General features: G+C 47.5%; 3 protein-coding genes across 7 annotated transcripts; 1 reads left to right on the top strand and 2 right to left on the bottom strand.

Annotated features, from left to right (window-relative positions):
* Positions 1-15,462: 15,462 nt before the first annotated feature.
* Positions 15,463-106,927, bottom strand: MERTK (MER proto-oncogene, tyrosine kinase). 2 transcript variants are annotated; one of them, XM_037807653.1, is made up of 19 exons: positions 106,738-106,927; positions 90,382-90,799; positions 81,910-82,010; positions 79,132-79,305; positions 58,818-58,904; positions 55,651-55,766; positions 49,284-49,467; positions 43,060-43,211; positions 35,386-35,539; positions 33,723-33,876; positions 30,882-30,967; positions 29,651-29,746; positions 28,947-29,036; positions 26,751-26,843; positions 25,352-25,470; positions 21,716-21,825; positions 20,740-20,899; positions 20,305-20,441; positions 15,463-16,451 (listed from the first exon to the last, which is right to left on the bottom strand). In XM_037807653.1, exons 1-19 carry the CDS (start codon positions 106,796-106,798, stop codon positions 15,962-15,964), a joined length of 2,982 nt encoding a protein of 993 aa, XP_037663581.1. In that variant the 5' UTR covers positions 106,799-106,927; the 3' UTR covers positions 15,463-15,961. The 2 variants fall into 2 exon arrangements, with proteins under 2 accessions (XP_037663581.1, XP_037663582.1); XM_037807654.1 differs by lacking the exons at positions 90,382-90,799; positions 106,738-106,927 and having other exon boundaries at positions 26,673-26,843; positions 81,910-82,292.
* A 16,063-nt stretch (positions 106,928-122,990) lies between these two features.
* On the top strand, positions 122,991-228,538 carry ANAPC1 (anaphase promoting complex subunit 1). Of its 4 annotated transcripts, none has more exons than XM_037807643.1 (48): positions 122,991-123,237; positions 127,295-127,531; positions 128,046-128,207; positions 133,404-133,455; positions 133,656-133,756; positions 134,377-134,459; positions 136,030-136,103; positions 136,413-136,558; positions 136,782-137,002; positions 137,694-137,903; positions 141,078-141,173; positions 142,605-142,695; positions 142,804-142,869; positions 148,453-148,587; positions 149,820-149,960; positions 150,490-150,550; positions 153,135-153,322; positions 162,382-162,456; positions 164,566-164,834; positions 165,951-166,042; positions 166,829-166,977; positions 172,221-172,299; positions 172,684-172,720; positions 172,812-172,882; positions 174,799-174,977; positions 178,907-179,121; positions 183,204-183,322; positions 186,114-186,385; positions 188,316-188,550; positions 192,023-192,114; positions 193,382-193,516; positions 193,682-193,764; positions 194,595-194,673; positions 195,252-195,326; positions 202,369-202,445; positions 204,538-204,628; positions 204,724-204,777; positions 205,776-205,969; positions 210,077-210,163; positions 211,719-211,836; positions 214,740-214,817; positions 215,131-215,198; positions 216,172-216,310; positions 219,232-219,318; positions 220,440-220,535; positions 221,988-222,186; positions 224,044-224,178; positions 227,904-228,538. In XM_037807643.1, exons 2-48 carry the CDS (start codon positions 127,319-127,321, stop codon positions 228,017-228,019), a joined length of 5,835 nt encoding a protein of 1,944 aa, XP_037663571.1. In that variant the 5' UTR covers positions 122,991-123,237; positions 127,295-127,318; the 3' UTR covers positions 228,020-228,538. The 4 variants fall into 4 exon arrangements, 3 of the variants coding, with proteins under 3 accessions (XP_037663571.1, XP_037663573.1, XP_037663572.1); XM_037807645.1 differs by lacking the exon at positions 227,904-228,538 and adding an exon at positions 224,290-224,725; XM_037807644.1 differs by lacking the exon at positions 122,991-123,237 and adding an exon at positions 124,916-125,428.
* Positions 228,539-242,114: 13,576 nt separating this feature from the next.
* LOC119512162 (putative speedy protein-like protein 3) lies at positions 242,115-244,848 on the bottom strand. Its single transcript, XM_037806650.1, is given in 9 exon segments — positions 242,115-242,174; positions 242,244-242,418; positions 242,728-242,790; positions 242,792-242,808; positions 243,032-243,090; positions 243,935-244,123; positions 244,246-244,362; positions 244,468-244,587; positions 244,692-244,848. Coding segments are annotated over 9 exon segments (957 nt in total).
* Positions 244,849-245,058: the final 210 nt, after the last annotated feature.

Genomic DNA, 245,058 nt, shown 5'->3' with positions numbered 1-245,058 from the left:
CATGTTACATTCCCACCAGCAATGTATTGAGATTTCCACATTTTCACCAGCACTTGGCACATCTGATTATAGCCATTCTAGTGGGGGGTGCAGCGATAACACACTTGGTTTAATTTGCCATTAATACATCCTGCTTGGTGAAATATCTATTCAAATCTTTTACCCATTAAACTTTTAAAAAATTATGAGAGAAGTTGTAGGTTTGCAGAAAAATCATGTAGAAAATACAGAGTTCCCATATACCTCCCTACAGTTTTCCCTATTAATGGCACTTTGCATTTGTGTGGTATCTTTGTTATAATTGATGGAACAATATTATTATAATTGTGGTATGAACTATAGACCATAGTTTACATTAGGGTTCACTCTGTGTTGTGGTCTTATGTATTTTTAAAATTTTTATTCTAGTAACATATATACAACCTGGAATTTTCCCCTCTTAGTCACATTCAAATATACAATTCAAATATACAATTCCATGGCATTAATTGCATTTAAAATGTTGTGCTACATAACCACCGTCTGCTATCAAAACTTTGCCATCACCCCTCAAGAGAAACTCTGTGCCAGCTCCCCATTCCCCACCTCACCCCGCCCCTGGTAACCTACATGCTAATTTCTGACTCTGTGAAGTTGCATATTCTAATTATTTCATATCAATGAGCGCATACAACATTTGTCCTTTTGTGTCTGGCTTATTTTACTCAACAGGATGTTTTCAAGGTTCATCCATGTTTCATGTGTCAGAACTTCATTCCTGTTCTGGAGTAATAATATTCCATTGTATATATACACCACATCTTGCTCATTCATCGGTTGATGGATACTTTCAGCAATTGTGAGTAATGCTACTATGAACATTGGTATGCAAATATCTGTTCAATCCATGCTTTGAATTGTTTTGGGTATATATCTAGAAGTGGATTGCTGGGTCATATGGTAATTCTATATTTAACTTTCTGAGAAAGCAACAAACTGTTTTCCTCAGTGGCTGCATTTTCCTCCCCACCAACAATGTACTAATATACCAAGTTCTCCACATCCTCCTCAGCACTCATTTTCCATTTTTAAAAGAAAAGGCACTGCGTTGGGTGTGAAATGATGTCCCATTGTGCTTTTGCTTTGCATTTCCCTAATGGCTAATGGTGTTGAGCATCTTTTCCTGTGCTTTTTGGCCATTTCTCTAGCTAGCTGGCTGAGCCGCAGGCCTAGCCGGTGCACCACCACGTGGCGAGAGGCCCATCACCGTCCCTGATTGAATGAGCCCCCTGACCTCGTGGCAGGGAAGCTGCCAGTCCTCACAGACAGCCCTTCCACTGACCAACCTGGGCTGGGGGTGCTGGGGGAGGCCCCCCAAGACCACCACAGGCTCCTACTTTTATTACCCAAAGGCAGCAGCTTTGAAAGGCTTCTCAGATTGTTGCTTGCCTCAGCTGGTTTCTAGAGCACTGAGATGGTTGCTTCTGTCAATTTTGTCCAGCTTTATAGCTGCTTTTTGGGGAGAGGCTTTGCTGATTGCTCACTTGGCCATAACTGGAATTCCAATTCCTCCAATAATGTTTTTTAAAGAGAAAGTTTTAACTTTCTAGATCTCTTGATTATGACTGCGTGAAAAGAAATAAAACAAAACAATTTCTAAGGCTGAGCGATGTAAAATGAGGTCAGGAGGTGATTCCGGAGGCGACTCTTAGGCAGGTTTCACCAGAGCTCATAAACTGAGAAATCTGCGCAGCCCCAAGTGACAATGTTCCTGAAACCCAAGGACATCGGGACGCCAAACGCAAACCACGGGACGGAGAACTCAGCCAACCATCCTACCTCAGGACACCCGGAGGACCCCGAGGACCCGCCGACCACAAGCAGCTCATCTCCTCTCCTTTCCTTTCGAAACCCCGGCCTGGAAGCGCCAAGACAGCACGACCTGGGGAACCACCTGAGTCTGTGCTCCCCGAATTGCAGTTCACAGACCCCAAATAAACGCCTTTGCTGCTTCGCAGCTCAGCGTGTTATTCTCGGTCGACACTCCCTGGCATCAGGAACGGGTTGTGAAGCCGCCGCCGTGACCCCAGAGCCGCCCGGATTCGAGCAGCGCCCGCGGGGAGAGCGCCCTGTGCCCTGTCGAGTGCCCGGCGGCCCCGGGTTCCTGCGGTGAGTCCTCTCACCCCGAACCTCCCTTTTGCGGCTGTGGTTCGGCCTGTCTTTGGGTGTCCTCTGTTAGAGGCACCTGAACCTGGGTTCTCCTGGTCTGGGCTGGGGCAGGCCGTTTGTTTGCCCTTGTTGGAGACAAGGAGCCTCTCCTCGTCCAGTGGGTCCTCGAATGGGGCTGTGTGCTGAGCTCTTCCGGTGGAGGGACACCCCCCCAACAAGCAATGTGGCCTCTGCTCTGACTGTGAGCAATCAAGTAATTATTTTGGATGGACACATAAACACCATTAGAGTGCCCGCCACCTTTTGATGAGAAGCCTCGGTTTACTTTGATGACCCCTCACCCAGTCAGACGTCTTTGCCTGGAAGAGTTCCAGGACAACACTCTTGAGGAACCCTTCCTCCCGCTGGCCCAATCTCTCAGGAACATGGGGAGTAAAGCCCCAGGGCATCCCTAGGATGTTCCTCCCCAGGAGACGTCTAGAAATCCCCTTCCAAGGTGGGGTACCACCCCACCTGGAGAAGTCTGGACAGTGCTCCCGGGAATACTTTTGTCCTCTAGTTTCCCGTTTCCTGAGGGCTAAACAGTGAGCATACTCTGGAAGGGATGTTTATACTCAGCCACAATGGGTCTCAGAGGAGCCTAAACAATTAGGACCTGGAGAGGGTCGCTCCCTTTGGAAAGTACCTAATTCCCATGAGCAGAGACCACAGGAGACTCCCTAGAATGTCGAAGAGAACACCTTGTTTGGTACAAGAACCCTTAGCCCAGAATCCTGTTACAGGAGATGGAATGTCTCAGAAGACACTGAAAGCCACACAGAGGAGGTAGAAGAGACCTTCCTGGAGGAGGGAAGGGGTGAAAAGAGGATCCAGCAGGAGGCAGAGTCGGGATCCCCAGAGGGGAGGAAAGGAGAGAGTGTGGGGAGACCTTGGAGGACCAAGGAGAGAGAGAGGAAAACGGGGGGCTCCATTCGGCTCCCATCAGGCTCCTGCACAACATGGGAAGAAGTCCCAGGAGGGTCTCCAGGGCAGCATCACCCACCACTCTGTCTCCTTGGCTCTGGAGAGCGTGGAGACAGGATCCTGCCACCTCTGAGGAGGGAGCCAGGGAACTCAGAGTAGACCGAGATTTTGTCCTGGGGGAGCCGGGTCAGAGTCCCGAGATTCCTGGAGATACAGAGTTGTATGAGGACATACGAGAGGATAACTATGAGCCAAGCAAGAAGAAAGGTGAAAGCACGCGGCCAAGCTTCCTGGAGATGAGAAGTGTCTCCTGGCTGGCTCACCAAAAAAGGTTGCTGGCTTTGAGTTTCTAGGTTCTTGACTGTGCCGTGAGAAAGAATTCAAGTGCATAGTATGGATTGAGTAAGTAAGCAGAAAGTTTATTATGAACACATGCAAAGAGGAGCACATGGGAAAGGAGGCAAGGGGCGAGAGGCCGTGGCACTATGGGGCAATCTGCTTTCATTGCTTAGCTTTACTTACTCCCCCCCCCCTCCTTGTTCGGGGCTCTTCGTCCTACCCTCCCTTCTCTCCAGCGGGTGCCTGGTGGTAGAAAGAGCATTGGGCAGGTCGGCTGCTGCCAGCTGTTCTGCCTACGTGGGTGACCCGGGCAGGATGCTGTGCAGGACGGGCCCTGCTGCCTCGACTGTCCTTTCTCAAAGGAGTCGTCCTGGTGTCTTCTCTCCCCTCTCAGTTCCCTGCCGTAGCTTGCTTCAGGACCACCTTCTCTGTCTTAAATCCCACCACGCTCATTAACCCTCCTCCCTGGAACAGAGAAACAATTCAAATACTGGGAGTCCCCAACAAACCCATGACCACCTTTAAATCCTTAAATTAGGACCTTTACTAGTCACCCATCAACTTCTCTTGGTCGCCTTTGCCCCAATTCACCTTCTTGAAAGAGATTTCCTTGGACTATTCCAAGAATACACATCTTTCTCTCAAAAAGGGGAAATTGGGAACTCTCAAACCAGATTTAACAGACCAGGATGAGGAATTAAGTCCCATACATACCCCCATCCATTCAAAGAAATAAAATTTAACCACCACCCACTTTTAGATACTATTCCAACCCATTTGTGATCCACATCACCTACTGATATGGGCCATATTATTTTTGTTTCTGCCGAGGGCTGGCCTAACCCTCAGCAACGGGCAGGGTCCTGATAGGGGGGCTGGAGTTGGCGAAAAAAAACGAGACAGACACCTTGTTGTGTCCGGGTACTAAGGTGAAATCTCCGACCAAGCAGAGCATCAGAGCTTTATTTTTATAATTTTCTATAACATACGCACTAGCATTCAGGCATACAATACTAGAATATTTTGGCTGAATCTCAGACATTATTTATCCTTACACAGTGATCAATGGGCCAGCAGGGACAGACTCCCTGGAGCGCAGCAAGACACAGTGTCTGGGAACAGGCATAGCAGTTCCTGTTATTTAGTACCGAGCAACCTCTTACTATTTTTTGTGTTCATGTTTTAGAGTCTGTTAATCATTACCTTTTTGTTTCTTCTAGCTAACTCTTTCAAAGCTTGGGAAGGGGGATTTTGAGGAGAAAGGGTGACCTATTGTCTTCTAAGAAAGGAGCAGGCGTTGTCACTTACGCTGACGCTAATGCAGGGTAAGCAGCTGGCTCATTAATGTAGCTCGGTGTGGGAGCATTCCACCACCACAGAGCCCAAAAGACGCCAACTGAGAAAAAGAGGCAGCATGAATATAAGAAACAGCATAAGAAACAAATTCCCTTTAGGCAGGAGTCATAGGTGCCACTCGACGCTCCGCCTTGCAGAACAGTCACCACGACATGTACTGAAGGCCCAGGGACCGTGCCACTAGGCCCACTGCCGGGTGCTGAATTGGCTGCCCACATGTTTCAACTATCCCTGCCCCTGGGCCTCCTCTTAAACCTTAACTGAGCCCAAAGCATTCCATCTTTCCCTCCTCCCAAGACTAAACATCAGTTAAGAGTATTTCTAGGCCTTGCAGGTTATTACAGAAATTGGATTCCTAATCTTTCTTTAATGGCTCCACCTTTATATGCCTTGCAACTGAGCCCCTTATGTGGGAAGAAATTAGTCAAAATTCCCTTAAGGAAATAAAGCACTATCTGCTCAGCACTCCCGCTCAGGGACACCCTAAGGACAAATTAGCTTCTCCCTCCCTGTCCATGCAGGAGAAGGGAGCACCTTAGGGTTCCTTACACAGAGCTCTGGGACATCACAGCCAGCACCGGGACGCGGGGCCGAGGGGCTGCCCCTGTGCATGGGTCCATTACCAAGAGGGCAAAGCTTTCACAATCAACTGAAGAATTCACTGTGCAATCCCCCTTATCTGTTTAAGTCCCTCATTCTGTCGAAGCCTCCTCTACCAGCAGATTAACGTCTTATGAAATTCTCCTTCTTTTGCCCACCAATATCTCCCTTGTTTGCTGTCACAATGGCACTTCTGCTACTTTAATTCCTACTATTTCCAAGGAAACTCCCCATGACTGCAACTTTGACCAGTTGTTAACCCCTCGAGTAGCTTTATAAGAAACCCCGACTGACAGTGCACGTTAACTGGTGTACAGATGGCTCCCACCTTAAAGATAACTCAGGACTCGACCACAGTGGTTTTGCTCTTACCGCTGAGCACGGGATGACAGCAGCAAGGGCCTTACTTAATGCCAAGTCAGCCCAGCAAGCGGAACTTCCTGCCCTCACGAAAGCTGAAGCTTCACAAGGAAGACGGCAAATATGCACACTGATGGTGGTCTGCCTTGGGGCCATTCATGATTTTGGAATGCGATGGAAACAAAGAGGTTTTTTTTTTTCTTCTTCAAGTATTTTGAGTATCTTTTTTTTTTCTTAAATTCAGTTTTATTCAGATATGTTCACATACCATACAATCATCCATGGTGTACAGTCAACTGTTCACAGTACCATCTTATAGTTGTTCTTTATCACCCCAATCTTTTTTTGAACATTTTCCTTACACCAGAAAGAATCAGAATCAGAATAAAAAATAAAAATAAAAAAAAGAACACCCAAATCACACACCCCCATCCCACCCTATTTTTCATTTAGGTTTTGTCCCCATTTTTCTACTCATCCAGCCATACACTGGATAAAGGGAGTGTGATCCACAAGGTTTTCACAACCACACCGTCACCCCTTGTAAGCTACATTGTTATACAACCATCTTCAATAGTCAAGGCTATTGGGTTGGAGTCTAGTAGTTTCAGGTATTTACTTCTAGATATTCCAATATATTAAAATCTAAAAAGTGTTATCTATATAGTGTGTATGAATGTCCACCACAGTGACCTCTTGACTCCATTTTAAATCTCTCAGCCACTGAAGCTTTATTTCGTTTCATTTTGCATCCCCCTTTTGGTCAAGAAGATGTTCTCAATCCCATGATATTAGGTCCAAGCTCATCCCCGGGAGTCATATCCTACGTTGCCAGGGAGATTTACACCCCTGGGAGTCAGGTCCCATGTAGGAGAGAGGGCAGTGAGTTCACCTGCTGAGGTGGCTCAGTTAGAGAGAGAGAGAGAGAGAGAGAGAGAGAGAGAGAGAGAGAGAGAGAGAGGGCCACATCTGAGCAACAGAGAGGCACTCAGGGGGAGACTCTTAGGCACAATTATAAGCAGATTTAGCTTCTCCTTGCAGTAACAAGCTTCACAGGGGTCAGCCCCAAGACAGAGGGCTCAGCACATCAAGCTTTCAGTCTTCAATGTTTGTGAGAACATCAGCAACAATCCAGGTGAGCAAGTCCAACACCTCTGCATCCTCCCCCAGCTCTTCAGGGGGCCCTTCACATATATTTTTATTCTCCACCCAAATTACTTTAGGATGTGTTGCCATTTCATTCAAATCTATACAGACCTATCATAGCTCACTTCCCATTCAAAGTTCCATTAATTGTACTGTTTGAACAAACTGACTGTAGAAGTTCTATTGTTTAGAAAATATAGATCCTACACCAAATAAACATTTCTTTCCTTGGTCTCACATGGAAGTTGAAGTTTGAACACAGTCAGTTTCAACCTTTACCCTTTGGACCGATTTGCTCTAGTCTTAACCAGATCTGCTTTATTCATATTCTAATTGAAGACTGGGCTCTATTTCAGCTTTTTTTTTTTTTTTTTTTTTTTTAAACAAAGAAGTTTTTAACCTCCCATGGAGGAAAAATTGAAAACAGCCCTTAGGTTAAAGAACTGCTGTATGCTATCCTGTTACCAAAGGCTTTAGCTATAATCAAAATTCCTGGATATTCACTGGCAATTACGGAGGAAAGCACTAGCAACTACATCACAGATGCAGCTGCAAAAAGTGCAGTGATAAATTCTAATCCTATTCCTGTTTCTGTGATGGATTTTGAACCAAATAACTCTATTGGAAACATAAAAAGTTACTCCTTGAGGCTCAACGAAGTACTCTTCCCCAGCAGACAGAAAAACGGAAAAATGCCAGCTGCTTTTATGAGCCTGCGATTGAATCATGGTTGAGCCTCAGCAGTAAACCAGTCCTCCCTAATTTCCACCATAAAATAGTTTGGGACATTATTCATAAAATAACTCACTGGGATCCTGATAAAATGGTAAGCTGGGGAAAGCAGTATTTCTGGGAACCATCCCATGGAATACTATGAAAATGTATCACAATTGTTTAATTTGTCCCAAACATAATCCAGGAAAACCTTTCCATAGCCCTCAAGGACATTTTCCTTTACGTGCTGGACCTTTTGAAATCTGGCGATTAGACTTTATTCACTTAGTCCCACCCCCATGCTATAAATGTATATTAATAATGATTTATATGTATTCCCATTGGGCTGAACCTCTCCCTGTAGACAAGCTACTGCTGCCACCATCGCAAAGATATTATTAGAAAAAATAATTCCAAATTGGAGAATTCCCTTGGAACTTCACAGTGACTGAGAAATCCCCTTTAAAAGACAAACTATGAAAGCCATGTGCAAAATATGGCCTACTTTGCAACATTTTCATTGTGCCTATCACCCCTAATCCTCAGACTTAATAAAAAGAACAAATGGTGTAATTAAAACACAATTAGCTAAATTCACAGAATTCCTCGATTCACCATGGCCAAAAGCCTTACCTATAGTCTTAATAAATCTAATATTTACTCCTTTTGGAAAAGTTATCCCCATTTGAAATTATAACAGGGAGACCTAAGAGGAAGTTTGCCAACCTATTGTCAAGAACTAATCAAAACCTTCAAAGGAAAAAAGGAAGAAAGGGAGAAAGGAAAGAAAGAAAGAACAATCCTTTTGCAGCATGCTCCCAGGAGACAAGGATATTCAGAACCGCAATCTTCAGCCTAGCGACTTTATATATTGGAAAAGAACCTCCATAAAGCTGCACTCCAATCTTGCTGGACAGGACCCTATCAGGTACTTACAGCTCACCCATGTGCAGCTACATTAGAAGGTGCTGATTCCTATTTGTCATTTAAAGAAAGCTCCCAGCTCTGCTTGGAAATCCATTCCTACTGGAGACCTACAGCTCAAAATTACCAAGGACCTGGAGCGGATGGCTTCTGATGTAGACAGTTAACCCAAGACTCAAGACCAGGCCTGAATAATTAATACTTACTGGTGCTCTTAGGCTTACGTCACCGCAAAGAAAATGGCATCTGGTGCAGATGGCTGTTCCGGTTTGCTAATGCTGCCATTATACAAAATACCAGAAATGGATTGGCTTTTATAAAGGGGATTTATTAGGTTACAAATTTACAATTCTAAGTCCATAGAAGTGTCCAAAATGAGGCATCAACAAGAGGGTACCATCACTGAAGAAAGGCCAATGGTGTCTGGAACACCTTTGTAAGCTGGGAAGGCACGAGGCTGGCATCTGCTGGTCCTTTGCTCCTGGGTTCTGGTTTCAAAATGACTTTCTCTAAAATGTCTCTGGGCTTCTGTCTCTCTTAGCTCCTCTCTCTCAGCTCCTGGGCATCCTTGCTTGTTCTCCCAGGGCATTTCTAAGCATCTGGGGTCCTCTCTTAGCTTCTCTGGAGCAAACTCTGGACTTCATCTCTCAGCTTAGCATCTCCAAACATCTTTCTGTCTACATCTCCAAGCATCTCCAAGTGTCTGGGTCTGTGTGGGCTCTCAGATCTCTTATAGACTCCAGTGATCTAATTAAGACCCACCTGGAATGGGCGGGGCCACACCTCCATGGAAATTATCCAATCAAAAGGTCTTGCCCCAAAAGATTGGATTAAAAGAACACGGTTCTTCTGGGGTCCATTATACCTTCAAACTGGCACAACAGCTAACCTGAGAACCAGGACCAGACCTGGATTTTCATCAGGTTGGAATGAACTCAAGGATGCAGCTATAATCTCCATTATTACCTATTTTCTCTCATTTGCATTTTTATTCCTCCCTCACCCCTTCTGTGTACCCTATTCCATCTCTGTCCCTCTTGCTGAATGCTGCCCCCTTTAAACTCCTCTTTGTTACCCTTACCCACTCTTCCTGCTCCCTTGCCATTCATCGTCTGTTTTCTCAGCCACACTAAGGACTGTTGACCGAGGCCCTCTATCAAATTGCTGCATCTGCACTAATTTAGGTTTCCCAGAAGGGCCCGTTATTGGCTGCATCAGAGACACTTAGTTAACTGGCCACATCTTGGATCCTGGGGAGACTGGATTCATAGCATATTTAAAACCTTGCTAATCCTTCTTTGTTTTATAGTCATGACAGTGTCTCTTACTCATTGTCTCATCTCCAGAATAACAGCCACAAGTACCCCCCTCGCCGTGCTCATGTGCTAAGCCCTTGAAGCTTACACGTTTGAAACTTAGTTCTGTAACGATGAAACTAAGCCTAACTATAACTGATGCCTAAGAGTGACCGGCTGAGAACCTTCTTGTTGCTCAGATGTAGCCCACCCACCCCCAAGCCAAATTCTGTAGATAAACTCACTACCTCCCCAACATGGGCCGTGACCCCCAGGGATGAGCTGCCCTGGAACTGAGGGGTTAACACCAAATGTTGATCAGTGACACTTTTGGAGAAAGATCTTGATCAAAAAGGGGAAATGTGAAAAGACATAAAACAAAATAGAGTTCCTATAGCTGAGACATTTAAATGGGGTCAGGAGGTGATTCTGGAGGTGACCTTTTGACAGGTCACAGCCAGAGATCACAGACGCTCACAGCATGCAAAGCCTTGAACAGTGACGCCCCTCAAAACCCCAAGGACATCTGGACACCCAACAACCAAAGATAAAGAACTCAGTTAGCAGTTAACTGTCTACCCTGAAGGACATTTAAGCACCCCAAATACCCACCAACCACAAACAACTTATGTAATCTTTTTCTTTAAAAACCCTTGCCTAGTATATGGGAAAAACTACCTATTGCATATAACAGACTATATTTAATAGGAATACCTTACTAGTTCCACACTAAAACCAGGGATGAATAATTAGGGGCTGATAAGAGCTTTGGAGTATTTTGTGTTATAATTGTTTAAAATTGAGAGTGAGGATGATAGTACAACTAGGTGAAAATAATGTGAGACACTGATTGTTTATCTTGGACAGAATATATGCTATGTGAAATTAGGAACCCCCTACTTAATAAATAAGTCAAACCCTTGATCTTGAGGCTTGCTCCAGTGAAACTTATGGCTGTAAAGGGGAGGCTAAATCCATCTATAATTGCGCCTAGGAGTCACCTCCAGAGAAACTCTTTTGTTGCTCAGATGTGGCCTTTCTCCCTCAAGCCCAACTCTGCAAATAAATTCAGTACCCTCCCCACTATGTGGGACATGACTCCCAAGAATGAGCCTGGCCCTGGAATCAAGGGATTGAGAATGCCTTCTTGACCAAAAGAGGGTAAAGAAAAGCAACAAAATAAAGTTTCAGTGGCTAAGAGATTTCAAATAGAGTCAAGAGGCTATCCTGGAGGTTAATCTTATGCAAGCGCCAGCTAGATATCCCAAACGGCTGCAGTATGCAAGCCCTAACCAATAGTAGTCCCCAAAACCCTAAAGAATACCCAGGTCCCTATCAGAGACTATAAAAGTTTCACTAACTAGGTTTATTCTTCAGAAACTTAAATCCTCCAGAGAATTCCTATGCCAGCTAAGTCTCAAAGCCTAGAGGCAAAGCCTCTTCAAGAACATCAACCAGATGTGTCCTGTTTTCCCATAACGCTGACACCCCTTTTCAACATGCACAGGTTAGGATGGTTACTGCCTAGACATCCCTGAAGATCGGGAAAGTGAGTAAACTAGAGGAAGGGGCAGCAACAGACAAGATAGGATTTAACACAGGATTAAGAATACTGAATCTTAATATGTTTTAGTCTCTAGGGTATTAGAACATCTAGAAGGAAATAACTGACATGGTGGAACTATAACCAATAACATTCTTTGAAATTTGCTGTATAACTACTTGTTAAACCGTACTTTGAAAGTTATCACTTTTTTGTATATATATTTCACAACAAGAAAATAATTGAAATTGTGGAACTGTAACCTGTAACATTCTTTGAAATTGTTCTATAACTACTGGTTCAACTGTAATTTGAACATCACCACTTTTCTGTTTTTTTTCACAATAAAAATTGTTTAAAAAAAAAAAAACTCTTGTCTGGAAGCACCAAGACGGGACAGGATTTCGGCTGCTACCTGAGTCTGTGCTCCCCGAACTGCAATTCTGAGACCCCAAATAAAGTCCTTTATTACCTTGTAGCTTAGTGTGTTATTTCTTGGTTGACAACTGCAAAATAAAAAAATACTAGGCAGCTAGAGATTTTTGCATTGCAGCAACACTGTGTTGTTAAAACCAGTCATCGGGGCTCACGGATTTAAGGCAGCTGCCTGGACCTGTGATTTTCAAGCCCCCGCTGACGGCCCCTCAGTTTAAACCCCATGGGACGGGGACTCTGAGCTGCTTCCAGGAGGGCATCTGGCTCCGTGTGCTGGAGTTGCCGTCGATCCTAAGCACCCTCCGGGCCTCCTGGTGTTATTAATGGGCTTCGACTACACCGGAAAGTCAGGGGATCTGGGGCCAGTGGGCTGTGCAGCTGCCACAGCAGCCCGAGGGCATCTGCTCCAACCTCGGGAGTCTGTAAGTGTCACCTGAGACGGCGGCGAGGAGGTTGCTGGATCATCTGGTGGGTCCCAGACGCAGCTCCGAGTGTCACCGGGACAGACACGGAGGGATTCGGGCTGGAGAGGAGCCAGAGCGGGCGGCAGGGCTGGGGAGAGGGTCCGGGTCTATCCCGGGGCCTCCGGTGCCTCGTCTCAGCCCAGCAAAGCCGATGGGCTTCTTCCAGGTATCTGAACATGGAATTCCATTTCAATGAAACATGAGACACGAAAATGCTCTAAAAACAATAAATTAATTTAGAAATGCTCTTTTCAAGGTAAATAGGATGGCAGTTTTGCCTCTGTTCGTTCTTATGCTTTAAAAGAGAAAAAATTAAATCAAAATATGGAAACACTGTGCCTTACTGAAATGTTTATTAAAGAAAACAAAACTTCCCGTTTCCGTTTGTCCCCAAGGAGACTGGGTGTCTCTAGGGAAGCTAAGTTGCTGCAGGAGCTGGTTTCCTGGGGTCGCTGTCGTCCCGCTGACTCGGCAGTGCGGACAGGCCGGCCGTCGAGCAGAACTCAGGGAACTCCCTGCCGGGCCGAGCTGCTGGGCCGGCTGGTCTGAGGCGGGGGCGGGGAACGCACCTGCACTCCCCACCTCCCTACTTGTCTGCATCACCGGCAAATGCAAGCTGTTTTTTTTTTCAATTTTGGCTTTTGAGTTAATTTGTATTATTTCAGAGGAAGGGATGACAATGGGGAAAATATTTCTAATACGATAATCGTCGGTGGGTTTGCACTGCATGGAGAAGGATACCTCAAGTCGGGAAAAGCCTCCCACAAACAGGAGTCCTTTGTGAGACCTTCCCTCTGCTCCAAACCCCGCGGTGCTGCAGGAGGAGGCACCTGGGGAAACTGAGGCACAAGGTGAGCCCAGCGACCTGCCCCACGTCACCCGAGGAAGTCGGCAGACCCCTCCCCAGGCCGGGCCTTACCACAGGGCCCAGGGCTCAGCTCCCTCTTCCTCCTCAGTGAGGAAGGCAAGAAAAAGGAAAAAAGAAAAAGAAAGAAAGACATCAGCAGCTGAGGAAACGACTTCACACGGCAGACCCAGGCCGCAGGTCTCGTGTGTTCCCAGCGTGGCTTTCTCCTCTGCTGGCCTGAGCCAACCCCGGCCAGCGAGCTGCTGCTGTCTTCTCGCTCCCCCACTCTCCGCCCAGAAGAGCTATCTCCCAAAGCCTCTGAGTTTACACAAGAACCCGAGAACCTACCCTCTGTTTACGCTCAGAAGACAGCACAGGGGTTTGCCAATGACTGGTCGTCTGAACTGGGCTCATCCCACAGTTTCAGACACTCAGACGTCGTCAAGAAGACCCTGTGGTTCCAAAGTTCTCAGGGGGGCAATTAAAAAAATGTGGCATCAAATTTATCCAGTAAAATTTGACATTTTAACCATTTTTAAGTGTATAATTCAGTGGCATTAATTACATTCACAATAGTGTGCAACTGTCGCCCCATCCATTACCAAAACTTTTCCCAAGCAGAAACTCTGGCCCCATCAAGTGTGAACACCTTTTGCCCCTCCCCAGGCCTCTCATCCGGTTCTGTCTCCGTGAATTTGCCCGTTCGGAATGCTCAGGTCAGGGCGACCAGACGAGATTCGTCCTCCGGTGACCTGCTCCCTTCACGCAGCGTTTCCGAGGTTCCCCCGCACGGCAGCCGGCACCAGAACGTCCTTCCTTGTAAAGCCGAGTAACATTCCGCCTACTACACACAGCGTTTACCCGTGTCTGACGGACACCGGGGTTGCCTCTTCCGGGCACCGTGGGCCCCGCGTGCCAGCACCTGCTCGGGTCATGTGGCTGGTCTATGTCCAGCCTCCGGAGGACCTCGGCGAGGTGATTCGCAACGTGTCGGATAACGGCTGCTCAGCCTCCTCTCAGACAAAGGAAGCCAGGCTGCGAGGGGCTCCCCGTCTCACGCCTCTTCTCGGGCCCTCGGTGCCCGCTGGGGGCTGGACAAAGTGCACTCCTGCTGTGTTTGCTGTTTATGTCGAGAGAAGCCAGAGGCCCCAGGTCACTCGCCCCCCTGGGCTCTCCCTGGCACAGTTGGCCCCGGGGGGCCACGGGCGCCAATAACCTGCTCATTGCGTGTTTTACATCGTACCGGGTTGGGGCTTGAGCCACAGCCATTCCTGGTCGAGGCGGTGGCTAAGGTGACCTTCAACTCTAAAGTCACCACCAGCAACAAGGAATTTTTCATTATTTTTTAATAACCATTCGGACATTTTCAACAACAGAAATGAGATGTATAGGATCAGAGAGCCCTTTTTTCTCTTGTTGATAAGATGCAATGCTGGCATTTCCTGCGGCAATGCGGAGTCCTTCCCAACCCTCAGAACCTGGAGCCCGGGGTGCCCAGGTTGAGCCAGGATGGGGCCCCAGCTGGGGGTGGTCCCAGGACCCTCTGGAGCCGATCCCCGCAGGCCCTGGAGGCCCTGCTCTGCCCAGGAGCTCGAGTGTGAGCACCGGGTCAGAGCCCGTGGCCCTGAGGGATCGGAGTGGACTGGTGGGCCCCAGGCTGCACCAGTCAGTGGCACCGGGCAGCGAGCAGTTCCGGCCTCAGTCTGCACATCTGAGAAAGGGGCTGGGGGTTAGGAGGGCCGAGTGCTCTGCCCGGCACGTGGGAAGTGCTTCGTATGTACATTTATTAAATAAAATAAAGAGGCCAGAGGCCTTGGAGTTCGACCCCCAGGTCATATGCTTGGAGACAGCTGGAATCGGATTCAGGCTCCACTGCTCTCACCGGCTCACCCAGCCCTGGTCACCTCGCAATGGAGCATGTGAGGGTTCACACGAAAGGACGGTCCACACACAGCATCGGGTACGTGTCCGGCTGAACGCGCCCCGGCCGTGGTGGAGGGTGAGCCAGGCCTGCCGAGCCCACGGCCTCGGGGCCACGGGCTGCCCTGCCTGCCCCCCGCACCGAAAGGCTCATTTCCAGGCCAGCCTTATTGCTACGCTTCGGGGTAAGTCTTTCCACTCAGCCTGCACTTCCCCATCTTGTCATATTGTTTGTCCTCGCCCTTGGGCTCTCTGGAGGGGCCGCCCCGTATCTCTGAGAGCGATGCCAGGCGTGGTCATCGGTGCGGTGGACCGAGGCCCAGGCGGGAGGGGGTTTCCACTGCGAAGGCGCCGAGGCCCCGGGACCACCGCCTGCCAGGCGCCCGGGCCAGTGAGGGCCACACATGCTTCCCCGTTTGGATTTTATTAGGAAGTCACAGCAAAGAATCAATCCAGCTATTAGCAAATGGATGGCTCATGTGGGAACAGATCAGAGTTTTCACAAAGTCCAGAAGCAAAGTCAAATATGGCATTTCATTTGACAAATATTTGATAGTCAACAGTCACAAAAAAGGAAAATAACTTTAAAAAATAACTTTGACTCTACAAATGTGAACACCAAGGAGCTGAGGCTGTTAGAGCTTAAACTTTAAGATCTGCAAGGGTGAAATGAGATGTCACCCTTTATTAAAATATACCTTTGTCTCTTTCCCCCATATACATATATATATCATTTAAATAAATATATATTATGTATTCTTAATGCTGATTTACTTGGCAACATTCCCTTGGTGCTTACGGGCAATGGGATTTCTTGGTAAGGAAAACAAACACCACACAAATCCGTTGGATGCGGGCTCTCCTGACGGGAAGGACCCGCTGGGTTTGGCAGTCTCCCTGGAGCGCCTCACATCGGGGCTTCTGAGTCCTCTGAGGCGGACGTGAGTCCTCCCGGCGAGGTGCTCCCCGGGGACGAGGTGCTCCCCGGGGATGAGGTGCTCCCTGGGGGCGGCGTGCTGGGCCGCGACCAACAGACCCCGCTCCGTGTGAGCCCGTCCTCTGGCGAGGCCCCGGTCTTCCCAGAGGCCAGCTCATCCCAGTCCGTGCTGCCCCCATCCAGGACATACCTTCCCTCGGGGGGCCTGCCCCCGTGAACTTCCGCCGTGACCACGCTGACTGCAGGGCTGGGAGTGCAGGTGGTGGCGGCAGGGTCGCTGGCCGAGGGCGGCTGGGCTGTCGCGGGGCCCTCCGGCCCCTGCATGTTCATGTAAATGGCACCTGCTACGTCCGGAACGTCTGGCAAAGTGTCCAAGAGCTTTTCCAGCTGCAGCCTCAGCACGGAGAAGTTCGGCCGGTCCAAGGGCTCGGCTCGCCAGCAGGAGCACATCACCTCGTACCTGGGAGGGAGACAGCGGTTACCTTGGGCTCGGCGCCCCCGCAGCTCCCCAGGCTGCCCTCCTCCCTCGCAGACCCACCCACGGTTTTACCGCACTTCAGTCAGCGTTAGCTCCACCCCTGGGAAATGACGGAGGTTTTCTTTGTGGACTAATAGCTGCTCAACTTCTGTAAACGTTCCACAGGCATCTGACCAGAAAGCGATCCCCTTGTTTCCCAGGAGAGCACACACGTGACGATTACATCACCTTTGCATAGAGCGGTTAAGGCCTCTTCCTTCGTACAAGGGGTCGGTACACCACGGTCCCGTCTGAGTTTGTAAATAAAGTCTTACGGAACACGGCTACACCAGTTTGCTCGCATTTGGTCCAAGACTGCTTTCGCTTCGATGGCAGAGCTGCGAAGCTGCCACAGAGACCGCAGGCCCACAAAGCTGAAAATATTTACTATTTGGCTCTCTACAGACAACATTTGCTGGCCCCTCCTCGATGCTATTGGGTTGGTGTTGCCGAGGGAGCCGGCTGGAAGGTCCCTGGGTCCAAGGCCAGGAGCTGGGGCAGAGGGGGGAGAAGACGAGAGAACGGGCAAAAGGCAACTGCCTCCCTGGCCAGGACTGTGTGTGTCCCCACGTCCGCCCTCGGACCTTCCCGGCATCCGGCCACTTCGGTGTGTGGTAAAGGAGGGGCTCGGGTGGGATGGAACGTGCCCCGGCCACGAGGGGCTCAGACTCGGCTGCAGGGCCCCAGGCCCCGTGCGCCCCTGGCCTTCCGCATGGCTTCCCCAGGGAGCTGCTCTTCCGGGCGGTCCCTTCACTCCCAGAGCCCAGTATAACCGGGAATTACAACGGAGGAACGTTTAAAGGAGCTCAGTGACATGGCGGGCTGGAGGAATCAGGACCACTGCCAGGCGCAGTGTGTCACAGTGCCACTTCTCTCTGCCCCTCTCCTGCGTGGAGAAGTCAACATCTGCATTGCTTGATAAGAAAATGACCCCCATTTAAATCGTCTGACACACGGAGCAGCTGCTGGTACATCATGGACGTAAATGTGCAAATCGCTCTTTACACTTAACCGGGTGGGTTCTGCTGGCTCGTGGTGCTCCACACCCAGCGTCAGGCCCTCGCTTCCCGTGGACGCACGGCGCCATCTTCTCACTTTCCTACGCTGTCGGCCTTCGTTTGCACCGGCCCGTTTCGGGCGTGGAGACCCATGAGGCACCGAGCATAGGAAGGGACCGACAGACGAACGTGGGGGCAGCCGTGGGCTCACCTCCCTGCCCCAGCACCCGGGGGCCCCTGGACCTTGGCTTTCAGTGTTTTCTTTTTAACCTACTTTATATATTTTTAAACCATCGTTAGATAGTCATCTAGAATTGGCAAAGAGCTTTACGTTGCTGTTTTTGAGGTTTTCATGGCACAAATCTCTGCCCCAGGGAGCACTGACTGCTTTCAGGTGCCGGGCTAATCACCTTCCATTAGGTCCACATTTTGGAGAAAGTGTTTAAACAGTCAGGAGCCGATTCTGAGTGGCTGAGGCTCAGGGCCAGAGACCGCGTGGGCCAGTGCGCGAGGGGACAGCGCCTTGGCCGTTTCCTCCTCACGGTGGCTCCGAGGAGGAAAAAATGCTGGGGCTGGGGGGCGACGGGCTCAGGCCACACGAGCGTGGAGCACCAGCTGCATCTCACAGGGCCCCATGCTCACCCACGAGCCGACCTCTTCGTTTCCTTTGCCTTGACTATCTGTGAGTCATCCTGCTGAACGCCCCATCGACGTCGGCTCGCTCCGTCAACACCACCTCCGACTGGCACCCAGGGCAACGGCAAAGCCGCAGCCCCGATGGAGAAATCTCACATTCGGCCCCTGCTCGGGACCACACGGCTGCCACGGGCCAGATCCCAAAGGGCCTGCGTCCCCACCGGCAGTAAGGAACCAGTCAGAGACTGCTTCCGGGAGCCCCCCACAATCTATTGTAATTTCGTAAAGTTGCCTTGCTGGGCACCCAAGGCCATGCCGGGCGTGTGGGGTGAGCTGAACAAGACAAGAGATGGGAGGACGAGGGGGTTAGGGGCCCGCGGTCTTCGGGCAGCAAAGGGGCTCCCACCTGCTGCTCACCTGTTCCGCTACGAGGCCTTGGACGTGATGCAGAAGTGGGGAGAGCAGAGCCCCAGGGGGCCAGCCCTGGGAGCCATGATTTGACAGAGTGGGAGGGGTGGGCTCTCGGGGACAGAGAAAGGACAGGCGGCTCCTGTGTTTCGTGGCAGGACTCGGAAGGACAGTGGTGCCGCAAGCCTGCAGTCGGCTGGCAGGAGGCCCCCGGGGCCACAGCAGGGGGCCAGGAACCAGGAAACGGGGCACACAGGGCACTGCCATTGCAAAGTTATGTTTCTTGGGGTTGACTTTTAAAAGGCTGAGGCCCTGCTCCCCAAGGCACAAACTCACCTCAACCCTGATCAGACAGCAAACGTGGGCTCAGGGCCCAGCAGCATCTCTTTCGTTTTTAAAAGAGAATGCCCCAGAACCGTAAACCCAGAGCCTCTCGTGGCCACTGCAGTGGGAGAGGAGGCCCCAGTGGGGGATGGGGGTCAGCCAGGCCCCTGCTGCTTCCACACCCTGGCCACACAGCTGCGCGGACCCTGCCACCCTTTCACCTCCCAAGTCTCCAGGAAAACCGACCCAGCGTCTCCCTGCCTGGCTCCGTGAAGCATCTGGGGACTACGGAGTGACACGGCTCAGACCCTGCCAAGCCGGGGATCCTGCAAATACCTCTCCTGGCACGCGGGAAAGGCCAGCAAAGGAAGCACAATGGAACCTGGCAGTCAGCAGCATTCGCCTGATGTGCTTCCTCATTTTCAGAAGCAAACGCTTCATCCACGTGGCCCTTTTAACAGCCACCAAACGGCAGATCTTTCTGAGGATGTCAGGAGGGTTTCTAAGGGAACTTCAATTTTTGACTCTGTTATTACTCTTATGTGGCTACATCCGCCACCAAGACGGAGAGCCTCTGATCAAAGCGTGTTTCTTCGGCTCAGCTGGGAGGGCTGCGTGAGGCCAGCTCGGGGTGTCACCCCCCAAGGAAGCAGGGCACGCTCGCTGTGCCGGCGCGAGGCGGCACCCCCAGCAGCTGTGGCCAGGCCCAGCGTCCCGAGCTGCTCTTGCTGAACACGGTGGCGCGTGCCCCCACCCCCCAGCTTGCCACCCGTGATGCAGGACAGCCTCGCACAGCATGAAGGCCCAGACCCCAGCCAGGAGCCCGGGAAATCACTCATGGAAGGTCAGAAGGTGCTGGGGGGTCAACTCATGGGGACGTGACTTCTGACGGGCAGCAGGTGTGGGCACTCTTAGAGCTGGCCACCCCAAGCCGGGGCTTTCCCCATATGCCCCGGCCCGGAGAGGGGGCTGGACAGGATGGGGTGTGCCGGCTGAGCACACAGTCTCCGGGCAGTGTTTTAAATGCAGATTTCCGGCCCACTTTGCACCAGCAGAATCGACCTCCCCCAGCAGCCCTGCTGCCCTCGCTGCTGCCGACGCCACCGGCTGGGGCTCTGAGCCTCCCACTTGGGCCCCGCTGAGACCGGCTCACTGAGATCCACACGGGGGGAAGAAAAAGTCCCGACAGCTGGAGGGCGGCCATGAAGTACTCTAGGTGGGTCCGGTGAACCCGCTCAGCCCAGGGTATGTTTCTCGGGGGTGACGAAGGCCCGAGAAGGTGTGGTGCCACCCCGTCTTCACGGCACCCCTGCTGCAGGAGCAGCCACGGCGGCTCCCCGCGAGGTGCCCCCATCAGGAGGCTCCGGGCGGCACCTCCACAGCCCGACCCCAGGACCCCCGGCCCGGCCGCGCGCACGGGGCTCACTCACAGCGCGTCGGGGCAGTCGTCGGGCTGCTTCAGCCGGAGGCCGTGCAGAAGGTACTCGTAGATCTCGTGGTTCTGCACCCCGGGGTACGGCGTCATGCCCCGCGTGGTGATCTCCCACATGGTCACGCCGAAGGCCCACTGTGAGAGAGCCCGGGTCAGCGAGGCCGGGAGGGCTGCCCCGCCAGACAAGGTCACCTCCCGAAGCCCTGGGCCCAGGCACAGAGCCGCTGGGACGCGCTCGCCCAGCAGGCGGGACCCCGTGGATGGCGCCGCGACCCCGTTCCCACCTGGCCACCGCGGGAAACTCGGCAGAGGCGACGCGACCCCGTTTCTCAGAGCTCGAGGCCCCGCGGGCACCGGGGGGCTGTCTGCCCGTCTCTGGCCTGGTGTGAAATTGCCCTACGATCCCCCAACACCCGGCCAGGGCCGCACCCACCACGTCGCTCTTGCTGGTGTAGACGCGGTCGGCGAGGCTCTCCACGGCGATCCACTTCACCGGCATCTTGGCAATGCGGCCCTGGCGGTAGTAGTCGCCGCTGTAGACCCTCTTGGACAGGCCGAAGTCCGCCACGCACACCGTCATGTCATCCCGCAACCTGCGGGCGGGTCCGTCTTCAGCCCCGTGTCTGCCCCGGGGGCGCGGTGGGACCGACCCCAGCAGGGACGACGGGACACGCGAGGGGTGACAGTGACGGCGACCCACGCGCCCCGCCGGCCACGCGGAACCCTGGGGCTCGGGCACACCGGGAAGTCACCCTACCCGGCGGGAAAAGGTGGAAGGGGGATTGGAGAACCGGTTTTCAGGATTCGCCCTCCCAGGTAGAAAAATCGCCTACACAGCAAACAAAACAAAACCTCCTCTGGGTTTTAAAAAATTAGGTGGCAGGAGAGGGAGCCCCAGAGACGGGGTGGAGGGACGAAGGGCCCCACCATCACTGCCGTCCAAGAGGAGAACAGAGTGCTGAGGGTGCACCCCCTCCTCGCAGGAGCAAACGGAGAGCGGGGCTCCCGGCAGGTGCTGAGCCTGAGGCCGGGCCAGGCAGGGGGCCGAGCAGGGGCGTCCCCTCCGGGTCCTCTCAGTGCCCACACGCAGAACTCTGCAAAGGGAGCGGCTGGGAAACCAGGGGACAGACACCCTCCTGCTTTCCGTGACTGCCGTCGGGACTCGCGGCCCTTAGTTCTGCAGCCACAGCGAGCCCGGGCAGCCGAGGGAGACCGAGAGGCCGCCGAGGGGGGAGAGCCTGGGGCCGGAGGCGGGGAAGCTCCCTGGCCCGGGGCTGCCGAGGCCCCTCCTCAGGGCCGGGCCCCCAGCCCCCTGCCAGGCCAGCGCCTCGTCTTCCAGCCACCATGGGCCACACTCGCCACAGAGACCAAACCCACAGGGGACGTCCGGGAGTGGCCGGGTCACTCACATACAGTTCCGAGCAGCCAAGTCCCGGTGGAGAAAGTTTCTGTTGCTCAGATATTCCATTCCCAGAGCGATGTCCACCATGAACTTCAAAAGCATCTGCAGAGGAATATGCTGGGGGGGGGGGAGGGGCAGACAAGAAGAAAGACGCCTTTAGAAAGGAACAGCCAGCAAATATTTCCATCTGAGGGGGAATGGCGACTTCATTTCTTAAAAGCATGGCAGTGAAACAGAGAACAAACCTTTAATTTCCATATCGCTATTATTACAAGCAAGGCCTTAAAAAGGAATTTAAAAAAAATCCTAAAACTTCTTGGCAAATATCACATTTTCTTCTCCCCATCTTTAAATATATTTACAGTGAATAACATGTTTTATTTTCACAGTGTTTTAGTCTCCTAGGCTGCTTCAGCAAATACCACAAAAAGGTTCAACTCAAACAACGGAAACTTATTGGCTCAGTTTTGAGGCAGGAAGATGCCTAAACCAAGGTGTCATCACGGTGATACTTCCCCCCAGAGACTGTGGCATCTGGGCAGGCCGCGTGATCCTGGGCTCCTCATCACATGCAGGCACATGGCGGCATCTGGGCTCTCCTGTCGCCTCTGGGTCCCCTTTCAGCTTCTTCCTTTCTGTGGCCTTTTGTCTCTCTCTCTCTGTCTGAATTTCATTCTTAAAAAGGGCTCCAGTAACAGGATTAAGACCCATCCTGATCGGACTGGGCCACACCTTAACTGAAGGAGCCTCATCAGAAGGTCCCACTTACGATGGGCTCCGCCCACAGGGATGGATTAAATTTGAGGATGTGTTTTTCTGGGGGACGTCCAGCCCCAAACCACCACAGTGATGTACGAGGTCACACATGGTCCTCCATGTCCGGATGAGTGAGGGTGGGAAAGCCTCCCCATACGCAAAGGAGGGCGAGGGGGCATCGCTGCAGCTGGACCCCCACCCTCCGCAGGGGGCAGCTCATGTCCGAGAGGCAAGAAGCCCCAGCAGGAGCTGTTTGCAATTGTCCACCCACATCAGCTCTCATTTTACTTTCCTTACTTTGAAACGTTCTGAAAGATGCCTTTTCTTCTGCTAGTCAGAAATTAGGGTAACATTTGCCCCATCACAGGCCCAAGCATCACAAAGCCCCACCTGTCTTCAGGAACATGGGAACTTACTCGAGAAAGTAAGTGAGAATTCAGGAACTTTAACTTGTTTCCTAGGGCCTCCTGCAAGTTCCAGCAGTCTAGTTCTCTCTGTGTTGTAAGACAAGCCCGACTGCTGTGTGGGAAAGCCTGCCTCTGTTAGAGGCCCGTTTTCTAAAAACCATCCGCCTCAGTGATTGTGAGGTGAAGACTGAATGACGACCTGTATTTACCCCTAAATGTCCCAGTCAGTCACGGCCCCCAGCCGTCCGCAGCCCCCAGGCACCGAGCCTTCCCCGGGTCGGCAGGAAGCAGGAAAGGTGGCTCCGGAGCATGTGGCTCTGAACCGGCCGGAGTTGTTGTGGCTTCCCCCCACATTTTAAATAACATCTGTTTCTACAGATGTGCCCGCCTCTCGTGGTGGGGGCGACCCTGCCCCAGCTGGCCCCGGAGCCACGGTTCCGCTGCTGCTGCCACACGGCGACCCAGGAAATCCCCCGTGGCGTCAGCTCTGTGGCAGGGAGGCCAGCGTCTCCCTCAGTCCGGCTCATTTGATTTCTCGGTGCTGGGTCCTTTCTGGGGTACTGTGAGGACAGGGGCTGACCCCCCAACTCCCAGCGTGCGTTCTGACTCTGGAGGGGAGGTGGAGGCAGGAATTCACTCTGTGTCCCTAGAAAACTACCCACAGCCTCCACATGGGCCCGGAAACAGATCCTGCACCCAGCAGTGCCAACATGAACAAACCAAAGCTGGGACCGCAGTGGGGTAGGGGGGTGGGAGTCCCAGGCCCTGCCATGAGGGACCAAGGCCAAGCCCCCCGTGGTCACGGTGCTGGCGAGCACGATGTCTCAGGTGCCTTCCGCTCGGCCGTGGTGCTGGTGAGCACGATGTCTCGGGTGCCTTCCGCCTGCCCGTTGGCCTGCCTGACGCCCACTCAGCCGTGCAGACATTTCTCGGATGGCAGTTTTGAGGCATTCCAGGAGCCCCCCCGGCTACCCAAGATCCCCCGTGCCTGCACCTCTGTGGCCGCCCCCCAGGCCGGCTGGCTCTGTGGGCCCCGCAGTCCCTGTCCTCCAGCAGGATCAGGTCAGGGGACAGGACTGGGGCCAGGCAAGGTATGCTCCCCCGGGGTCCCTGGCTCAGGGCAGTGCCTGGCTCGGAGCCGGAACCTGCTGATGGCCAGAAAGTAAAGCCAAGCTTCCCTCGGTCAGGGAGCCCCCAGCCTCCTTCCCTTAAGGAAAATGACAGGCTGGCCTGAGGCCACCAATGGGAAACAGGGGCCCCAAGAAGTCTACCATGCACCACCACAGGGACACTCTCCCCACCCCTCACCAGCTTGTCTGCAGAGCCAGGGGGGTGTTTTCAGGGCCCTCAAGAAACAATTTCTCTGCATATCTGTCCTCCTGCAGACTCTGCAGAAAAGCAACAAGAGCTCTTTCCAGGCTATCGATGGGGTAAAGGCAGCACGGGATTCTCATTTCACTCTTTGGGGTCCCATCCCCCGAATGGACGGCAGCTTGGGGGGCTGTCAGGGAAGGCCGGGGTGAGGGTTCCATGGTGACCTCCTTTGCAGGCCCAGGGGCTCTGTGCGGCCGTGATGCACGAGACAAGCCCCCGCCCGGGCCCCCAAGTGCGCCGGACCCTCACTGTCCTCAGACCCCTGCAGTGTTGTCACTGTCTCTGACAAGCAGGGCACGGAGGCGGGTGACAAAGCCACGGTCAGGACCCAGCTTGAGGCTTGCCCGCGCCATCCACGGTCTGTCCGCAGACACACATGGAGGATGTCATTTCAGCGTCAGCTCAGAGCGAAGCCCAGGAAACGAAGGATGCAGAATCCCATCGACTGTGATTCCAAAACTCCACTTTACAGACCTCGAGTCAGGACTGAACACGGACCCTGCTGAGGGCAAGCTTCCAATTCCATGCTGCTAAATCCCTCAGGTGCTCTACGACTGTCCGAAATCACCAGGGCACTGTCGTCCCAGCGGCTGGGGAGCCAGCATGGGGGGCATAGAGAGCCAGGGCTTTTACGATCACCGTGTCTGACTCATCTGGACGGATTAAGGCTTTAAAAGCGCAGTGACTCACAAAGGACAGTGAAAGTTCCGCAAATGACAGGGCATCCGTGAAATCCAGAAGGAGCCGTAGACACCTCCGTTTAGGAGAGCCGCCTGACGGTCTCCCCGACGTCTGGGAGGGCTGGGGCACGAGGGCCGCCAGCGCTGTGAGGAGCAGGGGCCCCCAGCCCATGGGGAGGGGCCGTGCTCATAGGACCTTGCTCCCAGCCTGTGCCCCTCCCCATGGGGTGGGGGTCAAGTACCCACAGGCAGGCCAGCTGTGAGGATGGCGCCTGCCGGGGACGGCCACTGCGTGCCCACCCCAGGCGCACACTGGGCACTGAACAGAGGCCAACGCTCTCCCTCCTTCGCTTTCAAGGTGAGAGGCCGAGGTGTCCCCCGGCCAGGAGCTGAGAACCTTCCAGAGGCCCCGCGACTGGCTGTTACCTTCGGGCCTGTTTCCAGCCGGGAGCAGAGCAGGTAGGTGTGCAGGTCCCCGTACTTCATGAAGGGCAGGATCACCATCGGCCTGGGCACCCCTTGAGCGCTCAGTTCTATACACACACCTGAAATTTAAAACAAAGAGCCCTTGGTGCAGGTCCCCAGAAGGAAAGCTCAGGGGGGACGCTGGCCCAATCGCACCACGTGCTCCCCATTAGTAGACTAAAAAGCAAAAGCTCGTAACTCACACACCATGTTCTAAAATATCACAAGCGCAGGTTCCATTTGTGGTATTTTTTTTTCTCTCGGACGAGTGCCAATCTGTGCATGAGCGCTCTCAAAACATGAATCTGTAACTAGCATGGCCGTCTGGAAAGCTCCGGCCTTTTGCTACCCCGTGCCCAAGTGGGGCGGAGGCTGCGTCAGGATTCAAGGGCAAGCTGGTTTCATGAGAGAGTTCAATACTTTGTCTCATGAGAAAGTGCTCTGCAGCCAAATTGCTTATGTTGTTAAAGAACTTTGAAAGCCTATAGGTCAAGTCCACATTCCCAAATTTGAACAGTCTCACACAGGAAGCACTGCAGCACCCTTTATCTTGGAATTCTGGAAAGAGAGCTCGTCAGCTGCGCCAGGGCCTCAGCTCTGTACACTGTGGCGATGTCACAAAAGACACCTGTTCTCACGGTCTGTTACAGTGATAACAGCAAATTAATATCAGTTTTCTTTGATATAATATTGTATCCAAACAGACATTTTCAAATCTCTCTGCATTGTCAGTCACATGGACTCTGAAAGATCCCCAAGGTCACCAGGTGTCAAGTCAGGACGGCAGCCAGGTCAGCGGGACCCACGTGTCCCCACGGCCGCTCTCCCTCCTGGGGTCTGCACCGGCACCCGCTCGCTACCTGGTCTCAGCTCTCCCGTTTGTTAGCTTAACGGAGCTACAAAGCCAAATCCTGATTACTAAATCACATCCCACAAAATCAGCAATGTACCACAATCATAGGAAATCAGCACTTTAAAATAGTTTAATAAATTGCACTAAAAAATGAGCTATAGAATTTATCTGCTTTTACAGCGTTAAACCCAGCTGGCATTTGACTCATGCTGATGTTAAATCCATACAAACTGTAACACGAGCAGCTCACGTCTTGCCTGGAAGGACTGGGAGTGATGTTACCCATCGCTCCGCGGACACGAAACCAGACCTGTGCCCTCGTGTCCAGCAACGCAAACCTGTTTCTACAATCAGCTCAGAAAACGTAACCATAAGGATAAATCTGGGTGAAAAGCCCCACGTTATCAACTGCTTTTGGGTTGTACAGACGTGACTCTATCCGCACTAGGATTCTTCTCCCCCTCCGGCCCCGAGTGGACAAGCCAAGCCCGCGTCCCTCCGGGGTACCCAGAAGTCGGATGACGTTAGGGTGGCTGAAGTCTTTCATGCACGCTGCCTCATTCAGGAACTCCTCGATCTCTCGCTGCGAAAAGTTGTCCACTGAAGAAAAAGGTGAAAAATGCTGAGCGTGAATCATTTACTTGGTTAAGAGTTGGGGTGGGGGTTGGAAATGGAAATTTTATTTTATAAAACAAAATCAATTCCAACTCATCAGTTGCCTTAAAAAAATGAGGAGCCTGCACAGCTCTCCCAGCCCGTCCGCAGGTGTCTTGCCATCTGGCTGCTGAGTTGCAGCTCGTGAGCTGCCTGCAGTTTCACACCAAGTGTCTGAATCAGTCCACCCGAGCGGGGCCACCTGGAACCCTGCCGACCTGCACAACGTCCCACCTACGACACCAGCCACGGGTGGGGCCGAGGGGCCGCAAGCCCTTCCTGCGGGAGCACCCACGGGTGCAGGGAGCCCCAGCCTGGGGCCAGGGGCCGTTCTTTCAAGCTTTGGTAAATAGCAGGGATGCAACCCACCTGCAAATTGTTCTACCAATTAAACAGAAGAGAAGCAGCACCAAGGCCGGAGGCTCAGCCCCTCGGCCCGGACGCCTAAAGAGCTGCCCCGTGGTGTGTCCAGCGGGGACCAGGAGGAGCCCCGGACACCCCGCCAGGCCCGAGGTGCCTGGGGCTCTGCCCCAACAAATGCTCTGACTTCGCGCCCCCGTTTCTGAGCGGAGCCCCTCAAACCTGCTGCCAGGGCCCCTGCGTGAGGGAGCGTGCGAACGCGGGCAATGCCCTCTGCACAGCACACATTACATAAGCATTACGCTTCTCACTTACAAGACTTGGAAAGTGACAAGAACGATGCGTGGCTTGTTGGCTATTATGATTCCTTGTGAAACCTAAATTAAAACCTCGCCTCCAATTTTGGTTAAAATGTTTTAATACATGCTTGTAATATAACTATGTTTCAATTATTGGTAAAAAATGCATTTAAATTTTAGACATAAATCAATTTTACTTTATTCCGTTATCAAAAATGGTACTGGAGATACATAGGGGATTAATGAGGAAACAGGATTAAGAAAATCAACAAACTGAGCAACAAATAATCTCCATCTGTTAGACTTGTGATGAAGATGGCAGGTGAAACCCCAACATCAAAACGCCACATAATGGCCTTCTATTTTATGGGTCCCCAGGTGATGGCCCGTGACCTGCAGAATCAAACTCAGAGAGCCAGACGGCCCTGGACCCGGAAGGGCACGTCCTAAAGGGCGATGGGGATCTCGCTCTCTGCCGCGGCGGCCTGGCCATCTCAGGGGAAGGCAACGCCCAGCACAGTCTCCGCGTCCAGCCCTTTCACCTGGGCAAGCCGCCACCTCCTGAGCCTTAGCTTCCCACCTGTGCAGACACCGGTGCAGGTGCTAGGCTGTCCAACAGCAGCTGCCACTGTTTTTGTGAAACTGTGACTGTTTCTCCCCCACACTGCCAAAGTGAACTTTCTAGAATGTAATCTGCTCTCGTTCCTCATTTACTTAAGACCCTCTAACGCTCTCCTCTACTTTGCTATGGCTCATGAGGACCCCCCCTCACCCAGAGCCAGCTCTTTCCATCTTGCATGGAGGCTCTGGTTTGTGATCACAGCTCTTCACACGCCTTTGACCAAAGAATATTTCTCCTCCCTCTGGGAAACACCCTCCAGGCAGCCCGTGGCTTCCCGGGGCCATGCAGCAGTCCCCGTGTGGCGCAGGGACCCACCACGCTGGCCGGTGAGCCAGGAGAGCCCTGGGCCAGAGGCGGCCACCAGGTCACCCCGCCCCACTAATTCACCCCTCACCGTGGGGTCGTTAGCTCTACTGGTTTATGGACAGAGGTAGATAGGTGGGTAGGTAGATGGGTAGGTAGGAAGGAAGATAGATGGGTAGGTAGATAGGTAGATCGACAGATAGGTAGGTCAATAGGTAGGTAGGTAGGCCGGCAGCTAGATAGGTAGGTAGAGACACAGATACACAGAGAGTAAAGGTAACAAATGTTGTCTTGAGTGTAGAGAACACACAGTCAGGTGTGGAGGCTCGTTACGGTGACTTCCCCTCTCTGACCTGATGGTGTCTGGAGGCCTGACCCCGGCATCCGGGCTGCAGGAAAGCCAGCACTGCCCCTCGGAGCCCCTGCCCACGCCCGGAAGACAGGGTCAATCAGCGGCCAACTCACGCTTCATCGTCTTCACGGCGACTTTCTCGACTTTCTCGGAGGTCCCATCTTGCTGGCTGAGATTTCCTTCCATTACGGACCCAAACTCTCCTGTGGAGTAAAACAACAGCTCTGTTGGCCCCGTGCACGTTCTCCCGCGGCCAGAGACGCCAGGGCCAGGCTGCTGCTTTCCCCGTGGCGGGAGAGCCAGCGGGCAGAGCTGCCCAGGCCACCCCTCGCGGCCCAGGGATGCCGGCCGGCACTGGCCCGCTGCCCCTCGCAGCTCGGCCGGCTCAGTGTGAGCACAGCATCACTTTACTAAGTGTGGTCACCCCTCCGAGGAGGGTGTTCATAAGGCACAAACTCTTAAAACCATCACCATTCATCCTAAAATCAATCTAACAAATTAAATATATATTTTCACCTTTGTTCCTATTTAAGTCATAAAGAAGTTACCAATAATAATAAATTTAAGAACTAGAATAAAAAATTTAAAGTACGTAGGAAACCAACCAATAAATTGCAACGAAGGAAGGGAGTTAATATTTTTCAAGGCCTGCTGTGTGTGCTGGCACTGTAGAGGCCCCTTTCATGCCAAATCTCAGTTTCAAAAATCACTATTTACTTTATCATTTCAAAATTTAAAAGAACTATTTGCATTAGAACTCAGTCATAAAAGGACACTTAATAAATACACATTTTAAAAGTGACTTTTAATTGCTTACCTTCACCTAGAATTTTCCCAAGAATTAGAAGACTCCTGTCAATGACAACATCCTCCAGTTTATTCTGCAGCTCTTCACTGACCCCAAGGCTCTGGACTGTAAAAGGAACAAGAGTGTGTATGAGCCCTCAGCGTCCTTTCTTCCATTTGAATATACGCTCGAGTCCTGTAAAACTGGTGAACGCTTGTTTCATTTTGTCTTCATTCTTTCTCCCGAAAATGCCAATTACAAAATATCACACCAATTTTATGGTGATTAAAGTAAGTGCCTCGCAGCTCTGCGACGGACCCACCGGGGAGGCCTGCCCTGGACCCGAGGAAGGCGGGTCAGCGGCTCCTCCCTGGATCTCCTGCTCTCCTGTCTCCAACCACGTGCAGGGGAGAGCGCCAGGCCAGCGCCCGCCCTCCCACGGGCAAGAGCCAGGGACCCAGCCACGTGCACCTGTGGCAGAGGGTCGCCACGGCCACACGCCACGTGCCGCGCTCAGAACCCCAGAACCGGAGGACAGGCGGGTGACGGCAGCCGACAGCCAGCCACCGGGAGGAGCCGACAGGCGAGGGACCAATCCAGTGACTCTGGCAAACGGTTCAGCTTGGGGGACAGTTAGGACAGGAGCAAGCTTCCGGGGAAAAACAAGTGGATAAGTAAATTTAAAAAGGGCACATTGGCTCTCAGAGAATAATTTACCCAATGGTCCTCTATAATCTCCAAAGAAAGAACTACGTCTAAATGAGGAATTTTTTTTTAAATGCAAGAACAGAGACATCTAAAAGTCAAACATGCCCAGATTATTAGTAGAGTAAGGAAATTAGTAACATTCTATATCGAGTGAATTTTCACTTCATGGCAACCTGTACTGCATCACCCTTAGGCTGTTTCGGGGGGCAGAGTGCAAACGTCCGAAGCATGAATTTGGTGAAATCTGCCCATACTGTTCCACCTCGCTTCCGAAATTATTCAGGACACGACTTACTCCCGCTCTTCGAACTAGCAGCCCCGCCCCGGGTCCAGCAAAGCTCAGCCATAACTGCGCGGGGTGTGGGCAGATGGTCCCGAGGCGCCGGGGGAAGGCGGCGGGAAACGCGCCCGGGTCAGGCAGCCTCGGGCCAGGGCCCCAGCGGAGGCTCCGGGCAGGGCTGACCGTCGGCGGCCGGCTCTGAAGCTGCTGTGCGCGGCGAGGACCCCCTTCCACGGCATCCGCCGCTCGCGGTCCTCAGCGGAGACGACTTACGGGTGAGCGCGGCCGCCCGCCGGCAGAAGGACCTCCCCGCCGTGTAGCTCGCGACCAGCTCAGAGTCCTCCTCTGTGAACGCACTCCTGGGGGACGAAAACAGGGGCCGCTCACGCCGGGAACGGGGTGCAGGGGCAGGGACGGCCGCCGCCCCAGAGCGCCTCTCCTGCAGCAGGCTCCCTGCCCGGGCCCGTCCCGGCTGGGCCAGCACCGCCACACCTCCGGCACCGGGGCAGGGAGCGGCCGGGGGTTAGCACCCATGTCGTCACTACTTTAGACTTGACGGTGGGAAAATGTGTATGAATTAGTCTAAATTACAGACTCAAAACCACTTCTATCTTGGGTGCACAGATTATTTTTAAGGGGATAACAGTTTAAAAAAATAATACGTTTGCATTCAGAGCACGTGGAAGGGCAGGTGCTGAAATGGTCACCGAGGGCAGTGTGGGCCCCGGGGCTAGAAACGGCTTCACTTTCTACTGTTCACTCATCTTAACACTTTGATTTTTTAAAACTCTACAACTGTTACTTCTCTAAGTATAAAATAAAGCTATTTCTATTGCATCTGTTCCAAAACGTGAACAAATAAAAGGAGCCGTCACAGGGTCTCGTATGAGGACTCACGGGAACTGACTTCAACAAATAGAGGAAAACAACCTGTGTTTGGCGTTTCACTTGTTTTAAGCTTCTGCTCAGCTTAGTGGTTCCGGGAAATAGTCTGATTCCTGAGTATCCGAAACGAGTACTGCAATCTTGTTAATATACTTGCTGTACTCAGAAACCCCACTTTTTACTAAGTTCTGTAACTTTCAACCCCAAACTTGCACAAACTCTTACAACCAGGGTTGCCTCAGATAACCTAAGCTCTATCTTGGGCTGAATTCTGGGGTTCTCCGGAGCGTGTTAGGGGAGAGCCGGCAGAGAGGACTCATCCACGGGACACATCCTCCTCTGCTGTCGTGAGTTCTAGGCCGCAAGCTCTCTGTCGGAAGCAAAGGACACTGAGTTTCCGAGGACTGGGGAGAGTGGCACCGCCACACACCGTCCCCAAGGCCCCTGGCAGAGGCCACAAGGCCAAGGAGCTTCCCTTGGGGCCACCTGGCAGCACGTCTGGGAGCCCCTCAGGTTCCCCGGGTGCTGGGCCTCCTGGGTTTCGGGCCATTATTTCCCTGGTTCTATCTTTCCCGAGTCTACTACGTGCCACGCAGTTTCTAGCGAATGCGTCTGCACATTCTTCTGTAACAATCATCGTTTCCACAGCACTAACCAGGGGTCCCACTGCTGACACAAACTGCATTCGCCGCCAATTCTTAAGGACACCTGCCCCAGGACTCGGCCTCTCTTAGGAACTGGCAAGTCCAAGAGTCTCAATTCAGAACCACAGCAACTAGAGCTGGGAGGGAGCTGAAGGCCACATGGAGATGGAGAACCCAGAAGAAGCCGGAACAATTAAAAGGTGTTTCTCAGGGACTGAGGTAATGCTGCATGCTGTGCTCCAACTCCGAGGCTGGAGCCCCTCTCTCACGCCCGGGCCCCCCAGAGCCTGGCTGCCCCTCCTTACCCGGGATCCTCTCCTCTCACGCAGCCAGAGTCCCGCCACACACTCCCGCGGACCCTTTTCGGGGCTTACAGGTGCCCCTGTGGTGTATTTGTGCGATGCTTCATTCCTGCTGCCCCCCGCTGATGGCAGCCCCCCTGGGCAGGAGCAGTGCCTGCTCCATCCCCCACTGCTCCCTGAGCAGCCGCAGGCCCACGCCCAGCAGCCCCCGGAGTGCAGCTACGCACTGCCCTTGCAGTGTCTGCAGAGTCCTCTGCTCTCATCGCACAACGAGCCCACGGGCCGCACCAAACTCTCGCAGACACGGCCTGACCTTCCTGGGCTGTTTTCCAGTCAACAGCGTTCAGGATAGGGTCAGATTTTGTCCTTACAGTTCACACACTACGATATAACAATCGCAAGGACAGAGATGCAAGTGCTGAGGGAAAGCGACCTCCAGGACTGGGACGGACACAGAGAAAGGGAAACGTAAGCAAATGCTGTGGGGGGGCTCGGAGTGTGGGGCAGCCCAGGAGCATCTGCTAAGGGGGAGAAAGGCAAGAGGAGCTCAGCCCCCAAATCCCAGTCCCCTCTGCCACTGCTCTGTGCCACTGCGAGCTGTCAACAACTTCCCTCTTACAAAGCGCCTCCTTCTGCCCCAGGGGCTTACGCTGATCTCATAGAAATCCAGAGGAGCTGGAAGTCCCTGGAGGAGAACACTGAGTTCCAGAAACGGCACTGTGTACACAGCCTTCTTTTTATAGTCTGCTTTATCATGGCCTCTTTTTTTTTTTTTTTTTTTTGATAGTTAAGAAATGTTTTGTTAGAAAAGTAAGATGTTTGTTACAAACCATGGAAAATGGCCTCTTTTAAATTTGAATGTTAAAACATGAACTTTCTCCACTAAAAAAATACGTGATCATTACAGAAAACTGATAAAATGTAGGGGAAAAAAAAAAGGAAACAAAGAATCGCCTACATCATACCACCCAAAGTTCCTAATGTGGTGGTGAGATTCCTTCTAGTATTTTTACCTATACACACTGTATTTAAGTAATTGTGATCATTCTTAAGGTTCCTAATACGAATCCTCATTCACCATCAGCCTCGTCTGCGTGCTGAAGGCCCACAGGCCCCTCTCTGTAAGTGTTTCAGGGGCCGGCATTCGCCTGCCGAGGCCACCCTGGGGCTGGCAGAGCCGGGCAGCCAGGGGTGCACAGGGAGGCCCCAAGAGGAGGGTTGTCACTTGGCACAGGAACCTCACCACTGCCACTGGGAAAAGTGCTTTTAACCAGGAAACTCACCCAAACCTTGTTTCCTGGACTCTTCTTCTGATGGCCAGAGAGATATAGAAGATCAACCCGATCAGAACGAACCCACAGAAGCAGCCAAAGAGGATGAGAACAGGATCCGTGTTCCCAGGCGCCGGGGTCGACGAGGGGGCAAAATCCACCCACGCTGCGGAAAACCACGAGAATCAACTCAAAACATGTCTCTTGGGTTCAACATACATACGAAACATTGGCTTGAAATGGGAAGGAACAGGTTGTCAAAAGCTTTCTGAAACTGGTGAATCCTGTCTCCATCTGTGATCTTACAAACACAGGCTGCCCCGGCTTTGACCGTGCAAGCCGAAGTAGCGCAAAGAGATCTTAAAACCAATGGGGAGTGCACTTCGTGTTGATTATAAGTGAACAGGGGAATAAGAAAACAGTAACACTAACATCTATTTGGCACATTGTAATTTAAAAATTAGAAACACTGAGATAATTTATTTTTTTTTGTTTTTGTAAAAGACTTATCCAGAGTAGTCTGAACTTCCGTAACTTATGATACGGAGGAGACATCTCATCTATGTCTTGGTGCGTGGCCACACCCTTCAAATTTCACACTTTTCATTTTTCTCCTGCACCGTCATCTTTAGTGGCCAATTCCCTCTTCCTATGACCCACTTTTATGCGGGTTTGCGACACTTTACTGTCTGTGTGTGCCCCAAGGGGCCGGCCACTGGCAGGCGTGGACGAGGGCGTCGTCGGTGGGACACGTGGTTTGATAAGCAGGGACCCGTGGCCTGAAGTCTGGACTTCCTGTGATGACTCAGTGGGTGTGCCACGTAACTGAGATCTGAACTGTCTGTGAGGGGCAGATGTTATTTAACTAAACGGTGGCAACCGAAATCCGTGCTGGAGCCATGCAGAGAGAGGACTGCCTGCAGAGCCCTGCTTTTAAAACTGGGGGCGGGGGGTTACTGTGTGTGGACACAAGAGCTGCTCTAGTCTTACAGTCTCACTTTTCAACCTGTGCCTTTGGAATCAGGGTCTCACGGCCTTTTAGTTTCCACCGGGAGACTCCAGCCTCCACCATTCCCCACAGGCAGAGCCCACAGACCCCGGGAACCACGATGAGGCCTCAATCCAGCAAGAGGGGGGCATGTTTGGGGCTCCTGGGGACAGACAGACGTGGCTCAGCTGTCTGTTCCCAAGGCCTGTCTGCTCCTGGGTTCAAAGGCCACGTATGACAGGGCATTGTGACGCTAGGGCACACCAATACAGGCGCTTGGGCACGGGCTTTATGATGGGAGTTTAAAATTCAACAGCCCGAGGCAGATCTGAGTCCACGCAGAGGAGGCCGTGCTGTCTGGGGGTGAGCCCAGCACTGGGGCACGGGTCACCTCGGCACACATGGCCAAAGCTCCCTCGGCTGTGTGCAGAAGCCCGGTGGGTGCATGGCTGCGCTTTGGTGCTGGAGCCCGGGGCAGGGTAAGGGCAGCTGCTGTGACAGCCCTCCAGCTGCTCCCAAATCAAATCCCAGAGCACGTTTCCTGAGGCTCCGGGGGGATGTCAAAAAAGAAAACTAGTAACAACCACTTGATTACAGAGAGCGGAGGCTCCGTCCACCCCGAGGGCACCCTCCGACTCTCCCTGCCTGGGCCAGGCATTCTCCCAGCCCGCAAGGCTCCACTCTCACCGGGTGCGGGGATGAAGATCTCCACGGGGTCGCTGGAAGGCCCCACGCCCCCTCTCGTCACAGCCGCCACGCTCACGGTGCACGTGGCATTGTGGACTTGCACAGAAATCAGGGCACGGCTGCCGTTCTGGCCAACTTCTTCCAAGAGCTCTTTCTGGGGACAGAAAGGAAAGGAAATGAAATGAAAGAGGGGGGTACCGGGGCCGTGTCACCTGCTCGCCCGCCCCGTCCCCCCACAGCCGTGGGCAGTGACCGCCGACGTAGCCACATGGCCAGTCAGGCTGGCAGGGAGGCAGCCCCCAGATGACGAGAGCCCCCCGCTTCGGGACCCCCACTCGGTCACTGCTCTGCACCCCAAGCCAGCCTGGGTGGGTTCCTGCTCCTTGACATGAGGGTCTCAACTAAAACACATCCAGGAGGGTCCCGGCACGACTAGTTTCCTTTCAGGGTGACAGGGCACAATTTGCTCAATCTTCAAAAACCCGGTTTTGCTTTTATCTTGTTTTAAAGTCAATTTCATACAACAGTAAATGCAAGATTAAGTATAGGGAAAAAGGATTTTCAAAAAAATAATCAGAACTAAGTGTTTATGTAACACATTTTCCTCTTTGTTTCCAATCCTCGACCGAACGCTGTTCTATAGGGTGGGAGACATGGTTTGTGCGTGGGGTCGTGATGGCCGACGTGACGCCCAAAGGACAGGTCACTGCTGGTCACTCGTCCTGGCGACGGTGGGGACGGGCGCTCAAAGGGGCATCCCCGTCGCGGGGTCCGGGCCGGCCTTGCCGAGACCGTGTCTAACCTAGACCACGGGAACCAGGGGATCCAGCAAGGGACGAAAGGGGAAATCTCAGCTTTTCTGCCACAGTGGACTCTGAGCCTGTGAGAGTCATCATAGGATTTTGTTCATTAAACAAATTAAAAATTAACAATTTTTGGTATATTCTGGCAATCTCATTTTTAGAATTAGAGCCTTTTTTAAGTGGCAAACCCAGTTTTGATTATGGGTTAGTTGGTCGCCCTATATTTAGCTTTTTGGAGGAGGAACCGGATCAGCACAGTCACCGCACTGTCCCGGCGGCTCCTCCGGGGACCGCGGACTGTGCCAGGGAAAAGCCCCGGGCGCTTCAGGCTCTGTCTGCTTTTATTCCTGCAAGGGCTCAAGTACGATGCGTCAATTATGAGGAACATCACCTCAAAATAAGACAAACGCAGGCTGGGAAAGAATTACATGCCTGCAAAAATGGAAATCCTAACAAAAACAAAAGTACCTTTTTGTAAAAAAAAAAGCATGGAAATAGTTAAGAGTACGAACGCACCGTAACTCACTGTGAGAACACAGAGCAGTGCTGCTTCACCCCCACCTCCCGCTCCTGCGGCGGGTCCACAGGTGCAGAGCCTGGATCTGCGCCTGGCCAGACAGAGCGGACAGACACACGGACAGCAGCTGCCTTCGCCACAGCCCTTATTCTGACTCCTAAGACATGCCAGTGACGCCAGCCAATATTTATTTTATGGATTATCACAGTTTAGGGGTGGCGTTGTAACAAATGTGAACTTGGGATGTGATTAAATATCTTAGTGCAGGCTTGACCCTTTATTTGGACAATTTTAAATGGCAACCTCAAATAAGTTTAAAAATGATTCACATTTTTAAAAACTGACGTAAGTTATCCCGCTATTTGATGTCAAGTAGGAAAGAGGGGTGTCCTCGCGTTCATAGCCCCAAATATTTTAATTTTGATTGTGAAAGCTTACGGAGAATTCCACACAAAGCCGGGTGTGTGCAGGGTCTCCTGGATGCTTTCCTGATGACGGCTAGGGACGGGCCGCACGGGGAGCAGCTCTGCTGCCCAAGATGTCTGCCTGGTGTGCACCCCGAGCCACGCATTTCCCACTTCGCAAGACCTTCGCTTTCACCCCCACAGGCCCATTTCCTCAAGGAATGTAAAATCTAAGCGCACTTCCAGGTAAACGTGGCCGCTGGACCTTGGCCGCGAGCAGGTGACAGCCTGTTGTGGGGAACACGGCCTCTGTCCTGATTCTGGGTGGCTTCAGACCAGCCGGGCAGCTGGACTGGGGTTTGCTTTCAGTTATTAAAAGGGTAAAGACTTTTGTGTCCCCGAGTGCCCTATAAAAACATACAATGCTATGACTCATAACCGGACTTCAGAACATGGCTCATTTCATTGCCTCCAGGTGCAGTAAATCCCACGAGGAGAGACTATCAGTCAGGCCAAGGTCGCCTGCTTGAAAGGCGCCAATCAGGCGTCAACTCCAAACTCACATCCTACTCTTCCACTCTTCCACACGAGCCCTGCTCCCCTCCTCCCGGCTCAGAGCCTGAACACAGCCCGGGTGGCCACGACAGCCCCCAGGGAGAGAGGGCGGCCTTGGACACGGCCGGACCCGGGTCCTCAGCCAGGGTTGCCAGCTCCACTCATGATGCTGGTGCCGTCCTCCAGGCCCCTGAGCTCACGTCCCCGGCTGCGAATGAGAACAGCTGCCTTCACGCCTGCGAGGGCCACAGGATTCCTCTGTGGAAAGGACTCCGCGCCCCGCAGACACCGCACTGGCTGTTATTATTGCCAATCCGCGGAGCTTAGCAAGCGGCTACATTTGGACCTTCTGCCCCGTACATGCAGAACTGCCCCCCTAGCATCTTTCAACTTGGGAGCCTTAGAGAATATCATGGGCACTGTCTCTTTCTCCAAACAAAGACATTCATTTGACCCATTCTGGAGTCCACCTTCATTGGAGGTTCCCCTCCGGGCAAAACGCACCCCCCTTCGCTGGAGCCCTGCGTTGCCCACCCAGCGGCCTGTTTCCTGGGAACCCGGCTGTGCTTTACACCTCAAGACGGCCCCGGCTCCAACGCCCCATCCTCCTCCAGAGCGAGTGACAGGGAGACAGGGAAGGGACGGCGCACGCCCCAGGGCCAGCACGCATCTCTGCTCGGTGGGGCGGTGGGGGATGGAGATCAAGGCCACAGGGCCTGGAGTGCCCCACAGAGTCCATGAATTCCAGGAGAACAGATGTATGAAACGAGTCTCTTTATCTAAGGTGTGGGGGATTCTGGGTCGAGGTTAAACAGGATTGTCTGCTGCAGGACGTCTGAGAGCCTTGAACTTGCCGGTATGCACTGCGGGTCAAGAAGGGGGTAAATGGGCAGTATTCTGTAAATGGAGATGACGGCTAACCCCCCTCATCAAGAGTGTCCCACTCTCCAGATAAAGGCTGCAGCTGGCCAGAGTGTGCCACCGGCTCTGCACACAAAGTCCCCGCCCGGCCTGCACGGTAAGTTCAGGTGCAGACAGTGCCACGGGGGGGTGAGGCACAGCCACAGGGAGAACAGGTGCTCCCACCTGCGAGATGTGATTTGGAAGGCAGAAGACACCAAGAAAAACAGAACAACAAAAACATCCATATCTCTGTCAAGACGGAGTAAATATCAGAAGTTTCTTGGCCTGAAAGTGACTAATGGGATAATGAAGGTACAAGTTTGAGCAAAACTACAGCAGCCCACCCAAAGAGCACCTCCAGCAAAGTTCCAAAATTGCACAAAAAAAAAACCTGTTGGAGCTACCGGCGGAAAAAACCTTTCAAAAATGTCTGATTCCATTGTCTTGCATAAAGATGTAGCTTCAGCAACCATTTCTAAGTGACGATGGAAACGGAAGGGCAATTTTGAGAGGTGACATTGCGACTACCCCTTGCCTTCCCAGGCGGGGGAAGTCATGGTGCTGGGGCAGGGGTCACCCTGACCCCACCGGCCCCCGGCCCCCCGAGCCTGGCTTCCCTTCCACGCTCCTGTCTCCGGCTGTGGATCCGACCTTGAGGCCCCACCCGCCCGAGGATTTGGCCGCCACGGAGCCTCGATGCTGCCAGACGGTCACGGTGCACAGGAGCCGCGTGAGGGGAGAAAGTGACCGTTTCGCTGAGGTCAGGTGCATCTCCACGGCGGGAGAGGACCCCACGTGAGGCCCGTCCCTCCTGAGCCTGGGCAGCGAGGACGGGCGGCACGAGGGCGCCAGGGGCAGGTGGGCACTGGCTCCCCAGGCGCAGCAACCATGGGCCTGCTCCAGCCTCCGCTCACGAGGCCGCCCTGAAAGAGCAGCTTTCAGCCCGGCCACGGGGAGGACAGGAAGGACGGTCCGCGGTTTGCTTCCAGGCCGCTCAGGCTCTGGCTGCCACCACCATCTTCTCCCACCCAGAGAAGGATAAGACGGCGATGGAGGTGAGGCCCCATCGCGGCAGCTTCATGCTCCGAGCCAGCATCCGGCGTCACTGCTCTTGCGGGGAGACCTGTGATCCCCCGACTCGGCGGCTGCAGATAATCCACGGGCACCGCCCCAGAGCCCGAGATGAAGGGCTAGGAAGGAACGGCCTCTGCAGGGGCCACTGCTGGAAGCAGGGATTTCATGGGACAGAGAACACCATCATCATCTGCCACGGGGCAGAACAAACCACAGACTTGTCAGCCCTTCCCCCTCATCCTCTCCTTCTATCACCTGCTGCCTCCGACTGCCTCCTGACAGGTAGACAGGCAGAGAAGAGCACCAAACCCGGCCATCCTGGGAAACCGCAGTCTCAGTACGAGGCTGAGAGCCCTCTCCACCTCCCGCAGGGGGCAAAGGTGTGAGGGAGCTGCCCACTCGCCCGCACCAGCACTCAGGACTTGGGTCTGTGCTCCCACCGCAACAGGGACCCTCGACGGCGCGGAGATCAAATCTGCTGTGCTGCGGGGGCAGGGCTGGGGCCACAAGGTTGTTCCCACAGACGGCCCGGGACATCCCCTGCGCCTCCTCGCCCAGACCCCTGACCCTTTGCTGCAGGGGTGAAACGTCACGTACAGGGGAGCGTCCTTGCTGGACTGAAGAGGGCCTGTCTGACGTGACAGGTGCCCCAGTTCCAGCACACGGTGAGATGCCACAACGCCTGGTAACGCGGAGGTAAGCGGGGGGCGCTGACTGTGCCACCACAGCCCCCCTTCTGGACCTGCTCCTCGATCCCCTGCAGGGCTTCTGCCGGCAGCCGGCGTGGGGCCGTGACAGGAGCCGACGGGGAGCCACCAAGCCGAGCCTGGGGAGGACACGGGCAGGCCCACACCCAGCCCAGAGCCCATCCGACGCAAGGATGCTCGTGAGACAGGGAGTGCCCGGCGAGGGCAGAACCCGACGGCACCCGTCAGACACAGGCAGCTCACAAGCAGTCTGCAGTTTCTAAATATACCAGACTCAATTTACTCCAGCACGTCTCAGGTATGCGGCTCTCTGTATAAAGAGGAACCAAAATTATACGTTTTAAGGGAAAGCATGACTCACTGCCGCATAAACACATGCCAGGGCTTTATTATTCTCAGCTGGAAGCCGGTCTTTTGAAAACAGCCAGGCACCCTGTGCAGACGCTGATCTCGATGAAGCAGGCCCTGGGGAGGCACCGAGCCCGCACGGGGCCTTCGCGGAGAGGATGTGCTCCCGCGGCAGCTCCCACCACCTGGGCAGAGCATATCCCCCCGTGCACACATGCACCCTGCGGGTCTGCTCCACTGCTCTAAGTCAGGGCCCATCTCCCCTAAGCTAAAGGCACATGAAAGCCCTGAACTGTTCCCTCTCAAAGGACCATTTTACCCTCGGCCTTAGAGCTGGATGCAAGTTCCTCAGACGATTCCAACAGCGATGCCGGTGGAGTTTTGGGGGCGGAAGGGGTCGTCAGGGGTCCCACGTGTCTGTGGCAAGACCCGGCTCTCCCTTGGCCAGTGCACCCCACTCTCCATCATCCCTACTCTGCAAACAACAGCCAGACCTCCCTGGGGGCAGCCGGGGCAGGCTGCCGAGCCCCCCCCATGTCCCTGTGGGCCAGAGTGCTTGCGGGTGAAAAGAACGCAAACCTGACAGTAATTAAATTAAAAGTCTAACTTGCAAAAGAAGCAGACTAGAAGCCGTTCACAACACAGGTGATCATCATTATTTGCAGTGGTTCAGGTCTATGAAGTCGCCACAAACACCAGACTAGCGGATACGAAAACGGAACCCCCTGCTCCTAAACGCAGGATGAGGGTCCTGCAGCCCCCACGTGTTCACCAACCCATCAATTCAGCCTGCTCTGAGTTTCTGCTGAGACACCTTACTGAATACAGATCACTGATTCAGTGCCACGACTCTCGGCCAACAGCACCGTCGCTCGGGCCTGGGGAAAGCTCGTCCAACACTCGCATTTTCTACGCACGGCACAGCACGGCCTTCTCGAGCTCGGGGTCGCCCGACAGCGCCTCAGCCCTACAGCCGGGGCCGCTTTAAACAAAGAAATCACCAAAAAATAAAAAAGCACAAGAGAGAGAAAACCATGGCACTATATCTATCGTGAAAAGGACACCTGTGTCTGAGCTGAGAGAAGGCAGCAGAGTGTCGCCCTCCACACGTGTCGGCAGACAGCCACCGAGGCACCGCAAGGACAGACGCTGAGGTTACAGAGAAGTTTAGCGAGAGGGCAAATTCACAAACACAAAATCCACAAATAATGGATCCAGTCCTCTACACAATACCATGTGTATTATTATTATATGTGATAACCATAAGGTACTAGGGCCAACTGCATCTAATCGTGAATTGTTCTCCTGAGGTGGAAATGCCCGCTGGCTCCCTCGCCGCCTGCCACACTCCCGGCACCTGCCACCTTTCAGGGTTATAATCCCTGATGCAGTTTCACCTCCCACCACACCCCACAGGGGGCACGTGCCAGGCCCCGGTGGGTCAGGATGCCCTGAAGCCATCACGTTTGGCCTCCGTCTTGTTGTCTTCTCCTGGACCATGGTGCTGGTGTGGGCTCTGAGCATTCCGCACTCCTTTGCTGGGCCTAACCTCCTCTGCCCGGAGCTGCGCCCAGGGCTGGTCACCCGAGCAGTGAAACAGGCCAAGGCGGCCACGCGGGACCCCAGGCAGCTGCTCGCTCCCCGGGGGAAGGGGACGGGCTTGCCACACGCCACGGAAGGTGTGGACCCCTGGCCTGGGTCCCTGTGCGAAACAGCCCCCTTGGGGCCCGTCACGCCACCCCACGGGACCTGGGGGCTATCGGGCCGACTCCCCTGCTGAGAGTCGCCCTGTGGTGACGCGCCGTCCTGCTTTGATCCCCGAGTCTACTTCCAGCACCTCTGGAGCTACGGCGAGCCGGGCTGCCTGGCTGCTTGGTCTCCTCCCGTGCAGTCTTGGGGTCTCGTTACCTCTCGCCATCCCCTATGGGTTGGGCTCTTCCCTGACAATCTTCTTCATAAAAATGTCCCCTGAAACTTCCAAGAGGCTGCTGATTGCTCAAATGCTGAGCTTTGTAGCTCCTTCACCGTGTATACAGATCCTGGAAGACGCCAAGCTTCCTGAAAGGAAGAACTGGGTGACGGCAGAAGGCTTTGCCCCCAGGAGAACATATATGTTCACTCAACAAACGGAGAAATGGGTGAATGAGTGAGTGAGTGGGGAAGTGCCAAAGACCCCTCCTAACTTTCACGTACTGTCTCTGTCCTCCTGAAAAGTGTTGCCTAGATCACTAACGCCAGGCTATTAACACACACAGGAAATGAGAGCTCCTAAAACAGTGTTGAATTGGCAAGTCAAAAACAGACAGTGTCACCACGGTAGAAGAAACAAACAATGAGGTGCCGGTTGCAGGGGTCAGACTCACAGAAGCGTCCGCGCTCTGCCACCTGTGCGCTATCTGGTAGCCCACCAGGTCCCCGTCCTGCCGCTCAAGTGGGGGCTTGATCCATCTGACGTCCAGCTTATTACTAGACTCGTTCAGAAACACGGTGACGTTCAAAGGCGCTGCCGACGGAGCTACAAAAGAAGGAAGAGAGCAAGCCTAAGAATCACCAAGGATCCACGCTCTTCTTGGTTTCCACATGCTTGGTTTTCAAATGTTCTACAAAAAAACTTCAAATAAGATAGCGATTAGTAGCAGACTTTAACCCTCTTTTCAACTAAGGACCACTGAGTCATCACATGAGTTTTTTAAAGTAAGCCGTTAAAAGCCTACTATGGCTCAAGATTCATTTCTTAAGTTGAGACCATCTTGAGTGCCCAAATTAAAGGAATGAAGAGGAGGGAGGCGGAGAAGGAGGTGGCGTTTTGGCTCTTCCTGGGGAAGCAGGCACCACTCGACTGGTGCTCTCCAGGGTAAACCCGTGGGGTGGAGGGTCAGCAAGGCCAACAAGACCAGGTGCGAGGCCAATAAGAGCAGGTGCGAGGCTGATAAGAGCAGGTGCGAGGCTGATAAGAGCAGGTGTGAGGCTAAGACCAGGTGTGAGGCTGATAAGAGCAGGTACGAGGCTGACAAGACCAGGTGTGAGGCTGATCAGAGACCAGCGTGAGGCAGAGGACACTGTCGAGCTCAGAGTGAAACAACCATCTTAAAGTCTACATACAAGTGACTGATGGTCTGAACAATAGCTAATTAGTAATAAATTTAAAAATGTATGTGTGTATATATGTCTATGTATACACATATGAGTATACATAAATACAAAAAATAACCCATACGTACATCATAATTTTGGGAACAGGGCAAGATTAATCTTTTGGGAAGGGGGAATGTGACTATAACCACCAAAAATGAAAATAAAATGCCCTTTGGCTAAGTATTTTACTTTCAGGAATTTATTCTAGAAAAACTCTCTTTTGTGTAGTGTTATATTCACTGCAGCATAATAGTGACCAAAGGAATAAATGTGATGCCCAAACAATAATCACGATATAATAACGTCTGATACACCCATCCAGCGGAATATTTATAACCCAGCCCCTGAAAATAATTAAGTAGATCTACATGTACTGTTACACAATCTTATGCAATGGGAAAAAATCAAATTGCAAAAAAGTATGCATTAATGAACCATTTTAGAAATAAAAAATTGTTATACAGAAAAAAGAAAAACAATTAGAATAACATACACCAAACTGCTGCCTGTAGTTGTATTTAGGGGAAGCTGATTTAAGGATTTCTGATACATCTGAAAGGAAAACAAGAGGATGCCACAAACCTCTCCATCTTCTTGAAACTAGGAGCAGCAATCATGAAGTTAGAACGAATTCCAGCTTAGGAAATGTCCCACCATGAAAGCCGCATCTATGGAACCAGCATGCACATGAAAATCTGTGGCAGACTTTGTGGATGAACACGACTGGCTCAACACACCTTCAGCGTCTGCTCCCTGATGAAACTCCACGAAATGACAGCAAGGAATTAAAGAAGACAAACTCACAAGGCAAAGAAGACTGAACAGTGGAAGAGGATTGCAACACGTTCTTTTGAAAGGTGTGAAAGGAGATGAAGACGGGGTAACTGACCCAGCAAGGCTGATTCGCCCCAAAGAACCCTGCGGGGCTCAGAAGGTGGAGCCGGGTACCGAGACGGGGACTGGAGCTCGGAAGGTGGAGCCGGGTACCGAGACGGGGACTGGAGCTCGGAAGGTGGAGCCGGGTACCGAGACGGGGACTGGAGCTCGGAAGGTGGAGCCGGGTACCGAGACGGGGACTGGAGCTCGGAAGGTGGAGCCGGGGTACCGAGACGGGGACTGGAGCTCGGAAGGTGGAGCCGGGTACCGAGACGGGGACTGGAGCTCGGAAGGTGGAGCCGGGTACCGAGACGGGGACTGGAGCTCGGAAGGTGGAGCCGGGTACCGAGACGGGGACTGGAGCTCGGAAGGTGGAGCCGGGTACCGAGACGGGGACTGGAGTTCGGAAGGCGACTGAAAGTCTGATTAGGAAACACCAGCCACGCGCTGGGTGGGAGAGGACGGCTCGTTCTCCGAGTGAGGAGCTGCTGGATGGGGAGCACCGCGGGATGGAGGCCTGGTGTGGACCACACTGGAAACCGGGAGAGGAGCAGAAGCTTGTCCACTGGGTGAGGATGGCCACTCCTCCGCCACGGCTCCCAGAACATCGCCGTGGCTATATTCCCAGAAGGGACAGGAGGCTTCTTTTCCAGAGCAGCTGAGTGGCTCCAGAGGAAAGAAAGAGAGACTGAAACCCCCAGGTTACCGCCTTGTGGCTGGACAGTGATGCCGAAGGGCCCACCCGCGCTCCCTGAGCGTCCAGTCAAGCTGCTGCCCCTCGCTCTCCACTGCAGCAGACACCGGCAGATGTCCGGGGAGCCTCCTCCATGGAGGCCGGGGACGGGATAAAACACGCAGAGCAGAGGCTTGGAGGAGGCAAAGCCGGAGATGGGACAAGAGAAAACCGAAAGACGATAAATAAGAACAATAAAATATTCACAGATAAGAAAATGCTCACACGGTTGACAACTGGGAAAGAGGCATCAACGAAAAAGAAAGCTCTTGAAATTAGCAATAGGATAACTAAAATAAAATACTCAACAGAAGACTGTGAGGACAAATCAAGTAATCTCTAAGAATATAGAACAAATAGTTATTTAGAAAAAGAGGCCAATTTGAGAAAAGCAAATGGAAGAAGCATTCCAAAAGATCCAGCACCCCTGGTTGAAGCTTTCTAGAAAGAGAAATAGGGAAGAAAGAAAACGTACAAGAAAAAGTCTCAGAACAGACGGACGTGCACGTCCAGAGTGAAAGAACTACCGAAGGCCCATCTCCACCAAGGATCAAGTCCCTCATCTCAGCCTCTGACTGCAGAAGTGCAGAGCACTAGGATTAGAGAAAAGATTTTCAAAAAAACTAAAACTAAAACTAAAAACAGGTCACTGAGAAAAACCAAGTACCAGAGTCCTCTACAGCAACCCATGAAGCTACAAAACAAAGCAGGAATACCTTTACATTTTTGAGGAAAAATAATTTCCATCCAAGAATTCTTTATTTGGAAAAGCTACTGCTCCAGCATGACATAAAGACATGCAAGTTTCCATAATCATTACTTCTTACACACGCTGTCTCCAGAAGCTACTATAACAAATCCCAAAAGTAAGATCCATAAATGATCAAACTATTTCCAGGTAGCCAAACTGTGTTTCAGAACAAGTTTCAAACCTTGAGTAAAATTATCCAGCACCCAACAATTTCAAATTCACGATGCCAGGAATCCAATCAAAGACTACCAGGCATGCAAAGAAACTGGGAAATACCACCCATAAGGGGAATACAAATGAATGAATCAAAACCTCCCCAGAAATAACAGGAGTGTTAGTATAAAAAGACACTGAAACAGGAATTATAACTATATTCCAAATCATCAGAAAGTTAAGTAGAAACATGAAAGATAAAAAAAGAGAGATGAAAATGACAATGTAAGAGAAGAAATAAGCACTGAATGGAAATAATGGTAAATTAGATATTGGAGAATAAGATGTTAGTGAATTTGCAACTATCCATAAGGAAATGCAGAGAGAAAATAACATAAATTAACAGAGCATCAGTCAATTATGGGACAACTTCAGGAAGTCTAACATTTGTGTAATAGGAGACCTTAAGAGAGAGGAAGTGGGAACAGAAAAAGTATTTGAAGAAATAATGGCCCAAAATTTTCCAAATCTGATGCTCAAACCCATAGATACAAGAAGTTTAATGAACCTCAAGCACAAAGAGTATAAAGAAAATTACACCAATGCACATCATAATCAAATTGCTTGAAAGCAGTGATAAAGGCAAAACCCTAAAGGCAGCCAAGGACAAGAAACACACATGGAGGAACAAAATAAGGATGACAACAGGTTTCTTGTCAGAAAAAATGGGAGCCAGAAGACAGTGGAGCAACATTCTTTAAGTGCTGAAAGGGAAAAACAAAACCTGTCAACCTAGAATTCTATATCTAGGGAGAATATCTTTCAAAAATGAAAGCAAAAAAATGCAGGTAAAATAAAGATTTTTTTTCAGACATACAAAAACGAAAAGAATTCCTCACCAGCAGATCTGGCAGTACAAGAAACGATGAGGCGAGCTCTTCAAGAAGGAAAATGAAACAAAATGGGAAGATGTAATACAAACAAAAATGAAGAACACGGGAAACGGTAACTATGTGGGTAAATATGTTTTTTATTATATGAAATGCTCTAAAAGATTATTGATTGCATGGGAAAAAATAGTAACAGTGTAGTTTAGGCAAATACATAAAAGTAAAATCTGACAATAGCACAAAAATCAGGAGAGGGAGAGAGGGAGACATTGCTGTCACGGCCGACACTGTACGTGACGTGGCCTAATGCCACTCGAGGGTAAACTGCGATAAGTTAGACACGTATATGATAAACCCTAAAGCAACCATTAAAAGAACAAAAAATGGTTTGCAGCTAACAAGCAAAAAGGAGAAAAACTGCAATCATAAAAATTACTCAACTAACCCCCAAAAAAGGAAGAAAAAGAAGAAAAGGGAAACAAATTACGGTTAGAACAAATAGAAAATATGATAAACCTACCCATATGAATAATCACATTAAATTTTAATGGTCTGAATACACTCCTTAAAAGGCAGAGATTGTGAATAGATTAAAAATCAAGATCAAACTCTATGCTGCCGAAATGAAAGACCCATTAAACATAAAGACATAAATAAGTAAAAGTAAAGACGGATACAAGCATACCACACACACACTAATCAAAAGAAAGCTGATATCAGACAAAGCAGATTTCAGAGCAAAGAATATTACCAAGGATAAAGACGGTCATTTCACAATGACAAAGGGATCAGTTTATCAAGAGAAATAACAATAATAAATGTTTATGCACAAAACAACAGAGCTTCAAAATATTTGAAGCAAAAGTGATAGAACTACAAACAGAAACAGATAAAACCGACAATTAATAGCTGCAGATTTAAATTCACCTCCTAAATAAGTGATAGAAAAGTAGTCAAAAATCAGTAAGAATATAGACTTGCACACTATCAACCAACCTGATCTAATTGACATTTCTAGAACACTCCACCCAACCGAAGCAGAATGGACACGCTCCGCTCGTGCACGTGGACACTTACCAGTTCAGCACACACCGGGGCCAAAAGCAGGTCTCAATAAATTTAGGATTCAAGCCATACAAAATATACTCTCTGACCCCAACAGAGTTCAACTGGCAGTCATTAAAAATCTCTGGAAAATCCCCAAATATTTGGAAACTAAGTCATACATTTAAATAACTCATGATTCAAAGAAGAAATCAAAACAAACTAGAAAGCATTTTGAATTGAATCAAAGTGAAAGCACAGCACATCAAAACCAGTTTTCAAAAGCTTTTCTTTTCCACTTGAGAACAGAGGCTGGCTTAGGGTTTCGGCTGTGCAAGGCCCCAGCCCTGCTGACCCAGCCCGGCCCGTGGGGGGACACGGCCCCGAGTGTGCGGATGGGGATGGAGGAGGGGGCGGCTCGCGGCCATTGAGAGCGGGAAACGCTCAGAGGCAAAACCGCAACTCAACGTTCACAGAACTGCGATGTTCATTCTAACACTCACTGAAAAGGAGCAACCTCGGAAACCCAAAGCAGATCAAAAAACCCTTTAAATTTAAAGAGGTACATACAATCTGCTTTGAAGATGATACGGTGTCACAGAGCCGTCTCCGTGGCTGCTGTGAGATCTAGTGAGGTGGCACCATACAGCACCTGCTGGGGTCCTGGGCGCGCAGTGGGGCCTCGGGGAGCCCAAGCGTTCTCAGCAGCCATTAGTCTTCCCGAGTTGGAGGGTATGAGTTACAACTTTTGTTTATTATTATATTTTAAATAAAAACAATATATGCTTTAAAGTGTGCTGCTACTAATATCTTTCTACATGAAAGAAAATATTAACTATGCCTAAACGCATGTTTGTCACGAAACCCTCTTAAATACAGAAGGACACATCCTCTGTCTTTCATTGGCCGCCTCGATAAAACTCTCCTCCGGAGACGAAGAGCCGAGAAGGAAAGCTGCCTCTGGTCAGGCCCCGGAGAGGGCTCCGCTCTGACCCCGGCATTTACCTCCCTCAGTGGTGCTGGCCAGGACGCGGGGGCTCGCGGGCGACCAGCCCACCTCGTTGGCGCAGGAGACGCCTATGCGGTAGGCGGACAGGGCTCGCAGCCGCTCGACCTGGTACAGGTGTGGGGAGGCAGCAGTGGTGAAACTCATGACCGAGCCGTTACTCAGCGCATCGACTTCCTCAACCTAAAGGAAAACAGAAACGTGGGCCGAGTTAGTCAGGTGGAGAGGCTGCCAGATGTGGCACCTGGCATTCGGTGCACGGCCCTTCCTCTCGGCCGAGGGAAACGCCTGCTTCCTCCGGGGGCACACGCCGCTTCCCGTCAGAGTGACCGCGCATTACTCACGCCGCTGCAGCCACCGCTGGGGCCGGAGGAGAACTCCCAAAGCCAGTGTTCTCCGGTGGCAGGCAGCAGAGCAATAGCTGTCACGACAGAGCAACGTGCCCCTCCTTTCCCAGAGCCCCCTCGACTCAGGCAACATCTGTTTTTCCAAAACAAATCACGATTTTGCTACAAAGTAAAGGACCTGAACAGGCGGTGCACACGAGGGCCAAAGCCCGCGGCAAGGGCACCTCACGTCCCTCCTGCCCCCACAGTCCACCCAGGGAGGGCGGGAGCAGGTCCCCGCCTGGCCCTGACCCTCCCAGCACCCCGCAGCACTGCGTGGGGCTCACACGGCCGGTTGTGCCGCTTCAGAGGAGTGCCTGCTCCACTGTGCCAGTCACAGTCAGGTCTTCCTTCATTTCTCTTCATTTTCACCCCCTCTCGTGATATTTTTTTATGAATTCCATATCAGCAGATTCCTGTAACAGGATCATAAACCTGTCTTTTTCTCCTTTAAAAAACTATTTCTCGAGCTATGAAACAACTACAAACCCTTTAACCAGTGACGGCTTCACGTGAGCCTTTTCCAGGATCAATGAAAGAAAATGGCACTGGGTACCCGAAGACCCCAGACTATCCATAAAATCGAGGCAGACAACGAGCCTTCCCACCCTTCGCTCACCTGCCTGAGAAAGCCACCGTGTGGGCCGCCTGCCTCCCCTGTCCGTCCATCTGTCCAGCCTGCATGCCCTGGGAACCACCTGCAAGTCCAGAAACGTGGGGGCACCTGGGCCCCAGACGCTGGGAGCTCCAGCAGGGAGATGGGACGGTGCAGCACCACGTCTGAAAGACGCTGGTTCCAGAACCGCGTGCCTAACAACCAGCAACTCCACACAACTCTAGACCTATGCAAAGTGTACCTAAACCAAAGGTTACGTGCTGAGCCATTAAGTTCCTTCTCCGGGCTTGGCAGACAGTCGTGCCCAGTGGTTTCTATGTTGTTTTCAAAGAATTGTAAAATAATGAAGAAGAATATGCAAAGGAGAAACATGCATGTCAGGTGTCTTGCAAAGCCTAGAAAGAACAGTTTTGCTAGTCCTTGCTTTAGAAACAGACCCTGGATTTCTTTTTTTCCTGTGTGTTCTTTTCATTACACAACCCGAGAACCCCTGGCCTAGCCTGAGGCCAGTCTTAGGGTCTCTGTTATTCTCCCAGAACCACCCGACATAAATCCAGGTCCCAAAGCATGCACAGAAACCGTGGATTCCCCGACATTTCTTGGTCCTTAGGACCTCAGCCAGCAAACTCGCCCCCAAGTCTCCCGTGAACACGGCACTGCTTTCCGCTGAGCTCTTCTCGTCTTCTCGCCCTCCACAGCGACCCTCAGGGCCCCACATCCCTGCAATCCTCTCCGTGCACAGAAAAGACACAGGATCTGCAGTGAAAATCCAGGCCCAAGACAAACTCACACCTTTCCCCTTAAACCTGCTCTTCATCTGGGATTAGGGATGATTCATACATCTTTTTCATTATAGGTTTTTCAAAATTTTATTCAGAGAAACAAAATTGTTATCGAATAAGACAAAAGCAACAAAAAGCACTCTGGAAAAAAAATCTTAAACCCACAAAAAGTGCCCCTATTAATAATGGTTTTGCAATTACAGGGTGTAGACACCCGACGCTGTTGTTTCGGGGTGTGGACATCCAACGCTGTTATTTCGGGGTGTGGATACCTGACACTGTTATTCCGGAACACACATCTCTGAACCCCGGCCAGGGGCCGCAGCTGAACACTGTGGAACCCCAGGGCCCCTCGGACCACATGCTTTATCTCGGAAGTGGCTCCTGGCAGGGATTACTTTTTGCTTTTCCACCTCGGAGCCTCTACCTACTTCCTGGTGAGCAGCCACGAAAACTAAGCCCGAGGAAATGTTCGGCCCTCGGCCCCCACCCCACTTCCGGAGCCAGGTGGGGTGCACTTTGGGCCCGGGGACATCTTTTCCGAGCAGGTATCTGGCAGGAGCCGGCTTCTGTGACAGCCCTTCTCAGTGGGCCCCAGAGGAAAAGGGCAGGAATGGCAAGAAGTACGTGAGGGAGTTAAAAATAGAGGTAGAGCATGTAGACCAAAAATGGGTGAAAAAACAGACTCACAGGAAGCATGAGGGTGTGTCCTGCTTGTGCGTGGATCTGAATCTTTTCCAGAACATTCATTCGTTACCAAGTCAGAGTTTAAACTTGGAAATGCTACAAAACCATAAGTGGTCCCTTCAGGAAAGACAGAACACTGCTAACCAACGGAATATACAAGTATAACTTCCAGAACCAGTTCTGAGCAACCTAGTAGGACTGACAGAGAAGCAAAAGGACACCCAGTTCGATGTGAATTTCAAACAAACATGTTTTTAGTATAGTTATAGCACATTTCTCATTTAATTTAACTGGGCATCCCATACTCTCATTTGCTAAACCTGGCAGCCCTACCAGGGACGCACGGGAGAGCAGGGGCCTACACGGGTCCACAGCGGGCAGGAGGGGCCTGTGATCAGCTTTCCCAGGGAGATCCCAGAGGATGTGGCCACCCAAGGCGCCGCGAGAGAGCCGTGGCGTGTGCGTCCACTCTCACCCGAGAGAGCCGTGGCGTGTGTGTCCACTCTCACTGGGGGGGGGGGGTGGCCTGGTGCCCGCAGACCCTCCAGCCCCCAGCTCCACCACGCGGCCACCTGAGACGGTTCTCTTTCTCCCAGCCAGGCTGCGGATAGCCCTCCTCAGCCGGGGGTCCTCTGACTCCCCAAACAGCTCAGCAACTCGGGACCAGTCCAACAAGGACAGTCCGTGCTTCAATTGTATCACACGCACAAACGTCCACTCCGTGGGGAACAGACCGATGCAAACTAAAGGTGTCCCTGGTGGGACCAAACAGAGCCCCAAATACATGAAGCAAAAAGTGGGAACTGAAGAGGCAAACAGACAGCTCAACAGCAGCAGTTGGGGCCTTCAGCTTCCAGCTTCCCACGGTGGACAGGACAGCCCGGCAGAAGACGAACGAGGAAAGAGAAGTGGCAATGCCACGAGACTCCCAGGCCTGCCCGACGTACGCACGGCCCCCCACCCGCAGCAGCACACACCCCCTCGCAGGAGCACACAGACCGGGTCTCCGGGACAGACCCCGGCGTGTTCAGAAGGACTCGAGCACACTGATATGCTCTCCAACCACCAGGGAACGTCAGAAACTCACCAACGCGTGGGTATTAAACAACACACGGCCAAATAACCAAGAGGTCAAGGAAGTCACAAGAAAAATGAGAAAAACATTTGAGACGAATGAAAACAAAAGCACAAAATATCAAACTTATGGAATGCAGCTCAAGCAGAGCTTACAGGGAAATGTGTAGCTGTATGTGCCTGTGCTACAAAAGGAGACATCTTAAATCAATAACCTAATCTTCTGTTAAAAACACAACTACCACATTAATAAAATGTTCGATTTGAAACCCTTAAAAATAAAATCTAATCTTCTACCCCAAATAACTAAAAAAACAGAAGAGCAAACAACACAAAGCAAAGAGAAGAAAGGAAAAAGTAGAGGTTAAAGTGGAAATGAATGAAATTGAGAAAAGAAAAGCAATTCAGAAATCACAAATTAATGAAACTAAAAGTTGGTTTTTTGAAAAGATCAACAAAATCAACAAGCCTTTATCTAGATTGACCACGAGAAAAAGAGAGAAGACTCAAATTACTAAAATGAGGAATGAAAGAGGGGGCATCTCTTCCAAATTTGAAATAAAAAGACTTATGAGAGAACACTATGAATAACTGTATATCAACAAATTATATAAAATAACCTAGAAAATATGGACAAATTTCTAGAAATACACAAACTATCAAAACTGACTTAAGAAGAAATAGAAATGAAAAATTGACTTAGTAATCAAAAAGCTTCCCAAGAAGAAAAACCTGAACCTTGAAAACATTACCCAAGTGAAAGAAGCCACACACAGAGACCGTGCATTGCATAATTCCATTTCTGTGACATGCCCAGGCATGCAAAGCCGTAGGGACAGAGTGGATTGGGGGTTGCCAGGGGATTTAGCAGAGGGGGATGGGAGGTGACTGCCAACGGATATGGGAATTCTTTTCGGGGTGAAGAAAATATTCTGCAATTAGACAGTGGTGACGGTTGTATAACTGAATCTACCAAAAAAAAAACCCACTTTAATGTACACTGAAAGTGGGTGACTTCAAATAAAACTTGAACACTTGAATGTACACTTTACCTGGGGAATTTGCAGAAAGCCGCACAGTGAGAGTTCCCAACACTTGACATGTTTGGGAGACTGAGGAGTGAGGCTGGGCAGGAGCTAAGCGAGGCACGGGCAGTCGGGGAGCGGGAGGCCGGGGCGCGGGGGGTGGGGGCCGGGGCGCGGGTGCCTATTCCGGGCATAACACCTGGTTTTGCTCTTCAGAGGAGGAACCGCTGTCGGACAAGGGGAGAAACTAACCCCACCTGGAATTTCTCTGGAAGTTCCCCGGGCTGGCCGCCGGCCTGCGTCAGGCTAATGGGGTTTAGCTACTGGCACCAGAGGCTTAGGAGACTGAAGAGGCCGCGAGGAAGTGCAGGACCACACACATGGAGCACGGGCAGGTTGCCCACTGTGCACAGCTGCGGCCCCTGCGACCTCCGAGACCCGGGGTCTGGGCTCCGGGGCTTGGCTGCTTGGGCCACAGCCGCGGGGGCTTGGAGCTGGCACCCTGCGCCCAGCCCTGGCCCGGGGCAGTCGGCCACCGGGGGTGCAGGGCCCGGGCCCAGGCGTGGCTGGGGGACGACCCTGCACGTCCCACAGCGGCTTCTGGCCCTGCTGGCGGGAAATCGTGCTGGCTCCACGCGGCCTCCGGCCCACCCGCGCTCCCGGCCTCAGGGCTCCGCTCCCGGCCGCGCTAACCCGGGAGGCGCCCGCGTAGGCAGCTGTCCCGACCGGGACCTGCTCCCGGGAACCCGCGTCGCCTGTGGCCGCAGCCCAGCGCACAGGATGGAGGCGGCCTCGGGGCAAGCACCAGGAGAGGAGTGACCAGCGGACACCGGGCAGGGTGGAGGGGTCAGGGGCGCAGAGGGGGTCATGGGGCTAGGAGCAGGCGTCAGGGGGTGTGCAGCAGGGGTCAGGGGTGCGGAGCAGGGGTCAGGGGGCTAGAAGCAGGCATCAGGGGGTGCAGAGGGGGTCATGGGGCTAGGAGCAGGGGTCAGGGGGTGCAGAGGGGGTCATGGAGCTAGGAGCAGGCGTCAGGGGGTGCGCAGCAGGGGTCAGGGGTGCGGAGCAGGGGTCATGGGGCTAGAAGCAGGCGTCAGGGGGTGCAGAGGGGGTCATGGGGCTAGGAGCAGGGGTCAGGGGGTGCAGAGGGGGTCATGGGGCTAGGAGCAGGCGTCAGGGGGTGCAGAGGGGGTCATGGGGCTAGGAGCAGGCGTCAGGGGGCGCACAGCAGGGGTCAGGGGGCGCGGAGCAGGGGTCAGGGGGCTAGAAGCAGGCGTCAGGGGGTGCAGAGGGGGTCATGGGGCTAGGAGCAGGGGTCAGGGGGTGCAGAGGGTTCATGGGGCTAGGAGCAGGCGTCAGGGGGCGCACAGCAGGGGTCAGGGGGCGCGGAGCAGGGGTCAGGGGGCTAGAAGCAGGCGTCAGGGGGTGCAGAGGGGGTCATGGGGCTAGGAGCAGGCGTCAGGGGGTGCAGAGGGGGTCATGGGGCTAGGAGCAGGCGTCAGGGGGTGCAGAGGGGGTCATGGGGCTAGGAGCAGGCGTCAGGGGGTGCAGAGGGGGTCATGGGGCTAGGAGCAGGCGTCAGGGGGCGCGCAGCAGGGTCAGGGGCATGGAGGAGGGATCATGGGGCTAGGAACAGGTGTCGGGGGCGCAGAGAGGGGTCAGGGGGCACAAAGAAGGGGTCGGGGGCGTACAGCAGGGGTGGGGAGAGGCCCGAGCGCCTCCACTAGTGCCCGCAGCGGCTCACCCAAAGGCCCCACTCCCCACCCCGGAGCCCCGCCGCTCCCCTCGCGCCGGCTCACCTGGACGCTGCAGGCCCTGAGCGGGGAGAAGCCGTCGAAGCCCGGGGTCCAGGCCACCCGCAGGCCGTGCGCCGAGCGGTCCAGGACGCGGACGTTGGTGGGTGCGGCCGGCGCGGCTGGTGGGACACAGCACAGGGGCGGTGAGGACCGGCCGGGGGGCGCCCCCGCCCCCCGCACTCCCCACACCTGCTCCCGCTCCCTCGGAGGACGAGAACTTAACTCTGTCAGAAGGAGCCCCCGCCCAGCGCCCGGATCAGCTCCGTGCCGTGCCGGGACCCCAACCAGAGCTGCCTTCCTGCCGCGGCGGCGGGGGGCTTTCAGGAGAAAGCAGGGACCGGCCAGGGGCTGCAGGAGGAGCGTGGGGGCGGGGTGACCCAGCGCGGGAGGCCTGGGGTCGGGGGGAGCAGCTGTACCTGCTTGGGGGTGCTGCCCAAGGACCCGTGGTGAGCTTGGTTAGGAATTAGGAAAGATCTGAGCTCTGGAGCTCTTACTTCTTCGTGCTAAATTTAATTTAAAAATAATAACTACCCTTACATTAAAACACAATACTAGCTAACATTTTTGTCACTTTTTGGATCAAGTTCAAGCATCACCGGAACGCGTGGGCAAGGGGCTTCCACAGCCGTCTATGGACGCGCCCACTCAGTCACGGAAAGCAGATGCTTGCAGGGGTCCCGGTGGCGAGTCAGGCCCCAGCAAGGGGTGGGGTGCTGGCCCGGGCACACTGGCACCCCTCGGAGCCCAGTGCCCTCGCCTGAGGGTGGGGCCGTGCGGGGGAGAAAGCAGGATGAGGAGGCCTGTGGCGGGGACGGGGACAGTGGGCAGGGTGGGCACTGGGAGCCGCCGGGCACCGTGTGGCAGGAAGGAGCAGCCTCTGCTTGGATCCGTGTCCATAGACAGATTATCTGTAGAGCTACCCCAAAGGTCTGTCTTTCAAGGCAAACTGTGGCCACACGTACCACAGTAATAGCCATGAGAAGGAGGGCATGAATTTTAAAATAAATGAAACATGAGTTTTGGAAATAGGATTAAAAAGTCCTAGCTGAGGTGGTGGATACCTGAAACTATCAAACTACAACCCAGAACCCATGAATCTCGAAGACAGTTGTATAAAAATGTAGCTTATGAGGGGTGACAAAGGGAGTGGGAAAGCCATAAGGACCACACTCCACTTTGTCTAGTTTATGGATGGATGAGTAGAAAAATAGGGGAAGGAAACAAACAAACAGACAGACAAAGGTACTGTGCCAGTTTGAATGTATTGTGTCCCCCAAATGCCATTATCTTTGTGGTCTTGTGTGGGGCAGACGTTTTGGTGCTGGTTAGATTTTCTTGGAGTGTGCCCCACCCAGCTGTGGGAGATAATTTTGATGAGATGTTCCCATGGAGGCGTGGTCCCACCCATTCGGGGTGGGCCTTGATCGGTGGAGCTATATAAATGAGCTGACTTGGGGGAAGAAAGAGAGTGCAGCTGGGAGTGATGTTTTGAAGAGAAGCAAGCTTGCTGGAGAGGAACGTCCTGGGAGAAAGCCGTTTTGAGGCCGGAGCTTTGGAGCAGACGCCGGCTGCCTTCCTAGCTAACAGAGGTTTTCCGGAGGCCATTGGCCATCCTCCGGTGAGGGTACCCGATTGCTGATGTGTTGCCTTGGACGCTTTGTGGCCTTAAGACTGTAACTGTGTAGCGAAATAAATCCCCGTTTTATAAAAGCCAATCCATCTCTGGTGTTTTGCATTCTGCAGCATTAGCAAACTAAGACAGGTACCCAGTGTTCTTTTTTACTTCAATTGCTCTTTTTCACTCTAATTATTATTCTTGTTATTCTTGTGTGTGTGCTAATGAAGGTGTCAGGGATTGATTTGGGTGATGAATGTACAACTATGTAATGGTACTGTAAACAATCGAAAGTACGATTTGTTTTGTATGACTGTGTGGTATGTGAATATATCTCAATAAAATGAAGATAAAAAAAAAACTAAAGGACAAATGGGGTGGGATGGGGGGATGATTTGGGTGTTTTTTTTTTACTTTTATTTTTTATTCTTGTTCTGGTTCTTTCTGATGGAAGGAAGATGTTCAGAGATAGATTGTGGTGATGAACGCATAACTATGTTATCATACTGTGGACAGTGGATTGTATATCATGGATGATTGTATGGTGTGTGAATGTATTTCAATAAAACTGAATTAAAAAAAAAAAAAAAAAAAAAAAACCTAGCTGAGATTCTGGGCGAAGCATAAAATTAAAGAACTGCTTCTCACTTTATGGATTTTTAAATTGTAATATGTTTATAGTTTTTGGAAATGTCTCTATGAATTTACTCCCACTCATGAATTTCTGAAATTCTCGACATTTCCTTTGAAAACTGTGATAATGGGATTTGTAAGGCAGGAAGGAAATTATACAGTTCCTCCCGCAATAACTTTCAGTTTGCTCATATTTTTTTATTGCCATCACCTGCTGGAAAGTGCCCTTTTATCACCTCATCCCCTTGATTTGTTGAAACTAAACACCAGCATCTTTTATGAGTATAACTTCTATAATTTTGAATCCCTTTCTGCATATTACCCAACTTTTAACTCATTAAACACTTTCTGCTTTTTCCTTGCATTGTTTCCCAAGGATTGGACTAAAAGGAACATACATCCAGTATTTACTTCTCAATATCTAGATTAGGAACAAATAGTAAAACATAAAACTTACTTAAATTTCTGAGAAAGACTTGAAAAGAGGTAAGGTTTTTCTTTTAGGTTTCCCTCTCCTTTCAAGTTTCAGGTGTGGAAACGTCTGACCACACCGAAGGGGGCCAAGGTAGGTGGACAGGCCTGTGGGGTCTCCACCAGCCGGGGAGTGCTCAGACCTACGCCTCGGACCCTCAGTGGCTGGAATCCAGGCCCAGCAGGAAGCCGCAGACGGAGAGCAGGAGCCTTGGGCTGGCGCTGGAGGGAACCCCAACTTGCTCTCCAGCTGGGCAGCCGGCTGTGGGGCTGGTGCCTGGCCGCGTCCCCCCCAGAGCCCCAGCCCCTAGCAGGCACCCAGCCACCCTCCCCGCTAGCCCCCAGTGTGCGTCCGGCCGTGTCCCCCCCCAGCCCCCAGCCCCTAGTGGGCACCGAGCCACACCCCCCACAATCCCCCAGCCCCCAGCGGGCGCCCGGGCCCTCTGCTCACCTTTGATGTTGACCTGCACCCCCCTGGACACGGTCAGCCCCTTCTCGTTGTGAGCTTCACAGCTGAACACCGCAGCCTCCGTCAGACCTGGTGGAAGCGGGCATGTGAGGACGGCTGCTGTCACCAGAACCTGTTTCACGTCTGGGCTCACGGCCTCCCGCGGATCCTGCACATAAATCTGAAGATGTGCTGACTGCAGGAAGACAAGCCAAGGGCCAGGCCGGGTCCAGAAGCAAAGCCACGGGGGCCCCAGGCAGACGCTCTTCATGCAGGCCCCAGACTCGCCCCGTTGGGAGGTGTCAGCTAACGCTCTGGAATCAGCAGGTTCTTTAACTACCGCAGGGAGATACGGGTTCCTGGGTCCCACCATCAAGAAAAGTGTTTCTGGGGCTCGGGCGGTGCCCCCTGCAGCTTAGCCCCATCCGTACCACATCACTACACTATGACCTTTAGAAAACCAGAAAGAGCACGATAAAAGTCGCACTTTTAAACATCTCTGACTCTCTGCTGTGATGGATCCTTTTTTTTAATGTTAAAAATTGTTCAATTTATAAGGAATTATTTTATAAGCATAAGGTATTATTACAACTTGAAGAGAACCCACTGATGCTAAAGAATAAATCTATTATCTCAGACGTTTGAAGACTTCATAGAAATTTAAAAAAAATTATTGGATTCACAAATTTTAAATAGAAAGGAACAAGGATCAGAGGTCAAGGCGCGGGGGGCTGGTGCGGGCCTCCACCACCCACCGCTGCCCCTCGGCTCGGCTGTGGCGGGAGGAGCACGTGCTGCGGCCAGGGGCCCCTGGACCAGAGACATGGACAGAGGTGCAGGGGAGTTCCGTGGAAGAGGATGGGCTCTTCAACCAGCAGCGCAGGAACAAACGGCACCCGTGTGGGAAATACGGGCCAAAGACCTTACACGTTTCAGAAAAATGAACTCAAACTAGATCAAGGATCTAAGTGTAAAATGCAAACTATAAAACTTTCAGAAGAAAACACAGGAGAAAATATACTTGACCTTGGATTTGGTGAGGAGTTTTAGATATAACACTAAAGGCATGATCCAAGAAAGAAAAATAAACTAGACTTTATTAAAATAAAAAAAAAGAGAGACACTGTCAACAGAATAAAAAGACAAGCCACAATCTGGAGAAAATATTTAGAAGACACATATCTGACAAAATAAAAAATATCCAAAATACCCAACGAACTCATAAAACTCAAAATAAGAAAACAAACACCCAATTTAAAAGTAGGCAAAAGATCTGAACAGACACCTAATTCAAAAAAGATACATGGATGGCAAATAAGCATATGAAAAGATGCTCAACATACATGCCACCAGGGAAATGCATATTAAAATGAGACACCACTACACATCTATTAGAGTGGCCAAGGGCCAAAATCTGACAATACCGTGTGCTGACAAGGATGCAAGGCAACAAGGAACTCCGTCACTGCTGGTGGGAAGGCAAAATGGCACAGCCACTTTGTAAGGCAGTTTCTCACAAGCTCAACATAATCTTACCAAATGATCCAGCAACTGTGCTCCCAACTGAGTTGGAAACATCCACACAAACACCTGCGCGTGAATATTTATAGTAGCTTTATTCATACCCCCCCCCCTCCACACACACACTGGAAGTGACCGAGATGTCCCTCAATAGGTGAGTGGAAGACATCCACATAATGGAACACTGTTCAGTGAGAGAAAGAAACCAGCTCTGAAGCCACACAAAGACAGGGGTGAGTCTTAAATGCATCATGCCCCATGAAAGAAGCCAGTCTGAAAAGCTACGTACTGTGTCATTCCATTTATATGACACTGTGGAAAAGTCAGAACTAGAGACAATGAACAGATCGGTGGCTGCCAGTGGCTGGGGTGGGGTGGACGGGTTGAATAGGGGAGCACAGGATTTTTCAGTGCTGTGAAATTATTCTGTATGATACTGTAACGGGGAACGTATGACAATATGCATTTGTCAAAACCCAAAGAAATTTTCAGCAAAAACTGTGAATCTTAATCATGCAAATTTTTACAAAACTCATTTAGGAGGTTGGGAATCCAAGGCTGGAATGCAGAGTGTGACAACAATCTAACAGCCTTACAAACGTATGAAACAACTTCATTAAAAGGAGTGGGGGGATGGGATGAGCCTGGACCTGACATCGTGGGATTGAGAACATCTTCTTGACCAAAAGAGGGAAGAGAAATGAAACAAAAGAAGTTTCAGTGGCTGAGAGATTTCAAATGGAGTCGAGAGGTTATTCTGGAGGGCATTCTTATGTGTTATATAGATATCCCCTTTTTAGTTTTTGGTTTATTAGAATAGTTAGAAGGAAATACCTGAAACTGCTAAACTGCAATCTAGTAGCCTTGATTCTTGAAGATGATTGTATAAATATATAACTTACACTGTGTGACCGTGTGATTGTGAAAACTTCTGACTGACACTCCCTTTATCCAGTGTATGGGCAAATGAGTAATAAAATAAAGACTAAAATATATATAAATAATAGGGGGGATAAGAGATATGGGGTGTTTTGGGTGTTCTTTTTTATTTTTCTTCTTCTTTTTTTTTGGAGTAATAAAAATGTTTGCAGATTGACTGTGGTGACGATGCACAACAATATGATGATACTGTGAGCCACTGACTGTACACTTTGGATGAGTATCTGGTATGCAAATAGAGCTTAATAAAATTGCATTAAAAAGAAAGTTAAAGGAAAAAGCAGTGGGAGGAGGAGGTGCTGACCTGTGGACTCTGGAAACGAGTTTGTCTGTGAGACTAAAGGAACAGAACTGAACTCGACTAACCTCCAGTGACTGATGAAGCCGTTTCCCGTGAGGGTGCAGCTCAGCATTTCTAAATCGCCGTCCACGTTGGCTGGACTTGAACAGGTCCCCGAATGGAGGGCGGTTTCTTATGGGGTGGAGGTGACAGGTGACAACGGGGCGGGGCTAGAAGGAGGCACGTGGAGGGAGGAGTGACGGGCACGTCGCCATAAGCTCACGTTTAGCTAAATGCGGACACCGATGGTGCCCAGCCCGGAGTTCTGGGGCTGCCGAAACCAAGTACCGCAGGCTCGCCTGAAGCAGCAGGAATTTATGGCCTCACAGTTTGGAGGCTAGAAATCCAAAATTAAGGTGTCGGCGGGTCAGAGCCCAATCAGGTTCTCTGCCGCCTGCCTGCACTGGGGTTGGCTGCCGGCAAACGGGGCTCAGCCTCTGCCGTGTCACAGGGCGTCCCTCTCCGTGTGTCTCCTCCTGGTGCCCAAATTCCCACCGTGCGTGAGACCCCAGCTCTGCCTGGGTAAGGCCCAGTGACTCAGCTTGGTCCCTGTAACCACCAGCACCTCCCTCCGAGACGCTGTTCACCTGTGGGTTCACCCCAGGCCCGGGGTGGGCCCCGAACATGCCTTTTTGGGGTCATGATTCAGCCACAACAGTAACATCACAGGTATTTACAGACACGTGTGTACGTCCGTGGGTCAGTCCGCACACCGAGATGCCCCGGCTCCGTCGGCCCAGAGGACCTGGGAGCAACAAGAACCCACTGTGGTGGCACCAACCACAGATCCCAGTTTCCATAAACATCCTCCAATAAAAGGCACCAGGGCTCCTCCAGACATGGCTGATTCTAGGACTGGAGCAGGAGCAAAGTCACACCCACACCCACACCCCCACACACACACTAGGACTGGAGCAGGAGCAAAGTCACACACACACACACACACACACACACACACAAGGACTGGAGCAGGAGCAAAGTCACACCCACACACACCCACACACACACACTAGGACTGGAGCAGGAGCAAAGTCACACCCACACCCACACCCACACCCCCACACACACACTAGGACTGGAGCAGGAGCAAAGTCACACACCCACACACACACCCACACACACACACACACACTAGGACTGGAGCAGGAGCAAAGTCACACACACACACACACACACACACACACACTAGAACTGGAGCAGGAGCAAAGTCACACACACACACGCGCGCACACACACACACTAGGACTGGAGCAGGAGCAAAGTCACACACCCACACACACACCCACACACACACACACACACTAGGACTGGAGCAGGAGCAAAGTCACACACACACACACACACACACACACTAGGACTGGAGCAGGAGCAAAGTCACACACACACACGCGCGCGCACACACACACTAGGACTGGAGCAGGAGCAAAGTCACACCCACACCCCGTCACACACACACACACTAGGACTGGAGCAGGAGCAAAGTCACACCCACACCCACACCCACACACACTAGGACTGGAGCAGGAGCAAAGTCACACACCCACACACACACACCCACGATAGGGACATGTAAAGGATACAAGAGCCAACTGAACATGCTCCCAGTGGCCAAAACAGGAGCAACGTGAGCAAGAAAATAAAGTAGCATTGGATGATAAAGTACAAAATAAATACCCCTGAGCCATATTGATAAAAATAAATTAATGGAGGAGAATAGACAAATCTCCCAGGCAGATTCCCCAGGAGACTATTTGCATAATTATGTGAATAATTTACACAGTTGGGGTGCCCTCGGGGAGGGGTGTGGGCTGTGCACTGCGGCTCCCCAGGAGTCCAGGCCGGCAAGGGGGAAGCGGGGAGGCCTTCCCGCACAGAAGCCCGACGGGCGCCCCCTCGGCGGGGAAGCCACGTGGTGGAAGGACCCTGCCCGGAGCGGGTGGAACTGCTCCTTCCCCCGATCCTCCTCCCCAACCACAGAACCCCACACAAATTCCAGTAGAGGACATTCTACAAAATCCCCAAGCAGCACTCCTAAAACTGCCAGGGTCACCAAGAGCGAGTTGAGAACCTGCCACAGCCAGGAGGGGCCCAAGGAGACGTGACGACTGAATGGCGGTGGGATCTGGTGGGCTCCTAGAACAGAAAAAGGACAAGACGGGAGAACTCGGGAAATCTGAATCAAGGATGAAGTTAATAATGAAGTGCTGCCATTCGTTCATGAGCTGTGATAACGTGCAGCACCAAATGCAGACGTCAGCAAGAGGGCAACCGGCTATGGTGGATGGGAACTCTCGTAATTATCCTCACACTTCTGCAAATCTAAAACTATTCTAAATTAAAAAGCTTACTGAAAAAATGTATAGCCATATACACTATTTAGGTTGAACCCAGAAACTTCTGCATCTCTGCCACACAGTAGCAACCTCTCCAGGTACCTGGAGAGAGAAAATTCTTGAAAATGCATGATGATTTGCTTCTTATCTGAAAAGCTTATTTTATTTTCTTCTATCTATCTGCGTAGGAAATTTTCCATCTGAGATTTCTGAATTCAAAGCTTGTCACTAATGGACTTATGAAATATTTGGAAAATGAAGATCAAAAACAATAAAGCTGTTTGTTGAGTGAGGCCATCCCGGCCTGAGCCAGGAGACTCTGAGCCCGGGCAGATACTGCACTGCAGCAGATCATGGCTGGGGGTTCGAGGAGGAAACGCAAAACGAATCCCTTTTATGTCGGTTCTCCTCTGAGGGGTTAGATGTGCACACAAAAATAAGTGCTGGGAGGTTTTTCTTTCCCATCGAGACAGAATGCCGTCTCCACCTCTGAGTTTTGCTAACCAGACACAGGGGAAAAATGAACCTTTGCATCTTTGTCCTATGATTCCGTGATGACCTTTCAGTTCTTTAGTTTTACACTGAGAATATGACAGACACATCACAGCATTTCCCTCAGACTGGAGGAAAACCCCATGGGGGATTGCTTAATTATATTCTCTTGGCAATTTCGAGAGCTAAGAAACGAAAATGCCAGATAGCTGCCATCTCTTTTCACATTACGGTCACCTCTTCTTGAGTGAGAGAAATCTGTTACAGGTTCGTGTGGGAGCTCACAGAAATACTAATTTCACTGGAGAGAGGTATTCATTTCAGATCATACTCACGGTCCGAGGACCCCCGGGAACGCCGTGCCCTCCCAGCTTCTGCCTCAATTGCTCCCAAAGAATTTTTAAAAATTTATATGTCAACTCTCACACATTTTGAGGTTTGCATCTAAATCTTTGTCATAACTTAAACAGATGCAAAGAATTTAATTTCAGGCACGCTGACTATTGTGACATTTTAAAATAACACTTCTTTAAAGGTCCACAGGGATCCTAAACCCAACACCAACCCTGAACCCACGCTCTCCGGCAGGTGGAGGCATCCGTCGCGACGTCTACCCCCCACTCCCCCAGAATTTCATCCCAGTGGCATTCCTGTTTGTGCTTCAAGGTCTCTGACTCATCACTCTATGATACTACTTGGCAGCAAAAATATTCACATACAGTGAAATTGGAAAAACTTTTCTTCTGAATTGGTTATCTTTACAATTATTATTAGAATACAACCAATCAAAACAACATATGCAATTCCTAAAAATAAAAAGTAAAATTGTATTGGAAAGACAACTCTTTTGTCATGGATGTGGTGTGACAGCGGCTCTGACAAAACCTGGAGTCTCACTTCCGTGTGGGGTCTGGAGCGTCCCAACCCCTAGACATTGCGCTTCGGCAGCAGTTCTCAAAGGCCACTGGGTCCTGGACGTCCTTTCGGGGAGTCCACAAGTGAAAAACAAGATACTCGTCATTTTTGCTCTCCTTCTCTCGCGAGTGTATGATGGAATTTTCCAGAATGATTTTCCAGAGTTTTGTCTCACATGTGATGTCACCGCCCTGTTTGCTAATGGAGTAAATGCTTGGGTATTCTTGTGTTTTAAATGTTTTTTGTTTTAAATTTTAATTTGGTAAATATTGGTAGATACAACTCACATAAACAAAAGCTCTTTGGTCCTCGATGCATTTTTAAAACGTAGAAGGATCTAGAGCCCAAAGCATTTAGAGTGTCTGCTCCACAGTGATTCCAGATACCTGAGAGAGAGGCGTTTTCCTTCTGTAAAGCGAGGGAGAGATGAGAGGGAAAGAGGAGCGGAGAAGAAGACCCTAGACTTTGGGTCATTTGTCCGGCACTGGTTTTGGAGGAGAAGACAGACGCAGGTTGAGCTTCGAGACGCACACCCTCCTGCCCACCCATGCCCGCGGCCAGCGTGCGGCCGCACTCGGCCCGTCACTGCCTCACATCAGAACGGAGAGTTCGTGCTGCAGTGCCACTTCTAACTTGCAGGCCGGGGGCTCCCAAGTGAGAGGCCCGTTTCACCAGGCTCCATGAACTTGCAAAACTCGGCTCATATTTAGAAAAGTGAACTTTGACTCATAAAAGACACCGGAATCTACTAGCTCCACATTCCGCATCTATTGGAGTAGACACTGCAGGCTAAAACCAGTCACTCGACCGCAATTACTTTTGTGGGAACTGCTAGGAAGGACATGAGCCCCAACTACAAATCACAGGCCACACTGGTCACGAAGGGGCGAGCCGGCCCCCTCTGGAACGGGAGGGCATTTTACACTGGGCTCCACTCTCCAGCTGTGGGTTTTAGACTAAGACAATTGGGGTCCACTGATCTTCAGTCCCGAAGGTTATCAATGCCTCAGACGAAACTGGTTCTCACAGGACATGAGTTTAGGCTGAGCAGGAAGTCATTTTTCCTCTTTGTGTTTCTTTTCAAAGGGCACACAAGGTCAGGAAAACAATCTGCAGCAAATACCCCGGCCAAGGCCCCTCCCCACGGGATGCAGAACTGCGGGCAGGCGGCCCCTCGGCCCCGACCCCTGAGGGGCTGATGCCCACCGTCCAGGCGGCCGCGAGCGAGGCCCGGGAAGCCGCCTCACCCCTCAGCGGGTTAAACCCAACGCAATGGATGCCAAACACAGTTTTCTTTGCCCGACTTCTCCAGCTGAAGGGCCCGAAGCACCGTTTTCTGTTTCATGGCAGTAGCTTCCCGCTGAGGCTAATTCACACGCCCGAGACCACCGCCGGGCCCCAGGGGAAGACGGCTCCCTCTCGCTTCCCGTTCCCCCGTCTGCGGCTGAACAATAACCACCAGCCTGGAATAGGCCCTGAGGCTTTACAGCGGATCCCTTGCGACTCTCCAGGAAGCCCGCCCCTCGGCCCGGCCCGGCCACCCTGGCGTTGGAGGCCCCGGCGCCTCACGGCTGCGTCCTCCCCGGGCACCAGGAAGCTCTCCTTCACCCAGCTCGGCCGCGATGACTCACACCCTCCCGCTGGGACCTCGGCTGCAGAAAGGTAGCCGGGGACACGAGATCTGCAACATACTCTCATGGAACATTCAGGAACAGGATGTGCCTTTGAAGGAAGGACAATCAGAACTGCCCAGGAAGGAACTTCTAAGAGCAAAGTTGGGCCAGTCCTCTGCATTCTGGGCTAAGCAATCCTGCAAGTTAACCAAACAATCATGGTCTTTTATTTTTCCCTAGTGTCCATCTTTCTACCAAAGGAAGCAACAAAAGAAGAAAACTCTGGGTAACTGAAATAGTTCGCTAACTTGGAGTTCACTATCTCGCCTGAATTCATTCACTCGAAATGTGCCAGCCAGTCCCTTTTCTAGGCGCTGGGGATACGCCTATGAATAAAACAAAGATCCCCGCCCTTTGGGAGCTCACATTCTCAGAGGGGGGCAGACAATAAATAATAACCTTGATAAACAAATAAGCTGCAAGCTGTATCAGAAGGTGACGAGAACTACAGAAAAACAGAAGAGGATCTGGGGGTCAGGAGTGGGTGAAGAGGGTTGCAAATGGGGTCAGAGATAGTTCCTGGGGGAGAGACTCGCCGAGGGAGTGGGCCAAGCTGACCCCAGAGCAAGGGGAGGCTCGGGGCTCAGGGGCCAGAGGACAGGCCTTTGCCCTTCGGAGTGGGACGGCAGACGGTCCTGGTGGGGGTCTCGTCAGGGGCGCCCACCTGACACCTGGAGAGAGGCCTTTGGGCAACAGATCCTTCACCGCTGCAGACTGCCCACTGGCCCATCCAGTGGAAACCGAAATGCCAACTGCAGCATGGGCTGCTATGAGGCATGTTTGGGGTCTCAGGATTGCAACCGGGGAGCAGAGATTCAGGTCCCAACTCGGCATTTCCAGGCAAGGATTTTTGGAGGAAAAGAAGAAAACTAGATGTGTTGTTTGCGGCTGGTGCATACATGGGGTGCTCTAACTGTCCCTCAGGTTAGAGCGTTAACTCAGCTCTTTATCTCGGATGTCCTTGGGGTTCTGAGGAACCTGTTGTTTGAGGCTTTGCACACTTGGCAGTTTGTGATCTCTCCTGACACCTGCAAAAGACTAACCTCCAGAATGACCTCCTGACTCCATTCTTGGCCAGAGAAACTCTATTTGTTCTATTTCTTTTAACAGGTTCAAAGTAAATCTTCATGCAAAAACACTGTGAGAATCAAGAACTGATTTATACAAATTCTGGTTATTATTACTGAGGATATTAATAACTATACCCAACTAACTAGAAAAGAAACTAACTTAGCTATTTTCTAAGTGTGGATTTAAATGTAAATGAGTGTTTTTTTAAAAATAAAAATCAGAACCATCAGCACAAGTCAAAGTTAATAGAAAGGCAGCTCAAAAGTGATAAAGTGTCAGCAGCCACTGCATCTACATATAGCAATGCAGAACCAGTGAAGCAGGTAACACCTGGGTGAGGGTAGCAAGTAACACCTGGGTGACCCCTGTGTGCTGTGGGTACCCAAGGCTGACACCCTGTTTCATGAGTCAGCCTCACGTGCCCCCCAATCCTAGGTCCTGTTCTCTGTCACTGTAATTCCTTTGGGAACGCTACAGTAAGTGGAATCCTGTGGAATGTACCTGTTTGAGACCCACGCAGAATAATGCTCTAGTTTAGACAAAGCACTGCTTTGCTCCTGACTCTTACAGACCATTCTTCCATCACAGCGGGGGAAAAAACTGCTATCAAGAGGACAAGGTTTATGACCTTCCCGTTCGTAAGTGCACAGCCGGCCGCAAGCAATCCAAACGACCGGGGCTCTTTAAACCACTTCCCTACTGAGCGCTCTCCTTGAGGGAGAGAACAGAGCTGAGCCCCAGAGGGGTGGCCACATCCTCCGAACCCTCCTGCTTCCCACCAGCCTGGGGGCGCTGGGCCCCCCACAATGCCCCTGACCAGGGCAGACAGCCCCCTCCCAGCTCCCCAAACACCAAGTGCTGGGAGGGGCTCAGGTATCAGAGGAAAGCTAGCTGAAAATTGAAAACAGACTTAAATAAGAACATTTTTTACGTAGTTCTTTTTTTCTTTGGCCTTTTCAAATGTTTTCCTATGTTTTAAATTTTTTTCTTATTAGAGAGCTTATAGGTTTACAGAAAAATCATGTAAAAATGCAGAGTTCCCATATACATCCACTCGCATGCACATTTTTCCTGGTAACACTCTGCATTGGTGCAGGACTTTTGTTACAATTCAAAAAGCAATATTATTTTTATAATTATACTATTAACTAGAGCACAAAGTTAACACTGGGGTTCATTGTTCGTGTTGCACAGATGAATGGCTTTTAAAAATTTTTACTTTAACAACAAACATCTAGTCTAAAATTTCCCCCCTCTAAGTACATTCAAACATATATTTCAATGGTGTTAATTTCATCCACAATGTTGTGCTACCATCACCATCATCCAACACCAACACGTCCGTCACACCAAACTAACTCTACCAGTTAAGGAGTAATTCCCCATCCCCTACCCCCACCCCAGCCCCTGGTAACCTGTATTCTAGTTTCTGATTCTGTGAATTTGCTTATTCTAATTATTTCATATCAGTGAGATTGCACAATATTTTTCTTTTTGTCTCTGGCTTATTTCAACCAACATGATGTCTTCAAGGCTCATTCAAGCAGTGGCATGTATCAGAGCTCCATTCCTTTTTATGGCTGAATAATATTCCATTGTATGTATACACCACATATTGTTTATCCATTCATCTGCTAATGGACACTTGGGTTGCTTCCACCTTTTGGCAATTGTGAATAATGCTGCTATGAACATTGATGTGCTTTCATTTCTCTTCAGCATACACGAAGTAGTGGGATTGCAGGTCATTTGGTAATTCTATACTTAACCTTCTGAGGAACCACCAAACTGTTTTTACAGTGGCTTCACCATTTCACATTTCCACCAACAATGAGAAAGTGCTTCAATTTCTCCATATCCTTTCAAACATCTGTCATTTTCCATTTTATTGGTAGCAGGCATTCTAGTGGGTGTGAAGCGGTATCTCATTGCGGTTTTAATTTGCATTTCCCTAATGACTCATGATGTTGGGCACCTTTTCAGGCACTTATTGGCCATTTGTATATCGTCCTTGGAGAAATGTCTATTCAAGTATTTTGCCCATTCTTAAATTGTGTTGTCTTGTTATTGTTGAGTTGTAGGAGTTCCTTATATAATCTGGGTATTAAATCCTTATTGGGTATGTAGTTTCCAAATATTTTCTCCTTTATACTTTCATGATGAAGTTCTTTGATGAACAAAAGTTTTTGTTTTTTTTTTAAATCCATTTATCCATTTTCTGTTTTGTTGCTTATGCTATTGGTATAAACTCTAAGAAACCATTGCCTAACGCTAAGTCCCCAAGATGTGCCCCTGTTTCCTTCTAGGAGTTTTATAGTTTTGTTTCTTATATTTAGGTCTTTGATACATTTTGAGTTATTTTTTGTAGATGATATGAGTTAAGGGTTCGCCTTCATTCTTTAGCATGTGCATTTCCAGTTTTCTCAGCATTGTTTGTTAGAGACCATTCTTTCCTCTTGAGTGGACTTGGCACCCTTGTCAAGATCACTTGGCCACAGGTGGGAGGGTTTATTTCTGAACTCTCATTTTGTATCCATATATTTTTGTCGTTGTGCCAGTATCACACTGTTTTGATTACTGTAGCTTTGTAACAAGTTTTAAAATCAGGAAGTATAAAAGTCCTCCAACTTTGTTCTTTTTCAAGATGTTTTTGCCTGTTTGGGGCACCTTACCCTCCCATATAAATGTGATGATTGGCTTTCCCATTTATGCAAAGATGGCTGTTGAAATTTTGACTGGGATTGCACTGAATCTGTAAATTGTTTGGGGGTAGAATTGACATCTTAACAATATACAGTCTTCCAGTCCATGAACATGCAATGTCCTTCCATTTATTTAGATAGTCTTTGATTTCTTTTAGCAATATTTTGTAGTTTTCCATATACAGGTCCTTGACTACTTTGGCTAAACTTATTCCTAGATATTTGATTCTTTTAGTTGCCATTGTAAATGAAATTTTTTTCCTGATTTTCTCTTCAGATTATAAAAGCCAATCCATTTCTGGTGTTCTGCATTCTGGCAGCATTAGCAAACTAGAATAGATGCCTTTTATTTTTATTTCTTTTTCTTGCCTAACTGCTCTGGCTAGAACCTCCAGTACTATGTAGAATAACAGTGGTGACAGTGGGCCTCCTTGCCTTGTTCCTGAGCTTCAAGGGAAAGCTTTCATCATTAGGTATGATGTTAGCTGTGGGTTTTTCATATATGCCCCTTATCAGATTGTTTTAATTTGCTAAAGCTACTGAAACGCATATACTAGAAATGTGCTGGCTTTTAACAATGGGGATTTATAAGCTTCAAGCTACAGTTCTTAGGCCAAGAAATTGTCCAAATCAAGGCATCCTCAAGACACTATCCAGACTCTTCTTTCAGGCGGCATCTGCTGGGCTCTCCCTTCTCTTCTGGGCTTTGCTGCTTTCAGCTCCTGGCTTCAGTGGCTTTCTCTCTCAGCTTCTATGTCCTTCTCTCTCAGCTTCTGTGTCTTTTCTATGTCTTTTGTGTTTTTTTCTCTCAGTTTTTATGTCTTTCTCTGAATTTCATCCTCGATAAGGGACTCCAGTAGTCACCCGAGACATGCCTCAACTGAGACAACCTCATCAAAAGGCCCACCGCGGTAGGTTTACACCGCAGGAATGGATTAGCTCTATGAACATGATCTTTCCTGGGGGATATAAAGCCTCCAAACCGTCACACAGGCTGATGAAGTATCCTTCTCTTCCTAGTTTTCTACGTGTTTTCATCAAAAAGGGATGCTGAATTTTGTCAAATGCATTTTGTCAATGGAGATGATCATGTGATTTTTTTCTTTGTTCTCTTAATGTGACGTAATACATTAACTGATATTATGTTGAACCATCCTTGCATACCTGGGGTGATTCCCACTTGATCATGGTGTATAATTCTTTTAACGTGATGGTAGATTCACTTTGCTAGTATTTTGTTGAGAATGGTTTCTTCTATATTCATAAGGGATACTGGTCTGTAGTTTTCATTTCTTGTGTTATCTTTACCTGGCTTTGGTGTTAGGGTGATGCTGGTCTCAGGCAATGAGTTAGGAAGTGTTCCCACCTCTTCATTTTTAGGGAGAGTCTGAGCAGGATTGGTGTTCATCCTTCTTGGAATGTTTGGTAGAATTCACCTGTGAAGGCATCGGGTCCTGGGATTTTTGTTGGGAGGTTTTTGATGACTGACTTAATCTCTTTACTTGTTCCTGGTCTGTTGAGATCTTCTGTTTCTTCTCGAGTCAGGAGGGTGGTTGCACGTTTACAGCCATCTGTCCATTTCACCTAGTTTACTAATTTGTTGGTGCACCGTTGTTCACAGGATCCTCTTATGATCCTTCGTGTCTCTGTGGGATCGGTGCTACTGCCCCCTTCATTTCTCATTTTCGTTCCTTGCGTCCTCTCCTTCTCTTTTTCTTTGTCAGTCGAGCCAATGGGTGATTGGTTTTACAGATCTTTTCAAAGAACCAACTCTTGATTTCATTGACTGTATAGTTTTTTGATTCTCTATTTCATTTATCTCTGCTCTAATCTTTGTTATTTCCTTCCTTCTGCTTGCTTGGAGTTTAGTTTGCTCTTCTTTTCTAGTTCTTTCAGTTGTGAGGTTATGTCCCTGGTTTGAGATCTTTCTTCTTTTTTAATTTAAGTATTTAGAACCATAAATTTCCCTCTCAGAATTTCTTTTGCTACAACCTATATATTTTGGTGTGCTACGTTTTCATTTTCATTTGCCTCAAGATATTTCCTAATTTCTCTTGTGGCTTCTTCTTTGACACATTGGTTGTTTAAGAGTTTGTTGTTTAATTTCCACATATCTGTGAATTTTCCAGTTCTCCCTCTTTTTGATTTCTAGCTTCATTCCACTGTGGTCAGAGAAAACACATTGTTTGATTTCAATATTTTTTAATTTATTGAGACTTGTATTGTGACCCAGCTTATGGCTGTCCTGGAGAACGACCATGTGCACGAGAGAAGAGCTTGTATTCTGCTGCTGCTGCATCAAGCGTCCCTTATATGTCTGTCAGCTCCAGCTGGTTTAGACTATTGTTCAAGTTTCCTGTTTCCTTATTGATCCTCCATCTAGATGTTCTATCCATAAGTGAAAGTGAAAGTGGTGTAGCGAAGTCTCCTGCTGTTAATGCAGACCTATGTCTCCCTCCTAATCTGTCGATATTTGCTTCATATGTTTTGGGGTTCTGCTGTTAGGAACATATATGTTCATAGTTGTTATGTTTTCTTGCTGAGTTGACCCCTAAGATTTGGAACTGGCAGAAGGAAGAATCAGTGAATTCGAGGGCAAGACAATTGAAATGATTCAGGCAGAGGAGCAGAAAGAAAAAAAATGAAACAAAGCGAACCGAGCCTGAGAGACCTGCGGGTCACCATCAGACATCCAACTGGCGGTCCCAGAAGGCACAGAAAGACAGAAAGGGGCAGAAGGAATGTTCAAAAAAATAATGGCAGAAACTTCCCAAATTTAATGGAAGACACAAATACACACATTCAAGAAGCCCAACAAACCCCAAACAGGATAAACTCAAAAAGAACCATGCCTGGACATGTTTGTTTTTTTATGATTTTGTTCCTGTTCAGAAGTTTCATCAATTTTTTTCTGTTTCAGTGTCCTGATTTCAACTTCACTCAATTCTTTTATTTGTTTTCTGTGTCTACTATGTGGATTGTTCAAATGACTGGTGAGATTAAATTCTGTCGGAATAGATTTGTCTCAAAGAACTGTCCTATAAGGGCTTGTTTTACAGATCATAGAGGTCTCAGAGAGTTTGGCACATACTGATAATGTTTATTTAGCTGATCTTCAGCTGTTTATTCTCTTCTCAGTCTGCTCCCTACAGTTCTCCGCCCACTGCTGGCATCGGGCCGGTCCCGTGGGAACTGGAGAAGGCCCCGTCGGACCCCGTGCTCCTCCATGCGCAGGTCCCCGCTCCCCTCCTCCTCAGGGCAGCCCCCACGCCAGGGAAGGCAGCCAGGCAGCCGGCTCTGCAGGACCAGCGCACCCAAAGGGTGCTTTCAAAAGCACACCATAAGGCTATAAAACTGCTCAACTCCTATTTTACTTTTATCTTCTCTACCAAAGGAAAAAATCTTCAAATGAAAGAAAGTTAAACATAAATTGTAAAGAGCTTGAAACCCAAAATAGGTGGCAGTTGTAAGGGTCTCTCTGTCTACTTAGAAATAAGTCAGGACTCCAAGCTGAGACAAACTTTGAGTTTGGGTATTAAAAGATTCTGCAAATCTTTCCATAAACACACTTGTAATTTCTGAGAAAATATGCAGAAGAGGAAGAGTTCTATACAAACGGAGATAGATGGATTTTGTCCCTATTTTCAGAAAGAGAGGGCACTGATTCCAGTAAGTAGGGATGCAGTAAGGATGCTGGAAATCAGCAGCAGAACTTAAGAGGGGGTTGTCAAACAGACGGCTATAAGAACAGGCGAGACAGCTGCATCCAGGCGTTCAGTTCATCAGTGGCGAGTCAGGCCTGATTTCAAAACAAAATCCGAGTAGATTCCCTTTCTATTTGTGACAGTCGCCAACCCAGTGTGTCAGGAATCCTAGACACACGCTGACCACAACTGGGTTTGTGCCGGTTTGAGTGTATTGTGTCCCCAAATGCCATTATCTTTGTGGTTTTGTGTGGGGCAGGCGTTTTGGTGATGGTTGGATTTGCTTGGAATGTGCCCCACCCAGCTGTGGGCAATGATTCTGATGAGATGTTCTCATGGAGGTGTGGCCCCGCCCATTCAGGGTGGGCCTTGATCGGTGGAGCTACATAAATGAGCTGACTCGGGGGGAGGAAGAGAGTGCAGCTGGGAGTGATGTTTTGAAGAGAAGCAAGCTTGCTGGAGAGGAACGTCCTGGGAGAAAGCCGTTTTGATGCCGGAGCTTTGGAGCAGATGCCAGCTGCCTTCCTAGCTAACAGAGGTTTTCCGGAGGCCATTGGCCATCCTCCGGTGAGGGTACCCGATTGCTGATGTGTTGCCTTGGACGCTTTGTGGCCTTAAGTCTGTAACTGTGTAGCGAAATAAATCCCTGTTTTATAAAAGCCTATCCATCTCTGGTGTTTTGCATTCTGCAGCATTAGCAAACTAAGACAGGGTTTTATCCAGGTGTTTGGCAAAGTCTTATGACATCTCAGAAAGCAAGATGGAGAAATAGGAGGTGGAAAAAAATGTAGTAGCATTACACTAGCTGAAGAACAGTTACTCGAGTACTCTCCTCCTGGACTGACTTCGACCTGGGGGTCGTCCTTCCTAACGGGCCACTGGGCTCGGCCCTTCGTTAAATTAAACCACATTCCCAGCAATGACTCGGAAGCCACAAGAAGGCCACGGCACAAAGCAGGACAACCTGCTCATCCAGTGAGAGAATCAAGATTCAGAGCAGCCTCGGCAGGCTGGGACAAAGGGCTGAATTTTAATTAGGATAAATGTCAAATGTTCGGCTGACGTCCAAAACAAGTAGGAGAGTTCTGGCTTCACAGCAGTTAAGGAGGAACAAAGACCAGGGATTTCGGTTAACCCAAACTCAACATTAACTAACCCATTGATATCGATCAAAAAGTTAACGTAAATGTCAGTGTGCTATCAGAAACCCAGCACCCAAAACACGACTGGCCCCAGCCCCATGGAGCGTGACGCGTGCATTTAACAAACAGCAGCAGCGCTGCCAGCAGGAGCGGCACCTCCCAAGCGGCTTTATTAGGTCAACAAGGCGCTGATACTAAAAACCGATGTGAGAAAAACGGAAAACTTCAGAGCACTAGCCCTCATAAGCATAAACGGAAAAATCATTTAAGTAAAGATATTAGCAAATCAAATCCCCCAACATACATCATGAGCAAGTAGAATTTACCCCAGAAACACAATCTTGGTTTAACATTGAAAGTCAATCAACATAATTCACCACATTAAGGGAATAAAGGAAAAGAAACACATGGTCATCTGAGTAGACGCAGAAAAAGAATCTGACAAAATTTGACACCCCTTGTGATGAAAACTAAAATTTTCAGCAAACTAGGAACAGAAGGGACTGCTTCAACCTAAGGAAGGGCTACAAAACCCACAACCGACCTCACGCTTGATGACAACGAGCAGACAGGGAAGTCTGCTCCACCACTTCCATGGGCGCTGTACTGAGGTTCTGGCCGGTGAGACGACGACAGGGTGAAGACCGGAAACATGAAAGAAAAACTGCCTCTATTTGCACATATTATTGGCAATATAGAAAATCCAAAGAATCTTCTAAAAGCAAAACAAACAAAAAACCGTCTCAGGACTAATAAGTGAATTTAGCAAGGTCATAGGACGTAAGATTAACGGACAAAAACCTATTGATTTCTATATACCAAATGACATGTAAGACTCTACCAAAAACTACAAGTTATTGGGAGAAAGTAAGGAAGGCCTAAATAAATGCAGAGATACAACATGCTCATGGATCGAAGTCTCAATATCGTTAAGATGTCAAATTGATCTACTGAATCAACACAATCACAAACAAAATCATAGCAGGCTTTTTTTCTGCAGAAATTGTCAAGTCGATCCTAGGATTTCTCTGGAAATGGGCATTAGACCTGAAAAGACACGTCACAAAAAGAGGCATGCTCGCTCAGTAAGCCCATGAAAAGATGCTAAAATCATTAGCCATCAGGGAAGAAAACCACAATACTCGTTCCACCTGCACCAGAACGTCTAAAATTGAAAAGACCGAGCCAGGTGTTGGCGACGATGCAGACGGAGCGAAAGGCCCTCTCGTCCATGGCTGCTGGGAATGCAATGGGGCACAAACAGCTCGGCAGGTTCTTAAAAAGGACCCAGCCCTTCCTCTCCTAGGTATTTATCCAAGACAAGATACAGACCTACGTCCCCCTAATACTTCACACAAATATTCACAGCAGCTTTATTCATAATAGCGAACAGCCATCACAATCCCAAATGATCATGAAGCAAATGGGAAAACAAAGCGGTACAAAAGTGCACTAAAAAAACAAAAAACAAAAAACAACACACAGCGGATACACTCCATGACAGGATGAATCTCAAAATCGTTACGATGAGCGAAAGAAGCCTGCCACGGAAGAGTCCGTACTTTCTGACTCTATTTACTTGAATTTCGAGAACTGTGCTGCCTGGAGCTGGGGACTGGCCGGAAGGGGGTGCAGAGAAGCTTCCAGAGGGCTGAGGGTGGCTGCACGGGGCATTTGCTGAAACCCACTGGCTGTACACTGGTGCTCCATGCATTTAATTACATGTCATTTTACCTCGATGAGAAAATCTTTCTCCTTGAGATTCAGAGCAACCATCTGAGAGAGGGAGGGGTGCATTTCTAACTTGATTTTCAACAAAGAAGTCACTCAATTGTCAACTTCTTGGTAAAACTCAAGTAAAACTCGGTTGAAGGCAGGAAAACCGTAACGCTCTCCTGAAGCCAGCGGTCAGAAGTGTCTGAGAGATAAACGCTCCTGGCCCTCTCGCTGGGTTGTCCACTGTCCCCCTCAGCACTCACTGAGCTCTGGGCACCCCGTGGGCACCGGGTCACGGCCACTCCCAGGGAGACAGTCAGGAGCCGAAACCAACAAACAGGGAATCACAGACCGATGGTTGTGACGAGGGCACCAGGGACACAGGTCAGGGGTCCGCAGAGGGGGCAGACACAGTGTCCTGAGAGTGACCGGGTGAGGCCGCTCTGAGAAAGCCACGTGAGCCGTGTCACGGGACAGGCTGGATGGACGAGCACCGCGGGCAGAGAGAAGCCAGACGCCAGGGCCCTGAGGCAGGTGTGAGTGTGGCGTGGCTGGAGCGCAAGGAGCCGGGAAGCAGCGAGTCCGGCGCCAGCACGGGGGCCCTGGCAGGGGCAGCAAGGACTCTGGGCTGTGGCCTGAGGAAGGGGAAGCCAGCGGACGGCTGTCAGGAGCTGGCGTGTGACCTGCTGCCCTGAGGACGCCGGGTGACAAGGGCTGGCGGGGAGGCTGCAGCTGCCGTGCTGCTGGGAGCTGGCAGGGATGGTGCCACAGTCGAGAGGGAGAGAAGATTCCAGATGCACTGTGAGAGCAGAACCCACAGAACCCACCGACACATGCGACATGAGAATGAGGAAGGGGAAGGGTGGGCAATGGGGATATCTTTGACGAACGGGGATTTCTGGGGGCAGAACACGTCTGGGGGAAATGAAGAACTTCATTCCAAGAGGCCAGTGTCCCCCGTAAGTGGAGACGCTGAGGGGGTGGGTGGAGGCCGGAGCCCAGCTGAGGGCAGAGGTCAGGGCTGAAGGCACCAGGTTACAGGTCAGCATTGCTCAGGAGGAAGGGACATGGCCCAGAGGGGCTCCCGGGCAGCCGGGTCTCCATGTGAGAAGAGGCCCAGGAACAAGCCGGGACAGCTCGCCCTTCAGGGAGGCGAAGGCGGGGCAGGCGGCTGGGGGAAAGCCGGGGTGCAGCGTCCCAGAGGACAGTTTCCTGAAGTCTCCGTGCTGAGGGCCGAGGGCCCTCTGGCACCCGGTGTCCCTCTCAAATATTTGCAGCACGAGGAATGGAAGGAGGGGGCCAGGCTGGCCTTGTCGGATCTTTCTGGAAGATGTGGTCAGAGCTGCCGAGGAGGGTCACGGGCTGTGATGTCGATGACAGCCGTCCAAGGAGCGGGGTTAGGGGCCTGGCCTGGAGGTGGGGCTGGGGCACCCCGATGACCAGGGGGTCAGTTCAGCCAAGTCCCACCGTGATCCACAGCCTTTCTGCATCACTGGTGACAAACATGCTTTCCCGTCGGCCCCACAGAGCCCTCAAGTCAGCGACCCCTCCAGCGCCAGGCCGGCAGGGCCACAGCTCCGCCTGCCCGGCCCGGGGACCCTGGCCGCGCTCACGATGTCGCCGCACCACCCAGCACCGACCCCCAGCCCTGGCTGCGACCCCGGCGCCGCACCTGCACCGCACCCGTCCCCACAGCCCCCCGGAGCACGGCAGGGTCGCCAGCCTTGTGAGCCCTCCGATCCCACAACGACAACAACATTAGGCCCTACCAGGAACAGTCAGAACAGACGGGGATCTCTCCGGTCGGTCATTAAGGCGGCTGCTGTTCTGAACCCAGAAGATGCTGATGGGCTCCGGCGGGCCCTCGGCCTGGCACGAGAGGTTGAAGGCTGCATTCCTGCTGACGTTCAGGCTCTCCGGCTGCCTGGTGAAGTGCGGGAGCCCTGCGGGGAGGGGTTAATGAGAGGTGAGTGAGGGGGCCCTGCAGGGACGGGGTTAACAAGAGGATGTTTTAGCCCCAGAGCTCTGCAAGACAGTCCTTTATGTTCTCCCTCCTAAAGCCACCCAGCTAGCTCCTCCAGGCTGCTGAGGCCTCATCCCCAGGGCCCTTTCCCAGAGAGGCCGCGAGGAAGAACGGGTTTTGCCAGAAGAGCTGCACACGGTTCTCAGCCCCCCGCTGGTCACCCTTACGGAGGTAGACAGGGCAAGACAAAGCCGTGCAATCCACCTGCCCCTTTCTGAGGACAGTCCGCCATGTGTTAGACTCAGAGGGGTGATGAATACTAAAATCTGTACAGGGGAGGGGGGGACACTTTCCAAAGCCGGTTCTCAGTGAACGTGGAGACGGTGACGACAGCTCGTGTCCCCCGGCGCACGAGGAGGGAGGAGGGAAGCCGGGCACTGCCTGCTCAGGGCAGGTGCCGACTCGAGCAGGCTCCGGGCGCTGCCCTCAGGCGGTCGCGCCGTCTCCTTTCTGGATTGGGATCAGGCAGCTCACAGCCTGGGGTTCTGTTTCCAGCTTCAGGGTTTGACAAAGCCCCATTGGGACGTAACCTGCTCCTGCCCGGACAAGCAAAATGTCCTCCAAACGTTTTCCCAGATTAGCAGCAAATACAGGAAACCCCTCTCTGCCTGACGCTGACACAAACCTGAGCCCTCGTCGTCCGACTGGGAGGCCCCGAGGAAAGCTCCAGGCAACACTCCTCTCTGCGGCGCTCCCACCCCTGCCCTCCCTCCTCGGCCCGGCAGCTTCCGCAGGGGTCAGGCTCAGGTTTGCAGAAGAATGGACGGCAGAGAGCCTTCCAGTGGGTGAAGCTTCTGGCTGAATTTCATGAGAGGTTAGTTACCTGCTCCAAAGCCTATGCAGAGGAGGTCGGGGAACTGTAGGGAAGGGCTGGCGTTGCTGAAAGGGGTGCCAGGGGGTGCAGGGAGACAGGCGAGCTGTATACTGGGTGACTATAAAGGTGCTATAAAGAGCCGACAGGCTCTTGCCCTTGCAGAGCCAGGCATGCAACCCCCAACCCAGGGGACCAAACCGGGACCTGTCTCACCTGGCCAGGCCACGCATCAGCTCACCTGGCCAGGCCGGGCCATCAGCTCACCTGGCTGGGCAGACATCAGCTCACCTGGCCATGCACCACTCATGTTCCCCACCAGAGTTCAGGCTCCCCAGGGGCACAGGCTCCCCTCTCCTCGCCTGAAGTCCACCCCAGCCCTCTCTAGGGAGCCATGGAATCATGCTGGATTGTGTGCCTGACAAATTCTGGGAACCAAAAAGGAGTCCCACTTGCCCTTACTCTTACTACAAAGGAGAGGCTAGGCCTGCTTGTGAGTGCGCCTGAGAGTCTCCCCGAGTACCTCTTTGTTGCTCAGATGTGGCCCTCTCTCTCTCTAACTGAGCCATCTCGACAGGTGAACTCGCTGCCCTCCCCTCTACGTGGGACCCGACTCCCAGGGGTGTAAATCTCCTGGGCAACGCAGAGTATGACTCCCGGGGATGAACCTGGACCCAGCATCGTGGGACAGAGAGTATCTTCTTGACCAAAAGGGGGATGCAAAATGAGATGAAAGTTTCAGTGGCTGAGAGATTCCAAATGGAGTTGAGAGGGCACTCTGGTGGACATTCTTATGCACCATATAGATAACACCTCTTAGGTTTTAATGTATTGGAACAGCTAGAAGTAAGTACCTAAAACTATCAAATTCCAATCCAGTAGGTCTGGACTCTTGAAGATGGTTCTATAACAATGTAGATTACAAGGGGTGACAGTGTTATTGTGAAAACCTTGTAGATGACCTGCCCTTTATCTAGTGTATGGATGAATGAGTAGAAAAATGGGGATAAAAACTAAAGGAAAAATAGGGTGGGGGGGGATGATTTGGGTGTTCTTTTTTTTACTCTTATTTTTTTATTCTTATTGTTACTTTTTCTGATACAAGGAAAATGTTAAAAAAACAGATCAAGATGATGAATGAACAACTTTATGGTGGTAATGTGATCAATTGATTGTATACTTTGGATGATTGCATGGTGTGTGAATAAATCTTAATAATAATTTTTAAAAAAAGGATGAAATTACATTTTCTATCATGATCAGATAATTAACAAATACTAAAGAAAAAAAAGCAAAAAAACAAAAAAGGAGTCCCAGACGGAGCTGCTGACCCAGTCCAGGAAAACCACCCCCTTCCCCAAGACAAGACAAGATGCTGAAGACGAGCAACTGGCCGCTCTGCCAGGCGACGGGAGCTGCTGCCAGCCCGGGAAAGTGCACAACAGAATGCACATCACTCCTTTAAAAAGGCCTTCAGCTTTTTCACCGTAAATAAGTCGAAGACAAGAAAGTCCATAATTTCTTCTCCCCCTCCCCCACCCCGATGCCTAGGATGGGGCCAAAACTTTTGGAACCGAATTCATTTCATTACTGAGATAAAGTCTAAAAGAGGACCCCCTTATAAAACTTCCGTGCTGGTGGATTTGGGAGGTTCACGTAAAATCATCAATCCGGGCTCCAGAACGAGCAGCCCCGGCGATGGGCCCCACGCACCTTGCACCTCGATGTAGATGGGGTCGGAGACGATCTCCTCCCTGCTCACGTTCATCTTGCAGACGTAGGAGCCGTTGTCCGAGCGCTGCACGCTGGCTATGCTGCAAGAGAGGCGCGAGGCTAGCCGGGCACGGGCCACCACCCCGCGAGCCACTGCCGGGGGCGACGAGGTCTTAGCTCCTCCTGCCACCGGCCCCAATTTCTAAGGTGGACGCTACGCCGGGGGGGTCTCTCTACTGGGCAGTGCCCCTCGGGGCTTTCTGGAAATCTGTGGGGCTGTTTCTGGGGATCAGGATGTCTGGGGACCCCGTGGCTTTTAGGGACTACTGTTCTTGTCCCAAATGACCTCAGACTAGAACCGAACTCCATTTCCCATGCATACAAAGTCTTCTGCTTGATTTCAATATTCCGCCAATTTTCTGGGCCCGTCCCATTTGGGAGCCCCCGACTGTGGCCGTGGCCCCCTCTGGGGAGACGGGCCACCCACACCTCCGCGTCTGCGGCTGTCGCGGGCCGGGGCCAAGGGTGCGAGTCCCCGGTGCATGGCCGGCTCTCCTGGCGCACTCGGCCCGGCACTGCCGTGAGGAGATTCAGGTTCTTTTATTGCAAATCTCCTGTCTTTCGTTTTCCTTGTATTGTCAGGCAGAAGACTGCAGTCACGCGGTGTCTGAGCTAAGAGGCGGCCTTGGCTCCAAGAGCTCCGGACCCCGGCTCGCCACCCTACGGGGCATCTGTGAGCCTGAAGACGGCACCGTGCGGTGGAGGGGGGAGAGCAGGAGCACCTCAAAATACTCCAGAGGCGCTGACACAGGGGCCTTCACCACCCCAGGCCCGTTTCCCCTCTGCTCAGCAGACACAACGAAGGAGACCACAGCCCGAGGAAAGAGGAAAGGAAGAGAAACACGGGGGGACGGCTTGCCTGCCTCCCCGATGCAACTCACCAACCCCAAAGCGAAATAAGCGCCTCCCAGCACCTCCACAGGCCCCAGGATTTGGGGGTGGGGGGCAGGAGACCTGGCTGCGGCCCCTGGTATGGACCCAGCACAGTGCAGCAGGATGGGGGCTCCCAGGCCTCCAGGAGCCACAGGTCTGAGGCTGCCCCTCAAAGACTCTGACCCCGGATGCCCCCTGTGACCCCGGATGCCCCGTGACCCCGGATGACCCCTGTGACCCAAGATGCCCCGTAACCCCGGATGCCCCCTGTGACCCCAGATGACCCCTGTGACCCCAGGGCCCTCTGCCTCCCCGCCCCCCATGCTGCAGAGGACCAAAGCAATTCTGGGATGCACCTATGGGCAGAGGCTGGACGTGGGAGAGGAGTCGGGGGTCAGGAGAGGCCAAATCCCTCCATGCCTAGAGGTCACCGGAAGGCGAGAAAGGCCTCATGGGGCAACCAGCTCCAAATAAGGGCCAGCTGACCCCCCAGCCATCTCCCCGGCCGTCCCGCATGGGAAGGGGCTGAAGGAGAGGAAGAGGCCCCTCCCTGCCTGTGGCGGTCACAGCTGTGGATGAACGGGCACCCCGGACCTGGGGGTTCCGGAAGACTCTGCCCAGCCGGCCCGTCTTCTCCGCAGTCCCTGGGACCCCCGGGCACGGCTGCTGAAGGGGCCCTCTCCACACGCGTACACACGCGCCTGGGGACACCTGGCTCCGCCCAGGGCCGGCAGCCCAGCTGGGGAGGCCGGGGCCAGTGGGGGCCGCAGAGAACGCAGGGCACTCCGCGCAGGCAGCCCCGTGGGGGCGCAGAGGCCCCCAGAGAACCCGAGAAAGTGTCAGGTCAGCAGGACACCCCTGGACTGTGGAAACCGGGCGCACAAAAGTCTGGGACTAACTCACGCCAACCAGCTCGGAGCCTTCAGCCCAGGGACAGGCAAGGAGAGTGGAGACCAGAATGGACACGAGGAAACTCGGTCTCCAGTCACTTCAGGAAGAGCTGAGAAACCACCTGGGAGGACAGTGCCTGCCTGCTTCACCTGGAAGTCCAGGCCGCCCCACCTGCAGACGGGGAGGGCTGTTCAGGGGTAACTCCACTGCTCTCCAGACACCCCAAGGAAAGGCCCCTGTTCAGAAGGCAGACGGCCCCCCAGGCAGGGGCTGCAGCAGGAAGACGGTGGCCCCGGACCCCTCCCTCTGCCCACAGCCTCGGGAGGGTCAACCGGAGATGCTCCGAGCTCAGTGCAGGAGCCCAGACGTTCCGACACCCGAGTGAGCCGAGCTCCAGGAAGAACAGACAAAGGAGGTGCGGGGAAGGGACACGAATGGCTCAGGAAAACGCCCCGGAAGTGGCGACCTGGGCCCCAAGGGGCTGCATCAAGGACAACACAACACGGAGACGGAGGGAAGACCCCAAAGCTTCCAGAGAGAAGAACAGCGGTCATCTCCGAGACGCAGGATGGGCTCCTACTTCTCAACCGCGGCCTGAGAGCTGAAAAGGGGCCTATCAGCGGCTTCAAAACTACAACAGGCCATTGTTCTCCTCTCGAATCCTGCATCCAGCCCGGAGACCCCAAGGGGAGGGCGGGACAAAGGGGCCACTCCAGGCGCGCGTCCGGAGGCTGGTGCAGGGCGGGTGGCGGCCACGCGGGAGCAGAGAAGGGTGGGACCCTGGCAGGTGTCTCCAAGAAGTCATCCGACGCGAGACGTAGGTCATCTGGGGAGATGTGACTGTTTCCTTAGGGTTTAGGGAAGAATGAGTGACTGAAACTCAGAAAACAAAGCAAACTAAAGTACAAGGAAGCCATTCAGGGAACCCAAAGAGCTACACAAGCAGTAAAACGTAATTACAGTAAACCATGCAGTTCAGCTGGAGGCAGTGTTTACACAGCATTGAAGACGTGAACCCTGGGTACTGAGCTCACCACCACTCGCGGGATGCACGCTGGGGCCTGGCGCGCGTGCACACACACACGCACGCACACGCACGAGTGCGTATGGATTGGATCTTTCTGGAAAGACACCCAAGAAGTGGGGCACCTCACCTCCCCCTGGGGAAAGGGCAGGGGGCTGGAGGGAGAGAGGGAATTTTTAGCACAGGTACACAATGTTTTTTACATCCAACTCAGGACAAATCACAGACACATGAAGCAGGAGCCGCGACGCGATGGCAGGGGCTCACTGCGGTGTCCGGACAGGGCCCACCTGGCAAAGCTGCGAGGCCCCCGGCCAGCGTGGCATGACAGACCCTGGGCCAGCCAGGCACACGCAGCCCCCTCCGTCCTCACCCATCACGAGGCTGCCTGCTCAGAAATAGTTCACGAACAGGCAAGTTCTAGAGCGTTCTTAAGGGACATGCAAAGACCTGCTCATGAGGTTCCAGTTTCCATCAGCCATGGTCCAGCAGGTGAACATGGAGCTGACTGGATGTCTTCTGAACAGGAAGCAAGTTAGCATTGGCAGCTGACAATACCTCTTGCAGCTGACACTTTCCCTGAAGAAACTGGGTTTGTGTGTCCTAGATGTTTCACTGATTCCGCCCAAGCTGTTCTCTCTCCTGTGTCAACCCCAGTCAGACCCGTGCAACGTGAGATGCTGAGAGCGCCCGCCTCGCTGGCACCCAGCACTGAGCCCGGGGGCCTCCAAAACGTGGACATCTCACCTTGCCTGGGCCCCCAAGGCACAGGAATTTAAGGGGCACAAACAACCCTAACTCTCTACAAAAGAAATTTACTAAGAAAGTAAAATCCCTCCAGCTTTGGCTCCTGGGAACTCTGCCAGAATTTAAGGAGCACTGGGGATCTGCAGACTAAGCAGAAAACAGCACCTCGTCTTCACCACAGCTCACCCAACAACTCCATCGTCAGCGCCTGCCGGCTCACGGGGGCACGGGTTTTGTTCCTGCCTGAGAGCTGGTCTCCCCATCCCTCTGGTCTGATGGCTAGAGCCCTTCCGGAATGTTCTATCTGAGGAGGGCACACTCCCATCTAGGTGGAAGCTTTCTACACCCTAATTACAACCCACAGAGCCCAGGCCCTTTCAGGGGCGCCATGGGAAGGTCTTGGCTGAGCGGCGTCCGGGGCCTGCGCATGGACGGGTGATGGATGGGCCACGTCACGTCGGACACGGACGAGGCGCTGCTCACTGGGGCACCGAGGAGGGGCGCAGCCTGGTGAGGGGCGTCCTGTGACGGAGCGTGGTCAGCGGGGCAAGCAGCCTGGCCCTCGGGTGCCGCTGCAGTCCCTCATCCTCCAGGACGAGGCCGGGAGACGGGGCATTTTCAGGACTCGTCCCCAGGCCATAAATGGTGAAAACCCCAAGCTGCTGGTGGACGCTGGTCCACGAATAGCTACCTACACCTGATAAAAGGTAACTCGACGCCATCAACAGACGCCCAACTGAACTCTTAACCGGGCACAGACCCAGCTAGAGGACGGCAGGGCGAGAAGTTACACGGCGGGCGGCTCTTCCCTCGTGTCCCCAACCCTGGCATCGTGAAAATAATTCCTAGTGTTTTCCTTCTGTCATTTCATTTGCATTCTTCTATATTTGCTTCTGTTTTACCATAACAGATTACAGTGGCATATTGTGGACATTAAAATATTGTGAAGACTTTTTAATAATAAAGGAAATGCTCATCAGAGTATTAAGTGAATGAAAGATATACAGTCATCTATGTAATAATACACCAATTCTATTTCAAGAATATTAATTTTTTATGATTGGAAGTTTCCTCAGAATTATGGGATATGAGCCGTTGTTTCCTTCCTTGTATTTGTTCAGAATTTTCCAAGTTTTTATCAAAATACATAAATAACTATTAAAATAATTTGAAAATTACGCGACACACCGGCTAAGGCCGAGGCGTTCCACAGGCGATGCTGAATCTCCCCCAGCCTCCCCCGGGGGTGGGCTCCACCTCCGAGCTCATCGGCGCCTCCCCCGTCTCCACTCCCCCTGCCCCCCAGTTTCCATGAACCGGGTTTCACGGCCGGCTGCGGCGGCTCCGAGGGGCAGAAGGCCGCCTCCCCCACGGTGGACGCCTAGTCCTGCCCCCCACGGTGGAGGGAATTGGGACGGGGCACGGCCTGAGCGTCCCCTACTCCCTCAGCCCCGTCCCCTGCTGCCCTCCCTCTCCTTCCGGCCCCTTCACGACACGGGCACAGGATGGGGGCACAGCCGCCGCCTCATCCCCACGTCCAGTCCGTCAGTCCGTCAGCTGTTCACCAGCACATGTCAAAGGCCACCGACGCCTCCACGGACAGGCTGGCCGCTCTGCAACAGGCTGCCGGGGCCTGGGTGCTGGGTTCGGGAAAGAGCTCTGCTCCCTGGTGCCGGAGATGATGCTTCCAGTGACTGCTGAAGGTCTCTTGGTGCAGACTGCTTTAGCACATTCCCTCCTTCGGCGGAAGGGAGAGAGCAATGTGGCGGCCCAGGCCCGTGGGAGAGCGATGGAGGGGTAAGGAGAGCTCCGCGGTTGAACACACTCACCCGACCGCACCTCACTAGGCAGGGCTGCTTTAGGCCCAAAGACCAGACACCTGGGCAGCCGTGTTCTTAGAATGCCGACGTGGGGACCTCAGGCTGAGGTGGGGAGGAAGCAAGGCCTTTCCCGGCACAGAAGAGGGAACGGGAGCTGGCCGGGCCGTGGTGCAGCCGGCCTGCAGCTGAGAAGTTGACGGCAGCGCCCACCGCCCTCGGTTTCTGACGCTCACAGCTGCTTCAGGCCTCACGCGACAAGTGCAGGTTCAGTACTGTGGGAGCCTCGGTCTGGAGATCCCAGAATTCTCTAAATTCAGGCAAATTCTGCCCTTTCCTATGGGAATTTCACTGGGTGGTGTTAACGCCTTCCCCAGAGTGCCCCTTGGTCCCTGGAGCCCTTCCAGCACACAGACACCTGGTTCTGTGTTCTCTCCCCTCCTTTAGTTTTACAGGTACGTCCCCTTGAATAGATGGCTACATTAACAAAATTGCAAGAGAATAATTCCGAGTAAAACGGATTGTACTGAAAGCCTGGACCTGTTTTTTAACTCTCCACCGTTCCTTGAAGACAGTGGATAGACGCGAGAAGAGAGGACAGCGTGAGTGTGCAAACCAGGCTTCCTCGGGTGCTGACACAGTCACACGCTGGCTACCCTGGGCAAGTCGCCTTGCTCATGGGGGCCCCAGCGTCCTCAGCTGGAAGATGCTGAGATGAGGGTCTCACACCCTTCCCTCTTCCGGGCAATTACACAGCTGTGCATCCTCTCAACTGGGTTCGTACACTTGACACCATCGTGGGGGTTCCATCACCTAATCATTACCTGAACAAAGTTGATGGCTACAGCCTGTCCTAAAGGCCACTGCTGCAGTGGGGGCTGTCACAGGCAGGAGTTCTGATCACCTGGTCTGCAGGAGGACTTGGTCCGGAGGGCAAACAAGATTGTTCTCCTTCAGCATGAGTTTAAATGCATGTGGTGGCGTGAAGCTGTGCGCACCCAGAAAGACATGTTCTCATATCTAACCACTGTAAGGGGAACCTTTGAGAGGCACTTCGGCTAAGGCCTGGCCCGGCTCACTCAGGATGGAGCTGCACCCTCTTACCGGAGTCCTTTATAAACGGGACGGAGAGGGGCGGGGGGAAAGGGAGCCACGGAAGCAAGGAGCTGCAATCGAGGACACCCAGAAGACGGGAGATCAGCAGATGCCACATGTGCCTGGCCGGGTGGCAGAGGGGGCACCTGGGCTTAGGGAAGACAGCGCCGCCTGGATGACGCCTTGGTTTGTACATTTTCCCGTACTCTAACCATAAGCAAATAAACTCCCATTTTGTGGCTTCTGCTTTAAACGGCCTAGGAAACTACAACAATAAAATAAACTGAACACATGCAAAAGAATAAATTCTGCTCTAATGTTCTCAAACATCACTCAGGTCACCTCCTAAACAATGGAGGCACACGTCCAAAGACGAGGGCGTCTCCACTAGGTTTGAAACGCTCCAGGGCACCTGAGAGACACCCGGAGCCAGGAGCTATTTGGTCCGAGCCCACGTCTGGGGAAAGGAGGCCAGGGAGATGCAGGGGCTCCCTCATGTCCCACGCTGGCCAGGGCAGGACCCCCACTCAGGGCTCCCTGGGACCCTCACTCAGCCTGGGCAGCCCGCGGGGCCTCTCTCCTCCTAAACACACATCTGGTGAAATGGGTTCTTTTTAACACTTCTAATCCACTTCTCACCCATTTATTACTCAATGGTGATTCTGCTTCCATCACCAGAGGCTGTGTCTATATAATGGCTAAATAATCTGCTTATTACATAGATGATGCAGAAAAATATTCAGATATCCTGGGTGCTCCCAGCCTCTGAATGAGAACAGCTATAACTTACAGCAACTGATAGAAAATGTGGGAGCTGTGTTCTCTGCCTTCACGCTTAGGGTTATCCATTGACCAGTCCCACAACCGGGGAAAGAAACACAAAGAACAATGCAGCCTGTGGAAGGGCTAACGCATCAAGCTCTGCCCAGGGAGATTAGGCCTGCGGTAACTTCAGGGTGGTTTTCTGGAAAGGAAAATATCCAGTGATTCACCCGAACGCACGACATAGCCTGGGACGTCGCCAAGAGTCAGCTCAGAGAAAGCGAAAATGCAGCGGATTATTCTACTCTGAGAAAAGGCTCTCACTTCAGCTCCACGTGGCTCTGTCCTCGTTTTGAGCTTTTACTAACCACATGTCAAGCCAGTTCTAAAACTGAAAACACGAGGAAATCCTAACAGAAAGAACAAACACAAACAAAAGCTTCCTGGCTAAGGACAAAGAATGAAAGGAAAAAGGGCAGGTAAGGAAAGAGTCTGGGGTCCCACCGTGCACGGCGCACTCTTGGGGGCAATAAACATTCCCAAGACACAGCCCGGCTGGGTCTCCTGTCATCCTGCGAGCTCATCCACGTCGCCTCTGCCCAAACGGGGTGTCCTTGAGGTGGACCGAGTAGGGTATGCCGTGTCCCCAGGTATCTGCCTGCCCCGGTGTGCATGCTGGGGGGGCAGCGGGGGGTGGGGTCTCAGCGGCAGGAGGGGCACAGAGCAGCCAGGGGAGGGGCTGCGGGGTCTTGTGAGCCCTGGGCCCTTATGGTGGTCCTGACATCTCCTCGCACCTCCTGAGACACTGCCCCCCTCGCTGGGCGAGCCCCCGGCCAGCTGCACCGGGAGGGTCAGTGGGAAGAGAATCCACTGACATGCAGACCCAGAGGGGCCAAGAGCAGTTTATACGAAGTTGACCATCGGACTGTCAGCTAATCGTCTACACTACAGGGACCAAGAGATAGTTAAACAAACAAAGGCTGGCTTTTCTTTACAGCAATCGCATCACGTTGAAAAAGAAAGAAAGATGATGCAAAACTTGGGTAACGGATGTTGGTAGCGGTACCTCAATATTGCGGAAGTAATTATACCACCGAATTGTACACTTGAAAGTGGTTAACATGGGGAAATTTGAGTTGCATGGCATACATGTTACTATAATAAAAAGTTTAATAAAAAAAGAAAGGGAGAAAGAAAACTTACCTGAAAAAGGCAATTATTGCTGTAACTTCAGCATCTGGATAAAACTGAGTAATTGTGTTATGGGCTCCGAGCAATTCTTTGCCATCTTTCCACCAAGAAATAGCTGCAGTGTCCTGGTATATATTAGGTACATTAATGGAGCAGTTAAACTTGACACCTTTATGTTCAGAAAGTATTATGTGTCCAACCGTGTGGTTGAACGCGAGAGGCGGCAGGGCCCTCGGCCCAGTGTGGGACCTCCCGGGCCCGGCCACGCCTCCTCCAGGCAGCCCTCCAGGCCACGGTGTGGGAAACACCAGGGCAGGCTGGTGCCTGCCGGTCCGAGGAAGGGAAAACGGCGTGGGCCCAGCTGGCAGCCCCGGGAACGGGCTCGGGAGTGGCAGGAACGGCTTCGTTTCTTCCCTCACCTCGGTGAGAGCTGCAAGAGAGAACAACGGACGTTAGCCTCTAAGTGACGGGGAAGAGTTTTCTAAGTAGGTCTCCAGCCGCTGAGACGACAACCACAGGGAAGCACGGGGAGTGCTCCTGTGACATGTCACCTGCTCGCTCACCTCCCTCTAAAGAGAATTATCTAAGAAATGTAATTCTCCCCAAAGAATGGAAAACAGGGAGCCCCTGGCAGACACGTGTCCCCACCGTGTCCATCGCAGAAGGTGGACAAGTGGAAGGCCCGGCCCCTGGCAGGCTGCGGAGGGACCTCGGATGCACAGACACAGCGTGGTTTCGCTGACGGGGAATATCTGGAAAAAGCAAACTCACAGGGACGGGAAGTGGATTAGAGGCTCCTGGGCAGGGATGACGGGCTGCTGCTCAGAGGGCTGCGTGTCCGTCCTGGTAACGGTGGCGCCGACGCTGACACTGCGGATATAATCCACACCCCGAGGTGCCAGGGCGGTTCAAACGGGGCCCTGCTGAAGCCCACCCCGCCCCTGGCTGTCGGTGGCTGTCGGTACCTGGCAGAGGCAGGGGACGCCTGGCCTGAGCCGGGTGAGGGCAGGATGGGGGGCCCACCCCTCTCCCTAATCTTGCTCAAAGGACAAAAGGGACGGACAGGGGTGTCAGCAGCCTCCGACGTGCAGCTTCACGATTGGGCAGCCTGAGGACGCTGCAAGGGTGATGACTTATCCTTGCACTCCTGGGGGTCCCTGGGTTCACACTGCGGGCAGAAGCGTGGGGCTGGGGCAGCTCCCAGGCCAGGGGCTCCCTCCGAGCAGCATGGGCACAGCCCCCCTGCTCGAGGCATGGGGGAGGTAGGGGTTACAGGAGGATTTTGCTTCTGGAACTCAGTTTGTACCCCCCACTCCTGCCCGTGACCTTCTCCCGCTGCAACCCACCCCTACCCTATTCCCTGCCCTGTCCACTGCCCCCAAGGCCCCAGACCCGCAGACCCCAAGCCCACCACAGCTGCCCCCATCCCCTGTGTCCCCGTCCTGGGCACCCCCATCCCATGCACCCCCGACCCGTGCGCCCCCACCCTGTGCGCCCCCACCCCCCCCATGTACCTGGCCTGTCCCCGCCCCCCACTCCGTACACAAAGCCAAACATATGGAAGCGATTATGCGGAGTTAGACATTCCGACCCCTGGCAGTGAAACGTGACTATCCAATGTTTAGTTAACTGAGGCTTTTCCTTGTCCTCCCCCTTAGCAGGAGACCAAATGTCACCAACAGCCTCAGAGGCAACACTTCATGGCCAGAAAAGCAGCTTTTGCTCCTGGGAGACTGGGGTTGGTTTCATAAGACCCCCACCCCACCCCACCCCACCCAAAAACATACCCTCCAGCCCAATACCTGAATTCCGAGGACTAAAAGCCATTCATCTACAGAAAGACGTGGTTTCCTTTAAAGCTGACTAACTCCGGGACCGAACCCTTGGCTGGAGTAGGCTGCCGAGCCTCTCCTCGGGGACAGAGCTCAGGGGCCCTCGGGAAACAGCGGGCTGCTCCCCGTGCAGCTGCAAGCACTGGACACCACGTCACACGGGAGCCACCGCAGGGAGACTCCGAAGGTGGGGAGAAGGCGGAAGGCTGGCCAGGGACCCCGGGACCCGAGGAGGCGACATGCTGTGCACTGCCGGGGCTTCCTTTTTGCCCCAAATCTCCCAGATGTGGAGCTGAAGGAGCAGCAACCTGAAAATGCCAAAGGCACAGACCCCAAAAGCCCCCACAGAAGCCGTTCTCTCCAGTCAGAGAAGCAGGGAAGGGCAGCCCAGCGAGACAGAAAACTTTCAGAGAATAACTGCTCTGCTCCAGGCAAACGACACAGAAGAACCCCGGGCCCGGCCCCACCCCTGCCAGCCGAGGCCGAGTGGGGAGCCGGACCCACCCTCACGAGGCGACGAGCTGCGGCTGCCCCTCCGGTGGGGTCGGAGAGCTCACCCTCCCATCGCCACCAGACACCTGCGGGGCCCCCACCTCACCCCAGTCTCCCCTGCCCCTCCTGCTGGGGCGCTGTCAGCGGACTCGGGGTTCACACCCCCACCCCACCCCCACCTGGGGACACCACCTGGGGACAAGGCGCTCCACCCCTCCCGCTCAGCCCGAACTCCCACCCACCTCCCACCAGGAGACGAAAGGGGAGACCCCTCATTTGCCCACGGAGGTGGAGTGGGGAGGTGGAAACTACTGCCACCGACCAGTGAAGACGCAGCACCGTTTCCTGTGCCCAAGCAATTCAGAGGAAACAGAAGGTGCGGATGAGATCCAGGGGCTCATACACAAAACCCAACATGTCCAGGTTTCAGGAAAAAGTCCAATCCCAAAGGGAATGAAATGCCAACACCAAGAAGACAGAGAAGTATGTGAAAATGATTTTAAAGAAGCCATCATAAAACTGCCTCAATGAGTAATTATGGATGTGATTGAAACACGTGAAAAAATAGAAATCCTCAGCAAAGAAATACAAAGTCTCCGTAAAGCAGTAGAAGAACCAGATAGAAATTTCAGAACTAAAAATGCAATAACCAAAATTAAAAACTCAATGAGTGGACTCAACAGCAGAATAGCAGGAACAGAGTTCAGAATCCATGAACTGGGAGACAGAACAACAGAAAATTATCTCATCTGAACAAAGTTAAAAGAGACTGAAAAAGAAAATAACAGAACCTCAGGGATGTATTAGACTATTACTAAAGCCCTAATATTTGTATCAGTGCAGCCCTAGAAGGAGAAGGAAAAGAAGGCAGGTCTGAAAAGGTACTTGAAGAAATAAGGGCTGAAAACGTCCCACATCTGGCAACAGACAAAAATAAGTCTACAGATTCAAGAAGGTGAGTGAATCCCAAACAAATCCAGGCCAAGACCATGGTCAAACTTCTGAAAAATAAAGACCAAGAAAACCTTTGGAAAATAGTGAAAGAGAAATGACACTTTAACCATAGGGGTTAAAATATCTTGAATGAGAGTGGATTTCTCATCAGAAATCACAGGGGCCGTGAGAAAGTGGCACAATGTGTCTCAGGGCTGAAAGAAAAGAACTGTCAACTTAGAATCCTTAAGGAATGAAGGGAAAATCCAAATATTCTCAGATAAGGGAAAACTAATAGAATTTGTTGCAGTCCTACCCTAAAAGAATGACTAAAAGAAATTCTCTAAACAGAAAGGAAATGATTACAGAAGGAACCCTGAAACATCAGGAGTGAAGGAAAAACACAGAAAGCAAAAATGTGAGTAAATGCAATAGACTTGCCTTCTCCTCTTGAGTTTTCTAAATTATATTTGATGGTTGAAGCAAAAATTATAACACTGTCAGATGTGGTTCTATTTATGAAAAGGAAATATTTAAGATAGTTATATTATAAATGAGGGAGGGTAAAAGGACTTAAAGGGAAGTAGAGACTCTACAACTCACTCAAACTGGAAAAATGTCAACACCTACCATATTAATAATTACACTACATGTAAATGATCTAAATACACCTATTAAAAGACAGAGAATGACTTAGGAAACATGAATAAACTATCTGCTGTTCAAATTCAAATATAACGACATAGGCAAGTTCACTTCAAATAATGGCATAGACAGGTTGAAAGTAAAAGAATGAAAAAAAGATACATAGCCTTTAATCAAAAGAAGGCAGGATAGCTATATTAATAATGGATAAAATAGGCTTCAAAGCAAAGAAAATTACCAGGGACACAGAGGGACATGATTATTATGACAAAAGAGCCAGTCCACCAAGAAGGAATAACAATACTAATGAGTATGCAACAAAGCAAAGAGCTGCAAAATATGTGAAATAAAAACTGATAGAACTGAAAGGAGATATAAAAAAAATCAACAATTAGAGTTAGAGACTTGAAGAGCCCTCTCCCAACAATTGCTAGAACAACTAGACAGAAAATACACAAGGATACAGAACTCAAAAACACCATCAACCAATAGGATCTAATCAACATTTATAGAATACACCAACAGGATCACATTCTTTACAAGTGACCATGGGACATCTACCTTAGGTAAGCCATATCCAAGCCATAAGGCAAACCTCAAAAATTTTGAAACAATCGAAACATACTGTGTGTGTGTTCTGATCATGATGGAAATAACTAGAAATTAAAAAGAGAAAGATAACAGAAAAATCTCCAAATACTTGCAAACTAAACAGCACACTTCAAAATAATCCATGGGTTAAAGAGCATGTCACAAAGGAAATAAAAATATACCCTGAACTGAATGTAAATTAGAATACAATATATCAAAATTTCTGGGACACAGCTAAAGCAGTGCTGAGGGAGAAATTTATATACTAAATGCATACATTAGAAATGAGGAAAATGTCTCAAATCAATAATCTAAGCTCCTACCTCAAGAAACTAGAAAAAAAGAAGAGCAAAATGAACCCAAAACAAGCAGAAGAAAGAAAATAAGAAATGTAAGAGTTGAAAATGAAAAAGAAAAACAGTAAAGAAAATCAATGAAATGAGCAGATTCTTTGAGAAGATCAGTAAAATTGACAAACCTCTAGCAAGACAGACAAAGGAAAAAAGACAAACCACTAATATCAGTGAGGAAACAGGGAATCTTACTACAGACTGTGCAAACATCCAAAGGACAATACGTGAATACCATAAACAATTCCACCCAAATAAACTTGGCAATGTAAAAGAAATGGACCAATTCCTTAAAAAAAAAAAAAAAAAAAAAAACTACCACAATTCACCCAATATCAAATAAATAATTTGAATAGCCCTAGATCTATTAAGGAAACTGAATTCATTGTTTTAAAACACCCATATAACAAATCTCCAGTCTCAGGTGGTCATTGGAGAATTGCACCAAACGTTTAATGAATAATTAATAGCAATTCTACACAATCTCTTCCAGAAAATAGAAGAGGAGGGGAAACATCCCAATACATTTTATGATGATAGTATTGCTCTGATACCAAAACCAGACAAAGACAGTACAGAAAAAAAAAAAAAGAAAAAGAAAACTACAGAAAACCCTTAACGAAAATCAGCAAATAGAATTCAGCAATATAAAAAAGAATTATACATCATGACCAGGTGAATTTATTCCAGAGATACAAGGCTGATTCAATATTTGAAAATCAATCACTGTATTCCATGATGACAGGCTAAGGAAGAAAAATCACATGATTATATCAATCATTTGACAAAATTCAACAACCATTTTTTTAAATTCAGTTGTATCGAAATATATTCACATACCATACAATCATTCATGGTATACAATCAACTGTTCACAATATGATCATATAGTTATGCATTTATCACCACAGTCTATTTCTGAACATTTCCCTTACATCAGAAAGACTCAGAATAAGAATAAAAAATAAAAGTAAAAAAAGAACACCCAAACTATCCCCCTCATCCGACCCTATTTGTCATTTAGTTTTTGTCCCCACTTTTCTACCCATCCATCCACACACTAGACAAAGGGAGTGTGATCCACAAGGCCTTCACAATCACACTGTCACCCCTTGTAATCTAATTATACAATTATCTTCAGGACTCCAGCCTACTGGGTTGGAGCTTGGTAGTTTCAGGTATTTACTTCTAGGTATTCCAATACATTAAAACCTAAGAGGTTCAACACCCATTCTTGATATAAAAAAACAAACTCTCAGAAAAATAGGAAGAGAAAGGAACTTCCTCAACTCGACAAAAAGCATCTATTAAAAAACCTGCAGCTAACATCATACTTAATGATAAAAGACTGATGCTTCCCTCGCAAGAATGGGAACAATGCAAGGATGTCTGCTTTCCCCACTTTTACTCAGTGCTGGAAGTTCTAGACAATGCAATAACACAAGAAAAAGAAACAAAAGGTGCCTGGAAGGAAGGATCAGAAAGAAAGAAATAAAATAGCCCTATATGTAGATGACATAATTGTCTACATATAAAATTCCAAGGAATCTACAAAAATAAAACCTTATTGGTCTAATAAGTGATTTCAGCAAGGTTATAGTATACAAGATAAATATAATGTTCTAGTTTGCTAATGCTGCCAGAATGCAAAATACCAGAAATGGATCGGCTTTTATAAAGGGGGTTTATTTGGTTACACAGTTAGTCTTAAGGCCATAAAGTGTCCAAGGTAAGTCATCAACAATTGGGTACCTTCACTGGAGGATGGCCATTGGCATCCGGAAAACCTCTGTTAGCTGGGAAGGCATGTGGCTGGCATCTGCTCCAGAATTCTGGGTTCAAAATGGCTTTCTCCCAGGATGTTCCTCTCTAGGCTGCAGTTCCTCAAAAATGTCACTCTCAATTGCTCTTGGAGCGTTTTTCCTCTGTTTGCTTCTCCAGAGCAAAAGTCTACTTTCAATGGCTGTCATCAAACTGTCAGTCATCTGCAGCTCCTCTCTTCTCAGCTCCTGGGTGTTCTTCAGAGTGTCCCTCTTGGCTGCAGCAAGCTCGCTCCTTCTGTCTGAGCTTATATAGGGCTCCAGTAAACTAATCAAGGCCCAAGCTGAATGGGCGGGGCCACACTTCCATGGAAATTATCCAATCAGAGTTATTACCTACAGCTGGGTGGGGCACATCTCCATGGAAACATCTAATCAAAAAATTCTCCAACTCAATCAACACTTCCTGCCCACACAAGACTGCATCAAAGATAATGGTGTTTTGAGGGACATAATATATTCAAACCAGCACATATACCCAAATCAACTGTATTTCTATATACTAAGCAATGGTCACAGACACCGTAATTAAATATACAGTATTATTTACAATCACTCAAAAATAACAAAATACTTAGATATAACTAACAAAGCATGCACAGGACTTGTAAATTAAAAACTACAAAATACTGATGAAAGAAATGAAAGAAGATCTACATCAATGGAGGGACATACTGTGTTTATAAATTGGAAGATTCAATATAGTAAAGATGCTAATTCTCCCAAACTGATATAAAGATTTAACACAATTCTTGTCAAAATCCCAACAAAATTTCTTGTGGGTATAGACAATATACTTCTAAAATTTGTGTGGAAAGGCAAAGGAACTAGAATAGCTAAAACAATTTTGAAAAATGAATTATACAGTTACAGTATTCAAACTGTGTAGTACTGGTGGAAGGACAGACACAAAGACCAATGGAACAGGATAGAGAACCAGAAATTGACCCTGACAAATACGCCCAACTGACTTTGGCAAAGGCACAAATGCGACTCAGCGTAGGAAAGATAGTCTTTTCAACAAATGGTGTGGGGCACATGGATACCCACATGCAAACAAAACAAAACACCGTGACCTAAGTCTCACACCTCATTTGAAAATTAACTCAAAATGGATCACAAACTTTGTTCTGATTTGCTAAAGGTGCTGAAATACAATATACCAAAAATAGGTTGGCTTTTTCAATGGGGCTTATTAATTCACACATTTACAGTTCTAAGGCCATGAAAACGTCCCAGTTAAGGTACCAAGCAGTAGACGCCGTCTCTGAGGAAAGGCCAACGGCACCCGGGGCTCCTTTGTCACACGGGAAGGCAAGTGGCCAAGTCTGCTGGGCCTTCGCTCCGGGGTTCAGCTTCTGGATTCAGTGGCTTTCTCCGAAATGTCTCTTGGCTTCTGTCCCAACTCCTGTGGGTCCTCCTTGCTTCTCCTGGGGGCAAACTCTGGATTACATGTCTTAGCTTCTCTCCAAAATGTGTCTCTCGGCTTCTCTGCGCTCTCTCTCTCGGTGCGTTCTCTTAAAGGACTCCAGTCAAGGGTTAAGACCCACCTTGAATGGGCGGGGTCACATCTCCACGGAGACAACCTAATCAAAAGGCCCCACCCACAACAGGTCTGCCCCCACGAGACTGGATTACAAGAACATGGCTTTTTATGGGGTACATAACAGTTTCAAACCAGCACAGACTTGAAGTAAGATGTGAAACTAAAACTTCTGGGAAAATAAATATAGGAGAAAATCTTTGGGATCTAGGGTTAGGCAAAGAGTTCTTAGACTTGATACCAAAAGTATGATTTATATAAAAAAAATGATAAATTGGACTTCATCAAAATTAAAGACGTTTGCTGTGCAAAATGTTGTTAAAAGGATGAAAAGGGAACTGGGAGAAATTATTTGCAAACCATATATCTGACAAAGGAGTACTTTTTGGAATATAAGAATGCTCCAAACTTAACAAAAGAAAACCCAACTAGAAAATGGGCAAAGACATGAAGAGAAATTTCACCAGAGAGGATATGTGGACGACAAAAAAGCTCATGAAAAACCGTTTAACACCCCTCGCCGTCAGGGACATGCAAATCGGGACCACAGTGGGCGATCACTACACCCCTATTAGCATGGCTAAAACAAAAGTAGCGACACCACCAAGGGCTGGCAAGGATCTCTAATGACAAACGTCCTTAAAAGCAGAACAGAGAGGCAGAAGGGAAGGTCACAGTGGTGTTAGCAAGAAGGACTGAGGAAGGAAGGGGCCGTGCGCCAGGAGCCGGCCGGGCGCGGAGCTGCCCCCGAGCCCCCCGAGGGAACCCAGCCTTGGCACTGCACACACCTCTGACCTACAGGACTGTATGAGAACAAGCACTGTTGTTTCTAACCATTCTTGGTGCAATTTGTTATGACAGCAATTAGGAAAGGAATACAGCATGATTCCATTTATACAACACTCTAGAAATGACCAAATTACAGAAGTGAAAATAGATGAGTGGTTGCCAGGGGTTAACGGGGGGCAGGAGGAAGTGGGCGTGGCCACAAAAGGGCAAACAAGGAACCGTGTGGGGCTGGAAAGCTCTGGATTTTGACCATATCCACAGCAGGGCCCCCCCGGCTGGGGTACTGCACTACAGTTCTCCAAGGTGTTTCCAGCTGGAGGAAACCAGGTAACAGGTACACAGGAGCTCTGCGTTCTTTCGTACACCCACATGTGAGTCTGCAACTATCTCAAAATTAAAAGTTTAACTTAGAAGACCCAACTCTGCTCAAATTTTCTACTGGGTGAGGGGCCAAGGAGCTGGCAGCCGCATGAACCCGTCTGCCGCCCTCCTGCCAGCACCACCTGCTCTGCCAGCGAAGGAGGGTCACTGTTCCGGTTGGCTGGAGCTGCCATTATGCAAAATTCCAGATCTGGACTGGCTTGTTTATTTGGTTACAAATTTACAGTCCCAAGGCCAAAAAGTGTCCAAACTAAGGCATCAACACGAGGGTACCTTTGCTGATAAACGGCCTATGGCGTCTGGACCACCTCTGTCAGCTGGGAAGGCATGTGGCTGGCGTCTGCTGGTCCTTTGCTCCCGGGTTGTGTTGCTTTCAGTTCTGATTCCAGTGGCTTTCTCTCTAAGCATCTGGGGGCCCTCTCTTAGCTTCTCCAGGGCAAGCTCTGGGCTTCATCTCTTAGCTTAGCATCTCCAAACGTCCTTCTGTCCACATCTCCAAGCATCTCCAAGCATCAGCAAGCATCTGGGTCTGCTCTTGAGCTCTCTTAAGGACTCCAGTGAACCAAACAAGACCCACCCTGAGTGGGTGGAACCACACCTCCATGGAAATAATCTAATCAAAAGGTCTCGCCCACAGTTGGGCCAGTCATGTCTTCATGGAAATAATCAAAAGTTTCCACCCAAGAAGAGTGGGTTAAATGATCGTGGCTCTTCAGGGGCCCATAAAGTTTCAAACCAGCACAGTCACCGCCCCAGTTCTCGGGTGGGATGCCCGAGGCTCGCGGGTGTGCAGGACTTGCCCGGGTCCGCCTGGCTGGGAAGGAGTGAAGGGGCTTCTCTCCACCACACCACCTCCCAGCAACCCCAGACCCTAAGCTTCCCACCACGGCCTGCTCCGAGGCTGAACAAAAGGGGTCTCCAATGCAATAGCCAAACTCACCAATGTCAAAACTCATCAAACTTTACACGTAAATCTGTGCATTTTATCATATGTCCATCAAACCTCTATAAAGAAAAGATTAAAAGGAAGAACATTCACGGCAACATTTGCTTGTGGTAGAAAAATTGAGAAAACCTAAAAGCCCCGTAGAGAGGAGAGTGGATAAATAAATGATAGTGTTTTCACGTATTTGCCCTAAGGTGAATGAACTAGGGCTATACTTTCCAACCCAGATGAATCTAACAAATGTAAGGTAGAGTGGAAAACCAAGACAAAGGGGGAAGCACACTATTTATGTAAAACTTAACAACATGCGCAGTTCGGTGGCTGCTAGTGGCCACGCAGTGCCCACTTGTCTGGAGAGACAGCCTGTTCTTGCTCGTGAGAAAGATCATTCCACAGCTACAGGAGGCTGATCTGTCTGCAGCTTTAACAAGAAAGCCCTGAGGCTTAAGACAGCCACACAGTCCCTCAAAATAAACAAGGCTTTCCTTTGTCCATCTCAGGAAAGGCAAAACCACGCCAGGTGATTCCTGAGATGTTTACTTTTCCAGCACGCACCCGGGGCCCCAAAGGTTGAACACAGATCGCACAAAGCAGGGGGCTGTCGGGGAGTAGGTGCCCGAACCTCGGTCCCGGGGGCGGCCACCCTCCTGCAAGGGCCGGAGCAGAGGCCCAGCCCCCGGGTGACCAGGCCCAGCCCAGCCACCGGCCAGCACCCAAAGGCCCCTCACGACTGAGAGCGGGAGAAATGTGCAGGCCTAAATGCAGTGCCACAGCCCTCGGCGCGCTGAGATGATGAACCGAATGGTTTTCCTCCAGCTTAAGGCTCTGAAACCTGCTTGGCCGTGGTGTAAAGCTGCCCAGATGTGACCTTGGTCCACACAGAAGGTCAGCGTCTGTCCCTTCTCCCCTCTCTCCCCCACCTCCGAGGCTCACGACACTCACCTCACCATGAAGCGGAGGAGGCGGTGACAAGGGAAGGAACGTGCAAGGAGGATGAAAGGAAGCGTGAACCGCGCGTGGGTGTCTTGATGCGGTGTTCACGGATAATCACCTCCTCCGGCGCCTGGCAGGTGACCCGGACTCGGCAGCCCAGGGGCCCCCAGGGGCCTCCCCCAGGCCCAGCTTCCCGTGAGGGCCAGGCCCACTAGAGAGGGGGGCGTGAGCCCCAGGGCAGCCGGGTGGGGGCCTCACAAGACGGGGAACCCTGGCCCCGGCCGTAATTACGAATCTCCCTTCTATGTCAACAGCCGCGTTTCAGGCGAGGCAGACGAGGGCCTGGGAGCGAGAAGGCCTGGGGGCACGTACCCTCGTACCCTCGGAGCCCTGCCCTCCAGGAAGGCCCCTGCCCGGGGCATTTTCGGCATTTTGCCTGGAGGCACGAGGGCTGGAGCAGGGAAGGGGGTGAGGGGAACAGGCTTGCGAATGCCCGGAGTGCAGAGGCCGAGGGATCAGGCCTCCCGGGGCTCTGGGGACCCGGGGTGGGCACCTGCCACGGGCCGGGGGGGTGCCTGGGAGCCAGGTGTGCACCTGGAGCTCCCACCTTTCCACCTGCAGCACCACCAGGCACACACACCCCGAACTTAACCAAAGAAACAAAGACTACCTGTTCATCCACGGCACCCAGCACACTTCACCTGGAAAACATAGTTATAGCTGGTAAAAAGGAAAGGAATAATCTGGATGTTCACAGCCCCCAAAAAACAGAACAAAACAAACAACACAGCAACTTTGGAGAAGTTATGTGGGAAAAGTTGCACGGGGCTTCGTCTTCACGCCCTCCTGAGCGGTCTGTGATGGGAAGGGACCATGTCCGAGGGATGCTTGGTGGGCAGCGCGGCCTTGCCCCGCAGGAACGCCCGGTTGAGGGCAGGTTTTGCTGCAGGAGCTACCAGGGAACAAACCCCAGGCAGCGGCTGCGCAGGGGACGGACATGAGGACGGACAGACCTTGAAGAAACCCTCGCCCACACCGTTTGTCTAGGAACAACAATTACCCCCAAATCTGAGTTTGGAAGACCAGGAGGAGGCCCCAATCACAAGAGCTGCCCTGTTCTTGGCACTTGCCCTGCACCATTAGCTCGAAGGACAGTGAAGGGCCCACTAGACAGAGGGGAGACTGGGGGTCTGAGCCTTAACCTCCCGGCCCCCCAGCTCCCCAGAGGCCCGGGCAGGCCTGAGGCCAGGCTGTGCACTGCACCCCCCAGCCCCTGAAGCTCAGGAGACGCTTTCATTCCGGTCCCCAAAGCCCAGACAGGAGCCCTGTCTCGGGTTTTGCAGTCCTCACCCTCTGGGGAGCTGCACCAGGGGCCATTGCCTCACCCAGGGCCACAGGCTGAGGTGGGCACCGAGGCCCCCGCCCTGGGCCAGCAGCTGCAAAACGGCGTTTTTATGTGAAAACCAGCTCTGACTCCCACCCCCACCTGCTGCAACAGTTAAGAGGAGAAGGGCCAACACGGTCCAAAAATCGACCTTCTTCGCATTTCCTAACTTCTCTCAATGAAACCACTCGGCCTCCGGTAGGTAAGGGCCACTTTCTGTCACCGGCTGAGCACGAGGGATGGGAGTCCAGCGGGTCTGCCTCTGGGGAACCAGGGACAGGGCGAGGGGGACACGGTGGCTCCTCTGTGCACCCACAGATTTCACTGAGCCCCGGAACCGGCTGCACCTCTGCCTCAAGAGGTCCTTTTCCAGGGGGGCCGGGCGATGAGGGGTAAGGAGACCAGGAGCCGGGCTTTGACAGTGCCCAGTGCTAGCGGGAGATGAAATTTGATGGGGAGCGGAGATGGGGGGGGTTGGGGGGGTGCCGCTCTGGCTGGGGCAGGGAGGTTAAGTCTTGAGGAGAACCTCTGAGCTGAACCCAAAGGGCAGGAAGGAGCCAGGGTGCAGAGCCTGGGGAGAAGCTCCCAGCGGGTGAGGCTGTCCAGGGCCGGGAAGAGCCGGGGCTTGGAGCAGCGTGGACAAGGGGAGTCGCTGGGAGTGACTGGGGTGGGGGGCCCTGCGGCGCCCTGCAAGCCTGAGTGGGCAGGGAACCACGGAGACGGCGAGCAGGACACCCACTGCCAGACCTAAACCCCTCTCTGGCTACTCCAGGAAGCGGCTGCTCCACACGTCGGACGTGTTTGCGGGGGAACCCATTTCAACCAGATCCGGGCTCGGATTCTCCCCCATCAGCACTGCCCAATTCCAGGGCGTCGCAAGATCCGAACTCCACTGCCAGCTCTCGCCACTACCTCCCTGAGCTTCTCCAAGGAGCATCGTGAAATTATTTCTAGAAATAAGAATTAAAACTATAATCATGGACAATTTAAAAAAATAACTGTGTTGCAGTCAGCATTATTCCCTCCATCCCTGTCCACCCCCTTTCCCGGGCCCCCAGGGCCCTCCGCGGCCCTGTCCTGCTTCTCACTGGCTCCCCCTGCAGGGACAGAGCGGAAGGGCAGGGCAGGGCTGAAACGCTGAGTCAGCAATTCCTCTTCCTTCCTCTTCCCAGGAGGGGAAGGGACCTTTGGGTTAAAGTCAGGCAAAAATTTTAATTATTTACCCATCCCTCTCCCGGGCAGTCTACACACACTCACACAGTTTCCACCTCTCTCCTCCGTCTCTCGGCAAACCACCCAAACCCACCACGAGAAAGATGAAATTCTTAAAACTAGACGAAGACCCCTCACACCAACACAAAACTAAATCAAAATGGGTCAGGGGCCTAAATACAAGCACTAATCCAGAAAACTCTAAGAAGAAAACAGAGAAGGAAATCTTCAGGACTTTGTGTCACGTAATGGATTCTTAGAGATGACACCAAAAAGATAGATAAAATGGACTGTATCAAAATTAAAACCTTTTGTGCACAAAGGATATCATCAAGAAAGTGAAAAGACAACAATGGGAGAAAATATTTGGAAATCATGTATCTGACATGGACTTAATATCCAGAATATATAAAGAACGCTTACAACTCAACAACAAAACAAACAACCTGGTTAAAAACTGGGCAAAGGACTTGAATAAACATTTCTCCAAAGAAGATAAACAAATGGCTGATAAGCACATGAAAAGTCATGAGCCACTATGCAAATTCAAATCAAAACCACAAGGAGATACACTTCACACCAACTAGGATGGCTACTATTTAAAGAAAGAAAGAAAGAAAATAACAAGTGTTGGGGAGAATGTGGATAAATTGCAACTCTCATGCATTGGTGGTGGGAATGTAAAATGATGTGGCCACTGGGGAAAAGTTTGGCAGTTGCTCAAAACGCTGAACACAGAATTATTACATTATATGGCAATTTTACTCTTAGATATATACCCCCAAAGAATTGAAAGCAGGGACTCACACAGGTATGTGCACACTGATGTCCTTAGTAGCATTATTCACAAGAGCCAAAAAGTGGAAGGAACCCAGGTGTCCATCAACAGATGGAGGGATAAACAAAACGTGGTATATACCCACGATGGAGTACTATTCAGCCACAAAAAAGGAATGAGGTTCTGATAACGCGACAACATGGATGAACCTAAAAACATTAAGCTAAGTGAAATAAGCCAGGCACAAAAGGACAAATAACTGATTCCACTGGGCTAAAACGGCAAATTTTGTGTTATGTATATGTTCCCACAATAAAAAAAATCTAGACAAGGAGCCTAATTGCCATCTTTAATTTCTTCCTACAGCATTCTTCCTTCTGCTCTAATTCTAACAGAAAGTCTCATTTTTAAAGCTTTTCTCAAGGCAAGATGTAAAACTGTCTGTCTTTTCACTGGTAAATTTCAAAATCAAAAGCAAAAGGAAAAAGAAAAATTGTAGAAACTTCATTCCTCTCGCTGGGTGGATTGTAACAGACCTTTTATGATTATCTGACTAAAGCTGATTGGCAGCTACAAAAGTTTTTTTTATCGCAGCTTTTAAAAACTTGAGAAAAATTAAAATACTCAATTTCTTTATATCGTATTTTCCAGAAAAAACTAATTTTCCATTACTTTTCCCATAATTTTCACCACATTCTCTACCACCAGAACTATTGCCATCCCTCTCTAGTAGCAAAATATAACAGATTTGAAGCAGATTATGGGTCTGGCAAAATGCTGCGGAATTTTCGAGGCTTCTGAGGCGGAGGAGGTGGAGAACAGAGTGGCTTCAGTTCTTTGCTTGGTTTTGGCTCAAGATCTTTGTTTCAAATTGCTATGTTGCCCCAATTTATAAATTGCTCCTGTAATTACTGTGCAAAAGGAGGGTGCATTGCTTACATTTTTTGCAGTTTCCCTTGAACTAAGTTTACAAGGGAAAATCTCAAAGGGAAAATTTTTTAAGTAAATTGCTTAACTGTAAATTGACCTTTCTGGGTCTTCTTAAAGAAAACAACTTTGACTGTAATAGGTGAAAGTTATAGCTACACAGTCGACCAGACTCGTGGTCAGGAAGCAAAACCCCAAAGCCAAGGAAACAGAAACACTCTAGCTAAGGAAAACTGGGATGTGTCGAGTTAGCACTACTTCTGTTTGTTCCTTTTTCTCTTTGCTGAAGCCTGCTAAGTGCTCTCCCAGCTTCCTAGAGAAGCGCCCCGGCCCTGGAGCCGCAGACTCCTCACCCGCTTTCCCCCGAGGGCGCGGGCAGCGGTGGGGCCCCCGCGCCGTCTCCAATCACGCGCGCGCTGGACCCGCGGCGCAACAAGACGAGCCCCTCAGGTGCCGCTGAGCCAAAGCGGGAAAGGCGCGCGCCCTTCTCCCGGGTCCCGGCCTCGCAGGGTGGTTGGTACGCAGGGTCCCCGGGGAGACGGCGACCCTGCCCCGGCTCCCGCCCCCTGCCGTCCCCGCCCCGCGGGGCTCGAGCCCTTCTCTGCAGGAAGGGGCCCTGGGTGCCCACGCGGCCCGGAGCCTCGGGGCGCAGCGGCCGGAGCAGGGGGTCAGACTGCTGCGCCCCCGGCCCTGGCGCTTTCCCCGGAGTCCCGGCCGCGAGCCCCTCAGTCCCGGCCCCCGGCCCCCGGCCCCCGGCACCGGCGCTTTCCCCGGAGTCCCGGCCGCGAGCCCCCCGGCCCGGCCGCACTCACCGCCTCTGCAGACCGCCAGGAGGAAGAGGCGCCGCAGCAGCGGCAGCGGGGCCCGCCCCATCCCGGGGCCGCACCGACACACCGACGGCCCGAACCTGCCCCGTCGCCGGGCGAGCAGCGCTGGCGGCCCCAGCGGCAGGCGCCGGAGGGAGAGCCGCGGGGCGGGCCGGGCCGGGCTCGGGCCACCCAGGGGAGGGGCGGGCGGGGGGCGGGCCGGGCCGGCGGCAGGAGCGCGGGGAGGGGCGGGATGGAAGGGGCGGCCCGGGTTCCCGCCGAGACTGAGCCAGGTGGGCGAAAGGGGAGGGGGCTGGGAGGCGGCGGGGGAGCGGAGAGGGTGGAGAGGCGCGGGGGGCGCCCGAGGCAGCGCCCCCGGACCCGCTGGTGCCCCCGGCGTCTAGGGCCCCGCGGCAGCGCCCCCCGGCCTGGCTGCTCGGACCCAGAAGTTGGGAGCCGGGGTCGCGGCGACTGGGGGAGACGCGGGCCCTGCAGGGAGGGGCAGCGGGGAAACGCGCCGGCGGGAGGGGAGAGGCCGAGGGGCCCACAGGAAACGCAGCCGCCTTCACTACCCACGGCGGAGACTGACGTTTTTCTACAAGATTTCTTAGGGAAACCTTTTCAGAGTCGATGCGTTTCAGTGTGAGCCTCTGGCGGCAGCTGTCAGGTCGCGGCTCCTCCGCCGGAAACTCCGGGAACCCCAGGGGGCCCAAGTGCGGCCCGGTGCCCTCCCTCCCTGGCCTCACGCCCTGGCCTCCCCCATCTGCGCCGGCGGAGGCGCCCCCGTGGGTTAGACGGATTATTACTTGGAGAGCAGAGGCGGCGCCAGCGAGGGGCTCTTCCTTGCACCCCGGGATGCAACCCAAGCAGAGGGCCGTGGTGGACAGGCGGCGTGACCGCGGGGCCCTCCGCCGCCGCGCAGCCGACCCTGCACTCCAGCAAGCCGCGTGACAGCGCACAGCCGAGGCGCATCCTTGGGGGCAGAGGGGCAAGGCGAGTCTGGCTTTACCGAAACTGGATGGCCGGGAACAGCCTCGAGGCAGTCTCCCCCGATTCGGGAGCGTGACTCTGCCGCGAGATGCCCCTGTCCAGGGCGTTCCACCAAGACGCGGGCCGGATGGCTGGCCCGGTGGAGGTGTCCGGGCTCTCGCCGTGGCCCTCCAGCTCTCTGGCGCTGGCTCACATCCTCGGGGCTTTCCGCCGGCGGTTCCCTCTGCGGGGAAGGCTCTCCCTTCAGATGCCCCCCCCCGGCTAACTCTCCTCCAAGACTTTGCTCTTCTCACCTTCATAGCTTCATAGTAGACTGACCTCATGCAGCGCGCACAGCTGTTAAACAGCGTGGCTTTAATGGCATTTTAGTAGACTCGTGGATTCTGGGGGCCAGGTTTGGACAGGGCCCAGTGGGGAGCGTCCGGCTCTGCTCCTCGGTGCCTGCTGGGGCGCCAACGCAAAGCAGCCCCAGGGCGCCAGGGCCTGTCCCCACCCTCGTCAACGAGGTTCGCTGGAACAGTCCTTCTAGCAGGTCTTATTAACAGCCGCCCTCGGCCAGGAAGGTAGAGCTCAATAGTTGTGTCAGGGATTGTATGGCCCACAAAGTGTAACATATTTATTATCCAGCCCTTTAGAGAGAAAAGTTTGCCAACCCTTGACCTCAAGGCTTTTTCACTGGGGTGGCTGGACCAGGGGCCTCCCGGAGCCTCCCGGCGGGCAGGGTGTGGCTTCCTGCGGCCCTCCTCGGACACCTAGGCCTCCCTCACCCTCTGGGGCGGCAGCGGTCACGGCCCCACCTGCCGGGGCAGGAGCCCTATACCCCCCTCCAGGGGGATGGAGGTGTCAAAGAAAACCCCACAAATGCCAAGCTCAGCTCAAATGTGGGGGTCAGGTCTGCAGTGCTGATTCTGTACTTGCCGTTTCTTGGGGGTTGAATCCCGCCCCCCACAAAAGGCACGGTCGGGTCCCACCTCATTTGCCCAAACCGAACGAGGGGGCCTTGAGCCGGATTCCTGGTGTCCTTCATAAGAAGAAGAAATTCAGACATAGAAAAAAAATGCCACACGCAGGAGGCAGAAGCCAGGGGAACCGGGAGAGAAGGAGAGGACTCCCCGGGCGACAGGAAAGCCGCGCGACACCCAGAGCCGCCCACCGCCGGCATGCCACCGCCTCGGGGGAAGCAGGCCTTCTGCCCTCCAAAACACGAGCCGAAAAGTCCCGTTGCTCAAGCCAACTGGAAACGAAGACACCATTCATCCAAATGACACTGCAATTTAATGTCCTCATGATTCAAGAGATCAAAATATGACAAGGGAAATGTGAGGAAAAAAACATGCGACCCCAACTATGCAATTATTTCCTTGTTTATAGGACTCCTGCCCCAAAAAACTATCTTTGTGCAACTTCAACGTGGCAACCCCAACCCCGAAGCCACACTCCAGGGCTCTCTCTGAGTCACCCCATTTCTAGCAGGAGCCCCACTCTTCCCTGCCCGAGAACAGGGAGGTGAAGGGCCTGTGGCCGCGTCCCCCCGGGGCTGGTGAAGATCCCGCTGCTGATCCACGTGGCATCAAAATAAGACACGCCGTGAGCCGAATCCATGCGTCAAGCGGGTTCAACATCCCAGGACTTACAGCCTCCCACTGGAGGCCCAGGGGGCGCGGGCCAGAGCACACCTGCAGCCCCCGACTTACTCCCCCTCCCGCCTGCTGTCCCCCACGAGGTCCCCAACTCCCACCCGCCTCCTCCCTTGGCGCTAACTGCTCAGCCTGGCTGCCCAGCACTTAGACACCTGATGGGCCTTAGGACACCCCGTGTGACTCTGTGCTGTGAAATGGACTCGTCCTGGGTTCAGAGCCATCCATTCCACAGAGGCGGGCCGAGCACCTGCTCCGTTCCAGGTATAAGCCGAGACACCTGGGGCGGATCCCTGATACACTACATGGCATGTCCGTCGGGGATCTCCTCTCTCATGGGCCCTGGGGCCAGAGAAGGGCTGGACAGTGCGGCCCCCACCCACCCCACGTCCACTCCATGTCCTGTCACAGCGCGTTTTCCTCGGCTGAGCCGTGCCTGCCGCCCCACATGCTCTACGACCCTAAGCCCGAAGGAGGGGCTCCCTGTGCCTCCTTAAGACCGCTCTCTGCCCCCCTCCCTGAAGTCTCCAGCTTTGATCTTGCCATCCCTTTGCACTCCCCTGCTCAGTGAGTCATCCGCAGACCCTTGGGCCCCCACCCCTGCTTGCTGAGTCATCCGCAGACCCTTGGGCCCCCACCCCTGCTTGCTGAGTCATCCGCAGACCCTTGGGCCCCCACCCCTGCTTGCTGAGTCATCCGCAGACCCTTGGGCCCCCACCCCTGCTTGCTGAGTCATCCGCAGACCCTTGGGTCTCCCTCTCATACCCTAATTTTAGTAACTGCATCACTGTCATTCTCTTCAACCTATTCCTGTCAAAATTCTTGGTGATTTCAATACCATACAAATGACATCCCAACACCACCGATTCTAAGTCCTTTGACCTCTTGTCCTCCATTCAATGTGCTGAGCAACATGTAGGAAACATAAGCGTCGAGTTCGTGAAGTTTGCTGGGGAATTGGGGTGGTGCCCGTGATACAGTCAACTCAGAATGCCAAAAATCCTAAGGGAAATACATGCATCTTGTAGTTTCTTGGGAAATACAGATGCTGCATAGAAGAGTCTCCACGCAGTGTGCAGAGCAACAAGCTGGGAGTACAGGTGTGTCTGTGTGGAGGTGATAGACTCCGTTGATCACAAGTGTTCAGCTGCATTTGTGACACTATTAAGTGGCAGTGAAGCAGATTTCCGTTGCTAAAAAAGACTCACCAGATCCAAAATATACAGTTTTTTATTGGAAGAGGATACAATATAGCAATATCAGTAAAGTAAGAATATGCATCGCAGTCAAAGGCTGTCTCACAGTTGGGTCCAAAGAGACCAGGTACAGTCCTCCCTTCTGGAATGGCCATGGCCTGATTCTCTCTTTGATCAGGAACCTCCAAGGTCTGCATGGAACACCCCAGTAATGGGGAGCCCAACATGGAGGCTCAGCTGGGGTTTTTTATATGTTGCTGGTCCCGGAGGCATAGCCATCTTCATCAGCTGAGTGCTCTGGGGTGGTTCTCACTCAGACCAGGTGCAAATCGTCTAAACAGTGCTGACAAACTGGTGCAAATCTCCCCAAAACTCTTTGGAGCCAGGACTACAAAGGAATACTATTAACCAGTGTGATGGTTAGATTCATGTGTCATCTTGGCCAGGTGATGGTGCCCAGGTGTCTAGTCAAGCAAGCACTGGCCTAACCGTTGCTGCAAGGACGTTTGTGGCTGGTTAATAAAACAATGGGCGGGTTTGTTAAATCATCAGTCAATTGGCTGCAGCTGTGACTGATGACATCAACAAAGGGTGTGTCTTCCACAATGAGAGGATGCAGTCAGCTGGATTTAATCCAATCAGTTGAAGACTTCTAAGCGAGACAGATAGAGGACCTTCACCACTTCTTCAGCTGACCAGCCAAGCATTTCCTGAGGAGTTTGTCGAAGTTGCCAGTTTGCTTCCTGAGGGCTTCATCGAACACATTCATTGAAGTTGCCAGTTCACTGCCTGAGGATCTCATCAAACCTCTTCATTGGAGTTGCCAGTCTGCTGCCTGCCCTATGGAATTTGGACTTGTGCATCCCCACAGTTGCGTGATACAGTTTTATAAATCTCATATTTATAGATATCGCTTGTTGATTCTGTTTCCTAGAGAACCCTAACTAATACAACTTGGTACTAGGAGTAGTTCTTGAGAAACAGAATCTTAAAATGGGCTTTTACAATTTGTTTTCTACTCTGATTAGATTCAAAGGCACTTATGACTCCATTTCCAATAATCAAGATGGCACTGACAGTCCATGGCATGAGTTGGCAAAGACAATGCTTAAAATAGCACTGTTTGATTCTCCTAATCACACTCTTGTATGAAGCAAGGCTCTGGGTAACAGTGTTTTCAATGTCTTTGCAGACTTTTGCAGAGTTAAGAAGTATAATGATATTGACTGGTTGCTCTTAGATACGCTGGATAAAGTTATAAGAGAAAGGGACAAGCTAAAGGCTTCAAATTTGAAACTTAAGCGCCATGTGACAGATGTAAAACTTTCTCTGTGTGCCCTGAAAGAAAATCTTATTCCCTGTGGCCGCAGAATTGAGATTTCTGAAAAGCAGACCCAGAGTCTTATTGTGCAAGTAGTAGATTTGCAATGTAAACTAAAATCTCAACCTCTCAGGTTTTACTGTTAAAGCAAAGGCATTGATTGGAAAAGAATGGGATCCTGAAACTTGGAATGGGGATGTATGGATTGATAATAATGGCAGTGAGGACAATGGAACCCTGGATTCTGCTGGGTCATTGTTAGATTTACCTGTAGAGGGCTGTCCTGGGGAAACAGCTTCCCCACCTCCAGTCTGCCCTGAGGAGCCTGCCATCCAACCCCCACCTAAGGAGATTAACCCTTCAGTGCCTGCTAACCCTGTAATCACCTTCCCTGAAAAAGAAGCCCTTACTCCTCTGTCTGGAGAGATTAATCCTGTTTCACCAGATGAAACTGCAACAGAATGTCCTGAGGTAAATGACTTGAGGGATAATTCTAATTCTTTTCATGACCCACCCCCACCACCAGTCTTTGCTTCAAGACCTATAACTAGACTAAAGTCCCAACAGGCCCCAAAGGGTGAGGTACAAAGTGTGACCATGAGGAAGTACACTATACTCCAAAAGAGCTGCATGACTTTTCCAACTTATATAGACAGAAACCAGGGGAATATGTGTGTGAATGGATATTAAGGGTGTGGGATAATGGTGGAAGGAATATACGGTTGGATCAGGCTGAATTTACTGATATGGGTCCACTAAGCAGAGATTCTGCATTCAATGTTGAAGCTCAAGGGGTTAGAAAGGGCGTTTGTCTGTTTGGGTGCTTGGCTGAAATATGGATCAAAAGGTGACCAGCATTACCAGAGGTCAAAATGCCAGAACTGCCCTGGTACAATGTGGAGGACGGGATTCAAAGGCTTAGAGAGACTGGAATGTTAGAGTTGATTCATCATGGAAGACCTGCTCACACACCCTAGGAATGTCCAAAGGACACACCTTTTATCAGGACTGTGAGGAATAAATTTATGACACTATCTCTGTCATCCCTGAAGAGCTCTGTAGTTGCCCTTCTCTGTAGGTCAGGTATTACTGTAGGAACTGCTGTCACTGAGCTGGAATCCTTAAACACAATGGGGATAATCGGGTCCCGAGTCAGCAGAAACCACATGGCTGAAGTTAATCGCCAAAGACAAGGTGGGCGTGGCTACCATAACAAAACAGGATCAAGCTTAATCAGGTGGAGACTCCAGTTGCAGAGACTTACGGCATTGGCTAGCAGATCATGGAGTACTTAGTATTCAAACAGATGGGCAATCAACTAAATTCTTGTTTGAACTATATAAGCAGAAGAATTTTAGGTCAAGTGAACAAAAGTCTCACTTGAATTACAAAAACAGAGAGTCACGGCCCCTGAATCAATTCCCAGACTTGACAGTTTACAGATCCAGAGCCCCTTGAATGAGGGGAAGGCCAGGTACCCTTGGGGAAGGACCCTGTTACACTGCCAAAAATTTATACTGTTAATCTTCCTCACAGTCTATGGCCTACAGCCTTTTACCAGGGTGACTGTGCATTGGGGAAAAGGAAATGTTCAGGTATTTCATGGATTATGAGACTCTGGTTCAGAAGTGACATTAATTCCAGGAGACCAAAAACGTCACTCTGGTCCACCAGTCAGAGTTGGGGCTTATGGAGATCAGGTGATCAAAGGAGTTTTAGCTCAGACCCATCTCACAGTGGGTCCAATGGGTCCCCAGATCCATTCTGTGGTTATTTCCCCAGTGCCGGAATGCATAATTGGAATAGACAGCAACTGGCAGAATCCTCACATTAGTTCCCTGACTCATGGAGTGAGGGCTATTATGGTGGGAAAGGCCAAGTGGCAGCCACTGGAACTGCCTCTGCCTAGCAAAATAGTAAACCAGAAGCAATAGTGGATTCCTGGAGGGATTGCAGAGATTAATGCCACTCTTAAGGACTTGAAGGATGCAGGGGTGGTGATTTCCACCACATCCCCATTCAACTCTCCTATTTGGCCTGTGCAGAAAACAGATGGGTCTTGGAGGTTGACAGTGGCTTAGCATAAGCTTAATCAGGTGGTGACTCCAATTGCAGCTGCTGTTCCACATGTGATATCATTGCTTGAGCAAATGAACACATCCCCTGGTACCTGGTATGCAGCTATTGAGCTGGCAAATGCTTTTTTCTCAGTAGCTTGTAGTAAGGACCACCAGAAACAGTTTGCATTCAGCTGGCAAGGCCAGCAGTTTATATTCACTGTGCTACCTCAGGGTTATATCAACTCTCCAGCCCTATGTCATAATATTGTGGGCAGGGATCTCAATCATTTCTCCCTCCCACAAGACATCACACTGGTTCATTATATTGATGATATCATGTTGATTGGACCTAGTGAGCAAGAAGTAGCAACTACTCTAGATTTGTTGGTAAGGCATTTGCATGACAGAGGATGGGAGATAAATCCAACAAAAATACAGGGGCCTTCACCTCAGTAAAATTTCTAGGTTTCCAGTGGTGTGGGGCATGTTGAATTATCCTTCTAATGTGAAGGATAAGCATCTGGCCCCTCCTATGACCAAAAAAGAGGCACAACGCTTAGTTGGCCTCTTTGGATTTTGGAGACAACATATTCCTCATTTGGGTGTGCTACTCCAGCCCATTTACTGAGTGACCAGAAAAGCTTCTAGTTTTGAGTGGGGACCAGACAACATGAGGCTCTGTGACAGGTCCAGGCTGCTGTGCAAGCTGCTCTGCCGCTTGGACCATATGATCCAGCTGATCCAATGGTGCTGGAAGTGTCAGTGGCAAATAGAGGTGCTGTTTGGAGCCTTTGGCAGGCTCCTATAGGAGAATCACAATGCAGGCCCTTAGGATTTTGGAGTAAAGCTTTACCATCCTCTGCAGATAACTACTCTCCATTTGAGAAACAGCTGTTGGCCTGCTACTGGGCCTTAGTAGGGATAGAACGCTTAACCATGGGCCACCAAGTTACCATGAGACCCGAGTTACCTGTCATGAGCTGGGTGTTGTCCGACCTGCCAAGCCATAAAGTTGGGCGTGCACAGCAGCACTCCATCATAAAATGGAAATGGTATGTATGAGATAGAGCTTGAGCAGGTCCTGAAGGCACAAGTAAGTTACATGAGGAAGTGGCCCAAATGCCCATGGCCCCCACTCCTTCCACCTTACCTTCTCTTTCCCAGCCCACAGCTATGGCATCTTGCGGAGTTCCTTACAATCAGTTGATTGAGGAAGAGAAGACTTGGGCCTGGTTTACAGATGATTCTGCATGATATGCAGGCACCACCTGAAAGTGGACAGCTGCAGCACTGCAGCCCCTTTCTGGGATGTCCCTGAAGGACAGTGGTGAGGGGAAATCCTCCCAGTGGGCAGAACTTTGAGCAGTGCACCTGGTTGTTCACTTTGCTTGGAAGGAGAACTGGCCAGAGTTGCGTTTGTATACTGATTCATGGGCTGGTGCTAATGGTTTGGCTGGATGGTCAGGGACTTGGAAGGAACATGATTGGAAGATTGGTGACAAAGAAGTCTGGGGAAGGGGTATGTGGATAGATCTGAGTGGGCAAAAAACATGAAGATATTTGTGTCCCATGTGAATGCTCACCAGAGGGTGACTTCAGCAGAAGATTTTAATAACCAAGTGGATAAAATGACCCATTTGGTGGATACCAATCAGCCTCTTTCCCCAGCAACTCCTGTCATTGCCCAATGGGCTCATGAACAAAGTGGTCATGGTGGTAAGGATGGAGGTTACGCATGGGCTCAGCAACATGGACCTCCACTCACCAAGGCTGACCTGGCCACAGCCACTGCTGAGTGCCCAATCTGCCAGCAGCAGAGACCCACACTCAGTCCCCGATATGGCACCATTCCCTGAGGTGACCAGCCTGCTACCTGGTGGCAGGTAATTACATTGGACCACTTCCATCATGGAAGGGGCAGCGATTTGTTCTTACTGGAATAGACACATACTCCGGATATGGGTTTGCCTTCCCTGAACGAAGTGCTTCTGCCAAAACTACCATCCATGGACTTACAGAATGCCTCATCCACCATCATGGTATTCCACACAGCATTGCTTCGGACCAAGGAACCCACTTCACAGCAAATGAAATGAGGGGATGGGCACATGCTCATGGAATTCTCTGGTCTTACCATGTTCCCCATCATCCAGAGGCAGCTGGGTTGATAGAACGGTGAAATGGCCTGTTGAAGACTCAATTACAGCACCAACTAGGTGGCAATACCTTGCAGGGCTGGCACAGTGTTCTCCAGGAGGCTGTGTATGCTCTGAATCAGCTTCCACTCTATGGTGCTGTTTCTCCCATAGCCAGGATTCATGGGTCCAGGAATCAAGGCGTGGAAACAGGAGTGGCACCACTCACTATCACTCCTAGTGATCCACTAGGTAAATTTTTGCTTCCTGTCCCTGCAAGCTTAAGCTGTGCTGGTCTACAAGTCTTTGTTCCAAAAGGAGGATGCTCCACCAGGAAACACAACAATAATCCCACTGAACTGGAAGTTAAGACTGCCACCTGGCCACTTTGGGCTTCTTATGCCTCTGAATCAACAGGCAAGGAAGGGGATTACTGTACTGGCTGGGGTGACTGATCCTATCAAGGGGAAATGGCACTGCAACTACACAATGGAGGTAAAGAAGAGTTTTCCTGGAATACAGGAGATCCCCTAGGGCGTCTCTTAGTCCTACCATGCCCCGTGATTCAAGTCAATGGAAAACTGCAACAACCCAATCCAGGGAGGACTACCAATGGCCAAGAAACTTCAGGAATGAAGGTTTGGGTCACCCCACCAGGCAAAGAACCACGGCCAGCTGAAGTGCTTGCTGAGGGTAAAGGGAACATGGAATGGGTAGTGGAGGAAGGTCGTGATAAATATGAACTATGGCCACATGACCAGTTACAGAAACGAGGACTATGATGACATGAATATTTCCTCCTCGTTTTGTTATGAGTATGTTTGTATTTATTTGTAAAGCAAATAGCTTTGCTTTCTTCTCTGTCTTATCCCTTTATCATATGGCATAAGCTGTACTGTTCATTTTGCTGTATTTAAGCTAAAAGAAATCAATTTTAAGAGTTAATGTCACCCAAGGACTTGCACCCTTTTCTAGAGAGATTTAGTGTGTTTCCAGTTGTACACTGCACAGCGGAATATTGTTAGGTGAAATATATGTCTGTTATTGTTCTCTACTTAGAGATAAAATATGGTTTTAGGTGATGTGTATAACTGCCAAGTTGACAAGGGGTGGACTGTGATGGTTAGGTTCATGTGTCAACTTGGGCAGGTGATGGCACCCAGCTGTCTGGTCAAGCAAGCACTGGCCTAACAATTGCTGCGAGGATGTTTGTGGCTGGTTAATAAACCAACAGGCGGGTTTATTAAATAATCAGTCAATTGGCTGCAGCTGTCACTGATGACTCACCAAAGGGCGTGTCTTCCACAATGACAGAATGCAGATGGCTGGATTTAATCCAATCAATCAGTTGAAGACTTTTAAGCGAGACAGATAGAGGACCTTCACTGCTTCTCCAGCTGCCCAGCGAAGCGTTTCCTGAGTTCGTCGAAGCTGTCAGTTCGCTTCCTGAGGAGTTCATTGAACATCTTCATTGGAGTTGCCAGTTTGCTGACTGCTCTACGGAATTTGGAGTTGTGCATATCCACAGTTGCGTGGGTCACTTTTATAAATTTTATATTCATAGATATCTCTCATTGATTCTGTTTCCCTACAGAGCTCTAACTAATACAGTATTTTTCTAGTTCTTGTGGTTTACAGGGGGAATGGAGGTGGAACGTCAGAGGGATTCCACTTGCTGAACCACACACTGCAAGAATAGCGCCTGCTCGTGTGGTCTCACAGGAAGGGCCGAACACCTGGTGACCTGCCAGAGGCAGGAACAGAAAATCTGACCAGTATCAATATCTTTTGATTCTCTGTTTGTCTTGGGTACTCTGTTATCTCCTGGCTTTCCCTGTGTGTTTTGTCTGGTTTATTTGCCACTGGGAATGCAATGCTGTCAAAAGTGTTCTGTGTGTGCCAGAGCTGCTGGACTGGGAAGCTTGTGAGTTATTTTTTTCTGACCCATGGTTGAAACTGCAAGACCTGATCTTGTAGGTCGTTCTATATGTGTGAAAATGTAAAAAGTAAAGAAAAAGCATTTCCTTTCCTCACAGAAGCAAGGTATAATAAGTAATTTTTTAACAAGGGTTTGTCTGTAACTCTTTCTGTGCCTCTCGATTTTGCAGGATAGATGGGCCATATAAGTTTATCACTGTGCTGTCTAGGGAGAGCTACTACAGACATGGAGGAGAGCTTCCTGATGCCTTTTAAGGGGAAAATTTCTACAAGACTTAATGAAGTGCTGTTAACTGATTTTATGTAGTGTGGAGAACACACAGTGGGCCCTTCCAGGTGAGGTTTGCTTGGATTGATTAACAACCGGGTGAAGGGTAGAAACAATCACTTCCGGCTTCGCCCAAGTGTCAGGTCCTTCTGAGAAATCTAGGGAGACCTGAGAATGTGGCTTCCTCTCTCTTTTCTCCCAAAAGAAATGAGGGAGGCCACAAAAATACTCAAATGAGTCATTTTGAGATGTGAGGGACGGCTCTGTAATGAAGGCCTCACAGGAAAGGCTACAGGAAGGGAAGCCAGAGGGAGCAGCCAGAAGCTGGAACACGGCAGAAGAGAGAGAGGCTGCCGCATGCATCACCAAGTGACGGAAAAGCCAAGGACCCAGGCTCGCTGGCAGCCGGCCCCGCAGTGCTGCCGTCTTCTGGGCCAAAGCACTGCCGTGAGGGCATCTCAGTTGTGGACTGCTCCTCACCTTAAACCCGTAAGCCAATAAACTCCCATCATCTGAGCCTGCCTGCTGCGCGGTGTTTGTTTTAGCAGCCGGGAAACTAAAGCAAACAGTTAAATAGTACATGACCCAGTTCTCTCTTTTTCATGAACATAAATTTTTTTGCAAAGCTGTGTAAGAATCTGTCCTCCATCCTACCAGGTTGTAATTGTGTATATTGAATCTGTAACCATGTCCATGACACGAATTGTAATCCATCGTATACACATACCACTTCTTGACCATTATGAAAAGTGCTGCTACAAACATTCATGTACAAGTTTTTCTGTGAACCTAAGTTTTCATTTCCCTTTGGAATGTACCTAGGAGTGGAATTGCTGGGTCATATGGTAACTCTATGACAAGTCTACTATTAAAGAACAAAGTTGTTTGTTTGCTTTTGTTGAGTTTTGAGAATTCTTTTATATATTCTGTCAGTTATGTGATTTGCAAATATTTTCTCCCAGTCTGTGGCTTGTCTTTCCTTTTCTTAGCAGTGCTTTTGGCAGAGAAAAAAAAAAATGTTAATTATGATGAAGTCCATGTTGTTAAGTTTTTTGTAATGGATTCTGCTTTTGGTGTCTTATCCAATAATTTTTTTTTAAATCAATAACAGCTTTTTAAGATCGAATTCAAATACCATAAAATTCACCCTTTAAAATTATACCAGCCATTTTGAGTACAGTCACAGAATTGTGCAGACAATACTTCTAATTCTAGAACATTTTCATCACCCCAAGAAAAAAACCCTTCCCCTTTTGCGGTCACCCCCCATTTCCCCTCCCCCCCAGGTCCTGGCAACTAATCCACTTTCTGTCTCTGTGGATCTGCCTGTTCTGGACATTTCATATGAATGAAGCATACAACATGTGGCTCTTTGTATCTGTCTTCTGTCACTTATCATAAGGTTTTCAAGGTTCATCCACGCTGTAGCCTGTATCAGTATCTCATTCCCATTATAACCGAATAATACTCCATTGTGTACACATACCACTTCTTGGGCATTATGAAGAATGCTGCTACAAGCATTCATGCACAAGTTTTTCAGTGAACCTAAGTTTCAGTTCTCTTGGGTATATACCTAGGGATGGAATTGCTGGGTCATATGGTAACTCTATGTTCAACTATTTGAGGAACCACCAAACTTTTCCAGAGTAGCTGCACAATTTTCCACCAGCAAAGTATGGGGATTCCAATTTTTCCACATCCTTACCAACACTTGTTATTGTCTGTCTCTTGGACTATAGCCATCCCACTGCTGTGAAATAGTATCTCACTGTAGGTCTGATTTGCATTTCCCTAATGGCTCATGATATTTAGCATCTTTTCATATAGTTATTGGCCATTTGTATATCTTCTTTGGAAAAATGTTTATTCAAATCCTTTGCCCATTTTAAAACATGGGCTAATTGTCTTTTTCATGTTCCATTTTAAGAGTCCTTTATATACTCTGGACACTGGACCCTTATCAGATGGATAATTTGTAGCTGTTTTCTCCTATTCTGTAGGTTGTCTTTCAACCCTTTCTTGATAGTGTCCTTTCAAGCACAAATATTTTAAATTTATTTTTCTTTTTAAATGTTTCTTTACTGCAAAATCTATTTTAAATTAAAAATAAAAATCTGAACAAACAGTGCCCACAGTCTTGAATCATTCTGAGAACCATGGGGTGTATTTCCTTATGGTGAGTCTCAGTTTTACCCTAGGCTCACGTCCTCAGTGCTGGCTCTCAGCTTTGCTTTCAGTTCTTTCATGCAAAAAAGGTGTTTTCAGAGACTCAATTGGATCTGTGGCCCAGAACACTGAAACACAGGCAGAAACTTCAGGATGATGCTTCGCTTTGTAGCTCGTCTCCAGGTTTCTTTAGACACAGGATCTTCTTGGTCCGAGTAGTTTGTTTTCTGCTGGTGGGGGGCATCTGTTGCTTTTTTCTGTTTACCATCTACTCTGCCTCTCACGGTGACAGTTCCTAAATTTCCATTTTGTGGCTCCACCTCAACCCCATTCTCAGTCCAGGAGGCATTTGATTTCATCTCTGGACTTGAGGGTGGAGATTATGACTTAGAATCGGTCCTCTGTTTGAAGCCCTCATGCATAGCCTGACAGTGAATCAGATGCAGCAGCAGGTGGCCGTGTAACCACTGGGGTAACAAGAAGGCAGGTTCTGATGACATATGAGCCCTGAATCCGGCTGCCTTTGAAGACTGTCCCTGGCCTTTCAGTTGTGTGCACCAATGGGTTATCTGAAGAGTCCTGACTGATCTGTAGCTTAATTGCTCCTGTTTTTTTATTTTTCACATTTGATGTAACAATATTATTATAATTATACTTTTAATTGTAGCCCATATTTACATCGGGGTTCCCTCTTTGTGTTGTACAGTTCTAAGTTATTTTTCTTCTGGTAACTTATATACAGTACAACCTAAAATTTTCTTTTTATCCGTTTTCGAATATACATTCAGTGGTGTTAATTACAAATTTAATTTTGATGAAGTCCAACTTATTGATTTCTTTTTTGGTTGCTTGTGCTTTAGGTGGTATATCTAAGAAATCATTGCTTAATCCAGGGTCATGGAGATTTACTCCTTTATTTTCTTCTAAGATTTTATAGTTTTAGCTCCTATATTAGGTCTTCAATTCATTTTGAGTTACTTTCTGTATATAGTGTGAAGAATGGATCAAGATTCATTTTTTTTGCATACGGATGTATTCCTCCAATACCAATTGTTGAAAAAAGACTATCTTCCCTCCATTGAATTGCTTTTGCAACTTTAAATAAAAATCAGTTGGCCCCACTCAAGTCTGGGCTGCACATACTGTTTTCCTTCCAAAGTGTTCAGTGTGTAAGAGGGGGATAGTAATTTTACAGTCAGGAGACCTGAGAAGCATTTCCCCAGCTGTGATCAAGGTCAGCATCAACAGAGTAAGTCGTGTTGACACTGTGCACCCTTGATGTGATGTGCTGTGATGAGAGGGGCACTGTACCCCTAAAAACATACCCCAGTCTAATCATGAGAAAAGCATCAGACAAATCCCAACTGATGGACACGTACAGTCTACAGTATTCTTGTCCATTACTCCTCAAAACCAGTAAGGTCATGGTGGCATCCCACAGCCTGAGCAAAACAGGCCTGCAGATCTCTGGTGCACAGCAGTCTGCATGACCCAGGCGGCTGAATGTTCAGCCTATTCTTTCTAAGCCAGTAAAGAAAAAATGGGTAAATTGACCTTAAAATGTAACTTTATGTAATCAGGAAGGATATGAGAAGGTCAGAGCGACCTGTTCCCGCATCTATGCTCCCCCCACCCTTAGGAAGGCCTTTGTCTTAAACCCTCATAAAAGGCTTTCTGTCCTCTTTGCATGGCTGGGTAATCTTCCCTGCGAATGTGATGCCCCCCCAGCCTGAGAGAGCCCTCGTGATCTTTCCACGACTTTTCACCCTGTAAGTAAGCCCTGAATAAAAGTTCATGTATCAGAAAATGCTCATTGTCTTCTTTGGCCTCTGGACTGGCATGGCCCTCATGGGCTGCGACAGTCATCAAAACCAAGAGAAGCCTAACATACACCGGGACTAATCGCAATGTGAAATCTGCAACAGAAAAAGGACAGTGGGGAAACCTGAATACAGCTTTTGGGCAAGTCTGCCCAGAGCTCTGAGAAAGAGGCGCCTGGCGCTGAAGCGCAGCTCCCGAGAAGGGGCAGGTCAGCCAAGCCCGGCGGTGACGCCCCGCGAGGGCCAGGGGTGCGCCGGAGCACGGGGGCCACGGCGGCGGGCAGGCAACTGCGGTGCAGGCACGGAGTTTCGGCCTTTTCATTCCTGGGTAACGCATTTGAACCTCAGTCCGTGGCCCGCTGGAGGCCGTCCAGTTTTAACCGAGACACCTGGCAGTGGGAGCCTGGAGCTCCAGGGAGTGTTCCAGGTCCCAAAAATGCGACATTGCACAGCGGACCCTACAGGCAGGCTCAGGGTCGGGCTGCGTCCTTCACCTGGGCCTCCGCATCTTTCACCCAGTTTTCAAGGGAGCCGGGCCCCTAGGCGCCCGAGAGCCGGGCGAGTGGAGCGAAGCCAGCCCGAGACGCTCCCAACTCCGCGCCCGCTGCAGCCCAGGCTCGCGGAGACCCGCGCGGGACACAGGAGCCTCCAAACTGCGCAGGCGCCGCGGCCGCCCGGACGCGCCTCCCGCCGTGCCCCGCGCCTGCGCGAGGCAGGACGGGAAAGCCAAGATGGTCGCGTCCACGTGAACCACTCGCTTGAGCTGTTCCTTTGCACGCTTGGTTGTCGTTCGCTGGCGCGCGCGCCGCTGCTGCTCCTTCCTCCCGAGTAGGGGAGGGAGAGGGGATGAGAAGCTGCGGCGACTGAGGAGTCACCGAGACAGACCCCGCCGCTGCCCTCGGGCCCCCCGGTCCCCGCGCCCCCGGGGAGCAGCCAGTGCTCGCTGCGCCTGCCGCGTCCCGAGTCACACAGGTGCAGGCCCGGAGACCGTCACCTCCACCCCGAGGCCGTCCCGCACCCGGAGGGCTGGGAGGCTGGGGGCGAGCCCTGAGTGGGCGTCGGGGTAGGGGCTCGCGCCCTGCCGGCTTTCCAGGGCGTGGCTTCCCGCTGCCTCTCTCCGACCTCCGCGAGCTAAACGCGGGGTTCCCTGTGTGGCCTCAGCTTCTCTGTTGGCCCCCGTTCCCCCTGCGCGGAGTCTCTGAAGTCCAGTGTCTTAGCCTGTTGCCTTCCCTGCACCCTAAAAAGGCTCAGGAAGCACACGGCCTTTTTGCGGAGACTCAGCTTACGGCCCCTTCTGTTTCTGCCGTTACAGTTTTGCCGTAGGTGTCGATGCTTGTTAGATGTTTTGGGCGAGAAACTGGCCGTAAAATCTTTCCTAGGCGTGTGCTCTGCTCCCTTTTCCAGTTGATTTTTTAATCTTAGATGGAAGTAGTTTACTGATCGAATTCTCTAGTTGATCCTTTAGTATCTCCTAAATATAGGACCTATGTAATTGTTTGCATTTTGATTCTCTATTAATACATAGCCCCTAAGAACGGGTCTCCTCAGAGAAAATGCGTTTTCGGTAGTAGGTAAATTTGTCATCGGTTGGGGATCCTTGAAAGAGGCCTTGTGGTTACCTCAGGTAGGGTAGTTTTTGCTCCTGATAGGCACTGCTGATAATCTTTATGGCATACCAATTTAGTATAGTATTTGTATGTATAGTTCTTTATGTTGCCCCCAAGTCAAGTAAAAATACTGTGAAAGTATGACATTTGTTGGTTTAATCAGTACAAAGAGATGTACTCTGTGGAAATAATTCTATGTTCTTTTCACAAAATCACAAAAATAAACTTGGGTAAAGTTATGTTATTTGTGTCGTATAGGAAGACATGTTGGATTTTGTTTTAAGTTTTATAAGGCACTATTTTAGTTATGTTTGGAAGTTCAAGCTTTCTCAATACCTATTTCTGGCAAGGGGGAAAAAAAACTTGTGTCATGCTTGGTGAACTACAGTTATCTCAGGAATGACATTTGATTCACAGCAAAATAACTCCATGGCTCTTGAAGAAGTGTGTAGGATTTGAGGTGTCTGTGCAGCACAGAAAACTCCTTAATGCCAGAAGACCTCAGACGAGAAGTTGAGGTCAAATCCAATTAAACCCTTTTCATTCTGTGAGCTGTTCCAAACGCTGAAGGTTGTCTACAGAGCTGGCACCAAATGCTTGTTTTGATTTCTGCATTTGAGAATTACAGTTTAAATATGAAGCCACAAATTCTGTTTTTAACATAGATTTTGAAGACAGGACTGACACCTACCTTATATACCTCATCATACAGTGTCAGAATTTTACCAGCTGTCAGTTTGCTGTATGCAGAAATGTTTGGGGTGGGGAGGAGATAGACATATTTCTACCTGTAGCTCATCCACATCTCTTCTGTAAACTTGTATGGTAATTTTTGTTTTGCTGTAACAGTGACTTTTAATATATTCTTAAAATTATAAGCAAGCGGGAAATTGTAAAGTAGCCTTAAAGTGTAACCTTCAAAGCTGGAAGCAGGCTATAATGGAAGCTCTTATTCTCTCAAAGGAGCAAACTAAATGTAAAGTCTGAAGCAGCATGTAAATGTCAAGTCTGCACTCAGATTTGAATAAGCATTTATCTATGGTCCCCAGACCTCCCAGATATGAATAAAGACTTTTCATCTAACTCCCTAGACACCTGGAGACACCCTTCCTAGGTGTCACCTAGTTCCTGAAGAAAACAGGAAATGACTAAATTACTGAAGTTCTCCAAACCTGTTACATGTTAAGTAAAATAATTAACTCTCTTTTTCTCTAGTGGATTTAGCCAGTTTAAGAATCACTGGAAGCTAACCCCAAACCTTCTAGATATAGATAAGCGTTTTGTCTATCAGTCTTATTGGATGTTAATTAAATGATTATCTCTTTTTGCCTCTGAACCTGCATAAAAACCAACTGAAGGAACGCTTTGGGGAGGCAGATTTGGGAAAGCTTCCCCTGACTCCTGCCATCATAAGTAAACCTTTTTTCCTTCTCAGCCTGGTTTGGTGTGACTTCTATTGGCCACGCCAAGCGACGAACCCAGATTTGGGAAGTGCCCCTTCTGCAGTTTTGGCACCCAACGTGGGGCACAACGTTGTGGATTCCTGGGCTCCCGAGGTAAGACGTTTGCGAGTCTCAGCTCTACGGCCCATGGAGAGACTTTTCTCCAAGAGTTGAACCTTAGAGTTTCTTGCCCCGGGCATCTAGGACCCCAATGGCAGCTGGCTGTGGAGGAAAACAGGTTTGGTGAGGGAAACTGCACTTGGTTTGGGCACTCAGTGGCCATAAATTTATGCCAAAGCTGTTTTTGGAGGGTGTAGCCCCAGGTGCGGAGGAATAGACGTTGAGTCTTGGTTTGGAAGGACGCAGCGCTTGGCATTAAGGGAGGTCACTGAATTTGGTGCCTAGGTTTATTTGAGTGCTCAGTGGCACATAAATTTATGCCAAAGCTGTTTTTGGAGGGTGCAGCCCCAGTCATAGAGGAATAGCCATCGAGACTTGATTGCTTAAGACTCGGCTTTGATTCTTGGTCTTGTCTTCCTTTGTGCATGGACCCTGTTTGGTTTCTATTTCAGTGACGCATAAACTCCTGCCGAAGCTGTAAGCGAGAGACTGTACTTGGTTTGGGCACTCAGTGGAAGATCAGTTTATGCCAAATTTGTTTGTGGAGGGTGCAGCCCCAGGCATAGAGGAAGAGCCATTGAGACTTAGTTTGGAAGGGAGCAGCTCCTGGCATTAAGGGAGTTCACTGATTCTGGGTGCCTAGGTTTTGGTTGTTCGGGCGCTTGGTGGAGATAAATTTATGCCAAAGCTGTTTCTGGAGGGGGCAGCCCAAGGCATAGGGGAATAACCGTTGAGACTTGGTTGCCTGGGACTTGGCTTTATTTCTCGGTCTTGTTTTTCTTTGTGGTTTGGTTAAGTTTTGTTCTGTGTTTTGTTTTGTCCTGTTTTGTCTCAAGTTATCTAAAAAGTATTTAAAAAATAGGAAACAACAGTGAAAAATCTAAGGAAATTATAAAAAGATCAGTCTTTAAATTGCATTCTTGAACATGAAAAGGAATTTGGGTAACAACAGGAGTGAAAAATGTAAGGAAGTTAAGAAGGATGAACCTTTAAATCACATTATTAAGCATTGGAAACAATTCATGTATGAGCCTGTGACAAAGGAAAGCTTCATGTGAAATGATTTGCCTCAGTATAAATTAGAGGGTGGCCACAAGTGGCCAAGCCAGGAATTAATAGAGTGTGCTGTTTTGCAACTAAATTTATTTTGTAAGAGAATGAACAAATGAAATAAAATTCCGTATGTACAGTGTTTTATAACTCGCCAAATAAAAAGCTGCAGAGAGAATGTTTCAGGCATGGCATTTCATCTACCAGCCAAGCCCCTAGCCTCTCCTTGGAAACTCCAGAGCTTATTGCTCCAGGAAAAAGGAAAGGAGGAGCCTGGTTCCCAAGTGAAAAATAAGCAAACTGAAGCTTCCGAGGTCCAGATTAAGGAAACACTAGGCAAATTTCCTAAACCTCAACTGAAAAAATACCCTGAGATCCCAATTGGGAGTCAGGAGTCCCAGGTTAAGGAAATAGTAGCTGAGGCCTCTGTGCCCCAGGTTGTGGGACACTTGGAGCTTCCAACTAAGGAATTGGCAACTGGACCACATGGCCCCCAGGATAACAACAATGATATTAGTTGCTTAGTGCGAAATATAATTAAAGAAATAGTACAACAGGTAAGAACTAAACAAGGGAATAATCAAGGATATGAGTATTGTAAAAAACCCCCTCCACAATTCTGCTCCTCCTGATGAACTTATAGATGCTGTAGTCACCTCTAGAATCGAGAGGGGGTACCCTTTTCCTCTGCACAAACACCCACAGCCTCTACATTTCCCCAACCCCCACAGCCAGGGTCTGTGGTTTCTGTAGGGTTCTATGCTGGCTTTTACTCAAGAAACTGACCAAAATGTGTTTGAATTCATACAGAAATAATGTTGATATTTGGAACCCATGTCGAACTTCTATGAAGAAAGGGCAACGATGATTGCAGCCAGGGATTTGCAGGAATTTGTTCCTTTTGGTCGAGACCACTGCAAGCACCACCCTAACGCATTGAACCTTCAGCTTCGCCAACTGCAGCCGGCCTCTGAGTTGTGGTCTTCCGATGGTGCTGCTGGCTTGGTGGGATCCCTTCAGGAGGTTACCATCCACGAGAAACAGAAGGTTCCATTGAGTTTCCCATTGTATTTTTGAAAATACAATTTAAGGCTTCGCAGATGAAACTGAGAAATGAATATAATGCTGGTTTTAGGGTAAAGCTTAGGGCTTGACTATTTCAATCAAGTCTAAAATAATTACTGTATTATAGTATCAGCTATGTATTTTGACATGCTGCATAACTCACTGTGATTTTTATAATGAGTTATGCTCAGTAATGTGATAGTGATCCATTTTAAACCTCTCCCTCTTCACTTAGTGTGTGGGGACCACATTTCATGTTATTGAAGGATTAAATGGTAGAGATTAGGTATGATCCCTGATGGAAAAGATTTACATGTTTCTAGAGGAGCGAAAAAAGTATCACCTAAGTGGTGGGATAATAGTTCTTAGGTAGGGAGTGCCGGGGGGTTTGGGTGGCTTTGACTGATGTTCAGTTCATCATTTGAAAATATTCAGATCTTTTTACCTTGAAAAAAAAAAGTGCTTGAACATACGCTGCATGTGTTAATTTTTTAAGGAAAGTTGGCAGTTAAGGAGAGGCATGAGTGAAATTGGAGAAGACGTCGACTATGATGAGGAACTCTATGTGGCTGGGAATATGGTGATCTGGAGCAAAGGGAGTAAGAGCCAGGCCATGGCAGTTTATAAGGCATTTACAGTTGACAGTCCTGTTCAGCAGGTGAGTGTTCAAACTTTAGCGTTTGGTTGACTGTTTTTACACTTGAAAACTATAACAGAAATGATAAAAAAAAAACACATAGCAGAATGATCCCAGCAACTGGGTATATATTTTAACATGTAGTGGAGGTGTAATACCATATGGTATTTTTTTGAACTTTCTTAAATGAAGCTTGATTGAATCCTGGTTCCAGAAAGCCAGGTAAAAAAGACATTTTTGGGAAATTTTGGAAAAATTAAAAAATAAACTGGAGAATAGGTGATTGTTTGTTTGCTAAAGCTGCCAGAATGCAATATACCAGAAATGGGTTGTGCTTTTACAGTGGGGATTTATTAGCTTACAAATTTACAATTCTAAGGCCGTGAAAATGTGCAAATTAAGGCATCAATAGGACAAGACCTTCTCTGAAGACTGTGGTTACAGGCTCCTCTGTAACACAGGAAGGCATCTGGTAATTTCTGCTGGTCCTTCTCCTGAGTTTTGCTACTTCAACTTCTGGTTCCAGTGGCCTTGCTCTATGAACTTCTCTGGGTCCTCTTTAGCTTCTCTGGGGTTTTTCTCTATGTGAGCTTCTCTTGGTTTCTCTCTCTCTGGTTCCGTATGTTTTTATCCTCTCATAAAGGACTCCAGTAAAAGGATTAAGACCCGCCATGAATGGGAGGGTCACATCTCGATTGGAATAACCTAACTATAAGGTCCCATGCACAATAGTTCTGCACTCACAGGGATGGATTCAAAGAACATGGCCTTTTCTGGGGTACATAACAGCTCCAGACCACCACATTGATAATAAGAGAATTGTTAATTTTCTTGGGGAGTGATGATGATTTTGTGGTTATATAGAGCTTTGTAAAGGATGTGAGGTTTAGTTCAGGTTGAACTACTATCTCAGTTCACTTTTTTTTTTTTTTTTTTTTCATTTTTATTGAGATTGTTCAGATACCATACAATTATCCAAAGATCCAAAGTGTACAATCACTTGCCCCTGGGTATCCTCATACAGCTGTGCATCCATCACACTGAATTTTTGTTCAATTTTTAGAAACTTTTCATTACTCTAGACAAGAAATAAAGTGAAAGATGAAAAAAGAAAAAAAGAAAAGGAAACTCTAATCCTCCCCTATCCCTAACCAACCCCCCTCAATTGTTGACTCGTAGTATAGATATAGTACATTTGTTTCTGTTTATGAAAAAATGTTGAAATACTACTAACTGTAGTATATAGTTTGTAATAGGTATATAGTTCTTCCCTATATGCCCCTCTATTATTAACTTCTAATTGTATTGTCATACATTTGTTCTGGTTCATGGAAGCGATTTCTAGTATTTGTACAGTTGATCATGGACATTGCCCACTATAGGATTCAGTTTTATACATTCCCATCTTTTAACCTCCAACTTTCCTTCTGGTGACATATATGACTCTGAGCTTCCCCTTTCCACCTCATTCACACACCATTCGGCACTGTTAGTTATTCTCACATCTTGCTACCAACACCCCAGTTCATTTCCAAATGTTTAAGTTCATCCTAATTGAACATTCTGCTCATACTAAGCAACCACTCCCCATTCTTAAGCCTCGTCCTATATCTTGGTACCTTATCTTTCATGTCTGTGAGTTTATATATTATAATTAGTTCCTATCAGTGAGACCCTGCCATAATTGTCCCTGCTTATTTCACTCAGTATATTGCCCTCGAGGTTTTGTCATCAACCCATTTTTTTTTTAATTTTTTTATCTTCATTTTATTGAGATATATTCACATACCACGCAGTTATACAAAACAAATCGTACTTTCGATTGTTCACAGTACCATTACATAGTTGTACATTCATCACCTAAATCAATCCCTGACACCTTCATTAGCACACACACAAAAATAACAAGAATAATAATTAGAGTGAATAAGAACAATTGAAGTAAAAAAGAACACTGGGTACCTTTGTCTGTTTGTTTCCTTCCCCTATTTTCTACTCATCCATCCATAAACTAGACAAAGTGGAGTGTGGTCCTTATGGCTTTCCCAATCCCCTTGTCACCCCACATAAGCTACATTTTTATACAACTGTCTTCGAGATTCATGGGTTCTGGGTTGTAGTTTGATAGTTTCAGGTATCCACCACCAGCTACCCCAATTCTTTAGAACCTAAAAAGGGTTGTCTAAAGTGTGCCTAAGAGTGCCCACCAGCCCATTTTTTTTTTTTTAATATTCATTTTATTGAGATATATTCACATACCACACAGTCATATAAAACAAATCATACATTCGATTGTTCACAGTACTGTTACATAGTTGTACATTCATCACCAAAATCAATCCCCAACACCCTCATTACCACACGCACAAAAATAACCAGAATAATAATTAAAGTGAAAAAGTGTGCTTCAGGTTTTAAAGCAGGGAAGGATAGTGAGGCATTTATCTTGGGCCCCAAATTTAAGGGGCACCAAAAAACTCAGGAAATAGTATTTGAATGCAAGGTTTTAAAAAATCAAAAGTAATGCAAAAAGTCCATGGTGAACAAAATATCAAAATTTCAAATACAGATAACATTGGTAATGGTGCCATGCCAAGCCATTTAAGAGCATGATGCAAAGGTAGAATATCAACAATACTAATTTTTTTTTTTTTTAGAGATAACAGTAAAAATAATGTTTATTGTTTATTTTCTGATTACAACACAAATATATGCTCCTTGAATAAAATTTGGAAAACATATAAAAGTTTCAATGAGAAAAAGTAAAAATTACATATAACCCAACTTTTTAAAGTAACCAAATTTCTTATTATATTTCAATGAGTTTTTTTTTATCTTCATTTTATTGAGATATATTCACATACCACGCAGTCATACAAAACAAATCGTACTTTCGATTGTTTACTGTACCATTACATAGTTGTACATTCATCACCTAAATCAATCCCTGACACCTTCATTAGCACACACACAAAAATAACAAGAATAATAGTTAGAGTGAAAAAGAACAATTGAAGTGAAAAAGAACACTGGGTACCTTTGTCTGTTTGTTTCCTACCCCTATTTTTCTACTCATCCATCCATAAACTAGACAAAGTGGAGTGTGGTCCTTATGGCTTTCCCAATCCCATTGTCACCCCTCGTAAGCTACATTTTTATACAACTGTCTTTGAGATTCATGGGTTCTGGGTTGTAGTTTGATAGTTTCAGGTATCCACCACCAGCTACCCCAATTCTTTAGAACCTAAAAAGTGTTGTCTAAAATGTGTCTAAGAGTGCCCACCAGCCCATTTTTTTTTTTTAAAATGGCTTTGTTCACTCACCATACATTCCATCCCAAGTAAATAATTGATGGTTCTCTGCATGGTCATACATTTATGTGTTCACCACCTTCACCACTATCTGTATAAGGGCATCTACATTTCTTCCACAAGGCAGGAGGGAGAGTCAAAGAAGGTAGAGAGGCAAAAGAAAGAGGAAAAAAAAATGACAGCTAGGAAGTAGCAAAAGAAAAAATAACCTTAAATCAAAGTAGAAAAAAAGAATCAGACAATACCACCAATGTCAAGTGTCTAACATGCCTCCCCTATCCCCCCCTCCCATCTGCATTTACCTTGGTCTATCACCTTTGTTACATTAAAGGAAGCATAATACAATGATTCTATTAGTTACAGTCTCTAGTTTATGTTGATTGCATCCCTCCCCCAATGCCTCCCCATTTTTAACACCTTGCAAGGTTGACATTTGCTTATTCTCCCTTGTAAAAGAACATGTTTGTACATTTTATCACAATTGTTGAATATTCCAGATTTCACCAAGTTACACAGTCCCAGTCTTTATCTTTCCTCCTTTCTTGTGGTGTCTCACATGCTCCCCGCCTTCCTCTCTCAACCGTATTCATAGTTACCTTTGTTTAGTGTACTTACATTGTTGTGTTACCATCTCCTAAAATTGTGTTCCAAACCACGCACTCCTGTCTTCTATCACCCTGTAGTGCTCCCTTTAGTATTTCCTGTAGGGCAGGTATCTTGTTCACAAAGTCTCTCATTGTCTGTCTGTCAGAAAATATTTTGAGCTCTCCCTCATATTTGAAGGACAGCTTTGCTGGATATAGGATTCTTGGTTGGCGGTTTTTCTCTTTCAGTATCTTAAATATATCACACCACTTCCTTCTTGCCTCCATGGTTTCTGCTGAGAGATCCGCACATAGTCTTATTAAGCTTCCTTTGTATGTAACGGATTGCTTTTCTCTTGCTGCTTTCAGGATTCTCTCTTTGTCTTTTGACATTTGATAATCTGATTATTAAGTGTCTTGGCGTAGGCCTATTCATATCTCTTCTGTTTGGAGTATGCTGCACTTCTTGGATCTGTAATTTTATGTCTTTCATAAGAGATGGGAAATTTTCATTAATTATTTCCTCTATTATTGCTTCTGCCCCCTTTCCCTTCTCTTCTCCTGGGACACCAATGATACGTACATTATTGTACTTTGTTTCATCCTTGAGTTCCTGGAGACGTTGCTCATATTTTTTCATTCTTTTCTCCATCTGCTCCTTTGTGTGTAGGCTTTCAGGTGTTTTCTTCTCCAGTTCCTGAGTGTTTTCTTCTGCCTATTGAGATCTGCTGTTGTATGTTTCCATTGTGTCTTTTTTTTGTGTTGTGCCTTTCATTTCCATAGATTCTACTAGTTGTTTTTTTTGAACTTTTGATTTCTGCCATATATATGCCCAGTGTTTACTTTACAGCCTCTATCTCTTTTGCAATATCTTCTCTAAACTTTTTGATTTGATTTAGCATTAGTTGTTTAAATTCTTGTATCTCAATTGAATTGTACGTTTGTTCCTTTGACTGGGCCATAACTTTGTTTTTCTTAGTGTAGTTTGTAATTTTCTGTTGTCTAGGCATGGTTTCCTTGGTTATCCAAATTAGGTTTTCCCAGACCAGAACAGCTCTTAGTTCACTTTTGCTGGAAGTCTTCTATGTAGTAGTTTTTAAAATTTTGTCTTCTCTTTTCATAAAATTCAATTGCAAACATAGTTGATCTTCCCTTATAATATTTATCATTAAGTAGTCTAATTTATTGTTCCTTATCCTTGGCTCCCATTGGGCTGAGAAGGAGGAAAAGTAATGTGGATGCTATTATTATTTAGATATCATTAGTTAATAGGTTTTTATTTAGATAGATTTTCTGAGATAAGCATTTTGTTTTGCTTTTAGGCATTGTGGTGTGACTTCATTACATCACAGGATAAATCTGAAAAGTCCTACAGTAAGTTTCTTTTTGAAATTTTATTTTAATTTATGATTTCCAGCTGTTTTATCTCTCTTTTTTTTTTTAAATTCAAAATAAGTAACCACTAAATAATGCTGGTTTAGCCCAAGTGTTTTTAAATTGTGCATTAAAGAGTTGTGTTGTTAGGATTGAACTCTTTAGGAAAAAATTCATAAATCTGTGCCTTTTCTTTGCAGGTAGTGATGAAGTAGAAAAATGCATATGCATATTACAAAGCTCATGTATTAACATGCATAGCATAGAAGGAAAGGATTACATAGCTTCTTTACCTTTTCAGGTAAACTTGAATGTTTCAATATTTTTTCGTTGGAGAGCATTCTTGAATGAATTGGTTCCAGGAGTATTGCTACTCTTATATGCTGTAGTAATCCAAAATGATGTTTTTACTCAAGTGAAATACATTTTAACAGCTTTAGTGGCTTTCCTTTTTCCATTCTGTGCATAAAAAATAAATTATTTAATGAAATGAATTATGAAGGATTAAAACATTTTAAGATGATCCTATCCTAATTTTTAGCTTATTGTGCTAAGTGGGAAGATTAACAGGTCTTTTTGTCAGTTTAAATGATACATAAAACATAACTTTGGTTATTTTAAATAAGGCACATGAGCAATGCTGGTCTTTTTTCCGTTTTGCATCGTCTTTTTAATGCCCACTGCTGTGAAAATTTTATCACGTTGCCATTTTGGTACTGATTTTAACCACTGCAGGAATTTCAGACTGTGTTTCTCTTCTTTAGAATTGCTTGTTTTTTAATCTTGTAGTTATTGTAATGTGACTTGGTAAAGCTCACATTAAATTGAAAGAAAATGTAATGTTCTGTCATGCTTCCTAAGAACATTTTAGAAATGGTGATTTCCCTTGTTTCTGACTCTCCTCACCCTTTCACCCTACAGGTTGCAAATGTTTGGCCCACCAGGTACGGCTTGTTGTTTGAACGCAGCGGTTCCCCACATGAGGCACCCCCAGGTCTTCCCAGGTACTCCGTGGCCAGTGCAGAACGCTGCCACTTGGGCTCTTTTTGTGTTGCCTCCGTGGAAATACTGTTTACTTAAGATTTGGAGATGAGGATAATTTCCAAGCTAATAGCGGAGATACATAGCATTTTCTCTAATGTCAGTATTGTTTACTTAGGAGCTCTGCCTCTCATTTTGTACTTACTTATGTACAGCTTTTTTTTTCCCCCAAGTAGCAAATTGAACAAGCAAATGAGTTAAAGAGAACAAGATTCAGTTCTTAGCTCTGCCCCTTTTTATTGTGCTATTTTGGGAAAATCATTGAAGCTTTCTTAGCTTTAGTTTCCTTTTCTGTTATAGGAGCACTATCAGTTACCTCAGGATTTATGCAAAGATTAAATGAGATAATGTATACAAGCTCTGACTTTGGGCCTGCCTTGTGTGCGATAGGTGTGCAGTAAGTGATAGGTGCTTGCTGGCGTGTGGTGTGTGTTTCTCTCGTCTCCCTAGTGTGTTGTGAGCTTTGAAGGCATGGAGGTGTGGCACCTCTCGTAGTGTGGTGCAAGAAGTAGATACTTAGTAAGATTTAAAAAATTGCTTATGGGTTTTATTTTTCATTTTTTTAACTTAAACTGAAAATTTTCAAGGTAAACCATGAACAGTTGAGTTAGTTATAAGAATACAAAGGTGGAGACAAGTGTTCTGCAGTTCTTCCAGGCAGCCAGGTCATGAAACGAGCATAGCACGGCCACGTTGTTCTTTGGAGCCCCCTGCATAATGGTTACATACTTCTTGATGTGCATATTAGATCTGTTATTATTAATATGCAAGTCTAGTTTTCTATGCTTTCTACCTGCTGTGCAAACTGGAGCCCACATCTCTATTACCAGTGACCTAACAGTGCCACCAAATGAAGCAGACATCAGTTTGTTCCCGGTGGCCTATGCCTCCCTCTACCCTCAGTTCTCCCCATCAAATTACAGAGTTACTTTTTAAAAAATTTGTTCAATTAGAATAATAGGCTTTTCCAGTTCTTTACTAACAAACACAAGAAACTTTTATAAGTACTAAATTTGCTTGTAAGTTGTAACTTTATTTAGATAGAAAACTTTTTTCCTCTTTGTTTTAATCACATTTTAAATAAAACTGCTTACTTCATTTACCCGAAGGTTTTTTGTTTTTTAATTTTTTAAGCACATTTCTTTGTAACAGGTGTAGGAGACTACTTTTCTTTCTTAGCTGCCATAGACACACCACTGCTGAGAAAGTTGAAAGAAACGAAGGCCTTATGTCCATTTCTGCACCAGTTCTGTGTTGTGATTACTGCTGTTTGCTGATGTTCCCTGGGCTAACCTGATTCCCCTCTGTGTGTGTTAGAACTACCCTGTATAAGAGAAGGGGGGAGTTCCAGGAATGAAGTAGAAGACACTGTGATTAATAGCGTGTAAAACATTTGGAGGGTTGCTTTTAGAAATAGTAGGTTTATGATTGCTTATGTAATCTGGAGAATATATTTCCTTGCAAGGAAAATGCAAAGTTTATGCCCAACGGAGTCATCTTCTATTAATTGATTTATTGTTTGTTTATTGCCAGAGAGCCCTTACCCACTATGTTCAGCATGCTGCACCCACTGGATGAAATAACTCCACTTGTTTGCAAATCTGGAAGTAAGTGTATTTTTGTAAATTCTTTTACGTAAGTTCTTTAGTTTGAGCTTGGGGAAGGAGAGGAAATAAAAAAGGGGCTTATGAAAATTTGACTTGTTTTGTAAAAGTAATGTAACTTAAGCATTTTGTAAAAATATTTATATTATGGAAGTAATTCATATTAAAGCAAAATTTCTAAGTATAGCAAATAGGACCTTCCCTCTAAATCAGTCATGAAGACTGATGTGTTTAGTGACCTACCTATAGGTTCATAAAGAATAGTCTTGTAATGTTCCTTCTATACCTGACTATTTTTATTGTATTTTAAAGGTCTTTTTGGTTCATCACGGGTGCAATATGTTGTAGATCATGCAATGAAAATTGTTTTCCTCAGTACTGACCCCTCCATAATAATGACCTATGACACCGTTCAAAGTCTGCATTCTGTGTGGCTTCTCCGGAGAGTCAAATCAGAGGTAAGAATAGAGGCAAGTCCTTTCTGCTTAATGTGAAAGGGTAGTTAATACTGAAACCTTCATGTTTTTGGAAAAGTTGTTTGTGAAAAACATTGAGCGTCTTAGGAAAAAGAAATATTGTTTCCTAAATAACTGGCATCTACCCTGCTTTCTAATAAGGAAATTGCCCTTTTAATCTAATTGTAGTCTGGTTTTTTTTGTTTCCTCTTCATTTTGTCTTAAGGAAGAGAATGTTGTTCTGAAGTTCTCCGAACATGGGGGAACCCCACAGAATGTGGCCACGAGCAGCTCCCTGACAGCTCACCTCCGAAGCCTCTCCAAAGGAGACTCCCCTGTGACGTCCCCATTTCAGAATTACTCGTCTGTGCACAGCCAGAGCCGCTCAGCCTCATCGCCGAGCCTGCACTCTCGCTCGCCCTCCATCTCCAACATGGCAGCTCTGAGGTGGGCGTCCAGTGTGGACGTGTTTCTTTGTTTTCAACGAGATAGCCCAAGACAAGTGATACCTTATGTTCAAACTTTCTCTGAATGTTCAAAGGACTTAAAATTGCTATTGATAATTCTTGGGTGCTTTTTAGGGAAAATAGCCATGATCTTAGTTGTTGTAACTTTTCTAAGACTTCCACGTCTACTATATCACTTTTCTTTGATAAGTCATATTTAAAAACTGCCTGTGCTTTTCATAAGATTGGTTGTCTCATTTCTACCACTAAGTGGCAACAGTTTGATGAATATTAATTTTAAAAATATTTTGGTCTTTTTTTGGGTCTTAATTTGTATTAGCTTGTCTAATGATAAAAGAACATAGTTTTGCTGGTATGTGTATGTTTGACTATAGGAACATGGTTAGACCTTTGTGAGTATGAACAATTCATTTTTCTGAGGCAGAAAATGAACAAGAACTAATTTTCGGTTCTGGAAGAATGAATTCTTCTAACAAGAATTCTAAATCTGTAAGCATAGCAAAGCACATTAACATGAACCATTTAAACAGCTATTCTTTTTTCAGATTGTATTTCTGCCTGAGATTAGGTGATGAATGTTCTGTACAGAATGTTGGAAAGTGTTATTGGGAAGCATGTTCTAGAGCATGCCACGCACTATGATGGACTCTCCCCTCTGTTTCTCTTTGCAGTCGTGCCCATTCTCCTGCCTTAGGGGCGCATTCCTTTGCAGGGGTGCAGAGGTTCAGCCTTTCAAGTCATAATCAGTCTCCAAAGAGACTCAGTGTTCCTCATTCTCCAGGTAGCACCTCTGGTGACTCCTTTCTTGCACCTGAAACAGAGCCAATTGTTCCTGAACTTTGTATTGACCATCTGTGGACAGAAACGATTACTAATACAAGGTTTGGAATATTTATCTATTTATTTATTTAATTAAAAATTTTTTTTCTGTTCCTGTTATGGTACCTGGCACAATTTTTTATTAGCTTCTCAATCATCATCTGGAAAGAAAACATTCTAGAATAACGTCATTAAAAAAGAGATCTGATATAGCAGGTCACTACTATGTTTCGTAAAGCAGGTACAAGATACTTTTCATAATGAGGTATGATACAGTGTTGACTGACATCTGTAATTCTAGAGGATACAGTTAACAAGGTATTATTTGAGACTTGATTCTGCTTCTCCCTTAGAGGGCCCAAAGGTTGATGTGATACAGCTCAGGTGAAGAAATGCGCCTTCTTAGATAGGATATTCTTTAATTAGCAGCACTGTTCTAAGGACATTGTTCTTAATGAATATCAGCTGGAATAGTTATTTTTATATTCAAAGAAAAATGTTGCTAAATGTCTTAGAAAATACTATTTTGCCTAAAGTGTCTTTATAATATGACCAGTTATTAATACTTATAAAAATACTTGGAGATGTATTAAGCCAACCTCGGTTTCAGTAGAGGATATTAATATATTAGTTAAAGTGATCATAAAATTTTTTTTGCTATTTGGTATTTTTTCCTTAACTTAGTAGTAATAAATTCTCAAATTTGAGGTGTCGGTGGTTTGTTTTAGGTAGAAACAGAACTAATTTCTGTGGATTAGGGAATTTGGGATTTTATGGCATTTTTCCTAAGTTTTACTTTTATGTTAGTTAAGTGTCAGCTCTACTTTTTGGGAAACACAGACCAGACCTCTTTTCTGTGTGACTGTTGAGGATTGACGTGTGTCCCCTACAAAAGGCACGTTCAGGTGCCCAGCCCTGGTCCTGTGGGTGTGAGCCCCGTTTGGAAATAGGAGCTTTGAAGATTTATTGGTTAGGGTGTGGCCCAGACTCAATGAGGTGGCCTTAGTCCAATCCAGCTGAAGTGTTTATAAGCAAAGGAAACGGGACACGGAAGGAGAAGCCATGGGAGCAGCCAGAAGCTGAGAAATCAGTAGAACCCGGTAGAGAAAGGAGAAGATGCGGCCATGTGCTTCGTCGTGTGAGGGAAAAGCCAAGGATCCCCCAAGACTGCCGGCCAGCCAGAAGATCCCGATCCTGGGAGGAAGCCAGCCTTGCAACCCCTCTCGTTAAGCCATCCTATTATATGGTTTGTTTTGGCAGCTTGGAAATGAAAACAGTGGCCTTTCTTCTTTTATGTTCTCTCCATTCATTCATTTGGCCATATATCAGTGTCTGTGCCAGTGGCTGTGGTTTAACAGGCAAATACAGAAGAGACAGGGACCTCAAGTTTGGTGACACAGGGAGGGCTGCCTGACCTGCTGGCAGGGCTTTGGAAGGATGGCTGGGTACCTGCCAGGCAGGTGAGTGGGGAAGGCACAGGAGGCAGGGGGATCGGCAGAACAGAAGTTCAGGAGTGTGAGTGCATTTCCTCACTTAGTCTTGTGCTGGGGGAAGGGAAAGGACTGAGAGAGGACGCTTGAGAGAGAGGTTGCACCACAGAGAAGCTCTTCAGACCTGGGTTGGGAGTGGTAGGCTTACGGGTGGTAATTAAGGAGCATGTAGGGGTCAGGCTCATGGGATTACTGGCGGGTGGGGGGGTCCTGTTAACTCTGGGATTGCAGTTGCTACTCACACATATCTCCAGTGGGCAGCGTACACACATTTTCCTGAGGAGAGGGTTTTAACATTCATTAGATTCTCAGAGGGCTCTGTGACCCTCAAACAGTCAAAACCCCATGATGCAGAATCCAAAGAGGGTTAGGGACTGAAGTCCTGGAAATTTACGACTGGGAGTGAAAAAAAGAAGAGTCAAAGCAAGAGGTGTCAGGTGGGAGCCACCACGGGGATTGTCATGGAGCACAAGTTGAAAGAGACACCCGTATTGCCAGGCGCCAGGGAGGTGTGGCTGCAGAGGAGGTCAGGGAAGCGGCTCTGGGATGGGCAGTGAGGCCGTTGGTGACCTTGGCCAGAGCAGTTCAGGCAGTGGGGGGGTGGAGAGAAAGCAGTGGGGGCAGAGGAAGTGAACGTAGGCATGTCCATTATTTTAAGTCGTTGCCTTTTCACAGTAATGGGGGCAACAACTGGCTAGAGGGTACCCCTGGGTCAAGGGAGAATTTTGTTTTTGCTGAACTGTTTAAAGAAAAGCGTCTTCTTTACATTTCACCGCTGAATACCTCAGTGTGCATCTAAAAATGTGGATGTTTTCTCACCTAACCACAATACCATTTTTATACCCGATCAAAGTGACATTAAGTCTTTACTATCATCTAATACTCACGCTATTGCCTTATTTCAAGACTTTGATTTTGAGAGCGTAGGCTACAGAGAAAATGTCCAAAGCAGGGAGAACACTGAGAACGTAGAGGAAAGGAAATGACTGATGGAACCAGGAACTGAAAGGAGTTCAAGCAGAGAGGTTAGCCCTGGGGAGAAAGAATGATGTTTGGGGTGCAGGTATAGGTGGGTTACATAGGGCAGGAGGCTGGGCTCAAGACTCGCAGCTTCAGTTTCTCTGTGACATAGCAGGGGGGCATAGTTAGGTGTTGAAGGAAAGTGAAGATAAGAATACAGTGTTGAAGTAGGTTCTCTGCTTTTGTATGTCATATATAAAATAATTCCTGTTTCTAAAAATTACTTTTTTTTAAAGAACCTAGGGGTAAGTTGAATATATTTAAGATCCTTATTTTATAGAATTATGGTATTCTGTACCACTCTAGAAAGAAAAGTTCAGGAACTAGAGGTGTGGTTTGGGGTGAGGGGAGCTAATCTGAGGAAGGGAGGATGATAGGCGGGGTCATGTTATGAAAGTCAAACCCCTTAGGCCCTTGGGAGGTTAGGAATTCAAGTTTGCATTACTTGAGCACTAGGAAGCTTGCATAGTAATGAAATTTAAAGGCCCATTGGTAGTTTTTAACTTTATTGCAACATTTCAAGAAAAAAATGGGCAGTGGACCTCAGAGTCACAGAGCTGAAAGGAATCTTAGCGATCATGGAGTTCAATTCTTAGAAGTGTTTCCGTGTGTCTTCAAGGTTATTGCTTGGCCCAGGTAGATTTTCGATTTCATCCAGACTTGAATAGTTACTGTGGTAGATTTTTGGACCAGTGCTGACAATATTTATTAATCTAACTGTTTCAGAGAGAAAAACTCGCAGGCCTCAAAAGTGTTTGTTACATCCGACCTATGTGGGCAAAAGTTCTTGTGTTTTTTAGTAGAGTCCCAGCTCCAGTTACGGTAAGTGCATGTATTTCCCATTGGGTCTGCGTAAATAATAAGGGCTGCACTTTCTTTTTCTTTTCTTCTCTTTTTTTGGCTTATACAGCTTTATAAAGAAATAACTTATATACCTTAAAATTGACCTGTTTTAAGTATTCAAATTCAAGGATTTTTAGTAAATTTGTAGAGTTATGCAACTATCACCACAGTCTGATCCAATTTTAGAATATTTCCGTTACCTTTTAAAAGATTACTTTTGCCTGTTTGCAGTTAAACTGTTCCCATTCCCAGTCCCAGGCAACTAGTCATCTGCTTTCTGCCCCTACATTTGCTTTTTCGGGACATTTTAGGTAAATAGCCTCATAATATGTAGTTTTTTGTATCCGTCTTCTTTCATGTACATGATGTTTCTGGTGTTCCACCATGAGGTAGCGTGCATGGGCGCTGCCTTCATGTTGTGTACAGGATGCCACTGTGCAGGTAGAACCCATCTCGCTTACCATTCATCTCCTGATGGACCTTTTCACCCCTGTGAGTGAACATCGGTGTGAGTGTTAGAGCACAAGTCTGTGTGTGGACACGTGATTTCATTTCTCTTGGGTAGATTTCTAGGAGTTGAATGGTAAGTTTAGGTTTAACTTTAGGAAGCTGCCGTACTGTTTTCAAAACTGGCTGCACCATTCTACATTCCTTCCGGCAATGCATGAGGAGTTCTAGTTTCTCTTTTCCTCAACAACATTTGATATTTATTGTCTGTCAGGCTCTTTGGTTGTAGCCATTCTGTTGGGTGTGAAGTGGTACTCAATGTGGTTTTGATTTGCATTTCTCTAGTGACTTAGAATATTGAGCATCTTTTCATGTGCTTATTAGCCATTCATTTATCTTAGATGATAAATATTCAAATCTTTTACCCATTTTTTAACTTTTTATTTTGAAATAATTTTCAGTGACACAAAGTTGCAAAATTGTAGAGGTTCTCTGTAGTACTCTGCACTTGTTTTCCCACCAGCAGTAGGATCTTACCTAACCATAGTACATTATGAAAACCAGGAAATTAACATCAGTAGAATCTACAGACCTTATTCAGATTTCACTAGTTCTACATGTACTTATTTGTATGTGTGCATTTGTTTACATGTGTAGATTTGTGTAAACAGTACCACGTTGAGGATACAGAACCTTTCCATGGCCTCAGAAGCCCTCCTCAGGCTACCCCTTTGTTCACACAGACCACACCCTCCACCATATCCCTGACCTCCAGCACCCAGTCCTCTGTTCTCATCGATATCATTGTTTCATTTGAGAATGTTGCATTAAATGCACTCATACAGTATGTAACCTTTTGAGATTATTTTTCTACTCAGTAAAATGCCATTAAGATCCATACAGGTTGTTGCATGTATCAACAGTTTGTTTCTTTTTCTTTTTCTTTTTTAAAAAAATATTTAGCTGTGTAAAGTTTCAAGAGAGTAACGATAAAACCCAGCTTATCTTTGGCGCTGTCACCAGCATACAGGCAAAAGATGCAGCCCCGGTGGAGGTAAATGCAGGCATGTTCTTGAAAAGCTGAAAATTATTATACTTTGTCTGTAGAAAAATCAGTTAATTTTGCCAAGACTGGAAGGTCCAATCTTTTGTCCTTTTTCAGAAAATAGACACCATGCTGGTCCTGGAAGGCAGTGGAAACCTGGTGCTATACACAGGGGTGGTTCGGGTAAGTAATAAACAGCATGTAGTGCTCTCTGTAGGACTGCCCTCAATTATTATTGTTTAATGCTACTTTAGTGTGATATTTAAAATTGGTTATTTGTTGTATGCAAGATTTGGCAGATTTTTTCAAGAGTTAAAAATGAAGCAACCAATCTTGATGGGCCTTATTTTTTCTAAAATTCAGTTTTATTGAGATATATTCAGATACCATGCAGTCATACAAAGTGTACACTTGTTCACAGTACCATTATATAGTTGTGCATTCATCACAAAATTAATTTTTGAACATTTTCATTACCACACACACAAAAATAATAAGAATAAAAATTAAAGTGAAAAAGAACAATTAAAGCAAAAAAGAACACTTGGTGTCTTTTTTTTTTTGATGGGCCCTATTGGGGAGTGCTGGCACTTGGTACCGCTGGATGGATTGGCACGTGGTGCAGGTGGGGCCCTATTGTGGAGTGCTTGTGCTTGGTACTGCTGGATGGATTGGCACTTGGTGCAGGTGGGGCCCTGTTGTGGAATGCTGGTGCTTGGTACCGCTGGATGGATTGGAATGTGGTGCAGGTGGGGCCCTAATGAGGAGTGCTGGTGCTTGGTGCCACTGGATGGATTGGCACGTGGTGCAGGTGGGGCCCTATTGTGGAGTGCTTGCGCTTGGTACCGCTGGATGGATTGGCACTTGGTGCAGGTGGGGCCCTATTGGGGAGTGCTTGCACTTGGTGCCACTGGATGGATTGGCACGTGGTGCAGGTGGGACCGTATTGTGGAGTGCTGGCGCTTGATGCCGCTGGATGGATTGGCACATGGTGCAGGTGGGGCCCTAATGGGGAGTGCTGGCGCTTGGTACCACTGGATGGATTGGCACGTGGTGCAGGTGGGACCCTATTGGGGAGTGCTGGCGCTTGGTACCACTGGATGGATTGGCATGTGGTGCAGGTGGGGCCCTACTGGGGAGTGCTGGTGTTCGGAACCACTGCATATATCAGCACAGGGCACAGGTGGGATTTTTAACAGCAGAGTCAGATCACTAAAAAATAATAAAGTTGGTTAACTGAAGTTTTGTAAGAATAGGTTTTGAAATAGAATTATGGGTAGCTTTGGGAAGTACCAAAGTTTTTGTAAACTTTGTTATATTTAATATATGTAGTGTATTGGCTGCACCTTTTTTTTTTTTAACATTTCTGAAATTTATATACAGAATATTATAAAGTTTACAAATTTAAATAATGAAGTTTGAATACCCAATTTGAAAAAAAATAGTAGAGCAAACATTCAGAGACCCACTACCTAGGTTAAGAAATACAATATTGCTTGTATTTTTATAGTCCCCCTGCATGTTCTTTTCTGATTGCATCCCTATATTAGCTTGAGAAAGAGACAGTAGCTGACTTTTTTTTGATAAATCAATCCCTTCTTTTCTTACTATATTTTGCAGTTATGTATGTATCACTGAAGAGTAAATCGTTGGGTCTTCTTTTTTTCTAAATATTAATATAAAGGAAATCATACTGCATACTCTTCTCTAATTTGCTTATTTTTAGTAGTTCAACATTGTGCTTGTTTTAGGTTTATCTTTGTCGATGTGTAGCTGGTGTCTCATACACTGTTACGTAGTAATAGTGTCTGATTATACCAAAATTTTTACTATTTTACTGGTCCCTTGCATTGTTTTTGTTGTTTTACCTGCTTTCCTCTAGTAAATACTGCTTTAAAAAAGTTCTTGTATGTCTCCTGATCTTAAGTATATGCACACTCAACTTGACCGTGTGATGCCAAATTGTCTTCTAAAGTTTAGGTTGCACCAGTTTAAAACACCTTTCCCTTCTCTCCTCCAGCAGTGTGGAGCGGTCTCAATGCTTCACTTTCTTGTCTGTCTGTCATAGTACTAGTTTTTATTTTTATTTTTCCAAGTTGTTAGTGCATAATAGAATCCCACTGTGGTTTCAGTGCTGATTTTGCTGGTTAGAGCTTAGGTTAAGCAGCTTTTCATGTAGTTTTGGCCATTTAAATTTCCCTTTTATTTGGTGCTATTTTAAATGGTACTTAAGCATTTTAAAAAAATTTCCAGTTGTTCATTGATGGCATATAGAAACAATTGATTTTCATATGTTGACTTCATGTTTTGTCACCCTGTTAAATTTATTTACTAGTTCTAGTAGCTTTTTTTTGGTCTGTTTTTCTGATTTTTCTGTGTGGATAGTCAATGTCCTTTATGAATAGAGCCAGTTTTATTTGTCCTTTTCTAATATGTATGCCTCTTACTTCTTTTTCTTCTCTTACAGCACTGGTCAGTAGTTGAGGCTTGTGTTGGATAGGCGCGGGGAGAGCAGATGCCTGCACTCTCCTCCTGACCTCTAGGGGGCAGTGTGCAGCCTTTCCCCACTAGTATGATGGTAGCTGTAGGATTTTTGAGATACCTTTTATAAGATATAGGGAGTTCTTTTCTATTCCTAGTTTGCCTGGAATGTTTTATTGTAAATATATGTTGTCTTAACCAAGTGATTTTCCCCTGTCTTTTTATATGATCATATGCTCTTCTTCTTTCATCTGCTGATATAGTGAATCATAATTGAGTGATTTAAAAATATCAAACTGGCCTTGCATTCCTGGAATAAACCACAGTACACCGTGTTGTATTATTCTAGTAATACATTGCTGGATTCAATTTACTAATACATTTTTAAGACTTTATATGTCTGTTTCTGTGAGGGATATCGGCCTGTGTTGTTCCTTTCTTGAAATGTTTTTCTCTGGTTTTGGGATCAAGATAGTGTTGTCTTCATTGATGTTGTGAGTTCTTGTCTATATTCCAGAAAGTTTGTTTAGAATTAGTGTTGTTTCCTGTTTAAATATTAGATAGAATTCATCAGTGATGCAGTCTGGCTATAGGGTTTTGCTGGTTTGAAGGTTTTGAACTGTGAATTCAGTTTCTTAATATAGGACTATTCATGATCTGTTTCTTCTCAAGTGAGTTTTGGTAGTTTGGGTCCTTTCAGGAATTTGTTCGTTTTATCTAACTTAACACATCTATGGGCATGAAATTCAGAGTATTATCATCTTGTAAGTTTCTGTTGCATCTGAAATGACGTTCCCTCTTTCTTTTGTGATATTTGTCATTTGTGTCCTTCCTTTTTTTTTTTTCCTTGATTTTTGGTCAGTCTGGCTACACTTGTATCAATGCCATTCACTGTTCTTTGAATCAGCCAGCTTTCATTTCATTGATTTTTCTTTTCTTCTTTCTTTCTTTTTTGACTTCATTGATTTCTGCCCTTATTTCTACTGTTTTCTTCCTTCTGCCTTATAGTTTAATTTGCTCGTCTTTTTCTAGTTTCTTAAGGTATAAGCTTTTTCATTGATTTCAGGCCTCTTTTCTTTTAAAATGTAGATATTGAGTGTTGTGATTTTTCCTCCCAGCCTTGCTTTATCTGCATTCAGCAAATTTGAGAGGGTTTAATTTTATTGGCATCCAAGTCAGTGTATTTACTAAATTCTCTTGTGATTTCCTTTTTTAACCTATAGGACTTTTCAAATATTTCATTTAAATTTCCAGATTTTGAGAGTTTTTTTTCCCCTATGAATTCAACAGCTCAGACAAAATAGAGCCATTTCTTGAAAACCACAAGCTGTACAAAACTCATTTAAGATGAAATATATATTATTAATATTATTTAATTTAAACTATTAAAGAAATTGAATTTTAGTTAAAAACTTCCAAAAGAAGAAAATCTCCAGGAATAAATGATTTATATGATTTTACTGAAGAATTCTACCAAACATTTAAAGAAGTAAAGCCAATTCTATACAGTCTCTCCCAGAAACTGTAAGAAGAGATATTTCTGAATGCAGTTTTTTTAAATGCAATTTTATTGAGATATATTCACTTAGCATAGAAACTATCCAAAGTTTACAGTTGCTGGTTCTGAATGCAGTTTTGAACAGTTTATGAGGCAAGCATTACCCTAATGCCAAAACCAGACAAAGACAGAGCAAACAAAAGGAAACCAGCCTAATGTACCTCACTGATATGTTAGCAAGGTAAGTCATCAATATATAAAAAGAATAATACACCACAAACAACTGGGGTTTATGCCGGGAATGCAAGACTGGTTCAACATTTGAAAATGTGATATAATCTATTAAATTAAGAAAACCACATGATCATATCAGTTGATGCAGAAGAAGCAATTGACAAAATATAACATTTACTTTTGATTTAAAAGAAAACCAACTCGCAACAAACTAGGCACAGACGAAGTCTTCCTAAACTTAATAGAGTATCTGCAAAAAATAAATAGTTAGTGTCCTACTTAATGGTGAAATAGACAGACTCACAACTATGTGTGGAGACTTGAAATTCCTCTCCTTATCAATACCAAACAAGAATGCCATGGTCGCGGCAGACTTGCACAGCGTTACCAGCCAATGGTGCAGAGTGCTCTGTCCCCGGGCTCTGTCCCGCAGGGCCTGCGGGCGGGAGGGGCGCTGCCTGGGTGCTGCAGAGCGGGGCTGGAAGCCAGGCCTTGCCCCGTCTCCAGCTGCATGGCGAGGGGACCCACAGTCTCAGGCCGCAGCTCCCGGGGAGGGGGTGGGGTGGCTGTGCCCATGGCCTTGCCTGGAGCTGGGCACGACAGTGAAAACATTTCCATCCTGCTTGGTCGCTCTTTTCTTGACACTTTGGCCAGAAAGAGCAAGAATTTCTAGGGACCTTGTTTGGGCTGAACCCTCTGTGCTTCTTAGAGCCCAGGCCAAGTTAGGAGGAGGTTTAAAAGAGCCCAGGGAATGCGCCCTTAGGCGGGTCGTCTTTCCAGGCCCCTGCCGCTGTACCCCTTCCTGCTCCCCGCAGGGCCTTCTGTGTAGGGGGTCCTGTGCGTGGGAGCAGCAGGGAATGGCGTGGAATGCTGGCAGTCTCTGACAGCTTTGTAAAAACTTCTGTGGACTGCTGCTGTCATTTTTGTTTTTTAATCCCGAAGATTTTATTTAGGCATATTTTTCTTACTTTACTACGTCCAAATGGTCCATTAAGAAATACATATATTAAAGTTAAACACTTAGTTCTGAGCATCTCCTTTTTATCTTCCTAAGGCTTTCCAGCCTCTACAAATATGCATTTCTGTTGCCTTTTTCCTGAAAATCTCAAGGATAGCTAAAATAAGGGGTGGCTAGCACGGATTACTTAAGTTCGATGAAGAATTAACTCTATATAAAGGTTTTTTGAGGGGGGGGATATTTTTGTGTTTATGATGTAAGGCAGAGGTGGTGTGTTACATAGAAAGCCCAATTTGAATTAGGTTGGGTTTAATTTGAGCCTCACTCAGCCTTAGTTTTTCAGACCCTGAGGGGTAATTGGTGTTCTTTTTCTCTGCCTTAAGACAAGAGAAATTATACCAAGGTATCTGCAGTTGGATGGTAGAATTTGATAGATTATTAAAAATTTTAATTCTCTTCATTTTTCAGGTGTATTCAGTAAACATAACTTAATATCAAAAGAAATGCAATACCTGCTTACATGCCTTAATAGTTTATTTAAGGACATGATGCCCTAATGCCAGTATTGTTTCCTTCCTCTTTTTATGGCTCAAAGGTGGGAAAGGTTTTTATCCCTGGGCTGCCAGCGCCTTCCCTGACAGTGTCCGGCGCGATGCCGCGGCCCAGCACGCCACTTGACAGCGCCAGTACGCCCAAGACTCTGGGCAAGCTGCCAGGGTCCTTGGATGAGGTGAGCAAGGGACTCACTGCCAGAGTTCATGTTGTTTTAACGGAGTGTGATCAAATATTAGTTCTTTTGATAGTAAACATGTTTTGTGCTTTAAAAATGACAAAATTGAAAGGTGAGGTCATACTTCTGGAATAAATGTTTTCAAACACAAATGCTGGTGCACGCACACGGATGGCGGATGTCCCCGTGGCATGCGGGTGCCTGGATGGTGCTGCAGAGATGAAGGTGATGCGCTCTTTTCCTAGAGCTCTCACAGATGCGGTCCGCCTGAGAAACTGTGGTTTAGGTGGATGCTGAAAGTAGCGCTGCAGAGTAAATGATAGCCAGATACACCTTTTTTCTGGGAGGCTGGTCTGACTTGGCTCGGACTTTCAGGATGTCATGCCTCCAGCTTCTGGCAAACCGGTAGAGGACTCGACAGGTCCGAGGAGTGCAGGAATGCTTGTGAGAGTACTTGTAGTCTGCTTGGTGGGCAGCCTGACGGGGGCTCCCCCACTTCTCCGGCAGAACCAGGACAGTGAGGCTGCACTTTTCCTGACAGCTCTTGGAGTAGAAGCTGGAGTGCTATAATAAATCCATCTGAGGCCTGATTGCCTCTCTGAGTTTACAGGCCATTCACTTAGAGTGTCCTGTCAGTTGAATTATAGGAATACAAAAGGGGCCTGTGGGCACAACTGGAGGTTTAATGTAGGAAGCATCTGTGCAGTGAGTATCTAAGATCTTTGAAAATTTTTGTGTGCCTGTCCGCAATTGAGCAAATAAATGTTCTTATAGTTTAGAGTAAACATGCCCAGAGAGGAGACAACACCAGTGCCCATCTCCTTTCTCTGCTTTTTCATTGTTGTCCTTCCTCTCTAGGGTCAGCTCCTTGGGCTTGTCTGTCTTGGATGCATCAAATTACACTTGATGCCTCCCGCCCCATGAGACTGCCCCCGAGCCGCTGCCTTCTCTTCTCTCAGCCCTGGCCTTTGTGCGTTTCAGCCTCTCCTAGTGCCCCCGGTCCCCCCCCCCCCATTCTCCCCCTGGGCCTCGCCCCCCTCCCCCCAGACCCCCTTCTCTCCTAGACCCTGCCTCCCAAATCCCGGCTGCCCCCACCACTCTCCTGTGCCATCAGTTAGAAGTTTGGGTGTCTTATCCCCCTTTTCTAGTTGTTTTCTGAGAGAAATAAAGATTCTTTTATCATTAATTTTTGAAAAAATACTTGATTTATGTATTTTTATGACTTCTTACAGGTTGTTCTATTGTCTCCAGTCCCAGAACTGAGGGATTCTTCAAAACTTCACGATTCTCTCTATAATGAGGACTGTACTTTCCAGCAGCTCGGAACTTACATTCATTCCATCAGGGATCCTGTCCATAACAGACTAACTCTAGTGAGTGTATTTTTTAAGGAGTAGGTGGCTTTCCAAGAAATAGAGCTGTTGTTTCAAACTTGCTAGAATGCAGAATTTTGTTGGAAGAATGAGAACAGACATTTCTTTTGCTTTTAAAAATCTGTTGTAATGTCATCTTTTTTGCACTGTTTTATTTCAAATAACTCTAAAGTAATTATGCTTAAGTTTTCTGAAGTTTATTAAAAGTTTTTTTTTGTCCTTTCATGTTTTTTTGTCCTTTCATTAAAAGTAAGTCTGCTGTTTTTCGTAATGGTCACTCATAGTGTCTATAAAAGTTAGATACTTTATTAAAACAAAAATTTTTAAAAATCGTTTGTACAAAAGGAAAATTACAGTTTCTGAAATTTAGAAGTGTTCATTTCTGTTGAAAAAATATTTTTTTTTCCATTTATTTTATTGTGTTTTGTTTGATAGATAGTCTTATACAGTATCAGCTCTACCTGGGACATGTAAAGACTGAGAATGCAGAGGTGACCCTTCCTTTCTCTCGTTTCCTTTGCTTCCGTAGGAGCTGAGTAATGGCTCCATGGTCAGGATCACGATTCCTGAGATTGCCACCTCTGAGTTAGGTATGCCTGAGATTCACACTTCACTTCTGTGTATTCGGAGTAAAGGCTGACCTACAGTCATAGTTGGGGCTTTAATGCTTTTCTGTTTTTAAAGCCACAGGACTGAGTTTTCGCAAAAAAAGCTGCGGAGAGCCAGGGGAGGACTTTGTGAGATCCGCGCCTCCTTCACTGAGGCTGGGGTCCGGTGGAGGGGGCGCGGATTCTGCTTCTCTGTGTCATTTTATGCAATGAGATTAGGACATATGGGCATACCTCTTGCAGGAAACCTGAGAAACAAGGAAGGCTAAGCAACTAAAGTACTTTTTGGCATATTTGATGATGTTTTTTTTTTTTTTTTTTTTTTTTTTATCTTTTTGCATTAATTTTTTTTTTTTAATTCAGTTTTATTGAAATATATTCACAAACCATACAGTCATCCATGGTATACAATCAACTGTTCACAGTATGATCATATAGTTATGCGTTCATCACCACAATCTATTTCTGAACATTTTCCTTACATCAGAAAGAATCAGAATAAGAATAAAAAATAAAAGTGAAAAGAGAATACCCAAACCATCCCCCCTTCCCACCCTATTTGTCATTTAGTTTTTACTCCCATTTTTCTACTGATTTTTTTTCAATTTTTTAACTTTGTTTATCAAAAAATTAAAAACAAACAGGCAAACAACAACCAAAAAAACCCCACAACATTTCAAACAAAGCAATGGATTAAGGAAAACAAATAACCTAAAATACCTACTTTGCTTCCAATATGTTCCTACCATACCCCAAGAAAATTAATAAACCATGTCCAAACAGAGGAGTAAGAAAAACAAATAATCTAAAATAACTACATTGCTTCCAACATGTTCCTACCATACCCCAAGAAAATTAACAACCCCTAAGAAAACAAAGGAATAAGAGAAAAAAAAAACCTAAAATAACTCTATTGCTTCCAACATGATCTTACTATATCCAAGAAAGTTTACAAACCATAATCATTCCTGAGCATTCCCATAACATTGAGATTACCCTCCATAGTTTATCTGTTCTTATTAGATTTTGATGATGTTTTTAATCTTAAAATAAATCTCAGTTATTAGATAAATTAAGAAGTTAACATAATTAACCTAATTGAATAAAATGTAATATTATAGTCACAATATAATCACGGATATTTTAATAAACAGGAGTCTGCTTGAATTATTAATGAAATGCAGTTTGCAAAATACTAGGTAGAGAATATTACAGAACATGGAATAGTAAACAAAAAAAGATTCAAAAGGGTTTTCCAACAAATGTAGGTAAAGAAAAGAATGCCTGTGTGATGTCATGAATTTCATGACAACTATTAGTTTCAAAATCTAACTGCCAAAGCAAATCGTCAACTGTTAATTGTCAATTGACAGTTCTGGTAATTGGTAAGTAAACTAGGATGGCTTTATTTTAGGAATTTTCTTCCATTGGTGTGATATTCTGAGTTGGTATGGAGATATCTTGCTCTTCTAAAAGATATTTAACCTGTTTTCTCAAGGCTATGTACCTGGAAGTACTATAAATCTAAACAAAATACATAAAAACAAGTAATGACAAATGAAACAAAATAAATAAAACTAAGTAAAATAAGATCTCACCCTTTACAGCCACGTAGAAATCACACGGTTCATGCGTGTAAGTCCAACACTTTACTTACAAAGGGCCCCTGAGACCCTGATGCAGCATGTGGCTTACACCTATCATGGCTTCAGCTGAGACACATTTGGTAATTTGGTTTTTTAGCATTTATTTCCATTTGTTTCCCGACTTTGCCTTGTGCCTGTCCACGTAGTGCGTTGACAGAAAAGGGACACGCTGCTGTGGGGACCCAGTGGCTGTGTGCAAGTGGCCGTGGAAGGGGCAGAGCAGGGTCTTGCCAGGAGCAGGCCTGGGTCCTTTGGTATCAGCAGACCTAGGCCTGCTCACGGCCTGGGCCCTGCCTTCCCGAGGAACCCTCTGTGTGGTGGTACCTCCATAGCTGGCACTCGCACAGGTGACACGGAGCCTTCAGGAGGGCACAGATGACGCAGTGCTCACTCTAAGCCGGTAGGACGTTTTAGAGACTGAATGCTGTCAGGTCAAAAGTTGGGTAAGGTTTTGCTTAACAGGAATGTTCACTCATTGAGAGCAGCTTTCAGTGCTGGCTGAGCATTGCGATTTGAGGATGTGACTGAAGTATTTCAGCAATATTTCAAGTGATTTATTCACATAGAAATTGTGTGTTTTTAAATTTATGGTGCAAACTGGACATTTGAGAGTGAAGGGGGAAGCTATTGATAATCCTGCGGTAAGTGGGCGTAACCCAGGAGTGTCTCACGCCACCTGGGCTGCTTGATCTCCTTGTTTCTGATTTGAAATTAATGGTCAGAAGAAGGCTGTTCTCAGACCGCAAACAAACCCTGTTTACTTCAGTCGTCAGCTTACATCTCAGATGGTTGGCTAGGTGCTTTATTGATAATTATGTTTTCAAAGTAGTTGGCCTTTTCATAGTAGTAGTTAAAACATTTTCTTATTGAAAGGTGAAAACAAATGCATGCATCCTAAAATTAATCTTTGCTTTTCGTAGTACAAACGTGTTTGCAAGCAATTAAGTTTATCCTGCCAAAAGAAGTAGCAGTGCAGCTGCTGGTCAAGTGGTACAGTGTCCACAGTGCCCCTGGGGGACCTGGCTCTCACTCCGAGTGGAATTTATTTGTGACTTGTCTCATGAACATGATGGGTTATAACACAGACCGGTTGGCATGGACCCGAAAGGTGAGTACACGTGATTGTTTTTCCTTCTTGAGTTGTTCTGTTGTTAGCGATACGTTTGCATAACTGGTGATACAACATTGAGAGCATGTAACAGATCGATTAATAATAGGCCTCCCCATTCAAAATAATGGAATAATACTAAGGCTTATTGTGATTATATGTTGCAAATCAAATATTTGTTATTTAATAACAGTAATTATAATTATCAAGTTTTTATAATGTGATAAAAGCATAGTTGATTGTTATTTCTCATTTCATCTTTGTAAAATGAATGCAAGTTATGTTAGGATTAATAATAGCCTTGGTTTTATTGATGAAGAAACTGAATCAAAAAGATCCCAGACTTGTAATTAGCCCCAAATCACACATTGATTGCCGGTAGAATGAGTTGAGCCTGTGCCCTCTGACTCATGGCTTCTTACTCTTTTCTGAAGAGCAGTCCGTGGTTTCACACACGGTTCACTTGTCTGTGAGGAGGGAGGTTTGATTTGAGGGGATTTAAAGTGCTTCAGGGCCAGCGCTTGTTCTGTTAGTGCTTTAAGGCCACTGCTTGCCTTCTCCCTACAGAATTTCATACAGGCCCATGTGAGGTCATTTATGAAATTGGTAGCATAGAGAGGTAAAATCATCTGTGCATTCTGTACGCAGTTACATTTGGGGTTAATATTTTGGTGTCCTCTGGGATGGTCATTTTTTCACCCGATGGATGTTCAGCCCCGGCTGTGTGCCAGGCTCGATGGCGGGCCTCTCAGATACACATTGGGCAAGACCCAGTCCCTGGCATTGTGGGATTTACTCGCAGGGCCCTCAGAAGCACAGAGACTGAGGAGTAGGCGGGCGACAAGAGTGGATCCACATGTGCCTCGGGTCTCCATTGCAGGCCGCCCCTGCTGCTGTCCCCGGGATCCCAGCTTTTATGACCTGGTAACCATGGCAGGGACACCCTCTCTGTGTGTGTGAGCGTTTGTGCATGGTGGTCTGGTGAAAGTTTAGGGGAGATGCTCCTATTACACTGTGTTGTTATGATTTCATTCTGATAAGCAGTTTTTTAATAATTGTGTGTGAGTTGGCCCATATTTTATCTGAATTCTCCACAAGAAAACTTTTCTCGTTAATATTCATTTTTTTACATTTATTTATTTATTTATTTATTTATTTTAATCTTCATTTTATTGAGATATATTCATATACCACGCAGTCATACAAAACAAATCGTACTTTCGATTGTTCACAGTACCATTATATAGTTGTATATTCATCACCTAAATCAATCCCTGACACCTTCATTAGCACACACACAAAAATAACAAGAATAATAATTAGAATAAAAGAACATTTCAAAGAGACCTTAACAAGGGAGTAAGAAAAAGACAACTAACCTAAGATAACTGCTTAACTTCCAACATGTTCCTACTTTACCCCAAGAAAGTTACATAATATAGCAACATTTCTGTGAACTTGTTCCTACTATATCCATCAGAAATTAACAGACCATAGTCATTCCTGGGCATCCCCAGAACGTTAAATAGCTTATCTGTTCTTCTTGGATTATTGTTCCCCCTTCCTTAATTGCTCTCTATTGCTAGTTCCCCTACATTCTACATTATAAACCATTTGTTTTACATTTTTCAAAGTTCACATTAGTGGTAGCATATAATATTTCTCTTTTTGTGCCTGGCTTATTTCGCTCAGCATTATGTCTTCAAGGTTCATCCATGTTGTCATATGTTTCACGAGATCGTTCCTTCTTACTGCCGCGTAGTATTCCATTGTGCGTATATACCACATTTTATTTATCCACTCATCTGTTGAAGGACATTTGGGTTGTTTCCATCTCTTGGCAATTGTGAATAATGCTGCTATGAACATTGGCGTGCAGATATCTGTTCGTGTCACTGCTTTCCGACCTTCCGGGTATATACCGAGAAGTGCAATCGCTGGATCGAATGGTAACTCTATATCTAGTTTTCTAAGGAACTGCCAGACTGACTCCCAGAGTGGCTGAACCATTATACAGTCCCACCAACAATGAATAAGAGTTCCAATTTCTCCACATCCCCTCCAGCATTTGTAGTTTCCTGTTAGTTTAATGGCAGCCATTCTAACCAGTGTTAGATGGTATCTCATTGTGGTCTTAATTTGCATCTCTCTAATAGCTAGTGAAGCTGAACATTTTTTCATGTGTTTCTTGGCCATTTGTATTTCCTCTTCAGAGAACTGTCTTTTCATATCTTTTGTCCATTTTATAATTGGGCCGACTGTACTATTGTCATTGAGTTGTAGGATTTCTTTATATATGCAAGATATCAGTCTTTTGTCAGATACATGGTTTCCAAAAATTTTTTCCCATTGAGTTGGCTGCCTCTTTACCTTTTTGAGAAATTCCTTTGAGGTGCAGAAACTTCTAAGCTTGAGGAGTTCCCATTTATCTATTTTCTCTTTTGTTGCTTGTGCTTTGGGTGTAAAGTCTAGGAAGTGGCCTCCTAATACAAGGTCTTGAAGATGTTTTCCTACATTATCTTCTAGGAGTTTTATGGTACTTTCTTTTATATTGAGATCTTTGGTCCATTTTGAATTAATTTTTGTGTAGGGGGTGAGGTAGGGGTCCTCTTTCATTCTTTTGGATATGGATATCCAACTCTCCCAGCCCCATTTGTTGAAAAGACCATTATGACTCAGTTCAGTGGCTTTGGGGGCCTTATCAAAGATCAGTCGGCCATAGATCTGAGGGTCTATCTCTGAATTCTCAGTTCGATTCCATTGATCTGTATGTCTATCTTTGTGCCAGTACCATGCTGTTTTGGCAACTGTGGCTTTATAATAAGCTTCAAAGTCAGGGAGTGTAAGTCCTCCCACTTCGTTTTTCTTTTTTAGAGTGTCTTTAGCAATTTGAGGCATCTTCCCTTTCCAAATAAATTTGATAACTAGCTTTTCCAAGTCTGCAAAGTAGGTTGTTGGAATTTTGATTGGGATTGCATTGAATCTGTAGATGAGTTTGGGTAGAATTGACATCTTAATGACATTTAGCCTTCCTATCCATGAACATGGAATATTTTTCCATCTTTTAAGGTCCCCTTCTGTTTCTTTTAGTAGAGTTATGTAGTTTTCTTTGTATAGGTCTTTTACATCTTTGGTTAAGTTTATTCCTAGGTACTTGATTTTTTTAGTTGCTATTGAAAATGGTATCTTTTTCTTGAGTGTCTCTTCAGTTTGTTCATTTCTAGCATATAGAAACATTACTGACTTATGTGCATTAATCTTGTATCCCGCTACTTTGCTAAATTTGTTTATTAGCTCTAGCAGCTGTATCGTCGATTTCTCAGGGTTTTCCAGATATAAGATCATATCATCTGCAAACAATGACAGTTTTACTCCTTCTTTTCCAATTTGGATGCCTTTTATTTCTTTGTCTTGCCGGGTTGCCCTGGCTAGCACTTCCAGCACAATGTTGAATAACAGTGGTGACAGCGGGCATCCTTGTCTTGTTCCTGATCTTAGAGGGAAGGCTTTCAGTCTCTCACCATTGAGTACTATGCTGGCTGTGGGTTTTTCATATATCCTCTTTATCATGTTGAGGAAGTTTCCTTCAATTTCTACCTTTTGAAGTGTTTTTATCAAAAACGGATGTTGGATTTTGTCAAATGCTTTTTCAGCATCTATTGAGATGATCAATTGATCTTTTCCTTTTGACTTGTTAATGTGTTGTAATACATTGATTGATTTTCTTATGTTGAACCATCCTTGCATGCCTGGAATGAACCCCACTTGGTCATGGTGTATGATTTTTTTAATGTGTCTTTGGATTTGATTTGCAAGTATTTTGTTGAGGATTTTTGCATCTATATTCATTAGGGAGATTGGCCGGTAGTTTTCCTTTTTTGTAGAATCTTTGCCTGGTTTTGGTATTAGATTGATGTTATCTTCATAAAATGTGTTAGGTAGTGTTCCATTTTCTTCAATGTTTTGAAAGAGTTTGAGTAAGATTGGTGTCAGTTCTTTCTGGAAAGTTTGGTAGAATTCCCCTGTGAAGCCATCTGGCCCTGGGCATTTATTTGTGGGAAGATTTTTGATGACTGCTTGGATCTCTTTGCTTGTGATGGGTTGGTTGAGGTCTTCTATTTCTTCTCTGGTCAGTCTAGGTTGTTCATATGTTTCCAGGAAATTGTCCATTTCTTCTGCATTATCCAGTTTGTTGCCATACAGTTGTTCATAATATCCTCTTATAATTTTTTTAATTTCTTCAGGATCTGCAATTATGTCACCTTTTTCATTCATTATTTTGTTTATATGGGTCTTCTCTCTTTTTGATTTTGTCAGTCTAGCTAGGGGCTTGTCAATCTTGTTGATCTTCTCAACGAACCAACTTTTGGTGATATTTATCCTTTCTATTGTTTTTTTGTTCTCTATGTCATTTATTTCTGCTTTAATCCTTGTTATTTCTTTTCTTGTACTTGGTTTAGGATTGGTTTGCTGTTCATTTTCTAGCTTCTTCAGTTGATCCGTTAGTTCTTTGATTTTGGCTCTTTCTTCCTTTTTAATATATGCATTTAGTGCTATAAATTTCCCCCTTAGCACTGCTTTTGCTGCATCCCATAGGTTTTGGTATGTTGTGTTCTCATTTTCATTGGTCTCTATATATTTAGCAATTTCTCTTGCTATTTCTTCTTTAACCCACTGATTGTGTAGGAGTGTGTTGTTTAACCTCCAGGTATTTGTGAATTTTCTAAGTCTCTGATGGTTATTGACTTCTAATTGTATTCCATTGTGGTCAGAGAATGTGCTTTGAATAATTTCAATCTTTTTAAATTTATTGAGGCTTGTTTTATGTCCCAGCATATGATCTATTCTGGAGAAAGTTCCATGAGCACTAGAAAAGTATGTGTATCCTGGTGATTTGGGATGTAATGTCCTGTATATGTCTGTTAAATCTAATTCATTTATCAGATTGTTTAGGTTTTCAATTTCCTTCTTGGTCTTCTGTCTGGTTGATCTATCTATAGGAGAGAGTGATGTGTTGAAGTCTCCCACAATTATTGTGGAAACATCAATTGCTTCCTTTAGTTTTGCCAGTGTTTCTCTCATGTATTTTGTGGCACCTTGATTGGGTGCATAGACATTTACGATTGTTATTTCTTCTTGCTGAATTGCCCCTTTTATTAGTATGTAGTGGCCTTCTTTGTCTCTCAAAACTTCCCTGCATTTGAAGTCTATTTTTTCTGAGATTAATATTGCTACACCTGCTTTCTTTTGGCTGTAGCTTGCATGAAATATTTTTTTCCATCCTTTCACTTTCAGTTTCTTTGTGTCCCTGTGTCTAAGATGAGTCTCTTGTATGCAACATATTGATGGTTCATTTTTTTTGATCCATTCTGCGAATCTATATCTTTTAATTGGGGAGTTTAATCCATTTACATTCAACGTTATAACCGTGAAGGCATTTCTTGAATCAGCCATCTTATCCTTTGGTTTATGTTTGTCATATTTTTCCCCTCTGTCTATTAATATCCTTTATTGTACCCATACCGAATCTCTTTAGTACTGAACCGTTCTCCAAGTCTCTCTGACCTTTCTTTGTTTCTCTGTCTGTAAGGCTCCCTTTAGTATCTCCAGTAGGGCAGGTCTCTTGTTAGCAAATTCTCTCAGCATTTGTTTGTCTGTGAAAAATTTAAGCTCTCCCTCAAATTTGAAGGAGAGCTTTGCTGGATAAAGTATTCTTGGCTGGAAATTTTTCTCACTCAGAATTTTAAATACATCGTGCCACTGCCTTCTCGCCTCCATGGTGGCTGCTGAGTAATCACTACTTAGTCTTATGCTGTTTCCTTTGTATGTGGTGAATTGCTTTTCTCTTGCTGTTTTCAGAACTTGCTCCTTCTCTTCTGTGTTTGACAGTGTGATCAGTATATGTCTCGGAGTGGGTTTATTTGGATTTATTCTATTTGGAGTTCGCTGAGCATTTATGATTTGTGTATTTATGTTGTTTAGAAGATTTGGGAAGTTTTCCCCAACAATTTCTTTGAATACTCTTCCTAGACCTTTACCCTTTTCTTCCCCTTCTGGGAGACCAATGAGTCTTATATTCGGACGTTTCATATTATCTATCATATCCCTGAGGTCCATTTCGATTTTTTCAATTTTTTTCCCCATTCTTTCTTTTATGCTTTCATTTTCCATTCTGTCATCTTCCAGGTCACTGATTCGTTGTTCAACTTCCTCTAGTCTTGTACTATGAGTGTCCAGAATCTTTTTCATTTGGTCAGCAGTTTCTTTAATTTCCATAAGATCATCCATTTTTTTATTTAGTCTTGCAATGTCTTCTTTATGCTCTTCTAGGGTCTTCTTGATCTCCTTTGTATCCCGTACTATGGTCTCATTGTTCATCTTTAGTTCTTTGAGTAGCTGCTCTAGGTGCTGTGTCTCTTCTGATCTTTTGATTTGGGTGCTTGGGCTTGGGTTATCCATATCGTCTGGTTTTTTCATATGCTTTATAATTTTCTGTTGTTTTTGGCCTCTTGGCATTTGCTGAACTTGATAGGGTTCTTTTAGGATTTGTAGACCAATTGAAGTCCTTATCTCTAATTTATCAGATCTACAGCTTCGTGGAGTACACTTTCTCTAACTAACCAGCAGGTGGCGTCCACGAGCCACCTGTTCTCCACAAGCCAGTTCTCCCCTGCTTAGCCTTTTTGGTGAGTGGGGGAGTGAGTCTTGTGGGGTCCAATTGGTGTACCAAGCTTGCGTGTGTAGTTGGTGTTGGCTGCCCTGTATATGGGGCGTGTTTCTGGGCAGTCAGGGAGGGGGGGTGGCCCTAACAATCAAATCTCCCTGGTGATCCTAGAGTTTTAAAGCTGCTGCAATAGTCTAATCCTTCAGTTCAGTCCTGCCACAGTTTGTCTCTGCCACTGACCCACAAGTCCTTGGTATTGGCGTATGGCTCCTGAGACTTGCAAGTGGGCCCCTCTTCCAGGCTGTGCACCCCGGGTCCTCTGTTGAGGGATGACTGTGCTATGTCACAGGTGAGTTCCGTCCCCCCAGGGCGGTTCTGTGCTGCTGGGCTGTGTAGGGAGGCTCCCAGTCTGCTGAAATGATGGCTGAATGGGGCTTTGTTAATTGACACTGCTCCACCTTCCCAGCTCTGGGACAATCAGCTGAGGTTGCAGGGAAGGCTAATGTCCACGCCCAGTTTTGTGGTGTGTGCCTGTTATTTGAAGCACTTCCGTCACACTGGGTTGTCTGGGGCAGCTCTGGGCTATGGGCCTGGCGATGGGCAGGAGTGTTTCCTGTCCACCAGGATGATGGCTGTGAGCGGACACCCCCCTTTTCTTGGGAAGTTGTGGTGTTTAGTGAATTTTCTCAGCCACTGGATTATTGCCTTTTGTCTCAGAGCTCTCTTAGTTCTGCTCTTTACTTGACCTGCCCAAATTGTAAGTCTTTGAAGCTTTCTGTATTGGGCTTCTTAGAGTAATTGTTTTAGAAAAAGAAAAAAGGATTAAAAAAAAGGGCCCTCCTCAGAGATCTAATGGGTTATTGAAATGCTAAGAGACAAAGCAATTAGAGCCATTAAGGAAAGGTCCACAGGGCAGAGAGATCAGCTTTTCTTTGGGATTTGCATATGAGCCTCAGGGCCTGAGCTCTGCCCTTCCCCTTTCTATGTTCACCAGAACTCCAAAAATCCTCCGCTTTTATTTTGGAGTTTTTCATGTTGTTTTTTTTTTCTATGCCTGTCTCCTCTCTGCTGGGCTGGCTGCTCTCGGATTCTCTGGTGTCTGGTCTCAGTCTATCTGTGGTTGGAGTTTGGATCAGTAGAATGAGTTTCTGATAAGGGCTGCCACTGCAGTTCTCCCTTCTCCTTCCTGGAGCTGACAGCCCCTCCTCCCACAGGACTGAGCCTGGCAGGGAGGGGTGCGGGTCCCCTGGCCGCAAAAACTTACAGATTTCGCTGATCTCAGCAGTTCCACGTTTTCATGAGTGTTGTATGAAGTATGCCCAAAGTCAGATTGCTCTGTGGTGTCCAGTCCATGCAGTTCCTGGCTTTCTACCTACTTTCCTGGAGGAGTAACTAAAACATACAGCTCACCAGTCCGCCATCTTGCCCCCTCAATATTCATTTTTAAAAATTACTTTATTGCCACCTATCCACATTTGGTTTTTATACAGAAGTGAACTTTTGGATGAGTAAGATAAATTGATGAATATGTGACTCTTCATCCCATAGGAAAACACCGCTGCTGTCTGTAGAGTTGGTCGGTTGTCGTGCAGCGCTCGTGTGAGAGTGCAGGGGCCTCAGAGGTTCTGCCAGAGGGCAGCCCCGTGGACTGAACTGGCAGCATTGGCTTTTATGTGGTTGTGTTGGTTAGGCTGGGCTAACTGTTGAGCAGAAAGGCCCCAAAAGATATGATGACTCACAGGCAGGGGGACACGCATCTGGCTCACATGGTAGCACCGAACGGATAAGCGGGTCACGCAGTTAGCAGGGACCCAGGTGCTGGAGGCTCTGCCGTCTCTACCACAAGGCTTCCAAAGTGACCTTGGGGTGGCTCCGTTCAATCAGGTTGAGGGGCAGAGGGGCCTGGAGGGGCTTGCCTGGGGCTGTTGCGGACGGCCCCACCGTCCCAGGCCACACCGAGATCTGTCCGGGGTCCAGGAGAAGGGGAGAAGGAAGACTTTGGAGAGTCACTGCGGTCTCTGCCACAGGATCGCTCGGTTGCGGGCTGAGGATGGGCTCTAGCGGAGTGGCCCCCGGGGGCTCTCTTCTTGGAGACTTGGTGTATTTCGGACCTGCCTCAAGGCTCCTGGTCATCTCTGCCACAGCAGAAGTGGGAGTGGGAAGGAAACCACTGGCGCAGCACCTGTGAGCCCGGACATGGTGCGTGACCCTTGACTTGTGCTGTTTCCTTTCATTTTCACGGTGGCCATGACATTCCAGGTGAAAAAATGAGTTTTGAAGGCTTTTTTTTCAGTTTCTGTGATTGGTGGAATTGATTTCTGAATCCTTTAAGTTGATCAGTTAACAGAGATGCATTTTTCTGATTTTGTCTTCTCTTTTTGGGGTTATTTTCCAGTTTGACTTCGAGGGATCACTTTCCCCTGTCATTGCGCCCAAAAAGGCAAGGCCTTCTGAGACTGGATCTGATGACGTAAGCATAATTATTTCTTGTTGATGTGAATTAGTTTGTGGATACTTGTATTAGGTTCCCACTCCTGTGGCATTACTGTTGATTTGTCTTCATGTTTCTAACCTCCTTTTCTTTCTTCATTTTGGTCCTGCAGTCACTTTTTTTTTTTTTTTTTTTTTATGGTCAACTGATTTTTTTTTAATTCATTTTATTGAGATGTATTCACATACCACGCAGTCATACAAAACAAATCATACATTCGATTGTTCACAGTACCATTACATGGTTGTGCATTCATCACCAAAATCAATCCCTGACACCTTCATTACAAACACACAAAAATAACAAGAATAATAATTAAAGTAAAAAAGAGCAATTAAAGTAAAAAAGAACACTGGGTGCCTTTGTTTGTTTGTTTCCTTTCCCCATTTTTTCTACTCGTCCATCCATAAACTAGACAAAGGGGAATGTGGTCCATACGGCTTTCCCAGTCCCATTGTCACCCCTCATAAGCTACATTTTTATACATTGTCTTCAAGATTCATGGGTTCTGGGTTGTAGTTTGATAGTTTCAGGTATCTACCGCCAGCTACCTCAATTCATTAGAACCTAAAAAGGGTTGTCTATATTGTGCGTAAGAGTGCCCACCAGAGCAACCTCTCGGCTCCTTTTAGAATCTCTCTGCCACTGAAGCTTATTTCATTTCCTTTCACTTCCCTCTTTGGGTCAAGAAGATCCTACCGTCATTTTGAAGGATGGAGTCTGTTACGTCATTCACGGACTTGTATTTTCAGTGATCATCTGAAATTACTCTAAACGTATTTCCAGCCCTCTGGTTGAAGAGCGTACAGACAAGTGTCACTGCGTGATTTCAGTTTGGTTTTATAGATGTTTTATTATTTGATTACTGAAGTGACAGCAGTTACCTTTTTATTTGTGGTTTCTCTTATTTATATTCTCAGACTTATCAGGTTCCATGGGAATATTCTTAAGGGATCCAGATTTTTACAAAATTAAGATATAATTTACATAACATGAAATGCTTGGATTCAGGTATATAGATCAGTCTGCATGGACAGATACTCACTCATGCAGCCCGTTGGGTCCGCCTGGATGGATGTGCACGCAGGCAGCCCGTTGGGTCTGTGTGGACCAATGTGCACTCACGCAGCCTGTTGGGTCCGCCTGGACAGATGTGCACACAGGCAGCCCGTTGGGTCCACCTGGACAGATGTGCACTCACGCAGCCTGTTGGGTCCGCGTGGACCGATGCGCACTCACGCAGCCCGTTGGGTCTGCCTGGACAGATGTGCACACAGGCAGCCCGTTGGGTCCACCTGGACAGATGTGCACTCACGCAGCCTGTTGGGTCCGCGTGGACCGATGCGCACTCACGCAGCCCGTTGGGTCTGCCTGGACAGATGTGCACACAGGCACACACTGGTACACTCCCAGTGTGTGCCTGTAACAGTGCCTTTTGATAAGTAGAAGTTTTATATTTTGGTTGTTCAATGTATCAGTTTTTCTTTTATGGTTAGTTCTTTCTGTATCTGGTCCAAGAGTTTTTAAGTTAGAATGGCACATTGTTATGCCTCACAAAAACATCAGTACATTTCAAAATCTGGAAATAGCACACAGATCGTGTTCTCTGAACACGATACAATAAATCACAAGTAGAAACCACAACAGACACAACCCTTGCAAGATGTGGTACAGTCGGTCTCAATATAAACTTCAGGTGCTCATTAGATTGTGTCATTGCCCCCAGCGTTTTATACGCACAGAGCATTTTCCACATCCCCTTCACTGACCGTGGCTTCATAAGACACAGTGTGAGGTGGTCGTGGGGTTTCTCTCACAAACCCTACATGGATAGTAGAATTCTTCCTCAAAGTCTCTTCCCTAAGGGAGCGCTACTGGATTTTTTTCAAATGATTTTTAAAGGCAGCTTGTTGCAGTGTTTATCTCTGGCACCTGGAAGTTGCTTGGCTATTTTGTAGTTGGTTCCACACTTTCACCACGGGGGCCTTCTTCATATTCTGAGGTCAGTTTATGGTGAAACTGAACTTCGGTTGTAAGTGAATTTGGATTTGTTTTTCAATCTTGATATATTCTTTTTACTCTTCTCAGGACTGGGAATACTTGCTGAATTCAGACTACCACCAGCATTTCGAGTCCCATCTTTTGACGCGCTCTCTGTGTCTGGACCCTTTGGAAGTCTCCCAGCTGAGAGATGAAGGCTGTGCACAGAACCTGAGTCTGGATTCTTCTACTCTTCTCTTCACTCACACACCTGCAGTTTTCTTTGTTCTTCACCTTGTCTATGAGGAGCTGAAGTTGAATACTCTAATGGGAGAAGGAATTCGCTCACTTGTTGATCTTCTTGTTCAGTTGGCAAGGCAAGTATTGTCGATTGTACTCCCAGTAGGCCTTGGATGAATCCGTCTCACCCGTGAATGTCACACAGGAACCTTGTAAATAAATTTCTTGTCCTAAGGTTATTGGGAAGTCATGGAACTGTGTTAAGCGAGGGGGTGACTGGCTACGTGGTGGAGGTTCTAGAATGACACCTGCTGTTTTATGTAAGACCTAATTCAGATTGTCGCATGTCAGTTGTCGTGTGCAGTCTATTCGGGGCAACTTGCCCAGGGGGTCGGCAAGGACTCACCGATGCAGACCCCTGTGGGTTGGCTGCCGGTGTGACTCCTGTTGCTGAGCCACGAGCTGCTGCCAAACGCAGCCCTCCCTGCCTCTCAGGCATGCACAGGGGAGCCTTCTGATGTGCTCTGTCGGCCTTTTGGGCACCTCGTGGTGTTTGGCACTGAATTGTAAAGGTCATGCTTGGGTTGGTATTGGAGACTTTGTGACCCTCGATAGAGAAAGTTGAATTTATGTGAGTTGAAATTACAGCCCATTTCCTAACTTCTGTGATCTTTTCCAAGAAACTGAACTGCTTTTGTAAGACAGGCAGTTTTAACTGATGGTCAGTTTCTCTTGTAACAAATGATCACTATTGTGAAAATCCTTTTGTAATCAATTAATTTCCAAGCCCTAGTCATGACTCTGAAATAAGTAACACATTTGTATAATGTTTTACATTTTATAAGGTATTTTCCACATATTTTCTCTTATTTGATCTTTAAAACTTCAGAGTGAGTTAACTGGTGTTTCCCCATTTTCTTGAAGAAAATACTGAGGTTGCCAAAGATCACACCGCTAATAAATGATAGAGGAGAAATCGATTTTTTTACTCTAGTTTTACCACCATGAAATTCATTCTACAAAAGGAGTGTGGGTTGCATTTGTCAGCATTGTTGGGCACTTTAAGTCCGTAAGTAGAAAAAAGAGATGCTAAATTTGATTACCTTCTTTCTTTGAAGAAAGAAGAATTTGATTACTTTCTGAGTAATTTTCTAAATTGAAAAGTTTAACTGATGAATCCTTCTGACTCTTTGGGAGGACAGGGCAATAATACTTTCCTTGACATTTCTTTTTTATATGCTCTTATTTTTTAGGGACTTGAGATTGGAGCCTTATGTAGATCATTACTATAGAGACTTCCCAACAGTTGTGAGAGCTACTGGGCAAGTGTGCACAGTTGATCAGGGTGAGCATCCAGCCTTAGTACTTTCCTGCACAGTGGGGTGACATTTGCTTGTATCTTTCTCAGTGAATAGCATGGGATGTGTTTCTCACCATTAGCCTCTAAGTCAGGGACCGTGTCTTTGCACCAGGTATACCTTGGTTTGTAGTTTGTGATCTGACTTGCTCTAACCGTATCAGTGTGTCAGTGCTTGGGGAGAGCTCTGCCCACCCCCAGCCTCTGATTTGTGGGGCTTAGGAGCCAAGGCGTCTTAGCCCTAGGCCTGTGTCATCTGATATAGTGGCCCTAGCCATGTGGCTATTTAAATTTAAATGAATTAGAATTAAAACGGGCTGGCCACATCTCAAGTATTCAGTAGGCACGTGTGCTAGTGGTTAGCACATTGGGCATTGCAGGTGCAGAAAACTTCCTTCCCTGCAGCTCGTCCTGGATGCTCAGCTCCTGGACCCAAGGGAGGGGTCAGTGGGTAGAACACGGCTGAGTCCTGTGCCAGCTCTTGCTCTCATTTTTAGGACCACACCAGCCAAACTGGTTAAATTCTTCATGTGCCTTGGACACAAGAATTTTCTCAGTTTCCATCTAATTTGGGATAAAATGGTAGTCATTTAAATTCTGCCTATGATAATACTGTCAGTTATATACTGTGTCAAAAAGTATGACTGATTTTGAAGAATATGGAGAAAATGTTATTGATTGTTTTGAAATGGCGGTTCAGTACTGTGGACCATTTTCCCTTTTATTACTGACTAATATATTTTTGTATCTTTATGAATGCATCAACCTATAAAGGTCAAACAGGATTCATGCATCATCCATCGTTTTTCACGTCTGAGCCACCCAGTATTTGTCAGTGGGTGAGTTGCTGTCTGAGGGGTGAAGGAGTGCCGCCCTACCCGTACCTCCCTGGGGTCTGCGAGAGAAGCAGACTCGTGGTCTTGGTATGTATTCCGAAGGCTGCCTGCCTAGTGGCTGCTGATCACCAGAGAGTAAAGTTGACTAGTTGGTGTGTGTTGACAGTTCTGTGACCTTCAGCCCATGGACAGAGTCCTATAACCACCACTGCAGTTAGGACACAGAGCAGTCCCATCACCCCCAAGTTCCCTCATGCACTTGAGATTCACGCCAAGTTGTGTGGATCAGGAGTTCAGTGCGTTTTAAATTACTGAGTCGTGTTCTGTTGTGTGAGTGCACCCTGGGGGCTCACCCTTCACTCTGTCAGAGGACCTGCGGGTGCACCCACTCCTCATGGTTAGGAGCACAGCTGCTCTGGGCATTCACGGCGGGCTTTGTTGTGGGTATTTTCCATGTCTCTAATATAGATGACCCAGAAGAGGAATTGATGTGTTGCATAGGAAGGATCTTCAGTTTCTTAGGAAACTGCCAAGCTGTTTTCCAGAGGGGCTGCCATTTTGCATGTCCACCAGCAGTATACGAGAGATCCAGTTTCTCTGCATCATAGCCAGTGTCTTTTTTTGTTTTGTATTTTATTCTCTCTAGTAGATATGTAATAACATCTCATTGTGGTCTCAATTTGCATTTCCTTAATGGCCAGTGATGTTGAACATCTTTTCATGTGCATGTTACCTGTATATCCTGCTTGGTGAAATGTCTCTTTATGTCCTTTGCCTGTTTTCTAGTTAGATTATTTTATTACTGTTGAGTCTTGAGAGTTCTAGGTATGAGTCTGTTGTCAGATATATGGTTTGTAAATATTTTTTCCCAGTCTATACCTTGTCTTTTATGTCTTAATGTTTCTTTTCAGAGCAAGTGTTTAATTTTGATGAAATCTAATTTATCAGTTTTTTCTTTTAAAGGTTATGCTTTTGGTGTTGTGTCTAAGAATTACTTGTCCAGCTCAAGGTCATAAAGATTTTCTTCTGTGCTTTCTTCTAGAAGTTTTACAATTTTATGTTTTACATTTAGATCTTTTTTTTATATGGTGTGAGGCTTAGTTAGGTCAGGGTACAGGATTCAGTATTTCATGTCTTTTGTCAGATTTGCTCTTTGGTACTTCATATTTTTGATGCTATTGTAAATGGTTTTGTGTTTTCTGAATGTTTATTGAAATACAACGGATGTTTTTATATTGATCTTGTATCCTGCAACCTTGCTGAAATCATTGTTTCTAGTAGTTTTTTTGTATATTGCATTGGATTTTCTACACGAACAATCATGTGTCCACTTCTCAAATGAATTTGAGAAAATTAACATTTTTGCATTATGTGTTTGGTAATGTGGATGGTTTGACTTTGCAGTAGAAACATTTTTTGTGTGTGAGTAGACACCTTCTATTTTAAATAATTACTTTACTTTTCAGAATGACTGTATTCATTTTCCTGGGGTGCTGTAGCAAAGTACCTTGTATTTGGTGGCTTAAAACAGTAGTAATTTATTCTCTCATATCTCTGGAGGCTTGAAGACTGACATCAAGCTGTTACCAGGATTGGCTCCTTCTGGAGGCCCTGGGAAAGAGAATCTGCTCCGTGTGTCTCTCGTGGCTTCTGGTGGCTGCCTGGAAGTCCTGGGTGTTCCTTGGCTTGTGGCAGCTTAACTCGAATCTCTGCCTTCGTCTGCACATGGCCTCCTTATCTGTGTCTCTGTGTGTGTCTTCACCTTTTTCTGTCTCTTATAAGGAAAGCTGCCATTGAATCCATGATGATGTCATCTCGAGGTCCTTCTTTTAATTCATCTTCAAAGGCCTTTGTTGCAAATAAGGTCGCATTGTGAGATTTCAGATGCACAAGCCTTTTGGGGGGCACCATTTAACCCAGGACAGTGGCCTTTAGTTGTATAAATTAGTTTGTATTTTTTTCTGTTTATTGTAAGTGAACATAATATTTTAAAAAGTAAAACTTCAACAAGATACTACTAGATAGTATCTGGTAGATTATTAGAATGACTAAGAAAAAAATAAGTGCTAGTAAAGATGTGGAGCCACTGAAACTCTTGTACATTGCTAGTGGGGTGGCAAAAATGTCATAGCCACTTTGGAAAACTGACAATTTATTGTAAGGTTCCAATATACTAAGTCTAAGAGCAAGCATTCCCATTCCTAGGTGTTTACCCAAGAGAAATGGAAATAAGCCCACACAAAGACCTGTGCTTTACTTATAGTCACCCCAGACAGGAAGCAACCCAAATGTCCGTCAGTTTGTGATTAGATAAGCTTTTGGTATATGTACACTATGGGGTACTACTCAGCAGTCTAAAGGAACAAACTGCTGATACATATTGTCATATGGATGAATCTCAGAGGCATTGGGCTAAGTTGAAGAAGTTAAGACAAAAGACCACATACCATATGATTCCATTTCTGTGACATTGTAGAATAGGGAAAACTATAGGGAAAGAAAACCGACTAGTCACTTGTAGCTCGTAGTGTGTGTGGGGGAGGATTGACTACAAAGGGGCACAAGGGAGACTTTTTGGTGTGCTGAAAGTATTCTGTATCACGGTTGTGTTAGTGGTCCATGACTGTGTCACAGCTCACAGAAGTCTGAAGATGAATGAAGGCTTAAATAAATGGCAAGACAGCCCAAGTTCATGGATTGAAAGAGTTAATATTGTTAATATGTCAATGTTACCCAAAGAAATGTACAAATACAATGCAATCCCTGTCAAAATTCCAGTAGCCTTTTTTTGCACCAATGGAATAAACAATCCTCAAATTCATAGGGAACTGCAAGGAACCCCAAATAGCAAAACAGTCTTGAAAAAGAACAGAGTTGGAAGACTCACACTTCCTGATTTCAAATTGTATTACAAAGTGACAGAAGTCTAAACAGTGCGGTGGTGTCATAAAGCTAGACGGAACAATGGAACAGAATTGACAGTCAAGAAATAGACTCACACATCTGTGGCCAACTTTTTTTTAAATTCAGTTTTATTGAGATATATTCACATACCCTACAGTCATCCATGGTATACAATCAACTGTTCACAGTACCATCATAAAGTTGTACATTCATCACCCCAATCCAATTTTGAATGTTTTCTTTATGCCAGAAAGAATAAAAATAAGAATAGGAAACAAAAGTAAAAAAGAATACCCAAATCATCCCCCCATCCCACTCCAATCTTCATTTAGTCCCTGTCCCCATTTTTCTACTCATCCATCTGTACACTGGGTAAAGGGAGTGTGCTCCACAAGGTTTTCACCCTCACACCGTCACCCCTTGTAAGCTACATAGTCAAGAGTCAATGATACTGGGTTGGAGTTTGTTAGTTTCAGGTATTTACTTCTAACTATTCCAATTCACTAAAACCTAAAAAGGGATATCTATGTAGTGCATAAGAATGCCCACCAGAGTGACCGCTCGACTCCATTTGGAATCTCTCAGCCAGTGAAACTTTATTTTGTTTTATTTCGCTTCCCCCTTTTGGTCAAGAAGATGTTCTCAATCCCACGATGCCAGGTCCAGGTTCATCCCCGGGAGTCATATCCTGCATTGCCAGGGAGATTTACACCCCTGGGAGTCAGGTCCCACCTAGGGGGAAGGGCAGTGAGTTCACCTGCTGAGGTGGCTTAGCTAGAGAGAGGAGGCCACATCTGAGCAACGAAGAGGCGCTCGGGGAGACTCTTAGGCACAATTATAAGCAACTTTAGTGTGGCCAACTGATTTTTGATAAGGGTGGTAGGCACATGCAGTGGGGAAAGAATAGTATCTTTGATAAATGGTGTAGGGAAAATTGGATATCCACATGTAGAAGAATGGAGTCAAATCCCTACCTTCCACCATACACAAAAATCTAGATGATCAACGACCTAGATGTCAGTGCTAAAATTATAAAACTCTTAGAGAATAATGTAGGGGCAAGCCTTCATGACCAGGGATTTGGCAGAGGATTCTTAAAAATATCACTAAAACTCATGTGTAAAACAGTAGGCAAATTTGATTTCATCAAAATTAAAAACTTGCGTGTCAAAGGAAATTAACAAAAAAGTGAAAAGAGAACCTGCAGAATGGGAGAAAATAGTTTCTAGCTGTATGTTGGATAAGGGTTTAATATCGAAAATATATAAAGAACTTTTACAATGTGACAAGAAAAAGACAAACAGCCCCATTAAAATGTAGACATTTCTCCAAAGAAGATATACAAATGGCCAATAAACACATGAAAAGATGCTCAACATCATTAGTCCTTAGGGAAATGCAAATGAAAACCACAGCACAATGCTATTCCACACCCACTGTTATTAAAAAACATTGAAAGTTAGAGAGGATGCACAAAAATTGGAACTCTTATCGCATTGTTGGTAGGAATGTAAAATGGTGCAGCTGCTGTGGAAAGCAATGTGGCAGTTCCTCAAAAAGTTAAATATAGAATTACCACATGATCCAGCAATCCCATTTCTAGGTGTTCACCCAGAGAAAGTGAAAACAGTGTTGCAAATGGATACTTGTACACCAGTGTTTACAGCAGCATTAGTCACAATAGCTAAAAGGTAGAAACAACGCAAGTGTCCATTAGCAAATGAATGGATAAACAAAATGTGGTCCATACACACGAGGGAATACTAGTCAGCCATAGAAAAGAATGAAGTTCTGAGATGGGCTGTAACATGGAGGAATCTTGAAAACATGCTCTGTGAAATGCAAGCAAGACTCATAAAGATGAAACGTGTGATATCACTTAAAAGAGATGAGTATTAATAGCAAACTTGCAGAGATAGAAAGCAGATTAGAAGTCCCAGGGTGGGGAGAGCAGGGAAAGTGGGATGTTTGTTTAAAAAAAAAAAAAAAAGAAAAGAAAAAGCCTTGTAGGAGTACATTTGCCTGCTGTTAAAAAGTACAGTGCTGTGTGGGAGAAGAGAGCCCCTGTGCCTTTGTAAGTGGGCTAGGAGAACGTGCTTGGTCCCTGCAGAAGGGGGCATGAGGGCAGTTGGCGCAAGAGAAGTAGACTGGGCCCGGGTAACGGGAAGGCCTGCAGCTGCCAGGGCCATCAATACTCACCTTCTTCCTGTGATTCTGAGGTGACAGCCCCCATCCGTGACACTTCACGTCCCAAAGAACATAACTTGTACCACCTTACTTACGTGCTGGTTATAGTCAATGATAACAGATCCCAAGATGGTACCCCCACGCCCTCAGAGAACCGTCCACCTGACACAGGTGAGGGTTCCTGTGCGGAGGTGACAGCACAGTGGCCCTGCCCCCTGAACAGCGTTTCTCTCCTGCAGAGTATTGCGCTCTACATCCTTGGGGACGAGAGCTCTGTTTCTGATGAAGCCCCACGGTATTTATCCAGAATAACTGTAGGTAAGTTGGTGGAAGGTGAGGCCCCCCAAAACCAGTTTTTACAGATGTTACTATCAGAGGTGAAATAACAAAAATTTCATCAGTGTTTGCTTCAGAGGCCGTGTCTTGCCTCAGTCTGGCACTGGTTTTGTCTGTAGTCCACAGTGCGTTTTCAGAGACCGGAATTACTTAACATCTAAGAAATCTTATATTTTCAATGTGGTTAGAAAGGCCTCAGGAGAATTAATTCTTTCCAACCTGCCAGAATACTTACTTTATGAAGAGATATTTCTTAGTGAATTCTTTTTTTTTCCTTAGTGGATTCTTGATTCTAAACCCTTTCTACATGTTTTTGTTTACCACAATGACTCTCAAAACTTTAAAATTTGGTTGTTTGCCTCTTAGCCCCTCAGAAGTCACAAGCAGAGCGAGAGGAAAACAGGTGACTTTTATTCAGATTTTGCTTTCATGTTAAAAATATAATACAGTGTTGGTTTTATAAGCCGTGTGGTAACTGTTGTTTTCCCTTTTAGATTTTGTTTCAGGCACTCTGCTACAGTTTCCAGTCTAGCGGAAAGATTAGTTGTCTGGATGACTAACGCGGGTAAGAGCGTCTCTGTTATGTCCATGCATCTTTGAAATGGAAGTGAGGAGCTCCTCTTCCACCCGGGAGACTAACCAGGCCTGCCCCCTCCGTCCCCTTAGAGCTGAGCTGCTGAGGACACAGGGCCTCTGGCTCTCCGAGAGGGCCCCCCCAGGCCACACTTCCTCTTCAGCTTCTGTCTGTTGTCTGTGATTCGGCTTTTTAGTGCCCAGAGGGAAGCCTTTATTTGCCATTCACCTTCAGCCTGTCAGGGTTGTGGCTGTGGATTGGCCTTAGTGTGGAGAACTCGGATCACTGCGCACTCGAACTTGAAGCCATTGTGATGTTCACTATCAGAACATCAGCGTATTTCTGGCAAACTCTGTGGTAGTTGTCTGAGGCTACCAGCCTTTGGAAGGTGCAGGCCAGGGATTTTAGGCAGCAAGATGAATATTCATCTAGGAAGGAGAGAAAGGAGAAGAGAGTTCTGCATCTGCTGTTCTGTACCCTGTGCCTCCAGGCTTTTTTTTTTTTTCCTCTTCCTACTTTTTAAATAGAGTAAAATACTGAATTTTTTTTTTCAAAATTACTAAAGCAAAATTCAAAATTACTGGAAGAAGATATGATTAAAAAAAAAGTATAGAATAGAATGTTTAAAAGTTAAGTAACATCTTAATGAATATAACAAAATGTTTTGAATTCTTATCTGCAAAATGTTCTACATGATTTAGTTCTTCACAGTTCTTTGTATGCTCCCTTGAAAGCTGTAGTAATTGTTGTAGGATACCCATGCTGAAAATACTGATTGCCCTCCACCCGTGTTTATTCATATTTAATAAGAGTGTTTATTTTCATATAAAAACATTTTTTGCCTGAATAATTTATTAACTTTCTTCATAAATAATACAAAATTTAGAAAATCATTATTGGAAAAATAAATTTTAACTACCTTGAGGTTTCAAAAAATTCCAAATGTGAAATATGGTTTGCAAATGAAAGAATGTGTAAACGGTTGTCTTTAGTCTGGAGAATGACGGTCAGGAGAGTCCCGTACAGTGCCACCCCCTTGGGACAGGACGCTCCCCGGGCAGGCCACACTGCGGGGAGCCTCGGTCCTCCCTAAAGCTTGTATTACCTTTCCCCAGTTTTCTTTATAGTCTTACTGTCTTTACATATGGTTTAGTGTTATGTTTTTGAATTTTAGATACAGAGATACAAAAGGAAACATGTTCTGTTTCCTTCACTCAGTATTTATTTTTCAAAGATTTATCCATGTTAATGCATGTCGCTGTAGGTCATTTGTTTCCACTCTGTTGTTTGAATGTACCGCTCACTTATCCACTCTGCTGAGGTTCAGTGGGGCTGTCCCCCCTCCTTTGGCCATTGGGTATTTTCCTGCGTGTCCTGGTGCCCACGTGCCTGAGCTCCTCTGTGGCTGGGGGTGGGACACGGAGTTGGAGCTGTACATGCTTAACCTTCCAGGTTAAAGTGAACTGTTTTCCCACGTTTTTGTACCAGTTTACACCCCACCAGCTGTGATGAGAGTCTGTCAGGAGGGCATGGAATTCTACTTCCTGGTGGTTCTGGTTCGCATTTCCCTGATCACTCATTGGGTAGCGCAGCATCTTACGTTTATTGACTCTTTATGTTTCCTCCTTTAGGAAATGTCGTTTTGTTCTTAGTGTTTTTGCTATTGGATCATTTGTCTTTTTCTTACAGTTGTTAGTTCTATATATTTTGGATGCTAATCCTTTTGGAGTTTTTAAAGAGGCCTATTACAGTAGTCCCTGATACTAAGACATTAGACTGGTAGTGTGGGGAATAAAATGAATCTCTCTCTTACTTGTCAGGATAGATGTTTACTGGCTTTAGTCAAGAGGATAATTGGGACAAGGGCAGGTTTAAATTAAAATTTTCTCCTTTCCTTTCACCATAAGGATTCACTTTAAGGGACTTGGAGACTCTTCCCTTTGGAATTGCTCTTCCCATCAGAGATGCAATTCATCACTGCCGTGAGCAGCCTGCCTCCGACTGGCCAGAAGCCGTCTGCCTTCTGATTGGCCGCCAGGATCTCTCCAAGCAGGCCTGCGAGGGGAACCTGCCCAGAGGGAGATCTGTGAGTGTCACCCAAGAAAGCTCAGGGTTCAGTGTTAGCCCCAAGTAAAGCCAGAGTAGAAATTTCTTCATTTTTCTTTCAGTCTTTGTGAGAGTGTATGTGTTAGTTTGTCTTTTATATTTTATGCCAGATGGGATTTGTAACTGGACAAAGTTCGTTAGTTGTAATTTGAACATGGAAATAGCTCTGTCTAGGCCGCACCCTTCTTCACTTCTTGAGACAGATCCCCCTTGTCCCATGTTAGTTATTGACAACTTAGTCACCGCAAAGCATATACGGCCTGGGGTGGAAAAAATATAACTCTTCCGTCTTTCATTCTTTTCTTATATGTTGAATATTTTGAGTGGAACTTTAATAATAGGTGTAAACATAACTATTTAATCACATAAAACTGAAACCCCAGGAAAAGGATATTTTTATTTTTTGTTTTTGGCACCAGAATTGTTTCATCTTCAAAATCTGTTTTTCAAGCATGGGTTCTAGGAGGCCTACATCTGGAGAAAGTGAAATACTTATTACCCCAAGACTACCTCTTTTTAAGTCAGATTCGTGTTTGTTTGTTTTTTTTTAATTCTTTTCGTCTTTATATTTCTAGCATATGGTATAGAGATAATGTGTATAATGGGTGCTTCATATATATATTCTTTCCAATTCAGTTTTATTGAGATATATACATATACTCTACAGTCATCCAGAGTGTACGATCAGTTGTTCACAGTACCATTGTATAGTTGTGCATTCATCACCAACATCGATTTTTGAACATTTTCATTACTCCAAAAAAAAAGAATAAAAATACAAGTAGAGAACACCTAAAACATCCTATATCCCCCATCCCCCTATTTTTGTTCCTATTTTTCTACTCATCTGTCCATACCCTGGATAAAGGGAGTGTGAGCCACAAGGTTTTCACAATAACACAGTCACACCATGTAAGCTACATAGTTATACAGTTGTCTTCAAGTCAAGGCTACTGGGTTGGGGTTCAACAGTTCAGGTATTTCCTTCTAGCAATTCTATTACACTAAAAACTAAAAAGGGTTATCTAGATAATGCATAAGAATAACCTCCAGAATGACCTCTCTACTCCATTTGAAATCTCTCAGCCACTGAAACTTTATTTTGTTTAATTTCTCTTCCCCCTTTTGGTCAAGAAGACTTTTCTCAATCCCACGATGCTGGCTCCTGGCTCATCCCCAGGAGTTATGTACTGCATTGCCAGCAAGATTTACAACCCTGGGAGTCATGTCCCATGTAGGGGGGAGGAGTCAGCCTCTTTTGAACTTAAAAATAAAAAAGTTTAATCTTGTTTGGGAACTCCAGTTCACCTCTTTAAAATAAGTGGTAGCCCCGCATCACTCTGAGGAGCAGGGAGGATCCTGGGCTTGTCACTTTTCTCCTGTTGGCTCTTCTGCTTGTTCACGTCCCTGAGAAAACACGACAGGTTTGGTTCTTTGTGGAGTTCTTCTCTTACTTGCCTTTCAGTCAGTACATGTGGTTGTCACTTGGCGTGGCCAATAGAAGTCACACCAAACCAGGCTGAAGAGGAAAAATGGGTTTATTTACGCTCGCAGGAGACGGGGGAAGCTTTCCCAAATCTTCCTCCTTTCCCCCTTATTTTTTTCCTCATTGCATTTCAGTTTGGATAAGTTCTGTTGATCTGTCTTCAGGTTCACTGATTCTTTCCACAGCTGTGTTCTGTCTGTTGATAAGCAGTTAAGGAATTCTTTTCTCTGATATTATATTTTCAGCATTTTCATATTGCTCTTTCTTCATAATTTCTCTACTGAAATTTCTTTTCTGTTCATGTACCTTGTTAACCTTTTCTATTAGGTCCTGTAACATATTGATCATAGTTATTTAAAATTTAAATACTTAAAATCCAGATAGGCTTTGTCTGAAAATTCCAACATCTGGGTCGTCTCTGGAGCTGGTTCTAGTTTTGTCTGGATGCCAGGCAATATGTGTAAAAGGGCCACTGAGACGGAGCTAGGTAGGATCCATATTTGTAAATGGGCAGGCCTCTTGTGTCAGAGCTAAGAGAGAGTTGAGGCCTTCTGGTCAGTGGTTGAGCTGGGTCTGGCCCTTGTGCCCTGCGGCCTTCAGCTTCTTCCAGCAGTGGGGTTCAGGACTTGGAGTGCCAGAAGGCATCCTCTGCATCCACGTTCCTCCGTCAGCTTCAGGAGTCTCCATGCCTGCTCCCCAGGGGAGTTTCTTTACCTGCTTTTAACAGTAAAAGACTGCCATTGCTTTGCTTGTTGCTCGGTGTGAGGCTTGGGTGGGGGCCTGTATTGGGTAGTTCTCTGTTTAACTGGCCTGGCTTCAGTGTTAAGCAGGCCCTGCACCTCTGGTCTCAGGGGTGGGGCCCCTGCTTCAGCCTCTGGCTGCAGGTCTGCCCTGCTCTGGTGGGGTGAGGGTGTTAGAGACGTTCCTGTCTGTCCCCCAGGTAGGGCCCGGGGCCTAAGAGAGTTCCTGCTGCTTTCCTGGAGCTTGCTGAGTGTGCTTTGGGAGCCGTGGGTCTTTGCCTGGGTCTTGGCAGACGGGGATTCCTTATGCCAGCTTCCCCCTGAAGCTTAAACCTTCTGCTTTCTGTGGGATGAAGTGTTTCGGATGCGTATGCCACAGCATAGGCCTTGCCCTGGCCTTTCCTGAGACGGCCGTGTGGGGCCCAGGCAAAGCGCTCAAGAGCGTGGGCTCTCCTTGGGCCTGGCCCTTCTGTCAACTCTCACGCAGCCTGCGTCCAGCCTGTTACAGTGTTTGTAGTTCTCTTCTTGTGTTCTTGTTTTCATGGTGGCTACCTTGTCTGTAGTCTGCCAAGGTCTCATCTCTCCTCAGAGAGGCTGGTTTCTCTCTGGAATTCAGTTCTCCTAGTTGCCTTGCAGCCTGAGCTGGGCTCGCTAAGAGTTGTTAGGACTCAGTCCCACAGTCAGTGTGGGAGCAGCTGGAGCACAAGCCAAATTTTTACTCGAGTGTTATGGGTCACAGTGGTTCTTGCTCTCTCCTCACACACACACACACACACAGACACACACAGACACACACTGAGCATTGTGGAAGAGCCTGGGTTTTGGGGCACGAGACTGAAAGTGGGGAAACCACTTGGATGGAAGCTTAGGCTAGAGCAGCAGCAGCAGAAGCAGTGAGTTGGGTTGGGTTGGGGATATTTTGAAGGTGGAGCTCGCCTGCCTCCCGGATGGGGTCCCTCTCTCACGAGATTTTATTCTGAGCAGCAGAGTAGCTAGGAGTGCCTGGGGGTAGATAAGTGGTCAATAACTTGTGGGCACTACATTTTCCTTGGAATTTACTTGTAATCTGAATACTTTTCACTGGGCAAAAAAGACAGGCCTTTTTTCCCTACTTAGTTAATGTACTGAATTGAGAAATTAAATACCATGGTGCTTTTGTGAACGAGGTCTGAGCTCCCATTTGTTTTTCTCTGCCTCCTTTGAGTGTGTGTGTGTGTTTGCATGCATGAGTGCATGTGTGAATGTGCAGCTGTGTTTGTATGCAGGGTCAAATGCATAGCTCCCTGTTTTAGTTCAGTTTGCCAGATTCTAGATAAATATGGAGCTACTTTGAATGTGAGGCAGAGGGGACTCTGAAGAGGATTGCTTTACTTGTATTGGTTCAGGAGTAGGGTTAGTAAAAAGGTTTTTCTAGAGAATACTTTCATTTTTACCCCTTTTTTATTACCTTAAATTTTTTTTTCTCTCTGTGTAAAAGCATACTCTCTACTTTGGCTAATCTCTTTTTAGGATTTACTTGTTTATAGTGGCTCCTGCCTGAGTCTTGAGATTTTCAAACTTTAAACCCGTTCTTGTAGCTGGGCCCCTCTCCCTGAGCCGGCACCGCCCGGCTCCTGGCGTCTGTGCCCGTGGCTGGTGCGCCGGCTGGTGTGGCTCGCCGCTACAACGCAGTCTGTTACTCAGGTGCTCTCCTCAGATGCTCCTTCAGGGACAGACGCTGAGGAGGAGGAGGATGGCATGGGTGACCTCTGCCAGGAGGTCACATCCCTGCTGTGGAGCGAGGACCTGCGGGTGCAGGACGTGCGTCGGCTCCTGCAGAGCGCGCGCCCTGTGCGTGTCAACGTCGTGCAGTACCCGGAGCTCAGCGACCACGAGTTCATCGAGGAGAAGGAGAACAGGTGAAGGAGCGGGCTCCCGGCAGCTCTGGGACGTGCCGGGTTTGTTTATACTTCTTCATTTGCGTGTTTATTGTTTGAAGACCTGAAAAAGACACTTTAAAATTAAACTGTGCCACCTGTTGTGTTTTCATCCAGTCTCATACTTGTGCTCACATTATCTTTTGTTGTTTGTTGACCTACTTTTTGCAATTTAGGCCTTCCTTGAAATAACCTTAAAAATTACCTTAAGAATTACAAACAGAGCATGGCGTCAGACTCATTCTCCTGAGTCTTGATCAGGAATAGTTTTTGCATTTTTTAGTGTAGTTGACGTTTACAGCCTTACTTTCTTTCTTCCTTGGTAGGTAATAGGCCACAAGCCTCCTTTCCTGCCGCTCTGAATAGCCCGATAGATCCCTTCATACTGTAAGGCTGGGTGGTGTCCAAGTTTCCCGCCTGTGACATCCCAGAGCTATTGCCTTGGGACACTTCATTTTATATTACTCAATGGGCTGCCCCCGCCACTGCCGTCTTCTTTTTCGAAGGTGCTATTTCAGAGCCAAGGGCCAGTGACGCCCGGCCATAGGCTGCCGAGATCCCGGGTGGGCCACAGGCTGCCAAGTTTCCAGTTTGGGCTGCTCCTGGCCACAGGCTGCCGAGATACTGGTTTGGCCTGACCACGAGCTACCAAGATCCCGGGTGGGCCGTGCCCTCCCTGAGCGGGGAGAAGCTGGGCTGGAGCGTGGGGGTCAGGGATGCCTGTCAAGGCTGTGCCCGGCTGCTGTCCGCTGGCCTCTAGGTAACTTACTTCACCCTGTGCTGCCTCAGCTGCCTCCCACGTAAGAACAGGCCTGGCAGAGGCATTCGTGGCTCCTGCACAGGGTTTAGGGTGCAGCAGGGCAGCCAGCCGTTCCTGCAGACAGGGTTCATTGATTCCAAAATGGTAGCTTTTTTCACTTCTTAATATCTCTGAAACGAGACTGTTTCTCAGTCGAAGGGGATCATAATTTAATTGGTGATATTCTTAGTTCCTAATAAAATAATGATGTGTCTTATACTTAGTAGCATCAGAGTCAAGGGATACTGTATTACTGTCATTATTGTAATTTTGTGACTTTTGCAGGGTTGGGTTAGATTATCATGAGCTTCTGCTAAAAAATTCTGTGGAAAGCAGTCTCTTGGCCTTGAATTTCCCTGATCCCAAAGTAATGTGGATCAGTTTCCCCACATAATTGTAGGATAGCAGAGCTCTCCTGCATTGTGCTGGAAAAGCCGCTGAACGTGTATACAGTGTGGGAGAGAGCTCGCTTGTGCATGGATCCTTCTGCAGGGAATGTGTTAGCCTCTCGTTAGCCTTGGACTTTCTGTGTCTCCAGATAGAACTTGTTTAAGTGTTTCCTAGTTTACTTCCAGATTTCCTGTTTGCTTTTGCTTTGTTTTAAGGGACTATCTGGAATGTAAATTATTTAACATAGAAACAAATTTGAGAGTGGTGCATTCCTTTCACAGTGTTGTCCCTGGGAGGAGCAGTTTTCCTCTTGAATCTCTATGTCTGATGGTGCTGCTGGTCCCCTAAAACCAGCTTTCATGCAAAACATGTTTTACGTTTGAAAACTAGTTCTGTGGTTCCCTTGGGGGCATCGTGAAATCCAGTGTCCAGGACAGGGCCTTCCTCTCCTTTCTGGCGAGGCAGTGCAGGTGGCACTTCTGAGGCCATGTCCGCAACACTGAGGCCAGTTAGACTGATGATGACAGTGAAAACAGAAAAGTACCCATTTTCCTTCCTGAAGTTAGCAGCAGTTAGAGGGGAATTTTAAATTTCCCTTTTGGATGGAGAGTTGGCTGGATTTGTAAATGAGCTGCTTTCAGTCAAAGGGACAGGAAACAAAACAAAGGAAATGCCCCTCCTCTCAGGAGTGGGCAGCGGTGGGAGGGTGACCGCGCTGAGGAGCTCACCCACGTGCTGGCCGGGGTTACTCTGAGGGGGCTTCGTCTTACATAGGATCTGTGCCTTCTTTTGAAATACTTGCCTACAGACTATCGTCCAGTTATGTTTTTTTTTTTTTTTTTAATTAAATTCAGTTTTATTGAAATACATTCACATACCATACAGTCATCCATGATATACAATCCACTGTCCACAGTATGATAACATAGTTATGCATTCATCACCACAATCTATCTCTGAACATTTTCCTTACATCAGAAAGAACCAGAACCAGAATAAAAAAAATAAAAGTGAAAAAAGAACACCCAAATCATCCCCCCATCCCACCCCATTTGTCCTTTAGTTTTTATCCCCATTCCTCCACTCATCCATACACTAGCTAAAGGGGGTGTGATCCACAAGGTCTTCACAATCACACTGTCACCCCTTGTAATCTACATTATTATATAATTGTCTTCAGGAGTCCAGACTGCTGGGTTGGAGTTTGGTAGTTTCAGGTATTTACTTCTGGCTATTCCAATACATTAAAGCCTAAGAGGTGTTATCTATATAGTGCATAAGAATGTCCACCAGAGTGACCTCTCGACTCCATTTGGAATCTCTCAGCCACTGAAACTATTTCGTCTCATTTTGCATCCCCCTATTGGTCAAGAAGATACTCTCAGTCTCACGATGCCAGGTCCACATTCATCCCCGGGAGTCATACTCTGCGTTGCCAGGGAGATTCACAACCCTGGGAGTTGGGTTCCATGTAGAGGGGAGGGCAGCGAGTTCACCTGTCGAGATGGCTCAGTTAGAGAGAGAGAGGGCCACATCTGAGCAACAAAGAGGTACTCGGGGAGACTCTTAGGCACCATTACATGCAAGTTTAGACTCTCCTTTGTGGTAATGAGCTTCATAAGGGCAAGTCCCATGCTCGAGGGCTCAGCACATCAAACCGCCAGTCCCAATGTTTGTGACAACATCAACACCAGTCCAGGTGAGGATGTCCAACACATCCGCACCTTCCCCCAGATCCTTGGGGCTGGGGAGGGGGAGGCTGTAAATATATTTTTTATTATCTGCCCAAATTACTCTAGGATGTGTCACTATTTCACTCCAGCCTATACTAACCTACCGTATCTCACTTCCTATTCAAAGTTCCATGCAATTGTGTTGTTTGAACAAATCGACTGTAGAGTTGTACCGTTTGGAAAATTTAGATCCTGTACCAAATAGATATCTATTCCCTTGGTCTCATATGAAAGTTGAAGTTTTAAAACACAATCAGTTTCAACCTTTACCCTTTGGCCTGGCTTGCCCTGGTCTTAACCAGACCTGCTTCATTCATATCACTAATTGAAGCCTGGGCTCTTTTTCAGCTTTTTTTTTTTTTTTGACAGTGGCTGTATGCACTAATACTAACATTCATATCTGCCGAGGTCTAGCTCTGAGTTTCAGGTGTCTCAGAGATATGCATTGTTCCAGAGACCAATCAGGTTATACACTAGGGGATCAGCATCTCAAAGTTTAGAGATAGGCCTTACAATTCAGGGATAGAGTTAACTGCTGTAAGAGCTTACAATCTAGGGACTATTACAATTATTGTGTCCACGTTAGGCTATGTTCTAAGATTCAATTCTGAGTTTACACATTGTAGTTAGTCAATATTGGTGAGGCATCATCCCTCTCACCATGTTTTCTCCAACACTTTTACTCCTATATATATATTTTCCTACAATTTTATAGAGTTATATTCACATGCCATACATTTATCCACAGTGTACAATCAATTGTTCACGGTATCATCATAAAGCTGTATATTCATCACCACAATCAGCACTCGAACATACTGATTACTACAAGAAAAATTGTTTTTGTTTTTTTTTTTAGCAATAAGAAAAAATGATAAAAAGAAAAATAACATGTCATACAATACAATATACCACTAAGGACAGCAAACAACACCACTACCAAGAATCCCGTATTACTCCCCCATATCCCCCTCTCATATACATTCAGCATTGGCATATTGCCTTTGTTACATTTAATGGAGGTATATTACAACGTTACTGTTGACCATAGACTCCAGTTTGCTTTGATAATGTTTTTTCCCGTCATCCAGTTATGTTTTGCTTTAAAATGTTTGACATTTTGGTTTCTGTCTTAATTGTAGATTGCTCCAATTGTGTCAGCGAACCATGGCCCTTCCAGTAGGACGAGGAATGTTTACCTTGTTTTCATACCATCCTGTTCCGACAGAGCCATTGCCTATTCCTAAACTGAATCTGACTGGTATGTTAAATTTGGGGCTCAGTGACAAAGCAAAGTGTTATGGACACATATAGCACAGTCCTTTGAATTAATTTAGTTAACACCAAGGAATGCTCCTCCTATCCCCACTGATTTTAGCTACTGTTAATAGCTACTTTAGTGGTTATTAAATAACTCAAATAGCAAATAGCAGAATGTTTTCCATTATTAATTTTTGTTTTTCATGAGACTACTTCAAGGTACAAGAAGGCTCTTGGAAAAGTTCAGGAATGTATTATTGATGTCTTATATCTCATTATTGAGTATTATGAGTATATGACCATTGTACAAAAATAGGAAAGTGACCCCTCACGGGAGTCTTTCTGTCTGGCATTCACCACTGTTAACATTTTGGTGTGCACCTTCCCCAGTTTTGTTTCTACATGTATATAAATTTATATTTGTTTAATCTTGAGAATTTAAATCTGTTTTAGGAATTTTTTTCAAGGTTTCTTTCAGTATCCTTCCATATTTAGCATATATGGGTATATAATTATATGTATAGTATTTGTATATGTGTGTATTGTATGCATTCATTATTTTTACTTAATTTTTATTGGCTTCAAGGTCTTTCATTTGATGGATATGTCATAATTTATATAAACACCCTAGCATTTTGGGAAATTTAGTGAGGCTTTTGTTTGTTTGTTTTTGCTATTGTAAACATATTGTTGGGGCACAGTCATCCTATTATTTAGGATAAGTGTTTACAAGTAGAACTCCTAGCCCAACAATTTGAACAGTCTTAAGACTTTGATGTTACGTTTTGTGAAATTGCCTTTCTGATTGATTGTATGAGTTTCTGCTTCTGCTAGGTGTAAATGTGTCCATTCCCCAACGTTCTTGATTACAATGGGTGTGTGTCCATCTTATCCTGGTTTGGTTGTCTTCTAAAGGTGAAAAGTGCATACAGTTGAAATTACCATTGAAAGTCCCTAAGTCAATTGTAAAGTATAGTATATGTGGTTTTATGTTTACAGAGCTGTACAAAATACACACACGTTATAATGTACAAGTAAAGTGTGCAAATATAATTCCATAATATTTTAAATGATGTAGTTTTATAAATTAGAGCCTCACCCACTCAGTTGTGAAAAGACTTGTGCCTTGAGCATCAGGCAGGACACGAGTGAGGCCTCTGAGTACGGGGCGCGAGGCTCCTGCCCGTGGCCGCCTGCCCCAAGCACTCAGCTCATCGAGGGCTGTGGCGAGAGAGTGGCTTTCAGTGTGTAACATTTTCTCTCAGAGGCAAAGTAACTGTGGCAAAAGGTTAGTAATTGTTGAATCTTAGCGGAGGGCATGGTATAGAAGTGTTCATTGTACTAGTCTTTCAATTGTTGGAAAGTTTTCATATAAAAAGTTCTGGTGAAAAAGGAAAAGAATCTTACGCAAAATTGGCAAATGTTAAAATGTACTAAATCTGGTTGGTGTTAAAAAAATAAATACATGAATCATTCTCTTTTTTCTGAATATGTTTAGTTAAATTTGCATGATTTAAAATATGTTTAGAACATGAATCCAGTGCTTTATTCTCATTTTAATAGTTAATTTAGGAAAAAATACTTTCTTATAGTCCTGTAACTCACACTGAGAATGCCTGTTGTGCTTCTGTTCATTGTTAATCTTAGTGAAGAAAATTTCTTTGCCTTTCATTTTTCTCTTGTTTGCAAATATTATGTCTTATGCAAATGGTGAATGAGTGTTTTTTCAATATTAATCTCTCCGCCTTTTTTGAGAAAGTAAAAGAACTTGTGTTTGCTACCAGTGGTATGCTATCTTGCACTAGGTTGCCTTTTAAGTACAAAAATTAAATGTGAAAGGCAAATACATTTTACTTTTTACTCATGTGTATGTATGTATGCACACTACAAATAAGACACTATGGCATGTATTTAAAATTTATTTTACATAACTTTTAGAACTCCTTTGAAAGCATATTTTCAAACGTCTAGTACTGGGTAACTTTATGCAGTAACTGGAATATTTATTTTAAGTATTCATCCATGACTTGAGTTAATATAGACTTTTCAGAATATGAAAAGGATTCTGTATGGCTTTAAATGGTGTAGAGCAAAACCAGAAGAAACCAGAAATGGAACTCAAAGAGCATATAGTAGCGTCACAAATATTGAATTTATATTGCTCTTAAATACAGTGGTCATGAAGTGAAATCTAATGATTGCTCTTTTATGGTTTGCTAGATGACTCAAGCCCATAAAAAGATAATTTTTATGATGCTATCTCTCATTGCAATTTGACATTTTTACATTAGAATATAATTAGGCCGAAAACATCTTTTCTCATACAGCAGATTTATAAACATTTTTGTCTGTTTTAAAATGTCAATTTCCCTTAATGTTTAGAGATATTATATTTACCATCCAGAGTAAAAATATGGGATGGCATATTTGAAATTAACATTTGTCATTAATCACATACTGGAATTTGATACTCATATTGCTTAATGGTGATATTTGATTTCTAATTAACCTCTGTGCTGTTTGGAAGGAAGGTGGACAGTTAGCTCTCGTGGTGGTAGGTGTTCCAGTCCAATCCACATGAAGGTATATTGACATCATTACCAGACAGTGAGCTCTTGTAAATGGTTAGGGCTCTTTTTACTTTACATCCAGTTTGTTTTGTGTGTTGAAAAGTGCGCATCGGGACCCAACGTCACCGAGGGTTTGCAAGGTAGAGAGGTAATGGTCTCAGATGCACACGTACCGTTTGATGAATTCCTATCCTCTCCCTTTCCTTTTTGTTTGGCGGATAGGGCGGGCCCCTCCCCGGAACACCACCGTGGACCTGCACAGCGGCAACATCGACGTGCCGCCCAACATGGCGAGCTGGGCCAGCTTCCATAACGGTGTGGCCGCCGGCCTGAAGATAGCCCCGGCCTCCCAGATCGACTCTGCCTGGATCGTCTACAACAAGCCCAAGCATGCCGAGCTGGCCAACGAGTATGCCGGCTTCCTCATGGCCCTGGGCCTGAACGGACACCTCACCAAGCTGGCCACTCTCAACATCCACGACTACCTGACCAAGGTGAAGGCGCGTGCCTCCTGCTCCTGGCGCTGGGCCTCAGCTCCTGCTCGCTCGTCCCCCTCCGCTCCGCACCTCCCAGTCCACTCTTCGTGCGACAGGTCAAGGGTCGGAGTGTGCCGCCCCCTGGTCAGCGCTTCAACGGGCCTTCGTTGCTCCTGGGCTGTCCCACTTCTCTAGCCTCACTCTAGCCTCGTCCCCTTTCTCCCCACACTCCAGCCACGTGGATGCGCCATCGTGGCTCCTTGCTGCACCAAACTCTTCCACCTCAGAGCCACTTTTTTAGCAGCTGTATTGAGAAATAACTCACATGTCATACCGTTCATCCATTTGAGGTGTAAAATTCAGTGCTTTTTGTATATTCTCAGAGTGGCACAGCCGTCGCCACAATCGGTTTTAGAGTGTTTCATCACCGTTCCTCTCCCCACTCCTGGCACCCCCAGTCTACTTCTGTCTGTGGGTTTGCCTGTTCTGTCCACTGCATGTAAATGGAGTCACACAAGATGTAATCCTTCGTGACTGGCTTCTTCCACTTAGCATCATACTTTCAAGGATCGTCTGGGATGTGACCTGCGTCATGCATTGTCATTTCATTCCTGTTTATTGCAAGTGATAGTTTACTGTATGTATTAGTCCACATTTTGTTTATCCGTTCATCAGCTGGTAGATATTTGGCTTGTTTCCAATTCCTGGATAATATGAATAATGCTGTTGTGAAGATTGGTGTAAAAGTTTTTGAGTGGACGTCGTTTTCATTTCTCTCGGGTATGTAACTAGTGGTAGACTTGCTGGTTCATTTGTTAACTTTATGTTTGTGGAACAGAGAAACTGTTTTCCATTTGACATTCCTACCTGCAGTGGATGAGGGCTCCAGTTTCCCTATGTCCTTGTCAACACTTGTTATTGTCTGTACCTTTTTTTTGTTTTTTTTAGTAACCATCCTAGTGGTTGCAAAGTGGTGTCTTTTTGTGATTTTGATCTGCATTTCTTTAATGACTATTGATGTAGATCATCTTTTCATGTGCATATTGGCCATTTGTAGTTCTTTGTAGGAGAAATGTCTTCACATTTTTTGCCTATTTTAAAATTTGCATTGTCTTTTATTGTTGAGTTGTAAGTGTTCTTGATGTATTCTAGATACAAGTCCCTTAAGGGATATATGACTTACAAACTTATTTTTCACATTTTTGGGTTGTCTTTATTCTTTCTGATGGTGTCCTTTGAAGTAAAGAAGTTTTAAATTTTGATTAGAAATTAAATCTATGTTTTTCTTTTGCCATTTGTGCTTTTGGTATCGTGTCTAAGAAAGCATTGCCTACCCAAGCCACAAAGATTTGCTCTGTGTTTTCTGAGCATTCTGTAGTTGTGGTGCTGACGTGGGCGTATGGTCTTTTTGCAGTCCGTTGCCATGTGTGATGGGTCCAGCGTCCCTCTTGGCAGGTGGGCACCTGTGGGGCCGGCAACAGTGTTTGCTGAAGAGACCATTCTTTCCCTGTTGGATTGTGCAGGCACTGTGTCAGTTATTAGCTGCCTGCAGCTGTGTGGGTTTATTTCCAGATCACCCAAGAGCTTTTCCATGCTGCATTCTCCCCTCCACCAACATTAGATTTCCTGGCCTGCCACTCTTTCATGGCTAACCCTTCATGGCCTGTTATAAACTTTACTTCTTTCAAGATTCCTTTCCTAACTCTGATGTGGCCATTCCTCATCTAAATTTAGGTTCCTCTTAAAGCCTCTTTCACAGTACCGTGTACTCTTCCCCGTTGGGGTGCTGGTCCCCGAGGGCAGGCCCTAGCTGTCTGCCGCTCCACGGCCGGCACCTCCCTCTGTGTCTGACCCACAGAAGGATGTACTGAAAGTGGCAGGCAGTGTTAGTTCACACTGTGTCTGTTTTGGTGGCGGCTTCTAAGGTGCATTCTGTTTTCTTTCTTAGGGCCATGAAATGACAAGCATTGGGCTGCTCCTTGGTGTTTCTGCCGCCAAGCTGGGCACCATGGATATGTCAGTCACTCGGCTGCTGAGCATTCACATCCCGGCGCTCCTGCCACCGACGTCCACAGAGCTGGATGTGCCCCACAACGTCCAGGTGGCCGCGGTGGTGGGCATTGGCCTCGTGTACCAAGGCACCGCACACAGGCACACTGCGGAGGTCCTGCTGGCCGAGATAGGTGCGGCGCTGACATCGCTGGGTCTGCATGAGACATGGCCAAAGTGGAAAGGATAGTAAGATTATGAGGATGAGGGAAAAAATGATAAAAATTGAGGAAAAAATACTAGCTTTTATGAACATATCATGATCTGGTACCAACATGAAAAACTATGTTTTCCAAGCTCGTAGTGCCCAGCAAGTTATTAGCTCAAACTCTTCATTGGCCTGCGCCTGAGCCCGTCGGTGGCCTTCAGAGCGGTGCCTGTGGCCTTGATCCCCTGAGAGCTGCTGCTCAGCCTGCTCTGTCTGCCAGGCAACGCCTGGAAATTTGGAGCGGGACACGTGTCTGCCCTGCTGGACGGCAGCCCCTCCGTAGCAGGGGAGTGCCCCACTCCTGTGCCCCTCCTTTACGTGCTGCTGGGTTTGTTGGTGATGACACTGGAAGTGTGAGTCTCTTGCACTCACTTCAGTTAATGTTTCTGTTTTGGGTGGAGTCCAAACCTATGGAAATCTGTCTCAGGTGTCATTTTTCCCTGACAAATGGAAGTGCTGTTGGCGTACTTAGTACATTGAGCAGTTTAGATACATGCATTACCTGTTCTACCTGTTCAGGATCTTTTCTTCATGTGTTTCACAGGGTATTGAAGTATATATATCATTCTTTAGTATTATTCTATCAGTTGGCTACTGTCACAGTAACGGTGCATAACGGACAACCATAGAGTCTCAGTGGCACCCTAAGTGGGTGGCTGGGACAGCGCTGCTCCGGCTGCGGTGCTCCGGCTGCGTGGCTCTGTGTCTGCTCCACGTGCCTTATTCTGGGGCCTGTTATGGTGATGATGGAACCTGCGGACGAGAACTAAATAATGGAGGCACATCGCAAGCTTTTGCCTACATTATACCTGCTCAGGTGCCAGGCCAACGCCAGGCACGTGGTCAGGTCCACTGCTAGGCTCTGCCAAGGGTTTAGGTGCACATTGTCCTCCACAGTGTGGGGTGTAGGGGTGACTGTCCCATTGAGGTGTAGGCTGTTGGGGTGCACTGCCTTCAGGGGTGTAAGCTATAGGGGTACACTGTTCCCCCAGAGTATAGGCTGTCAGGGTACACTATCCCCCAAGGTATAGGCTGTTGGGGTGCACTCTCCCCCAGGGTGTAGGCTGTAGGGGTGCACTGTTCCCCTGGGGTATAGGCTATAGGGGTGCGCTGTCCCCTGGGTGTAGGCTGTTGGGGTGCACTGCCTTCAGGGGTGTAGGCTGTAGGGGTTCACTGTTCCCCTGGGTTGTAGGCTGTAGGGGTTCACTGTTCCCCTGGGTTGTAGGCTGTAGGGGTACACTGTTTCCCTGAAGTGTAGGCTGTGGGAGTACACTTGTCCCCTGGGTGTAGGCTGTCAGGATGCACTATCCCCCAGGGTATAGACTGTTGGGGTGCACTATCCCCCAGGGTATAGACTGTCAGGGTGGACTATCCCCCAGAGTGTAGGCTGTCAGGGTGCACTGCCTTTAGGGTTGTAGGCTATAGGGGTGCACTGTCCCCTGAAGTGTAGGCTGTGGGAGTACACTTGTCCCCTGGGTGTAGGCTGTCCGGATGCAGTATCCCCCAGGGTGTAGACTGTTGGGGGGCACCATCCCCTGGAGTGTAGGCTGTCAGGATGCACTATCCCCCAGGGTGTAGGTGGTCGGGGTGCACTATCCCCTGGGGTGTAGGCTGTCAGGGTGCGCTATCTGCCAGGGTGTAGACTGTCGGGGTGCACTATCCCACGGAGTATAGGCTGTCAGGGTGCACTGCCTTCAGGGGTGTAGGCTGTAGGGGTGCATTGTTCCCCTGGGGTGTAGGCTGTAGTGGTGCACTGTCCCCTGGGTGTAGGCTGTCAGGATGCACTATCCCCCAGGGTGTAGACTGTTGAGGTGCACTATCCCCCAGAGTGTAGGCTGTCAGGGTGCACTGCCTTCAGGGTTGTAGGCTGTAGGGGTGCACTGTCCCCTGGGTGTAGGCTGTCAGGATGCACTATCCCCCAGGGTGTAGACTGTTGGGGTGCACTATCCCCCGGAGTGTAGGCTGTTGGGATGCACTGCCTTCAGGGGTGTAGGCTGTAGGGGTGCACTGTCCCCTGGTTGTAGGCTGTAGGGGTGCACTGTCCCCTGGGTGTAGGCTGTCAGGGTGCACTATACCCCAGGGTGTAGAATGTCAGGGTGCACTATCCCCCGGAGTGTAGGCTGTCAGGGTGCACTGCCTTCAGGGGTGTAGGGGTGTACTGTTCCCCTGGGAGTAGGCTGTGGGGGTGCACTGTCCCCTGGTTGTAGGCTGTAGGGGTGCACTGTCCCCTGGGTGTAGGCTGTCAGCCTGCACTATCCCCCAGGGTGTAGGGTGTCAGGGTGCACTATACCCCAGGGTGTAGAATGTTGGGGTGCACTATCCCCCGGAGTGTAGGCTGTCAGGGTGCACTGCCTTCAGGGGTGTAGGCTGTAGGGGTGCACTGTCCCCTGGGGTGTAGGCTGTAGGGGTGCACTGTCCCCTGGGCTATAGGCTATTGGGGTGTACTGTCCCAGGGCAGTGAAGAATTTGTACCATTTAGTTTTCTATAATGGTAAAATAAATTATTTACAACACTGAAATGCTCCTGTAACCAAAATACACAATAGCATATGTTGTTTTTGTGAAAAACGCTTCTCACAAAACACTCAAAAACTCCAAACTAGAGATGTTTAAAGCTTATTCTTCTACAAGGCAATTTAATACTTTCTGACTATATCAGGATAGCTGATGATGTCATCACATGATCTCATGAACTTACCACAACTTTTTCATTTTGTACGTCGAGGGCTTTATCCTTGATGTATATGTTTATGTTTTTTTATATGATTACTTTCAGATTGTATGCACTGTTTTTATTCTGCCATTTCATATATCGTCATAAATGGGTTTTTAATTAACTTCATACTGTGTAATATCTTACTGAGTTGCTGTACTATAATTTGCCTAATGCTTTTCTTATTTTCAGGTTTTTTTTTAGTTCTTTTCTATTAGAAACATTACACTGATATCTTTGTAATTTTTTTCTTTATTTTTTTCCTTGGGATATAATACCAGGAATTGGAACCTGATTTTACCATGTCTAATAAGTGGAATTGAAAATAACAAAACAGAAACAGAGTTTACAAGATTAAAAATGGAAGTCTTTTTTATTGAGCAACCCCCCCTTTTTTTTTTAAATTTCTCCTACTTCTTGGTAATTTTTTGGTAAGATCCAAGGTTTCACAGGGTTTGAAAGTCACTTCTTGTGGAGGCTCAAATTGGCAAATTAAAAGAAACATTTTAGATCTTTATTTTGTGGTAATACAACAGAGATACTATTTGTGATAGTGTCACGCTTTACGAATGGAGTTACGTTGACTCCATAGCTCCTTGCAACTTATTAGAAAGTTAACTCTTTAAACTGTTTGTACGGGAGGATGTCCGGGGCCGGGCTGAGCTGTGCTGATTTCATTTTACAGGGCGGCCTCCCGGCCCTGAGATGGAGTACTGCACCGACAGAGAGTCATCCTCGCTGGCTGCCGGCCTGGCCCTGGGCATGGTTTGCTTGGGGGTAAGAACCTTCCACTCCTCCCTATGCACCCGCGGAGCTCTCTGGAACCCCGCTCTGCCTGGCTGTGATTAATCCCCTGCCAGTGCTGTCTTCTTTTCTGGATGTTTTTCAAAGTACCAGATACGGGAAGGGGAGAGAAATCACAGCCAAGAGTGGGGCTTTGAGATTTCTTCCTCTCCATGAACTGTACGAACTAAGGGAATGAAGTTTCTTGCAAGGGGTTTAAGACATAAGATGGGGATGTAATAGCCCACTCAGGAAGCAGGAAGAAGTGGAAATGTGTAAACGGCAGGCAAACCCTCTTTTGTCACTCTGGTGTTCACTCTGTGTCCCAGACATTGGCACAACCCCGTTGGTGACAGAGTGAAACCAGGCTGCCCCGCTTCCAACCCCTCACAAGGGATGTGGTACAGAATTCCCAAGAACATTTCATAGTTGACTGTTTCACCTGAAATACAGGTTCCTTGAAGAACCACCCAAATGGTGTTGTGGTCAAGTTAAAATGACATAAAGAAAGTTACAATGGAATGAGTTGTTTTCTTGAGTGCATTCTGAAAATGTGCCATTTTAAAAGCTGTGTCAGGCTTCTCACTCTTCTCATTCAGCACAGGGGCCGTGGAAGTGTGGCCTGAGTTCTGGTCCTGCCTGCAGTCGAGTCGTTTAAACACTAAGAACTGTGGGTTCCTTGTCTGTAAAATGAGATTAGGCTGTGCTGTCCGGCGGTTAAGGAAGTGCATGGACGGAACCAGCCTGCCCTTTGTTTGTCCAGCCTGCCATTTACCAGTGGCATGACCTTGGGCAAGTTTACTGAACCCCTTTGTAACTCATTCATGTACAAAGTGGGCTTCTTACTGGTGGCTCTTTGATAGGGTGCTGTAGTAAGCTAACTTATATAAAACCCAGACTAGTACCTGGCACGGAGGAAGGGTTTAATCAGTCGTTATTGCTGGAAAAGTTCATAGGCCCCACAGGCAAGGGTCAGAAGTGTGTTTCTAGAGGTTGTGTTTCCCTGTGCCGTGGAGCGCCATTGGCTCTGTGTCTACTTGGAAGCCTTATGTATGTTATTAAATGCAAATACTAACTTGAACATTTGTGTACTGTGATTTTAATGACAACTAATAGTTTGAGTATTAACTTATGAGTAATAGATATTTTAATTGAAAAAAAATGTCTACTTTGAAGTTAGCTCGTTCCTTTAGTAGTTGTGGTACGTGTAATGGATCTTCTGTGGGATTTCCTTTAACACATCTGTTATCGTGTCTTCAAGCACGGCAGTAATTTGATAGGTATGTCGGATCTCAACGTGCCTGAGCAGCTTTACCAGTACATGGTCGGGGGTCACAGGCGCTTCCAAGCAGGAATGCACAGAGAGAAACATAAATCTCCAAGTTACCAAATCAAAGTAAGTCCAAGTCAAAGTCAACACTCCAGAAGTGAAAAAGCTAATTTAAAAGTAGTTCTCACACCAATATTTGTAAATATTTTGATTTTAAATATAGATTAGATTGAGAAGAATTTTATAAGGTAACAGTTCAGAGCTTGAACATGACTATACTTTTTTTGGTAGGAAGGAGATGCCATAAACGTGGATGTGACGTGTCCCGGTGCCACGCTAGCGCTGGCCATGATCTACCTGAAGACCAACAACAGGTACTGTCCTCTCCCTCTCCGCACCTGTGGCACTGCAAAGGCGTGAGTCCACCTAGCTTGTGTGTCTGCTTCCCCAGAGGGAGACCAACCCGATTTTCATTCTCTCAAGTGCTGTAACGTGGATTTTATCTAGAAGTAACACGTTGTGCTCTTTAAAGGTATTTGACGATGTAATTGCCAGTTTCTGTTCATGTCTGCGTTTTCAGTTGTGTCACGTCCATTTCACTGATGGGCATGTCTTCCCGAAGCCAGTGGTCCTTAGCCTTACTCTCCTCCCGGCTTCTGCTGCGGGCACGCCCCCTCCTTGCCAGCCCTCCCCTCCCTTGCACCCCTGTCACTGGTGCTCATGCTGAAAGTGGGCTTCTGCTGTTTCTCCTCTTCCATTTGGTGTGGGGTAAACTGGGAAGAGACATTATGCCTGGGCTAGGTCTTTTTGTTTAAAAGCATCGTAAGAGTCTGGAAGATTTTTGATGTTCCTCCCCTAAGAAAACATGAGTGTATGCAGAATTAACAGAGCGACCAAAACAGGGATTTACTCATTCGTTACTTATTAGGGCCTCCTGCATGTGTCAGCCCTTTCTTGACACTGGGGATCTTTCAGTGAACAAAACAAAACAACATCCCTGCCCTGGTGGAGCCTACATTACAGTAAAACAGACAATACTAAAGAAATGTATATGATGTTAGAGCGAGTAAAGTGCTTTGGAGAGAGAGAAAACAGCAGGGGATGGAGAGGGAGAGGCGTTCTGAAATTGGTCCACAGGCTCTCCATCCTCCTGCCTTCTGGGTGAGGCAGTGCTTCCTGACGTCCTGCTGTCCTTCCCCAACAGGTCCATTGCCGACTGGCTCCGCGCCCCTGACACCATGTACCTGCTGGACTTCGTGAAGCCAGAATTTCTCTTGCTTAGGGTATGGTGCTTGGCAGTTTTTTTTTAATACTGTCAAACATGAGAATTCTGTTTATGGTTCTCAAATGTAGCTTTCAGATACCCTTTACAAAGAGCCTTTTATTATTTACCTGTCAGGTATTTCTAATTGGCAGTGTTGTTTTGAAACGTTCCAAATCCCACTTTTAAGAATCCCAGGAAGGTAACCATATTGCTGTGTAAAGCTCGGAGTGCTATTTCAATGTATCATATTATTATTCAGAACTTTGTGACAAGCAACAAGTAACTGGGATTCAGTCCTGCTTTATTTTACATTCTTTGCATCCTTTTTTAAGGATGAATGCTTTTCTCCTTGTTTATTGGTTGTAAATTTTCTTATGTGAACTCTCCGTGCCTTACTCATAGAGCTTTTGTGTTTGAGCTTTCATTAACTCAGTGTAATTGTTTGATATTAACAGTTATGACATATTTGCCTAAAAAGCCCTATTTTATGTTGCAAAATTGCCATTGGTTGGGAATTGATTCTTAAGTTCTACTTAATATTGTTATAAAATTTATGAACTTTGCTCTAATGAGTTTTATCTGTATTGCATTTTTAAGACACTTGCTCGATGCCTGATTTTGTGGGATGATATTTTACCGGATTCAAAGTGGGTCGATAGCAATGTTCCTCAAGTAAGTACATATAGTAAATATTACTGTCTCTTTACTGGTATTAACTTTTGATTTCTTTTGGGATTTTCCAGAACCTTGTAAAGTATTTTTTTCTTGTGATGGTAGTGTTGATGATTGTGGTATCTCTTGAAAACAAAAGAAATTTGATTTAAGATTCATTTACTGACCACAGACCACAGCCTTCCCTTTCAGCCCGAGATCCCTAGAAATTATAGATTTTTAAAAATTAAAATGAGACTCCTTTGTAAAAATTCATAATTAAATATTGTAATTCAATATTGCCCTTTAATCAGCTACCCAGACAGGTGGTCTCAGTTACTTTTTATTTAGAAAATAAAGATATTTATCCTTGAAAACTCTAGGTTGTGTGTTTGTTTTCCCCCAGTATTTTATTATGAACATTTTCAAAATACAGAAAGATTGAAAGAACTTTATATGAACATCCATATCACCATCTAGATTCTGCAATTAATATTTTTCCTCATTTTCTGATTATGCATATGGTATTTGTCCTTAATTTTTTTATTATGGTCCTATGATTAGTTTTTGAACACTAAGCCAACCTCGCATTCCTAGAATAAATCCAACTTGATTATGATTTATTATTGTCTATATTTATTGCTGCCTTCGACTTGGTGATATTTCATTTAGAGTTTAGCATCTCCGCAAGGGAAATAAATCTATAGTTTCCTCTTTTCCATTGTGTGTGTGTCTGTCAGGTGTTGGGGTTAGGGCCATGCTGGCCTCAGAAGGTGTTGGGGATTGATTCTCTTCCTCTCTTTTCTGGAAGTTCTAATATTGGTGTCGTTTCTCCTAATGTTTGATAGATTCATCAGTGAAACGGTCTGGGTGTTTCCTCTTTGTAGGAAGAATTTGGATCACACACCGCATTTCTCTGATAGATAAGGGCTATTCACATTTTCTGCTTCGTTTTCTGCCAGTTTTGGTTAAGTGTCTTCAAAGAAATATGTCCATTTCAACGAAGCTGTTGAATTTGTTCCCATGAAGTTGTTGATAATATTTTATTATTGTCTTTTTAAATGTCTGTGGAATCTGTTGTGAGAGCCCCTTTTATTCTTCATACTGGTAAATTTTGTATCTTTGTTGGTTAGCTAGGAGTTTATCCATTTTGTTCCTATTTTCAAAGAGGCAACTTTTGTCTTCGTTAACTTTTTCTGTTTCACTGTTTTTCATTTCATTGATTTCTGAACTTATCTTTTAATATTTTCCTTCCGTATATTAATTTTGGGTATGGTTACTGATTTTCTGGGTTTTTGTAGAAGAAACTTAGGTATTGGCTTTTAGACTTTTCTTTTTCTGTTATAAACATTAAAGCCATAAATTTCTCTATAAGCACTGGTTTAACTGTATCTGCAAATTTTAGTGTGTTGTTATTTTATCATCTAGTTTAAAATGCTTTTTAATAATCTCCTTGTAGTTTGTTCTGGACTCATGGGTTATATAGAAATTTGTTTTTAACATCCAACTATTTGAGTTTCTTTCTTGAGCTCATTGTTATTCTTTTCTATTTTAATTTTAAACTTATTGAGATTTGTTTTATGGCCCGACATATGATCTGTCTTGGTAAATGTTCTTTGCATACTTAAAAGACTGTGTAATCTGCAGAGGTTGGATGTCGAGCTTTACAGATTTGAGTTATCTTGAGGTTGTTAGTAGTGTTCACAGCATCTGTCTTTGCTGACTTAATAATACATGGTTTCCCTGTGAGCTGCTAAGACGGGAGTTACCATCTTTCACTGTGATAATGGAATGGTCTGTTTCTTTATTTCTTTAATTTTTGCCTCTTGTACATTGCACCTCTTATTAGATGCATACACAGTTTTATTGTTACCTGTTGAATTAACCATTTAATTAGTTTGAACTGCCCTTTTTTGTCTCTGATAATACTTTGTCTTGAAGGTGACTCTGTGATGATAACTAATCTAGCCTCTCTCTCTTTTTTAATACTTGTTAGCATGCTGTATTTTTTCTCACCTATTTCCACCCATTTATTTTGTAACCTATTTGTGTCTTTATATGAAAAGTGCATGTTTTACAGGCATCATGTGGTTGGATTTGATGTTTCTGCCTTTTGATTGGAGTGTTTATTCCTGCTGAACATGTGTTTACTCAGTCACTTTCATTTCTGATGCTCTTCATTTTTTCCTGAAGGTTCGTGTTTCCTCTGGTGTCATTTCCTGTAGGATGAAGAACTTTCTTTAGCATTCTTTGTAGTGCAGGTTTACTGGCAATGAATTCTGTTTGTTCCTTTTAGCTGAAAATATCTTTATTTTGTGTTTGTTCTGAGGGATATTTTTGCTGGATATAGAAATCTGGGTTGAAGTATGTGTTGGGGTCCCTGAGAGCACCCCATGTTTAGTAACTCACTAGAAAGTGCCACGGACTCAGCCTGTAATTGTCCTCGTGGCTGTGATTTAGTATAGTGAAACTATCCAAATGAAAATCAGCCACGGGAAAAGGCTCACGGGGCCAAGCCCAGAGGAAGCCCGAGCCCCTCCCAGTGGCCACAGAGGATGTGCTTGATCCTCAAGCATCGAACTGTGACAGGGCACGTGGAGTGCTGGCCATCAGGGAAGTCCGTTTGGGACTCGAGGGCAAGGTTTTTACTGGGGCCGGTCATCACACACCATCATCCTGGCACGTAGCAAAGTTGCAGACAGCCAGAGGGAAAGCAGGTGTTGGGCATCAGCACCCTGTGTGTAGAAGCAGTTTCGGCACGGTGAGCCACGCTGACCTTGCAGGGGAAGTTTTTCATCCGGGGAGAGCTGTTTCCGATTCCAGTTCCCAGCCACCGCTGGGGCCGCCCTGGGAAGCAGGCCTTTCCGGCAGCAGCGCCTCAGGCCTGCTGTGCCCGTACTTTCCTGCATACGAAGTTTTTTTTCCCTGAGCCTGTTAAAGGTGGTGCTCCAGTGTTTCCTGTCTTCTGTTGTTTCTGATGACAGGCCAATGGCTTTGTAACTGTTTTTTTTACTTGTATGTATCATGTTATTTTTTTTCTAGATGCTTTAAAAATGTTCTTTCTATGTATGGTTTTCAGCAGTTGAGTATGATGTGTATTGTGGTGGTTTTCTTTGTATTCTCGTGAACCTTTTAAGTTTGGGGAATTTCAACCAAGTCTTCAAATATTTTTGGGTCCCATGCTCTCTATCCACTCATTCTTAGACTCCAGTTATCCTTGTTAAACCTTTTGAAATTGTCCCATAGGTTTCTTTGTTATCTTTTATCCTTTTTTTCTGTCTTTTCTACAGATTGCATAATTTCTGTTGACCTGTTTTTGTTTACTGACTCATTAGGCATTTCATTTTCTATTACAGCCATGAAGTGAATTTTTAATTTTCATTTATTCTAATTTTCAGTTGTAAAATTTGCATTTTTCCTTTTTATATTTTCTAATTTTTTTCCTGATATTATTTCCTGTTTTCATTCATTTTGAGCATATTTTCCATCATGTCCCTCAGCATAGTTATAAGAGCTACTTTAAGATCCTTCTCTTTAAATTTCAACACCTGGGTCTCATTTTAGGACTGCTCTCCATTGTCTGTTCTCCTGAGAATATGTTACATTTTCTTGTTTTTATGTCAAGCAATTTTGGATCGTATACTTGGCATTGTGAATGTTATCTTTTGAAGACTCTACATTTTGTTGTTGATACATACATGTATATGTATGTGTATATATGGCCTATATGTATTTATGGGTGCATGTGGGTGTATACATATACATATGTATACACAACACTTTTTTTTTAAAGCAGGCAGTTAATTAGCTTGGAATCAGATGTCAAGCTGTGTCTCGGTTCAGTTCTTTTGTCCGTAGCTGGGTGTTGGTGTCTGCCCCGTGCATGCATGGTTCATGGATCAGGCAGAAGTTTGCACAGCCTTGCACTGAGAATTTGGGGCTCCTTCTCTGTGACTTTCTGCTTTCCAGGACTCGGTCCTCACCTTCCAGCAGCTGTGGGTTCCGGAGCTGTCTCTTCTGGTTGTTCAACTCAGAAAAACCGGTTTTTCTATTGGAGTTTTAGCCTTTTCTTTTTTTTTTTTTTTCTTTATGCACAGACTGGGACCTGCCCTGAGGGCAGAAGCACAAAAACAGAAGCTTGCCCTTTGGTGTTCCTGTCCTCGGAGCTTGGCTGCCCTCTAGACTCGGGCTGCTGTTGTCTGCTCTCCAGTTCCTCTAGGTCAGGGGTTCTCGGATTCTGTAAAGTTTTATTGGGGTGCAGCCATTCATTTACTGCTGCTTTTGTTTTACAACAGCAGAGATGAGTAGTTAACCATATGGGCCATAAAACCTAAAATATTTACCATCTAGCCCTTTAAGAAAAGGTTTGCTAATCCCTCCTGTGGGCAGCTGTTTTTTATGTTCTGTCCAGAGTTTATACTTGTTATCTGCCAAAGGGTCAGTCTGATACTTTCCTGAAGTAGAACTCCTAGGTTTGTTTTTCTTTGCTTAATTCACTGATGTGAAAGAGATGAGGAAGAGGTGAATTTTAGTTCATTTGTCTCCAAAATTTTAATTCCTAGCACATTCAGATGTCAAAGACATCATTTCTTTTTGAAAGTTCCTTTTAAAATGTATATTGTGGGACGAAATTATACTTTTTATTCCATCCCTTCATTCAGCAAATGTTTGTTGATCCTCTGCAAATACAAGCCACCTGTATTTGCAGGTGCTAAATTAAAGGTGCATCTGACACGTAGATGACCTTGAGAAACTTTAGTTTACTGCACTTAATCAGTTTATTACATTTAGTTCGCTAAATGAGACTAGACATGTAGATAAGTAACTGCAATCCAGAGTAAAAAGTGAAAATTCATTTAAGAGAGTTCTCTCTTTAACTTTGCTGAGCATGTGGCCCTTGACCTTTTTTTAAGGAGTTTAATTGAGCTGTCTTCACATGTCACAGTCCTGCCCTTGAACTTTTAATATAAAATTATTCTCTGACATTTCTTTTACTTCAGGTTTTACCATTTTAGATTTGGTCTTAAATACATCAGGGAAACCAAAATGGAACATAGAAGAAGTTCATTCTCTGCTGGTTGGTGTTTCCTATGACCCTGTGCTTTTTTCTCAGTTCTCATCAACTTATTTCATTGGTTTTGCCACAGGGTCCCATACAGGCAGCTACCGAGATTCAAAGGAAGGTGGCTTTGTAAGCTGCTTGCTTGCTTGTTTGAACTTAAGGTTTGAGGACAACTAGCACCTTTTCCCTTCCTAAAAAGCTTTACAGCCCTTTATTATTTATTGGCTGCAGTGCTGTGCTCGCAGTACTTCACGTTTTGCTCCCCATGCACAGGTGGGAGCGACTTGCTAGTTTTGACTTTGTGTGTGTACCCTTCGAGTGTGAGCTCCCCACGGTCAGCTCCTGTGTCTTTTCCATATTCTGTTTCCAGCAACTAGTCTAGGACAGAGAGAGCTCAGCACATCACTGTTTAATCAGCTAAGAGGCGGATAAAGCTGAGACCCGGCGCAGACCTTGAGACTTTTGCGTTGCTTCCTGTATGAGAAAGGAGTTTGGTGCCCTTTTCTTGCTGATTTCCTGCATGTGTCATATGGCTCTTAAAGGATACATTCCATTTGATTTCTTCTTATGTTTTTGATGATTTTTTTTTTTAATTTAAGGAGAACATAGAAAAGATGACAAGGACCAGATTCAACTGAAGTTCTTAGTGATGCTCTTTAAATAGTTTATAACCAATGTGGTATCATGAAAGGGGTGGCACAGAGGTTGATGCTAATGATGATGAAGATGTTGATATAAGAGCTAACACCTACAAATGTGTCTGGTATTAATTTGTAGAGCTTTGCATAGATTAAGTCACATAATTCCTATAGGAACCTATAAGGTGGGAACTTGCCTGTGGTCATAGAGCTAGTAAGTGGCCCCGCTGGGATTTGAACCTAGGCCTTCAAGCTCCAGTGTGTGCTCTTTTGAAGACAGCAAGGAGCTTATAAATGCCTTCTGTCAAAGTAAAAATATTCTATTCCTGTATGGTACTGTAGAAAACACTTCAGTGTATATGAATGTTATGATCAGGTCATCTGCGTGTATACAAATTATCCACTTTGGAGGGACATTTTCAGAATGTCACTCAGTTTCTGAGTAGTTAGCATTCAAAATCAAAAGTAAAGACAGGGGAGTTAGGAAGAAATATTAAAGTAATTATCACCCTATATCTTACAGCCAGAATAATTGCTTACCTCATTATCAAAGAAAAAAGGTATTTTAAGTTTTGATTTGGCAGTGTTCAGTACAGAAGAAGACTATCATAAGCAGCTTCCCAATATTATGGAAAAATTAGAAGGTAGAGCTTACTTTTAGTGTTTCACTTCTGAGTACTTGGAGTCATAAGATTGGGAAATACATAGCTATTTCTTATTTTTTTTTCTAAAGAGAAAAGGATCATATCCATTCTTACTTGTTGAAGCCACATATTTTGTATATGTATTTTTGATCAATTGTTGATCACTTCCTATACCAAAAGGAAAAGAGTATCTTTCTAAAAATATTTATAGATTATGTCCGGAAATATTACCGATTAACATATTGGCATTTAGTTTAACTTAGTGATTAACCTAATGACTAGCATCGCCTCTGATAGGTAGGTAGGCTTAATGCTAGAAACATCCCATGAAGAAGAAATATGTGCCTGACTGGAGCTGTCTCTAATTTCTTTCCTTCCCCTTCCCCACTGCTTCTCTCCTGCCCCAACTCCACTCCACAGCCATTATCCTGCATTTCAGTGACTGGTGTGAAATATTTCTTACTGTTATTGATAGAGAAGGTCCTTCAACCCTCCAGGTTATATTTTCATTCCCATTCAGTTATTATTTCTAATTGGCTTATCTGAGATTCGCAGTTGATTGCAGTTAATGTGATTGAAATACAGGCCTTTGAATGAAATAGTTTGGGAAAGCTTATTTTACATAAATTTGGCCATAATAAGCAGTGTGTTGTTCTTTAAATTATTGATTATTTGTAATTTGGACATTGATGTCCAAGTATTTCTTTCTTTCTTAACAGATTATAAGAGAAAATAGTATCTCTCTTAGTGAAATTGAATTGCCTTGCTCAGAGGATTTGAATTTGGAAACTTTGTCGTAAGTAACGTAATGTATAATGAAAATTAGTTATCCTAGTGTCCATCAGATAAATAAAAATATTGTTTTAGTTCCTTAGTTGCTAAAACAAATACCTTACATTGGCTTGGCTTAAACGATGAGAATTTATTGGCTCATGGTTCTGAGGCTAAGAGAAGTCCAAAATTGAGGTGTCATCAAGGTGATGTGTTCTCCTGGAGGACTGGTGTTCTAGGACTGGCTGCCGGGGATCCTGGGCCCTTGGCTCTTCCATCATGTGGCGATGCACATGGCAGCCACACCTGGCTCCTTGGTGCAGTTGACTTCCATCCCTGACTGCTCTCTCTGGCTTTCTCTTTCTTGCTCCCTGTGGCCTTCTCTCTCTCTCTTTTTTTTTTTTTAATTAAATTCAGTTTTATTGAAATACATTCACACACCATACAATCATCCATGGTATACAATCCACTGTCCACAGTAGGATAACATAGTTATGCTTTCACCACCACAGTCTGTCTCCGAACATTTTCCTTACATCAGAAAGAACCAGAACAAGAATAAAAAAAGTGAAAAAAGAACACCCAAATCATCCCCCCATCCCACCCCATTTGTCCTTTAGTTTTTATCCCCATTCCTCCACTCATCCATACACTAGCTAAAGGGGGTGTGATCCACAAGGTCTTCACAATCACACTGTCACCCCTTGTAATCTACATTATTATATAATTGTCTTCAGGAGTCCAGACTGCTGGGTTGGAGTTTGGTAGTTTCAGGTATTTACTTCTAGCTATTCCAATACATTAAAGCCTAAGAGGTGTTATCTATATAGTGCATAAGAATGTCCACCAGAGTGACCTCTCGACTCCGTTTGAAATCTCTCAGCCACTGAAACTATTTCGTCTCATTTTGCATCCCCCTTTTGGTCAAGAAGATACTCTCAGTCCCACGATGCCGGGTCCACATTCATCCCCGGGAGTCATACTCTGCGTTGCCAGGGAGATTCACACCCCTGGGAGTTGGGTCCCATGTAGAGGAGAGGGCAGCGAGTTCACCTGTCGAGATGGCTCAGTTAGAGAGAGAGAGGGCCACATCTGAGCAACAAAGAGGTACTCGGGGAAACTCTTAGGCACCATTACATGCAAGTTTAGACTCTCCTTTGTGGTAATGAGCTTCATAAGGGCAAGTCCCATGCTCGAGGGCTCAGCACATCAAACCGCCAGTCCCAATGTTTGTGACAACATCAACACCAGTCCAAGTGAGGATGTCCAACACATCTGCACCTTCCCCCAGATCCTTGGGGCTGGGGAGGGGGAGGCTGTAAATATATTTTTTATTATCTGCCCAAATTACTCTAGGATGTGTCACTATTTCACTCCAGCCTATACTAACCTACCATATCTCACTTCCTATTCAAAGTTCCATGCAATTGTGTTGTTTGAACAAATTGACTGTAGAGTTGTACTGTTTAGAAAATTTAGATCCTGTACCAAATAGATATCTATTCCCTTGGTCTTATATGGAAGTTGAAGTTTTAAAACACAACCAGTTTCAACCTTTACCCTTTGTGTGGCCTTCTCTTTAAGATCTCCAGAAATAGGACTAAGATCCCTCCTGATCCATGTGGGCCACACTTTAACTGAAGGAGCCTCATCAAAAGCTCCTGTTTCAATGGGTTCACACCCACAGGAATGGGTTAAAATTAAGAACATGTTTTTCTTGGGTACAGAACTCCAAGCCACCACAAATATACTATTTAGGAATATTGCCCTTTATTTCAATAATTATGAATTCTCCATTGTTTGTCAAGTGTCTGCACAGTTTACTTTTCTTATTTCTCAAGTAGAGAGCTCTCTTGCCCTTAAGAAACAATATTGACATTGCATTTTAAAAATTTACCTTCATGTGATGCATGTAAAGCTATACAGGCAAGCACAGTCTCTCCGGGCCACGTGGTGTTCCTGCTGACTAAGAGCACCCAGAGCTCTGCCCATTGAGCCAAGGCACAGTTGCACATTCCCAGGGAGACAAGCCTGACGGGGGAGCAGAAACAGTTAATGTACTGGTGAGTTTTAAAGCAAAATCACGGAACACTAAATTTCTTGTAATCTGTTTTCAGGCAAGCACACGTCTACATAATTGCAGGAGCCTGTTTGTCTCTGGGTTTTCGATTTGCTGGCTCAGAAAACTTATCAGCATTTAACTGTTTGGTAAGAAGCATCCTAGTTTACTCTGTCCCTTTTTCTTTTTTAACAAAACCTTAAGGTGCCTCTTTTAACTGATAATTTTTCCTTTTGTTTTCCAGCATAAATTTGCAAAAGATTTTATGACTTATTTGTCTGCACCTAATGCTTCTGTAGTAAGTCATTTTATGATTCTCATTAGGAATAAGATTAACTTGAAAAACATTCACTCATACATGTTGCCAAATCTGTTTGCTATTTGTGGAAACTTAAAGTGGGAGATTTAAAACTTTGGCTTTTTTTCAATCCTTTTATTTTTGTTCTGGAATATTAAGTGAGAATATGATTCCCCTTCTGGGATAAGGGAGAAATAAGAAAACTTCATGGGTTGTCACACCTCATACAATTCTCTCTCAGTACTGAGTATCTGTGATTTGCTTTTACAAAAATCAGCGCTTAGCAAAGATACAGTTGCTATAAAAATTTTTATTAGAACAATTGTAGGTTTACAGAAAAATATTTGGAAATACCAAGTTCCCATGTTATCCACACCCACCTCCCCCAGTTGTTCCTGTTACTAACATTTTGTCTAGATGTCGTGCCTTTGTTATAATCGACCAAACATCATTATTATATTATTAAATATAGGTGTGTTGCTTTTGAGGTATCGCTGCTGGGATGACAGGTGATTTTATTTCTTGGTAAAAGCCACAGAGATTTTTGCTTCCTTGTTTATAATATGGAAATTTAAAAACATTGAAAAGTCCAAAAGTAGTTGAATTAGATTATGGAGCTATCAAAATCATGTTGTAGAAGAATTTTTAATGCAAATTACTTATGTAAAAAGGATTAAAATATTGTGTATAATAACATCTCAGTTCATTTAAGATAGAAATATAGATACAGATACAAATACAGGGATAGCTACAGATGTAGGAAAAGTTTGGAGAAAAAGACAGCCAAATACTAAAAGTGTTTCTGCAAGTGATTGTTATTTTATGCATTGAGCCTATATTTCATAATCAGGGAAATATTTTTTTTAAGTAACTTTTTTTTTCTTTTTTTTTTTTTTTTGAGTTACAGATATTTGTAGTCTTCTAATTATGGCCAATTTAGTTTTCATAATAAAACATAACACCACAGTTGTAGTAATGTCGTCTTTTCACATTTCAAGACAGGCCTTTACAACCTAGAAGCTTGCCTGAGTGTGGTGCTGCTGTCTCTTGCCATGGTAATGGCTGGCTCAGGGAATCTGAAAGTTTTGCAGCTTTGTCGTTTCTTGCACATGAAAACAGGTGGTGAAATGAACTATGGTTTCCACTTGGCCCACCACATGGCCCTTGGACTTCTATTTTTGGGAGGAGGAAGGTAAATGAAAATACTTTTTTAAATGAACAAGATCTATAAGAGTGACAGCTTGTTTTGATTTTGATGATGCATGAAAATTTCCAGGTTATTCTGTCTGGCTGTTACTACCTTCTCTAGTAGTGTTTTCACACTTCATGCTTGGTGGAGGGGCTTCCCCTGCTCCCCATGGTGCACTGCTTCCCCAAAAGTCACCAACAACCTATGACATTTTCTTGGTTTTCAACTTTCTTGCCATCTTTCCAGAATCCGTCATTGTTGACAACCCCATCCTTCCTAAGGCTGTCCTGGCTTTTAATGATCTGTTAAAGAAAAAGCCATGTACAGAAAAATCATAGGACCACAGCACAGTGAACTATCTGCAATACAAAAATCTCTTTATCACTGAATCAAAACATAGAATTGTTCTCACAACACAGAACACAGTGGCTCCACCACTGTGTCCCCCCCCTGTCACGACTGCCTTAGTGTTCCCCAAAAGGAACTGCTACTTAGTCTTCTGTCACTTTAGGCTGATTTTGCCTGTTTTTGGAAGTTAAGTGGAATCATACACTCTGCATGCTTTTGTACCTTCTTTGACTTGTCATTGTGTTTGTGAGATTCGTCCGTGTCACATCGTTTGTCTCAGCACTTTTTGTACTCCACTGTATGATTGTATCATAGTTTATTGCTCTGCTGTTCATGGATGTTTTGTTTCTAATTTGGGGCTGTTAGGAACATTTCTGTACATGCCTTTGGTTTGGTGGCACATAGGTCTGTGAGTGGAATTGTTAGGTTAGTGTGTGTGTGTGTGTGTGTGTGTGTGTGTGTGTTCAGTTTTAGCATATAACATCATCAATACTTGTTCTGGTTTGCTAATACTGCCATTATGCAAATACTGTAAGTGGATTGGTTTTTATAAAGGTGGTTTTATCTGGTTACAAAGGTACAGTTCTGAGGCCATAAAGTGTCCAAGCTAAGGCATCAACAAGAGGATACCTTTACTGAAGAAAAGCTGATGGTGTCTGGAACACCTGTTAGCTGGGAAAGCATGTGGCTGGCGTCTGCTGGTCCTCTGCTCCCAGTTTGTGTTTCAAAATGGCTTTTTCCAAAATGTCTCTGGGTCTCTTTTAGCTTCTTCAGCTCCTGTGCATTCTTGGTTCTTTCTCCCAGGACATTTCTCTAAGCTCCTGGGGTTCCTGTCTGAGCACATCCCGGGGCAAACTCTGGGCTTCATCTCTAAGTGTCAGCAAGTGTCTCCAAGTGTCAGCGTCAGTGTCAGCTCTTAGCTTCTCTCCAAAGTGCCCCTCTCAGCTGCTCTGAGTGCCTTCTGTTTGTGAGCTCTTTTATAGGACCCCAGTGGTTAAATCAAGACCCACCCTGGAAATAATTTAATCAAATGTTTCACCCACTGTTGACTGAGTCACATCTCCATGGAAACACTCCATGGAACCATGAAAACTCCATGGAATCATGGAATCATGAAAACATCTCCATGGAAACACTCCATGGAATCAAAAGATTCCAACCTTGATTGAGTCACATCTCCATGGAAACACTCCATGGAATCATGGAAACATCCATGGAATCATGGAAACATGGAAACATCTCCATGGAAACACTCCATGGAATCAAAAGATTCCAACCTAATCGACACTAATATGTCTGCCCCCACAAGACTATGTAAAGAATGTGGCTTTTCTGCGGAGGGGACATAATGTATCTAAACCGGCACAGTGCTCCAAAATGGTTATTTCATGTTACATGTGTGAAGCTCCAGTTGTTCCTCATCTTTGTTGCTGCTGATTGTCTTCCTGGTTTTCGCCTCTCTGGTGGCCCTAGGACAATGCCACATTGTGGCTTTAATCCCCATTTCCCTGAATGTTGATGTGGGTGCCTTTTTATTCCCTCATTTGCCAACTAGAAATCCCCCTTTTGGATGTCCAAGTCTCTTACTATCTTCTTTTCCTATTTGTTAATTTTTGTATTGATTGGTAGGGATTCTTGTTAGCCATGTGTATTATAGTTATTTTCTTCTACTCTGACTTCTTCATCCTGTGAGTGGTATCTTTTGATGAACAGAAGTTCTCAGTCCAAGTTATTAACTTTTTTCTTTGGTGGTTTATACTTTTTTTGTTGTGCTTATGAAATTTTTTCTTAAATAAATGAAGATATTTTCCTCTTCTATCTTCTAGAAGCTTTTTATTTTTGCCGTTTACTTTTGGAAGTAAAATCTCTGTGTAAGTGATTTTCACATGTGGTTTTTCCCACTTAATGCCCACTGTCACTGGAAAGTTCATCCTTTCTGTGTTGTTGTACAGTCCCACCGTGGTCATACATCAAGTCTTCATAGATGTGTGGCTTTTGGGACTTTCTATTATGCTCTCTGGTCTATTTGTCTATACTTGCCCCAGTACCACATGGTCTTAATTATTGTGGTTTTTTTAATAAGTCTTGATAGCTGGTAGATTAAGTCATCCAACCTGATTTTCTTCGAGTGTATTTTTCTGTCTTTGACTTTTAGTGTTTTCGTATAAATATTGGAATTAGTTTGTCATTTTCTACCCTAAGTAACCATTAAATTACTATTGGAAGTGCACAGAGATCAGTTAGGGGAATTGAAATCTGTTACAATATTGAGCCTTCCAGTCTGTGAACATTTTCTAGCCATCATTTCTTTAAATCTTGTCTGTGTGGCCTTGGCCAACTACTGCAGTTTCTGTAAGGTTTGCAGCCTTGTTTTCTCTTCTTTTCCAAGGCTGAACTATACTTGGGAGCTCCCCTTTCCATAAGTGGAGAATTGGGGGTTATCAGAAAGGTGTGAACTTCCTCTTAACATGTTTGGTGGAATTGTCTGTCTTTAATTATGTATAATTCAGGGTGGAAAAGACATTACTATGAAAATTCTTACTTCTCTACTTTATGATTTATATTTATTTATTTATTTAACACAATAAGCCCGTACGTGTGTTGTGTGCATTTGCTCAGGCTCATCTTTTATGACCTGTGTCACATGGCCCCGTGTCCTCCTCTGTGACGTGGAGCAGACTCTCCCCTGCTCTTTGCTGGCTCTGCCGGTGCCTTGATACGTGAATGTTCCGTCTGCAGCGTTCAGTCTTCCTGGGTCTAGCTATTCCATTACATTTAATCCCACATTTTCTAACATTAATACCTTAGCATCTATCTTTGAAATTTGATTTTATCAAAATGGTGAAGAGAAAATGCTTGATTTTTAAGAACTATGTAATCCTCACTTGATTTTCATAATGGCATTTACTTTACTCGTGTTTAAAATTTAAAATCTCTTCCTAGTTTGTTAAATATGTCTGTGATAAAATATTGATAACTTATAATTTCTTACTTGATAACATTATTAATTAGGGAGATTCAGAGACTTGGGGCTGTGTGTGTGTGTGTGTGGCATATGTAAAACATATCTACAAATGTGGTTTGTTTTTTTTTTGACATGAAATATTTGAAAGAAAAGTTCTAAAACTTTAGAGTAATTTACCTGTTTACTAGGCTGAATTTGAACCACAGTAAAATAATTTAAACTAAGGAAAATTCAAAAGATCATTTACTAAGCTGTGGCCTTTATGAACAAAGTCCAACCTATCGATAAGAAAAATCTATTTTGCATTTAGAGGACTTGCTCTTCTTACCTTCCTCAGGCTTTTCAGTGGTGGCTTTTGCCTTTCACTTAGTCCTTCATTCTTAAAGGATTGCTCATCTTTTATAGAAGTGGAAAAACAAGTTGAAGATACCCAGTGGGAAAAAACTGTATTTCTAAAAGTCAGGTTAAAATAATCCTGCTACTGTATATACAAAACTGGAGAAGAAGGCAGTGTACTTTATATGTGACTCTTCCAACATTTGTAATCCCTAGACTTGCACACATGGCCCTCCCTACTGGTTATTTTCGCTTCGAACCTTGTGTATTACAAATTCAGACTTTCGAGGGAAGGTTTCTCAGTCCTGTTCCTGCATTCCCTGTGAGATGGTCTTGAGGTGGTTTGAGGACCAGTGTGAAAGGGACATGCCTGTGGCTTCGGGTGGTCGCCCTCCTCAAGGCCTTGCGTCGTCCCCTGCCGCAGGGCCCGGCTCCGGCCCTGACGCCGTGTTCCTCTGCAGGTACTCTCTGAGCACATCCGACTCCTCCATAGCTGCGCTCCTGTGCGCCCTGTACCCACACTTCCCCGCGCACAGCACCGACAACCGGTGAGTCCCGCCAGCGTCCTCGGGGTTCTCCAGGGAGAATTGGATCGTGCTTGGCTTTGTGTTAGAAAAGCTGTCTCATAAAGCTGAACTGATAAATAAGGCAGTGGCCATCTTATGCATCTGTGGAAGAAGTATAACTCAGAACCAGTTGCAGAAGTTGGCCACCCATTTTAGAGAAAATATCATCAGTCAAGGGAGGTAGCCAAGGGAAGCTGAAGAGCTATATCTTCCATGCCACAGTTGTTTAATTCCAAGAGAAGAATTCTCTGATTTGGTGGCAGTGTCTGTGTGAGTTTTTTTTCTCCTTCGTTTACATGAGTGTGGAGAAGTTTTATATAAATGACATAGAAGGGACAAAAAAAAAAAATCCAGCAAAAAAGCAGACACTTTAGCAGAGACAACACCCAGGAGCTGCTCCAGCCATGGTAAAGCAGGCAGATAATACAAAAGCTTGGCGTTTGGAGCAAAGAACCACTGGCACTTTAGTTCCCTGGAAGCTTCAGACTTGGCAGATCTCTGCTACATATATGAGTGGGGCAGGAGGTGGGCCACCAGCGATCTGCCCAGGAAAGGGGAGGGAGGCAGGGCAGTCCCGACCCTAATCCACTGTGTCTTGAAGAACGGTATAGTGGACCACCGGCCCACGGTAGAGAGAGACGGCTGTTTTCCAGAGTCAGGCCAGGCGGGACCTAAGAATTTTGTTGCTAACTCAATAAGCCCTCTGACACGTCTTGTCCTTCCTGTCAGTTTAGGGAAGCATCTTTAGATTATTGAGGTAGTTACTAGCAAAGGACAGCAGAAGGCCACCCTCGTGCTGCTGCTCCTGCTGCGGTTGGTTGACCTGCTTTAAACAGAGCAGGTCAGCGATGAGCACCAGGAACTCTGGTGTAGCTGAACAATATCAGGGTTTTTGACCCTGATTGATTTTATTTTTTATTAGCTTGTAGGATTGGATGGATTTGGGGTGGGAAGAAGGAAGTTGTTGTCTATAACTGTAATTTTAAAAAAATAAAGTCAGGTCTTATTTTATCCCAGTTTTATGGGATTTTAAAAATGCAAACCTTTTTTGTGTATAACTTCCAAAATACAAGTTTTAAAGCCATATCATAATCGTTGCTATTTCTAAAATAATATAATTGTAAAAATAATTTATGCTCATTTAGAGAGTTTTGGAGAACTCAGGAAAGCGCACCCACGCAAAAAGAAAAATAGTGTCAGAATCCCACCCATTAATTTTTGGTATAGTGTCTTCTAAGGTGTGTGTGTATTTTTGTGTGCAAATAAATACATATAGAAGAGTTGTTCTTTCTGAGGAAAAAAAGGCACTCTTTCTTCCCCTTAGCCCTCCTCTGTCACCCTTAAAAAACCAAACCAAAACAAAACAAAACTAGAAATAAATTTTCGAGAAAGTGAGAAAAGACGCCTGTGTTCAGCGGAATTTACCCATCACTTTTTAATTGCATCTCACTTTCTTCCTCTAAGAGAGGCGTTCTCTGGGGGATGCTGCTCTCAGCCTGTACAGCAGGTGGTTCCCTCCTGTGTCTTCTCTGAGCAGGTACCATCTCCAGGCCCTCCGCCACCTGTACGTGCTGGCTGCAGAACCAAGGCTCCTCGTGCCTGTGGACGTGGACACAAACACACCCTGCTACGCACTCTTAGAGGTTACCTACAAGGTAACTCTACCCCATGATGTATTTCTAATTTTGTTACTATTCATCCATCTTCCGTTGAAGCTGGGCAGAATGTTTCAAATGTACTATCCATTGAAAGGTGACAGTAGTGAGTTGAACTCAAGAAGCTGAGCTCATGTATAGACAGAATCATGGTTTTCGGTATTTATTTTGCATATTTCTCTGGTTCGTTAATGTAAACCTAAGCTGTTTGTAGTGGGAGTAAAAAGAAAGCTTCACGTTTCTTTGATACTTTGGGGTTTACATCACACTTCTTTCTATTAGTTCCCCATAGCTATTGGGTTTTTAAATTAATACCACAAAGTAGGTCGTCTAGCCCCATCTTACAGATGGGGAAGCTGAGACTCTGAGCTTCAATGACTTGCTTTTGAGGTCACATTGCTGGTGAGTGATAAAGTTGGGAGCCAACCTGTTCTTCAGATCCCAGAGTTTTTGTTGATCACAGACCTTTCAGGCTTATTTACCGTCCATGGGTGTAATTTCTTAGGGATAACTGGCTGCTCTTTTGTCCTTAGATCTTCTGGTTTGAACATGTCCCTGTTCATCAAAATGTTGTGGCACTGACATAAGAATAGACCTATAGAGCAGTGGAATAGAGTCTAGAAATAAGCCTGTACAATTGATTTTTTTTAAATAATTCAATTTTATTAAGATAGGTTCATATACCATACAGTCATACAAAGCTGTACAATTGATTTTGCACTCATGTGCCGAATCCACTCAATGGGGAAAGAACAGACTCTTCATCAAATGGGCTGGGACAACTGGACTTCCCCATGTAAAAGAATAAATATGGACCCAATCTCTTACCATATACAAAAATTACAACACAAAATGGATCAGTGACCTAAATATAAGTGTTAAAACTACAAAACTCTTAGAAGAAAATATAGTAGTAAATCTTCATGACCTTGTATTAGGCACAGGATTCTTAGCTATGATACCAAAAGCACAAGTAACAAAAGAAAAAATAGATAAATTGGACTTCAAAATTAAAAACCTTGTGCATCAAAGGACATTATCAAAAATTGAAAAGACAACCTACAGACAGGTATTAAATATTTGGAAATCACATATGTATAAGGATTTAATATCCAGAATATATGTAAAGAACTCCTACAACTCAACAACATGAGGACAACCCATTTAAAAATTGGGCAAAAGACTTGAATCGGCATTTTTCCAAAGGAGATACACAGGTGACCAATAGGTACATGAAAAGTGGCTCAACATCATTGATTATTGAGGAATGTGAATCAGAACTACAGTGAAGCACCATTTCCTGCCCTCTAGTGTGGCTGTTATTGAACAATTGGAGAATAGCAGGTGCTGAGGGTGTGGGGAACTGGGACCGTTGTGCAGTGGGAATGTGCAGTGGCGCGTCCGTTACCGAGAATAACGTGGTGCTTCCTCAAAACATTGCATGTGATGAGTCACCATTTGACTTGGCAACCCCACTGCTATGTATATAATCCCAACAATTGAAAGCAGGTACTCAAAACAGATACCTGCACACTGACATTTATAGCATCATTATTCCCAGCAGCCAAAAGGTGGGAACAACCCAAGTGTCCATTAGTGGAAGGATGGATGAATAAAATGTGCGTGCACACACACACACACACACACACACACACACACACAAACACGCTGGATATTATTCAGCCATAAAAAAGGAATGAAATGTTGATACCTGCTATGATATGTAGGAGTCTTGAAAACATTATGCTGTGTGAAGTAAGCCAGATACAAAAGGACAAATATTGTGTGATTCGACTTATATGAAATATCTAGAATAAGCAAATTCACCAAGACAGAAAGTAGCTTAGTGGTCACCAGGGCCTTGGGAGGGCGAATGGGGAGTTACGGTGAGTGGGTGCTGAGTTCCTGTTGGAGGTGGTGAAAACATTCTGGAAATTGATGGTGGTGATAGTTATACAGCATTACAAGTGTTCTTAATGCCACTGAACTGTACACTTAAACATGGTTAAAACAGTAAATTTTATTATGTGTATTTCACCACCATTAGATAAGCAAAAGGGAAAAATAATAGAAAGAAATGGGTTGTCTGATTTCAGGCCCCAGCTACCACATTGGATTCACCATTGCACGTAAGCTTTGGTTCTTTAAATGAAGAGCATTTTGGTGTTTCTAGAAGCTGAAGAACCACCAAATTAAAAAAAAAAGGTCTTTGTTAACTGTACATGGCTAATTGTGGTGTTCTAAAAAGCTGATTGATTAAAGAATATTCTTAGATTTGTTAGAGTGCTTTAAAGTCTACGATTGTGTATTTGAGGAGGGATCTTTGATTTGAGATGCACAAATAGATTACAAATCATGTACCTTTCCTTCATTCAGCAAATTATTATGCACATTCCGATATAGCAACTGCTAAGCTCTGGAGCTACAAAATGGGATGACCTTGTCTTGTTCCTTAAGGAACTTCTATCCATTGTGGAGCCAGACACGGACGATGTGACAGTAGTGTATGGTAGTCGGAGGTGTGTGTGGAAGGCCGGCGGAACAGAGTTCCCACGTCAGCTGTGGGGACTGGGGAGGCCCTCCGGGCTGCGGCCTGCAGATGAGCGGGGTGCGTTCCCAGCAGAGGAGACAGCAAGTGCAGAAACCCAGCGGCCGGGGAGGTGCCGTCCTTCAGCACTGCTAGCGTTTCCAGTACAAGGCTTGCTGTGGTTGGAGCTGGCACAGGCCATGCAGAGCAAGTTAGACTGAGCCCTTGGAGAGTTGAGCACGAGAGAGGATGTTATGCGATGTAAGTTAGTTTGTGTACAAACTGCAGGGGAGAGGATGTGCAGAGTGGAGGTGTTTCTTTCTCGTAGTTTCCCCGCTCCCTCGTGAATGGTGGCTATTCTTCTGTATTTGTAAAGGGCACTCAGTGGTATGAACAAACCAAAGAAGAACTGATGGCTCCGACTCTTCTTCCGGAGCTCCACCTCCTGAAGCAGGTGAGCTGGGTGTGGGTTAGGGAGGTCTGCCCGAGACGAACTGCGACCGAGCAGCGTAGCCTTAAACGCACCGAGAGCTCCTGCTCCGTGTGTTACGGAGAACGGGCGAGCAGCGCAGGAGGAAGTCATGGGGCGAGAGGGGGCCTCACTGAAGGCCCAGGAGGCCTCAGGACGTGGTCCGCTCTCATTCGTGCCTGGAAGTGGGCTCGTTAACCTCTCCGCGTCTTTCCAACCCGGGAAGTGTGGGTTTCCTTTTGGCGAACCAGCGTTTTTTCAGCTTTGGCTTAATTGTGTTTACCTTTATCTTGCGCAGATTAAAGTTAAAGGCCCACGATACTGGGAACTGCTCATAGATTTAAGCAAGGGAACCCAACAGTTGAAGTAAGTGTATTAAATATTTCACAAGTACCTTTTAGGAAGTAAATAGAAGTGCTGCAAGCACAGAAGGGTATAAATTAGAGAAAATTACCTGCAGTGGTCCTTGTCACCTTCTGCTGGGGTATGCATTGAATAATGTGGTCCGTATTTTTGAGACAGGATTTTATTGGAAAATGAAAGTTTAGAAACTAAACCTTGAATATTTGTATTTGTTCATGAGAAACTTGAACTGACATAAGTTTGAACAGTAATGGAATTGTCTGTTGGGACAATAATCTAAGATTTAGTTTAAGAAAACAAGGTTGATGTGTATATCTACAAGGGGAACTTTATAACAATGATGTTTAGAGTACATCTTCTGTTCCATCTGTTTACCATTCTCATTAGAATGTTCTCATAAGCTCAAGATTCGAGTGGAAATAGTTATATGCAAGTAATCACTTTGGTGAGCAGAAAGTGTTAATAATTTTTTACCTTAGGTAATGTGTAAATTTAAATTTACAGAAAGTTTAACAAGCCTGTAAAAATATATGTAGTTTTGCCCCAATTTAAAATTTCCCTGACCTGTCTGTATATTAGCTATTTTCTCTGTTGTCCTGCTGTTGATTGATTTGCAGTACCATTTTCGTCTTCAAAGCAGTCACTGCTTAGTATTTAGAATATTTAGGAGCACTGTGTCCCACATGTAGCGCTTGGTGTTACAGGGAACACGGAAGTATAAGGTAGAATGCAGCCTTTGCAGCTCACACTTTTGCCTTTAGCAGATAGTGAAAATGCCTTTTCATTTAACAAGTTCCAGAATCTAGATACCAGAGAAAGGCAGAACTTTGTTTTAGGCTTTCTTGTAGGGAATTTTTATTTTTAGACACTAGAACCTTCATAGAAAGTGTGAACATGGTATTATTGTAAACCACTAGGTGTTCATCCAAGAACTGCCAGTACTACTTGCTGTTAAATCTTTCTTGTCTTCTTCCAGATCAATCCTCTCCAAGGATGGCGTGTTGTATGTGAAGCTCAGGGCCGGTCAGCTCTCCTACAAGGAGGACCCCAAGGGGTGGCAGAGCTTGTTGGCCCAGACGGTGGTTAACAGGAACTCTGAGGCGCGGGCTTTCAAGGTAGCACTGACTGGTGGCGCTGGAGGGTGTGGGTCAGCTGCAGACCTGCCAGCACCCTGAGCACAGGCTTCCCTGGTGACGTGGCTGATGACATTCAGGTGGATCTGCTGCCTGCTCCCATCACTGCAGGGTGCCCAGGCTGACCTTGGGTCAGTTCTGTTTTATTCAGCAACCATAATAAAATAGCATGCGCCCCCCACCCCACCCCCAGTACTTGTCATGTGATTTACATTTTAACAGCAGACACTGGGACATTGCATCTTGACACCGTAAAAAATATTCAGTTTATTCATCTTACTTAGTTCTCAAATCAGTCAATGTTTATTCCTAAATTCATGGCATAAGAGAAAAAGATTTTTGCACAGTAGCACTTATTAGTTCCACTTTTAAACCTCCTTGTTGCCTGAGTTCTGGTGAGGATGAAAGGGTGGCAGAGTCAGCCATATTTTACTAGTTTGCCTAGCACACTTGCTTGGCTGCCAGTGCAGTTGTGTTGGAAATGAATAAATAGTCAAAAGAACATGCATAACCATCTTATTCCCATGGGGGGCAGTGCGTATGTACTTTGTCGTTTATTCCAGAACACACGTAAGTCTCCAGTACTAGAAGTGTGTTCTGTAAACTAGCATTACATTTTCTGAATGTAACCCCGGTTTTCAAGAATTCATGAACAAGTGAAGCTCTGTTCCAGCTGAGGCTCTGTTGAGGAACAGTCTAGAGTAGTCAGGACCCCTAAGGGATGGCCACTAGAGCAACAAGGTGGCAGGTAGGCTAGCCCAAGTATAGTCAGATGAGCGAGTTAGCGTTCTTTGTTCTTTCCAGTGGTTTATTAATTCAACTGACCTTTCATTTTAAAGTCAGAAACTTACAGGTGAATCTTTATAATAGTCCCCAGGGTTTACATAAATGTGATTGACTTCACTGAATTTTGTGTGACAATATTTTTACACTTGAATGATTTTTTTGGACAAAGTTTAACTTAGATGAGCACTATAGCTTCTTGTAATAATTGAACCCCCATCTCCAGATCCTAATCTAATTTGTAAAGAAAAATAGCTAAGTTCAGACTTGAGTTTGCATGGGGAAAATGTATGAAATTGAAAGACATCTCAATCTCCTTGTTGGAGTTCAGAAGTAAAATATAAATCTTAATGTAAAATGGTAAAACATCATATTCCATCTTCAGTCTCAAACTTTTCATGATAATTCTTTTTCCTTACCTTTTCAGTAACAATTCTGGTTTCCAGTTTGCTTTTTTTTTTTTTAAATGCAATTTTATTGAGATATTCACGCACCTATAATTCATACAAAGTATTCAGTCAATGGCTCACAATATCATTATATAGTTGTGTATTCATCACCACAATCAATTTTAGAACATTTTCGTTACTTCAAAAAAAAAGAAAGCACAATAAAAAGAAAACCCTGAGCATCCATACCTCTTATCTCCCCCGCCTTTTTTTGTCTTGATTTTATTACTAATCTACCCGTACACTGGATAAAGGGAGTGTCAGTCACAAAGTTTTTACAGTCACATGGTCACAAGAAAAGCTATATAGTTATACAATCATTATCAAAGATCAAGGCTACTGGATTACAGTTCATCATTATCAGGTGTTTTCTTCTGGCTACTCTTATACACTAGAAACAAACAAAAAAAATCTATATTATGAGTCAGTAGTCATAATCTTTTGTTAAGTCCTAACTTCTCTGTTACAACTCCTCCCTCTCATTTGATCGTTCTCTGAATCTTGAGGGATATGTGGGCAATGACCATTTTAACTTCTTCATGTTGACGTAATGGGGTAAAGGAATGGAACTGGTTGATGTTCTTGGAGAGACTGGTATCTCTGGGTTTCAGGGCTTATCTGGCATAAGAACAATCTGGAGGCCTTCAGTTTCTGAAAAAATTACTTAATAAGTAAAACTTTTATAGAGTCTTAGAGCTTGGGATAGTCTTTAGGGTTTTCAGGAATACTGTAGGTTGGGGCTTGGCACACTGTGGCAATTTGCAATATCTCACTGAAGTTTGCATGAGAGTAACCTCCAGAGCGACCTGTCAACTAATTGAGATCTCTCAGCCACTGAAACTTTATTTTGTTTCATTTCTCTTCCCCCTTTTGGTCAAGAAGTCTTTCTCAGTCCCTTGATGCCACGGCCAGGCTCGTCCCCGGGAGTCATGTCCCATGTTGGTAGGGAGATTTACACCCCTGGGAGTCATGTCCCACGTAGCAGGGAGGGCAGTGAGTTTACCTGTAGAGTTGGCTTAGAGAGAGGCCACATCTGAGCAACAAAAGAGGTGACTCTTAGGCATAATTATACGTAGGCTTGGCTTCACCTTGCAGAAATAAGTTTCATAAGGGCAAGCCTCCAGATCAAAGACTTGGCTTATTAAATTGGGTTTCCCTAATGCTTGAGAGAATATTAGGAATTCCCCAGGTGGGGAAGTTTAACAGTTGCATATTTTTCCTCAGTCTCTCAAGGGGACTTTGCAAATACTTTCTTATTTTCTGCCCAAAATATTCTGGAATGTATCAGGATATTACATTAAACCTGTACAGAATAACAAGATCTTATTCCCTTTTCTAGGTTCCATGTAATTATGTTGTTTGTAGTTGGCTTTTTAGTTAGTGAAGGAGGGGAAAAGTCTTAAGTTGTGTAAAGAGTAACACCTGTTTATCTTCGACCTTTTGATAAATCAGTTGCTCGTTTTGGCTTGTACAAAAACACTTCTAGCAGTCTCTTAACAGGACAGGTTGCTGAAGCTCGAGCAAGCTAGCACAGCCTCAGGTTTTATGGGAACATTGTGTGAAGAAAAGGGAGGTAGACATTTTACAACTGAATGTGTTACAATTTCAGAAGAATGTATAATAATCTTTTATTGTATCATTTATATTTTTTGTTTTTTGTCTGTTCTTTAGCCAGAAACTATTTCAGCATTCACTTCTGATCCAGCCCTTCTGTCATTTGCTGAGTATTTCTGCAAACCAACTGTGAACATGGGTCAGGTATGTAGTATATGGTTTGCTGAAGCTCTAGGACTAGAATTTGTTGCTATTTCTATCTGGGGCCCCCCCATTCCCCCCAAAAAAGTATAAAATCCATAGCTATCATTGAGGATTGATGACATGCCTCAGCCATGTTATTAATCAAAAGGATGATTTTGTTTGGCAAATACAGATTTTTCCATAATCTAAAACTATTAAATTCAGTAACTTTCTACTTGGTAGAAGAAACAACTTAACATTTCTAAGACTTTGGTCTCGGCAGGTGATGTTTTTTCACGTCCACTCTCGTGCTGGTTTATCTTTCCTGTGTTAACTCTCTCCTCTTGCTTTTTTACATACCTCATTGATTTTGCTTCCTTCTTTCTATTGGCCATAAGACTGTCTTCCTCAGGAAGGAAGGGCTGCCCACAGAGCTCTGATGTCCAGACAAAACGGGGCTGGCTGCAGGAGCTGGAAGACCTGGGGCTGGGGGCTGTCGCCTTCACCAGCGTGCAGTCTTGGGAAAGCTGCTCAGCTGCTCCAAGAAGCGGTTTCCTCCCTTCTGATAGAAGCTGCCCAAAGCACTCTTGTGGGGGTCTTTCTCTACTGAGCCCTTACTCTCTAGCCGACTCGATGATACGTGTTTCTATAGTGATCTCCTCTAATTCCGTCCCTGAGCCTGCGTGCCATGAGGACGCTTCCCCGGGTCATACAGCTTGCGAGTGCCAGGGCCCGAGCTCAAAGCCAGGGGCCTGCCTTCAGCTGCAGCTGAGCTGCACCAGGCTGCCTCTCCCACTTGTTCTGCTTGGTCGCTCCCTCCTGCGTCTTTGCTGGTGCTGTGTCCCATTCCTGGGCCCTAGTCTTCATCCCAGCCTGAGGCATATCGCCCTCATGTCCAGTCTGCTTCTTTCACCCCTCACTTGAGCCATCCCTCCTCTCCACAGCACTTAGCATCCTGAACAGTATTTTGTTGTGTTTGATGTTGCACGTGCTGTGATTTTATAAAGGAGATAGTTGATTCACATTTTCATATCATTCACTGTAGAGCAAAGGATAGCTGTAATAGCTGTTGTGTACTTATTTCTTGAATTGAATTTGGAATATACAGTGATGTGCCATAAAAAGCTTCTGGTTTTCCACAGAAACAGGAGATTCTGGACCTCTTTTCGTCGGTGCTCTATGAGTGCGTTACTCAGGAGACCCCCGAGATGTTGCCTGCCTGCATAGCAATGGATCAGGTACGGCTGAAAAACCGTTTCCACTTCTGATGAGATCTACCTGTACTTCAAGGAGCGTATTGAACAGTGAAGCCATCCTTTTAGTTTCTTATTTGCTTTTAGAAATTCAAAACTGTAAACCCTCTCAAAGGTGAAAGCTCTGTACAAATCAAAAAGCCTTAGAATTTCTGATGACAGGAGGGCTCCTTGGGGTTCTTGTTCTCTTCTTCTCTTGCCCTCTCCTGACCAGGGAAGAAAAGGACATGCCCTCCCTTTTTCCCCTCGTGTCCTCATGCAGTCTCCTGCCTCCCTGACAAAGCCCCTGTGTGCAAAAATCTGTGCAAATGAGCAAACTCTGCCTGAGCGGTAGCTGTAATGCAAAATTCTACCTGTGCACTTAGGCTGGTGAGAGGCTACAGTTAGAATGTACTGCTGTGGGGAGTTGGATTTTAAAATGTCTTTTGTGTTTTAGCTGTTTTTGAAAGAGCCAAAAAAAGGGTAATGCAGAAAATAAAGCTTAATGGTTTCCTTAAATGATCTGACCAATTTATTCTCTTTCGGTTAGTAGTAACAATTATGGCTTTTTTAAAGTGTCATATCTTCCAGACCTATCAAATAGTTTTATAACCTGCTAAAATTTGTCTGGAGTATTTAAAAAATAGAGATCTTCAAATCCCATCCATATCTATTGAATTAGAATTTCTGGGGTGAGGTTTAGAATCTGTAGTTTAAAATAGCTCTTTAAGTCCTTGTGATACAACTTGTTTGCAGATCAGCATTTGGGACATACTGCCTTAAGCCAAAGGAAATGGCCTCCAATGGTAAAATAAGCTATATTAGGAAGCTGAGTGAGGAAATACATTAACAGAGGATAATTTGCCAATGACCTAAGCATCACACTGGTAAATAACATTCTTAATTAAGGGCCTGCTTCTGTTATAACCACGTGGGCCCAGAAGGCCGTTACTCTTGAGCCTCCACTTCCCGGCTGGAAAGTACGGATGCGTGGAGTCCTCGCGGCGCTGCTTCTCGTGGTGCCGCTCTGCACAGCAGCCAGCACAGAGCTGTGCGTTCCAGCGGCTGACCGCACACAGTGAGCCCGGGTCTCTGTAGAGGGGTAGGACGTCCCCTGTGGTTGCAGCCACGTGGGCGTTGCAGACGGTCCCGAGAGCTGTGTTACCACGCGGGGTTTTGCCTCCTGCCCCAGGATCCCCGGCCTGGCTCTGGCCCCATCTTGGTACCGCTTTGGTCTCTCAGAGGTGGCCGACTGTAGAACTTTGTGGGTCTCGATTATTCAGCCGTCAAGCCCAGCATGTGTGCACTGGCCTTTGTGGCTTGTCCCTGAAAGCCCTTGGTGTGGGGGATGGAGGGCATCAGGGCTCAGAAGGCACCTCTTGCATTTGTCACACTGCCACGCGGCGGTCAGTGCGGCTTCCCTCCTGCTGAAACCACTGCTGTTCCTCTTTCTTCCAGGCTATCAGAAGACTAGGAAGGAGAGAAATGTCGGAAACCTCTGAACTGTGGCAGATAAAGTTGGTGCTTGAGTTTTTCAGCTCCAGGAGCCATCAGGAGCGGCTGCAGAACCACCCCAAGCGAGGGCTCTTTATGAACTCCGAATTCCTCCCTGTAGTGAAGTGCACGATCGATAGCACCCTGGACCAGTGGCTGCAAGGTAGGGGGCCACGTGCTCTTGGTGCAGCCAAGGCGCACGGGACTCAGGCTTCTCTGTTTTAGCATATTTTTTTATTGGTAAGTAAGATAATGCTGAGTATAAGCCAGAATGGCTATGGATTTAATGTTTCCAGCTGGATGAATTAGACTTTACACCAATTTGTTGAAAGAAATACCTTTAACCCAGCTTTTTAACCGTGCTGGGGATATAGGTGTCCAGTTTGATATCCCACTTGACACCCAGGACCTTGCTTTATCTTCTAGCATTGGGTCACGTTTCCCTGCGCATCCCTGTCTTCTTTCCAAGAGCCGTGGGATGTTCTCTTCCCTGTCTGTGGCTGAGACGGGATGTGCGCTTGTGAGTGAGCACCGCGGGTTGGCGCCTGTGCTGTCCATGCGTGTCGTGTGGCGCTGGCCCTCGGTCAAAGCCCTGCCTGGGGTGATGAGGGACTGTGAAGTTCCCTGTAGCAGTGGGGCGGACGATGGGGCTCTGATTTTTGGAAAGGTGTTATATCTGCGAGATAGGCCTGAGACGGATTTTCAGTCATCACCTTCTTGGTCTTTTTATTCTTTCGGTTCACTCACGTGCTTCCAGTGCTGGCCTGACAGACCCTGCTTTCACAAATACGAACCTTAGTCATATCGGTAGTGACGATTCTGGATTGTTTAAAGCTATGTAATCAGTAGAACCTAAGAGCTTGAACATAATCCAATTAATAATTACCACCTGCAATCCTAGGAAATAAATTTCTGAAAAAAACTCATTCATAAACTGGTTGTGAGGGATATACATGGAAAGCAGTGATTTCAAACTCCTAGAGTTTATGGCTAACACCTGCATCTGATCTGTCAGTTCATCTTGGAATTTTAAAAAAGTCATTTTTTATTTTGTTAATTTAATAATCATTTTGGTTCTCATTTGGAGGGGAAATATAGGGTATTACTTGTATTTCAGTGTTTTGCTTTTATTCGGTTCAGCATCTAATCACCCGTAGCAGACCTTCGCTGTTGATAGAAATGTGCCCTCAGACCTCGGTGGATTCTCCGTTTTGCAAATGCTGCATGGATAATGCAGCAGCTCTCTGGCACTGACAGGTGCATTCTCTGAAACACGGCGCTGGATTCCTTTTTCTTACTGCTCTGAAGGTCATTTGACAGTTCACAGCAGTGCTCAGGGCCTCCCACAAAGTTGATTTGCACTCTGGTTTTCCAGAGTCCTGCGTTTATTTCTAGTGAAGAAACGTTACTCTTTTAAGATTCTTACGTCTATGGTCTCCTGTCTCACTAGCCTTAGCGGTTGGCTCTGACGTGGAGGACAATAAAGCCAAGTGAAAATGTAGCGCCTACCCGTTAGTATTGGAAAATAGGATTTGTGTTTGTGTCTCGGTAAAATCACAGGTGCGTAGGTGGCCTCTTGGTGACCCGGCTGTAATCATTTCTGAAAATGGAATGGATTTATCATACTCTGTTAATGTTCTGTGTATATATATCTTTAATTAGATTTTAAGTTCCTGAGCAAAGAAAGTGGGTCTCAAACTTTTAAAAAAATTAGTGTTTTTACATTTATTATGAAAATTTAAAGCATATACAAAGTAAACAGAATAACACAGTGAACCCCGGCTTCAACAGCTGTCAACATTCTGCCATTCTTGTGTTGTCCTTGCTTCGCTCAGTTTTTTCCCAAAGTTTTTGTGCCCCTTAGTTCCCACCAGCAGTGGGATCGCAGTTCAGCCCAGTGAGTGTGGTTGTCCCTCGCGCCTCCCTGATGCTGGCAGCAGTGGCCGGGGTGACTCGGGGCGCGCCTTCTGCGCCCTCCAGTCCTGGACTCAGCTGGCCCCCTTCCGTTTGTGCCTTGCAGCTGGGGGAGATGAGTGTGTGCGCGCCTACCTCAGCGGGCAGCCCCTGGAGGACGCGCAGCGGAGCACACTGGCCTGCTTCCTGGTGTTCCACGCCGTGCCAGCTCCGTGGCACCTGCCACCCGGAGGACAAGAAGGTACGTGCCGCGCGCTCTCTCTTCTCTTCCCTGTCGGAGGCGTTTTTAGAGAGTTGTTTTCTCCAGTTCAGCTTTTAGCGTCATTCATGTTTGCTTGTCATTGTTTAACAGTTTCATTCGCTCCCGGCAGAGGCCCCCCAAGTGTGCAGTCAGTGGCTCTTGGTAGGGCCGCATAGTTGTGCGTTCACCACTCAGTCAGTATGAGAACATCCGATGTCTTCCGAGGAAGAAATCCCATGCTCCTTCCACACCCCGTTGTTGACACTTAGCTTTGGTGTAGTGCCTTTGTTACAATTAATGAAAGAATATTACAACGTCACTGTGGACTGTAGTCCTCAGTTTATGTTGTGTTTTTTGTTGGAACCTTTTAATAAAAAAAACTATCTGAACTCTAAGCATGCCCAAACTTGCATTTATATTCAGAGAAGGTTGGGTTCTTTACTTATTCCCAGAGCCCCCAAACACCAGTCTGTTAATCGATTTTTATTAAAGTTATTTTTCTCTATTTTCTGGGTTTTCAGTTTGGGTTTTTTGTTTAATCACCCGTCTTAATTGTAATACTTTGAAGCTTTAAATGTATATTAAAATTTTTTTTTTTCATAATAGTAAAAAACTAATAGTGTTAGCATCTACCTATATTTTTTGGAATATGGAATTAAATACAGTGTGTGCTCAGTAAGTAGTGTTGAGTTCTAAGCACACTATTTATTTAGTTTTATCCTACTCAAGTTGCTGCCCCCCACCTGAGGGTGAAAAAAATATTTTTGAAAAGGGAGAGAATTTCTTGATTTACTCATTTAAACTTAAAATATGATACCACTGGTTTCTTGCTTTTTTGAAAATCTCGGATAAAAATGCATTATCTAGGGATTTCTAGTTCTTGCCGTGATGGAGTTGCTTATATTGGACTAGTTCTTCCACCAAAAACACACAGAAGCTCCACAAAATACAGACACAGAAGCACTACAGAATACAAACAAGAAACACAGAAGCTCGACAAAATACAAGCAAGAAACACGGAAGCACAACAAAGTATACAGAAGCACGACAAAATACAAGCAGCAATCACAGAAGCATGACAAATACAAACACACACAGAAGTGTGATAAAATGCAAGCAGCAAACACAGAAGCATGACAAAATACAAATAAACACAGAAGCACAACAAAATACAAACAAGAAACACAGAACTGGGACAAAACACAAGCTCCACAGCTTCCAGGACATACCGCAGCCGCGCTGGCTCTGCTCGGGGCCATAGCCCTGGAGGGAAGGGCAGCTCCAGACTTCGCATTCACGTTCGCCCCAGTCCCCCGACAGGCGTTTGCCAGTTCACAGCACAAGACGCGGGGCCTGAGGCTGGCGTTAGTGCTGGGCCGGGAGCCTCGGTCATGAGGAGGAAAGCCCCAGACTGGAGGGAGTGGCAGGAGCATGAACTCGAAACCTGGGTGCCCCCTCGAGGCCCCTTCACTGGCAGACATGTGTAGAAATCCAGCCCGGAGCAGAACGGGGTGGTGAAAGCGTCAGCTGTGGCACAGAGCCGAAGAGCGGTGGGTGGAGCTCAGGGCCTGCCAGGGCGAAGCCGAGGAGCGCGTCCCACTCCCAGGCCCGCAGCGAGAAGTAGGGGTCCCAGCTTTAGGCCCGGGCGAGAAGTAGGGGTCCCAGCCTTGTGGGTGACGGCTGGACCTGAAGCCAGCCTAGAGCAGGATTGAGGAGATTTGCTCAAAGTCCACCTGCCTGGCAGAAGAAGACATACCTAGAACCTCTATAATTGCAAAGCACAGTGTCCAACATTCAATGAAAAATTACCAGATATAACAAAAGACTGGGCTAAATAATTGAGAACCAAGAGGAGAAAAAACATTACAGAAACAAACCTGGACGTGATGCAGTTATCAGGCTGGAACTTTAAAAACAACTATGGTTAATATTTCCAAGAAAGTAAAAGAAAAGCTGGGAAATTTCACCAGAAACCTGGAATCAATAGAAAAGAGTTAAATGGAGATTCTAGAAGTGAAAATAAACTGAAATTAAGAATTTGGTTTGTTGGTTAACTAACATCAGACAAAGCAGAGAATAAGTGAATTGGAAGCAGAGGAGTAGAAAGTAAACAGAATGAAGCCAAAAGAGAAAAATAGAGAAAGAGTAAGAAAAGATTGTAAGAGCCGTGGGACACGGGAAAGGTCAGGCAGACGTGTGGTAAGAGGAGCGAGAGTGGATGGAGCGCGTTTGAAGAGACAGAGGACCAGAATTTTGAGAAATGAACAAAGGGCGTCCAGGATAAGTACAGAAGTCCACAGCATGTCAGGTGATAGTCAAAGTGACAAAAAGAAGATAGAGACAGACATTTAACCCTGGACTTCCTCTCTGGCCCAGAACGAGGCCCTGGGACATGGGAGCCGAGTGTGACAACCCCAGCTTCCTCCGCAAGTTTCCAGGCTTGGGGGAGACTTGAGGGGCTGAGGGCCGCAGGGGAGAGTTGGGGAACCGAGGGAGCTCAGGTCTGTGGTGGAGCCCTGAGGAAAGAGCTGCCTGGGCCCGGGAGCACTGGCATCTTCGAGCTGATGCGCACATGCAGTGAGGACCCCACCCTTGGCCCAGGAGAACTGTGGGAAAGGATTAGCGGGAACGCCGCCAGCAGGGTCACGGCTTTGCGACTCAGGAGCATCCCTAAGCAGAGGGCTCGGGAGGGCCTCTGGGACTGGGCGTGTTCAGTCCCAGACTAAACACAGTTCTTTTACTGCCAAATAATCCTTTAAAGCAAGTAACAAAAGGATCATCCCGCACCCCAGAGCAAAGCTCAAGAATATAGGAAAACAGATGGAAATAGAAAACAGCAGGAGGACAGATTTAAACCTAACAAATCAGTGGGCACATTAAATGTGGATGATCTCTCCTGCCCCACAGTGTGTCCGAATGTTGGAATTGTTCTCCTGCTCCCTCGTTTGTGAGACATGATTAAAGAGGAGGTAACAGCCCTAATTTCTGTCGCGGTTCATTAACCTTCAGTTCACAAACTGACCTGCGGTGCCAGCGGAGGCCATCTTAGGAGAAAGTTTCCTGCTTCGTGCTCTGTGCATACTCCATCTCTTGTTAACCCTGCCTTTACCAGAAAGCCTTTTCATCTCGGCCTCTTGTCTGCCCCCTGCGACGGTGGCTGTGTGCACAGGGCAGAGGCAGCTGAGCGTGGCAGGGACGAAGGCGCAGAGGGAGACGAACCTGAACAGAATCTGGGGTCCTGCGCCCCCGTTTTGGTTCTGGGCCATAGCTGCACATCAGGGTCACCTGGGCAGCTCTCGGGGCTGTACCTGGGGTCCAGGTGGTGGAGCATCACTCTCCAGAGGAAGAGGTGCCGGCTTTACGGCACAGTCACTCATCTTGAACCGAGTTCTTTGTTATTTAGAGTCTTCAGTGCATGGATGAAGAATTAAAGTTTTAGTACCAGTAAACAAAATCATTTAAATGGTAGATGGATACATTTATTATTTATATTTAAATAACTTCATAAATAGCAATCACTGTTGGTCACTTTCTGGAATGATTTTGGAATGGGCAACTTTAATCTTTTACATCAAATTCTGTTTTCCATTGCATTTGGGAGATTCAGCATTTAAGCACTGAGTTTGGGCAAGTGTTTACGAAGGGACGAAGGCCAGCTTCAAACCTGGTTGAGGGTGGGGCTGAAGTGACTCAGAGACGTGACCTCCCTGTTTCCGTTTCCACAGGGAGCTCAAGCTTTGCTGACCTGCTCTTCAGGTTCAGACGGCGGAACATGCCGGTGCAGGCCCTGCTCAGGCTGGCGCCGCTGCTGCTCGGGAACCCGCAGCCCATGGTCCTGTGACCCCGCGGCCCTCAGACCATGCAGCCCGTGGTCCCGTGACCCCAGGGCCCTGTGACCCTGCGGCCCTCTGACCGTGCAGCCCGTGATCCCGTGACCATGCAGCCCACGGTCCCGTGACCCCATGGCCCACGGTCCTGTGACCCCGTGGCCTATGGCCCTATGACCTTGTAGCCTGTGGTCCTGTGACCCCGCAGCCCACGGCCCTGTGACCTTGCAGCCCACGGCCCTGTGACCCTGCAGCCCATGCAGCCTGCGGCCCCGACCCCATGGCCCTGTGACTATCCTGGAGGCCCCTGCCCCGAGAAGCGACTCTGCACAGTGAGCGGCCGAGCATCAAAGCTGAAGTGTTGTTGTATGTTTTACAATACAGTGAGGGAAAGAGAGAGGCATGGACCTCATGTGTTTAAAGCGTACATGTTTTAAGGTTTCCAAAAAATGTTACTGTCAGTGTTCACGTTACATGCTATGTAAAACTGAGGTAAAAGTTACTTTTATAAATAAATTTTTTTGTTTTCAAAACTTGTGATGATTGCTTTACTTTTGGTTCAAAGAATAGAGCAGTGGGGCTGGGCTTGATGGTGGTTTTCAGTGTCTTCAAACTGTGGCAAGTCAGGTGAAGGGACTTCATGCTCGAAAGGGCAAGGTTTTAAAGAAGTGAGGTAATACAATCATCCAATGTGCACAGTTGCCCATGATACCATCATACAGCTGTGCATCCATTATTCCAGAAAGGAAAGAAAAACAGAAAAGAAAACTCCAATCCTCCCATACCCATAACACCCCCCCCATTATTGACTCATAGTAGTGGTTTAGTACATGTTACTGTTGATGAAAGATTGTTAAAATACTACTAATTGTAGTACATAGTTTGCAATAGGTATATATTTCCCCTATATACCCCTCTATTAACTTCTACTTATAGTATCATACATTTGTTCCAGTTTGAGAGATTTTTAATATTTGTACAGTTAATCATGGACACTGTCCACCACAAGATTCACTGTTTTGTACATTCCCATATTTTAACCTCCAGCTTTCCTTCTGGTGACAAATGTGACTCTACGCTTCCCCTTTCCACCACCTTCACACACCATTCAGCACTGTAGTTATTCTCACAATGTGCTACCATCACCTCTGTCGATTTCTAAACACTTAAGTTCAACCTAGTTAAACATTCTGTTCATAATAGGCAACTGCTCCCCGTTCTTTAGCCTCGTTCTATATCCTGGTTACTTATATTTCATGTCTGTGTTCACATATTATAATTAGTTCATATCAGTGAGACCATACAATACTTGTCCTTTTGTGTCTGACTTATTTCACTCAATATAGTGCCCTCAAGTTTTCTTCATCATTGATTATTTCCTCTGTTATTGCTTCTGCCCCTTTTCCCTTCTTTTCTCCTTCTGGGACACCCATGACACGTACATTCATGCGCTTCATGTTGTCATTCAATTCTGTTTTGTTCACCCACCATTCATTCGGTCCTTAGTAAACAGTCAGTGGTTCCCTGTATAATCAAGTATTTATGTATTTACCACCGTCACCATTTCTTCCACAAAGGAGAAAGAGTCAAAGAAGGTAGAGAGACAAAGCGAAAAAGAAACAAAAAATTACAGCAATTTCCCTATAATACCTGCAGGTGGTGCTCTTGAGTTACAGCTAGCTGGAGTGCAGTTTCCCTACCTACCAGCAGGTGGTGCTCCTGAGGTACAGCTTTCTGGAGTGCAGTTTCCCTACCTACCAGCAGGTGGTGCTCCTGAGGTACAGCTTGCTGGAGTGCAGTTTCCCTACCTACCAGCAGGTGGTGCTCCTGAGGTACAGCTAGCTGGAGTGCAGTTTCCCTACCTACCAGCAGGTGGTGTTCCTAAGGTACAGCTAGCTGGAGTGCAGTTTCCCTACCTACCAGCAGGTGGTGCTCCTGAGGTACAGCTTGCTGGAGTGCAGTTTCCCTACCTACCAGCAGGTGGTGCTCCTGAGGTACAGCTTGCTGGAGTGCAGTTTCCCTACCTACCAGCAGGTGGTGCTCCTGAGGTACAGCTAGCTGGAGTGCAGTTTCCCTACCTACCAGCAGGTGGTGCTCCTGAGGTACAGCTAGCTGGAGTGCAGTTTCCCTACCTACCAGCAGGTGGTGTTCCTGAGGTACAGCTAGCTGGAGTGCAGTTTCCCTACCTACCAGCAGGTGGTGCTCCTGAGGTACAGCTTGCTGGAGTGCAGTTTCCCTACCTACCAGCAGGTGGTGCTCCTGAGGTAGAGCTTGCTGGAGTGCAGTTTCCCTACCTACCAGCAGGTGGTGCTCCTGAGGTACAGCTAGCTGGAGTGCAGTTTCCCTCACCTACCAGCAGGTGCTGATCTTGAGGCACTGCTTGCTGTGGTGCAGTTTCCCAAGTCCACCAGCAGGTGGTGCCCTCAAGTAGGTCTTCCCTGAACCTCTCCTGTGGTGGGCGGAGAAACCCGGTAGGGAGCCATCAGTGCGCCGGCTCTCCTGTGCTCTGGGGAATCCTGTCCTGGGGCTGCTCCGTGGGCCCTGAGCAGGTGGGTCGTGGGTCCTGCCTGCTGTGTGCCTGCAGTGGGAGGGGCTCCCGATCCCCGGTGTGGGCGCTCCCTTCCCCGCTTCTCACTGTCGAGCCCTCCTCCAGCTTCCATGGGGGGAGAGCAGTGTCCCCCTGCCGCGTTCCCTCGCCGGAGCTCCCCGCCTTCTGGCCGTGGAGGGTCACCCCCAGCAAACCTCAAGGCGGGGGCACGGGAGCGGAGAGCCACTGCCCACTCCCTTGCCGGCGGGGGTCTCGCTGCTGCCGGCCTGGCGGGGGGTTGGTCCGGACGGGAACACACTCACCGCGTCCTCCAGCCGCCGTCTCTCCTGGGTTTATGTCGGTGTCCCCTCCACGTGCTGTGGGGACCCTCTGTGGTGGTCACACCCTGGAACCACAGCCCTGACGTCCTCCGGCCCCTCTCTAGCTGCTCTGGTGGAGGAGAAGCCCATCCGCCTCACCTGCTCCACCATCTTCCAACCTTGATTTTGTAAAGATGGGTGTAACAAATACACCAGTAGAGGAAATGAAATGGAATAAAAAACAATGTATTAGAAAGCAGAAGAAGAGGAATAAGGATCAAGGAACAAATGGGTCAGACAGGAAACAAATAGGACGGTGGATTTAAATCCAACCATGCCAATACTTTACCTTGAATATAAATTATCCAAACACCCCGATTCCCGGGAGCTGTCAATGGAAGAACGAAGGTGGAACTGCGATAAAGCGGGAAAGAGAAATAGACAAATCCAGTTATGGTTGGAGCCTTCAGCATCACTTTGTAGAACAGCGAGAGCAGAAACCAGGAATATGGAAGAACTTCCCAACACCGAGCAGCCTGACTTACGGACACAGAGCACTCCAGGCAGCAACAGAAGACACGTTCTTTTCAGGAATACCCGGGAGGGAAAAGACAACTCGGGGTCAGAGGAAATACTTGGGAGTCATATGTCTGGTAAGTGACTTGTAGCTACAATATCCTCTCAGTAATCCTCTCAATGTAAGAGTGGAATGTATCATACAACTCAATAATAAAGAGATTAAAAAATGGGCAAAGGATGTGAATATAGCTTTCTCTAAAAAAGATACCCAAGTGTCCAATAAGGACATGGAAAGTTGCTCATCACGAGCCAGAGGGAGCGTGCAGGTGGCTGCACCCGTCCACGAGGCCGCCTACCGTAGGGAGGTGAGATGTCGCAGGTGCGGTGGATGTGGAGACACGGGGGTCCTCGGACGCTGCTGGTGGGCACGCAGGGTGGTGCAGCCGCGTTCAACAGTCTGGCGGCACCTCAAGAATTTGAAGGTAGAGTCACCCCGTGACCCAGCAATTCCACTCCTAGGTGTGTTTCCAAGAGGATTGAAAACCTGTTTATAAACAAGTTGTGCGGAGTGTTTAGAGCAGCTTTATTCACTGCAGCCAGAAACAACCCAGACATCCACCAGCTGATGACTCGAGACACACGCGGCACATCCATGCAGCCGAGTGTCAGTCCTGAAGAAGGATGAGGTCCCAGCGCGCGCTCTGACACGGGTGAACCCTGGGGACATCACGCCGAGTAAAAGAAGCAGCCGCCAGAGACCGCATGTTGATACCCCGTTTACATGTGGCCTCCAGGCGGCTGAGCGCGGACGGGGGTGGGTGGTGGGTGCGGGCCAGGCGGAGGGAGGGACGGGGAGCCGCTGCTGATTAGGGACGCAAATGGTGGGAAGTCGATGGTCGCGGTTGCACAGCTTTGTAAATACAGGAAAAGTCACCAAACTCGAGAGGTGAATTTTTTGGTAAGTGAATTATATCTGAATAAAATTATTTAAAAATTTAGGAAAGAACACACGGAGTATTTACCAGGATAGACCATAGCCTGGACCATAAAACAAACCTTATCAAATTTAAAATGATTCAGTTATTTAAAATAATTCAAGTTATTGAAATTATTAATTATCCAAATCACTAACTCAATTTTATGATTTCAAATCATAAAACCTGTGTTTTCTGCCCATAATGGAATTAAAGTACAAACGAAGAAAACATAACAATAGCTGGAAAATTCCCAAGTATTTGGAAATTAACACATTTCTGACTAACCTATGAGTAAAAGAGTTACAAGCAAAACTAGAAAATATTTGGCATTGAATGAAAATGAAAACATAACGTATCAATTTCTGAAGCTAAATCAGTGCTTAGAGGAAATTCTATAGCATGAAGTGTTTACACTAGAAAACAAGAAGTGTTGGAAATCAATAATCTAAGCTTCCACCTTAAGAAACTAAGAAGAGCAAATTAAACCCAAAGCACGTAGTAGCAAGAAAATCCAGAAGAGCAGAAATTAATGAAACTGAAAATACAGTAGAAACCAAAGCTGATCCTTTGAAAAGACCCATTTGGTCAGATAAACCTTTAGCTCGGCTGATGAAGGAGAGAAAAGAAAACACAAATTACCCGTCTTGGGAAGGAAAGAGGGAGCATCAGAGCATGTCCTGGAGACAATTAAAGTATAACAAGGGTCAGCAACAATTGAACCGGGCAGTGGGGCACGGGCAGGGGGCTGTTCAGCAGCTGTTGGATAGGGGAGGGGCCAGGACTCAGCGCTGCCCACGCAGGACGGCTGGGGCTCCGGAAGGCCCAGGGCAGTGGTGGAGGGTCTCCCAGGGGCCTGGGGGGCCGGGGAGGGTCTTCTGGGGGGCTGGTGAGAATCTTCTAGGGGCCTGGTGGGCAGGGGAGGGTCTTTCGAGGGCCTCGTGGGCTGGGGAGGGTCTTCCGAGGGCCTGGTGGGCCGGGGAGGGTCTTCTAGGGGCTGGTGGCCTGAGGAGGGTCTCACAGGGCCTGTTGGGCTGGGGAGGGTCTTCTAGGGGTCTGGTGGGCTGGGGAGGGTCTCCCAGGAGCCTGGTGGGCAGGGGAGGGTCTTCTAGGGGCTGGTGGCCTGGGGAGGTTCTCACAGGGCCTGGTGGGCCGGGGAGGGTCTCCCAGGGGCCTGGCGCCATGGTGAAAAGCCCCGGAGGACAGTGGGGTGTGGGCCGGGCCCTGGGACAGGTGAGTGACTCACCCAGTTTGCAGTTAGGGCCTTTTGGTCCAGTGTTTTCCAGGCTGTAATTGGGCCACCCAGATCCTGTAAGGGATGGGGGAGAGGAGAGAGAAGGGACTGCCTGGCTAGGAGCCTCTGGGCCCCTGGGTGGCGGAAGGGCCTGTCTGAAGTTTACCAGCTGTGGGGAACGGAAGGCCGCCTGGGCCAAAGGGAGTATCTTTTTATTTTCCGAGTGTGATACCATTTATGTTAAAATACAAATACTCAATAAAATGCCCCACAATATATTATGGGTAGACTCAGGTATGAAAATGCACAGAGAAAGGTCTAGAAGGATGCGTGGCAAACTCATGACAGCTGTTACTCCAAGGAGGGCAAGGCTGGGACTAGGGAAGGTTAGGAATTTGGCAAAAAGGGAGCTTAGCCTGATCTAGAAGGCTAAAAATAATTGTTTTAAGGAAGCTGTTTTCATGCATTACTTGCATGACTAATGACCTCAGCTCACCTCCCCCTTCCCCCCAAAATGGAAAAAGCTACCAGCAATTCCAGCTTCCACTCAGCTGCTCACCACGGGCCTCCCTGGACTCCAGGTTCACATCTCCAGCTGCCCACTCGACACCCTGACTGGTTTGGAACCAGATTCTCCATCTTGCCCCTGAATCTGCTCCCACGCTCTCTCAGCTAGGAGATGACGCATCCGTCTTTCCACTTGCTCACACGAAACTCAGATGTCCTTGCGTCCTGTCCTCTCCACCCATGTCCCATCCGACAGCAAATCTACTGGCTCGACCTCCACAGGATCCGCCAGAGGGAGCTTCTTAACTCCCGTCAGTGAATTTGATTATTTAGAGGAAATGGGCGATTTCCTTGGAAGACAAACTAGCAGAGCCGCGTACGGAGAAGCAGCGGCCCGAACGGTCCTGTGCCTTTCAGAGAAACCCAAACCGCGACAGCGTAGATGAATCTCAAAAACTTCACACCGATGACTGGAGCTTTACACAAAAGAACACATAATGGTGTGACTCCCTTCACACGAAATTCTAGAACGGCAAGACGAACCCCGTGTGGGAAAGCCAGGAGTGCCGGCCTCCTGGTGGGACCGCGCAGGCGTGGCTGGGGGGACGCGGAGGAACGTGCCGAGTTTTGTTGGGAGTTTGGGTTATGCCGTAGAACACAGTGTTGAGGACTCAGCAAATGTGTGCCTAAACCTTGGGCATGTCCTGGTACGTAAATAAAACAGGAAAAGAGAAATGTAAACAAATATCAAGCTCTAGCTAATGATGTGACGAGGCAGGTGCACCACCGATGGCTTCACTTACTCTGAAAGGCAACATCAAAGAAGGGACGAGGAGGGACAGAAGGGGGGAAGGCAACTGGAGTCAAGTGTTAATGGTAAGATCTCGGGCATGGGGGCCTGAGAGTGTTTGCTGGAAAATCCTCTTGACTGTGAGGTTTGTTTGAAAAAAATGTAATAAAATATTGCGGGGTAGAAATCTCTGCAAGGGCAGCTTTGGAAAGTCTTGGTGACTGTGACGGCGTTTGGGGGATGGGCAAGGAGAGGCGATGCGGGGGATCCTGGGGCCTGGGCTGGTCCTGGGGTGTCGGGGTTACAGGTCAGTGAGGGTCCCGGTCTGGCAGCCCCCCGGGGCATGAACTTCGTCTCCCCGCCCCTGCTCTTCATCCCAGGAGAGGGGCATCTTGGGTGGCCCCCTCTGCCTCAGCGGCACCTTCAGTTGGCACAGGGGTCCTGGGAGCTGGGGCAGGGTCTGACCTGGGCCGAGGCTGCAGCCCCTGCCAGGCGCGAGGAGGGGAGAGGGTCCGGCTCGTCCCCGCCGCGGCCTCTCCTGGGCCCCCCTGGGGGAAATGCCCCCTCCCTGCCATGGGCCGCGTCCTCCCAGTTCAAGGCCGGGGTCAGGAGGGGTAAGGGGCCGGGGTGACGGTGGCCAGTGGAGCTGCTGACTCGGGGGCCCAGGGCCGGGATGCCTGAAGAGACTCGCCGTGTTGTTGAGCCTGATGAGACCCGGACAAGACCCCCAGGGCCTCTCCTGGGCCGGACCGCGGGGGGCCGTGACACCCAAGTCCGGGGGCTCTGTGCATTTGTCCGAGAATCGTTCTTGGGTCTCTTCTTCCGCGGAGCAAGAGTCTGCCCGTGGCCACCAGGAGGTGCAGCCAGAGAGTGGGGGCCAGAAGAGGGCACCTGGGAAAGGGGGGGCATCTGAGGAAGGCGGGGGCACCTGGGAAGGTGGGGGCTTCTGAGGAACATGGGGGGCTTGAGAGGAGAGCCTGGGACCGGGTGGCAGCTGCCAGGCCCAGCAACTGGGGGAAGCCACTGCGGAGCCAAGCTGCTGACCCGGCCGATCCTCGGTGGCCTTGCTGCGCGGCCGTCACCCTGGGAAGGGCCCGGGTGGGGGTGAGGGCTGCCCCCCGCCGCCTGCTGCTCTCCCGACTTGGGGGCTGCCTTGCCCGGCCTGGAGGCCAAAGCCCCGGGACCAGGGCCAGGGGTTGGGAAAGAGCGACACAGGACGGAGGGTGCAGGGACTGCGGGTGGCGTGTGACGTGCCTTTGCTGTGGGGGAGGCCGTCAGGTGACGCGGGCAGCCGTCCCGTCCGTGGGGCAGTCCGCCTCTGCCGCCCCTGCCCGGGGGTGGGTCCCGGGAGCTGCTTGGGATGACAGCCAGCACCCCCCGCTGCCCCGCGTGGCCCCCCGCCCCATCCCTGTGCCGCCGCTCCCCATGCTCTTAAGACACACTGACCAGCCCAGGCGAACCCCGGTTTCTAACTGGGGAGCCCTCCTTCGGGGGGTGGGCTCGGCGGGGACGTGGGGTCGCCACTGCTCTGGGGCCTGTGGGCCTCCCCGGCCCCTGCTTCAGGGCTGTCCCCACAGGAGGCCCCACACAGGCAGTTGAGGGGCGCCGGAAAGGCCTTTTTAATAAGCTAGCAGCCTTTGCACGACCTTCTCGTCCCCCCAGTCTCGTGTCCCTGAATGAGATGGAGGCCGGGCACAGGGTCCCCAGGAGACCAGGAGAGCCCCAGCCCTGGGAGGCCCCTGCGAGGGGAGAGGGGGCAGGCCTGACCCGGCGGGGACCCCAGCATCGTCCTGGCCTGGTGCCCCCTTCTCAGGCCTGTGGACCCTTGCCGGAGGCCGTGCTCAGGGTTCGGGGGGCCTGGGCAGGGCAGGGGGTCCACATGCAGGAGCAGCTGGCAGACGCTTCCTTGCTCTGCGTAGCTCTTGGAGAACATTCCCGTGAGTTAGATGAAATGAATTGTCACCGTGTGGCTTTCTTGATCATTTTATTATAGCAAGTAATCTTAATTTTACTGTTTTCTTTTAGCTAAAAAATTTTCTTCCTGTTTATGCATATGATATTAGGAATTCAGAGTGAGAGGATTTTATATTAAGACTCTGCACCATTGGTAAAAATCTGTGTGATCAGTTGCACATCCCTGTCCCCACGGCTTCCTCTGGACTCGGCTCCGGCCTGCGTCCAGCTCCGCGGAGGGGCCGGGCCGGGGGCTCTGAGGGGCTCAATTGCTGCTCACAGCCCGCGGGGGTCATCCCAGGGGCGGCGTGGGAAGCAAACCTGAGCCTTGAGTTTCCTTTATTTGTCCTGTGTTCATTTTTGTGCAGATCTTTCAGTTATCAAGAATATTTGTTATTGACCGTTTGACGAATTAGGAGACGGTTTCTTAGGTTGTGTACTGGAAATGCGCAGAACCCGCAAATCCGTGGGGATTAGGGCTCCTGGCCGTGGTTCCCGTGAACTTGCGGACTGTCGGGAGCTTTGCTGGCTCAGGTGGGTCCGTAGCGCGGCACGGAGTCCTGGCCCGGGGGCCGGTCACCCCGATCCCAGCAGCCCGGAGGCCAGCCGGGTCCAGACTACAGGTGAGCACCCCACATCCGTTTTAAACGTGCTGCTTCCACGGAGCAGAGTGGAGGTGAGGGGTGGGGTGGGCCCCTGATCCAGCCCCTGCGCAGCGGTGGGGTTTGGCTGAGGCCGGGGGAGCCCCAGGGAGCTGGGAGGGGAAGGGCTTCTCTGAGTGACTGAGGGCTTCCCCAGGCTTCCGTTTGGGGGCAGGAGTGACGGGTACGGAGCTGTGTACTGGGGAGAGGCCTGGCCCATGGAGAGGGTGGGGGTCTCTGGGGGTCCCCAGTGTGGAGCAGGGTACAGCGAGGGGAGCAGCAGCCTGGGGAGGTGGGGGAGGCTGCTCGGCTGCCGCGGGGCCCAGGTTTCCTGGCCGGTGGGTTGGATCCACCAGTTTCGGCTCGTGTGAGTCAGGGAGACCCAAAACGCTAGGAGGTTGCCTGAGCGTCTCCTGGTCCTGGGTTAAAGCTGGGAGACACGACCCTGACCCCACAGGTGGGGGACCCTTCCAGAGCCAGACCGAGGGCTCAGTCTGTGCCCGTCACGGCCCAGGCCTCGGGGGGCTTCGGGCACATCGGCCTGTTCCCGTGGGACCAGCGCTTCCAAGAGGCAGGACCAACAGGGCCAGGGAGCGGCGGCCTGCGGGGCCTTGCGCCCCCACTTGTGGCCCCTTTCCCGGGCTGCGGCAGCTTGGCAAGCCGGGGTGGGAGTGGAGGGCCCCTTCCTCCCCACCTCGACGCGTCTGTTCCTCGTCCCTCGGCTGAAATGTCAGTGAAGAGCAGGACTCGGGGGCCCTTTGCGCCCTGCTTCTGGCTTGTGGCCAGCAGGTGATTGGTACAAGAACGAGTGAGTGACCAGTGCCTGCCCCGGGGCAGGATGGGCCAGTTGTCTGAACCGTGCACCGAGTGTGGGGGACGCGGACGTGGGCAGTGCCACCCGGGAAGGAGCACACCGGGCTGCGTTTGTTCAGGGTCAAAGAATTGCAATTTGGGGAGCACGGAACCAGGTGGCAGCCCGAACCGCGGCCCGTCCCGGCGCTTCCAGGCGAGTGGCTGGTGGTTGGTGGATGTTGGGGTGCTCTGATTGCCCTTCGGGTTGGACAGTTAACTACGCCTGTCTGGTTTGTTCCTGGCGTCCCCATGTCCTCGAGGCTTTGCACGCTGTGGCTGCCTGTGGTCTCTGGCTGGGGCCCCCCTAAGTGTCACCCCCAGAGTCACCTCCTGGCTCCGTTCTTAGCCAGGGGAACCCTATTTTGCTTCATCTCTTTTCAGCAGCGGCACCTAGAGATGCCTGTGCCTGGCCCAGCAGTGGGTGGAGCAGCGGGAAGCCGGGTTCCCCACTGAGGCCAGAGAGTGGGGTCCAGGGGAGTGCAGGGGAGGAAACCCACCCTGCCCAGGGCGGGACACGTTCTCTTAACCCCAGTAAACTGTTTTGTAAAGCAGGGTCACATCTCTTGTGCTGCCAAAATGAGAAGTTCAGACCATACAAATGGCCACAAGATGCTCTTCGGTGCAGGGGTGGGGGCTGCAGGTGAGGGCAGTGGGGGGGGAGCGGGGAGCAGGGAGGCGAGCGGGGGAGGAGCTAGAGGGTGGGAGAGGGAGGTGAGCTGTCGGGGAGGAGGGGCTGGTGGGCAACGGGACCGGGGTGCCCGCCTGCCGTCCAGCCTCTGTGGGGCCCTGAGACCTGGCCCCAAACCCCAGGGCCTCGGGCCTCACGCCCCGTCTGTGGAGATTCTCCGCTGGGCTGGGGCTCGGCTCGGCCTGCTCAGCTTCAGCAAGTTTGGGCCCCTGAGGTGAGGATGGCCTGTCCCCCGGTGGGCCCAAGTCCATGAAGACAGACAGGGTCGGGGAAGGGGCGCAGACATGGCTCCGGAGCCGCCGTGCTGGGCGGGGTGGGCTGGGCCCCGGCCTGGTTCCCGTGCGAGCTTGGAGGGTGGGTTTGCCTCATGGGAGCGGCATGTAGGGGCCACCAGGGTTGGCTCTGGAGTGCGGCTGGGCCATGGCCTGGGCTCCTGGCTCCCGCTCGCAGCTGCCCTCTTTGTTCCCATCCTCCTGGGCAGGGACGGGGCCTGTGAGAATGAGATTAAGTGTAGCTTTCACACAGGATAGGTGTGCCTGGCGGGGTGGGGCAGTTCAGGAATTGGCAGAAGGTTAAAAAGACAAACTGTAGTGCACGGTCGGTCCCCCTGCTTATCCGCCCACTATCCACGGTCGGTCCCCGTTTATCCGCCCACTGTCTACTATCCTTGCAAGGTGGAGACTCTGGGGTAGAAGTTCCCAAAATAGCCTCATAACTTGTTACCAACTAGCCCAGACTGGCTGTCAAGAGGCCTGGGCATAACCATTATAGTCAGGGGTGGAGATTTGTTCCAACACTTTCAAATGTTGCAAATTTGCGCAGGGAAACTTATTTCAAATGTTTCCAATTTGGGCGGCTGCATGTTTCACCTTCGCGTGGGCTAGTCAGGCTTGCGGAGTAGAACGTAACCCCCGGAGCATCAGCGGCCGGAGGAGCAGGGGCGGGACTGCGGTTGGGCCCGGGAGTGAACGCCGCGGGGCCTGTTGTTCTGCGGCCAACCCCCCGCATGCAGGTTGGGCGCCGCTCTTGCAAGACTGTGAATAAACTTCCTTCTCCGCCATCGGGTGAGCGTTTATTCCTTTTAGGAACAGTGTTTGTTTCTCATAGGCCTAAGAGCCCATCCTGGGGTCCAGAAGTTTCTGGAGCCTCGAGGAGGAAGCGCCAAGCCCGCCCAGGACAGAGGCTGGACCACCGGCGGTTTCCCAGGGCTCCGCACGGGGGCTCGTCTCCGGAACCCCGCAGTGTCGCGTGTGCCCGTGGGAGCCGGAGGCGGGGAGTTAGTTGTGTGCGGTGCTCGCAGCTCCGTCTCCTCTGAGGATTTCGGTGGTGAGCTTCTGACCCGGAACCGCTGGGCCCGTGTCGCTGGAGCCCTGAACTTCCTGGGCAGGTCGGGCTTTGGGGGCCCGGGTGCGGTCGCCTAGAGCCCCCCACCTGCCGTGGCCCAACCCCCCCGAGGGTCCCGACCTGGGACTGGGCACCGGGTGCCCCCCGCCCGCTCCCATCACCTAGAAAGCGCGTGGAGGTCTCTGCAGCAGCCCCGAGTCGGCCTCGAGATGGCTTAGGGGGGTTCAGACCCAACCATGTTACCGCAGGGCTGGCCCCGGTCATGCCTCGCTTTTTGCTGTATTTCCTCTTTCTCTTTTATTTGTGTGTCCTTAACTTAGTGCGTTTTCTTTGTACTTTTGAAACTTGTCTTCCTTACCTGGGCGTTTAGGACGTTTGCTCCAGTGCACACACCTGCTGATGCCTTTCCTTCCACAGGCTTCCAGCCTTTGCGGTCCAGCTGGCCGCCTTCAGGAGCGAGACCCCGTTGTAAACACTGGGTTTCTGCATCGTCAGTGCCCCGACCCATGTGGCCACCTTGCTCCACCTGTGTCGGCCTTAGATCCGCGCCCACTGCACCCACTGACCGCTGTGGCCCTTCTGCTGAGGTCAGCGGTCATTTCCCCACGGGACAGTCCCCGGTGGGCCGGGAAGGCTCTGCGGGCCACAACCCCCAGCCTGTGGTCGACGCGGCTCCCGTCTTCTGCACTCACTCGTGTCCCCCCTTGCACCCCCTTCCTTCCCTTGGCTCCCCCGGGCGCCCCCACATTACTGCAGACCCTGCCCCAGGACGTGCAGGAGATGGTGGAGATCGGGGTCACTGCTCCACCTGGCCGGCCGCGGCCCCCCAGCTCCCGACTCTCCCCGAGCCTCAGTTGGTCCCTGCAGGCTGAGGGAAGCCGGCGGCCTGGGCTGGGGAGCGGGCGGCAGGGCGGGTGGGAGAGACAAGGAAAGAGGGAATGTGAGGTGAGCCAAGAGGGGGGACGCCAGGGCGAGTCCCAGCCTCACACCACCAAGCTCGGTGGAAGGAAGTGCAGGGGACAAATGCCGCTGCCCTAAGTCCCCACAAGCGGTGAGAACCAGGGGGACGTGGCAGCCCAGGCCCCATAACCTCTGGGCCCCCAAGTGAAAAGCCTGGGGGTGAGTGACCCTGGAAGGGGTGTCCCCTTGCTGCCCCTAAGCGCACGCCTGCATGCCCTCCTTCCTGATGGAAGTGCCCAGGGTCTCCACCTGCAGCTGGGCGGCTCAGGTCCTGCCCCAGGGAGGGACGCGGGGATGGCGATGATGTCATGTGTGTGCAGCGTGTGCCAGAGGGCTGGGGTCCCCTGTACCCCGAGAAGGCCCCGGGACCACAGCCAGAGCAGCTCCGGCGCCTCCCACCCGCTGGGACAAACCAGACAGCAGGACGCAGTGTTGGACCGTGTCTTTCTCCGTCCTCCCAGGAGGCACTCGGGTAAGTCCCTTTTCTGGAAAGTGCTTTTCACGTCCTTGGGTTTACAATTCTCGACCCTCGTTGAAACTCTGCAGAGGTTTTGTGACCTGAGCCGCGTTTCCAAGAGTTTTTCTAGAAAGACATTGACGTGTGGATGGAGCCTCGGGTGGCAGGGACTCGCTTCCATCACCCCGTTGATTTGGGGGTTCTGTAGAGCCCAGGGGCTGCTTCTTCACCCCAGGGGTCCCAGGACCCTCATGCAGGTCGCAGTGGGGAGCAGAGCGGGGGCCCCGGGTCCTGCCCTGCCCAGGAGGCTCTGGGCAGCCGTCCTCACCTGGCCCTGCCCGGGCTACAGGGCGCCCCGGCGCACACGGCTCCAGACCCAGTGGTGGGGGTTCTGTGCCTGGATCTGCGGGGGAAGCCGTGAGCTTGGGGAGCGGAGCCCCCGCCCCGCAGCCCCCACGTCTCCCGTGCGGACCTCCTCACACAGCTCGGGGGTGACCCAGGCCCGGTGGCCCGTGGCGTGGATGAATTCCACCTTCAGCTTCAGGAACTGCTTGTGGAGCTCGGGCCAGTGCTCATTGCCCAGGAGGAACTGGAAGATGCCGCGCTTGGACGTGGGGTTGTCCTCCTCCATGTCGGAGGCGATGTCGCTGCCACGGAGAGGGGGACGCTGGCGCCGCTCGGGCAGAGGCCAGAGGGTGACGGTGCGCCCCGCACCCCGGGGGGGTGTGCAGCGAGGGCCTGGGGCCGCCTGGGGGTTGTGGGTGGCCTGGAGGTCTGGGGGGTGGTGGGACAGTCCCCAGCAGACCCTGTGTCCCCCCAGGCAAGGCCTGGCTCCCCAGCAAACAGTGTCTCCACTACCCCACCCGTCTGCCCTGGGCCCCTGAGGGGGAGGGGTGGGGGTGGGAGGTGGGCCTGGTTGGGGGGCTGAACGAGAAGCAGCCCCGGGCGGCGCTCACAGGGCCAGGAGGAAGTGGATGCAGTTGTAGAGGTGTCCGGGCAGCCCCACGCGGCCGAAGTACCACCATGGCCAGCAGGAACTGCGGGGACGGGTGCTGAGCGGGCGGGGGTCCCCACAAGGGCCCCGCCGGGGCAAGGTGAGGGGAGGTGCAGAGCTTCCCCGTGGGCAGCCGGGGCCCTGTCTTCGTTTTGGGCGCAGCCAGCAGTTCTCGCCAGGGGTCCCCGGGCTGGGCGGACACCCTGTCCCCCGTCCCCCCGGGGGCTCTGCAGCCCCCTCCCTGTTGCCACCTGGGGCCGAAGTACCTTGTCGGACACTTTGAGGAAGATGTCGGCCTCCAGGAAGCTCTGGACCACGGGATCCTCTGGGAAGGGAGGGCCATGAGGGCCCGGGGCCGCCCCAGCTCCCAGCCCGAGGATGCAGCAAATCCCCCTCGGCCCGGGGGCTGCAGCCGTCCTCAGCAGCCAGGACACCCTCAGGGCCACGCATGTTAGGAGTTGGCAGGACGTTCCTGCTGTGGCTTCAGGTAACCGTCACGCAGCCACGGAGGTGTCACGTCCCTCCACGGCTAGTCAGGCCTCTGCGGACCCCCGTCCCCTGGTGCCCGTCAGTGCCCCGCGTGCCCAGCCCGGCCTCCCACGTCCTTCCCTTCTCCAGGGGACACGTCCACCCAGGGACACCTCGGGTCCTGCCCTCCTCCCAGGGTCCCGCGCCCCCGCCCTCCCTGGGGCCTCTCTGGCCAGCCCGGCCCCTGTAAGGGCATTGCCCGGGGTGCATCTCTGGAATGTTCCACACCTGCCGTGTCGTGGACGGTCACCACGAAGGGGCAGGTAAAGCCGAGAGACCACGTTTCAAAACTTAGTTTAGATCATGTAAAGTCACCTGAGCAGCCAGCTGGGTCCCGCCTGCCCCTCGTCCTCCGGGCTCAGCCCACCAGGCCCCCTCCCCACCCAGGGCACGGCCCCCGCGTCCCCCAGGCCCTGCCCAGGCCTCGCTCGCTCCGGCCTCCTCATCTTTCCTTCCCTGCACCCGTCTCGGGCCGAGCAGCTGTGCGAGGCAGCTTTCCCGCGTTTCCTCTCCTCGTGCAGAGCTGGAGCCTGAGGAAAGCGGCCGTCGGCCCCTCCGTCTCTGGCGTCCACTGGGCAGCAGCGGGAGCCCTGCGGCCCTGCCCCTCGGCCCTTGGGAGGACAGGCCCGTCCTGGACGCACCCAGAAGCCGGTAGAAGGCCTCCTGGTCCTCGGGGCGGTAGGTGGGCGGCCTCTTGTTCACCCTGAGCTTCGTGCCCTCGACACAGTCGACGGTCCACACGGCCCGCTGGCCCCATTTCCTGCAGAGCCGCGGCCCAGGGGCGGACTCCGAGGGGGCCGCGGCAGCTGGGGGGCTGCCCTCCTGGGAGGCTGTGGAGCCAGGGGCCCGCGTGGACACAGACGCTCCCACCCGGAGAGGCGAGCCCCCCGCAGCCTCCCAGGACCAAGGGCGGGGGCGGGCGGCCACCAGGCACCCGGCCGAGGACACGCACCTGCCTCGACGTGCGCCGGCCTTGTCCTCCTCCGGCCCCGCTTCGCCCCTGTCCCCTGCTCAGGGGCAGCCCCTGGGGCCGCAGAGCTGGAGGCTGGAAGCGGCCGGTTCTGTGGCGCTGCCGGAAAGGTGGGCCCAGGTGAGCCGGGAGGGCACCCGGGACATCCCCTCGGCCTCCCGTCGAGCGCCTGCACAGCCCCGCGGCCGGGAGGTCTCCCGCCACCTGCACCTTTCTCCGCCGGGATGGCACGGCCGTCCAGTGCCTCCTTCCGTGGCTCCTGGTGCCGGGTGCGCGGCTCTGCGGAGACGAGCAAGGGACGCTCTGGCTTTCCATCTGGCAGGGCTACAGAAAGGGAGCCGAAGAGCAGGGAAGAGTGGCCCCCGGCTCGCCAGGGCACCCCTTCCCCAGGGGGGCTGGGACCCCGATAGGGTCACATGGCCACACACCTGCTGTGTCCCCCACGCAGCCCTTGCCTTCCGGCCCTTCTTGCAGGCCCAGCTGGCTCAGCACCGGCTCCGAGGATGCCGATTCCCGGCTCAGAGGGATGCTGTCTTCTCTGGGTGCAAACCAACGGGGGGGCCCGTCCGGCTCGCGCTGGGCCATGGTTTCCACCTGACCAGCTCCTCGGGGAACGACAGGAGCTCACCTGCAGCAGTCGTGGCTGATGGACCGATCGCCCATGGGACCCGAGATGCCAGCCTTGCCCCAGGGTCCACTCCCCTCGGCGACCCGTGTTTGAGGTTTGTAACCTACGACTTGCAGGAGAGGAACCCAGCACCGGGGGGTTTAACCAGCCAGGGCTGGTCCCATGTC

The sequence above is a fragment of the Choloepus didactylus genome, chromosome 17, assembly GCF_015220235.1.
Source record: "Choloepus didactylus isolate mChoDid1 chromosome 17, mChoDid1.pri, whole genome shotgun sequence".
Lineage (NCBI taxonomy): Eukaryota > Metazoa > Chordata > Mammalia > Pilosa > Megalonychidae > Choloepus > Choloepus didactylus.
The sequence above is the reverse complement of the archived record's forward strand: the minus strand, read 5'-3'. Positions and strand labels throughout refer to the sequence as shown.

Excerpts from the sequence above, each read along its gene's own strand:
- MERTK (XM_037807653.1), bottom strand. The coding sequence starts at position 106,798 with ATGGGGCGGGCCCCGCTGCCGCTGCTGCGGCGCCTCTTCCTCCTGGCG. Across the intron at positions 43,212-49,283 it reads GGCCAGCACCACTGAGGGAG|CTCCGTCGGCAGCGCCTTTG; the intron begins GTAAATGCCGGG and ends CTTCTTTTGTAG. Across the intron at positions 29,037-29,650 it reads TGGGAAAATTCTAGGTGAAG|GAGAGTTTGGGTCCGTAATG; the intron begins GTAAGCAATTAA and ends TTTACTCCACAG.
- ANAPC1 (XM_037807643.1), top strand. The coding sequence starts at position 127,319 with ATGTCGAACTTCTATGAAGAAAGGGCAACGATGATTGCAGCCAGGGAT. Across the intron at positions 128,208-133,403 it reads TTGACAGTCCTGTTCAGCAG|GCATTGTGGTGTGACTTCAT; the intron begins GTGAGTGTTCAA and ends TTTTGCTTTTAG. Across the intron at positions 148,588-149,819 it reads TGCCAGGGTCCTTGGATGAG|GTTGTTCTATTGTCTCCAGT; the intron begins GTGAGCAAGGGA and ends GACTTCTTACAG.